General features: G+C 46.5%; 1 protein-coding gene and 4 pseudogenes across 2 annotated transcripts; all 5 read right to left on the reverse strand.

Annotated features, from left to right (window-relative positions):
- Positions 1-9,454: 9,454 nt before the first annotated feature.
- On the reverse strand, positions 9,455-188,936 carry UNC13C (unc-13 homolog C). Of its 2 annotated transcripts, XM_066636656.1 has the most exons (33): positions 186,125-188,936; positions 185,921-186,073; positions 161,448-161,470; positions 160,838-160,899; positions 138,059-138,137; positions 136,399-136,404; positions 124,108-124,179; positions 116,007-116,226; positions 113,925-114,152; positions 104,105-104,246; positions 78,497-78,666; positions 76,557-76,672; positions 74,411-74,574; positions 71,492-71,642; positions 66,632-66,700; positions 65,172-65,261; positions 63,009-63,137; positions 56,936-57,069; positions 53,472-53,557; positions 40,509-40,635; positions 38,795-38,891; positions 36,414-36,557; positions 33,472-33,549; positions 30,777-30,854; positions 26,256-26,344; positions 24,891-25,043; positions 23,284-23,407; positions 21,287-21,343; positions 20,349-20,429; positions 17,433-17,580; positions 12,563-12,655; positions 12,093-12,252; positions 9,455-11,296 (listed from the first exon to the last, which is right to left on the reverse strand). In XM_066636656.1, the coding sequence occupies exons 1-33, from the start codon at positions 188,931-188,933 to the stop codon at positions 11,011-11,013; spliced, it is 6,618 nt and encodes a 2,205-aa protein (XP_066492753.1). In that variant the 5' UTR covers positions 188,934-188,936; the 3' UTR covers positions 9,455-11,010. The 2 variants fall into 2 exon arrangements, with proteins under 2 accessions (XP_066492753.1, XP_066492752.1); XM_066636655.1 differs by lacking the exon at positions 136,399-136,404 and having other exon boundaries at positions 186,125-188,933.
- LOC136659867 (5S ribosomal RNA) lies at positions 38,146-38,265 on the reverse strand (annotated as a pseudogene).
- Positions 95,676-95,797, reverse strand: LOC136659701 (5S ribosomal RNA; annotated as a pseudogene).
- Positions 172,648-172,761, reverse strand: LOC136659550 (5S ribosomal RNA; annotated as a pseudogene).
- Positions 182,262-182,378, reverse strand: LOC136659727 (5S ribosomal RNA; annotated as a pseudogene).
- Positions 188,937-247,361: the final 58,425 nt, after the last annotated feature.

Here is a 247,361-nt window from a genome sequence, read left to right on the forward strand (position 1 = left end):
TCAACCTCGAGGCAAAATCTGGAGCCGGAGTCCCTGTGGCAGTTCATGGCTGAACACAGTCATGTTCTGGCAACTCCTGCGACGCCGCTGGAACCAACCGTATTGGCCTCTGCCTTTCCATTGGACCATTTCAGCGACATGGAGAGGGGGGATTTGTTGCATGGGTAACAGCCTATCCTCCATATCTACTTTACCCACGCTTTGCGCACTGGAGAGGACACTCTGTTCCAGAACCACCATTCAGAGCGCAATACCGTCTTCCGAGATTGAAGGATGCCAACACAATGTGAATTCTGTCTCCTTATCTGTATTGTTCTTTCTCATCTGCATTATAGCATAAACAAATATGTTCAAATCAAATGTGCTTTGTTATCTTTTATTTATTTATATTTATTATACTCATCGACCCCTGTCACTGCCCTCCCCCCTCATTGACCCCTCCCCCTTTGGAAAGGGGCCCAAAAGAAACTTTGTACCCCCTGCCAAAATTTCTCTCAGAGGCCCTGAATCCCCCCCCCCATATTTTTGGACCCTTCTTACCCCACCCCAAGGCTTCTGAGGTGTCTCAGTGTCTCAAAAAGGCTGCAGAGTCATTCTAAGGCAGTTGTCATTATACTGTTGGTGGCTGATGCTAGGGATGTTGGTGCTAGGGTATTAGCTTCCTGGACATTTGTGTCCTAGTTCATTGGCATCCCTGGAATTTATGTCTGTTTTTCCCCCATTGTGTTTATTTGCATCCCACTATAATTGGGCAACAAACAAACTAACTGGGCAACTGTTGAAAATAAAAAAAATACATCTAGTATAAATGAATATATATATATTGGGACACAAATCTCTGGGACACAAAAATAATGGATGCAAATGTCCAATATCAGGACACATTTGACCAGGATACTGTTGCCTAGATGCAATGAACCTGTGAATGGCCTCCTGGCCTTGGGTGGTGACAGCAAAGAGGCTACTGATTCCACAGTAGCTCTCGGTCCCTCAATAGAAGGGTAAATGGAGAGCAGAGTGTGGGGTGCCAGTCACTAACTGTTGGGTGTTGTACCTGTTTCACCCCTTCCTTCACAACTGTCCCCAGCTTCTGTCCCTCTTCTTTGTTTCTGTGCTCCACTCTCTCCATGCTCAATGGAAACCATCTTTTGTGTCCAAGCGGGATGAGGATGTTCTCCTCAGCCCAACAATCTTGGGTGGTGACAGCAAAGAGGCTATTGATTCCACAGTAGCTCTCGGTCCCTCTAATAGAAGGGTAAATGGAGAGCAGAGTGTGGGGTGCCAGTCACTAACTGTTGGGTGTTGTACCTGTTTCACCCTTTGCCCCTTTCCTTCACAACTGTCCCCAGCTTCTGTCCCTCTTCTTTAATTCTGTGCTCCATTCTCTCCATGCTCAATGGAAACCATCTTTTGTGTCCAAGCGGGACGAGGATGTTCTCCTCAGCCCAACAACCACCTGCTGTTGGTGACTAGTATAGAGAACAGCTCAGCTGGTGATCCGACCTACTTTCTGGGAACTGGCCAGTTACATTATTGTCAACCATAATTCCTAGCTAATTAATGTACCAATTGCAGGGTCCGGAATGCGTCAATGGCTGTGCAATGGTGCTGAATTTGCAGTTGGTGTCAGAAATGCTTTGTGGGACGACATCACCAACGCCACACAGCCTCTGCTTATAGTAGCACTTGCTCCAGATTGTGAAATCCCAATGGGGGCAGCTACAGAGAGATATAATAGATTTTGCCATTCTATTTTGGGCAGCTTGATAATAGGCCCAGCTTCTTAGCCTCATCCTCATTATGGGACAGGGAGGCGGTGGTGGCACAGAGGAGGATGCTAGAACATCTTGCTGCAGTTTTCTTGTCCCCTGCATTTTCTCTTTTCTTCCTCTTCATTTTCACGCGGAAGACGCCAATAAAGAAAACCTCAGCCAATGTGCTATTGCCAAGGCTGGCCCATCCATGAGTGGGCACCTGATATTAGTCTCTACCCACCAAGTCTGCTGCTGCTTCTCCCGCTCCCTGGATTCAAAGAGGAAGAGAATTAGGTGTGGAGGAGAGAAGAGTGGTGGACAGCTTTCTGTTAAGAGGTGCTATTTCTACAAAATTGTTGCGTGGAAATGGTTGTTTTGTTAACCTTGATCATAACCTGATCCCTTATGTGTTGCTTGAGTACTTGGAAAGGCAGCTAATGAATGTTCTAAGTATATAAATATATTAGGAAAGGGTAGGAGGAGAAACACTGAATTGAGGATGTGATTCATAGGTGCCTGTTTTGCCAGATTCCCAGTCCAAGCTTCACTTAGAGAATTATGCCCACTTTAAGCTAATTAGCTTCCCTTCTTTCCCCAACAATGGCCCTATTTCTGCCCTGCAGCACTGCTGGACCCCACCACCAGGGCAGCTCACCTGTTCAACCTGCAGAGGTCCTCCTTCCTCCCCTCTCCTGCCAGCAGCTCCTCCCATCACTACAGCAGCACCTTGATACTCAGCAGGTCTTGGGTATGGCAGCCACACACCAATCTCCAGTGTCTCCAAAGTCCATTTAGCCAGTTAGCCCATCAGCAGTTCCAGTAGTCCATTAGTTCCTCAATCCATTCTCCAGCTTTCCTCCTTCTACTACCCACACCTTTCCTTCCTGCAGGTGCTACTTATGGAGAGACCTCATTGCTTCTAGTGGCTGCAGCTGTGCAGCACACACTCTGCTAAAATCCCAGGCCTTAACCCTTAAAGGGACCACTGCTGACACCACATCCTATCTCCTCAAGGTATCTTATGCATTTCCATTACAGTGCCCCAATACCTCCTGATTCCTGAGGAAGTGCACCAAATATCAACTCCTTATCTGGTGGCACATCAGCCATCACCTTTGCCATTCCTCTTCTTTCCTCTGCTCCCCGGTTCAAAATGGAAGAGGTGAATGAAGGGAAGGGGCAGTGTGGAGGAGAGGAGAGGAGAGAGCTAGAGTATCAGAGATAGTCTCCTCTCTGTCACACTTTCTCTTCCAGTTCCATTCCACTCTTTCTTTTGAATCTAGCAAGCAGGAGGAGCAGTAGAGGTGAACAAGGGAGGAGGAGCTAGGCCTTTGCAACAATCCTTCACCTGAAGCAACTGCCTCAGTTGGCCTCATGGGTGGGCCAATCCTTAAGTGATTTGAGATGCATTTTAGCCAATGGGCCTGCGCTTGTGGAGATTAGGGGCAGCCACATGGAAACTTCATAAGCAAAAGCCCCCCCCCCCCACTGCCATTGCTAGTTGGCTGTGAGAGGCTGGATCCAGGAATTTCCCTAGAGCCTATCTATTCGCAGCAGCACCTCTGCATTTATAGCCCAGCTATTATTGGGAAGGCTTTTGCTGTCACCTTCTCTTAGTGAGAGACTTGCTGACAGGCTGCTATTCTCGCTAACAACAGCTTTTGCCCTGGGGGCTGGAGAGACAGTGAGATGATGTTTTGCTGTCATTTTACGATCTACAAATGAGCACAAATTGAGTGCAAATCTCCATCAGTTCAGAGTGGGGCCTTTGGAAATTGGAGGTTGGCAGGCAAGGCTGGCTCCAGCTGCAATCTGGCCACCCATGGCTGGGGTTGTATGAACCAAAATCCTATCAGCAGTGTGACCCAAGCCCAAGGGCTACTAGAGGCAGAGTGCAAATGCCACACCCCTCTCCTGCCATGAGCCACTCTGCCCCTCACGTACCCCCTCAGATAAGGGAGGGAAGCCCCCTTTTCTCCCCTTCAGGACAGCAGCAGCCCCAGCGGTGCTGGAAGGAGAATGGGGAACAAAGATATACCATGGGAGCCATTGTCAATATGTCCTCACTTTCTCTGCTGGAGGGAGAAGGGAGAAAGTTCCCCTGCCTCTGTCCTAATCCTCTTCTTACTCTCAGCAAGCTGGAAGAGGATCAAGGCATGGACTGGAGGGCTCCATCAGAGGCAGGCCGGAGGATGGTGGCAGACAGATGGGGGTGCTCTCATCCGTTTGCTGCCCCCTCCAAGGTGCTGCTTGATGTGATGATGTGCCAACTGCTGAGAAGCAGCTCCTGCCAGAGAGGGCAAAGTTGTGGGAGATTGTTATGAGAACTTCCAAAAAGCTGCCCCACCACTGCTGTCCAATCTTGCATTGAAATATGCTCTTTGTGCATGACTCCATTTCTCAGAGGCTGATACTTACAAGGGCAGCAGGCGTTAATTGGTCAAGTAAGAGTTGAATCAAAGGTGACAGCCTTTACTTTCCCCATCTAGCTGACATCAGCAAAGGTGTCATTACAAAAGACTAGAACCTATTTGGATACAATCCTCTTTTAGGTGCTGTTGATTTCAAGGAGGAGGAAAGTTAAGGATGTGGTGTGGTCCATGAGATGTTACTGTGACTGGGACACGCTCAAATTATGTGCTGGGTATATAATATTTATATATAAAAATACAAAGGCAGGCTCCCAGGGGCTGCCTATTGCCGATCCATCCAGTGCATGGCAATGATGAAACTTGCCAAAGCAATTTCTGTTCTTGCCGGTCTCCAGAGGAACACTGGTACTTACAGTACTTGATGGGAGGGGGGAAAATCAATAAAAACTAATAAGTATTAGAAGACCTTTGAAATCTGGGAGTGAACAAAAAGCCATTCCCTCCTGCCTCTTCTGATGCACCTGCTGGTTACCAAAGCGCCCCTTGCTGCTTTGGCGGTGGGTGAATGCTGTAATTACAGACTCGTGGTAGTTCTTTCCAATTAAATTGCTGGCCCAAAGGAGACATCTCAGCCACTGTGCAGTCCTGCATCGAAGCCAGCTTTCAGAAACTGTAACCTCTTGCTCCATCAATGACCATTTCTCGAATTACTTTTTGAGGCGGTTAGAGTGGGTGTCTGCATGTGCCTGTAAGCCCCGAGCCAAGATGATGTAATGCCCTTTACAGGTTGGCGCCAGGCAGTCCCAGGAATGAAGGAGACATAAAATCGACTTGCATTTCTCCCCCTACCACATGGTTAGAGTGTTGGAGACACTCTAGTCCACCAATCTTTTATTCACTGTGCTTCCTCTTTGTTCCCTCATCCTTTTCAAATCCAGGGCGCAGGAGGAGGAGTTGTGGAGGTGGGCACCCCAGGGACCGCATATGAACCACAAGGGCCTTTTTGGTGCCCCCTCCCCAAAAGCCAGGTTACAGCACCCCACCTCTTCCTGCTTCAGAAGCATGCTTTGGCGGTGGGTGAACACTGTCATTACAGGCTTGTTGGAAGCCACCTCTGCTGCTTGTGTCCTGAGCCTACTTTGGTGACTCAGAACACTGCAAATTACTTTCTGGTTGGCACAGCCAGCGGTCATGTGCCCCCCCCCCCAGCTACCCAAAGTTGGAACATCCTGTTCTAGAAGAAGCCACACTGGTTTCCTCTTGCCATAGAAAGGAAACCCTCAAGTGAAGCTCCAAGGCTGGACCAAATGCTTCTCTCCTTTAAAATATGCTCGACAAAGCTCAATTGCCCGTGTAATTGTAGCACATTTCTCTCCTGCTGCAGACTTCATTTCTGATTAGGGAAAAATTCTACATGCAGAAAAGGATCAAACTGCAATGAAAACTGTAGACATTTTTCCACCCCTGTGTTTTTTTTCCCGAAGCAGGAGGTCTCAAGTCATTCATTGCAAGCAGGTCGCCTCCAGGACTATGGAAACTTAGCAGTGGGGAAGACTTCTAGCCAATTTTTTCTTGAGCATTGTGAATTTTGCCTCAGTTATCCCATTTGCCTACTGATGGCTTGCAACAAATCTCAGAATTGTGGCTCAACCAATTAAACTATTAGAACTGTCAAATCCAGGCAGCTGCATAGATTAAGACACATCTTCTCTGCAGCTCCAACAGCCTTCTGAAAGTGGAATGGCTTTAGCTTTCCCTAAAGGAAGGCATTCCATAACTGGATCACCACCTTGGGCAGAATCTTTGCGCTTTGTACTCACCACACAATACCTTTAGAAATGGGCTCTGCCAAAACCCAGGCAGGGCCAAGACCCAGACTCCCAGTGCCTTAGGTGGGGCACCAAATGTTGCTGCTGCCCCCTACATGGTGGCATATAGCCACTTCTCCTCCCATTTCCTGGATTTAAAAAAAGAAGTGGGGATTAGAATAGAAGGTGAAATATGGAGGAGGGTAGTGTGGGTAGGACTGTCAGACGCTCTAGCCCACCACTCTCTTCTCCTCTATTCCTCTCTTCCAGAGTGTGAGAGGAGGAATAAGAGAGGCAGGAGGATAGGTGGAGGGGGCAAACAGCCCTGCCAATTTGCCATCTGACCAAGTTGCCAGCGTCAGCCTCACAAATGGGAATGGCAGTGACACTCACCTAGGCATCCGGAATACCTACCAGGTCAGCAGTTTCCTCCATTATTGTACTATAAAGAGTGTTCCCCAGCCTGCACATATTTGCAGCAATCAACTCAGATGGAGTTCATAGAACACCACCCTAGCCTGTCTTAGGATGAGAGCAGGGCAGGTGGGGCCAAAGTGCTTCATTGCTCAAGGAGCCCTCCGCTATGCCTACTTCCCCTTCCAATGTCATACCAATGTCCCCCTGCCCCACAGCACCCAGTGCTGGCTCATGTATCCTTTCCCTAGCCCAAGCCAAATTAGAATGTGTTTCAAAGGCTATGTTGGTTGGGTCTTTTTCGCTTGAAAGAAAGGCAATTAAAGGGGAGACAAGATCGAGATATAAAATTAGACATGGTGCAGAAACAGTGGATAGAGAGAATCTTTTCTCCCTCGCTCACAAGACTAGAACCAGGGTTTATTCAGTGAAACTGGCAGGAGATCTTGGACAAAGGGAGGTACTTCTAGACTCTAGAATCCATTGCCAGAAGATGAGGGGATGGCCACCAGGTTGGATGACTTAAAAAGGGGTTGATCAAGGTGCTGCCTTCCAGTTCTGAATGCCTCTGAATTCCAGTTGCAGGGGAGCAAAGATGAGGGAGAAGTATGCCTTTTTCTCTGGCTTGTGGGCTTCCTAGACACAGCTGGTGAGTCACTGTCGGAAACAGTTTATTGGACTAGATGGGTGTTGGGTCTGATCCAGCAGGCCTGTTCTGATATTCTGTACTCATTTCATCAAAAGTTATAGTGACATCAGAACAAGCCAGCAAGTAAACAAACATTTCTCTGATGTGACAAACCAATGCAAGAAAGGGGAGAGGAAGGTGATGGTAGACTGAAACTGAGCAAAACTGGTCTTAGCTAGTCACCAGTGGATTCCCTGTGAAAATATCAGGGCTGATCTGTCTACCTGAGGTGTTTGGATCAAGCAGTGGATTGGCATGGGATGGGCTGCTTGCGCCCTAGATTTGAAAAGAGAGGAATGAAGCAGAAGAGGAAGCCTTGAGGAATTGGTGGGTGGTCGACTAGAACCTCTCCAATGCTGTAGCCTGGTCATTCTCAATGGGCACCATAGGATACCCTGGGGAGACCTGGCACGTTTGAAGGGAGCCACTGATTGAAAATTGTGAGAAGGGGATTTTATGTCTACTTGTTCATACTGTGTAGCCTTGTTTGATGGGGGGCTCCTGGAACCTGAGAAAAACTCCTATGGGGTCATTGCCTCCCCCCCCCCCAAAGGTTGAAAGTGGCTGCTCTAGCTCACATTCTTTTCCACATTTTGGCTGTTCTCCTTTTCCTTTCAGGATCCAGGGAGAGAAACACAGTAAAACTATGACTGGTGTGTCACTGGGTAAAATGGGGGGGGGGGGAGGGCGGGCATCATTTGTTTCGCTGCCTAGGCCAGCCATGCTTGAGTGTGGCATCTGAGCTCACTTTAGAATCCTTCTCACATGGTCTATGGAAGCTTCAGCAGATCCCATGAACAGTGTCAGGTTGCAAACCTATACATGAGTGTCTGGGTTCAGGTAAAGTTCCTTCTAAGTAGTCATAGGTAGGATTGGATTGTCAATGCATGTTGAGCCATGGTGTGGTAGTGAGAGGAGTGAGGTAAGGTACACAACCACAACTATGTCCCCAGACTGGAGTTTGGCTGTTTCTTTCCCCCCCCTTTTTTTTATTGCCTAGGCTTAGAAGAAAATTGTCTTTCTACAAACCGTAACCTGAAACTGACACCCTATTATCAGTTGAAGCCTGGAGGCATTTTAATAACTCAAATTAACAGCACTTCGGTACCCACCTGCGAGTTTAGTGTTGTTCTGTTGAAAGTGGCAAAACAGATGGGCTTCTTCTGTTTCTTGATTAAATTGTATTTCAACTTCTATTTATTTGGAATGCCCTGAGATGTGAACTGAAAAAAAATTTCCTAGGACATTGACTGCCAGTCAGTGGCCAGAGGGTTGACAGAAAGCAATTCTGAACGGTAAGAAAATGGTCACAAATTTTTAGATTTTTTTTCCATCCATGCAAATGCAACATCTGCACTCCTAAGTCCAAATAGATGCACACTGAATTTTTCTTGCACAGTAGGGGTCACAAATCCGTGGAAGAGCACACAGTTTGCGTGCAGATGGCCCCAGCTTCAGCCCCTGACAACATTTCCAGGAAGGGTTGCATAATTCTTATCTGAGAACCTAGATCACCAGTGTCTGAAGCTTCTGCATGTCCCCTGTGTGGACCCTTGGCTGGGGAAGATTTCTGGGTATATACTGAGCACTTATAAGCATTACATTTTTCCTATAATTAAAAAAAAAAATTTAGTGCTCATTATCTCAATGTTTTGTAAAATGTCACGTAGTGGGACCTGTCCCTCCTCACTTTCTGCTCCATGAGGGTGGTCAATGGGGAAAGAATAAAATGAGCAGCTTTTCTAGCAGCTGCAGTGGGAGACAAGGCAGAGTGGGCGTCAGAGGCTGAAATGGAAGCTAAGGGTTAGAGCAAGCCAAGAGCAAAAGCAATTTGGGGAGACAGACCTCTCTCTGGGGAGCCGATGTAACCTGTTATTGTTTGTAGGAATGTTCTGCTATTTACCTCCATCTCATGCTCAACCTACAAATTTGAAAATGAAGCAAATATTACAAACCCACCATAAGCCTCCAGTGATTTGGGCCGCATTACCCTTGGAGCTTCTTGCTGCTCAGAAAAGTGAGGGAAGCACGTAAACGAAGCACATTTTCCCGTAGTAAGACTTGTGGGGCCAGAGGTGTGTGAGAAAAACTGGAGGCTGACCAGTTGCACCAGTCCAGGCTAGGCCAGTCAACTGAAAACTCAGTTCAGGCTGAGGGCAAACCTTTAGAAGTGGTTTTGTGAGGGCAAAAAGAGAGCCATTTGTGAGGGATGTGTGGTATGGGTTTTGTGATGGCACAAGGGGTTTGCTGCAGTGCCCATTCTCTGGCCTCTGTGCTCCAGGCAAAGCTGAAAAGGCATTTGCTCATTTCTTTCCCTGACTGAACTTAACCCACAAACAAGGTCAAGGTGACAAACAGAGAGCAGTTTCTTCTTGCTTTATTTTACAATTTATCACGAAATATATTTACAGCACATGGATTTTTGCCTCAGTGCAGGACATATTCATGTTGCATAAGTAGAAACCTTTTGAACTTGTATGAAAATAAAAATAAGAAATAAAGCACTTCGCTGACGTTTCAGCCAAGTATGTAAAGCAAAGTTTGTAATGGTTGGAGTGAAAAATGTTAACAGCAAAATTGCTTCTCATGAAACTGATCTCTAGATGGAAACCACCAACCAGCATCTTCCATCTCATTAACCCTGTATTGTCCGGTACCATTTCACACAACAAAAACCCTGTAACATTCACACACCACACAGAACAACCACCTGTGGTTGCGCAGGCCATCTCTTGCGCAGGCCCTTAGAAAAGGGCCCTCCATTCATTCCAATGGAGCATATGCACAGAGAATGCTCCCAGCACCCTGAGCCAACCTCGTGCAATATTTGCCAGCAAATCTCTTGCGCAGGCCCCTTGGAAAAGGACCCTCCATTCATCCCAATGGAGCATATGCGCAGAGAGTGTTCCCAGCACCCTGAGCCGACTGCCTGCACTTTTTGCCAGCAGATCCTCTTCACTCCAAAGCCCTGAAGGCCACCTTGTGATGTGTACAAGATGGCACTCCTCTGCACTCTGGCGGTCCTTCCCATTCACTTCACTGGAGAAGGAAGGTGTTTCCTCGCCTGGAACCCTTGTCTCCATTGCCATGAATGAGGAGTTCCATGGATCTCTCAGAGCCCCTCTCTGTGCCTGGGGCAGATCACTGAACGGGGGTGATGGAATTACCCTTTTAATACAAATAGGATGTTGCCTTGGCAGTTTGGGAGAACAAAGTTATCTCAAGATATCAAACGTCAGTAACAAACATGGTGAAGCTTCTTGAGGACTTGCTTTGACAGCATTTCTTCACAGTGATATATATGAAAGGTTGGAAAAAAAGGTCAGCATAAAACATTTCCATCCTTTTTTTTGTTTGTTTTAAAGTTTGTATGCAAAAAATCATTTCTTTGTATCAGCAATTATAAAATTACAAACCCTTTCTTGAAGTAACTGCACCTGTAAGTTATGATAGAAAAACGCCTTGGGGAAGTGAGACTTAAGAGGGAATTTGCATAAAATGGAACCAGGACAATGAGGCAAAACATCTTAGGGAGGGGGGAAAGGGGAGGGATATCGACTTAGACTTAGTTTAGACCATGTTGAGTAGGCCACACGGCAATTTAACAGAGACGGTGAATGACTCAACCCAAAAGACAGATGCACTATCAGGAGATGTTTCTGGTGGAGAGGAGGGTGGAATGAAAACAGACAAAAATCAACATTTCAAAAGATGCCATTAATTAACTTGTTCTTCATTGCAGTTTTGGCACTTCATTGAAACAGTTACTTCTTTTGCAAAGACCAAAATATGTAGAAAAGGTAGACAGCTCTTGGACATAACCTTGCAAATATAGTACTTGGGTTCTGGCAAACACAGAAACAGAGTTAGTTAAACATTCCCACAGAGTTGCACACGCATGCATGGTTCGGACGTCGATAACACTGGGTCAAGGATCTTGGCGCTGACAGGTTGCATTGACTCGCAAGGAGCTTTCAGGTGCTTTCATCAACAGATCGCGTTTCGGATTTGAGGCGGACAAATTCTTTTGCAACTTCGTCATTGGTCCTTTGGGAAAGAATCCTAAGGATGGTCAACCCTGTTTCGTCCATGTAGATGTTCCGTAGCAGTGGGTGCCAGCTGGCACAGCTCCCTCTCTCGGCGATGCTTCGCAACTGAATGACAGCCATGCCAATGATGCGGTCTTCCCTGGCAAAGCAGTAATCTTTCACAGAGAGGTGGAGCTCATAGGCCCCTGGTCTTTCTTCGTGACTCAGGAGGCTGCAGAGTTTTGACAGATGAGAACAGACAAGGACTGTAGCATCTGACATCACTTTGTGAAGAAAGAGCCTTAGACTTAGATAGGGAGACTTGGGCTTGGATCCCTGCATAGCTCTGAAGCTCACTGGCTTAGGGCAAATGGCTGTCTCAAAGCCCAACCCACTTCTAGCATTGTTATGAATGAGGCAATATAATGAATGGCACTAATGTTATAAACAAAGAGAGAAGACTGCTAGTGTTCCTATCTCTGTATTAACATGAGGAGATGAGGCTGAAAGGAGGCTGTTGATGGCTTGCTAAAGAGCTGCTGTCAGAGCAGTGGTCTGTGAGGCCCCTTGACATCTGGCTACAAACACAAAAAAGTCAGCAAGAAATGTAAAGAGTTTAAACAAAAGCACTTAAAGAGCCTCTCAGACAGCCACGTCCCAGTACTACTCAGGGGTGTGCTGGGTGGTCTTTGCTGCTGCTTCTCCTCCTCTTCCTCCTCCTGGAGGAGTGCCAGAGATGCTCCAGCTTCTCCACCACACTTCCTCTTCTGCTCCAACCACTCCTCCACACTTTGTTTTCCACCCCCTCTTCCTTACAAATCCAGGGAGAAGGAGGAAGAGAGCAGAGACACAGCAGCTTAGGCACCACCATGCAAGGCAATGTGGTGATGTTCTGGGAACTGCTTTAGGTGTTGAGAGGTCTTGGGCTGGCCCTCACTTTTGAAAGAAGATGGAAGAACTTGTACTGGTATCTCTGGTTGTGGTCTAGAGCTAAGCTCGTCACACAAGGAGAGTCAAAAGTAACTTACAACTGGAATGTTTCATTGTATTTGGGCGACCAGGTGTTGCTTTTCGTCTTGGTGCCGTGCTTTCGCTTCTTGTCACTGAGGCTGGGCCCCAGAATACACACCTCCACAAAAGGCCGGAACATGGCACTTGTTTGCCAGTTGAGGTTATTAATTGCTACAACTAAAACAACAACAACAATCACTTTCTTGCACCAACCCACAGAGTTTTAGAATGAACCTTTAAATCCAAACAGCATACTTTCTTGAGAAAATACAGTGGTTTGCTTATAATTGGTGGGATGGGCACTGCTCTCTTCCACCAGTATTTGCATTTTACAGCCATCCTGTGCTCTAAATTTTGCAAACGCCATTTCTAACAGAGTCGCAGGCTTTGCTGGCATCAGAACCCAGAGGCAGGTTCAAGCTTGCACACTGCTTATGATGCAACAATTGGGCTTAAACTGCTGTCAGGGAAGCATCTTGGAAGGTACCTTTGACAGTGACTTTTTGCTCTCCAGTTCCAGGATGTGTTGTGAGGTCCACCTGAACGTTGATCTCCCCTACAGTATCATTGCTCGCCTGGCCTGCAACGTAAGGAAGATTTTAACACTCAGGCACCATCAACAGAGAGAATGCACAGATTTGAAAATGACAATTTGAGTAACTGTATAGATCCCATATGATCCTAGCTGACGACGTGTAATAACATTTCCTTTATTCTCATGATTGTCTTGTGAGGTAGGCCATCATTTCCCATATTTTATAGAGAACTGAGGCTGAGACAGCTTGCAGGTATGCAAGGCTAGTATCTGGACCTCAGTTTCCCAGGTACAGTCCTAATGTGCTGTTCTGCCTCCCAAGCACTGGCCACCCCACCCTACTCATCAGCCAGCACAGCTAATTTAGAGGTGGAATTTTCCAAGTGGATTTCTCCATCTGTGGAGACAGAGTGTGCTCCAAAACTCATTCATCACTGTCCAGACGGCATTCATTAATAGCGACAACGCCCCGGGGAAAGCTGGATGCAAAATTGGATGTAAAACAACATGTCAAGAAAAGATATGAAAAATCTAGCCACAGCCACCGTGTTCCTGTGTCAGGACCAAGAGGTTCATGTTGATTGCATATTACGTTTTGTATTATCATCTGGGGTAGAGTCGACAGATATAATTTCAGTGGTGGGGGGAAGGCAAGAATTTCAATAAGGGGGTAGACAAGGTTCAGTACGGGATGTTCATGATTCAATTGCAAAAACACAGCCAGGGTCAGCCCAAGATTGCTGCACCTCAGACGGTGCACCAAGTGCTGCTCCCCCATGTACTTGGAAATACACTAGTCACCACTTCTACCACTCCTCCTCGCTCAATTTGAAAAGAGGGGAATGGAGCAAGAAAGGAAGTGTAGAGGAGAGCAGGGCAGAGTCAGACGCTCTAGTCCACCATTCCCCTCTCTAGTTTCTGTTCTGCTCCAAACCCCTCTTTGAATCAAGGGAGTGGGATGAGGAGAAGCAGAGGAGTTAGGGTGGCCCCTGTCAATCTGTTGCAGGAGGCTACTCTCTCAGTTGGCCACAGGGATGGGCCAGCCCTGAACGCGGCATATTTAAAGACCTCTGCGACTTTTTAAAATGTCCCATGTAAGAACTAGAACAGCACCGTTAGCACAAGAGCAACAGTTTCTGTCCCTTTGAAGGAAAACATTTGTGCCCGAGCTTGCAGAGCGGCTGTTGGGCCCATTTCATTGTTTGTAACAGGAGTCATTCTCAGTGCAATCCTATGTGTGTTCTTGAGAAGTAAAAACCATTGTATTCAGTGAAGCTTACCCTTAATCAAGCATAACAGGATGAAATCTAAATGGCTTTAAATGTTTCTGCTGAATTGGTGAACTGGCCACAAATCTAGGGGGCCCTGAGGAATCATCAGGGTGGATTTGGAAGAGGGAAGGGAACTGCTTCATCTTCCCCTAAATGGCATCCCTTTTCCAGAATCCAAATTGTGAAAGAACTATTTTCTTTACAAAGGAGAAGACGACTCCTTGGAGAAAACATAAATTGTTCCCAATGAAATATAAAATTTACTTAAAACTACCTTGAGCCCAGAGGAGTAGCTGGCAGCAGCAAAGAATTTCTGCTTCAATACAGAGACATTTCCTTTTGCTTTTTTATCCATTATTATTTAATAGCAGCACCAGGTGAAGGTCAGAGTGTGCCTGTGGAATTCTAAAAAAAAATTTCTTTTTTTTCTTTTACATCCACTATCTGGTTTAGACTGGAGATGGCAGAGAGTTAGAAACTCAATGCCTAGTTTCACTAACTTTGTGGTGCACTGTCCCACTTTTCAGAACTATCTATTTTTCATTATAATCAGATATCCTCTTCTTCAGAACACATCTTTCTTTTTCATGGTAAGACAGGCAGGATGGAAAGAAGTACTGCAGACATAAGGAGCTACCTTTGGCTGAGGCAGACCAGGAGTGTTCCTAGACGGGGGGGGGGGGAGTGCTAAGTTTTGCAGGGTGCGTCAATAGGCCTTGTAAATTGCCCCTCCCTGTAAAGCTGATTTTGGAGCCATTCTGGGCAGTGACAGCAAGGTGGAGGCATCTTCTCCATGCTGCTCTCACCACCTGGAATGGTTCCAATGGTGAACAGGAGGGGCAGCTTATAGGGCATGTTGAGCCCTGCAAAACTTAGCGCTTCGCCTCCTCTAGGAATGCTACTGAGCCAGACCCATGGCTGGCCCAAGATGTCCCACCACCGAGGCAGTGTGCCAAATGGTGCTGCATTAAATGCCTCTTAAATGGTGATGCACCTGGACCTTCTCCACTACTTCTGCTCCTTGGATGTTGCCAAATGTGCCAAATAGTGCCTAATGCCGGCATTGTGCCAAATGCTGCCTCTTAAATGGTGATGCACCAGAACCTTCTCCACTACTTCTGCTCCTTGGATTTGAAAAATAAGAGGGAACGGAGCAGAAAAGTAGAGGAGAGGAGAGTGGTGGGCTAGAGTGCCACCTTTTCGAATCCAGTGAATTGAAGGAGATGGAGGAGCAGTGGAAGTGGGGGTAGGGAGGAGGCTGAGATGTTCTGTCAGCTGAGATGACTGCTTCAGGTGGGCCAGCCTTCTCAGTCCTGAAATCCTTTTAATTGGAAATGACAAGGTTTGACTGATAATGATAGGATTTCAGCCTGCGAATATATTTTTACATGCAAAGCATATAACTATGTGCTGAATGGCTTCAGGGGTAGCACTTCATTGATGTGTCCAGAGCACGGCTGGATGCAGAACTGTCAAAGCACAAAGGCCCAGAAAAAACCCCTCGGTTGTTCTGCCTTTCAGAAGAACCACTGGGACCAAGCTGAGTAGTAATGGAACCACAGAACTGTGTACAAGCAAGGAGGGGGGGAGAGCTAAAATGGGGCCCAAATCCAATATGCTATCCATGTCCTTTACAGTGGGGATGAGCTGAGATAAACAAAAAGAAAATAAATTCTGGACGCTTGAAGTCTTTCAGGGCCATCATTTTAAAATTTATTCCACTGGTTGCTTTCTGAAGGCAAGTCATTGGGGAATCTTAATCTGTCTTCCAGAAACAGAGTGATTAAATAAGATGAACACTGGAGATCCTTTCAATTATTCTCCCACGTCTGTACACAAACACAAGTAATTGGAAAATGAAGACTTCATCCTAGTCTATGAACAAAGTGGATTAGCGCGACTGTGCTGGTCTCAGGAGCTCTGGAGGAGCAAAGTAAAAGAGCTGCCCAGCAGTCTGTCTTTATCAAGGAAGTTTTGCAGACTGCTGGGATGCCTTTGCACCTTCTGGTAGTATTTTTGCATATTCTGGTAATTCACGTATGGGCCAATAATGACGGAAATACGTTCTGCATTGTTAGGTGCATCCATCATTTCCTAGATCACTGGTTCTCAAACTTTTAGCATCAGGATCCACTTTCTAGAATGAGAATCTGTAAGGACTCACCAGAAGTGACGTCATCAAGCAGGAAAATTTTTAACAATTCTAGGCTGCAAACCTACCCACACTTACATAGGAGTAAGTCCCATTTACCATTAGAAGCACATACACAATAGCCTGGTAAAAGTTCAGAGCTGCAATATTTCCCCAGATGCAGTCACATACCATGGTAGCATCAAGTCTAATGTCTTAAAAATAAAATATTGAACTGAATGGGAACCCACCTGAAATTAGCTCATGACTCACCTTTTGGTCCCAACCCATAGTTTGAAAAACACTGGTCTAGACAACCACTAATGACAGCGGGTCATACCCCACAATGCCTTGCGGGGCCAAGAAAGCAGGGAGAAGGCAGCTAGTTAGCAAAACTGTGACAGATGGCACGTGAAGTGCTGGTTAGCCAGTTCAGAGCCCAATCCTTTGCTCAGAGGCATGACTTCCTGCTACTGAGCACTGTAGCAAACGTGCTGTAAGGCACATTTACGAGCCTCTCCGCCGGGCTCCCGCCCATGCTAGTCCAGCGCCGGCCAGTGCTGTGCTAGTGCAGGGCAGTTGACCAGCTTCCGCGGCTTGGCAGTGCAGTAAGTGGGAACGGGGATGGGAGGAGGTGTTCCGGGGAGGGAGGAGGCCGGCAGGGGGGCAAAGAGAGGGCAGGGAGAGGCATGACAGAAAGGCGGGGGCGAGCAGGAGGCATGCCAGGGGGGAAGGAGGGAGGAGGGTCCACAGAACTCTGCTCCACAGGATCCAAGGCGCTCGTGGAGGGCTCCGTGCCCTACACAAGCGCCTTTACCCATAAAGGTAAAGTGAGTAGCCCCCTTGCAGGACTGCTTACCTTACCTGGGGGAAGGGGACTAAAGTCCCCTTCCCCTGAGGCACCTTCTGTGGTAGCCCAGGGCGCGCAGGATCCGGCGGCAGCTGTTCTCGGTGCTGCGCCCCAGGCAGCTCAGGATTGGGCTGCCCGTCAGCAAGGAAGGAGGGAAGGAAGCTAGCCCCATGAGTTTGACAGGTTGATCGCTGGAACATCACTATGTGGCATATAACTGCATTTTTGTCCAGGACTGGCCCAAGATCTGGTGCCTAATATGGTGCACTGAAAGCCATCCCACCCTTAGTGGTACATAGCTGCCACTGTTCTTCCTGCTGATGCTCTAGCCTGCCACGCTCCTCTTTCCATATTCCTTGTCTGCTCCACTCTCCCTTTCCTCTTCAAATCCACGAAGCAGGAGAAGGACAAGTGGTGGCGACTGGCTGGCAGACAGAGGTAGGCTCCTCCACCAATATGCACCCCCCCCCACTCTTCTTGACTGTCATTGGGTTGCTTATGATCAAAATCCTTTCATGAATACTAAGCAGTCCTTCATGAGTCCACTGGCCCAGGTGCCCAGTCACTTACTCTGAGATGTCTGGGTGGTGATGAACTTCTTGATCAGGACATCTGTTGTTTGAGTGTAAAGGTTAAGTGCATATTTTAGAGACTGAAGGTCTGGACTCTTCTCCAAGAAGTTCTTCTTTAGCCCACTTCCCCCAGCATGGAAGTATTGCTGAAAAGAAAAGCAGAGAAGGAAGGAGAACTCTCTCATCAACACCCTGAGCTAGAGGATTGGTTTCTCCATCTCAAGACGATCTGCCTGCTTAGAGCTTCTCAGTCAGCAGAGGAAACCCCTGCTTGTATGGCCGGGAAGGTACCAGTACTGAGTTGGGCCAAACTCAACTACCTCTATCTCAAGACTGTAAAGGGTCAAGCCTCTCCCTACAGTAGTCAACTCACCAGGGAGCCTGTCAACACTCTGTTAGACCCACCTGGTCAACTACTGAATATCTACTGTGTCCTGTGATCCTGAACCATCTCCCAAAGGGGGAGATCCACCTTGAATAAACCCTCATTGACCAACCTCAGCTCTAAGCCACAACTGTAAAATTTAGCGTCAGTCTTAACACTAAAACTGTGACCAAATCTTGATCAAAGAGGGATGTATTAATCCCATAAATATGAACTACTGTCAAATGAAGGATGACAAATGCCAATTATTATTATGAATATAGTGCCTCTCCGTGTTCTGGTCTAGTGCACCACTCTTCTCTCTTCCACACTTTCTCTTTTGCTCCATTTCCCTCTTCTTTTTTTCTAATCCAGGGATCGGAAGGAGGAGAAGCTGTAGAGTTGGCTGGGGCAAACAAAAAGGGGAACTCCCCACCAGTCTGCTGCCTTAGGCTCTGCCTCAGTTGACCTTATGATCTGACTGGTCCTGAGTGGGAGATGCAGAGGTTAGTAGCAAACCTCTCTATGGCTTAATTGAGCTTTTGAGGCCAGTTTTCCCAAATGACAGTGCATTCAGTGGTAATATAACCTACAGCAGCAGTTGAGGTAGGCAGGCAGCTCACTTCTAAGATTGATGACCAGGCTGCACATTGCGTATTTGTAGTGTGTTTCTTCATTTGTGAGCAGCATTCAAAATCAACAAATTAAAATCCACCAAGGGAGTTTGGGTAGAACCTGTCACAGACAAATAATGAAAAATGCGGACAAAGAATCCCTATGCCCTTCTCCACCCTGTTGCCATGACAAACAATTTATGCAAACAAGGGTTGATTATGTAAAATGGCTCAACAAATTAGGCAAACACTGTCTGCAGAAAAAGGTGGAATTTGTAAGTCTTTGGGAGAACTGATGCATATGGGGCTGAGATGGGCAAGCTGATCCTGAACCAAAATGGGACCAAATCTTTATTTCTTCCAGAACCTGAATCACTTTTGGACAGTTTCCATGGGGCAGATTGTCAGGGAAGCCCTCTTCAGTAGCATAGCTGGGAAGGACAGCACAGTAAGTACTACAGGTGATGCAACATACCATGTAAGTGGCCCTTCCTTCTTCACATGGCAGAGGAGATGAAATAATTTGAAACTGTATGATAACATTGGAAAAATATGCCTTGCAGTTCTGCGTATTTTTTTAACCCATTTCTGCCTGGCCCACAGGTGTACACATTTGGTCCCTGTTGTGTATATGCTACACTGGGCAGAAATGACTTATGTGTATACAGTCCCCCCCCCCCCCCCCGAAAAGCAGTTACTTTGTTTCTCCATATTCCATGAGGGGCATGAAGTGACTTTCCTAAATAAAGTGAAATGGTGCCTGGATCTGAAGTTTTCTTTGCAGGTTCATTCATGCGTCATTGCTGAAGAGGCAAACGGCTTTTGGTTTAAAATAGGTCTTGCTGCTTTTTGCATAGCTCTGCCTCGCTTTGCTGGATGGTGACCAATGAATGTCAATTGCTGAGATATTTAATGAGTCTTAACAATTATTTTACAAGAAGTAGAGCAGTTCCGAAATGGAAAAAGTGTCTATGGGAGCTGTAGAATTTACCTCCACTGATTGTTCTAAAGAAAGCAGATTGTATCTGAACACAGGCATATAAAGGTCTAACCCTTGTGGCCAAAGATTGACAGATTTTTATTTTATTTTTTGGATTCCTGACATATGATCACTGTTTGTTAGTAGCTAACTTGCCCCAGCCCTATCCTAAGTGACAGAACAAACGCAGAAGGATGGTAGCAACAGACAGTTGTGCCAAGGTGCTTGTTCTGTTGTGGTGGAAGTGGATAAATCAATAGCTTTAAGACACTTCTGCAATGGAGTTGGAAACTGAGCAGTACTGTCCCATTTTCTCAGGCCATGGAACAACTATTTGGTTAACTTGAACGGAAAAAACTTTTTCTGCTTTGTAATATGGTAGTTCTTTATCATTAGGACTGTAAAGCATGATGGATGGTTTGTTTTACATAAAATAATAAGCCTTGGAATTTAACAACTGTATTTTAACTTAATGTAAACAGTTTTTAAAAAGTAATGGGTGCATTTGGAGGCTGTGTACCCCACATTTAATCCTGCTAGTTCAAGTCAAAAGTCCACCCAATGCAGCATCCTGCTGCTGATCTTCCAGTGGCCTCTGGCAAAACCAAAAGCAGACCAAGGCCTCCCCTGTCCCCCCCAAACTGGTCTTCTGAGGTATTCTGCCTCTGAATGTGGAGGATCCATAAGCATTCAACAGATGCTTGAATCTGTTGGATTCAAGGATCCAACAGATATGAGCAGACCTCTCCTCTTTCTTCTTCATGCATCTGTCTAATTCCCTTATCCCAAAACATTTAATTTTGGGATAAATAATTTAATGCAGTGTCCCATTCATTTCAATGGGAATTGTGCAGGAGGATTGCCCTGGGAGTGGTGCCCACAGCACTGGGTATAGTGTGGGAAGATTCCATGCTATTCATCACATGTGCACCAATGCCCCCATTAATAAAGTCAAACCTTAATTGTAGCCAGCACCACGTCCATGATTGCACACTGCCTCAGCGTCAGGCTTTTTGTTTCTTCACGGATGACATGGTCCTGAAAAAAGAATGCAAATATGGGAAGATGAAGAGAATAATTTAGGATAGATGATCATGTCACTTCTCTCCCCCATGATGTCTCCCACCAAACCCCATGAGAACAGATGTTTCTATCTCTCTTGCAGCTGCGAATCACAGGCAATCTTAGCCTGATGTGGAACTGAAGAGGAGCACCCAGAGTGGCTTACCGTCCTCAGGCTGGTGGCAGTAGCTGGGTTTTAACTTCTCTGTTCAAAAGAAGAATCTTGTGCCTTGGTAGGAAGATCGACACAGGAAGGGAGAGAAGTTGCCTCCCAGGGACAGCTCACCCAAGAGGATGAGTGAGGCAATTGCCTCAGGTATTGAACTGATGAGAGACACCTGCCACCCATCCTCTGCTATTGCTTCTTCTCCCCCTGCTGCCTGAATTTGAGAAGAATGAGGGAAATAGGTAGAAGAGGAAGTGTGGAGGAGAGAAGAGTGTCTATTAACTCTCTTCCACTCTGATCCAGATAGTGGGAAGGAAGCACTGGGTGGTGTCTCAGTGGTAAGGGGGGTGGCATTTTGGCATGGCAAAGCACAAAGGAGGGCAGCATTTGGTGCACTGCCTTTGTCACCAGAAGGTTTTGAGCTGGCCCTGTTGCCATTCAGACATGTTGGCAGACACCGCCCCCTGCACTGGAGTATGTTATTCTATATTAGAACTGCCTGGGAAGTGACCATGGGGTAGCCACTGCTATCAGGTGAGCAATGCATCACCAGCATGCAAAAGGTTTCAGGAAGATCCTCTACTGCCTGTATAAGGAGGAAGGAGTTAACATCAGCCACAAAAGGATTACTGCATCTCCTCTTCTTGCCATGTGTAGGTTCACTTACCTTCAATTTGGATAACTGTCCTAAATCTTTGGCTGCGCTGAAAATCATCTGAGGTCCCTGTGAACAAAAAGGCAAAGGTGAGATGGAGATGGAAGGTTTTGTGCTGTGGGATGCCATGTGTCAGCAGAGCAAGCTGCTACCCTTCCAAGTTGCACAGTCTGTGTGCCAGTGTTGCTGAGACCTTTGGGGTGGGGTGGTGGTGGTCTATGCCAGACTTCTCAATGGCTTTCGAAAGGCACATGGAGTGCAGACAGCAGTGGCTTGCTCCATCTGTGGAGCTAGCAAGCCTCTTTGACTGTAAGAGACCCTCAAAGGCTGAGGAGTTGTTGGCCTCTTTTACTTTTCCCAGCTGCAGTTGGAACAGAAAAAAGTCTAGCTCCATAAATGCCTGTGACACTTGAATGACTGTTTAATGCATCAGTTTTCAACCTTTTTAATCTCATGGCACACTGAGAAAATGCTAAAATTGTCAAGGCACAGCATCAGTTTTTGGACAATTGAGATGGCACATTGTACTGCCAGTGGGGGGCTCACTTCCCCCAGTTGCCCTACTAAATGACCCCCAAACTCCCGTGGCACACCTGCAGACCATTCACAGCACACCAGTATGCTGTGGCGCAGTAGTTGAAAATCACTGGTTTAATGTTAGCACTGGGAGAGCCTGGCTTGGTTGGCCAGACAAAGGAAGGTCTCCTTTTATCAGCTTTGCAGGTTGGAGTTCCCTATGGCTGCCCTACCTTTGGTCATGTGCAAAAAGAACCACAATATGTTAGCAAAGTCATTCAATGAACACCATATCAAATGATCCACTATGAGGCCACTGGCTGCTCTGGTCATGGTCACAGGCTTTCAGACCATGGTCACAATGACCGTGGCCTTCAGGCCATGGTTACAACAACAACAAGAGAAAGTAGGCTCAGGAAAAAGAACATTAGTGCTTCTTTGCTACACCTAGGGTATGTCATAACACACATTAATCCTGCCCCCAAAACATTTTAATTGGTTGCCATGGAAAAGTGACAATTAGCTGACATCAATCAGACTACAATCCATTTCCCCTAATCAGATGAGGGAAAAGGTTGACAGATTAAAACTGATGCCTCACTTTTAGATGCAGCCCAAGAAGAGCTGCTGTGTGACTTCTGTTCATTACATGGAAATGTCCTGGAAGGATACAGTGCCTTTGAACTTCCACCTTGCAAAGCAAACTTCATTTTTACATCTGAGAGCCCCACTAGCCTGGGTCAGCTCAAAATGTCCCAGCACCTGAGGTCACATTTAAAATGCCATCCTCCTGGATTTGAAAAGAGAGGAATGGAGCAGAAGAGAAAGTGGGGAGAAGAAAAGATGCAACATTCTCCTGTCCCTTCCAGTCTGTTCTCTTTCTTTTCAAATCCAGGGAACAGAAGAAGCAGCAACATCATAGATGGGGAGAGGTGGATGGTAGTCAAGTTCCACCAATCACTTCGCTCAGCCTCATTGATGGGCTGGCCCTACTATTGGTATTTTCTAGCTGCTTCACTCACAACCAGGCAATTTCTCACTGTGAAGCCAGTTTCATGCCATTCTCCTTAAAGTAGCAAACTGGAGTGCCTGCTGAAAGGGTGGATGACCAGAGTGATTCTACCAGATACTTAACATTCTGAACAGTCTTTTTGAGAGTAGCTGCTGATTGGGTTGGAGGATGAACCAGTTTATGGATCCTGTTTGGTGGGATCTTATTGCCTCAGTCATGGTCCACCACAACAGGAAAGGGGTTTGTTTCCCTTGCCTAGAACTTTGGTTCTGAAAGTCTGCCCACCATCAAACCAGCAAATGTGTTTTACCTAGACTGTAAGCTCCTCAGGGCAAGGACCTGATATTTCACTCTATTTAAAGAGCCATGTATACTGATGGTGCAATATTCATATTATTCATAAGCTGCAACTTCCAAATGGTTTGTAAGTGTTTACAGTGGAATGACATACTGTTGCTTTCAGTGTGGCTCAGAGACTTACTGTTTGATCTGTCAGGGGTGGGAGCACAATCTGTTTTTCTATTTTGTTCAGGACCAGTTTCCAGAGCTCTTTCAAAACCCGTTTCAGAACAGTCTTCTCACAGATCTTGGCTGAGAGACTTAAGCTGAAAAAAAACAAAACACGTGCCAAGTTCCCAATCTGGTGTTGAGGCGTCAAAGACTCCACAGTCTCATGAACTAATTGCCGCTTTCTGTTTCAGCTTCTTCTAGCCATTAACAACAGTAAAGCTTCTGAGATGCCACTGGACGATTTTTTGGAGTTTTACAGACGGGCTGCAGCTGAGAGTACAAGGAGGAGCTGAAAGCTCCGTGTGAGCAGGGCTGTTCCTTTCGCTTCTGTACTGGGGGACGCTCCACACCTTTCCCATGTGGAAGTAGAGATTAAGGGACCAATCCTGATCTTCGTGCACATGCACTGTCACAAATGCGCCATAAGGCACGTTTGCGAGCCTTACCGTGGGCCCAGAGCCAGAGCTAGCCCAATGTGAGCCTGCGCTGGGCCAGCTCTGGCGCTGGGCCCATGGTCCGTTGCCCAGTGCTCTATGCAAAGTGCCAGGTGGCAGAGAGGTAAGACGGGGTGAGGGCCTAGGGGGAGGCAGGGAGGAGGTGTTCTGGGACAGGTGGAGGGTGGGAAGGAGGTATGGCAGGGCAGGGGATGGGAAGGGAAAGGGGGCCACATGTCCCAACATAAGACTCCTTGATTCTGCTTTGGGGAAGGGGATGACTGTCCCCTTCTCCCAAGGAGCCGCCTCTGGTTGCCTGGTGCACGCAGGATACAACGGCAGCCATTTTTGGTGCAGTGGCAACCCTGCGTGCTAGGTAGCTAGGATCAGGCTGTAAGCCCCCAATCCTAACCCCCACTAGATGTGATGTAGCACTACCAACAGAGCACAAGCTGCATCCAGTGGTGGTGGTGGGGGGGGGGCAACCAGGGAGCCTGGGAGAAGTAAAAATATTTTTACTTCTCTCCAGATAAGCCATTCAGTCACCAATGAGTCTCTATATATCTATGCCTGCATTTTAACTGGTGTAAGCCTGAAGAGCCTTAGGGGGCAGATCCTTGTTGGGAATGAGGGATAGAATCCTGGTCTGTTCTGCTGCTGCTGAGATCCTCCTCCTTCTGCCCCCACCTGTCCCCATTTTGGCTTGCTCTTCACCTTGATCCTCCCCCTGAATTACCTCCTCTGCCACTTTACCTGCTCTGGGGTGGTGTCTAGGAGCTGTTTTTTTTAAGAAAATTAACTTGCGATGGGGGGGCACTGCAAGGGATCGGGATTGAGGCCCTGGGGAGAAGGTATTTAACTCTCTGCTGCTGCCTGTCCCGAAGTGACAATTAGTCCTGGGGGGGCGGGGGCTTCTTTGGACCTCAGTTTAATGCCATGTGTAGTTTGATTGTCCTCTTCAGTCATGGCCAACATAGACAGTTACTTGGCATTGTTATGGTTTCATTGTTAGGATATTAAGGGCACTTGGGACCACCAGCAAAACCAGGTGAAGCTTCAGGAAGCCACTACCTGCTTCTGATCAGAGAACCGACACATTTGCCTTCTGTTCACCTGTTAGAATCAGACTGCCTGCACAGCTTACGTTTTGTCGAGGAAGTCCATTAGTGGCCGCAGCACAACCTCTGCATCCACGGCACTGCTGTTCTTGTTGGCTGAGGCGGCACCTCCATTTCCTCTCATCTGATTTAACTCTGTGCTCATTTGCTTCACACACTCCTCAATAACTCGCTGGAAACTGAAAAAAAACCCAGAAGGGAGGACATGGTGGTGGAATGCCAAAATATTACACTCACAAAAAGCCACAGAGCACCCTTCGAGGATTCTGTCAACTGCAGCCTAAACCACCATAACCTTGCCCTCCAGAACCCTCTTCCTCACCACTTTGTTGGCGCTTCTCCTCCCACCCAGGACTTTCTTCTCCTGTGAGTGTGTGAAAGACTTTTTTGGTTTGGATAGGCCAGTGGTTCTCAAACTTTGAGGGAGCTTTACTCCCTCAGTAAGTTCTTGCGGGGGGAGAAGCTACAGCAGCGACACGGCGCCCAGGATCGCGCTCCTATGGAGGAGCAAGTGGGGGTGCTTGTGACTTACTTTATGAAGACAGGGCTGCAGTAGGCATGGGTGTCCGCAGCGCTCCTCGAGGCTTGGAACGTTCTGTAATACCAGGCGCAAAGCACCTCCTGCAAAGTGTTTCTCTGAATGTTCCAAGCCTCGGGGAGCGCTGCAGAGGGCTGCGCAGGGCTCCCCGCACCTCCTGCAGCCTGCTGCAGCCCTGTCTTCATAAAGTAAGTCACAAGCACGCTCCTCGCCCCCCCCCCATACGGGTGCGATCCTGGGGATCGCTTCCCTGCCTCTCCCCTTCCCCCGCCCCTTAAAGGGACAGGGGAACCTTTACACGAACTGGTGGGTTGCGACCCACCAGTTGGAGAATCACTGGGATAGGCATTTCTTTGCCAGATGACACAGAGCACAGGTCAGGAGAAGATAGCTAACTGCCAGGTGGCACCAAAACTCTTGAGTTTCTCACACAACTGAATTGAAGGTTATTTTGGAAAGGTGGGCAACCAATTTCCTCCTGTTGGCTTCTGTGTGCTCCACATCCCCTTTCTTCCTTCCCTCACCCTACAACCAAGGTGAAGAAAGTCCTTGGCCCTCTGAAACATTCCCCCCATCTTCCAATATCAAGCACCTGCCAGCTGATAACTGACAAACTGAACTCTTCATAGTGGGTCTGCTCTTGCTCACAGCCTCCCTTCAGAATTAGTTGAATGTCAGGAGCTGCCCTTCCCTGGGTGGTTTTGATTTTTGAAAGAGCTGACACAGCCAGCAGCTCCAGAAGCCCTACCCAGAGCTAACAGCAAAGCAAGGACCCAGCAGTGACTAAGAAGCATTGAGAAGTACGTAGTATCGGTATCGGCCCATTCGGAATGGTGGCTCAGCAAGCTCTTACCTTGCACCGTATGTCACACTGAGCTCGTCCAGAACGCTGCTGAGCTTGATCTGAACGTCTTTCAGGATTGCACTGGCCTCTGGGTCCAGCTGAAGAAAGACATGAGGGAGGTCAGGCTGCTCCTCAGCTCCACAAGCTGCTTTTCTGCATCACAGATAGCGGAATGGACGACACATCCATCAAGGAGGTGACATTAATGGAAAAGAGACGTGGAAACACCCAAGGCTTCTGATGCCAAAGGGAGAGAACTCAAATGGTGTCTTAATTAACTTGGGGCATAATCCACCCACTGGACAGATCTCCTGCACAAGCCTTGCCAAAATGCATGGGCTCTTGTGCAGGAGAACTTTCTAGAGGAGTCACGCCCCATGGGTCAGATCTCTTGTCTGCCTCTTTCTTCTGCTCTTAATCATGTCACTTGGTGCAGCTGCCACTCCTCCTCCTGGCCCAGTTGTGTCTGGAAAAACCAGGCAGAACCACAAATCACAGGGGCAGAACATGCGACTCTCATTGGGTGCGGGGCTTCATTAGAGTGGGGGTCGGCAAGCGCAAAGGAGTCAAAGGAAGCCAAACTCCTTGCACCAGAAAATCTGGTTCATTGTCATGGGCAAAAGGCATTACAATCTTAACAACTCTGAAGCAAATCTTGGTTGTATTTTGTGTTATACTAATTGGATCAATGCACACAGATGCACTTTTCTCCCAGTTAATTTTGATGGGAAGGAGGTTTCCACGCTATTTTGCATTAGTGTAGATAGAAGCAGAGCATTCAGCAATGAGGAGAAGTGCGTGGTGGACTCTCGGGGCCCATGCTTTATCCAGAAGGATGAAGGAATCAAAGGAGGGAGGCAGGGAGGGAGCATAAGGGGAAAGTGAGAGAAAGCTGTTCATTTGCATCCCTCCAAAGGCTCCACAGGCCACAGCTTGTGGCCTCCAAAGGCCCTCCAAAGGCCTTTGCATCCCTCCAGAGGCCACAGCTGTGCCCAACAAACTTGACCCCAAACACAGATTTTTGTTCATCCAGTGGAGGCCGAGATAACAAAGGGATTTCAGCACTTCTGTGAGACCCCAGAATGTGCTGGCAGATGCAAAGCAAACCACAGCAGCTTCTGGGCCAGGGAGAGTGCAGGAGAGAGCCCTCATATTTCACACAAATCTCTCCTTTGGGGATGAAGAGGCCCATGCACAGGCATTTACATTGAATGGACAACTGTCCCAGGACTCCTGAATGAGCAACCTCCACCTGCCCCCAAAGAGCCGCTCATGAGCAAGGGAGGAAGCGCTGCAGGAATTTGTAGAGGACTGTACCCTTTGCTTTGTTTCTCTTCAGCAATTTACCTTGAATGAACTCATGTCTCAGACCTTCTTCTTTAACCAGCCCCTCCCACCTCTGTCTGTCCCTAATCCCACCACTGTGAAAGGTTTGCAGTTGTACAGGCTGGAATCAGAAGTCTCTAAGTGCAAAGGAGTACCAGAAAAGGCTACCCAGGAAGGCAGGGAAATTGCCATCACTGGAGGCCTTGAAAGGTTAACAGCTAGATCATTCATTCCTTTTCTATCTCACTTGTCTTCCATTATGAAACTCAAGAGAGCTTCCATGGGATTTGTCAGTGGTCTCCCACCCAGGCCTGACCAAACTCAGACCTGCTTAGTTGTAATAAGGTGGCTATTGCATATGCCCTCAACACCACATCGTGGGAAGATTACGGTAGTTTAAGTGGCCTCAGTCCTTGATGTAACAATATCCCCTGATGTAACAAAATACCCTTAAAGGTTCTTTAAGGGTATTTCTAGGTTTATATGCTAGTCGGTGTATGGTGGTGATAATGAAAAATAAAAGCAAGTGTGTGGGGCTTTTTAATTTCAAAAAAAAAATGAAGGCCCCAATCCTAAACCAGGGCAGTGCTGGTGGCAGGGGCACTGCCCTAGCAACCTCCATTGCAAAAGTGCTGCACGGCACTCCTGCACCAGCAGAGAAAACAGGGAAACTAACCCCAAGCCTCTTCGCAGGGCTCTTCTTCTCTCCATTGCTGGAGATGAGGCTGCCTAGATCTTGGTAATGAGAATCCCTGGGCAGGATTCCGATTTTTGATAAGGGATAGAGAGAGGGTGGGGTTAATCTAAAGGACCCCTGAGCTACTATTCCATTTCTTTTGTTACCGTGATTCTATGAATGGAATTCCAACAACAGCAGCTTCCAGCCAACTATTTTTGTGGCCAACTTTAAATGTCCAGGACCTGCTTTTCTTTGGTAATTAATATGCTGCGCTGAGACCAGATTATCCACAGAACGTAACTAATATAAAGTATTAATTAAATTTCTGAAAATGCTCAAGTATTAAATGACATCTGCGCACAGGTGCATTACTCAAACACACATAACAGACAATTAAAACAATTAAATGTTAACTGAATTAAATGCTAAAGAACAAACTGTCCAGAGTACCACTTGCTTAAGCCTCACTCAAGGCAAGCAAGGATGAGCTGAACTTCTAATGCATGCTTGAATCCGGGGATTGTTTCCTGATTTCATCAAGACTTGAGAATCAGAGTTGGAGATGGGGCTGGGAGTTGAGCTGCATTCATGTCCTGCCTCTGTGTATCATGTTGCCATTGACAAGTTGCTCGCCCAATCAAAAGCCCCATATGCCCGTCAATATGATTATGGCAATGCAGCATGCCGAGGCTGCCCCATTCATTTCCATGGAAGGAGAATGCAAAAGAATGCACATGCTGATCAGTTTCTTTCATGGATCTGAATGGGGCAGCCCCAAGCAGTTTGCTGGATTGGAGCGATAGTCTCTCCCAGCCTCAGTTCCCCAGAGGTGGAATGAAAAAGTGCTCTATTTCATGAGGCTTCTACAAGGGTGGATGAGATGAGGACAGTCAAGCACTCTGTGTAAACACTACATAAAAATTGACCACAATCCAGCACAGAGTTACACATGTGCACATACCCCTGAAATCAATGGAGCTTAAAAGAACACACAAGTGGTACTTGTCAGGTACCGGGTTGTGGTCAGTGGTACTGATGTGTAAATAAATGAATGCTACATAATAGTTGAGCGTGTAATCTCTCTCTCGCTCTCTCTCTTTGGATGTTTGCAAATAATTCAGGAGCTGCACAGATTGCGTCTTTCATAATCCCCATGTTTGTCCCTTCAGATATTAAGGAGATGTGGCTAGCTGGCATTCTTTATCCTTCCACCCTGACTGGTGTCTTGATTTGCAGTATCCAACATGGCCCACAGCAGTGAAGCCACCAGCTGCCCAGTTTCACCCTTGGTGACACCAGAGTCCTTTCATTTATTCCGTTGGTTTCAATGGGATTAGACCAGTTTATACCCAAGCACTTCCATTTTAAACTGCAGTGTCTGCACTGACATTTTTTAAAGGCAAGATCTCATGGCACTTGTACAAATTCCAAGCAGGAAGGCATCTTTTTTGGTTTAGTGAACAATCTGGAGCATAAGCTTGGGGACCAAACCAGCTCAGCATTGTCTGTGGGGCAGTCACATCAGTGCATTCATAGAACCTTGGCAGTGCGACGGCCCTTAAGCCGTAGGAAAGGTGGTCAGGAATAAGAGAAGATGCTTACTATCACAAACCTCATAAGAAAATCGCTCTCCTTCTTGCTTCTGCTCAGGGAATGGCAAGTTAAAGGCATTAGACAGAGACATGATGACACATTACAGACAAGGCACAACACCACGTTTCCCCCCCACACTGTTCCAATGCATACAAAGCCAACCAGTAGCACTGTTGGAAACACACGCAGACCATCAAATGGAATCACAGTATGGTCCAAGGAAAGCATTAAGAAGAAGCCTGAGGTTATCCAAAAACACTGCTTTCACCTCTTTCCCAATCCTTGTTCCTTTTAAAGAAAAAACTCTTTTTGGAGTCCACACATACATTCATTCAACTGAACATTTGTTCCCTGTCTTTCAAAAAACAATCAAAAACCAAGTATGTGAGAGTTGAAAAACAGTGTCAGAGAAGGAAAGAGAAATGGCTCCATGATATCACAGGGAGCAAGGCAATCAGCACTGTGAACAGCCAGTTTCAGCATCAACCAGGAAGAACAGATTCCCTTCAAGTTCAATCTGGGAGAGATAACTGCACATCTGAATAAAAGGTATTGAGCATTCTGCCACAGTGGACTCACTGCTCAAATTATGTGTATCTGGATGCATTCTCAGTGTTGTGCCATTTTCTCTCGGGGAGGAAGCAATTCCACAGACAGAATGTCCAGGTTTTTCTGCGTTCCTGGTTAAGTTACACTGCTGTGAAACTCACACAGTGGGTCTACAAACTCCTGTAAATTAAAAAAAGAACTGGAAGCAGTACCCATCCCCAAGGCTCTCAGGGCTCTCTTAGTTCCAGAATCACTGCACGGATACTCCCAAATCCCTCCTTCTTCATGTCTTTAGATTTCCCTTTGGACAGAAATTGAGGATCAAAACATACGGCTTGTGATGCCCAGGCTGTCGGGGCAGGGGCAGGGACAACATGACTCACCTCTTTCCCTCCCATGGCTTCAAACATTTTCTCTAGTAGGACTCGCAATTGTTGGATGTTGTTCATCAAGATACAGGGCTATAAATAAAATAAGTAGCATGAATTGTTAACACTACCAAGAGCTATGATCAGTCAAGGAAGAGAAGAAAACTTCTGAGACAGGCTAGGGAGCCCCAACGGGACAGGGCAGTTGTGACAATGACAGCGCAATCTTAACTTGTGCTGGAAGGGGGAGGCCAGAATGCCTGCCCTATATCCAATGCAAGTTTTGGGCTACAAGTCACTTGGCCCGGAGCAAGGGGAATCATTTTCCCTTATCCCAGGGACAGCTGCTGCAGCCCCAATGGGTCTACTCAGATCTGCACCACCTAAAGTGCTTTACAGCAATTTTATAACGGTGATGGGCTGGTGCAAAGGACCTAAAGAGGGGGCACAGATCCGAGCAGCCTGGAGCTGGCCCGGGTTGCCCAGGAATGGGGTCAGGATTCAGCATAACTGCTGGGTTCCGGCTCCACCTCCTGCTTCCCCGCTGGCTTCCTTTGGGCCAGTCTGCCGTTCTGCCTTTCCCTGCCCTGAAACGCTTCCCTCTCACCCTCTCCATGCCCTCCAACCCCTGCACCAGCCTGGAAAGGCCAGCACATACTTACCCATCTGCCGGTGCAGCAGGGCCTGATTTGGTTTCCAAAGGCTGGCGCATGCCCATGTGCCAGCAAGTCAGCGTGAAAGTGCTTTATGGCAATTTCATGACAAGGGGCCAGTGCAAGGGACTTGTGTCAGCCCACGGCACCTCTTGGATTGTGCCCTGAAGCACACAACTGAAAGGATGCTTACCCCCCTGCCCCAATACTAAGCTGTGCCAGGAGGGAGAGTCAGAACACTCTGAGGGGTCCCCTCGTTGGTTTACAACTCCTCATTTCATAACCCCCAAATAACATTCATCAGATTTGTTAGCAGAATGAGCCACCTTGAGTGTCCTTCATTGGATAGAAAGGCGGGATATAAATCTCTAAAATAAATGAATAAAATAAATTTGGGTTAATGTTTTCTTCACTTTTGTGAGGGCAGACAGAAATGTGGCTGGGGTAGTTGCTTTGCTGGGCTCACCAGGGCAGGGCCACAGCTGTTAACGTGCAGCAATGTGCCTCCATCCCATATGCCACATGTACTTAGGCCGAGTTTCAGGTTTAAGGGCAGCCATGTGCAGTCTCTCCTCTTATAAAGCACTATTGCCTGGAATTTGCAGGTAGAATGGATGGGACATGAGTACAGTGGTGAAAAGGTAATTTGAGCCAATTCCAGTGGGGCAATCATCAGCCTGAACACAAAAAACGGAATTTACTGGGTTGCGGATTTGACTAAAGGAAAGACTGGATAAAGAAAAACAGATCGGCTGTGCGTGGCTTATGAAGCTCTCTGCATCCCCCTCACTGAGAAGTGCAGTTTACACAGACATCTGGGATTAGGGGGAGATAGTTTAAACCTTGAGGACTGGTGACTAGATTAGACTCTTTTCTTAGGGTCCAACTAGATCTGATGCTGAGGTTTGGATTTCCCAGTGCTCTTTTGTGGGTGCTAACCCTATTTGCAGCTGATTTGAAGATCAGGGAATATGGCAAATCCTTTGGCTGAACTAAATCACACAGCCCCTCCGCTGCAAGCTACTAGTAGTTAGAGACTATAAAAAAAGAAAAACCAAAAACATACATCTGTTTTAGCTTCCCCCACCCCCAGCTAACAGAAGCTTCAGGAGGGAAACTTAGAGAAGAGAAAGGGCATGAGAAGAAAGGGTTAAATGTCCCCTCCTAGAGTGCCACTCCCCCAAAGTAGCCTCTAAAGCAGCCATTTTCAACCACTGTGCCGTGGCACACTAGTGTGCCGCGAGTGGTTCACAGGTGTGCCACAGGAATTTGGGGGAAGATAATTTATTAGTAGGGGCAATGGGGATGTGAGCCCCACACTGGCAGTATAGTGTGCCTTGTCAATTGTCAAAAACCTGATGGTGTGCCTTGACAATTTTAGTGCCTTGTCAGCGTGCCACGAGATGAAAAAGATTGAAAATCACTGCTCTAAAGGGATTGCTGTTCAGTAACTGAGCAAAACAAATCCAGCCACAGAAGACCCTAATACCAAATCACAGATAGGACCTGTTCATTCACAAGGCCTAATGAGACAGTTTTCCCAGGCAAGCAGATTAATGGGGGCCTCATCTTCCAGCTTGCTTCCAACCATCCCTGCTGCTGTACCTCCTCCTTTTCCTTGGATCTGAAAAAGAAGAGGGGAACACAGCGGAAAAGAAAGTGTGGCGGAGAGAGGAAAGCACCTCTAATACTCTCTAGCTCCTCTCCACCACACCTCCTCTTCTACTCTGTTCCCTTCTTCCTCTTCAAATCCAGGCAGCAGTAGGAGGAATGGCAGACACAGGCATGCCATTGGATAGGGGGTGAGGCATTTGGTGCATTGCCTCAGATGTTGGGAAGTCCTGGTTCTCCTGTTTCCCCTCCTATTTGCCCTTAGAAAAGGAGGAATGAGAGATACTACTGCAGAAGCTGTAATGCTAGGCACTGGCTGGCAAGTCTCAGTCTCCCCCGCTCAACAGATCATCCTCCTTACACAGAACTAGTGAGGTTCTACCACCTGCTGCACGGATCATATGACAGCTGAGACACAGTGCATTAAACAGAAACATTTTACTTACCACTTTTTCTTTGTCACAATAAGAGCTGAAATCTTTTGTTATAATTGCAGCATACTGAATAAGCACCTTCTGAATAGTCTGGAACCAAAAAAAAAAAAAAAGACATTTTAATGCAGTAATTATGCAGCAGGATTACTCAAAATCATAGTGAGCATAGTAGACCATTCTCAAAGTGGGTAGCAGAAGAGCCAAGACTTGCTTTTCAGCCCCAGCTGACAAAAAGCTTTTGTGTAAATGGCAGGATTTCAGTCCTTCTCTCAGTCCCAACAATGGCGCTTCAACACTGGTCACAGTTCTTATGACTTGAATGTTAATAATGGCACCCAGAGGCAGAATCTAATGTTAGAAGAGCTATCCGTGTCGTTCTCCCATGTTCCTCAAAATGTCTACGAGTGCAATCCTGGAGAGGCACTGAGCCAGTGCCGGCTGAAGAGTGTCACGAATGTGCCATAAAACATGTTTGCGATTACACTTGAGCCGGCTAGGCGGGTGCAAAGATGTGTGGCAGCCTGCTGGCACCGGATTCCCACCTTGAGGGTGTAAGTTTGTGCCAGCCTGGGTAGGCTGGTGAAGGAGTGGGAGAGGGTGGCGGGGAGTGGGTATTTTAGGGCAGGGGGACTGGGAGACGGATCGGGTCCAGTTGGGATTGGCCACGATAGCATAGGCCAAATCATAGCCCTCACTCCCAGGCCCTGCAGCCTTATACCGGTTGCTCAGATTTGCATTGGTGATTTTGCAATCACCAAGGTCTGAGTAGCCCCACAGGGGTGGCTCGGGTGTAACACTGGCTAAGGGGAAAAATATCCCCTTACCTTGAGTTGCCCTCCAGCCAGCACCTACCTTGAGCTGGATACAGCACAGGCTACTTGGCCTGCCTGTTCCAGTGCAAGTTAGGATCGGGCTATTAGTCATATAGCACTTAAGAAGTTGCCTTATGCTTCCAAACCCTTGATCCACCTAGGACAGTATCATCCACTTGGACTGGGAATGGCTCTCAGATAGTAATGGACAAATGACTTTCTAATCACCTGATTCTTTTAGACAGATGTGAAGCAGAGACCCCCAGGGGTTTTCCCATTGAGTTGTGGCCCCTCCCCAAGATGCAGCAGTCTTGCTGAAGCTAAGAAGCTCTTGGACTGGAACCCGAGAACCCTCCTGTATGACATCTTGAGTCCCCTCATGGAATAACAGTAGGATATATAAAAGCAATGAACAAGTAAATCTAGTGTAATGGCCATTTCCTGCGCCCACCACCAACAGCTAATGATCTGAGGTGTGGAAATGCGGAGCACAATGATGTCATATCATGCATCATTACCGACTAGTTGTTACAAGGAGGGAGGAACAGATACAGAGCAGTGCAATAACATCTGGGTCCTCCCTCAAACAGTACCAAAGTACACAGGACTGGTGCATCCATGGGGCAATTTGTCTTTGGCAGTGGATTGATGGACAGGAAGGCACCGAAACCTGCCCACCAGTCTCTACCACACTTTTTGCTTCCTGGATCTGTTAAGGAATGGAGCAACAGAGAAAGTGTCAAGGAGAAGAGAGTGCTCTAACTCCCACATCAGACACTCTAGCCCAGGGGTGTCCAAAGTTTTTGGCAAGAGGGCCACATCATCTCTCTGATACTGTGTCGGGGGCTGGGGAAAAAAGAATTAATTTACATTTAAAATTTGAATACATTTACATAGTATACATAAATGAATATATTAAAGATGAACTTATATGAATGAATGAAAAACGTCTTGCAATAGTTCAAGGCCTATAAAAGGCCTTGCACAAAGCAAGGCTGGCCTTTCCTTTTCTGCTGCTACTGCATCACAGACATGAAACAGCAAGCAGTGGAGGAAGCCCTCATCCCACAGCTCACGTGAGAGATCAAACAGTCGTCCTCACGCTGAGAGCAGTTGCGTCGGGCCAGTGCGGGCTCCAACAAATCTCCAGAGGACCAGAGGCTCATTGGAGACTGGGGTATCCCTGAGGGCCGCATTGAGAGGCCTCAAGAGCCGCATGTGGCCCCAGGGCCGGGGTTTAGGCACCCCTGCTCTAGCCTGCTGCTTTCCTCTCCTTCATACTTCCTCTTCTGCTGTATCCCCTTTCCCTTTTTGAATCCAGGGAGCAGAAGAAGGGGGAGGAACAGTGCAGCTAGTATGGAACTGCGTAAGGGGGGAAAGTGCATTTGGCTCACTGCCTTAGGCACTGGGGATTCTTGGGTCAGCACTGGAACTGCAGTCTTGTGTTGGCACCATGATGATGATGATGATGATGATCATTTTAAGAGCAGCAAAGTGAGCAGTACTTGACAATTCTAAAGGCTAAACTGTGAGGACCCTGTGATTTCATGACATGCTTCTCCTAACTGGCCCTTAACTGAAAGAAAACTGAACTAAAAAAAAATTAAGCAAATATTTTAGGTACGGTCTTGCAATTGAATGACAACAGCATAGAGTTGCCTGCTTTTCTGAGCTAATTCTTGGCAGGGCAAATGATTCTGCTAAGCCACGTCAATTTTCATCATCCCACTGATAACCAATAAGATTTTGCCACTCACATCTGTCTGAGTGGGAACTACTGCCCCTTCTGTCCCCAAAAAGCAGGGATCCTTCTGAGTAAGCAAGCATTATATCGCATATGTATATAATCAGTATACATACATATACGCACATTATTGCTTTTTCATATACGTATGGCTTATTGAAATTATCTTTTTTAGATTGTGTGTGCATTCACACGCACACACACAGATTCTATATATGTGGATGTGGTATGAGATCCCCCTGCCAGGGGGATGATAAGCAAGAGCTCAGGCAGGCACTCAGCAACTCTATAATAAAGGCTTAATTGAGAAGATTATAGATTAAAATGATCTGAAATGCAACAAGGACAGAATGCAGCTTTTTCACATATACAGTGCTGCCACAATGATGCAAATCTACCTTTGCAAATCTTCTCATGAGATGAGAAAGCGCTTCGGGATTAGGGCACTCCAGCTTCTTGATAATCTCAAAACTCTGATTAAGTTGTGTAAAGACGTCCACCACTGAGCAGGAGAAAAGGGCGTGGTCTGATGTTTGCTGAAACTATAGAGAAAGATCACATCACACAATTACTGTTTGCTTGGGTGGGGAAGAGCAGAGTGACAGCAACTGGGCTGTTTATCTTTCTTAGATATGAAGCCTTTTTGATTTTTCTGCCTCTTTCTGAAAAAAAAAGCCTTTTTTTGGATCAGCCACAATATTCCTGGCAGAGAATGGGGAAGCACCAGTATTTCTGCTGAGATATCTGACTCTAGGGAAGAGGTTCCCAAATGGTGTATTGTAACACCTTAAGGCAGTGGTTTTCAAACTCTCTAGGAGAGTTTGCACTGTTGTAAGTTCTTGCGGGGGCGGGGGGAGGCAGTGGGGGTGGGGGGAAGGCAGCATCGTGATCCCCAGGATTGTGTCACTCAGGGGGGATGCATTCACCAGTCCCTGCAGCAGCCATCCCGTTTTGCGGAAGTGGAGCGCGATTGCTCCACTTTCACTTCTAACAAGCTGGAGAGCCCTGCAGATGCTTGTGCAGAGCTCCCTGCACCTCAGGATGGCTGCTGCAGGGACTGGTGAGTGCATCCCAGTCCTGGGGATCATGTCGCTGCCTCCTCCCTGCCCCCGCCCCTTAAGGGGAAAGAGGCCAGGGCCTTCAGGCTGGGGCGTCACGATGGCCCAGTTTGACACTGACTTAAGGTGTCTCACTGGGGCATCATGGGACTCCTGCTGCATGGCAGGGAGACTGCAATGCGACAATTGCAGGAGGCTTGGCAATCAGAGCTCCTGCACGCATTTCCACCCACTTAGAAAAGCCTTCCTGGCTGTCCAGAGCCTCTTTCTACAATTTGTAGGGTAGCTGCAGGCCTCCAAACCTGGACGTGAGTGGTGGTGATGTCACTGCTTGATGTGAAATGCACCATTGGTATTTACTTCTTGTTTCCAAGCGCTGGGGAAGGGCATTGCTGGCCACGTAATTTTGGGAAGCTCTGTTCTAGGGACTGTACTGAGCATACTAGGGGATCAGCACAGTGCTTTTATGGATTGGGTCCTCCACCTTTTGAGGAATGGGGCATTAGAAATATCACATCTGTTGCTTATAACTAGCTTATAAAACAAGAATGCTTAATTGATCTTGTAGGATTTTTGTACCTGAATATGTTCAAGGTTACAGTGCTGTTCTATTGACCCAGTGCCCAATCCTATGCAATTTTCCAGTGCCAGTGCAGCTGTGCCAGTGGGTCATACACTGCATTCTGTGTGGGGAGGCAGTCACAGAGGCCTCCTCAAAGTATGGGAACATTTGTTCTCTTACCTTGGGGCTGCATTATGGCTGCACCGGTGCTGAAAAGTTGCATAGGTTTGGGTACCCAACCACTTTCTGTTCTGTAAGGAAACATCCTGGCAGGCACGGTTATCAACTATGATGCTCTATGCTCTGACTGTCCCAAGATGGTCATCTAAGATGGTCATCATGATATCTGTCAGTTTACATAGGACTGTGTTTTGGAAGAATGACAGCAGGTGAACACAGCCATCCACTATATAATCATAGAAATGATGTAAATGTTGGCCACCAGGGGTGGGCAGTGGCTGTGTAACCTATCTTGGTTGGCAACCTTCAGTCTCAAAAGACTATGGTATAAGCCTACAGCACCCGGTATTCCCAGGCGGTCTTCCATCCAAGTACTAACCAGGCCTGACCCTGCTTAGCTTCCGAGATCAGATGAGATTGCGCATGTGCAGGGTAACAGTTGCTGTTACTTGGTTAAAGGCTTGTGCTCTATCCTACTTTTACTAGACCTCTGTTGAGCTTCTATTGTTTGTCTTGTTGTTCTGCCTGTAAAACAATGCCTGAAGTTCTTTCCTTGTTGCATAAAGTTATTGACAAAACTCAGCTTTGCTGAGTTTCCCTCAGCTCTGCTAACACTGTGAATGCTGCCATAGTAAGCCAATGCCATATCAAAAGGGTATTTTTATAAGATGAAGAGCAGACAGTCTCCTTTTTGTCTTTTCCCTCTGTATGTCTTAACAAAACAATCCCACTGCACTGCGGATAATAAGGAGGAAACAGGACATGGCAACAAATGAAAAGAGAAGTTCGTCCAATAGGAACTGTAGGCTGATTTTGATGGGAAGGCTGTCATCATCATTCATTCATTCATTCATAATTTGGCCGGGTAGAGGCTGTGGTGCCTCAGTACCACCCCACCAGAATCCTCCATGCTGGGATATAAAACAAGCCTCCCCTCTCTCAGCCAGCTTCAGTGTGTCAGCTTCATGTCTCCTCTCACCCCATCTTTCTTGTCCCTTCCCAGTGCGCCGTGAAGGAACTCCATGGAGACATCCTCATTTTCGTCCAGCCACTGCATGACAAATGGCTCAAACCACCTAAGAATGGAAGATGTGGATGATTCACAAGTGTTCTGTCCTGAGCAACAATTTCACTTCTAAAAAAGAAATACAATGCATTTTGCGACTAGAATGCTCAGGGAAAAATGGGATTGGTACCGTGGCTATTAACCCTACTGGGGCCATTGGAAATGTGGGCCAAGCATGATGGAAATTCAGTGGCTCTACTAGGAGCACATCTGTGATTGCATGTGACCCACGTGGGGACTGTGTTGGGGAGTCCCTGTCAGCTGATGGGCAACAGACCTGGAACTGGCATAAGCCAACATCTTGCTCCAGCTCTGGAACTTAACCCCTTCCCTCTGTGATGGCACATTTCACATAGCCTTGTATTCAAGGGCTATGGTCAACTAACTGTCAAACTATGGGGGGGGAAGGGGAGAGGTTTTCTGCTGATTATTTTGCCTGCTGCTATTCCAGGTGTGTTAGCAGATTAGACAGGATTCCCCCATTTTGTGGGAACCTATGCCATTAGGAGAAATTCTTTTTGTGCCCCTCCTAGGAAGGCACATCACCAAAATGCGTGGAACTTATAAGCACTGCATTTTCCTTTTTAAAGAAAATCACATATCATGCTGCACCAGGCTGGAGCTCCCCTCCTCTTGGGGTCCTGCCCCCCCTGTCTCTCCACTCCTGTGTATAGTGGCTGCGCAAGAGTCCCTTACCCCAGAGGCCTGGAGGATGCTCGGGACAGGTAGAGAGCACAAGTGAGGCCGGGCCACCTCCCAGCACCCTCCCCTCCTCTTTTTCCTTCTGCTTCTCTATTGTTGGTATTGAATGTGTTCTCTCCCTCCTCCTCCAGTCTTGACCAAACTGTATTCCTGGTCTGTTCCTGCTTAGCCTCTGTCTAGTCCTGGGTGCAGCCACCTGCCCTGGCCCCATTTGCAGGAGGCCAGGAAACAGAGAATGCCCACTATTCCTACGGTCCCCTTGATAACGGAAGAATCTGGAATTCTCATGATAGAAAACATGGTGTGCATTTGGGGGGAACCCAACATGCAAAAAACCAAAAACCAGAACCCGTTGGCAGCAACACAACCAGCAGCAACACAACCAAAGAGAGAGAGAGCAAGCTCAGAGAATTGCAATAAAACCATAATGTTAATGGGTGCACTGGGGCACTGTGGCCGGGGTTACATGCGGCCAATGAGAAAGGGTGGGGGAAATGAAGTGTGCCAAGCCTTGGGATGAGGTGTTGGCTTTCCTGAGCTGCTCTCTGCTCTCTCAAGGGCTGTTGGTTCCATGAGCTGCTACCGTGGCTGTATCTGCATGTTCTGCCTCCCCCTTCTGAGACCTCTCTCTTTGCGCTTTTGGTGCTTGCAAGATGCTCCTGCTAAATGTAATTGATGAAGAAACACTTCTCGGTAAATGGAGAGCCCTTTCTTTCCTGCTTCTCTGCAAAAGGTTTACTGGGAAGTGAAGATGTCACGGAAACGATATTTAGGCTCTTCCACATTCTTAGTGCACTGCAGCTTAAATGCACCCTGGTTTTTAAGGATGTGCTGGATGAATATTTAAAGAGAACGGAGTTCAACAAGCAGGATAAAAGCTCCAGAATATTCCACCCCCTCCCCTCCTCTCCCCCCCCCCACTTACAGAGAGTATTCAGGCACCGCGTCTTTGAATGTGGGGAGTTCTCGCACATATTCATTATAAAACCATTTCACTTTGAAGTGCAAATTCATATAATCTGTGCTCTTGCATAACCGTTGCTTTTCATGCTCTATAATGAAACACGATAAAATAGAAAGGAAATATTTAATAAGATGACAGCTGTAAATAAAATCACCATGTCCCAGTGCACATTTTAGCCCCAGCAAAATAAATCAGACTGGACTTTGCATTTGAGATCTGCTTTGCTGGAATGGCCTTGTGCGCGTCAATGTTAAGGTCTCATTGTGGTGGAAAAACAGGCAAGTTCCCAACACTGAAAGAGAAGGAATTGAAAGCATGGTGGCAGACTTCAAGGTGAGGGAGCACACAGGTGGCAGAGGGGGCTTGCAGAACACACTGCTCCGATTGGGGCCTGGGAAGGGGGATAGGGTATGGTCTGTGCCTGTGCAGGGCCGGGATCCCCCCCGGGCCAGATCCTCCCATCTATCTCTGTTGCCTGCTCCCCCCCCTTCCTGTCCTCTGCCCACCCCTGCACCGGACTTAATTGGTCCAGCAGGTGTCCCTGTGAGCGCTGGTGTGCCAGGAAGGCTTTGGCCTTCTTGCCGGTGTTCCTGGACTTCATACAGTCATGAAGTACTTTATGACAATGTGCACTGGCAGGACATGTGTTCTGCTGGTGCAGAGGGTGAGTATGATTGGGCCATTCATGTCCTGCAAGATTTTATTGGCCTACTTTGGCCTGCTGGGTTCCACAATTTTAACTTTGAATTTCTTTTGTATTTCTTATATTGTTGTTGTGTGTCCGCCACCCTGGGAGTTTTGAACTGAATGGGAGCATATGAGTTTACAAAATCAACAAACAGGCAAGTAAGTACTGTAGCACCTTGCAAATAATGATAAAGTTCCTATGCCCAAAAGGAATCCATCACCTTATGTAAATAAGGTCTGCATTGTGGCCGCTAATGCTAATGTGTTGGTTCATTTCCAAGCCACATACTTTTATCTGGGCTGTCTCTGCCAGGCTGAGTGTTGTTCAATTCCAAGTGTAGCTTTTTTTCTGCTCTGGAAGTAAAACGCCAAGAGCTACGCTTGATGAAGACAGCTGTCCAAGGAGTTCAATTTCTCACCTTCCAAAACAGCTCAATCCTCTTTGCAAATGCCCCCCCCCTCACAGCTCCAATTCCTGCCAGCAAGCCTGTCCTTTGAAAACATGCTGGCTGAAGTTCTAATTAAAGGTGCCAAGCTTGGTTCATTGTTGACCCAAGAGAAAAGTGGCTTCTTGAAGTCACACAGCAAAGGTTATTTGCCTTTTCCTTGCAGAAAGTTCTGGGTGAAGATCTGAAGTAGCAGTTTATTTCCTAATTTAGTCAGTTTCCTTCCTGGGATGTTCAGAGATGACATGCACCATTCCTGTTAGCACCAAAGTACACTTTAGAGTAAACAATTGAATTTGACCCTTTTTTCATTTTGTTGTGTGAAATGGTGGCGGACGTTGAAAGGCTTTAGCTCCCAGCACTCCTCCATTTCTGTCCTGATCATGCCCCCTCATGTGATTTACATTTTTTATAAGCTTCAGTTGAAAGCCAACTGAAGCTTTTTAAAAATGTAAATTGCATGTGAGCAAGTGTTGCAATCAAAACAGAAACCACTGTTCTTTGCCAGTGAGAAGAGTTAAAGCCTGCCCTACTCCTATGCCACAGTTTCACAGCATTGTGCACTTCTTGTGCATGCTATTTAACAAACAAAAACTCCACATCCAAACTCAAATGTTTGCAAATGACTATATAACCCAGTGTTATACAAAGTAACACAATGAACCAAGGTGCTGTCCAAAAGGAGTTGTGGATAATGGTGGTGGGGCTATTTGGGTACAACAATGTTCTGTTACCATATAGAGTAGATCTATCAGTATGATCAACAAACACTATTAGGGTTAAAAATCTTTGACTTGAACACAGAGAGCCCTGCTGTATCAGACCACACACTCCATCCTCTTTTCCACAGTGGCCAAGTAGGAAGCCCATAAGCAGGGCTTGGAGGAAACAGTCATGCACAGTCACTCCTCAGCAATGAAATTTGGTGTCATGTGGCCTCTGAACAGAGAGCTCCCATAATGTCACTGTGACAAACAGTCAGTGATAGATCTCTCCTCCTCCTCTGTGAACTTTTAAAGCTGTTTACACAAGTGGTCATCATCCCAACTTTGCAACAGCAAATGCCTAAATTAGCACATCCTCTCAATTAATGATGCACTCCATGAAGAAATACTTTTCATCTGTCATCAATCTCCTGAAACCAATTTTGCTGGATGACCTGAGCATTATCTGAGAGGGTGGGGTACACCCTCTCTTTATCCAAGTTTGATAAACCTCTCATGCTCTCCCTGAGCCCTTTTCCTGCCCTAAACAAAATGCTTGCCCCATAACATTACAACCCCAAATTTATGTATAGGAGTCTTGAGTTCCTTATAGGAAGAGAGTGAGCTGAGAAACATTCACTGTGCTTCAGAGGAAGTGCAATAAGTTGCTGAACAGTTTCATCATTACACCAAGAGGAAAAAACCGTCACTTAGGCTGTGTTTTATGGGATGCTGAGCCCTGGCATTTGAAGTGCTGTGCCATTAGATGAATGGCATAGCCTTTAGTGCATAGGCCATGCACGCTTGCAATTTAAGTGCAAGGAGGCTTGTGCCTATGGAACTGGAGAGACAATGCACTGCTAGCTTTCCTAGCAACCATGCCAGTACAAAATCCTGTGCACATCTGCCTGGGAGTAACCTCCATTGAACGGGACTTTCTTCCAAGTAAACATGAATAGGATTGTACTCCTAGTGTGTGAGATTCAAACCAGTGAGATCCTGATTCGCAGCTCAGTCTCTTAGCTTCTGTTACACTCACTTGTTTTCAGCCACCACAGGCCAAGCTCTATGCCCATGCAGCTCTGGGCCCTATACCCAGTGGTATAGCCAAGTAGCTCTAATAGGAAGACAGCTGGACAGATGTTCCAGTTTGCCTTGTTTAGGATGTGGTTATAGCTACTTCAAAGAAGTCAACATGGAGGTGTGTGTCTATGTGCCCACATCTGGGACAGTTCTCATATTCCTCTTGACCACTAGTGATAGTGCAGCATTTAGCAAACTGTCCATCTGGAACACCTCTTGGAAGACAGCTGGTGGAGCACAGTGCCCAGAACTATGAGTGGCACTCAGCCTTGCTCCAAAGCAGCCTTGCTCCAAAGCAGTGTTTCTCAAACTGTGGGTTGTGACCCACTAGATGGGTCATGAGCCAATTTCAGGAGGGTCCCATTCATTTCAGTATTTTAATTTTAATATATTAGATTTGATGCTACCATGGTATGTGACTGCATTGGGGGAAATGTTACAAAGCTGAACTTTTAACAGGCTACTACGTATATGTTTTTAACAATGGTAGTAAATGGGACTTACTCCTGGGTACGTATGGGTAGAATTGTAGCCTAGGATTGTTAAAACTCTTCCTGCTTGATGATGTCACTTCTGGTCATGACATCACTTCCGGTGGGTCCTGACAGATTCTCATTCTAAAAAGTGGGTCCTGGTACTAAACGTTTGAGAACCACTGCTCCAAAGCACCCAGTCTTGGCCACAATAAGGGGCATTACTTCAGCAGTGTAGAACCCCTTACCTCGGGTAGGAGAACATGCTGTGCATGTTGTGCAACCTCCTGATTTTAGAAATGGGCTATGTCAGAATGCCAATGCAAGGGAGGGCACCAGGATGCAGGTCTCTTGTTATCTGGTGTGCTCCTTGGGGCATTTGGTGGGCCGCTGTGAGATACAGGAAGCTGGACTAGCTGGGCCGATGGCCTGATCCAGTGGGGCTGTTCTTATGTTCTTAAATCCCTGCTCAGCAATGAAGCTTCTTGGTTTGACTGACCTTGGGCCAGTCACTATCTCTCAGCCTCACCTACCTTACAGGATTTTTGTGAGGGCAAAAGCAGGGAAAGAACTATGTATACCGCCTTGAGGTCCTTGGAGGAAGGGTGGCATAAAAATGTGAATAAATGAAACAAATAAAAAAATAAAATCAGAATAAAATGTAGCTAGAACAGAAATAAAAAACATTGCTATTCAAACTTATATTTCCTTCCTCAAGTGAAGACAGAGGGGAATCTGTTCTCTTCCACCTCCTCTCAGAAATTTCTCATTGTGGAAACAAATAGTAAGTCGTTCCAGTCCTTCTAAGAAGCACCCTTTGATGAAAAGGGGTAATTATATCAAGCCCATGAAAACACCCCAGACAATGGCTTGGAGCCAAACAAGATTTTATGCTATCGACTTGATGCTTGCTTCAGCTGTGAAGCTTGTTTCTTATCTGGGAATGAAAATGGAGAGATCCCCCCTGCAACAGCATAACAAGTGGTTGGCTTTTCTTAGCCACGCCAAATTGCTTGAAAGATCCCACGGTACTCAAGTTCAAAAGAAGGCATCAAATCTTCCAGAATAAAACACAAGGACAACATCCTTCTGCATCAGCTCTCAAGGTGACTCGAGAAGCTTTTTCCTCCCCTTTGCCTGTGCCTATGTTATTGATGCTTGCTCTCATCCTCCAGAGGCAAGTCTCAAAAAAAAAAAATCTGTCACTTTGGAAAGGATATTAGAAAATGTGTGTAAACTTGGCTTTCTAACGCTGCTTCCAAACGTCACTTCAATGTTATTGATTCACATCTGAACGGTCCAGAGTGGATTCAGTGGGTAGGATTGGAACTGGCATTTCGTTCTTAGACATGAATTTAATCTCGTGGGCACTTGGGTTACCATCGGTTAAAACCATGACATTGTTCCAAATATAAGGGGCTTTAGTAGAAGTAGCCAAACATTTTGGAAAATCAAAAATCTCCTGCAGAACTACATTCCCCAGGTTTTGTGCTTTACCTTTCCAGGTCCTGATCTGGGAAAATTTTCTGACAGTTTCTCCTTAACTCCCTCCACCCCCACTAATTCCTGTGCCTTTGGGGATTCATTCCATTGCTGCCTGCTTTTCTGGACACCTAAAGATGGTGGTGCTGTAGCCACCTCCAACTGGTACTTCTCTTGGGGCTCCCTTAGGGTTGGCTCACACAACCTGCTTGCCAAATGCCCCCAGGTAACTAAGATGGTATGCCAAATGCTGCCGCCTTAGGGCCCAATCCTATCCAAGTTTTGAGCCTCAGTGTAGTCACAATACACCCCCATGGTAAGGCAACACATGTTCCCATACCTTGAGAAGGCCTAGTGATTGCTTCTCCACCACAGGATGCAGCGCACACCCCACTGGCACAACTACACCCGCACTGGAAAACTGGATAGGATTGGGCCCTTATCCAGCACTATATTAATTGCTGCCTCTGTTGATCCTCCTTTTTCGGGTCCCTTGATTTAAAAAGGAAGAGAGAAATGGGGCAGGATGTGTGGAAAAGAGGAGAGTGGGGGGCTGACCCTATGGTCCACCACTCCTTCACTGTTCCTCTTACATCCCATTCCCCTCTTCCTTTTCAAATTCAGGGGTGGTGAAAGATGGTGGGAACCTGAGACAACGGCCTCACTTGACTTCATGGATGGGCCGGACCTGCTCACACAATCCTTTGGAATGGTGCTTATAAGCAGATTCACACACGCAGGCAATTAAAATGATCACATACTAAAGATCTATCACAATCTTAAGATGGTTGTAGGAATCAGCTTAAGGGATGGTTGAGAGGGGCATGGTGGTCTCTGCCGTGCCCCAAACAATAAGTTCATTTGGGAAGGCTGCACAGGGATGGAAACTCCAAATAACTTTATTTCAGACTCAACACATTCACCTCAAAGGCTGCCAGCAAGATTTTGTGCATATCCCTCAGGAGACAGAGTATATATCAGGCCTCAGACATTAGGACTGCCTATAAGGTATACTCTACACCCACTTCATCATCATGATCACCCCCTGCCTGCTTTGACAGCCAGAGACAAAGTACAGCACACGTCTGAAGCACCACTCCACAGCTTCTCCTCTTCACACACAGAGCTGTACGTGCTGCAAAAATCAGAGCACAGAAATAGTGTGTGTGAGTGCGCACCCCTCCCCCCAATCTCCTCTGTTGTGGACTGCAGCAAAGATTCCAGTGGACTTAATCGCACCAGCCTTGGGCTGGACAGGAATGCACTCTGGGTGTTTTTTCCCCCCTGTTTCAGAATGACTCACGGGTGTCTTTTTTTTTTTTAATGGGTGTGCAACTTTCTTTGCTGATCTGCACCCAATTGCAACCACATCCCTTTGCTGCCTTTGGGGCACAAAGTCCAAAGACTTTAGAGACGCCGCCTCAGAGCATTGCAAGGAATGCCACAGACAAGTTGTGACAACCTGCCAAGATGCACCTACTTAGGCTTATAACTTTGTCTAAAGAAATAACACGGTCTATACGTTAACAAGAGAAAGAAAGAGCAGGAGGAGGAGGAGGCTGCCGCCCGCCTTGCTCAGACGCTGATGTCTTGGCCTGGTCTGATCTGGCCAACTGAAACTTCCACCAGCATGAACAGAGTGCGCGGTAATTTGTGGTGACAAAGCAAACACTCCCAGAGTGCTGTTCTTCACCCACAGGAGTTGCCAGACTGGATCAGGGGAATGAGCGATTCATCCAGCACTGCCTCTTCTTATCACCCACAATGTCCAGCCAGAGACAGTGGGAGAGGAGGGAAGGGAGCCTGGGAATGCCCCATCTTCTAAAGCAGGAGAGACAAGGTCCAGACTGATATAACCCCTTCCTGCTCGTAAGGAGAATTCTGCTATCTGCCTCCATCCGATGACCAACCTGTGCACTTTGTACATAAAACAAATATTACCAAGACACCATAAGCCTCGAGTGCAGCGGCTCTCAATCAGTGGTACTGGTGGTACCCGAGGTGGTGTCCTGTGGTATGCATGGAACACCCAGACCCCAGCTGCCTGGCAGCAAGACCAGCAACGCAATGCAACAAGCAGCAGCAGAAGGCTTGGCAGGCAGAGTGTGCGTTTGCCGTGTTCGAAAAAGTTCTCCCACCCGCCCTGAGCTTCTTACTGGTGTTTGTCATATTGCATCTGGCCTCCTGATCCAAAAGAAACCGGTGAAGACATCATCACCAGTTACTTCTGGTGGTACTTCCAGTAGGTGGACCGTGCAAAATGGTTCAGTGGGGGACAAACATTGAGAAACACTGCTCTAGTGATCTCTCCCTTAAGGAAGCCAGAATCTAGCCAGCACTATCTCTGGAATTCCTCCCTGCTCAGGGACATGGGATGAGACCAGTCCTGATTTGCAGCTCAGTCTATTGGACATGATGTTACAGCAGGTCTCACTGGGAAACATTGCCTCTGGTTCCAGAAGACTGAAGCCCAAATCCTATCCAATTGCTAGTGCTGCTGTGCCAATGGGGCTTGCACTGCATCCTGTGGTGGAGAGGCAGTCACAGGAACCTCCCCAAGGTATGGGAACATTTGTTCCTTCACTTCAGGGCTGCACTGCAGCTGCACCAGTGATGGAAAGCTGGATAGGACTGGGCCCTCAGTCAGTTGCACTTGTAGCTGGGCATGTTTGCAAAGAGATCTCCCGCATCCAATTTCACTCAATGACGCCGCAACGGCGCAGCCCAGGGATTGCAAACTCCCTCGTAATCTCTTGATTTGGAATAACGAAGTCAGGTGGTCCCGGATCTGCATCTCGTCACTGGGCTAACATCTGTTGCCAGGCACATAGCAGCACTCTAGACTAAAGCAGCATTAACTTCTTAAGGCCTGGCAGGCTCGTGATTTTACAGCACTAATATAGCAGGAGATAATGATAACAGTGAAATCCACAATGTTGGATAAAATAGGTTAGGGAATGATTACATGAGATGTACAGATTCAACATTCCATCTCTCTGGGTCATGGCGAATACCAGTGCCGAAAGCCAAAATGCTGCAGACTGGACTCGCCCTGCCCCCTTTACCAACATTACTCCGTGGATGTCCGCTCACTGACCTTTCCTCTGTAGAACATCCTCTGTCATTTAGACAGCACTGGTTTTGCACAAAATGTCCTTTGGAGTTCTTATTCCTGCTCAGCCTTAAAAACAGCCCAAACAGATAGAAACTGTCAGCCCAATCCTATCAAAGTTCTCCAGCGCCGATGCTGTGGGGCCAGCACGGCTTGTGCTGTATCCCGCGGGGGAAGTGTTCAGTCTGGAGGTCTCCTCGAAGTAAGGGGTCATTAGTCGCCTTGTCCAGGGAAAGCCCCAGCCACAGCAATGTGTCCACTCAGACCTGTGCCTGCTCAATCGCTGGCATAAGTCTGAACGAATCTGTGTCAGCGGATCTGGCCTGAGAATGGGGATAGGACACGGCCTGAGACAGCCGTGATCCCACCCCCTGCTTGTGATCCCAGCCCCTGCTTGGACTCAACCCGCATCTTCCTCATCTAGCTTGCCCTTTCTTTGCCTGAGCAAGTCCCTCTTGGAGGACTGCAGAAATGAAAATTAGCTTCACTAATCTTTCCATTAACTCTTCAAGCTTTCAGATGGGAGGATAATTGAAACCTCTGCAGAGAGCGTGACTGGGCAGGTCACACAGCTGGGAACCCTTGAAATCTTAGTTGCTGCAACCAACATCTGCATATCAGTGCAACAGCCCCAGGCAAAGAAGACCTCAAGACCTGAGAGAGCCCAGTCTACAGAGAACTAAAGGTGGCTCTGAACCAGCTTCTATCTAGACCATATTTCAAAGAGCTGACTTAAAGTTCTTTTTATACAAAGAATTGTGAAGCAGCATCTTCACTGGGAGGAAAGATCCTTCCTTCTTTCCTTTCCCACAAAGTTCAGTTCCAATTCTCAGAAATCTACACAAAATACTAATCCTTTAATACCTAATTGGATTGCTGGGCACAAACAACCCAGCCCAGGGAGTGGAAATGGGATGCGTTTGCTACCATAATCCTGTGCTCTCCTAAATATGTTTCACATTGCTAACGGCATGCTTCTTGATACTCTGGGTATTGTGTTTTGTTTTATTCCATATAGAAATTTCATTATTTGCCCATATGATGCCATTCAACAAGTTGAATAACCTTATTAACAATAAAGCTTGGCAGCAGCTTCTGGCATTTACACTTATTTCTTGCCAATGTTTACTCAGAAGCATTTGCTCTTTTAGTAGATTTGCAGAGGGTTTTATGAGCTCTTGTCGGTGGTAGCAAGCTGCACTGCCTCGTCCTGGCTTTTATTGCGCAATGTGGGAGAGGCCAGAGGAAGCAGCAGCAGAGATGGCTGGTAAAGCACCAAACCAGGAGTTGGCAGTGGCAGCCCATGCAGCACAGAGCATGGCAGGAATTTGCAGGTGTTGATGGGAAAGAAAATGAACCAGATGTTCAGTGGAGATGCAGAATATTTTCAGAAGCTTTCCGGTCTTTCAAATCACGCAGTCTGGAATACCAAACTGGATAAGCACCCTTGACGATAAGAGCTTTTCACATTTGACATTCTGATGCTTTGCAGCCAAGACAGGAGCCTCGTCCGTGGGCTTCTTCAAAAGTGGTGTTCAGCAATGAGAAGGTCCCTTTTGAGGACTTTGATTGGCATTTATGTTGCAGCATTTTGGAAGTGAGTTCACGTCTGCTGCCTGGCATCGGAACTTTTTGCAGACCCCTTTTCCTTCACATCTCACATTTCTCTCTTCTTCCCATAACCCCTCAGTTGCCAGTTCCAGAGGAGAACCTGCTCAAGAAGCTCTCTGCTGGCTCTTGGCAACAGTAGGGATGGCTTTGGATTGATGTGAGTTAAAGGAGTCCAAAGAACATCAGACAGTGGCAGGGCATCATGTACAGTCCCCAAAGCAAGAGTATTGGTGTTGATTCACCATGCAAGCCCTGGCTATAATTTTTAATCTTGACTACTAACAGGCCTGGCATTAGTAGGCCTGCACCCTGGGCAGCTGCCCAGGAACCTACAGGGCCCACTACCAACACCTGCCCCGAGTCCCCTATAAAACAAAAACAAAACAAAAGCACCCTGTTAACAATTATCCTGCAGAAAAGACAAACCATCCCCCCTCCCCCCCCCCCAAAAAAACCTAAAAACAAAACCAACTGCATCAACCCTACAGTGTGCAGCCAAGTTTTTGGGATGGTGTATGGGGTACAATGGGGTGGGGGAGATGATGCAGTCTCTGTAACCATGAAACCCGGTTTGGCTGCCCACCTTTGAATGGATCCTACCACATAATTCAACTGAGAGAGCAATCCAAACCTGCGCTGGAACAGACAAGCCAGGAGGCTTGCACTGCATCCAAGGCAGGTTTGTGGCCAGCAGTGGCTCAGCCAGAGGTAAGGGGAAACTCTTCCCCTTACACCTGTGTAAGGGCTTCTGGCCCCAATGGGTCTCCTCGAACTGGCGCCACCTCCAGAGGTGGCACAAGCCCGAGGAGAGCGGAGCAGCTTCAAGCCGCTCCGTTCTCTGTGGCGACAGGGTTGGGATCCAGCATAACTGCTGGATCCCAGCCCCGCCTCCCTCTCCCTGCCTGCCCGCCCGCCCCCAGGGCCGCCCATCACCCGCCCTCCCCCCACCCAGGAACGCCTCTCTCCCGCCTCCTCCCTGCCGCCCCATGCCTACCTTTGCTGCTTGTGCCAGCGTGAGCACGCCGACACAAGCGGCTGCAGGGAAGCTGACGCGGAGGCTTATGCCAGTCTCCACAGGCCGGCGCTTCTCGGCACGTTTGTGACCCTCTTATGCTGGGACTTGGGCCGGCATAAGGCACACTTTGCATTGCTCCCTGAATGGATTAGACAGATCAAGGCCAGTGGTAGAGCTATTGTAATACAATATGCATACTATTGTCGCATGGCTTAGCTCAAATGCTCAAATTATCTGGCCCTTCTGCTCTGAATTCACACTGAGCTGACACACTGAGGTCTGAAGCATGGGTTTGTCTACGAGGTCCTGTTGGATGAAGAATCACCAGCCCTCTGCCCCACCGTTGACCTCCCATGCAAGCCATACTGAGGAAGTCTACCTCCAAATAATGGGGTCTCTCTGGCCTCTTTCAAGCTACAGTCTTAAGAACTGAACATTAATATCACCCCTCTTTCTTGGTTGTTACATATACTATGCCAAAATAATTCTATCACTAACCTTGCTTTATCCAACCTTAATTTTTGTTGACCTCCTAACAAATGCAAAAACAAACCCTTCTGCTCTACCCCTACCTCATTCCCAAAATACACCTGGCAATGCCAAAAACGCACAACTGAATTTAGGGCATTTTCAAGACAGCCCTTTGTACAATACAGGACAATAAAAACTGACAGTACAGTCATTTCCATTTTTCCTCACTGCTGGCAAGAGTAAAGCTTGTAACCTAAAACTGGAACATCCATTCAAAGAGAGGATATTTAGTCCATGGATTCATAAGAAGTTTGACATAATCACAAGACTTAAAACCAGCTGAACTGCCAGACAAAGTAGATGAAATTTGACCCAAATGCAAAGCCATATCCAGGCATGACACACAGAGGATTCAATCATTTACCAGAAACCTTGAGAATTAACTCAGTCTTTTTTTATTAAATTAACACAGAATTAATTCTTGTTGGACAGGAAGGAGGGCTGTCTCTGCTACTTTTGACATCAGCTGCGACTCCCACAATGCTCATAAAAGGGCATCTTTCAGGGCAGACATTAATTCCGGCAGTGACCTCCATCCTATGCAGACACCTAACCGTCCACCATGGCTGTTACACTGTGATATTGCCAAACAGTACAAAGACCAGAAAAAGGATAGATCAACAAGGCCAAGACTCAGAATTGGCTTGCCATAGTAGGACAACAGACTGGCAGGACAACTATAGAAAGTTGCTGCCCCCAGTATTTACCAAGGTGAGGCTGGTGGGCTCAACTTACTGACATGACCAGTGGAACACCCCCAAAGAATAAAAATGTAGGAGACCTGACAATTAGGTGGTGGTGCTCCTGAAGTAGGAAGGGTCCAAGAGGCAGGCTGATATCTCCACCTGTTGGTCTTTAAGAAGCAGAGCAATTTGCCACCCTCTTTCCCTTACAAGTGCATCATAGTTATCTGGCACAAAGCCCAGGGTTGGGATGCTTCCAGGTTGAAGGAGCCCACTTCTGTGACAGTAATACACTGACTTATGATCCTGAATGACTAAAGAATGAGAGACATAGGAAACTGCCTTGTATTGAGTTGGTGCACTGTTCCATCTAGTTCACCACTGTCAACATTGACTGGCAGTGGCTCTATGGATTTCAGAAAAGAGTCTTTCTCTGCTCCAGCTGGAGATCCTGAGGTCTTCTGCAAGTACCACTGGGCTACATCCCCTCCCTATTGCAATAACAATTCCAAGTATCGATCTAATGAAATCACTGCTGTGCCTCCTGGAAACATATCTGCACTTATTGCAAAGACCTCCAACCATGGCAAGGAAGAGAAAAAGGCCATATCTCATATCTGTGCAGATGGGCCTTTTAAGGATAGCTGAGGGCAGATGAATAATGGTCTGTGGAAAGGATGGAGTTGCTCACAGGGTGTGAAGGGGCATGTTGAGCCTTAAATGCAACATGAAATCAACCTCCCCGGTAAGTGTAAATCCACTTCAAAAAACACTGCTAAACAAAATGTCACATGAACAGTTACTCAGCATCCTTAAGCTCACTATGAAACTTGCTCAATGCTCAGAGCAGATTTTGGTTTTTCTCTTTGTACTTCCATTTTTTTTCCTACTTGGGAAGAATTCAAAACACACATTCTTCATTTTGTTACACTGACTAATTTTCCCAAGGAGACAGAAATTCAGACTGAACTGCTCTGCTTTGCCAACTGGTTAATGCTAAGTGCAGCATGTTCTTCCCCAGGTCACACAAGCCCAGGAAACCCTCCCAGTGTAGAAACAAGCATTGTGCTCCACTACAGACTGCTCGCATTCATTACCTTCCAGAGCGTATTTCATGTCCAGCGCAAAAAGAGTCCACATGATTTCGGCACTGATTTTCCCCATGTTCAGCTCTTGAGGGAACCTGAAACCAACCAAAAGAGTATTAATGGTTCAGTTCAACTGCTGGCTAGAAAAGCCATCTTTGTAACGGTGGCTCTCTGATCTAATTGATCTAATGGTGGCTCACTCTCAAAATGAAAGAAAGAAAAGCAGCGTTCTAATGGTTGTAACTTTGGTTTGTCTACCCATACCAAACTACAGTTAGTTCAAACCATGCTTTGCAAACCCACTTCAAACTGCAGCTTCTGACTTTGGCTGGCAGGTTGTCCACAAAATATAGTTTATCAATACAGACCTAAAGCCAAGCCATAGTGAAGCTTTCTTAACTGTGGTTTGCTTTGGCGTCTGAACTGAGCCTCACTGTGATTGACGGTTGTCACCGAATCCCATTAAAGCAATATTCAAGGTAAATTGGAAGCATCAGAATTATAGTAGTTTAAAGCCACTGTCAACCCAACCATGAAGTGAGGTGAAGCGGACTGCATCAGTGGTGGATTGCAAGGGGCCCGAGGGTGTCGCAGACACGGGGTGTGCTTTACTCTGCTGCCTCTTGCTAGCCCACCACTGATTCAATGATTCGCAATTACCTGCTTCTTGTAAGTTGTGTGTGCCTCTCCCTCAGCCCCATAAAGGGACTAATGTGCAGAAATGCATCAACGCTACCCGCTGCAAGAAGCAGTGGAGGACATTTTCTTCCTTGCTAAAAGAACTTACCTGTTTGTTAGAGGTATTTTCAAATACAGTGGGCAAGCAAAATGGTTAAGTAGCAAAAGGCTTGACAACAAAGAAGAAACAGATCTTCTGGGTTTGCTTCTATTAAAGCAGGCACAGGAGACCCTCCAAGGATGTCCTACTTCAGCAAAACACTCTTTTATGTACTTTTTCTGTAAAGAGGAATTTTGCCAGCAAGGTAAAGCAAATTCTTTCTCAAAGGCCAATTATGTAGCTTGGCTTATCCACAAAGGCTTCAGGATGACCCAATTAATTCTTCTGATTGCACACAGACTTCTTGGCAAACAGATTCCTGGCCTAAATGAATTTGCTGGCAGGGAGGAGGTCTCACCAGCATCCATGGAATGCACAGTTTTAAGTTTGAAACTTGGGTGTGCTAGCGGGTGTGGGTGGATGGGTTGATTCACAAAGTTGAACATCAACACTGTGATCCCTCCCAGCCATTCCATTCCATAGATGTGTGAACTGGGAACCCCCACCACCACGCTTGGAGCTCTGCTCTCTGAAAGTTGGCGATGATGTGTAATGTCTGGAGGCCCTGCCCTGCCACCATGCAGCCATGGAAGGGTTCTGTGCAACGGTGGGCATTATTACAGGGAACATTGGCTGGGTCAAGACCATCCTGGCACTTAAGCCAGCACAGCAAATGCCGCCTGTCTTACCTGGCAGTGTATTAGACATCTCCTCTGCTGCTGTTGCCGCTGCTCCCTGGATTCAAAAAGGAAGACTGGAACATGCTGGAAGAGGAAGTGCTGAAGACAGAAGAGTGGTGAGAAACACCACTGTCTAACCCATCACTCTCCTCTCTTCCACACTTCCTCTTCTACTCTGTTCCTTTTCAAATCCAGAGACTGGGAAGAGGAAGAGGAATAGAGGAAGGCAGGGGAACACATGCAAGCACCTCCCACCAATCTGCCACCTGTCGCAACTGGTGGAGGTGGAGAAAGATTTCTTGGGCATGCAATAAATTGACATGCCCACAAGTACTGTATTTTAATATGCTTTTTAGTTCTTTTAAATTGTGATTATATTACATCCTGCTTCATAGGCAACAATACCTGTGAATCACACCAATAATGAAACAGCACTAAAGGAAGCAGTGTTATGGGAGGTATTACTACTCCTGATTTCTTAGTCCAGTTGTTTAGATTTTTTCTTTATGCTTTATGAGTTATTCTTTTTAATTGTTGCTGTTGCTCATTCTCAAATTGCAGTGGTTGGTTTTAATTTGATATTTGTAAGCTTCCCAAAGTTTCCCAAAGGGAGAAAGGAAGGAAAATTTCTAACAAACAAAACAGCAATAGGTTCAAAGCAGAAGGATTTTGGCCATCAGAGATTAGGAAAAATTACTGAACAAGCTATAGGGTCAGAGGGGCAGCATGGCAGACCAGCAGTTATTCCTCTTTGACTCGAAGTGCCCAGCACCTGATTATATGGGGTGAAGCAGCAACCCAGGCTCAACGAGAAACGCAAGAGCAAGCTTTTAATGGACTTTCTGCTGCTCAACACTCAATAAGCTTTTCCGGATTATTTGGCTTTCAGAAATGCTACACACATCTGATATTTTTAAAACAACTTCTTTATTTGCTGATCTTAATTCCCAGGGAATGTGGAGTGCAGAAGTGGAAATGATCTCCAGCCTGCAGGTGATCAGACTCCCCAAATGATAGACTCCCTGTCTGAGGCTGAATCAACAGGCAAGATGACTACCTGCTTGCTGTCTGCTTGCTTGGGAGCTAAACAGTGCTTGCCCCCTAAACAACGGTGGCTCCAGTTTCAGGGCCAGTTTACACTTGGTGGTCACCCTGGGAAGGCTGCTTTGAGCTACTCTACAGGGCACCCATTCCCATGTCATGTGACTATCTGTGTGTGCTAGAAAATCTTCCCTGTGTTGTTTCAAGCCTTCTGAGGGCCCAGTCCTATCCAACTTTCCAGCTCTGGTGCAGCTGCAATGCAGACCTGAGATAAGGGAACAAATGTCCCCATACCTTGAGGAGGCCTCTTTGACTACATCCTCGCCACAGGATGCAGAGCATGCCCCATTGGCACTGTTGCACTGGCACTGGAAAATTGGACAGGATTGGACCCTCAGCGGTCTGAGGAAAAAACATAACACTGGTTATGTACTGGTTCCCAAACTGTGCACCAAGGTGCCTGTGCTTTCTCCCAGCTGATGCCATCTTGGATTGATCTCACGTGATCCAAGAAGGCGATGCCCAGGAGAGCTGAGAAGAAGAGACTGTCACAAAAGAAGAGTGTTGTGACCAAAGTAAGTTTGGGACCCGTTGCCCTTAGGCACTATTTCATCTTTATTAATCCGGTTCCTACACTGATGATCTATTCTAGCCCACCATTCTCCACTTCTCCACACTTCTGCTCCATCCCCCTTTTCCAGCCCAGGGAATGGGAGAAACAGGAAGAGGAGCATGAGCGGAGGCAAGTGGCTTGAAAGACTCGGAAAACTTCACACTCACAAAGTGTGAACAAAAATTAAATGAAAAAGAAGCTAAAATTCAAAACATCAAAATATTTTGGCTGCTGAACATTTAAAATTGTTTGATGAACCACATCATCAATTAGCATTAGCCCAAAGTAGGGGCTAGACTAGCACCATGGCTGTCTGGTGCATTCTTCTCTCTCTCTCTCTCTCTCTCGATAAGGTGCTTACTGGTTCAAGATGGGAGTGTAGGCTGTCTTGTCTTCATCAATGATGGTGATCATGAGAGTAATGAGCTGAGTCCAAAAATCAAGGTTCTGTGTTGTTGGGCCCTGTTCCTCCCGAGGAATATCTTGCTTCTTACCCTGTTGGCAAAAACAGAGAGAAATCGCCCATTGTGGTATTTGTATACTGTGGAGACGCTCTCAATTTGTACAAAGTCATTTCAATAGTGGATTCTTTTTTTATTTTTAGTGTCTTTCCAAATAATTTCTAGCAGGGAATTTGCCTTCTTTGCAGACTGAGGTGAATTGACTTTTCAATGAGCTATTAACCATCCCCTCAAGTGCTCTTTACCTGTTAGTTGCTGACAGCTCAGACCCTATCAATGTGTATGTGAAGTTGGATTTTTTTGCCCCAATGTGCATCCCTTGACACTTATTTACGTGAACGGCATTTCCAATTTGGTTGCAATTTGGTTCACACACACACTGAGGACATCACAATCTGCTTTGGTTTTTGTCACCCTGAGTAGTTTGATGTCAAGTGCAAACTTGCCTACCTCACCCCTAACTTCAGATTTTTTAAATGAACTAATTAAGAGCATCAGTCTCAATACAGATCCTCGGGGGACCCCATTTCTCACTTTCCTCGGTTATGAGAAGCTGTCCCTTTATTTCTGGTCTCTACTTTTTATTTTGTAATGAGTTCCCGATTCATAAGAGGATCTACCTTTCAGTCTCATGACTGCTAAATTTGCTCAAGAGCCTTTTGTGAGGGACTTTGTCAAAAGCTTTTTGAAAGTCTAAGAATATTATATCTGTCTGGTCAACCCTACTTTCATATTTGTTTACACCCTAAAAGGTTTGTGAGGCAGGATTTCCTTTGCAGAAGCCACACTGATTTTTCTTCTGCAAACCTTATACTTCCATAAACTAGATACTTTTTATTGTCAGTAATTATTTTCACCAGATTATCTGAAACATACATAACAGCCCAGTCCTAATGAAATCCCTTTGTGGTGATGCAACAGCGTCAGCACAGGCTACGCTTCATCCTGCAGGTGATTTTTGGCTGCAGGAGAACATCTATCCCCTTGCGCAAGGGTAAGCCCCAGCAGTCACAATAGATCATCTTGGGCCTGTGCTAGCAATATCGCTGGTGTAAGTCTGAATTGATTCATGCAGACAGATCAGGCCTAGGAAGGGGGTCTTGATTTGGTATGAGCTGCTGCCATCATACCTGCCCCCCTCCTGGGCTGATCCACCCACCCCGCCCTATCTCCTTTCCATTCTGCCCTCCTCCACCCTATTCACTGGCCTCGCAAACCCTAGTGATGCTACTGCCTTCCAGTCCTCTGGCACAGAGGCCTATTTTTAAGGATAAGTTACATACTTTTGAAATACTGCACATCATACTGCCTTAGCACCCTGATCCTCATCAGATTTATCTTGGAAGGAAGCCCTAGTTTTCCTTTGAATCCTTTTAAAAAAATTGGCATTGTATTAACTACTTTCTAATCCTCTGGTACAGTGGGCAATCTTAGCAACGTAGCACGTTTTTGTTAGAAGAAGAGCAATTTCACATTCATGCTCTTTAAGAGCCATCAAGTGTGGGCCATTTGGACCCAATAACTTGTCCATTTTCAATTTATTAAGAGGCCTGCCTAGAACATCATCTCATGTCACCTCAGTTTGACATCATTCTCTGACACCCTCTCTAAAAAAAAGATATTTCATCACAGGAATCTATCTTTTGCCATAAAGGCAATCCAAAGAATTTATTTTGCTTCTATGCAATGTCTCTTCCCTTCTTCAGCAATCTTTTTAGCCTTGCAGTTCTTGGCAATGGTGCCAGCTTGGCATGTACAAAAAAGACTCCAACTCTTTTAAACTGTGTTTTGACTGCCTGTTTGGAAGAGATTTCAGATGAGTGTCTCTCCCTATCCCTGATCCTCCCAAGTTACACCATCTACTAGATTGGCAACCACAGAGCTAGACATGCAAATGCCAACTTACCCAATGGGCATTTTAAGTTGTACAATGAGGGCTCTTAGCGTGGACTCAGCGGGTGAGTCAAATTTTTAATCCTGCCTACAAGGCTGTATTTCCCCATCCTGTTTAAATGCTGATAAAACATAGACACATGAGAACAATGTAAAAGAATAAAAAGAAAGCATTGGTAATGAAGAACAAGGGGAGGCATATCTTGTACCTGTTAAACAATTAAGATCCTCTTGCAGCCATAGGCAAGAGGCAGAGCCCTTGAACAAGAAAGCAGGCTCAACAGAAAGTCTCTTGCAGCCTGCACAGATGCAGATGTTTCCCTGCTTAAGAACCAATGTATTTGGAGCTCAGTTCAGCATTGTGGGGCTCCTGGCATTTCAAATAGAGAACCACTTTCTTTCCACAGGCTCGACTGCAAGCGTGACCTTTGGGTTGATTCATTTTAAAATAATGCTTTTGGATAAAGCAATATTCTCCATGGAATGTCTGATTTTAAAAGGGAGAGGAATGCTAGTCTTCTGCTCCATTTTGGGAAATCTGAATAGAGGATTCGGTGATGTCCAGTTTGGTCATGTTGAGAGAAGACCTGTGAGTGTGAGATGCAACAGGCAGCTTGCTGGGGACTGAGCCTGCGGAAAGCCTCACTGAAGCTCTGACAGAAGACCCTGTCTTTTTATTGAGCTATTTGGATCTCCAACCATCTCCATTCCAACTTCTTGGGAAAAAGCAAGCAAGTAAAATAATAATAATAATAATAATAATAATAATAATAATAATAATAATAATAATAATAATAATAATAATAATAATAGAGTCTATGTGGTGTAGCAACTCCATCCCTGGGTTTGGCTACAGGAAACCAAAATTCCTACCTCTATTTCAGTCATGATATTTATTGGGTGGCCTCACACAAGTCTTTCTTTTCAGCCTTGACTTTCTCCGAGGTCAGTTGTGAGAGTAACTGCTATTCTGAGCTCTTTTAAGAAAGGGTGAGATAGAGCTAGAACTCAGGGAAAAAGGCATATGCAAAAAATATGCTTTCCATGTAGAAGATTCCATTGCTAGATTCTATGGCTAGATTCTCCAGGTAGGGCTGAGAAAGGCCTCTGTCTGAAAGTCTTGAGGAAGAGTACCAGTCAGTATAGAAAATATTGAGTGAGACGGAAAAAAGGTTTGACACTGGATACAACAGTTTTGTGTGTACGTATGTACCCTCCCTCTTGAATAATAAAATATCTCTTGAATTACAACACAGAGCCATTGCGGCCCACAGAGCCGATCTTGGTTCTGCATTAAAACTCGATCTTAATTGCAGCCTTGGGTGGGCAAGTGTCTCTGAAGACAATCTTATACAGACTTAACTGGCAGTCAGTCCATTGAACACAGTAAGACTAACTTCTGAGTAAATGTGTAGGACTGAACTGCTGTCCCATTTCAAAGAAAGAAAACTGAGGCCAGATTTCCTGGGAACGCTGCAAGGCTTGAAAAGCACTTTGGACATTTTTAATGCAAGACAGAATGAAAGTGCTTTGCTTTTCTGTCATGTGTTTTACCTAGTTGACTGCCATCACTGGAAAGACATGTGAGGATAGAGGGGGCAGGAAATGGGTGGGGGAAGGGGAGCATTTCTTGTTTCATACTGAGTTTCTTCTGTACTGGAATTTAGTTCAGAAGATGTTTGTTTTGATGAGTGTCTGGACTCACATTTAGAGCCCAATTCTGCAATTCCATTCAAAGTCAAAAAATATTGTTTCCTATAGTTTGTGATAAAGTCAAGCTATAGGTAGCATTAAGGAGTAAATTCAACACAGCTGGTTGGACAGCTAATGGTGCTATCACATTTCCACAAGATGCAGCGTTGCACTGAAGGCACCCTTAAATTTCTTGATGGCCACAATTCTTAAATTCATGAGCGGTATGCTTCTTGAACAATAACACAACATTCATTCAGAAGTGTACTACCTCAACCAAACCTCCAAAAGACAAGCAAAGGGAAAGAACCACTGAAGAGAGGCTGGAGAGTCAATTCCACCTCCTTAGGGCTCCCATGGGGACTATGGATGAGTTCTGAGTAGGATGGTGGAGGGAAAAGGAAGTGAAAATCTGCCACAGAGCTAAGGACATAATCCACTTTTTGACCACAGTCCTGATTTCCCCACAAGGAATGGTTTGCCAGGTGGCCTTCCAAGGACAACTCTTTGACTGTGCTAAACAGCAACTGGTCCTTGCTACTGCATCTCTGGGATGTGCTACAGTACACACACTGCCTACCAACATGTAGACACTGTGGATTTCACACATCTGGGCCTCATTTACTGCTGACTTCTGAGCAGCAGTTTGGCAGTTCTAATCGCCGGAGACAGCTTACACATCGCATGCATCATTCAAGGCAGAGCATTTGTCCGCACTAATTGGGTATCTGCCTCTTCCCAGGCTGGGAACAGGCACTGAAATACTGTTTTTGTTTAAACATTAAGAAAGCAGAAGTGCCAGGCGGCCCGAGCTGCTCTGTTCCTTGTAAACACAAGCCCACGACAGAGGTGAGCGCAGAATGAGCGCAGAACGTGTTCAAATGTCATTTGGAGATTAGGTTGAGAGAAAAATGATGGCTATAAAGGCAGGCAAAGGCACTTGGGAGATGATAAGGGCTATCATTATTTTGCATCAATGAATGAATCCTTGTTATACGTCAGAACCAGTCTGTTGCAATGACAGCTGCAAACACCACTCCCCGTCAGGTTAATCCAAAACACAGACCTACAACATGCATTAGAACTGTCAACAGATAAATCTATCTAGAGGGAGGGTAGGAGGGAGGGAATCCACATCTGGCAAAGGGTTGCAACACAAACCTTCCTCTTCACATTGGTTAAACAACATACACATCAATCTCCCCAAGGAAGAGCTGTGTGGTTTATTTATTTATTTTTAAAGATTTCAATTACAGATCTTGGTTGAGCAGTAATCAGCCTAATTTCTTTCTTTCCGAAAAGGCGCGCAGGGCATTTTGTACCATTTTGCCTTGCATGAAGGGTTGCCAATTGCATTTTCATTTTGATACTCAATTTAATTGATCACATTTTAGAGCTTGCAACCTAGCTGCCAGTCCTTATTGCACTCTTTATTTCTTCTTTTAGTGGGATGACAGGAAGGGATATGGCCAATCTCAACATTTAATGAAACAATTTCAGTGCACAACCAGGCAGGGACTAGCAACGAAGCTGTCGGGGATTGGAACACCTGCTGGAACACACCAGCCAAGGTGACACACCAGCCAAGGTGACACCAGTGAGCTCTGTCTCCTGTTACAAGCAGAACCCAGTTGATATCTCAAAAAGCTCACAAGCAAGGCATGAAGACAACAACCTCTCCCCCCCGTTTGCCTCCCACCACCTTGTGTTCAGACACAAACACTGCACTGAACACCTTTGCCTTTCCTCCTCCTGCTCAATGGATTCAAAAAAGAAGAGAAAATTGAGTAGAAGACATCTGAAGAAGGGAGAGTGGTGGACTAGAGCAACATAGAAGCTTTGAATCCAGAGAGAGGAAGGAGGTGGAGTGGCAGAGGCAGCTGCTCCCTGCTAATCTGTTGCCAAAGGCAACTGCCTCCGTTGGCCTCCTGGGCAGACCAGCTCTGTAATGAAGTTCTATTTAGTTATCTTGGCTAGCCATGACAGTCACAAAAGGATCACAAAGCAGGATAAATAGGACCCTTACTCTGTGCACAAGTGAATGCTTTCATTTCAGAAGGTAGCATGTAGGTTCCATCCTTGGCATTTCCACTGATCTCGGACAGCAGATCTCTAATGCTGATCACCAGCATTTAGGTAGCCAAGCCAAATTAGCTTCAAAGGAGCTCTTGTTGCACTTATTTTGTCCCACCTCCTGTCCTCTGGGACTAGCACACCGACCAATGTCTACAGAACCACCTTTTCATTCCGAGTCAGTTTGTTATTTTTTTAAATTTGACGACATCAGAACAAGAATCACACATGAGCAGAGGGACAGATGTGAGGACCAGGCTTTAGGTCAATACTCAGTATTACACGGAGGGGGCTAAGAAGGCATCATGACCTCACCTGGTCCATCAGCTGAGAATACAGCTCATAGCAGTTGTCAAAAATATACTTGTATGTAGAATCCAAGCAGGCTCGGACACAGTCCTTCACAACCGCACTGGCTCGGGGTGGGCTCTGGAGTTCCAGGACCTATGCAAGGGACAAAATTAATGTACAAGATTATCAGCAACAGAAGCACATTTTGCATCTTGCACATCACCAGACCCAAAGGGATTGAGTTACACTGACTAGGTGCCTGGGCAATATTTTGAGCCCTCAGCACTGCAGTACATCTTGTTTGCTTTCAAGATGTCTGGGGCTCCAGAAGGATTCTACAAGGGGAACCAATGATGTGGAAGTGGGAAAGCAGTCGCAAAAGGTGCTCTGACTGCACACCACTTGGCGTGCTGCCAGCAGCCTCAGTGGGAGGGCCTGCGCCTTTCTGCCAGCTCCAGCGCTTCTCCTGCTGCTCACTAGAGCAGATAGGTCAAAGGGAGAAGCAGGAGCAGTTGGGGGCAGAACTGGAGTGTAGGGGGGCAAAATGGAGTGGGGGATGGGTGGCAGGATCTGTAAAACCTATGGCGTCGATACCCCGACTCCCTTCCCAGACCCATTCCCATGCGAACCTGTGCCAGATCTTTAGTAACACCCCCCCCCCCAAATGCCATGGAGGTTTACCCCCGGGTAAGGGAACAAATGTTCTCTTACCCAGAGGAGACTGCCACAACTATCCCCCCCCACCACAGAATGAAGTGGTTGCCATTTTGGTGCTGCTGTATTGGCAGGGAGGGGAAATGGATAGGATTGAGCTGTGTGTCTGGAAAAAGCAACATCTGAAGTATCCCCTGGGACAGGATCTTGAAGCCACTTTACTGGAGCTCTTGGAGACTATGTGGAAATACTCTGGTGCCCTGCAGATTGCATTGTTAGCAAGCTGGAGTAATGTTTTTAACATCACAGTTTCCACAGACATCTCAGCTTGCTGCACTGTATGTCACTGCCAAGCTTTGGTCGAACCTGACAAACTGCCTCTTCCAGGATAGAAATACGCCTGTGGCAATCAGCAGTGAGAAGGCTGAGAAGCAGCACAAGCTAAAAAAGAGAAGGGAGGGAGAAAAGTCTATTGGGGGGGACAGGAAGTCACAGGGGAGAGAGCTGCTTGACTAGGCCTTGACTAGAAGGGAGGCAGAATGAGCAGAAAAAGGGGGAGGGCTTTGCCTGAGGAGGTTCAGGAGCCACGTCGTCCCATAGAAGGTGCCCAGGTGTCCAGGAAATGCCTTAGCAGCTAAGGGCCCAATCCCATCCAATTTTCCAGTGCCAGTGTAGCTGTACCCATGGGGCATGCATGGCATTCTGTGGTGGGGTGGCAGTCATGGAGGCTTCTTCAAGGTACGGAACATTTGCTCCCTTACCTCGAGGCTACATTGCGGCTGCACCAGTGCTGGAAAGTTGAATAGGATTGGACCCTGAGGCTGCAATCCTAACCACACTTTCCTGAGATTAAGCCCCACTGAACAGAATAGAACTTACTTCTGAGTAGACCAAGTTAGGATTGTGCCCTAAGTTAGGTTTCTCTTATGAATAGGAAATCCTGTAGATGATTCCTTTTTCAAGGATAGGTTTGCCTGCCTTGGATACAAGACACTATATTTTGTTGATAATTTTAAAGAGGTTAAAGGACCCAGAAGGTTCTAAATAATTTGATGTGCCTCTTATATTTCACAGTTCAAGATCTATTCCCATCTAAAATTGAAAACAGCCATTTGTTAATGCTGAATTTTCCCAACTTGCAAACAATGAGGAAATATCAACGCCTTCCCCATTCCCCTGATTCACAGCTAGAAGTTTTCATGAAGATGTTCTAGGTTTTCAGTCACGTCCCCAGGCAGAAATTCTCCCCCTCCTCCTGAATAAGCAGCAAAAGATTGAGCCATTCTCAACGGGAGCCATATGGCCCCCTGGGGAGCCCTGACACATTTGAATGTTCAGGTTTTCTTGCTGTTCAATAATAAATGGTTTTATGTTTATCTGTTTGTGTTGTATCCTTGTTTGACAGTGCAGGGGGGGGGGGCAGAGCCCTGGAACCTGAGAAGAGCTCCTAGGGGGCTGTAGCCAAAAAAAGAATAGCTGATATAGAGAATCACAATGTAGTAGATAAATATAGACAACAAGAACAGGAATTACCTTCATGCGGAAAAAAGTAATGCTTGTTAGTAGATCCACAGTTGATTTCAGGTCCTGAAGCCTTTCTGGGCTGCTGGCAGGGAAGTTATCCTGGGATGTTAACAGAACAGAAAAGGTAGCTAATGCCAAGGTGGGGGATTTAGCAGCAAGCAGAGATTCCTCACCGCACAAGTATACACTGAGCCACGAAAGTGAGGGTGAGAGACTATTTAAATTTCAGTTTCCCAGGTCAATGCAACTTTTGCAGAGGTCACACTTGGGTGGGAAGCCAGACATTTACAGCAGGAGTTTTGCTTCAGGGTTCATCAAATACAGAAACAGTGGCACCAGACAGGCTTCTTCTTGACTTCCCAGTGGTTTGGCAGGGAAACTGCAACCCTCAACCCCAGCCTGCAGGCAGAAATATCCCTCTTCCTCTAGTGACACAAGACAAGAGACTTTGCACCTCCCGCTCCATCCTGCTACAGTGAGACTAGGTACCCAGGTGCAGCCATTCAGCCTAAGCAGGACATGGAAATCATGCTGATTCTTCAGGTCTATGGAGAGACTCAGCTCAGCCCAGTCTGCCTATCAGTCATGGTTTGTCGGTGAGAAGGAAAAGCTGCCACTCAAGGACAATCCCTGGAGAAATGTACATTAACTCTGTCATTTAACATTCCTCCTCCAAACACATTGCGATGAGAGAGGACATGTGGAGGTGAGAATGATATTAAGGCAGTGGGAGCAGGAGGAACAGCAGAAGAGGGGGAAGGAGGTGCGTGCCCCCTGCCAGTATGCCACCTGAGACAACTGCATCAGTTAGCCTCATGGCTGGACCGGCCCTGCCAGTGTGTGCGTCTGTGCGTGGACGCAATCCTAACCAACTTTCCAGCACCGAAGTAAGGGCAATGTAGCTCCAAGGTAAGGGAACAAACATACCCTTACCTTGAGGAGGCCTCTGTGACTGCCCCCCCCCAACTGCAGGATGCAACACATGCCCCATTGGCACAGCTATGTCAGTGCTAGAAAGTTGGTTAGGATTTGGACCTCTGTGTGCATGTGTATTTGGGCCTCAATTTTCTCCTAATGTAAAAATCTTCCTAACGTCTCAAGTCCAGTTCAAAGAGCCTGCAGTGACTTAGTGGTAACTATTATTGATCAAGCAAAGTTTTGCCTCTAGTCCTGCTCTCTGCAAAGATCACTTTGCTTTTAGCTTTGATGGATGCTCTGTCTGGGCACCAAATCGGCCATTTCACTATGCCAGCCCCATTCGTTGTTCTAAGGGTCTCAACAGGTCTCTACGTCAAAGCATTCAAAGGCCAAATGATGGAATTCCTATGGTTCTGTGAGACTTTGCAAACAGACTCCAAATTCAGTTTCTCTCTACATCACAGAAAGGGATTAATCTCTAAATCTGGCAAATGCAGTTATTTCAGCACAGCAGAGGGGGGTGAGGGGAGGGAAGAATGTGTTGTACATACCCTGTATTTAGAGAGGTCAATCCTCAGTGAATTGTGCAGTTGATCCAGAAGTTTTATGAACTTTTCCCTCTGCATGAAAAACACACAAAAAGATCTGTGAGTAAGGGCACAATCCAAACCTGTTGAAACGTGCCGTAAAGCACGTTTGCGCCTCCTCAAGGGGAAGCCAGGTCGGTGGTCTGAGAAGCAGCGGCCTGTGGAGGCTGACAGATACCTCCACGCCGGCTTCCCCTCCGGTGCTTGCAAGTGAAAAAGGTAGACGTGGGGGCAGGGAGGAGGAGGGAGGGAGGCGTTCCTGGGCTGGGGGAGGGAGAGCAATGGGCGGCCCTGGGGGCGGGCAGGCAGGGAGCAGGAGGCGGGGCTGGTATCCAGCAGTTATGCCTGAATCCAACCCCTGTTCTCAGGGAGGTGGTGCAAGTCTGAGGAGACCCATAGGCGTCAGTAGCCCTTACCCAGGGGTAAGGGGAAATGTTTCCCCTTGTCTCTGGCTAAGCCGCTGCTGGCTGCAATCCTGCACTGGATACAGCTCAAGCCTCCTGTTCCAGAGCAAGTTAGGATTGCGCCCTTAGACAATGAGCTTGCTATAATAGTTGGGCTGTTTGCACATCTTTGAACAAGATGTTCTTGTTCCCGATTTGTGCTTCTCCCAAATCAGCTGTTCATGTAAGAAACAGTAAGAAGAGTTTTCAGTTGCCCACTAAAGTCCCAGAGAGCTCAAAACAGGAAATTATATACAGTGGTGCCTTGGCATATGCAGAACCCTAGTGGATGCTGAAACCCACAGATAAGCAAATCAGCGGGTTTGGGCATGTGAACCCTCCAAATGCAACCTAAGCCAAGCTATTGAATCACAAATTGGATTGGTATTTGCGTCAAACATAAATTAGCATTAACTTCACAAAGAGGACTTTTGTTTGGAAAGATGATGATGCAAATGTTCTGAGCACTGGCAAAAGGGAACACAAAACACAGGTACAGCACAATCCTAACTTGCGCTGAAACAGGCAGGCCAGTGGGCCTGTGCTGCATCCAGTGCAAGTTCTGGACTCTCTGAGGCTTGGCCCGAGGCAAGCGGAAACTTTTCCCCTTACCCCAGGGAGAGCTGCAGCAGCCCCAATGGGTCTACTAGGATCTGCGCCACCTGATGAGGTGGCACAAATCCAAGCAGCCTGGACTGTTCCAGGTTGCCCAGGAACAGGGTCAGAATCCAGCAAAACGGTTGGATCCTGGACCCACCTCCCCACTCGCCTGCTCCTGGATATGCCCACCACCCACCCTCCCCCCTCCCTGAAACACTTCCCTCCTACCTGCTTTCCCCATGCCCCCCCCCCCAACCCCTGCACTGGCTGAACTTGGCCGACGCATATTTCCCAGGCCCTGTTTTCATGTTGATGTAGGGAGGCCAGCACACATGCTTGTGCTGGTCTCTCTCTCCTCAGAGTGGTGCAAAATGATGGTGCTTTTGTGACACTCTTGGGCCGGCCCAAGAGTGCTTCAGGATTGCGCCCACAGCTGAATAGGAAGGAATGGTGTGTGCGTGCGTGTGTTTTCTGATTTTCAAAAGCGATATCAAATCAGCCAACTGGACAAGAAATGGAAGCCTGTACAAGATGCTTTGTACAGACTCCCAATAACGTTGATATGATAAACTCATTTCTATGAAAAACCTGTTTCTTTCTAAAAACGTGGCTGAACACCCTGAACTCTTATGGTAGGTGCAGGGTAAAACAAGTCATCATGAATAGAGAAAACACACAGAGCTTGACTTGCTTGACTGAGCTGCAGGGAGTTAAGAGATGGGGGAGGGGGAACACACACAACATTTCACTGCTCTCACAACAGTGATCTGCGGGTTTTGCTTTTTTTTTTTTCCCAGTCCCTGTCACCATCCTTCATGGCATCAGTACTTCTGGAAAGGTCAGCAGCTTGCAATCTCATCCCCATCATTTTTAAAGCAATGTTTACATAACAAAGCAACAACTGTTACCCTGCATGTGCCTGATCTTGTCTGATCTTGGAAGCTAAGCAGGGTCAGGCCTGGTTAGTACTTGGATGGGAGACCACCTTGGAATACTGGGTGCTGTAGGCTTATACCATAGTCTTTCGAGACTGAAGGTTGCCAACCAACATAACAAAAAGGAGCTGACCATGTAAAAGCCATTGGGGGTGAAACATAAAAAGAACTCTTCAGCCTATTATTATGGATTTACAGTGCAAATCCTGCCCTCAGTGAAGCCAGAATTGGAGTTAAGCCATTAGATTCTGGAGATTGCTCACACTGCAATGCTATGCATGTCTACTCAGAAGTATGGGCGCAATCCATACGGGCACATGGGCCAGTGGAAGTCCCTTGCACTGGCCTAACAGTATCACGCAAGTGCTATAGAGCACTTTCGTGCCAGTGGGAGAATAGAGAGACAGGTGCATGGATGTGGTGCCAGCCTCCAGACTCCGGCGCAAGCCCCAGTCGGTCTGGGGGGGCATGGGAACGGCAGGAAGGAGGTGTTCCAGGGCAGGCAGTGCCATGGGCAGGTGGAGTGTGCATGGGGGTGAGCAGCTCTGGGCTGCTTGAATCTGTGTCACCTCTTGAGGTGGCACAGATCTGAGTAGCTACATTGAGGCTGCTGCAGCTTTACCTGGGATAAGGGGAGGGAATTCCCCTTGCCCCAGGTTAAGCCACATTTGGTCCCAACCCTGCGTTGGATATGGGGCAGGCCAGTTGGCCTTCCCGTGCCAAGCACAGGTTAGGATTGGGCTGTAAGTCCCACTGGAGCTTACTCCCATGTAAGTGTGCATAGGAGTGTAGCCTCAGGTTTTCAGCCCCAATGTCCATGCCCCCCCAAAAAAACACAAACCATAAAAACCCTTCTGCTTCAGAGCATTTTTTAGACAACCGCAATGGCTGGCCTGACACCAGTTTTCAGCCAGAAAAAAAGTCACATGAAAGAGTGTCACATTCTGAAGCAGAGGAGGAATTTGTCCCACTACCCTGGCATACCACCATCATGGTTTGTGATGCTGCTCCGGCATTATGGTTGTGCTCACCTGGCCCAAGTGCTTCCTAGGTAAAACTGAAACAGTCCAGGGGCCAAGGTATTTTTTATAATTATTTAAACTCTTACATAATAAACACAATTACATGAAACTCTAACCTAAAAGCATGAAAAATATCCACCTTGCAGCCTGACGGCTGAACAGATGAAAACCTTCATTTCTAGTGCATTTATAACATAATCCATAAAAGGCAAGCCATATTTCACCATAACTTCTAATCTTCTTCCTTTGCTTAGGAACTATCAATTCGTTTATTGCCAGCTCAGCAACCTGAACAAGCCACGCGTCAACTTCCAGGGTACTGATACCCTTCCACGCTTGCAGAAGTACTCACTTAGCAACCAAGGAGGCATTGCACAACAAGGGCTGTTGGGCAGCTTGAAAGAGGTCCCACACTGGGAAAACTCACCTAAAATGCCCTTAAATATCTTTGAATAAAATAATCCTAACCACATCAACAGCTTATTTCCAAAACTGAGCCACAATCTCGCATTTGTCACAATATATTCAGAATGCTCCCTTGCTCTCTTCATGAGGCTGATGAATAATATTTGGCAAAAATTCTCTTCCAAATGGCCAAAGGGATACCCAAGAGATTTGGTGCAGGTTTCGCACTGTTCTTAACTTATAAGCCACTGGTGATTCAGGAAGTGTGTTCAGAACCGCTGTCCTATCACTTCACTGGTCTGATTTTGATTCCAGCTTCAGCGTTACATCATACAGTGGACTATCAGATAGCTTTGGGGTAGTCCATGCACGAAGCATGAAGATCAGTGGCAGTTCTGGGGGGGGGGACTATGCCTGTGGGGGTGGCACTGCTGTGCCCTCAGCAGCACTGCTGCTGCTACCTTTGCCCGCCTTCCAGAGCTGTTCCAGAGCAGACAAAGCCCCTGCTGTGTCCACAGGCACTCTGAAAGCCTTCTGAGGCCTCCAGAGCACCCTTAAACAATATTTTCAGTTTTTGTCTGTTTAAGGATGCTCCAGAGGCCTCAGAAGACTTCTGGAGCATCCAGGAATGTTGCGCATGGCTTCATACCGAGCTGGGTAGTATCCCCTGGAGGGGGGCGGTGTGTTGCGGGGATGGTGGCATGTTGTGCCCCTTCTGTGTCCTGGGGTGGCACAGGGGCCAGGCCCGCAACTGACAAAGATGACAGTTCTCTCCCACTGTGGCTCCCCTACTCTTCTAAACGGACACTGGTGTGAAATGCATCATTCCTTGGAGCATGTTCATTTTCATTACATTTATTTTCCTGCACAAAAGTAACTAAGAACACACTACCTATCCAAGCCCCTGGGAATTTCTCTTAATAACGCCTTCATATTGACTCGAACTATGTTCTCTCTCTCTCTTGTAATTAATTCCAAAATATTTAATTTGACCTGATTCTCATTTAAAAGGTCATTTTGCTAACTGATGCACCTCCAAGAACCAGAGCCTCTAACTTCCTCTAGTTTAATTGGGAAGGAGACCGTTTGCGGTCCCCTCACCTTCTCCAATATGTAAAAATATGCCAGTTTTATGCTGTGACTGCTTGCTCTGTCCCCAGGGGGCTTCTCTCTGGTTTTAACCTAATTAATAAATGTCTCCATGCTGCCCCAGGTGCCAAAAAAATTCTTGGGGGGACCTTTTGAACAAGCGCCTGGCCTTCAAAGGCTCTCCCACAGCCCAAGAGTGTCCAGGAGGAAGAAGCAAGCTGTGTGGAAGCAAATGCTTGGGTGTGTGTGAACGTGTCCTGTGCCTGTCAGCCTCAGATCCTGCTGGATTCCGACAGAACATCAGTAGTAGAACAAGGAAACAGTGCTTACCCCAAAGTTAGTTGCAGCAAATCGATCAGAGGCGGACACGTTTGTTGTAGCTGTCGTGTGAGCATAGAAAGCATTGATATTGGCCAGCAGAGTGCTCATGATTGCTGGAACACCAGGACACATGTATTTTGAAGATAAGCAGGAGAAGTGCCTACAATGCAAATCAGATGGGCAGCCATTAAAAGGCAGAAGGGTTTCTGAAGGGGGGGCTGAGACCATGCAAGGATCCCCCCAATCACAGGTCAGTAGCAGGAGACACTGGTGAGGCTCAAAGAGATGTTGGAGTACCAGGAAAGATCCTGGCTAGGCAGGTACATTGTGTGCTCATTAAGTTACACCTGGAGAGGCTTGAACCAGCACCCAGATGGAGGAGAAGCAGGTCCCCCAGGTGCAAAAGGCCTCCACCCAATTAATTGCAAAAGAAGCAACAGATCAGTGCATGCAAATGCATGCACAGCACTGCTCCTGTGGAACTTTAATGGGCCACCTTTCCTCTGATTGAGGATTCTCTCTCCATATGTGGAAGGGAGTCTGAAAATCAATAGGGCAACAACGGTCGCATCATACTCAACCATTCTGAGGATTTCTTTCTGGCAAACCAAAAAGATCTTTGGCTTTGTGCAGTAAAGCTGCCTTCAGATGGCTTTGGTGACAGGCACAGTTGAGGAAGAGGCTCGACTGCACAGTACAATTAATTAGCATGCAAATATCTCAATGTTTTCAGATTGATAAAGTCTTTACACAGAGCCTAACATTTTCCCCAGGCGCAACAAACAGGCCAACATTAGCAGCATTAAGAACTTGCATTCCAGCGCTGGAATAACATTAATTTGATGTGTCAAAACAAATGTCTGAGAAGGGTGCTGTGCTTCCTTCCCTGACTGTATTTATTGAAATTCCAAGGATGTCCTCTTTAGCTGGCAACATTAAAGTGGGAATCGAGGGGTGACATCTTTGCTGCTGCAGAGGGGCTGTGACTGGCCTCTGTCACATTCGATATGTTAATTGACAGAGAGGAGAAAAGCATTTGAAAGCACAACATGTTCTTCCAGCACACCACTTCTAAATGTTGCTCAGTCATGTCTTCCTTGTTCTTACGCATGTAAAAAACAAAGAGAGGTCTGTGAAACTGTACATAGAGTGGAAATCCCTCACTCAGTCATGCCATGAAAATGAAATACTGAGGGAGGAGGAGAATTGCTGGTATGAGCAGATGCTGGAGGCCCTTTGGGCCAAACTCCATGTTACAATAAATGTGTGACTTTGGTTCTTTTCCTCTTTTTCTTAATAATGTGCAAGGAGGTGACTGTAGCTCTCAAAACCTGCTGCTGTTTCTAACCTGATTCCAACCCATCCATTTACTATTTCAATTTTAAGAAGCATACACTGAAAGACAGCTAAACATTTTTTTTTAAAGTGCCCGGAATAAGTTACCAGGACAAAAAACGTGCTATAGGTTAAGAACTAAAGCCCCCATCAATCACCTAGAGTGGTTTCGCAGCATTTTATGTACTCTTCTATGCACTATTTAACAAAGAAAGAAAGGAGGTTCCAACCCATGCAATTATAACACAGACTTAGGGGTTCCTGCCTGGGTAGGGGACTAAATAAAATGCCATTGTGTCCAAGTGTTTACTCTAAGCTATCTACCATTCAATTCATGGCACAAAAAGCCATGAGCAAAGAGCCACAGGAAAAAAAAAGGATGCAGAATGAAGAGATTCTGGTGGCATAGAAAACTGAACCAAATCCACTCAGAGTGCACAAAGCTCTGAGTTTTGTTTCTTAACAGCCCCAGGATGTGGTCTGTAGAGTGACTGGGTGTTCTCATTAGGGCCTCAATAGTCTCACTTGTCCATGAGGACAACCGAGCCGGTTGATCCAGGAGATGGACTGGTGTTGGTGGGATGCCCACCTCCATTTGCTCACCTGCCTCCACTGCTCTTACTCCTCCTGTTCCCTGGATTTGAAAAGGAAGAAAGGAACAAAGCAGAAAAGAACGCTTGGAGGAGGGGAGTGAGCTAGATTTGTGGAAGACACTCTAGCCCACCACTCCCCTCTCTTGGACACTTCCTGTTCCTCTCTGTTCCTCTTTTCCTTTTCAAATCCAGGAAGTAGGAGAAAGAGCAGTGGTAGTTGTGTTGCAGAGCAAGAGAGAAGCAACATATAAGCACGCTGTCTCAGACACAGAGAGATCTTTGACCCACCTCTTCTCTCATTCTGATCAAGATGGAACAGATTTAGGGCGCAATCCTAATTCCAGCACTGGCATACCTGTGCCAGTGGGGCATGTGCTGCATCCTGCAGTTGGGGGGCAGTCACGGAAGTCCCCTCAAGGTACAGCAATGTTTGTTCCATATGATTGCATTGCCCTTATGTCAGTGCTGGAAAGTGGGTTAGGATTGCGCTCTTAGACAGATTTCTCCTGCAACAGAGAAAAATTGGCGTAGCTGCCAGGTGTATGGATTCAAGTGGTAGTCTTTCAAGCAAAAGGGTCAAAGATGTTCCGCAACCCAGCAGCACAACATTCCGTTTGCTGTCCTATACTCTTGGGCCAGGATATCCTTCATGCCATCTGCACAGGGTCTCCTTTTCTCACAACTCTCTTGATGCACAACAGCTGCAGTTTGGAATGCACATCTGCTGATTTCTAGGCACATGCCCTCAAGGGCACTTCAACACTGTACTAAGAAGAACTTGGCAGGGTTCAACTGCAAGCACTCAAAATGCACCGCCATGCAAAAAGTTGCTCTGCCTATCATTGACACATACTCAGGAAAGACTCAGGATTGTAGCTGCCCTGAGCTGAGCAAAGGCCCCTGGAGTGACTTCTGGATAGCTATCAAGAGTGCTCAGTTCCTGCCCCCAGTCCTCCAAGCCATCAGCAACTTTGCTCTGGATTAAACAGTTTGTACGTACGTCATCGCTTGGTAGATGTATTCAATTCCGTAGCGCATTGCAAATTCGTCGACAATCTCTTGTGCATCATCATCAAAATAGACCTTCCAGGCATCATCTCCTTTGATTGTTGGGATCTGCACAGCCCCGCTTGATTTCACTTCAGTCAAGTAATGGAAGAGATTCTAGAGGAAACACATTTTTCACCTTAATTGGAAATGTTAACCTCCAAGTGCCACTGGGAAAGTCTGAGCTGTGTAACGCTCCAGGTTCTCCAAGGCTTTCATTAATTCCAAATTTTGTTTGCTTCTGTTACGATAAGCATCAAACAAACAAGAAGCAAGAAAAGCCTGGAGCCTTAAAAAGACTTCTGCAACATAAACAAGCGTGTTGGTACCCTTGATCTTTCTCCATGGTTTAAGTCTGTCCTAGCGAGCAAGCAGCCCCATTTGTGACACTGAATAAAATTGTTCCTAAACCTCCAGGTACCCTTGCAAATGGACCCTGGACAGAGTTTGCTTTGTAAGGCTCAGTGAGCAGCCAACAGCCTGAAGCAAAAGTTTAGCTGAAAAAGGTCAAGTTTAAAATGGCAATTTATAAAGTGGTCTGTGTAATGGAAGATCAGAAGATCATCAGGTGGATGATGTGGTGCTGACAGTGATTCCATGTTTTGACAGCTGGTTGACAGCTCTGGGAAGGACAGGGCTGGCTCCACAGCTGTAATCAATCAAGGCCATTGGGACTCTGATGGACACCTGAGCTTCATTTGACCTTGATGGGACTTTGAATAGACATGGACTGAAGAGAAAGCTCAGCTGAGCCTAATTTGGACTTAACAAGGTAGCTCACGGCTGAGCTGCATTTTGGATTATGAGACATTCAAGGATAAAAGGCAGCTTCAGAAGGACCAAAGTCTACCCTGACCCAGAGTGCGATGCTGACTAGCCCAGAGGGAGAGCCGGACCCTGACCCAGAGGGAGATGCTACCAGACCAAGAGGGCTACCTGACCCAGATCTACAGGAGAAGGGGACTGCCAGGACTCTGCTGGAGGACACAGAAGAGAGGACTGCCAGGACCCTGCTGGAGGAGACACTCTGCTGGAGAGAACACTGCTGGAGAGGAGGAACTCTACTGTAGAAGACTGGACTGGGAAGACTGGACTGTGCTTTGGAGACGGGATTGGACTTGGACTGGAGGCTTTAGACCTTCAACCGCTGAGTTAAGTGGAGTTTTGGGGAGGGAAAGCCTCTGGACAAGAGGACTTGCAGGGAGTGTCTGTGTTTGTAGCAATAAATTCTTGTTAATTGCTCAAACAGATAAGGAGTTCTGTGTTCATTCAATTGCACAACACATCGGTTGTTTCTTGGAAAAGGAGGGTGTTAATTAGCCAAAAAGCGGGCATTAGAAGGGAGTTGGGATATTTGGACGGTACAAATTGGCATAGTTGGCAGGATTCGAAAATTGGGACAGGACAGTCTGTTGGGAAAAATCTAAGAAATCACCCAAATTTAAGCAATTCCTAACATCAGAGAGCTTTGGAAACAACCACCACATCTGCCTCGCCAGAAGGCCTCCAATATTCTCTGCTGTGTTCACTCCTTTGCACCAAACCCACACAATAAGAACATCAGAAGAGCCCTGCTGCATCAGGCCAAAGGCCCATCTAGTCCAGCTTGATTTCACAATGGTCCACCAGATGCCTCAGGGAGCACCCAAGACAACAAGAGACCTGCATCTTGTTGCCTCTCATTTGCACCTGGTGTTCTGAGGTAGCCTACTTCTAAAACTAGGAGGTTGCACAGACTCATCACAGTTTGTAACCTGTGATGAACTTTTCTCCTAGAAATCTGTCCAATCCCCTTTTAAAGGGATCTAGGCCTGATGCCAACACCACATCCTGCGGCAAGGAGTTCCACAGGAAATCCTGACCAGCTCACTGCTTCCACTCCCCTTCCGTGCTCATACCCTCTGCACCACCTCACTTGATTCCTGCAGGGACAACTGCCTCTTCTTTTTTTGGGCTCTCTCTCAGCCTCAGTGCCCAGTCAGGCCAGGGAGAGAGGCATAGGCTAATCTGCCTCAGAACCACCCTTAGACTCCTTGTGACCCATAACTTGGCAACTTCCATAATCACAAGTAGAACAAAAACCAGTTTTCATCACATACCTCATGTAAACAGGTGTACTGCACATGGTACGGTGCAACCTTCTCTTCCCCTTTTATTTCAACGTTGAGTTTCAGCCGAATGGCCCCAGACACAGCAGATTTATCCGTCCGCTTGTCTAATAAACAGGGGGAAAAGTAACACATTGGCTATGGCCAAAAATGGATTCTTGGCAGTTGAGAAAGGCAATGCTGCCATTTGTTACTTATTGCTTTTGTCCAACAAATAACCTGGGCTATGCTCAAAAACTTGTCCGTGCAAAGAGAACAGCAGATTATTGGGGACTCCAGGTTTGAGCAGCCTCAATTGAGCAGCAGGGAAGAGAAAAAGACAAAGGAATCTGTAAGAAGGAAAAGACCTCAGGGGGAAGACAAAGGGGACTGAGAGAAGGGAGAGAAGAGGGAAGTCCTGGGAAGGTGCACCTGACCATCTTGGGGCATAACAAAAGATGGGTAGAATACTGCTTGAAGGAAGCCTTAAGAAGAGGAGCTTATTGCCAGCAGCTAGACCTACACCACTGGGGATCCACCTGGTAGAGAGGAAGGTGAAGCAGAACTGCATCTTGGGCAGGAGGGTTCAAGGGCTCCTTTCTTATGGGCAGCCCCTAGAGATGGGAGAGTGTGCTGAAGAGAACCCAGATACCCAGCTGGCCCAATAGTTTAGCTGGGCCCTGTGATACCCCCCACTCACCCTGAAGTGTGTTGCTTTGCCAAACACCCACCTAACCTGCCTGAGAAATTATCCGTTCTGGGAGAAAGAACTGCAGGGGACTGGGACTTTTTCAGAAGACCAAGGTGATAACAATTTGCTTTGCATTTGCCCTGCAACTGGGATTTGGTTTTCCTTTGAATAAATTAGTGAGGCATCTCTCTCTCTACCTATTTCTGGAAAAAAACATGTCATACTCCCACTTGCCAGGATGTGGAAAACCCCTTGTGGGATGAAGGAGAGTCCAGGGGAACAGCAACATATGCAGACACAGACGGGCTCCCTCTGCTGAAATGAATGGAGCAGTATTTTGCATATGCAGAGTGTCAAGGAGATGTTAGCAGAATTCAGAACCAGAGCTAGTTTCAGACACGCAGCCCAAGGGAAGCCAAAGCAACTTTGAGTTTGCAAGTATGTTGTACAATCTCTAAAGAAGGATGACCCAGGAACTCCTGGCAATCTATTGGATTTGCTTCCAAATCCTCAAAATGGGCAAACCAGCAAAACATGCAACTCAGGCAGAATGAAGAACAGCAGTACAAGGACTGGGCCAAGGAGAAGAGCCAGACAAACAGCCTGGAGACCTAACCAGAAGCTGCTTAGCCCAAAGGTCTTAGACCTCAGATGCAACAGTGCCCTGAGCTTCTCAGAAGGCTTACTATGTTGTCTCAGCAGCCAACTGATCTGGAACTTGCCAAAAGCAGAAGTTGGGGCAGACCTCTAGGCCTAGAAACATGGGCACTTGATTCCAGCACAGGGCAGTTCCTGCTGTCATGAATAACAGCTGTATTCAGTGTTACCAATCATCTCTTGCCTAGAGAGAAATATTTTTTTTAAGAGCATGACAGGAACATATTCAGTAGGAGCTTCGGCAAGAGCATATCTGTCAGGTATAAAATATGCAGAAAAGACCAGTGCAAAAAAGGAGGTCGTGCTGCACTCTTTCAAAAAAGGGCTAGTCTGGTTTCAAAGAGCAAGAGGGCTGAAAGTTTCTGAGCAAAAACTAGACAAAGAACAAAGAAGATGCCTTGGTGAGACCATCTAAGGTGGTGCTGATGGGCCTAGATTATGGGAAAGCAAGCAAAGATATGAGTGATGGAGAAATTACTATAAAATGCCCTTCCAAACATGATATTTGCAATGGGAAGAGACCAGGACTTTGGTGGCAGGAACAAGAGACAAGCATCATATTGCAAAACAAGCAGAGTCTGACCTAAAAGAGAGAGTCACATACCAAGATTATACCAAACGTCCATTTCTCCACTGAGGGTTCTCACTTCAATAATTGTTTGCCCCAAGAAGTCATCTGATTCTTTTTTGAAATGCTGCTTCACTCGAGATTTTATATCATCATCTTCATCCCAAACGCGTACTTTTATTCTGTCTGTCGAGTTGTGGCATTCACTGAAAAAGAACATAATGGAATAGACTGTGGTTACTATCATAACAGATTAACATCACACGTAAGGCAAAGGGTGTGCAACATCCCATAAAGCTAGTAACAGCTTCACGTGGGTCTAATTTTCCATCTTTATAGCAGTTCACGGTGAAATTTTCATTCCAGTTGTTAAAAACTGTGGGTTGAAAGGAACCGCCTGCAAAAATATCCTTGGAAAGAATACTCCATCTTCTTGGAAAGTGCATATCTGGCCCTAAAACTAGCACCATTCCTGTCAAAACATATGTTGGTGGCTCAGCAAACATCAACTCTGAAAAGAAGAAGAACATTTAATCGGATTGTCTTGCATTATACGTGACAACTGACTTGGGAACAAATGAGAGAAGATGTATGGTTGGACCTTGACCTGGGAATGATTGGCTAATGCCAGTATCCACAGACAAAACAGAGAATCCATTGAGTACAGAAGGGGAATGCGAAAAATGCCCAGATAAGTGACTAGAGGCAGAGAACAGGGGGAATGGACTCTAGGTATCTGTTCAAGGTGAGAGAAAGATCCACAGCTGGGTTGGCTAGGATGCCCAAAGGAGAGCTGACCGATTTGCAAGGCTGACAGCCTTGGGCAGTTGTTTGGCATGGTTTTGAGTAACCTCTACCACTTCTCTTCCTGTCCCTAAATTGGAAAAGGAAGAGGGGAATGGAGCAGAAGAAGATGCAAGGAAGAGAAGAGTGGTGGGCTAGAAAGTCTCCAGTATAATCACCCACTACTGTTCTTTCCTCACACTTTCAATCTTCCTGTTCCCTTCTTTTTTGAATCCAGGGAGCAGCAGGAGGAGGAGGAAAGGTGTGCTACATTTGGCATGCTGCCTCAGGTGCTGGGAAATCTTTGACCATCCCTGACTCAAAGAGCAGATGACTGGGGTTGGGATTTTTTATTTCTTGTTGGAAAGTGGCTGCCATCACAAAAGCTAAAGCCACACCCTGAACAATCAGCATACAGTATTTTGCAACACACCTTTTTGTTTCCTTATTTCAAAAGCTGCATATATAAATTTTGGCTGCAATCCTATACACACTTACCTGAGAGTAAATTCCTCTGAATTCAGTGCGGCTTGTTCCTGAGTAGCCATGCATAGAACTGCACTGCAATGAACCGCTATGCTTAGAAGATAATCTGATAGACCAACTGAGTCTCATGGGAGCAATTCTTAGGTAAGCATGTGTAGGATTGTGGCTTAACATGGAGTAAATTTATAAAACGCTGGGTTTTAACTCCAAGCCTTGATCATTTATGGGGAAAGAATTATGATTGTGTTTATTCATGGGAAAAGGTACATTCCCTGTCTCACCAACAGACGTGGAGCAAATCTAGGTCAATGCATAAACAAAGCCTTGTTACTATAAACTGGATTTCTCCAGCCTGTTGTTAATTATTCATTTTCTCCTCTAATAATCACAATTTTCCCCTTAAACAAGTGTGGCTGTCCAGTTAATTAGATGACGCAATTCATTACTCCTGAGCCTCAAAAGGTGTCACACATGCATCCTGACATTTTGCCTCCATAAATGGGACGAAGGTCAGGTTGCTTGGGGCCATGAGGATCAGCTACAGAAGCTGAAAAGAGCCTTCCTGCAGTTCTACTACCCTTTGATTCTGCCCTCCTCCCCCATTTAGTAAGGCTACTAGTCATGATAACTAAATGGAGAGTATCAGAAAGAATATTCAGTGAATATCAGGTGCAGGAGGAGGAGGGCAGAAGCAAGGGAAGGTTCTTGCCTCCGTGTTCTGCTTGTGGGCTTCCTGGAGGCACCTGGCATCTGTGAGACGACAAGTTGCACCTGCTGAAATTTCCTCCTCTACACAATTGTTAAAGGTCCAAAACCTAAAGTTGAAAGGTTGGCCACCCCTGGGCTAGATGGGATCAACTTTGGTCTGATCCAGCAGGGCTCTCCTTAGCTCACAAACACTCTGCCAGAAATCCAGAGAAATCCAGAGAAAGCTTCTAGCTTCTAGCTCTGGTGTAGCCACAATGCAACCCCATGGTAAGGGAACACATGTTCCCATAGCTTTGGAAGGCCCCAGTGACTTCCTCTCCACCACAGGATGCCACACACCCCCCACTGGCACAATTGCACCAGCACTGGAAAATTGGATAGGATTGGGCCCAAAGACATTTGGGGGGAATTAGTGGCACTCTAATGTAGCTTAATTAAAAAAAAAGTGTGGTAAATTTGAAAATCTATGCTACCAAATTTTATATTTGGCTACCATTCACATCATACATGCTGTCTGTAAGATTCATGCCAATCCCCAACAGTCTAACACAGGACTTCAACCTACCAAATACTGTCGTACAGCAATTCTTCCATCTTTCTGAAAATTTAGGACAGGAGCACAGTTGTCAAGACTGATCACATCCTTTTCTCCAAATCAATGGAGCTGAACTCAGCCATTCCTGAATACAGGAACAAGTTAAGAGTTTATCTTTACAAACCCAGCTATGAACTTTGCTCAACTTTGCTATTTTTACACTGACACTGATGTGCTCTACATTCTTTTCTGCATTCACAAAACTTTATTTCTGTGCAGGACTTTGGAATGGCATCAATACAGAAATTTCTACAGGAAATCAGAACTGTCTATGTCCACTAACTGGGAATTGGAGCCACTATTTATGACATTAAAAAATAGGGGAAAACAAGCATGACACTCATTTTGTGACTTCATATTGTTTGACGATATTGTTTCTCCATCAACACTTACTGCATGGCATTTTCACCACCGTGTTCTCTAGCACCAAGCTTCTTCCAAACTATGAGCACCCATGCGCTTTCCCAAAACCTAAGGAAAGTTCATGGCTGTTCATAAACCTCCAAGATGGCTGCACTGACAGGATTCACTGCTGAGGATATGAAGTGAACACTGAGGAGCCTATAGATTTAAATGTAATTCAATGTCTGGCAAACCGATTGCACTCAATCCATCCTTCTTTGACTTCTTCTCCTACCATTGAAAGAAGAATGCTAAGTCAATAGCTTCAGCTCTCCTTCAGGAAACCACACTGTTGTCACAGTGCTACCAATCTTTTCTTACTTTGCTTGCAAACACAAGTGGGGTTGATATTTGAGGAACAGCAACCCCAAACAGCTTCTCTGTGATTTCAGGGACTTGACTGAAGACTGCTTGTCATGGATATACACATGTTAGGCCTTGGTTAGCATGTGAAGCCTGAACCAAACTAAGTCAGTAATGGAGAAGTGGCTAGCAGTTCCTAGCTGCAAGAATGTGAGTAAACAAACAAAAAGATTGTTGTCTCTCCTTTGTTGGCCAGAAAGGACAGACAACAAGAATTCCAAACCATTGGAATGTTAAAAGGTTCTGTCCTCAAAAGTTTCTGATTGGACAGTCTAAATAAGTATGAAGTCACCTCAGTACTATTAGCATGAGAAGTATAATAATGAGTGCCCAAGGGGTGTGTTCGGTTCTTCTCGGGTAGAGTTTTTGGGTGCAACATCCTGCACGCTGGAGCTCCATTGTCCATCATGGGCACCTGGCCTCACAGGTAGCCTGGAGCTAAAAGATCTACAAGAGAAGCTGACCCAGGTGAGAGTTAGGGATTAATAGAGATAGCCAGCTAGCTTTATTATTTTATTGCTGATATGTTTCCTAGATGTGTATGCCTCTAGCATCTGCTGCTTTACTGTAACTTTATGTAACCTTATGTACTTAATAAACCTAAATCTCTTTTACTAAGTTGTTTCATTGCCTGTTGGGGACAAAGGTTCAGAATCCTGCCTAGTCGTTCAGCAAGCTACCAAGTGCTCGTTGAGGTCTAGTAACTTGAGGACTGAAGCTTTAATTGGAGAAAGCGCTCAGTGCCTGCAAGGGATAGAATTAAGCCTAGAGGGTCTCAGTGTCCCTGGACTGAGGCACTGGCACATACAGAGTGGTGGCAGTACTAATGGACGGGGGGGCCTTGAGGGCTTTAGGGTTCGAGAACCAAGAACTCTGAGCACCCCAAACCCCCTAAGTTTACGACACTGCTGTCTTTGCAAAACAAGTGCCTCTCACTGGCTATAGTGGTGTAGTTCTTTGCCAGCACATCACTTGGGTACAATGACATGTGTTTGTTCATCCAGTGGCTCATTCAAGAAGACAGTGTTATTTGCTGTCAACTAAGCAAACGTATTTGGAATCATATTCAGGGGTAAGAGGCATCCTGAAGATAGATGCAGCAGCTCTTCCCGTATGAATTGGCCCCCAGTTCCTGGGAGCACAAGAAAACCTCCCGATACGAGACAACCTTTATGACCAGACAGTGCATGTTGCCATGAGGGTCCGCTGAACTGTGGGGTAAAATATTTGGCAACTTAAATCCTCAAATTCAGCAGAAAATTAAGGAACACCTAGTTGTCGCTAATTCCACCTCCTTCACTATCATGCTTTTCACCTTTCATAGTTTCCAAAAACCTGACTAGTCCATGCCAGGGCAGAGCTCTTGCCACCCATGGTAAGGACATGGTCCTCTGTTGCAAGGACTGCCTCCTAGTCAGACACTGAGGGGTTGCTTATTTATTTATAAAATGTCTCCCAATTGAGAAAAAAAATCCAAAGTGGTGTGCAGGCCGAGAATTCCAGCATTGAAAAAGGAAGCTTCACACTTCTGATTGCTGCTTGCTACTAGCCCAATTTTGTCCTCAGGAGAGCTAAAGCTGCAGACGGTAGCCCAGTAACACCAAAAGCTCCTTACTCCAGCTACATTCCACTGCAATTGTGATGCCCATCTGCCCAGCCAGCCACCATACTCCACTGTCTGGCGCAGGGCTGAGACTGTCTCCCTAACCCAAGAGCCTTGCAACTCACAAATGAAGTTCTTCCTTGGCACTTGGGCTCCGTTTCTCCCCCATCCCCTGGAGACTGGCAGCATTTTTACAAAATCAATCCTTCCCCTCTTATGAATAATTGAAGAAGTGGGGAAACGCTGCTTTTTATGGTGGCTCCAAATAGCATCAAATAGCATTGTGCCAGTTGCAGGAGGTGCAGCCAAATTGACTTGCTTGGGAAGGGGGAAGGGACTTCCCTCTCAGTGAGTATGGAGGACTGCATCCCCAGCACTGTGTTGGATGGCTTTAATTAACTCATCATGCGGTTATGGGATCTGTTTTATTAGATACTGAAATGATGGCAGAGGGGCCGGTTTCAGCAGACATGCTGAAAGAGCAGAGCAAGGAAGAGAAACCCAACTAGCTGATTATGGGGAGGGGGGTGATCCACATTCAGACAAGCCTGAGAAGAACATCCTCATAACTTACAGCCCAATCCAATCCTCCCTGGTGTCGCCAGTTGCAGCGGCACCAAAATGGCTACTACTGTATCCAGCAGGGCCAGGAAGGTCACCGGAGTTCTCATTAGGGGAAGGGGATCTTAGTCTATGTTGCCAGCGCAGACTTGAGAAGCCCTCAGGGGCATAGGATCAGTGGTGGAGGCCTCCGCCAGCCCCACCCCCCTCCTGGGCCAGTTCTTCCCTCTGTTCCACCATCCTCCCTCCCCCAAAAGCCACATCGCCACCTGGCACTGCTACTTACCATCAGTGGCTCTACATTGTCCTCCTTCCGGCGCTGAGGCCCCGTGGCGACCCTACCTCAATGCTTGGTGCTGCAAATGTGCTTTACAGCATGACAACACCCAGAGCTGGCGATACGTATATCGCCGGTGCTGGCCAGTTTAGGATTGGGCCCTCAGCGTCACAGCAGGGCTTGAGCAGAGACAGTGTCACAGAGAGATATTCAAAACCCGGCACTGACCAATGGAGGAAACTCCCCCTTTCTTAGCTAGTCGCTTTTGGCTTTTGTGGTTGTATTCCATATTCTGATTCAATGCTTTCAGAATCCAAGGAGCAAGAGTTGTGGTAGAGGTGGGCATCTCAATCCACCCTGAGGCAACTGTCTCAGCTGTCCTCTTCAGCTCTATGGAGAACCCGGCAAGATAGAGGCTGATCCTTGTGGATCAGTACTGCCTTCTACTGAGTCAGGGCCCAATCCTAAAGCGTGTGTGCCGGTTTACCACGTTTGCAGGCCCCAGTGCCAGCAGAGCACCGGAGCTCGGCCGCTCGGTGGTCGCACGGACTGCCAGGCAGTGGAGAAGTAGGTGGGGGCATGGGAGGAGATGGGGAGGAGGCGTTCCAGAGTGGGGGGAGGTGAAGGGGGAGAGGGCGGGGAGGAGACGTACTGGGGGGAGGTAGTGGGACGGGAGGAAGTCGGGACTGGTGGAGCTTAGCTCCACCGGATCTTGAGCCTCTGTATTGGGTTGCCTGCCCAACATGGAGGCTCATACTTCTATGCCGACCTTTGGGTCGTTGTAGAACTGAGTAGCCCCATTCCAGGGCTACTCGCCTTACCCGAGGGGAAGGGGATCAATGTCCCCTTCTCTTGAGCAGGCGGCAACAGCTGCCTGGGGCATGCTGGATACAGCGGCAGCCATTTCCAGCGCTACTGCAGCCCCACACATTGGGCAGCTCAGGATTGGGCTACCTGACCTTTGTTTCATCTGGCCCAGTATGGTTTACTCTGACTTGCACCAACTTCCCAAGGTTTAATATTTTAGCTGAAGATGCAGGGATTGTACCTGGCACAGATTACATGTAAAGCAGGTATTCTTCACATGTAAAGCAGGCTGTGCCCTCCCACTCTCACCTTGATCTTGAACAGAGAAAACAACCTTGCCAGTCTCCAAGACCTGTGTAAGGTTTCTCTCCAGTAGCAAGCCTCCCATTACCAGGACATTTAAGGAACCATCTTCTCCCAACCAAGCCAACCCCAAGCTAACCCTGTCCCCTAAGGTCAGTGGAGGGGGACCTGCTACACATGCTAACCTGACAAGGGCCACACTGATGAGGACGAGCAGGGCCTTGTCTATGGGGGTGCCTTTATTCTGAAACTCCCTCCCAGTAGCATTAAGAACTGCCCTATCTTAGCTTTATGTTAGCTAAGATGTTATCTTAGCTAACATCCTATGTTAGCTTTCTAACATGTTATCCTATGTTAACATGTAACATGTTAACATGTTATGCTAACATGTTATCCTATGTTAGCTTTCTGGAGAGGGCTGAAGATTTTTCTTTTTTCTCCTGGCCTTCCCTTCTTAGTTAGCTGCTTTTGTGGTTGTATTCCATATTCTGTTTTAATGCTTTTATTGCACTATTCTTTGTGACTTCTTAAAAAACCATTGCACTTATATTTCATTATTTTGCATTTTACTGTTTTAAGAACATAAGAACAGCCCCACTGGATCAGGCCATAGGCCCATCTAGTCCAGCTTCCTGTATCTCACAGTGGCCCACCAAATGCCCCCAGGGAGCACACCTGACAACAAGAGACCTGCATTCTGGCGCCCTCCCTTGCATCTGACATAGCCCATTTCTAAAATGAGGAGGTTGCACATACACATCATGGCTTGTAACCCGTAATGGATTTTTCCTCCAGAAACTTGTCCAATCCCCTTTTAAAGGCATACAGGTCAGATGCCGTCACCACATCCTGTGGCAAGGAGTTCCACAGACCGACCACACGCTGAGTAAAGAAATATTTTCTTTTGTCTGTCCTAACTCTCCCAACACTCAATTTTAGTGGATGTCCCCTGGTTCTGGTGTTATGTGAGAGTGTAAAGAGCATCTCTCTATCCACTTTATCCTTCCCATGCGTAATTTTGTAAGTCTCAATCATGTCACCCCTCAGGCGTCTCTTTTCTAGGCTGAAGAGGCCCAAACGCCGTAGCCTTTCCTCATAAGGAAGGTGCCCCAGCCCAGCAATCATCTTAGTTGCTCTCTTTTGCACCTTTTCTATTTCCACTATATCCTTTTTGAGATGTGGCGACCAGAACTGGACACAGTACTCCAGGTGTGGCCTTACCATCGATTTGTACAATGGTATTATAATATTAGCTGTTTTGTTCTCAATACCTTTTCTAATGATCCCAAGCATAGAATTGGCCTAGAAACGGATCGCAGCATGATCACTGTTCCCCAATAGCTCAGTAACATTGACATCTCTAACCAGGTCCTGAGTACCTGAGTACAGTATTAAATCCAGAGTCACCTGTCCTCTGTCCTGGGCTCTGGTGGGCTCCATGACTAGCTGCTCTAAGGCAGTCATTTAGCATGTCAAGGAATCCGGTCTCCTTTTCGTGACCAGAACACAAATTGAACAGTCAATATGAGGATAATTGAAGTCCCCCATGATTACAACCCCGTCCTTCCTTGTCACCTCCCTGATCTGTTTCCTCATTTCAAGGTCCCCTTCCGGTTTCTGGTCTGGAGGACGATAGTACGCCCCCAGTATTACATCACCCCTCAGGTTTTCTGACTATAGTGTATGCCACCTTCAGCCTTCCGATTATTCAGAAGGAAAGGTGGGAGATAATTCATTGAAATAAACCCTTTCATCGGGTTTTTGCTTCCTCCTCTTTCCACCCTTTGCTCAGCCCACTGCAGCCTAGTGTGCCACAGTGCCCCCTCCCAACTCAGCCAGCCTGTCTTTGGGCTTTCTCCTCCCTTGTCTTCCCTGCCTCCTGGTTGGTGAATACATGCAGCCTTTCATAAAAGGAGGTCATTTGAATAATAGCTCCTTACTAATTCATACAGTATTAATGTAACATCGATTCGCAGCCTTTGCACCTGTGTTCATTTAGTGATCTATTTCATTTAACATGCTTTACGGTGATGGTTTCGCCTGCAGGGTCTCATGCATCTCCCATCTGTCAGTGAACACATTACGACAAAGGTAAGCTGCAGCACACAGGACTACAAGCATGCAGAACGGAGGCTGCAGCTTTCACTGTGTGTAAGCATTAGGTGTATTAAAAGCCAGGAGACCCTCTTCCTTCCTGGGTGGGGATTTGGATGCACCTGCTTGGCCTCTTTTGATTAAGATGGTTTTGCAGTAAGGCAAGGAAGGAAAAAAGCGGTGACAGCTTACAGGGAACAAGCCGTCTTCAGCAGATTCTTGACTTGCTGCAATCGGTCCTTAAGATCTGCATTCCTCAGGATCTCCAGTGTTAGCATCAGTGATCAGAGCTCAGTTCCTCTGTAGTCGCCACCCACTACCCAGGGGGTCCTAGCTGCACACTGTTGTGTTGTGCCCAACCCTTCCCCTGGACCTGCCCCTCCATCACCTAATTCTGGGGTCCAGAAAAAAAAACACCTTTATGTGACCATGGGGTAGGTGCAAGGTCCTAGTGCAAGATGCACAAGCTGTTCCCTTACACTGGGCACAGCTGGGCACGCTTCAAAGAAACGTGGTGCAGAACCGATGCACAGTAAGAAGCAAGAGACATCAGGACTGCAGCCAACAGGTAGTTGCTTAACAGAAGAGTCTCTCACACCTTGGCTAGAGAAGTCTGGGTGGGTGATAATTGGAAAGCCAAAAGCAGTTGAGGGTAAGCCAAAGTCAGGAGTTCGGTTGCAATAAAATGAGGATATATATTTGCACCTTGGACTATTCTGTCCTGGTCAAATGCATTCCGGTCACTGAGTCCCTGGACATTCATGCCTGTTTTTTTTGTTGTTGTTTTTTGCATCCTGGTTATTTGCATTCTACTATAACTAGGCAACAAACCCCATGTTATATATCCCAAACCTCTTATCCCAGCCCTAACTCTAACACTACCTTTGCATTTTAAAAATTAAAAAGTACGTCTAATAGAAATACACATATATTGAGATGCAAATGGCCAGAATGCAAAAAGAAGGAATGCAAATGTTCAATACCAGCATGCATTTGACTGGGATACAGTTGTCCAGGATGCAAAGGTCCTGTCACTCAATAAAACAGAGGGCCAGAGATGGGAATTATAGTCAGGGCCAGGCTAGAGTTGAGCACTGTACCAAGGGAGTCAGTCAAGCAGAGACAGAACAAGGTAAAGTTGTTTTGCTACTTTGATGAGTTGCTCAGACTACTGGCTGGACCTACAGGCAAGGGTTTGATAGAGTCACACAAGGGGGGCAGGGACATTTGATCTGCTGCCTCAGGAATCAGAAGGCCTGGGGCAGCCCTGCTCCAATCTCACTTTCCAAAAACACTTCTTTGAAAGAGGCAGCACATATAAAATGCCACACAGTCTTATGAAATTGTGGCTGTTGGATCATTTCAGTGACTCAAGATTTGAGCGCCAACAGACCATTCAATGCACTGGATGTGTCAGTGCCGTGTGTTTAAATCCAGAACTGCCCCATAGCAGTTCTGGGTGGGGGATGGGACTGGACAGATTTTAACAGCAAACTCAGTCCATGACTTGATGGGCTTCAAAATCTCTCCCTCCTGCAGCCCACTGAACCCCACAACCTCTCTTTGGTTGGGGAAAAAAAACAACCCGTTTCAGCAAAGGGGTTTGGAAGGATAAGAGTTGGGTAGAGGGAAGTTCAGTGCTTCTCAACTATTACTCTTTGCTGCTAAAATTTGAATATACAATTGGGACAGTTACACCAATGGAACTGCTGCCATCATATCCAGTTTGGGCCTAAATCATCCAATGGATCGTAATGGAGGAATAAGATGGAGGAAGGAGCAGGAACATGACGACAACTGATAAACAGAAATCTCCCACCCCAAGCACCACACTCCCTTTTTCTTGTAATCAAATCTTCAAAACCAAACACAGGATTATTTAAAGACTAAGCAGGGTCACAGAAACCATTTGCATAATGTAAAATAAATCCATACTTCTAACCAGAAAGCCACATGCTTTAAATCCTTGGCCATTTCTATTACTCTCAGAGGCCCAGTATAGATTGAAACGTGCAGCAGTTAAAACTAAGACATCTTTATATGTGTAAATCCTCAGTATTAGTAGAAAGACCGAAACGGTAGTTTGCTAACGGGCATCTTTTCTCCAATGACAGCCAGGACTGGCAGAAGGATTCCTTTCTAGGGAATTGCAAAACTGCCTGACTGTAAACATCTATTTGTTCTTAACTGTTCAGTGAGAGGCTGACTTAGGACTTAAAGCTGCATGGCTAATGAGCACTCAAGGAAGTTAAAAAAGGAAAAGTGAACTCCAAGCTACTACATTCTCCTAAGGGCTGAAGTCTTAATTTGCTTGATGGGACCAACTATACTTGGCAGATCTGCTTTGCTGTTATTCTTGTTTTTCTTAAAATAGCATCCCCAGGGATTTGCAGAACAAGGCAAGGATTTGTGCCCACAAAGTGAGGGAACCTTGTTCTTGTTGACGTATATCTGGGCAGCTGGTAGAGCAAGGGGTGCATTGGCTGCTCTGCATGTTCTAAGCCCAGCCATAATCTTTGGCTCGCAGGCAAAGATTGAGTAGGTGTAGGTGAGAGGAACAGCTCCTTCCAACAGAACTAGGGAGGAGGACAAAAGGAACCCAGCAACATTTGTTCGTTTTTGTGGGGACATTGATGATAATGAAAGGCTGGTTGCTCCATCACATAGCAAGGGTTAGCCTAGACCCAATCTAGGACATTGCCCAGAGTGAGGAGGTATTCATAGGTGGTAGAATTCTGGACTGTTCCATTTCAGGCTGCAGGTGGGGAGTCATACTTTTTCCATACTTCCCTTGCAAGTAACATTCTGTCTGTAGTAAACTGCAGATCAGTCTGAGTGAGATCTTTCTTCCATTGTGTCCCTTTATTACATGAAATGAGGCTTTTTCTTATTATGTGATAGCATCCTAAAATGTGAGTCTCCACCTGCAGTCTGAAGTGGAACAGTCCAGAATTCTACTGCCTTCACTTACCACATCACCTTCCATGAATGTTTAGTTTGAGTCTTAGATAACTTCTGGCTCAACACCTCCCTAATTTAATGATTTTCTTAGCAGTTTTCTTATACTGCTATGGAGCACTGCAATTTCCAGAGTGCCTCTGCTAAGGGATAGTAATAACGCATACAATCCAGTTACTTTCATTATCAGGCAGCCTCTGAGATGGGTGCACTTTGCCTGAAGGAACCCACTCACATCCAGGGAATCCACGTTTAAGGGTGATGACCTCTGACAACCCCCCCCAAGGGCTGTGAGATGACTCATTCTCTTTCTTGCAGGGCTTCAGTGGAGTATGAAACAAGCATCACTGGGGATTTTTTGCTGCTGGATGCCCTGTCTTCTGTCAGGGGAATACATGACATGATGCTGTTTGAATCTTTGAAAATAAAATCCTCTCACTTTAACCCACACAGCCCACTGAAGTCCTGCACATTTAGCCATGGGTGAGCTTTAGAATGCCAATGGCACAAAGCACAGGGCAGGCATCCCACTGATTCACCTGGAATCCCAACAGGGCCCTCCTCCTTCAGGCAGGCTAATTATACACTGTGGAAATGACTATCCAGAGTTTCCACAAACATTTCATTGACTCCAGGGGAAGGGGAATGCTGCTCCTATGTCTCTCTCTGAACAGAAACCTTAGTTCTGGGACAACATACACAGCCCCATCCTAACTTGGGCTGGAACAGGCAGGCCAGCTGGCCTGCATTATATGCAGCTCAGGGTTGGAGGTGGACCCGGGGTATTGCCCCAGCCACCTCAGTGGGGCTACTCGGATCTGTGCCAGCTAAATCACTGGCACAGATCTGAGCAGCCCAGTGCAAGGAGGGAGGGGGGTTGTGTGTCAGAGGTTGGTCCCAGCCCCCTCCTGGGCCTGGCCCACCCAATGGTCTGCCTGCCTGCTGCCTACTCTCACTTGCCCTGAAACGTCCTCCCCCTGCCCTCCTCAAGCCCCTGTGCCACCCTCCCCAGGCTGGCACTTCCTTCTCCTCTTTGCTGCTGGATCCAGCAGGAGCAGGCTGGCCTGCGTCCTTCTACCAGCATGGCCTGTTCCTAAGTCATCGCAGATGTGCTTTATAGCAGGTTTGCGACACTCCTGGGCCAGCGTGAGTGACTTATAGCCCAATCCTGAGCTACATGGTGCCCAGAGGAGAATTGGCACCAAAATGACTACTGCTGCACCCTATGGGCGCTGTGGCAGCTGCCACAATCTCCTCGGGAGAAGGGAACATTTGTGCCCTTCCCCCAGATAAGAGTACAGTTCCCTCCAGTCTGCGCCAGCTATTTTTGAGCTCTGTGGAGGAACTCCGTGTTGGGCTTTTCAGCTCAACAGGGAGCTTTGGATCTGGTGCAGCAAGGCTCGGCCAGTTCCCACTCCCCTCCTGATCCAGTTGCTCACCTCATCCTGCCCTCCCCTGCCCTGGGATGCCTCATCCCCACCCTGACAAAACTTACCACTGCCCAGAGCTCTTCCCTCTGTCTGGTGCCCACCAGTGCCAGCAGTCCCTACACACAGTATGACATAACCGTGCTTTATGGCTTGTTTACAACACCCAGCGCCGGCAGTAGGCTCATACCCCAGTGCAGAAGAGCCAACTTTCCACTGTTGATGCAGCCACAATGCAGCCCCAAGGCAAAGGAACAAGCATTCCCAACTTGAGGAGGCCTTGACTTCATGGCTAACCCCTGCTAACTGGTAAGACGCACTTTTTCAAGTGGGTGCTCTTCTTCTATTTAGCAGGGGGAGAGTAACTGGCCCACCTCACCCCAGCAGTGTCTTTTCTAGTGGCTGTCTGCTGGTGTTGCATCTTTTTAGATTATGAGCCCTTTTGGGACAGGGAGCCATGAGTTATGTGATTTTTTTCTGTAAACCGCTTTGGGAACTTTTTGTTGAAAAGTGGTATACTAATACTAATACTAATTGCAGGATGCAGTTCATGACCCAGTGGCATGGCTGCATTTGTGCTGGAAAGCTGGATAAGATTTGACCCTTACACAGGCCCAGGATGATCTTAGGATTGTGCTCTTAGGCTGCAAGCCTAACCAATTTTCCAGCACTGACATAACAGCAATGCAACTCCGAGGTAAGGGAACAAATAATGCCTTACCTTGAGGAGGCCTCCATGACTGTCCCCCAACTGCAGGATGCAGCACATGCCCCACTGGCACAGCTATGCCAGTGCCGGAAAGTTAGGATCGTGCCCTTAGAGCCCGATCCTGTGGTCCATGCCGCGCCTCTGTGGCGTGGACCACAGTCACAAACTTTTCCGAGTGGTAAAGACCAGAAGTGATTGTGAGGAGCTCCAGAAGGATCTCTCCAGACTGGCAGAATGGGCAGCAAAATGGCAGATGCGCTTCAATGTCAGTAAGTGTAAAGTCATGCACATTGGGGCAAAAAATCAAAACTTTAGATATAGGCTGATGGGTTCTGAGCTGTCTGTGACAGATCAGGAGAGAGATCTTGGGGTGGTGGTGGACAGGTCGATGAAAGTGTCAACCCAATGTGCGGCGGCAGTGAAGAAGGCCAATTCTATGCTTGGGATCATTAGGAAGGGTATTGAGAACAAAACGGCTAATATTATAATGCCGTTGTACAAATCGATGGTAAGGCCACACCTGGAGTATTGTGTCCAGTTCTGGTCGCCGCATCTCAAAAAAGACATAGTGGAAATGGAGAAGGTGCAAAAGAGAGCGACTAAGCTGATTACGGGGCTGGGGCACCTTCCTTAAGAGGAAAGGCTACGGCGTTTGGGCCTCTTCAGCCTAGAAAAGAGACGCTTGAGGGGGGACATGATTGAGACATACAAAATTATGCAGGGGATGGACAGAGTGGATAGGGAGATGCTCTTTACACTCTCACATAATACCAGAACCAGGGGACATCCACTAAAATTGAGTGTTGGGCGGGTTAGGACAGACAAAAGAAAATATTTCTTTACTCAGCGCGTGGTCAGTCTGTGGAACTCCTTGCCACAGGATGTGGTGCTGGCGTCTAGCCTAGACACCTTTAAAAGTGGATTGGACGAGTTTCTGGAGGAAAAATCCATTATAGGGTACAAGCCATGATGTGTATGCGCAACCTCCTGATTTTAGGAATGGGTTAAGTCAGAATGCCAGATGTAGGGGAGGGCACCAGGATGAGGTCTCTTGTTATCTGGTGTGCTCCCTGGGGCATTTGGTGGGCCGCTGTGAGATACAGGAAGCTGGACTAGATGGGCCTATGGCCTGATCCAGTGGGGCTGTTCTTATGTTCTTATGTTCTTATGTGCCATAAGGCACGTTTGTGGGGCTTACTGTCGGGCTCCCACCGGAGCTAGTCCAGCTCCGGCCGGTGCTGAGCCAGCGTGTGGCGGGTGCCCAGGTTCCGCAATTCGGCGGTCTCCATGACCACCGGGCTGCAGAACAGGAGATGGGGGTGTGGTCGGGGAGCGTGGGGGAGGTGTTCTGGGGAGGGGGAGGCGTGGCTGGGGGTGTGGGGAAGGCATGTTGGGGGCGGGGGAGAGGCGGATCCGCGGAGCCAAGCTCTGCAGGATCCAAGGCGCTCGGGCAGGGCTGCTTGCCCTACACGAGCACCTTTACTTTATTGGTAACCAAACAGTCACCGCTAAAGTGAGTAGCCCCATTGTGGGGCTGCTTCCCTTACTTGGGGGAAGGGGATGAACGTCCCCTTCTCCCAAGGAGCCTCCCATGGTAGCGCGGGAGGCACTGGATCTGGCGGGAGCCCTCTGTGGAGCTGCTAGGTCCCACAGCTCCAGGCAGCTCAGGATTCGGCTGTTAGTCAGTCACTTTAGGACCCTCAATTGTTCTGACACTGAAAATACTATAGCAAGGAATAGTTATAGTATCTACCCCCCCCCACCCCTGAGCCGGTACAAGCAGGCTCTGGCCACTGCAAACGTGCCATAGAGCACATTTGTTCTGACCTGAGAGGAGGCAAGGCTCGTGCATGGATTTAAGTTTGTTCTGACTGCATACCACCTGGTGCAGAGGTTTGGGGAGGGCCTGGGAAGGGTGTACTGGGGCTAGGAGAGGGCAGGCGGTGGGCAGGTCAATGGGTGGGCCAGGCCCAGGCAGGGGTGGGACCAGAATCTGGCACTTGGGCCAGATCCTAACCCTGATCCCAAGCGGTGTTACATGGGCTGCTTGAATCTGAGCCACTGATTTAAGTGGTGTAGATCCAAGTAGCCCCCTAGACCTGCCTAGGAAGTTGCTCAGGGTAAGGGGAAGTGATTCCCCTTACTCCAAGCTGTGCCCCAGCCTGCACCAAACCTGTGCTGGATACAGAGCAGGCCAGTTGACCTGCCTGTTCCAGTGCAGGTTAAGATTGTGCCCTCAGTCATTTTCTTATTGGGTTTTCTTCCTAATCTTGTCAGTGCTCAAGTTTTTGCACGGTAGGATCTGCTCTGGCTTTGCAACTTTATGCTTGGTTATAATGAACAGGGTCAAAGTCAGCTGAAGACTGAATATACTCCCACAACCATCTGCCCATTCCAGAGATACGCTTCTGAGATCAGAGGTTCAGTTTGCAGGCACAAAAGACAGGGTGTTTTTAGTGGTGGCCTCATTGTTGTGGAACTCCCTTCCCAGAGAGACCTGGACAGCACCTGCTGTACTTCCAGCTTTTCTGAAGAAACTAAAAAACATGTTTATTTGGCAAGATCTTCTCAAGTCTGCAATTGTTTATGACTGTAAAGCTATTTTAGTATTTATAGTTTTCAAATTATGTGCCTACAGTTGTTATTGTCACCAAGTTTTTGTAAATCTGAGAAAATCAGTCTAAAAATAAAGCTATTTTATCTATTTAAAAATAAATAAAACAAACACGTACACTGTTGCTATCACTCCCAATGCTATATTCATTGGTTCAAGCTGAGGGCCAGGATGGGAGGCAGGACTGGTGGAGGTGGGCTGAGGGGAAGTATCAAACACCGTCAACTAGGACTGTCATCTGATGCACTGAAATGGTGAGAAACCATGTTTCTTAAAATCATGAGATCACTGACATTTGACTATTCTTAGGCTTCCTGACAGTTAATCTCTTACATTTATCCTATCTCATTCCTGGTTTCTCAGGTACACATTGTATCTGCACTTAACTTAGCAAAATTAATGCAATGCTTTCTTGGTTGATTGTATAAAGTTGTGAACATACGAAGCTGCTTGATACAGAGTTAAACCACAGATTCATCTAGGTCAGTTGGTTGGCAACCTTCAGTCTCGAAAGTCTATGGTATAAGCCTACAGCACCCGGTATTCCCAGGTGGTCTCCCATCCAAGTACTAACCAGGCCTGACCCTGCTTAGCTTCCAAGATCAGACAAGATCAGGCATGTGCAGGGTAACAGTAGGTCAGTACACTTTGAGGTTTCCAACAGGGGTCTTTCCCAGCCCTAGTTGGAGATGCAGGGAATTTAACCTGGAATTTTCTGCATATAAAAAGCAGGTGCTCTAGCACTGGGCTGCTACCTCATCAAGGAGAACTTACCTATAATTATCTCTTTAGTCTACTGAAGTTATTAAAGAGTACGTATGCACCTACAGTCAAGTGGGGCTCACTGTGGTTTTTTCTCATATGGTCTGAGCCCAGCTCCACCCCTACTGCATTTTCACAGATCAACAGCGAATCCAATCACTGATTCTGTCTTGTATCCACCTGCCGTGTTTCAAGTGAACTGCTCACCTTTTTAAATAAATTATCACATAACTGTGTGTTCAACTGAGAATGCTTGCTGCCTTATTTTTTGAAAACAATTAAGAAGTTGAAAACATTACTCTAGGAAGGCTGCTTTGTTACATCAATATCATAGCCAATCAGTGCTATGCAGTCAGCTTCTGCCAGAGAGGAGATTGTTCATGTGAACAAAAGGTGCCAAGGTGTCAAGTGCGCTCCCGCAGCAGTCCTACTGTTGGGTTTAAGAATGTCTATACATATCCCATGTTTGATGTCAAGGATGAGCCAAGAGATCGCAATTGGCCCAGAATGGATGTGTTGGCAAAAACAGCAATTCATGGACTTCAAAAGCTTCACTGTTTGTGTTATTTGAGTTAATTAACATTTATTTGCTTATTTTGGAGTGAACAGCCGGCGCAGACGGAAGCTGTTTATTGACGCCAGATGGCAAGCTAGAAACAGCCAGCCAAAAGAGGCATCCAAAGTCAAAGGAAAACAGCCACCCAGCTAGAACACAAATACAATATTTCAGGTTATAAATATGTTGCTCTGAAGCTCATACAATGTGGGAGGCTGCTGTCACAGTGAGCTCGAACCTCAGAAGTGTAGGCTTGCTGGGCAAATGGAGCAGATAACTTTAATTATGGCAGGACACAATGCCAGATTTGTCTCCTTAGATTAGAATTGGATTTGGCAGGAAAAAGAAAGCCCCCTAGATCTGTCCTGCAGGTGCCTTACTTGGTTGCACATTGGGGTGGGGTCTCGCAATCAGTTCCTCCCTGCTAAACTTTGTTCAAGCACTCCAGTTCCTTTGACCATTGCCTTTCAGTCTCCAAATGGTTAATCTACACATTTGTGCTTGGGGATGACATACTAGACCCTGAGATAGAAGATGGTCTCCAATGTTCTCTCAGTGGCATATTGACTAGAGCAGTGGTTTGAAATCGTGAGCCGTGGCTCCCTGGGAAGCTGCAGAAACCAGCCAAGGAAGCAGAAGAATCCTTTTGAAAAACCAACTGCCAACCAACAAAAGTATAGGATTGTAGTCCTAATGGGAAGCCACGGCCAATGGTCCATTAGGCCAAAGGGATCACCAGTCAAAAAAGTTTGGGAACCAATAGATTAGGGCATTATGGCCAATGTGGGGCCAACAAAATTACTTCTACTTAGAACTCTCATACCTTCCACAACACCTATGGAAGCAGAGAAAAGCATAAAGCAGTCCCTCCAGTCATTTTGTTTTCAGAACATCAACTCCAACTGCATCCAGATGAGAAGAATCTAGGGAGTAGAGCATTTTCTGGTGTAGTGAATAAGCCTAGGCATGGTTGCCTGAAGCAACATACTATCTGCTTGAATACTTGGGAATACAGGGTTGATTCCACCTCCTGCCTAATCAAATCTGGTTGAATGATCCCACCAGATTTTTCACCCTGAACGAGGCACTGACCTCCTGGTGATGCGTGGTTCGTCCTTGTTTGCTGAGATAGGCTTTGGAAAACACACTGCCTGCGTGGATGAGGAGATGATGGCATGGGATGGTTGGCAACCTTCAGTCTTGAAAGACTATGGTATAAGCCTACAGCACCCGGTATTCCCATGTGGTCTCCCATCCAATTATTAACCAGGCCTGACCCTGCTTAGCTTCTGAGATGCAATCCTGGAATTCCAGCAAAGTCAATCTGATAGCTCACAGCTCCAGATAATGTATTTGTGTGTGTGTGTGCATTTTGTCTGGGAACCAAATTCTCTGAGCAATGAGTCCTTCCATATGTGACCCCATCCCAGTTCAGTTCATCTCTAGTGATCAGAATCCTATTTGGAATGGCAAAAGATATCTCCTGACTCAGCTGATATGGTACCATCTACCAGTGTTTCCTAAACTGCCTTTGGGATCTTCATAAGGAGGTGATTCTGATAGGCTTTATGATTCTGTAAAGGTCTGAGAAACCACAACCTTCTGACTATGTCCTGGCAAGATGACGCTGACAGAATGTGTCAGGATGATGACAATAGTTCTGCCCTGTTTGACTTTTTGGATTGTTGTAGTTAGAGCCAGAATAGTCTTCCAGCATTCTTCCGTAAGAAACATGATGTGTTGTGTCATATCAAGGATTGCCCCCAGATGCTAAGGCTACCTCGGAATGCCGGGTGCAAGGACATGACAACAAGATGCAGGTATCTTGTTGTCTTGTGTGCTTCCTGAGGCATCTGGTGGGGCACTGTGAGATACAAGAAGCTGGACTAGATGAGCCTTTGGCCTGATCCAGCAGGGCTCTTCTTATGTTCTTATGCTGTTCTTATCTTCTTATGCTGCAGTTGGAGAAAGTAAACTTTTTCCCAAGTTGATGACAAATCAGTGATGTTGGAAGTGTGGTACGTTTACCTCTATGTTGCTTCACCCTCTTGATGATGACCTGAGAAGACCGTCATCCAGAAATGAGTACAGGCAAAGATCTACCACAGGAATTTAAATCTTTATGTGAATGACTACAAGGCTTTTGCTCTGGTCCCAAGGAGCCTCAATCATGCTGTAGGAGTCTTCCCCACTGGCTGCTGCCACTCCCAAGGGCTCTACATGTACTGGAAATGTCTTTGTTCTGCTATTTTGGGAAGAGAGTCTGGTCGTGCAATCAGTGTTCCCTGCCTATCCAAATCAAAGGGGAAGGCAGTTGGGAGCTGCATGTAGCAGAGAGTGAGAGAGAGACTTGCACCAAAGTCCCTTTGGCACATAGCACTGGGGGGAGGAAATGCTCTGAAGCCTGGCGTGTCTCCCTTCCCATTGCCTCTAGCGACTCCCTGCTGTCTTTCAAGGAGCCAAGCTGTGTCTCCTTGAACAAGCTGATTTGTTCTTGCTGAAGGCTGGTACAGCCTTCCTTGCTGCGAAGCACTGGGTCACTTGGCCAACTGACATGGGGGGGGGCACCTGCAGTGCTGAGGTCCCTTCCTTCCTGCCACTGTGAAGCCCGCTGTCCTAACTTAAGAGGCAGAAAACGAATGAGAAATAAAATGCCCCCCTTAAAACTAAGCTGCACAAAAGAAAAACTGAACTCTGAGAAGCTCACGCAGGCTCCTGTTTCTCTCCCTCCGGGGAGGGCAGATCTGGGAAGGCAGGGACACCCCTCCACTTGGAGGAGCTGCTGCAAAGTTGAAACTCTGGCTAGTCTCGAAGAGGGGGGGCCATCTCAAGTAAGTATATAGAATGCTCTCCCAGAGCCTCAGGAGAAGAAAAAAAACAACACCAGCATTAACCTACTACTAGAACAGAGTGGGCTATAAGACTAATAATTAAAGAGTTAAAGCATCAAAATGCATTGGGAATCAAAGCTAACTCCAATCACACCATATGTTCTTTGTTTTCTGGCAATGCAAGCACAAAGTGTAAGCTGTTGTGTTGATTCCTTTTTTTCATGTGCTGGTTCATACATTCACCTGGCCAAGGGTTCTCTAAGCAGGGTGGAGAAAGACGTGCCCAGCAACCCTTTGTGATGCACAGAAAACAATATGCACCTGGCCTTCCATGCTTGGGGCTGGTCAACATAGGTTGGATAAGCACTGAACTGTGCTGAGTATCCCTCTTAACAGCAGGTAGCAAATCTTCTGGTTTTCGACTTGCATTCATTGAAAGCTTTCTGATAGCTCTCAGTTCGAAAGGACTGAATCAGACTTGGTGTATGATGCAGCTACTGCCCAGCAAATGACCCAACCTGGACTCCTTGCTGGCTTTTATGGATTCAGATAAATACCTCCACCTTATCTTTTAGTATAATAGACACCTCAGCCACCAGGTAGCTTTAAACATCCATTGAATTTGCCTTATTCTGCTCCAGTGGGGCTTATTGTTTTATATCATGTCTACTGTTTTAATTTACACTGTTACTATTAGATTCTCTTTTCTTTTCAAGTGTTTTTATTGCTACCTCCAAAAAAGTATATTGGTTAAGAGGGCAGGAAATTATCACTCAGTCAGTCAGTCAACCATTGCTGCAAACAATCCTATGGCGAAAATCACAAATCCACTGTACCCCATCCCACCCAGATATACACATAACATGACTCAGCAGCTGAAAATAATAAAATCCACCAGGATTAAACCCAAAAGCTTGCTGGAAGAGTCCAGGTTTTGCTGCCTACTGACAGGTGAGCAAGGAGGGAGCCAAACTGGTCTCCCAAAGTGTAGGTGCCATGACCCAAAAGGTGTATTTTGTTTGCCCCTGTCAGGGAGCAGAAGGGGACTGAGTAGGGCTTCTGGCATTGGTCTGAGAGCACAGGCAGCCTCACAGGTAACAAGGTGGTTCCAGGGCTGGCTCACGGTGAGATTGGCAGCAGATTGACGGGGGGAGTGCCCACCTTCATCTTGGCCCATTTGCTGCCACTCCCTGGATTGGAAACTCCCTGGTTTAGAAAAGGAAGAGGGGGCAGAGTGAAGGAGGAAGAGTGGAGGAGAGGACAGGGGAGGGCTAGAGCATTCCCAACAACCTGTTCTTATCTAGGAATCAGGAGGGGCAGAGGCTCATGCACCACCAGGGGTAGGAGCATCTGGCATGCTACCATAGGTGCCAGGCAGTCTTGGGCCAACTGTGGGTGGTCCTTCCTTTTGCTCCCATCATGGATGAGGCATGAATCTGGGATGGCAGGGGGCAGGGGGGGATGGCACAGGTTCATCTAGTCTTCAGAACGATCTCAGTACGACATTTCTACTTTCTACACCAGCATCCAGTTATGGTCAATATCTTCATCTTTAAACATCTTCCTGCTAAACTGATCTTTTCCATCTTGAAAGGCAGAGCCCCAACTTCCTTCTCGGAACCTTGATGTGCTCCAGCGACAGACATTAACTACGGGAGACCCTTTCAGGAAATGTGCTTACAGATGCAGAGCCATTTGGTGCATTTTTTTTTATAGTTTACGAGAGACTGTGTGCGCACTGATGACTCTCCTAGGCTCTGGCCGATGTTAATCCCAGCAATGGGCTATGGCATGCTCAGAAAGAAGCATTTCCAGGAACTGAGCAACCACAACCAGGACTGCTTGGGCTGAAGCTTTGTCCCCAGAGCCCCTTGAGGAACACAGCCAGAATTATAAGGTGCCCTTGATTAACCCATTTGTGCCCAGCCTACAGGTATACTCATTTGATCCCTGTTGTGTATATACAACATCGGGCAGAAATGGCTTAATTAGGCTTCCAGCTAGGAGGGTGTCTACAGATTTCAATGGGACTTCTTCAGAGTGATTCTAGGAGCACAGGCTGGCAAACAGACTTGCAACCCAGTCAAGCAGGCCAATTTCGATTTAAGCTCATTTACTGCAAGGGAGCTTGCAGGGAAATTAAAACAAAGTTGGGAAGCAGTCACTAAGTGCTAAAGTCTTGAATTTGGTCCAGGAGAACTGCCTTTGCACAAACTGCTGTTAAAATGCAAGAGCTTCAGTGAGGGCAAATACAGAGGCTAATCTGCAGAGAAACACACATGGACACCCACAAGTCAGAGGAAGGATATCTGGATACTTTTGTGCCTATGTAGGGAATAGACCGGTAACACAAAGACCCGTTGGCACACATAGGCCCTAGACAGCCACTGTGTGAGGTGCTTTACTCCGGGGCAGAAGAGATGGGAGGAGGGGAGAAGCTGTTTGGAAGGGCTGGATATGCTTCACTGCCTTGCACTGCCCATCTCAGGGCTGGCTCCTCTTTAAGGCCAGCTAATGCAGCCACCAGCAGGTTGGCAGGAGGTGCCTGCTTCCATCTGCCCACCTCCAACTCCCTGGATTTGAAAAGGAACTTGGGAATGCAGTAAAAGAAGACGTATGGAGGAGAGAATGGAAGGCTGTTCCCAGATAAGATGAGCCACCCTATGAGACATCATATTACCCAAGCAAGCAATCAAGAAATGTCTCTCTCTTTCCCTCTTTATGCCCCCCTTCCTTCGCTCACATCATAAAAACACACAGCTCAGTACTGGGATCATCTACAATTAAATATAGATGGGAGAATACATGACCTGCCAGCTGATTGTGGCAACTAATCTGTGAGGTGCAAAGCTCATAAATAACTAATTCGAGAAGATAGTTTTCCTGCTTCCCTAGAGCACCAGAAGCCCTTCTTCCTGATGTGGCCCAATGTGCATGAAAGAACATCTTTTATTAAAATCATTTTTTAATTCTAAGGTCTTACAGCAACAGCACCTGCCACACCATCAAGGGATTTAAGAGCACACACCTCAGCAGAGACAGAAAAGTATACGTCTCACGAATATATTTCCATTTTCCTTACTGCGTATTTATGGATCATGTGGTGGAAAAAGGAGAGAATATTTAGCAAGCAAATAATCTTGTAGAAAAGCACACAGATCTAAATGAAACTGAACATCTAAAGAGGCAGATCTCAGCTCTGCCCATGATATGGAAATCAGCACCCCTGGACAAAATTCAGGACAGGACTGGTAATATTGTAAAGTTTGGATTTGCAATTTTAGCAAATGCAACACTGCTGAGACACTTCATTGCACTTCAAACCAAGACTTCAATGGTCCTATTTTCATGCCAGGAGCTCAAGAACATCTTGAGCATGCTGAACTGCGTCAAGAACATCTGCTGAACTGGGGAAGAGCACCTTTAAAAAACATCTGTCCCTTAACTCCCCACTTTGCTGCCAATCAGTGCTAGTTGTAAGATTGCCCAAATGGACTATAAAGAACATCACAATAGAGTTGCAACTATGGTTTACTGCAATTTTTGCAAACAATACAACTGACCTTCACACCAAAATTCCTGGGACCATAAACCTGATAAAATCACTGAGAACAACCAAGCAAAGAACCTTTAGGACTTCCGTTTACAGACAGATAAACATCCAGAACACAACGCACCAGATATAACAGTAGTTGACGAAAAGAAAAATCAAGTTTGGCTCACTGATATTGCAATCCCTGCAGAACGGAAGATAAAAGAACCCGTGAAGATTACAAGATATCAAGACCTACGAGTAGAACCTGGGCGTCTCTGGGAGAAGAAAGTCAATATTGTGCAAGTTGTCATTGGTCTGAAGCACTGTCATTGAAGCAGTGCCTAGAAGTCTGAAGAACACCTTGATATTCTTGGCCTTGAGTGAACTATACCAACTTGGCTTCAGAAAAATGGTGTTGCTTGGAACAGCAAGAATCTTACAAAGATATCTCTGTGATTCCCAGGATTTTGCCAAGATCCCAAATTGCAGACTATGGGCCCAATCCTATCCAATTTTACAGTGCTGTGCCAATGGGGCAGGCGCTCGAGGCGTCCTCAAGGTAAGGGAACATTTATTCCCTTACCTTGGGGCTGTATTGCACTGGTGCTGGAAAGTTGAATATGATTGGGCTCTATGACCAGCCCAGCACAGGCTATAATGAAGTAGTAAAATCATCACCATCAATCATTACAAGGGCAACAAGATCTGCTTAGCAATTTGATTTTGTTATTGCAAACCACTGTGAAAATTCACTATGGTTGAAAAGAAGCAAATATTGTGAAATAAACACATAAATTCAAGTTATCACAGCTCAGACTCTAATTTTCAGACTCTCATGAACAGTTTAGCTCTGCTTGCCCAGACGTTCTGGCTTCTGCAAAGACCAGAGGGTGTCTCATGCTTGCTTACAGCAGGCCCTTCACTGTATCTAAAACTGTCAAATGACAGAGCTCGCTCACCAAGGGTGCTGATCTTCTCAAGGAGACCAAACAATTCATGTTCCATTCCCAAAGTAATCAAAACATGCTGTTCTTTTTGGGTCATCCCATTCCAGCATCGTTACATGAACCTAGAAATCCCACCCACCAATATTTTGATGGCAACTCAGAAACTGGAATGAGAGATTGGGACTTTTGAGTTTTTAAAGTAGTCCAAATCTCAAACACTCAGACAAATGCCATGAATAACTGTGTGGTGAGAGGGTGCAAGTAGCAAACATTGACTCATTAGTATTGTGTAGCAAAAAGTTAAAACAACAAAGTGCACTCACAAATAAAATTTTTCATCCCATGTTGGATTCAAGTTCCCAAAGATCGTCTTTGTTCTCCTTTTGGTTTTGCCAACTTGCACCGTGACATATGGATCACTGGAGCCTGTTTTGTCCTTCGCTTGCAAGCCCTGGGCACACACCACTAGAACAGAGAAGAAATACATTGTTACGCCTCGAAGGAGAGGGCAGTTAGCACCAAGGATGGTCTGTGACATAGTGATGTCTGAAGAAGCTGTACTCTAGGTCAAGCACCCCCCAGCACAAACCCTTTCTAGCCTTGCATGGTGATCCTGCAACACCCCTCTCAGATTGTCTGCTGCTTCACTGCCACCTCTACAAATATGGTGCCTTGTCCAGTTGGGTCATTCAACAGTTATACCAGCTTTATTGTCTTTTCTACCTGAAACGCAACATAACTTAAGCTCCTCTAGAATGCAGGCAGAGCTGCTTTCCAGGTGGCTGGATTAAGCTGAAGGTGGATGCCAGTCACAATTAAGGAAGGGTTTGGATTGTCTGGTTGGCAACCTTCAGTCTCAAAAGACTATGGTATAAGCCTACAGCACCTGGTATTCCCAGGCAGTCTCCCATCCAAGTACCAACCAGGCCTGACCCTGCTTAGCTTCCGGGATCAGACGAGATCGGGCATGTGCAGGGATTCTAAGCAAGTTGAAAGCATTTTAGCATGTGTTGGTTTGTGAGGTGGGTTCTTAGAGCCCAATCCTGAGCTCGGCAGTGCCTGCACACACTGTTGCAAACATGCCATAAGGCACGTCAGTGACAGTTACTGCCGGGCTACCGCCCGTGCTAACCCAGTGCCGGCCAGCGCTGGGCTAGTGCGGGGCGGGCGGCCAGCCTCCACCACTCGGTGGTCTCACGGACTGCCAAGCCGCAGAATGATAAGCGGGGGCGGGGAGGGGGCGAGGAGGAGGTGTTCTGGGAAGGGGGAAGGCCGGCGGGTGGGGAGGGGAGAGGGCGGGCAGGAGGTGTGCCGGGGGGTGGGAGTAGGGAGGCAGGAGGCAGGTCCGGTGGAGATCCTGCCCGTTCATGCAGGGCTAGGTGCCCTACACGAATATCTTTACCTAGTGAGTAAAGTGAGTAGCCCCATTGAGGGGCTGCTCCCCTTCTCCTGAGTGCCTCCCATGGCAGGCTGAGGCGCACAGGATGTGGTGGCGGCCGTTCTTGGTGCCACTGCAGCCGTGTGCCCCGGGCAGCTCAGGATTGGGTTGTTAGCCTCCTCTGGAGGAGACAGGCACATGGAGGTTAGGGTGTACATCAACAGGGAGCAGTCCAAGCTTACATCATGGTGGATTTGACTTATGGTTGGGGGGGGGGGAACACAACCCATTAGCCAACAACTGTACAGTTACATGTGTGATGGAAGATGACAGCCAGTCATGTCAAACTTTGCTTTGTTTTAAAGTATGATGATAGACCTTTTGTCCTATGTAAGGATTATGCACAAAGGAAAATTTGTGAGTGTGAAACAGACATGTGGTACAAATAATCTGGGTTCAATTACCTCCAGAAACAAAACAATATAGGCATGCCCCCTTATCCCCATTCTGGAACCCCTGCGGATACCTAAAACCGCGGATATGGGCAAACACCCATCCCTGCGGTCCTAGTCTCCGGACGGGATTTTGAGTTCAGCAGAGGCCAAGGACATCCTTCCCCGGCCTCTGCTGAGCTCAGATTGAGCTCTAAAGCTAAAAAAATGCAACTTTCTGTTTCACAGAAAAACCGGTAGTGACATTTTTAATGCCTTATAAGGCATTGGGAGTTCTGGGGAAGTCCTAGAAAGGCTTGGGAGGAGGTGCGCACAGGGTGCGTTTGCTGGGGGAGGGACGGGACCCAATCCACGGATAAGTGAATCTGTGGATCCGGGATCCATGGATATGGGCCCCCCCTGTACAAATAACGCAGAAAGATGATGTGCCTAGACTTTGGGGGCCTGAAGGATCCTTATAAGGAAGAAAATGAACAAAACAAACTTAGGGCACAATCCTAAAGGCGCCTTATGCTGGCCTTATGCTGGCTGTTCCTTGGGCCGGCATAGGAGGGTCGCAAACGTGCTGTAAAGCACGTTTTCGCCTCCATGGGTGGGAGCCGCATTTCAGTGTGCCGATGTGGGGAGGCAGACAGAAGCCTCCGCGGTGGCTCCCGCGCCGACACAAACAGCAAAGGTAGGCGTGGGGGGCGGGGAGGAGGCGGGAGGAGACGTTTCTGGGCGGGGTGAGGGTGGGCGATGGACGGCCCCTGGGGCAGGCACGCGGGGAGCCAGGGGCAGGGCTGGGACCTGGTGGTTATGCCGGATCCCAACCCCTGTCCCCGGGGAGAATAGAGCAGCTTCGAGCTGCTCCGCTCTCCTCAGACTTGCGCCACCTCCAGAGGTGGCACAGGTCAGAGGAGACCCATTGGGGCGCGCAGACCTTGCCCGCGGGTAAGGGGAAGAGCTTCCCCTCACCTGTGACTGAGCCTCTGCACCCAACGAACCTGCGTTGGATGCATCGAAAGCCTCCTGGCTTGCCTGCTCCAGCGCAGGTTTGGATAGCACCCTTAGTCTCATTTCAACAATGTAGAAGATGACATGAACAGGGAAACGGGACAATTCCAGTGCCACCTGAAGAAACAGGCACTGTGCCCTCTCAGAATGTGGTCCCAAAGTTCTGAGTAACTCAAAGGCCTGAAAACTCTTATCTCCAACTGAAGTTGGCTCAACAGAGAGCGTAACCTGCTCTACTTATCAACGTTGGGACAAGCCCTAATATTGGATGGAACGTGATGTTCTTACATAAGACTACAGTACTTGTTGCAAGAGGTTGTAGGAGGCCAACATCCATTATAAAGAAGTATTTAGAAAGAGCTGGTGAACTATTGGGCTATAGTATGCCAAGAGAAAGTACACTCCATGAGGTTTTGACTGTGCTTTAATCGTGCTCTTTTACTGGATGGTGAACTGAAAAAGACAGTTCCCCAGTTCCTTAATGTGCTGGAATTTCTAAACTGTCTTCTTTTGATCCAATGGTGTGATGCAGATTTTTACTTTCTCCACTTTTGTCTGTGTTTTATAGATACATTTATTTTTGTAAAACACTGAAATGTATTAATAATCAACAAAACCAAATAAATATTGGATGAATGCATGCTGGCAGAAGCCCCAACATTTAAAATCTCTCTTAGGAGGAATTTCTGCATGGTACTATGGAACAAGAGACAAATATCCCATTTAAAATGCCGCCGTTTGGATCACTGCAGCACCCTAAAAACCAGCCGTTTCTGGGATCATCCTTTTGGAAGGGAGGGCGAGTCAGCTCCAAAACTCACAGGAAGAGAAGCAGGAAGCTCTAGCTTTCTTCAGCCGAGAAAACAGATGTCAGAATTTATTATCACTAATGTGTGTTTATGCTGCTATAAATACAAATACTTGTCAGTTGTCTCCTCCATTGCGATTCATAACAGTGCAAATCTCTCCCTCAACATCATGCTGCGGCTGCTGAAAGGAAGAGAAGGAATGGCTCCTGCCCCCCCATCAGCAAAGATTTGCTTTATTAGCTGAGTCCGTATTACTTAAAGTATCCAGACAGTAGCATTTAATTAATGTCCTGAACTGTCGCTACTGGGGGTAGCCCAGCTCATTAGCAGCCTGCTCAGAGAAGTGATGGGACCGGAGAGCTTGCCCGCCCCACTTCTCTGACTCAGCGTGATCCACAGGCAAATCTGCTAACCTCAAGGGAAAAAAGAAAAGCTTTGTAGCTTCTCAAATTTGTCTGTTGGGTTCGCTCCGTTTTATGCTATTTTGTTCCAAAAAAGCATTTATGAACCTGGTTTGTTGCCTCGCTTTGACAGAGTTTCACCAAATGGGGGACTCTCGAGTTAGGCAGGGGGCATCACAAGGGACACCATGGAAGGAAGCGGAGCACCCCGCGTTGGCACAGCCTCCTTTTTTGCCCCTTCCTCCAAGGAAGTGCTAAGAGGCACTTCTTAAGTGGTGGTTCTTTTATGTTTAGCAGGGGGAGAGCAACTGTCCCTGTTCATCCCAGCAGAGCATCTTTTCCAGTGTATTTTTGTCTCTTTTCTTAGACCGAGTCCTTTTGGGGCAAAGGAACTCATTTTTCCCCCTTCCACTTAATAGCTATGCACATCCTTTTGTGCACTTTTTCTTAAAAAGCATCATACAAATATTTTTTAAACAATATTTTAATAATAGATCTAGAGAGCTTTGAGGAAAAGGAAGACGGATGCAGACACTAGGTGCCTTCCTGTTTCAGTTTGACTGGTGGATGGTGGAGACTGTGGTTTGTTTAAAGCGGAAGGTGAATGTGTCTATTGCATTTCTCAACAGTACTGTGAGCTACACTGGAAACACCTGTTGAAAAGTGGGATAAAGATCGCCTATATAAAAAATAAATGCAAGAACCCACACAAGCAGAAGGGCAGTGGCAGCAGACCTTTTAGGCTCTATTCTTCCCAGGCCATAAGTAGGTTTAAGAGCTGCAACTGTGAGACAGTTGACTTTCTTTGCAAGACCTGGAGCTCTGCTGGCTGAAAGGGATCCCCCCACATCTCAGTCAGGAGCCAGGGATTGCCAGAGGAACAAGGCTTTCCAGATCAAATATGTCTTCCCAGAAAAGGCTGGGCAGGAATCTATGGCAGAGTCTTTCATTATACCATCATGTCCTATTTGTACACTGGGTAACATGTTGGCACCTTTGCAAGTCCAATTTGATCACTGATAGCACTAATAACAGTGCACCTGATTACATCCATCTAGCCAGCAGTTTCAGTGGTCCTGCTGCCTCAATTTTAAAAATCTTTGAAGGCTTCTACTACTGATTTCTAAGGGACCTGCAACAAGTTCTGGACCAAAACACCTAATGTAAACATCACTGTGTAAATGTTAATCAATCTGAAATATTGATTAACTTTTACTGAAAAGCAACGCCAAGTCAGAAAGGGATTTCAGGCAACTGCCACACACCTGCAATTTCAAAGGAGTACACGAACACACAACAAGGCACATGTGGAGCTCTACCACCTGCACAGGCTGCTCCATTCATTTCAATGGAAGCAAGGGACCCATGTGTACCAAAGGTTGGTGTACAGAGTGGAGCACATACAGAGCTTGGAACCAGAAGGTATGTCTTCAGAGCTTCAGAAAATGCAAGAGGAAAACTCCCGCTTAAGGGCCCAATCCTGAAGAATGCACATCGGCTCACTGCTGGCACGCATTGCTGCAAATGTGCTGCAAGGCACGCCTGTGACTGATAGCAGCTTACCCAGTGCTGGAGCTAGTCCAGCATGAGCCTGTGCTGGGCCAGGGCCAGGGCCAGTTAGAGGCTGACAGACCGCTGCCCTGCGCTAACCCAGAGTGCTGGGCTCTGGAGAGGTGAGTGGGAGCATAGGTGAGGAATTCCAGGGAGGGCAGGAAGAAAGTGTGGCGGGGAGGGAGGGGGGTGGGAGGGGGCGGGACTGATGGAACTCAGCATCGCTGGATCCATAGCCCTGTGTAGGGCCCTGTGGCCCTACACAAGATGTTTTTACTCTGCGCCAGCTAAATAACCGGTGCAAAATTGCATAGCCCCATTGCAGGGCAGCTTAACTTTCTTGGGGGAAGGCAACAAATGTCCCTTTCTCCCAAGAAGGCTGGCTATTTTGGTGCTGTGGCAGCCTTGGGCAGCTCGGAATTGGGTTGCCCATGACACTTAGTAACTGAATGTGGGGCATGACTTTCTATGACATAACAAAAGAATACTCGATTCTGAACTTGTCAACACTGGTTCAAGGTCACAACCCTCCATGGAAAAGATCTGATGGCAAAGTGAGAATGTGGGGACTGTAATGGACAAGTGAATAACCTGTGCATCCAACTTGCTAAATGTAAAATACAGGTGGAAAAGAAATTCCAACTGCCCGCCCTCAATTCTTTCCATGTGAATTCTGATGTTGAATATTTTCTGAATGCTCAGATGAACAGCATCATGTTCAGTCAATGATTTCTGATTTCAGTGTTTGGTGTATTTGACAGTTGATACTTGATAGAATCTGACAGAAGATACACAATGGCATTTTGTTTTTTTTTTACTGCATTTGCTAAGAAACTCAGAAAGGAAGAAAGCATTTTTCAGACAGTGCAATGGTGTTTAGCATCACACTTTATTTGGTCAGCAGGTAGCACGCAAGATTTCAAAACTGATGCCTGATCGAAATCCAGAGGATCACGATATGTGCCATAAGTTTTAAGGTTGCAATCCTATAATACTTTCCTGGAAGTAAGCCCCAGGGATGGGAATTCGAGTCAGGTGAATCGACTCAGAGTTGCCAAATTGCACGGTTTTTGCTGACTCGTGGACACTCAAGTTGTGTGCATAAAACTTAGAAAAACACTCAAGACAAGGGCCCCCTGACTTGTGACTTGCAATCCACTTGGATGGCTCAAGTTGCACGCCAACGGATGTGGGTTGCGCCGCCTTCCTCTCTCATGAAAAACCTCTTGTGTTTATCCGGGAAGCTGGTTTTTGCACGCATGAGCTCCAGCACCAGCAGGATATACTATTCAGTGATGGACTGGGAGAGGGTGAAGTGAAAGGGTTAAATTTTTTAAATTTGCACTTAAAAAATTGGCAGGGTCTTGTGATGTGGCACCTGTTGCGATTCTTGCAGAAAGTATCAATTGGAGCTGGATGCTGCAAGCAACCCAGACAGCGAGGCACCTGCAGCCCTATCTGCATCCACTGGATGGAGGATGTGTCTCCGGGAGAGGGAGGGGGACAGGAGAAGCCGTTTTTTCTCCATAGGAAAAAGTGGGTTTTGCAAGGAGGGGTGGCAGGAGGTGGGGACAAGTGGGGGGCAGGCTGTTCTTGGAACACAGAAAAACAGCCACCACACAGCTTGAGTGTTCATTCCGTGTTTCGCATTCGCTAGAAAAAGTTCTCTCCCGCGCACTCTCCCAGCAAAGCATCCATCCAGGTTTGCAGGCAGGCAAGGAAACAAGTGCTCTCCCTTGTGCTGCTGCTGACTGTGGGAGTGGAGGAGATGCTGGGGTGGGTGAAGCAACCCTGACACTTCTGGTCCACACTACAGGTGATTTTGCTGCTGTTATTGTGGGACACCCAGAACACCCCTCCATTCTTCTAGAAACATGCTGGAAAAGTAACCGTCAGTCAGTATGTCTGAGCAGCAGCACGTCTTTCTCCACCCAGCCCCCTGGATTCAGCCTGCCTGTGCTGTGGCTAAGCTGACAGGAGTTACCTGTGGGCTTCCAACAAGACCATCCTGTGCCCTACCGCCTTGCCTGCAGAAATATTTATTCAGGCTGTAAAATGTTGCTCTCACTGTCAACATCTCAATCCTGCTTCTGCTCAGCAAAGTAGCCTGTCAGCTTGTCAGAAATGCTAGTTATTGTAATTTGTAAATCGGGCCATACCAAGGAATGAAACAATTCAGTCTCTTCTTCCAGTTCTTTTCTTCTGCCTCAGGGACAAAAACTCTCCTTTCATTCTCCTTTCTCAAGGGTCTTCCTAAAGCCTATGTATTCAGACTAAGTTCTCCAAACTGACTTTCCCAATCCATATATATATTGGCAACCTTCAGTCTCGAAAGACTATGGTATCGCGCTCTGAAAGGTGGTTCTGGCACAGCGTCTAGTGTGGCTGAAAAGGCCAATCCGGGAGTGACAATCCCTTCCACACCGGGAGCAAGTGCAGTCTGTCCCTGGCCTGTCTCCCTGGCTATGGGCCTTCCTTCTTTGCCTCTTAGCCTCAGACTGTTGGCCAAGTGTCTCTTCAAACTGGGAAAGGCCATGTTGCACAGCCTGCCTCCAAGCGGGCCGCTCAGAGGCCAGGGTTTCCCACTTGTTGAGGTCCACTCCTAAGGCCTTCAGATCCCTCTTGCAGATGTCCTTGTATCGCAACTGTGGTCTACCTGTAGGGCGCTTTCCTTGCACGAGTTCTCCATAGAGGAGATCCTTTGGGATCCGGCCATCATCCATTCTCACGACATGACCGAGCCAACGCAGGCGTCTCTGTTTCAGCAGTGCATACATGCTAGGGATTCCAGCACGTTCCAGGACTGTGTTGTTAGGAACTTTGTCCTGCCAGCTGATGCTGAGGATGCGTCGGAGGCAGCGCATGTGGAAAGCATTCAGTTTCCTCTCCTGTTGTGAGCGGAGAGTCCATGACTCGCTGCAGTACAAAAGTGTACTCAGGACGCAAGCTCTGTAGACCTGGATCTTGGTATGTTCTGTCAGCTTCTTGTTGGACCAGACTCTTTTTGTGAGTCTGGAAAACGTGGTAGCTGCTTTACTGACGCGTTTGTTTAGCTTGGTATCGAGATAAAGAGTGTCGGAGATCGTTGAGCCAAGGTACAGAGATACAGAGCCAAGGTACAGAGGTACAGAGATGCGCAGAGATTGTAATGCTGGGAGGTGAGTCCACATCCTGAACCATGACCTGTGTTTTCCCAATCCATACGCTCTTATAAATACAAATATAATACACTGTATAGATTGCCAAGATTGCATCCTCGCTCCCTCCCTACCATGACTGTGAGGTGAAGGTGGGTGGGTTTTGTTGTGGCTGGACTGGAGTCACGGCTGGGGTGGGAGGGGAAGGGGTTGGCATGTTCCGCACTGCTGCTTGACAATTGGGGTGGGCGGGGACAGCAGGGACAGAGGGGGAGTGTTTTTTCCTATCACCCACACTTTTCTCCAAGTCTCTATTGGCAGGGATTTCTTGTTCTCCTCTTGCTGTTTTTTTCAGCTACATCTTCTGTTGCAGAAGGAAGGGAATGGGTCAGCGCATTCTGCACTGCTGCTTGACAGGTGGGGTGGGCAGGGACAGCAGGGGAATGCTGAGAGGGAACCCCGAAGCACACACACAAGCTCGGCAGCAGCCCTGTTTGCTCCGCGGAGCCGCAGCGGGCCTTTTCTCGCTCGCTCAGCTTGCGCTGCCCCCGCCCTGCACCCTCCTGCCTAGCCGAGCTGGGATACAACCTCACTCCCTGCCATGCCCATAAAGTGAAGGGGAGGTTTCCTTCATCACGGCTGGCGTGGGATCACATGGGGCAAGGGAAGGGGTCGGCATGTTCCACACTGCTACCAGACAACGGGATGGGTGGGGACAGCAAGGAAGTGTTTAAAGGGAACCCCAAAGCATGCACATAGCCCAGCAGCAGCCCCATTTTCCTCCACAGAGACGTGGCAGACTTTTTAAAGAGGGGCAACACAAAGCAAGTCCTTTCGAGTTGCGAACGGGTGACTTGGCAACTCGGAAAGTGCCCCCGTTAGAATGTTTTTTTCAAGTTGAGTCGCAGGGGGGTGGTGACTTGTGACTTCACTTGAGTCAAGCCGTGCTGGATTTGCCCATCTCTGGTAAGACCCATTGAACACAGTGGGACTTACTTCTGAGTAGCCATGCACAGGATTGTGCTGTAAATCACACAGATTCTGATATACAATTTCATGTTCAAGACGCAAAATTTAAATGCTAGAATTGGAAGACTGGGTACATGCCTTTGAATACCCATTTCTACTCCTCTGATGGGCTTCCAAAGCGCAAACCTCTCTTCCCCAGGCTTCAGCTAGTGCAGACTTTACAAAATTGCACTGCTTTTCCATTCCATTTCCCCCTGCATTCCTTTTTCCATTCTGACCACACACAGAGAAAGTAATGCTCAGCTTTGTTTGCATCAATGCCACAGTTTCTGTTCAAATCCCACAAACATGGTTTCATAATCCTTGGGACTGGAAAAAAGAAAAGCAGTTTTCCTAAGAGAAAGTCTATTCCAGTAGAAAGCGCCAATTAACAAAAGCGGATCTGCTCACCGGTGATGGTTATTTTTGCTGACCACTTGGATGTCCCGTCCAACACACTTTGTTTGGCTGCCTTTGTATGCTGTACAAAATCCTCCTTGGGGATCTGGAACATTTCCTGGATCAACTCAAATACCTCGGGTCTGTTTTTCTCTCTGATCTTCATTTGCTCCTTCATGGCTGTAATAATATTCTGGGTCTTATCTTCAGCGCCATGCTTTGAGCTCTTTTCTGCTGCCCCTGAGATGATAAAATAAAGAACACTAATATATAATTATACTAATACTAATAGTAGCAGCTGTTGCTTCATGTTTATGTATATATAATTAATAATGTGTATTATTTCTATTATTGTTATAATCATGAAAATGAAGTTTAGGAGATGCAGCTGGGGAACAGGCAGGCTCTACTGGAGGACAGAAGGCATCTGACAAGATGGACCCTATTATTTTCGCTTTTGTTTCACTTGTTAGAAACTAGTGCAGGTCCCTCTCTTCATCATTGTCTTCTCCCACACCCTGAGCTCCCTGCACAGATTGAGGCCTGCATAACACAACTCAGGTCTTTCTCCTCTTGCTCTCACTGGATCACTCCACTGGAGAGGAAACATGGGGCTCAAAATGTAAAGCATAGACCACAGAGTGCACTGAGCCCTCCAAGACGCTATTGCGCACATACACACATGACATCAGCACATGCTGGCACCAACACCTTCTAAAAGCCAATTCAAAGCCTAAGTGCAGATTCCAGCAGATTCCTCTAGATTCTGCAAAAAAATTAAAATAAAATAAAATGCTCTGGTTTAATTGGTCTCTTTCATTAGCAAAGTTGGAAGGAGGGGTTGCTTGTCTCTAATGAGATACCAAAATTCTGATCATTTTGTATCCATGTCTTGTAAAGTTGTGCGTACTAGCCAAGTATCCCCAGTGAATCACAAGTGTGTGTTAGCAGGCCCTTCGTGCTCTCTTATCAGGAGGCTTCACAGTTCTGCAGTTCTGACTGCAGACCCACTCATTTGCTACTGGTACATTCCCTTCCCCTGCTGATTCAGCCTGGGATAGATTTCAAGAGATGAACCACAGTTGGGTTGAGTTGGATGATGGTGATGGAGGCTTTAGATTAATACAGGCAGGCGAAAAAGCTGACAAAGGCCATTCCCTGGTGTCTGCTTACAAGGCGTTAAGTGTAAATGAGGATGGCACTGCCATCAGAGTGGCAACTGGTCAGTGTGCTTAAGAATGAGGCTAAGAGATGGGCAAGTGATTCCTGCTGCAGCCTCCACGAGAAATAGCGTAAGAGCTCTGATCTGGGGGCTGACATATTTTGTTAAGAGCCACACAGAATCCTGTAGCATCTTAGAGGCCAGCTGCTTGAGCTTCGGGTGGTCTGCTTAGCTGACTTCATGAGATGCCCAAAGCAGTAGGTGGGTTTAAATATACGGTAGAGGAGAAACAGGTTTACCCAGTGAGGCCAAAGGGTACACAGACCGCTCCAAGATGGGATCAGAGAGGCACCCCCAAGAACTGCATGAAATAGTGTCAAATTCATGCACCAATTTGACAGTCCAGTTCTCTTCTGAACCCCTTTTTGGTTTAATCATGTTTATTCTAAAGTAAGAGACAGAAATGTAACTCATGCATACCCACACTTTTTGGTTTTGTGTGTTGCTGTTTATACTTGTGTCTATTTACATAGAGACTATGATTTATTAGTACACCTCTAATGTACATTGGGCATGGCTGAAAAGTCTAGCCTGCTCCCTTGGCAGGTCCTAATTGCTTCCATTTTACTGACCAATGCCCCATGGAGAGCGACCAGCTAACATCTTTGTCATGTACAACGTTGCCTGAGCCATCACTGCTGGTTTCCTTTGCCACCACAATGCCACAATGTTTCCACTCCTTCTCTAGAGGAGAGAGTGTTCACTCCTTCTCTAGAGGGTCAGAGAGGTTCCACTCCTTCTCCACTCCTTCTCTAGAGGGTCAGAGAGGTTCATTCCCCAAAGCCCCATTCCCTCTGTTCTTGGTGGCTCTGCCTTGTGGAGGCGCCCACCATTCCACAGCACCCCAAAGGTGACTCATGACAAATACTCACTCTGCAAACAATCTGCGTTGAGGAGGTCTTGGCACTTCTCGTGACATTTGACCCCGCATTCCGTGCATCTCATTCCCTGCCTGGCGATGCCCCAAAGGAGACCTTCACATTCATAGCAGTAGGTGGGGGCTGTGGCTGTCCACACTTCAAAATAGTGTGGGGTGGTAGAGGACATAGGATAGATGAGGGCCTGCAGAGTCTTTTTGAAGACATGCATTTTCTGTTGCAAGGTGGGGGGGGGGGAGAGAAGCAGGACAAAACATTTTCAGATAGATATGCATAAATCAACAAAGGCATTCACAGTTGAAATACTCCCTTCACGCATGATCAAGCATCAGTTCTGCAAAATTTTTAATGAAAACCACAAACCCAGAGGCACGGTGCAAGATGACCTGTTCATCACTTGCACCAGGTGATGGTCTCACTTGCTCATTTTATTTTAGAGAAGGAAGGCTGAGGCAACTACGGAACTGAGCAGGGCCAAAAGGAATTGAATTTGCAAATCTTTTCAGCGAGAGCCCTGTACTATGATTTTATTTTATACTATTTTAAAAATTGAAATGTTAACACAGGAACTGGAGGAATAGTATGCATTAAGATGAGATTTACAGACACACCGAAACTGGAAAGCAGCCTTCATTTTCCCACAACACGGCTTGCACAGTGCTGCACAAAAAGAAGCGCTGAACATAGCAGAAGCTGGTTTCTGGCAAAGATCCAATTGGCTATTGTTTCCTGCAGCTACCTTCCCTTTTGGTTTATACTTGAGATGGAGCTTGGAAAAGGGTCCTCTCTTTGAACTGTGTTGCTTTTTGTTGCATATAAAGCAGAGCTAAGATTTATTAATTGGGGGGGGGAGGGTTGTGGCTCAGTGGAACAGCACCTGTGTTAACAGTCCCAGTTTCAATCCACAGCATCTTCAGTCAGGGCTGAGAAAGACCTTCTTCTGAAGCCATGGAAAACTGCTACGAGTCAGTGTTGACAATACTAAGCCTGATGGGCCAATGGTCTGACTCAGTATGAAGCAACTTTCTATGACAGCCATAGACCTTGCCTCTAAGAGGCACTATACGCTAAAATACACATACGCAACAATTGCAGACCATTTGCCTCTTAAATCTTCCTGAAACTGAGGCAATCATACTAACCTGTAAAAAAATCAGCCTCTGTTTTAAAACAAAGGAATGATCTGATGTTCTCCTGACATCTGAGAAGCCTTTTCCTGCTGACTGAGACACAGAACGTTGTCCCCAATGTTGGATTTTTGTACTGCCTCTCCACACTGCAGAAGTGTGATCTGACCATTGGATCTGATCTGACCAAACACTGCGCTTGTCAGAATGTCAGCAGCACTGTTATCACCTGTACAGAGATTCTTTTCCTGAACTTCTGGCAGTCAGCATTGAGACTATTCCTACATTTGAGATAGCCAGGAAAAAAACCAGCCCAAAAAGGAAGAACACTGAGGTAGACAGAAGATAGCTAGAAAGTCATGACAAAGGCTGTGATCCTTCTGTCTTTTACTCTGGGCTGGGACATGCTGGGGTTGAAATAGGATGGAGGTTGAGGAGGCCAAGTTGTGAGATGCAGGACATCAGATTCTTTGAGTGGTACCCATAGGGCTGTCTCAGATATTTCAGTTACATACATTTAGAACTCTGCTATACGTCAGGGTTGCTGGAAATGTCTGCGCTGCTTGTGTTAATACTGGTCTTCTGTTTTCTTCTGCTCTACCTGATCTTATCAACCCACATCATTACTCACTGCCATGAGAGCAACAGGGAGCAGCTGCAATGGGCAAAAAGAGCAAAGATCTCAGGGCAGCTGTCCCAGGTGGAGGAGGCCTTTGAGGTCCATTACAAACACAGAGGCACAGTAAAACTCAGTGGTTCTCTCTGCTGCAATAGCGTCACTAGGGTTTGCATCACCCGGTGTGGGAGTTCCTTGAAATGGACCTTCTCCCATGCAGTTGGCAGGGCAACGCGCCATGTGTTGGGCATGGTAATTTACCATTGCCCTGCCCCTGATTTGTTTGCTTGCTGGATTCAAAACAGAAGAGGGGAACAGAATAAAGAGGAGGTGTGGGAGAGAGGAGCATGGTGGGCTAAAGCAGCGCTAAGCCAATGCTCCACATGTCCTCTTCCACTCCACTCCTCTCTTTGAATTCAAGTACAGTGGTGCCTCGCAAGACGAATGCCTCGCACAACGAAAAACTCGCAAGACGAAAGCATTTTGCGATTTTTTGGGTGACTTGCAAGACGAATTTTTCTATGGCCGTGCTTTGCAAGACGAATTTTGTTGTTGTTTTGTTTTTTTGTTTGTTTGCAGTTTGCAGTGTTGCCTCGCAAGACGAAAATTTCGCAATACGAAACGACTCGCGGAACGAATTAATTTCGTCTTGCGAGGCTCCACTGTAACAGGAAAAGGAGGCATGGCAGAAACAGGCAAAAGCAGACAGCGTTGCCCCACTGATCTTCCACCTGAGGCAACTGCATCAGTTGGCCTCATGGATGAGCCAGCCCTAGTGAAACAGACACATTCAGAATCTCTCAATACTTACTAAGAAAAACTGATAAGCTGGCAACAGCACAATCTGCCTGGATGGTAAAGGTCTTGGATCTCAACATTGAGCATTGAACGGTCAGAAACTCTACGATCCGTGACCAGGACAAATCTCAAGCAAAATAATTTCCATAATTTAGATTTCAGACTTGTTTGTTAACTATATTCATCTCCAAAGTATTAATTCCTACAATCCACTAATTAGTGCTACTGACAGGCTGAAGGGCTGGCAAATGAGTCCCCTACAGAGCTGCATCTGAAGATGGTTTTATCCAGCCCTCCTACTGTGACCCCTTGGTGTACTGAGGATCATTTCCTGAAACAAAAGGTTCTGAGTAAGTGGTACTAGTTTCCATGACCTTCAGGAGAAAAAGGGTCCACTTCTCATCTCCGAGGAAATGATTGGTACTTGTGTACTCTGGGTGCCTCTAATTTTGCCTCCCTCTGGTTATCCAATATACTCGTAGAATGTGCTGATAGCATCACACGGAGGCATGCCTAAGAGTTCTGCCACTGTATAACGAAGAATAGGCCAAATGGATTTGCGCTGAAGAAGAAATGCTTAGTTAGAAGCACAAAAAAGAGAGAGAGAGAGAGAGAGAGAGAGAGAGAGAGAGAGAGAGGATTTCTCTGACTCTTCGCTGAGAAAGGCAAAGGAAGCACTTGGGTTTTTATGCCTGCCAAATATTTTTGTAACAGAGAGGTGTGAAAATATGAAGATACCATTTGAAAAAGCACAAAACTATCCAGTAAATTCCAGCTAATGTCTAATTTTAAGCTATCAGGGCATACTGAGAGACGCTAGGATGCAAGCTAGGAAAAATATTAAGATTTGTATGGTGCTATCTTATGCACATGTGTTTAATAAGAACACACAGGATGAGAGGACAGGTCCCTGCCCCAAAGGACTTACAAACTATATACCAGCACAAGGGAGACAACAAAGGAAGAGGCTGGAAATGGAGAAAGGGTAAAGAGGGGGAAATAAATTTAAGAACATTCTTACAAGTAAAGACTTCAACCAACTCCATTACCATTCAACCCAGGCCTATTTAACTGCATCTATGCCAACTGCAACAATAGTTCTATGATCAAGTATACCATTTTGACAACCACTGCAATACATGATGCCAACCCCCACCTGTGTTTTTTTTTCCTCCTTTCTCCTTCTCACACACATTCCTTCTCCTTCCTCTCACCATCCTATCTCTGGAATTCCTGAAATAATTATAAAAACACTGCAGGTGTTATTAGAAGTTGTGAAATATGCTGCTATCTGGGGGGGGGGGGGAACCCCAGGTCACTGTTTCACTGTTAACTTCTGCAGGGAGGGAGTGGTGGCTCTCTCTATTAAAATGCAGAGTTTGGTTAACTTGACACCAGATCAGTAAGTGCAAGTTTGACTGAAGGAGAGAGTTTAGAGGGGAAGATGAAAAATGATTTTCAAATAACATTTGCCTTGAAGATGGAGCTCTAAAGACAGAAAAAAAAAAATTAAGGAGAATAGGCACAGTTATTGTCCCAATAGAGTGCTCTCACTTTCACATTTGGGAATGGGATAAAATCTTATGTGTGAAAAAACCATGCAATTTAATCAGCATGACTGTTTATAGTCAATTTATTAAATGTCCAGACCAGATTTCAAGGTGGAATTTTAGGACCTCAGAGGACTGCAGGGAAGCAACATAATCCAGTGGAGGTTCAGCTTATAATAAGCCCTTTCTCTCTCAAACCCCACCTCACTACTGCAGAGTGAGGATCCTTAAAGGGTCCAAGAGTCAAGCACTCTCTGAGAACTTCAGAGGGCTTTGAAGGCCATGGCAAAGTGGAAAAATCTCCTTGCTGGACACTGTGAGCCAAGTGTCAGAGAAATTAATTATGCAAACCAAGGCTAGAAATAGAAAACCATACTGGGTTTATTAAAACAGCACTGTGGTGAGAACCCAGTGCATTTGACTCCGAGCTTAAGATTTAAGAACATAAGAACAGCCCCACTGGATCAGGTCATAGGTCTATCTAGTCCAGCTTCCTGTATCTCACAGCAGCCCGCCAAATGCCCCAGGGAGCACACCAGATAACAAGAGACTTGCATCCTGGTGCCCTCCCTTGCATCTGGCATTCTGACATAACCCATTTCTAAAATCAGGAGGTTGCACATACACATCATGGCTTGTAACCTGTAATGGATTTTTCCTCCAGAAACCTGTCCAATCCCCTTTTAAAGGCGTCCAGGCCAGACGCCATCACCACATCCTGTGGCAAGGAGTTCCACAGACCGACCACACGCTGAGTAAAGAAATATTTTCTTTTGTCTGTTCTAACTCTCCCAACACTCAATTTTAGTGGATGTCCCCTGGTTCTGGTGTTATGTGAGAGTGTAAAGAGCATCTCTCTATCCACTTTATCCTTCCCATGCATGATTTTGTATGTCTCAATCATGTCCCCCTCAGCCGCCTCTTTTCTAGGCTGAAGATGCCCAAACGCTGTAGCCTTTCCTCATAAGGAAGATGCCCCAGCCCAGTAATCATCTTAGTTGCTCTCTTTTGCACCTTTTCCATTTCCACGATGTCTTTTTTGAGATGCGGCAATCAGAACTGGACACAATACTTCAGGCTTGGCCTTACCATCGATTTGTACAATGGCATTATAATATTAGCCATTTTGATCTCAATACCTTTTCTAATGATCCCAAGCATAGAACTGGCCTTCTTCATTTAAACTGTTGTTAGAACTAAGGAACAAAGAAATAGCCACAGAAAACCATACTTGTCAATCAATCACCATAAAATAAGTAAGAAGAACATGACTTCACCACAATCTGTTTCTTGTTGCCAATAAAAATTTGAACTCTTCTAGCAAGGCTAACACATCAGGAACAAACATTTGGTACCAAGGTTTCACTGATAAGCACCCCCACATTCCAAAGGGAGGGGTAAGATATGTGTTTCTGGTTTTCAAAACAATTTTTAGGGTCCCTGTTTTGTGCTAGCCTCCCATACTGAGAATGGTATTTTCCTCAGACAAAATGCAGTTTAATGCATTTTAACACAAGGAAAAGGACCTTAAAAAAGGGCAAATATAACTTAATTAAGGGGGGAAAAATCAAATGTTCTCCGTCACAAGCAAGGGCACTTTTCAGCATTTGTACTTTCTTCCAGTAGTCAGGAAAATGTGTGTGTGTGTGGGGGGGGGGGGGGGGAAGGTATAAGAGGAAATGCAGAAACATGGAGGAAAATGAGGAAAAACAATAAAAATAAACATAATAAAGTTGCAAGCTAAGCTGGTCAAGCTCAGGACAGCCAACAAAACAGCAACCTGAGCATGGGGTCTGAAAAAGGAAGAGCCCCTTTGTCAATTTGCAAGCTAGTGCTATATGGAAGGGGGCAATCCAAAGGCTCTAGATTAGAACGCTGATACTCACTGGTACTTCTTGGGAGTAAATCTCCCAAGATAAGTCTTTGCAGGATAATTATGTGAGCCCCCAGGACCACACCGCTGTGAGGGAAGGGAGCTATTTTTAAACTGCCCTTACCTACTGCCAGGGTCTGGAGAGTGTGGAGAGCCCCGTGGAGTGCTCAGCAGGTCTCCCCGCAGCTGGTAAAAAGTGAAAGTAACAATTGCAACCCACTTCCTGCTTGCAACTGCAAAACCGGAAGTGGGTCATGATTGCAACTTTCACTTTCTACAAGCTGTGGGGAGACCTGCAGAGCACTCCGCGAGGCTTCCCACACACCTCTGGACCCTGGTAGCAGGTAAGGGCAGTTTAAAAGTAGCCCTCCTTTCCCCCGCCCCTCCCCTTAAAGGGAAAGGGTCACTGTTACATGGGCTAGTGGGTCACAACCCACCTGCTTGAGTACCAGTGCTCTAGAATGTTACTTTTCCTCTTCCAGAAAGCTGTCACATGTGGCAACAGACATGTAATTTACATGCTTCTTCATACATGAAAGTAACATCCATGACACATGTCATGTGGCCTGCTGAGTGGTAATCTAGAGAGTTTGGGTTCAGGAAGTGGGAAACCTGGATTCAGTTCCCTGCTCAGTCATGGAGCTCAGCTGGTATCCCTGGCAAGACACTTGCAACCCCTAATGGCCTTACAGTCCCTTTGTGGGGAGGATTAACAAACAAACATCTGGAACACTGGACTCAAACCGTGAACCACTGCATTGCAACATTACCCACCCCCGCACAGAGGGGGCAAATGTTTCCCATTCTGCACCACAAGCCTCAACATTTTGCAGCTGATCTTCTCAGAAACCTGCACTGGGCTGCCACTTCTGCTGCCCATCACCCCAGCAGGCTTTGCACCCCGATTTCCCAGTGGAAATGGCTGCCGGTGTGGGGTTCTGAGAAGACCGGTTGCAAAACACAGCCTTTGCCCCCGCCACATCGAACCCAGAAGAACCTAACAACAACACAAGGCAGGTTTCCTCTTTTCCCTACAACAGAATTTTTGGGGCCTTTTGGTTTGTTTGAGGCTTTTGGTGTCAGGAACTATTTGTTTTTAATTGCCCATTTCCAGATTTCCACTTCTGTAGATTCAGCTCCAGCTGAACGGAGCCCAAATCTCATAATGGTTCGGCGCTGACATACTTTGCATTGCCTTCGTTATGTCCTTAGCTGTCGTATTCACTTTGCGGCCTGCCTGCACACACAGAACAGATGCTTTCCTTCAGCTGTTTGTACAGCCCCCCCCCCCGAGTGGCTACAGTTAATTGAGAAGGCAGCCATGTGTGAGAGCTGCAAGTGCATTTGGTAACAAGGAATATGCCAATGGTAGAATCCACGCTTGTTCAGAGCTAGTGATCAAACACGAGGTTCCTCTGACTTAGCGGTAGCAGATCTTAGATGGATAATTGTTGCCAGGGGACCACAGGTGATCTTTCACATCCTTCACCAGACTGACTTTTTTTTCTTTTGACACGGCAGAACAAAGCACTGCAAGGTTCTTTTCTTAAACCATTTCTTGTCTGACAACTTTTGGGGTGAGTGCCTGATTAGAAGCATGTCACAGCTAAACTTCAGGTGGGTTGCAGCTGAGGCTTGGTAACATGTAGAGATGGTAGGTGACCTATAAGCTCATGGAATAGCTGCAGGTAAACTAGCCTTTTCTGCAGGCTTGGATTCTTTAGCGTTGGGCTCCAAACTTTTACCAAACTGGACTTTGGCAATGCACTTCAGAAGACGGGTCCCATGTTGCAGTCAGGAGGCTGAGGTGGTTCCCTTAACAAGCTGGTTGGGATGAGCCCTTAACAAGCTAAAGATCACTTTTCTACCATATCCAGGGCTGGGAGTGATCCTTTACATCCCCCCTCAGCCTTGGGCCAAGTGCAGCCTTTCAGCCTGATTTCCTTTCAGCATGGTCATGTGAAAATAAATGAGAGAAGGGTAGTCTCACACATTATAATCAGAACAGACCTCAAAAGGACCTTTTTCTCACCATCAGAAAATGAATAGGTGAAAAACAGCACTGTATCTAAGGTCTGAAAAGTGGCTGTAACCATTTTGGAACCATTCAAATTAAGCCAAATCTCCTTACCATCTCCTCATTGTTCAGGGACGTCCTGATGACCATGGCCAGCGATATTCCAGACTTCCGGGCAGAAAGAGTCTGTGCAAGGCAAAAGCACATAATCAGCAATATAACAATGTTTGTAAGGCAAGTGGCAGAGCTGGTAGAAGCAGAAGCTGGCTGAGTGGTTTTAATCTCTGGGGATATGAGGTTTGGGTCCACTTTTGCTTGCACATCAGAAGTGCTCTTTCACAACACGTGTGCACTGCATACCAGTTCCAACACACCATATTCTAAACTGTAGGCTCCAAAATGAAGCCCCCCCACTGAAAATATTACAGTGTGCACATTGCCAAATTTAAGACTTCTCCAACTTTTCACCTGTTTAAAATCTCTTTAGAAGCACCCTGTATTTGCAGATGTTGAAAACAAAATTAAGCCATTTCTGCCCAATATTGCATATATGCAACAGGGATCAAATGTGTACACCTGTGGCTTGGGCAGAAATGGGTTAAAATAAGGGAATATTGAGATAGGTAGATAAATATTTTGTTACTAATACAGTATTTGATTCATTTCTATGCAGTGTTCCTCTCCATCCAAGATTGGTCTTCTCATCCTACATGTGGACCTTGGACATGACAACCTCCTTTTATAACAACTTTTATAATACAAAACCCACTGAATTGAGGATGAGAGTTGTGTAGGAGGAAGGTTCTCCACCAGAACACACTTTGCAGCATGAATTGCTATCTTATATGTTTATGCAGAAGTATGCCCCACTAAGTTCAACAGGACTTATTCTTGGATAAGGGTGTACAGGATGGCAGCCTCGGATGGCAGTATGGTTCCATATGTCTGGCCTCTTGCCTTGATTTCAAAGATAAGGGCATGCATGCCAATGCCTGCAAAATCCAATTTCAGAATTGGATATTTGCCCGTTTCAAGTTCAAGTACAAGTGTCTGGCTTTAAATCCCAATATTGTGGTTGACCTGCTTATAGATTTGGCTGCTAATTTACAACGCAGGAGTGACATGTTGACCTCTTGGCAAATTACCAGAATCAGATTCTTCAAAGTTAAGTGGCAAAGTTTCAGGGGTTTATTTTTATTACTATTCCAATGATAATTTAAAAGGGCCACTTTCTGCATTACACACTGCACATTCAACCACAGTCATGTGCAAAATGACAAAAACAGGTCAGAGAGAGAAACCTATTAGCAGCGCCATTTCTCAAAGCAGCCTAATGGTTGACTCCATTCTGGGCCAGAGTTCAAGACATCCATTCTGTATAATTTCCACATTAAAGAATGCAGCATCATTTTCATAAGTGTTCTGCCCACTGCATGAACAGGAACATCTAGCCATTTAGCTATTTGATTTTTCTCTGTAAACCGCTTTGTGAACTTTAGTTGAAAAGCGGTATATAAATACTGTTAATAATAATCTGAATATCATGGAAATCAAGAGGCCAGCTCTGGACTAAGTGGGTCGTGGAGAGTGGAGACCCTTGCAGGCCAGCACTGATGACCCAGTAATTGCACACTTATGGCATCATTTCATAATGTCCCACATTTAAACAACCTGTATTTAATAAAACCTCTCAGCTTCCCTCTGCCACAGCCTACCCAATGTTTAGCGCTTCCCTTGACAATATTTAAATTTGCAGAGGGATGTAATATGATTAACACAGTGAAACTAATTATGATGTAAGAACAACTCCTTGGCGCCGTCTTCTATGGTTGGCTTCATTATTGCTGTATGATGGTTAATAAATGAATCTTGCAAGTTTTTCTTTGCAAACTCTTTGCAGTTTAGTTGGCTCACGACGTTAATTCATAATTAATTTCCTTAGCTAGCCATTAATAACGAAATGATTCTGTTTGCTTGTCAGTCCCCATCTTTCTCTTCTATTTCAATAAACATAGCATACTTTTGTAATTAAAAAAAATGAAACAGATCAAATTTGAAAAAAACTTTGCAGGGACAAAATGATGAGGCACTAAAGCCAATTCTGTCTCCAAAACAAGGACCTGATTTTAATCCTAAAGATGTAACTTCCAAGATGCTCAGGGCTGGGCAGACGCAGGGTGCTGCCCTGTGAGAAGGAGGTGCATACTTTGTGTAGGTTGCCATCTGGGGCCTCAAGTCAAAGAACCGCATTGGAGCAAGTTCGCATGCCCAAGAGGGTTTTAGAATTGTGTTCCCCAGGTATCACCCCCGCTCCAACTTGTCACATTTATAAAGGAATATTTATACACCACTTTATAGCAAAGAAGTTCGCAAAGCAGTTTACATAGCCAAAAACAAAAGAAAAAGATGGTTTCTTGCCCCAAATTGGCTCACAGTTATAAACAAAAACGCAGGAGAGGTGCGCGAGCAAACAGCCATTTGAAAAGATGCCATGGAGTGAACAGAACAATTGTTATTCTCCTGCTAAATAATAATAGGTAACATTTGTACAGCACTTTCTGAGAGTGCAAAGTGCTTCACATGCATTAACTTGATGGAATCCTTACAACATCCCTGTAAGGTGAGCAAGTAACATTATCCCCAACTACAGAACATGTCCTCAGACCATGACCTGAGGCTAACACATCAGAGTCCATTCAGAACCATGGGGGGGGGGAGCTTTTTCCTCCAAGCACTCACATAATTATGTATTTGTTATTCTTTAACTAAGCTTCGTATATTCCACCTTCCAACTTAAAATCCCTTGAGGGAGCTTACAAAATAAGATTACAGACAATGAAATCACTGCCTGATTTCTCCCTCTGCTACAGCCAGTGCAAATGGCTACAGACAGACACAGTTCTAGACGGGGAGCCAGAGTGATGGAGGGGGCCTGACTCTCTGTGCTGCAGATGGACAGAGCTTTCTAAGGGGAGGAAGCAGGTGACCACAGGTTTCAGTCAGGCCAATGGATAATTTCACTCACAATTGCTAGCCTGAATCTGAATTGAGCCTGGGGGAGACTTTACCCATAGTCAAAAAAACCCACTGGGCATCCGCAAGCCCTTCACAGTATACCTAGAATGGCTCTTTGAACCCCAGCCCATGCAATGGACATCACTCACTGAATTATTTGCTGCCCTTCAATGAATTGTCCAATTCATGAGTGTTTCATGCTGGGCCACGCGCAAGACATACTCTGAACGGCATGCAAAAGATCCTCACCTCTGACCTAACCTTTTCCTTCTGAGCCACTGAATTTGACTGTGTGTGTAAAATAGATAATGATTTGTAAACTGTGTGCATCTTGTACCAACTCATTTGAAGACCACCATTCTATCTCATATATGGGCCACAGACCTCGGACTGGCCATAGCTTCCCACTACATATACACACAACTGGAAACGGAAATTCTTGTGCATTTCAGTTCTTCGGGACTTGCCGAGGACATTTTCCTTCGAATTCCAGAACTCCTTGGGATCGTCCCTTGGAGGGTGACCAAACTGGGAGAACCTCCTTCAAGGGAAGGGATGATCCCAGCCTCCCAGATCAAGCTGGAAAAGCAGCAGACAGCTCCCACTGACAGCAATGGCTGGAACCAGCAAAATGGAAGTGAAACTCTAACTGTATTTTAACAAGCACCAAAATAAACTCCCTGTGGAGCAACAGGAAGAAAAAATCAGGGTAAGGAACTTTTCCCTGGAGACCTAGACTACCACACCCACATGTGTGATGGACACAGAAGACTAAAACTTCAGATTTCCTAATGGAAGCCAGCTTGGCCAAATAGAAACGGAAGGCTCAAATGTTCACCCAGACTGTGCCATCTCTTTACCTGCTGACATACTGCTTACAACAGAAAGATGGCAAGCCCACTTCTTCCGCTTGGTGAAAAACTGAGTTAACTACAGGCATGAATGGTGGGGTCAGGCTGACCTTTTCCTAATGAAAATTGCACTGCAGACAATGTGCAACTGAGAGTTTGCAGACAATACCCCCCTCCAAGCCTAAGTTACAACTCCACAAAAAACTATCTTGAGTGTTAACAGCTTCAGTGAACACCTCGCTATAGCCTCCAGCAGAGAGGCCATCAGTGCGGTCACAACTCAATTCAAGTTGCTTGAAGGAAATCTGTGAACCGGGGATGGGTTAAGCACAGCCACTCCAAAATGTCTGGAACCTGCCTGCTCCCAGAATCCTTATTCTCCTGCTTGGACTATGCCAAGATATGCCAGATGGTATTATGCACCCCATTAATGGAAGCCCTGCGGGAAGAAAAAGTATCAAGAGTCTCACTTGAATACCCCAAGTCTGCCAGCTGCTGCTTTTCAGTTTCTAAGCTGTCAGTTCCAAGCATTTGCAGATGGCAGACAGGGGCCTAAGTAAGAACAGCCACACACAGGTGCCTCCCATGGACATGCTGACCATGTCTGGAAAGCAATGGGGCCAGTATAGTGCTAGCAGGATGACCTGCTGCTGTAACCTCAGCACCTGAATCCTCCAAAGGACTTATGGGATCAATGAAAAGGAAGGGGAAAGGTACAGGAGCCCTGCAGGCCGCATTATGTCATGACCCCTACTATGTTCGGATATGGATGCTGCGACATGAATGTGTGGCACCTGGACATTTTCTGCCACTGAGAGCAGGATAGCTAAGAGTTGACCAAAATTGTTGACAACCTCCTTAACCTATTTTTGCCCAGCCCATAGGTGTATACATTTGGTCCCTGTTGCATATATGCGATGTTGGGCAGAAATGGTTTAAACATGTGAGAATGCTGAGCCAGCCTGTTTTCTGGTGATGACCCCACCAGGTGTCCTGTCCTGATCAAAGGCCCAATTCAGATTTCCTTGTGGAGAGATGTGGATGTACTGCCTCTGTGCCCATTAACATATCCTTTCTTAGACACGTAGTCCATACAGACAGCAGGGATGCTTCTGTGGGGGACCAGATTCCCTGGGCTATGCATTCTTCCACATGTGCTCCCCAGCCTAACAGCCTGGCTTCTGTAGTTATTATAGATCTGATGGGGATGGAGGGAAACATCCCCTGAGTCAATCACTGTGGTGCCAGCTAGCAGTCTAATGATGACTGGACAATCCTTGAAATCTCTACCACTGAATAAGCTTGATGGGCTATTTGTTGCTCAGATGGACAGTGCAATTTTTTTTCTTTCAGCCTATCTTTGTTGCTTTGAGGATGGCTTTGTTGTGCCTTTTGACCACAGATAAATGGCTTTGGTGAACACTAAACCGGTGACAAATGCCCTGAAAGCCACAGATGAAATGACAAATTCATTGTAAGGAACCACTTATTTATAGAAGGGGTCCTCAGATCCTCCAGCTGCTGGGATCACCGGAGTCAACATTACTTCTGCTACAGGTGCATCAATCACTGGGACTTTGAACTGATCCATGATGTTCTGGGAAAGTTATAGAGTGAATTTGCCAAACAGTTGGCCTGCTTGTCTTTGGAAGGACTGGTCTACTTGACTTTCCAAATCTTCTCTATGGATTCTGGAAAGGACATGGTCACATTCTTGGGGGTGTCTTGGAGGCAGTGGTAGAAACCTCTCTTTCTGAATTGTCTGGATTAACGTGTGACGTGCCTTTGCAAACAGCACTGGAAAGACACTGGATGGGGGAAAAATGTCTATTGGGATACAGAGTGCCTTGACCTACCTTTTCCTCAGAAAGCTCCCCCTCTAACTTGTAGACTGAAGGCAGGGATGTATTTGACTAGTCTGGAGAGGGCTGGTTATGCAAGACCATGGTTGAATTGACCTTGTCCCCTCCTTTGATAGACAGTAGGTGGGAAATTCACTGGGTGGATCCACAGATTCCTTATGAGTTTATGGCTGTTACATCTGCAGTCTTGCTGGGAGAGCAGACTGAAGATGCAGCCATCTTTCTAGAACCGCTGAAGGATCTGCTGCTAGAACATCTGCAGCCCCTCTGGTGTTTGGATCTGCCCCTAGAGTAACTACATTATGTCTCTTTTTACCTTTATGGGGCTTCCTACATGGGGAGCTGGCTCAAGACCAAATGTGTATGGCTTACTCCCCCCAGGACAAAGCCCCCTGAACCTCCCTTGTGACAATGGTTGGGAGCATGCTCTGTCCCAATTAAGATCTGGAAATTCAGGTGAGGAGTGGGATTTCCATTACTCACCTCCTCCTGAAGTGGTCTAACCATGGCCATGAGGGTGCTGAGCCAACTGAAACCACAGCAACCATGTCCTCAGCTGCTTTCCAAAAGGTTGAAGACATCTCAAATAACCCCCACTCCCATTTTGTGTTTGGGGGACAGTCTGGACATTGCAACAAATAACCTCAGGCTGCCCTGCAAGGGGGGAGTCAGCTGGTGATGCTCCATGCAGGGACTTTGGAGGGAACTCTGATATGGTGTGTGGAGGCCAACATGAACCTTGCCTCTTTTCTTGGCTGCCCTACTGCTCTTCTCCAATCCATTCTGCTGGCTGAGAGGGAGGCTCAGCAGTGCTCCCTGACAATGGCCTCCATTGTGGCCATGATCAATGCAGGTGTGAACGGCCAAGATGCCCAAACAGCCCACTGTGGGGGAGGTGACTAAGTGGCCATCTTTCTCCTCCTGCTCATGAAGGGGCCTGATGACAATCCTGCAGGGTTCTAGAGTTAGAAGGAAGAATGCCCTCCGGGAGTGAGAATGCGTTTGCTGTGTGTGCTTATTATGCTCACACATGAAACACCTTGTGTGCCAGCAGTATCAATGTCATACTGTAAAGTGACATTTGCATCCATAAACCCACAGACGCCCCAAAGTCCATCAGTTTCAGCCCCAGAGAGTATGGGCAGATCCCACAAGTCTGGCAAAGAAGCTAACAAGACACCATTATTTCCCAACGGTCTTGATGCTGAACGTAAGGCAGGGAAGAAAACTGTGCCTCTTGCCAGTCTGTTGGAGGTAGCTATGTGAAGGACTCAACCTTAGAAGCTGAGATGAGAGACAGATGATATGCAGGCCAACAACATGCATTAAATGAGTGCCAGAGGCCAGTAACATTTAACTACAACAGACCATAAATAAACGTGAAGGGCACCAGGGAACATTATTGATAGGAGTGTTTTCACCCTCAAGGGCCTCAACATATCTTTAATTATTGATATTAAAACAGCAGCCAAGAAACAGTCATATATTTTCTTGCAGAGGGAGGTGAGGCTGTGCAGAGTCTTTTGCCAGTCCTACTTGGCATATGAGAAGGTCATTAAGAGGATTAAATGCAAACAGCCCACCATGGGGCCAAAAGGTGTTTCACGCAAGAACTTGAAATTAATGCCAAGGGTCATGAAGGAGTTCCAACAAATGGGATCATCCCTTGCACAAAGCCCCGTAAATGAATGAGCCCTGTGCAAATGTACAACGGCTATTCCTGATGGATAGCTACAGCTCTGAATTGCAGAGGCCCACAGATGACAACTCAGGGAGGGCTCCGACAACAGCCCTCCTTTTCCCCACTGCTAAAGAGCCACTGGAGTCTAAGTCTAGTCTCCCTAGGACGTGCACAGCAGCCTTGTCAGTGAGAGAATGGCTGCCCTTTGGCACTCTGGGCCTTGAGCACATGGCCCTCTGTTGCTTGCTCCAGCATCAAACTGAGAGTGACCCTGCTAATGATGGAGAGACAGTGAATCAGGCAGCTGGAATATCAAGGAAAGGCAAAGAAGAGAGGGGCAGAGTAGAACCAAGCCAGCTTGGGCAAGCCTCTGGGTCTGGGCAACCAGAGGACACATAGACTAATAATATCCTCACTGGCTCCCGCTTTCCTTTTAATAAAGAGAAATAGAAAAATGTGCATAATTATATTTTTATTAAATATTAATCCAGTTTATAGGGAAGAAACTGGATGTCATTCCTCCTATCAATAATTAAGGCCATGAGAATCATGATCTGCCAGGGTCCAACTGGGGGCGCAGGGTGGGGGGGGAAGCAAAGACAGGGCTGAAGCTGGATGAGAGCCACATGGCATGTGGATTTTACAGATGCTGAACTAAAGTTGTACTTGCACACATGTGCACATGCAAGCACAGCCTCCAACAGAGTCCGGTGCATCCCTCTCAACTGACACAGAGGCCACTACCGTGTCTGATCTGATCATCTAGGCATTTTTAAAAGTTTAGAATAGTCCTCTTGGCCTTGAGCTAGTCACTGATTCCAGAATCTGTGCCACCTTTGCATTAGCACCAGTGCAGAACCTGCAGCAGGTGGTTTCACACCGTGTTAAGCACAATCTTGTCTCCCCTTCCTGAGGAAGGGATGGAGGAAAGGATGAGCCTGGGAGTGAAAACAGGCACAAAAAACTGTGTGTCTCAGGTGTGTGAAGCTTCATGATCTGCTAGCCCTGATAATTACTCCTCTTCTACCAGTGTGCGTTGCTGCCTGCTGTGCGTGATTTATATATTCAACACATTCTTATTCTGCTCAAATGAACAGAAAGCACATTTACAGGAAATAGACAACATTCCTTGTTCATTCAATACCCAATCAGCCAATGGAACTCACCGCCACAGGGTGCTGCAAGTGGCACTAGCATAAATGTGTTTTTGGAGGGCTGTAAAATTATTTACCATAATAGCTAGAAGCTACCCAGAATTGCTTCTGGCTGCTTGATGCTTGGTAGGGACAACAGGGCATGGACAGAGTCATCACGCTTGCTTCTGAACCCCTTCTACACCATGCCCCCCCTTCTGAGACAATTTATGGGCATCTTCTGCAGCTGGTGGCCTGGCCAGTCCTGCCTTCTCTGCCCAGTTTCCCACAGCAACTTCAGTGCTGGCTACAGTGATAGCCCCACTCTAGCAATCCTAAGAAGCATGTCCAGTACTGTAGCCGGCTCAGGCTCTTGTCCTGTTTTTAGACCTTCCACCCTAAAGATAGATGTGATCAGTTTATGCTCCTGGCCACTTGCCACAACAATCCCACAGCATGCCAGGAGGAGTGACATCAATGCACCTATGCAGTCAGAAGATGAAAGAGAAGCTCACTTATTTTTTTATTTTCATAAATGAATTAAGAAACTCTTTTTCTCCTTCTCAGGTATATCTCCGGCTTAGCTCCAATTTAGCAAAGCTATCTGCCCATGAGAAGGTTTGATGCCCTGGTGAGAAATTAATATTCCACACACAGAGAAGAAAAGCAGCTGCTCCTTGGAAAATGTCATTCTGTATTGAGGAGAACAGAACTGGAAGGGGCTGAAAGCTGAGTGGAGGTTGAATCCTGGCCCTAGTGGACTGGTGCACTGGTTTACTGGGGGGGGGGGTCAAGGGGGGCAAATGCCCCAAATGCCACATCTGTGGGTACACTGCCACCTTCCTCACTCTCACCTTCCTCACTCTCACCTTCTTCACTCCACCCAGAGGCCTCTGGAAGGTTGGAAAGGACACGTGTGACCTTCTGACACCTCCGGAGGGCCTTTAAAGCACACTTCTGGTTTTCAGCCAAAAACTGGAAGTGATGTTTAAGGCCTTCGGAGGGCCAGGGGGCCATCATGGCATTCAAAAGGCCTTCTAAGGGCCTTAAAATGTCACTTCTGGTTTTCGGCCGAAAACCACAGGTGCACTTTGAAGGCCCTTGGAAGGCCTTTGGAGGGCTTTTAAAGTTCACTTCTGGTTTTTGGTTGGGAGCAGCATTCTGCAGTCCTGGCCCTGGGCAGCACAGGGGCAAGAATTGCCAGTGTACTGGTGAGAAGGGTGGGTGCTTCCCCATCTTGCAACAGAGTGTAGAATGAATTTCAGGGGAGGTTTCCTCAAACTCACCACCATTCTAGTAAACGTGAACACTAGAGCACTGTGAAAATCTAGAGCCCATGAGACAGAAACTAGTCTGGGGGATGCCACAGCAAGATGGCAGAGGTCTCTGGATGTGAATCCCCTGCAATTTCAGTGGAAAGTGCCCTCAATACTTTTTCCCTCTCTAGCTGTAAGGGTAGGGAAATTTTCTCAGAGAAAGTCTAAGGGCTAGTTTTACCCACCCCTTACTCAAGCATGCACAGTGGTAGGCCCAAACCCTCAATCAAAGAGTGGACACATGTTTGCGGAGACTGGAACAAACACTTGTTCCTGTACCTTGTGGTACCCATGGCAGGATCTTCTACGTGGGGACCCACAATCAGATGTGGCCAACCCCTTCTCCCTCTGGAGAGGGGAGGAACAACTGACTGAGGGCAAGAACTGGGACTGGTCACCAGTGCCGGCCGTAATTATGGTGCTTAGTTGGCATTCAGACATTTACAGTTACTCCCTTGCCTTAAACTTGGTCGCTAAGAATTATAATTTCTGTATTGTCTCTCCTGTTGATATACTTCATTAGGCCCTTGAACATTTTTTATTTTCTCTGGCCCTGAAAATCCTGGAGAAAATGATAAGAGATGTCTTCATTTTTGTGGGTAGCCCCATGGGGTCTAGGCATTTACCAGCAGTGGTGGTAGGCATTTGTTTTTCCTAGAACTTGAAATGCTGCCAGTTTTGAGAGTCGTAGCAGATCTGCCAGGCACCTTTTTCTATCCCAGAGCGCACCAAGGCAACACACAACCACCCCATGCACTCTAGGACAGAAGATGGAGTCCGACAGTAGCTGGTTTCTCAGCAGAGAAGCAGTGCTTCATCACTGCCATCACCCCTCTCAGAAGCAGAGATGTTTCAAATTGAGAGAGAGAGAGAGAGAGAGAGAGAGAGAGAGAGAAACCTGCCCCCATCGCTGAGAAATTTCCAACCCCTCCCCCAATAAACCAGCATTTTTGCCATTTTCTGGGGCTATTTTTGGTTGGTGGAAATGTTCCTGAGATTGAAAAAACAGCCCCCCCTCCCCCAATTGGCAGAAATACTGGCCAAAAGAAAAGTGGCACAACACTAAACAATTTCAAACTGCGAACCTTCGAGGGAATGAAAGAACTTTCATTTTTAAACATTTGTGTCTTAAAGAGGTGGGGGACAATTGGTGTTGTTTGCTACATTAAGAGCACACACTGGAAATAACGACTGCAAAATGTCCTACTGGTTTACAATAAAGACATTGCCATTTTGCAGAGAAGTAGAATAAAAATGATTAACCGCGCTTTAAAATGTCGCTGAACTTCTGAGGTGTATTTGATTTGCAGGACAATATAAACCACACAGCATGGGCAAAAGCCTCTCCATTTTTCCTGGGTTTTCAAAAGCCTAAAAAGGCATCCCACAGGATCATTTCGGGCCAGTGCAGGATCAATTGACTTAAGGGTAAAGTGCGGGGCAGGAGAGAAGAATTCTAGTAAGAGATCAAAAGAGAATCTGCAGAAGGAAAAGAGGTCCAAAAGCCTTGACTAGCCAAGATCTCAAGGCTTGTCACAGTTTGGGCAGTGATGTGCTGAAGTTGGCCATCTTCCAGAATCTAGAATGGCCAGCACCATAAGGACCCCTTGATCACCATATGCAATTAGAGGCAGAGTGATGTCACCAGAGCAGGGGGTCTGCCTAGGGCTTGCTCAATTCCTCCCTGGGTCTGGGGCAACTTGTCAAATGTTACTGCCCCCTTGCCGTGATATGCCAGGCTCTGTTCCTCCTCCAACTCCCTGGATTCAAAAAGGAAGATGGGAATAGAGAAGAAGAGGAATGCAGAGTGGTGGCCTAGACAGAGTGTTCAGGACTCTGCTCCTCACCAAACATCCTCTTGCATAGGATAAGGAGCAGCAGTGGAGCCAGACAGATGTAGGTAGGCACCCCGCCAAACTACTGTCTGAGGTGATGCCTCTCAGTCAGCCTATGGATAGGACAATGCTTGACCTGTGCATCAACACAGAAGATGCAACATCTTCAAGCCAGCTGGGGACTGAACAAGACCTCCCAATCTATGTGGCAAAGGCTGGAACAGAAGACAGAGTTCCAGTGAATTGGCTGCCTTTTATAAAGCCCCATACAGCTTGCACCTCCTCCTCCCAAGTGGTTTTGTCACACTTCTAGCTTAGCACTAAATCACACAACCAGCAGTGTGGGGAAAATACACGCAGGACAATACTTCTGAGTATGTAAGGCTAAGAAGTCCCACTCATATCAATGGGACTTCCTCCCAAGTAAGTGTGCAGGGGTTTGCAGCCAGAGGATGCAGTCTGAATCACACTGGCTTGGCACTGCAATCTCTGGGGCTGGCCTCCAAGTCAAAATGCTTTAGAGCTCAGATATCAGACATATCATTTCAAAACAGGTTTCAGATTGCTTTTGCAATCCCATTTAGGCTCCAAGTGTTGCCCGAGATGAGGTTTTTTAATTTGCAGTGAATGGGTGCCCTGCAATAGAGCTTTTGAGAAACACTAGAGATTAATTATGACATTCCAAAACATCCATCAATAGAAAAGCACTTACCAGCGCCTGGAAAATGCAGCATCGAGGAGAGAGAAATTAGAGAAAGCATTAATAGTCAGGTGTTGTCGGGATGATGACAAGCAATGATTAATATGTTGATTGGTATCGAAGCGGCAGAGAAACCACATTAACTCCTGGCATTATTTCCCCAATTGGAAAACATTCATACAGGTAATTGAATTGATTCATATAAGAAATCGCTTAGAAAGAGAGTGATGCTCTATTATTCATTTTTCCCTCCGGTGAGCACGAGTGAAATTTATTTAGTGCAACTCACAGTTGTACCAAAATGTTGGTGACCACCTAGTTCCAAAGAGGAACAGGGTAGACTAGGGAAATAATATTTTGTAGATCTTCTGTTGCTCTGTAGCATTCCAGATTTCTCCTGGAACTGAACTGCCTCCATGAGTGCACATAAGAGTATAGAACAAGCAGGCCCCAAGGAGACGCTGGAAAGGGTGCATCCATGTAGGAATCTTTTTAGAAATGCTACACTTGATCTCAGCCCATTTTCAACCCTTTTAGTCTAACGGCACACTGACAAGGTACTAAAATTGTCAAGGCACACCATCAGTTTTTTGATAATTGACAAGGCACACCTTGCTGTTAGTGGGGGGCTCACATCCTCCAATGGCCGTACTAATAAATTACCCTCCCCCCAAACTCCCATGGCACACCTCCTGACAATGCACAGCATGCCAGTGTGCCAAGTCACAGCGGTTGAAAATGGCTGGCTTATTAGGACAGAAGGTGCTCAAGATGACTTGCCATAATAAACAGCATATACAGAATACAATAACAGACAAACAAAGTCAGAATATTGAAACACAGTACAGCGTAACAGATATATTAGAAAATGGCAGCAGCAACAATAATTGCCTGTCAGCAAGAAAGGCAGCAGGTTTTTAATCTGTGAGTAAAAGGAGTCTAAAGATGTTGCACACCAAATGGAACTCAATCTTCCATCCCAGTCCCTTTAAGATGGGAGGTTCCTATGCAGTTAAAGTGTCCTGGGGTGCGAATTGGCCCTTTGCACTGCGTGTGCATGAACATGCGTAAATGTGTATGCATGCACACACCATGTTTTTCCAGCTTCCCCCTTGTTATATTTTATGTATAAAGTGCCTAAAATTACCAGGCTCTGCACAATACATTTCAAAAAGACAACAAGCCTGCAAGTTCACCATCTAAAACTGACTGGTACAACGGAAAATGGGAGGGACTGGAAACCATCATCACTACTGGCAATCCAAATCCAAGGTTAGCCTGCTCATGGGCCTGCAATCAGTGCAGTGGTCAGTGAGTAATTCATGTTTTGATATGGTCAAAACAAAATAATGAACTTTATTATGCCACAAGTGATTCTTCTTTGGTCTGCCAGGTAGGCTCACAGCAAATATGTACCACTTCCAATATATTAAGTCTGCTGCATGCAATCATACCTACCCATGTGTAGTGACTGTGTAGGTGGTTTTGTTTTTTTTTAAAGCTGGCCCTGATTTATACAAGGGCAACACAAATCCCCTGCTTTGTGGCTTGTTCGCAATTTAATTCCAAAGTGAACAGACAAATTCCAAATGCAGCCCGCTTTACCAGGAAAAGCACATGCTTCACTTTTCAAATGAATTAACATGCCCTTGGTTTGCTGCTGGGAACTTACCACATCGCGGACGATGGGAAACGTTTTCTTGCGGCGCAGGTCCGGCATGCTGTCAATTCCATAGAGTGCACTTCCTGGCCTTGGGAGGAAAGAAAATGTGGATAAAAACCACCACCACCACATATGTATCTGTTTCAAGAAATATTCGGTCCTAGACACACATTCTCCACATGAGGTTTTACTGATGCTCATTAAAACACTCCTAGAATGGCTCGACAAAGGCTAACGCAACCAGAGATCACCTTGGCCTTTTGAGCTGCAGTGTCACATCTCCTGAAAGCTTTCTTAACATCTCCTCAAAGCTTTTGTAACACTCTCAAATGCTGCTACTGCTGCTGTTGAATGAGCTTTATCTCTTTCATATGCTCCTACAACAGCAAGCAGCCAAAAGTCACCAGGGCCAGCACAAATTCTCCTGGCACCTGAGCTATGCTCCAAATGTTATTCCCTCAATACTTGGCAGTGCACCAGCATCCATTTCTACAGTACTTCCTCCTGCCTGCTCTGCCCTGGGTTCCAAAAGGAAGCTGGGAAGACTGCAAGCAGGGAAGAGAGCAGAGTGGTTGGCTGTAGCATTGAAGACACTCTGAGATGCTCTAGCCCACCTTTCTCTGCCCCCCACAGTTCTTCTTCATCTGCTCCATTCCACTCTTCCTTTTCAAATACAAGGAGCAGGAGAAGGAGATGGAATAGAGGCAGGCAGGCAGAGGCCAGTATTCCTGCCAGTTTGTGGTCAGAGGCAAATAAGCCAGTCAGCCTCATGGACAGGATTGGCCTGAACATTAGACTGAGAGCCTGGTGTGCCCAATATTTCTCTGTAGGCAACACTTTTTCCAATATACATATATCTGCATGCATCCAAAGTTTGCTTATTTCTCCATAAAGATCCTAGAATAGGCTGCACCAAGAGTTGTGGCAGAATGCAGTTCATGCTAACAACAACATAATGGGGAAACTACCCAAAGGAAAAGGGTAAGGTGTGAGAGTGGAAACTCAAATGTGGGTAGAACAGAGTCCACAGCCCAAGAGTAGGTCCTCAGTTTCTGGTTGATTTCCTCAGGTTGGTTGGCCAGGATGGTGGACAAGGTAGACCATGGCCTGGTCTAGGAAAGCACTTATTTAAGTAATGCATTTATAGAATGCTTATAAAAGTACTGTCTAACATTTTCCCAAAGCAGCTGATTAAAATAATAGAAACAGTAAAAAGGACCCCAGGGTAAAGGAAAGAGATACAAAGTAGTAGTATAAAAGCATTCAAATTGTACCAGCAATCAGTTAAAATCCTCTCTAAAATCAGCAATAACCATTAAAAGCCAGGAAAAATGAAAGTGTTTGGAGAGTCTGTTTAAAAACAGTGAATGGGGAGGCTTGCCACAATTCTCCAAGCAAGTTGTTCCACAACTGCAGTGCCACCACTGAAAAGGCTCTGCAATACTCCTTGCACCCTTAAGGAAGAGTGCAGGTTCAAGACCACTCCACAGCACAACTTTCCCCCACCTGCCACCTTAAGTGTGACAAACACAACTTGTCCCCACTTGCTGCTTTAAGTGTAAAGAGATCCTGAGTCTGCAGTCTTGCTGTGAAAATGTACAACACATGAGTGGACCCACAAGTGGGCGGGGGGGGGGGAGTTGTGCTTTCAATATGACTGGAGACAGACCAAGACTGCTTTAGAGATTCGAGAATAACAGAGAATCATATACTTCTGCATATTTCAACAAAACAACAATAGATAAACCAAGGGTGTCAAACTCGTTTCATATAGAGGGCTAAATAACATGCATGATGCATGCTGAGGGCTGGAAGTGACATCATTAAGCAGGCAGAGACATCACTAAACAGGTCATGATCAGAAATAAGGACTTTATTCTCACTTAGGAGCACATCAGCTGCAAATGACAGAAGGGAAGATATACAAATCTCGATCATATTTTCAAGATATAGGAGTGCTCAGTTATCATGTGGGCTGCCCTTCCAGTAGTGATAGCACAGCTCAGCAGCTTAGAGAGAGCAGCTGATGGTGGTGCTGGGAGAGCCCAAGGACTGGATAAAGAGCTTCCACAGGCTGCATCTGGCCCCCGGGCCTTATGTTTGACATACCCCTGAGATAATCCTTTCCACAGGATTGCAAGCATTCTTATTCCATGTTCCATTCTCTCTCCTGCTAAGCAAGTTCCAGCCTCATCAAGGCCACTGGAACAACCCCACTCCATTCAGAAGTGGTCCCATCTCCTTGCCCCTTTCTGCGCCTTGCTGTCTGGCAGAGGTGCCAACAGCTGCAAAGAAAACATCAATTTCTCATCATGCATTTAACAAAGCAACTAAACACTGGAAAACTTATTTTTGTTTTCATAGCTACTGAAGTCCTCTGGCACTGGTGAAAAATAAAAGTTTAGCAGATGTTTCGGTGAGCGCTCTGGAAGGTCAGGATGGGTCTTCCAAATGAGCTATATTTAAAAAGACTCATACAGTACTTCCATGTGATACTAGGGCTTCTTACATAAAGCAATGCAACAGAAAGTGCTATTAGAATTCAAACCTCTTTCAATGAAATACACTAAATTGACCCACAATCCATTTTAAACCAGTTTTAAAAGGGAGGGAGGAATAGCTTTAACTGGACCAAAATGTTATTCTTCAAAATGCAGTTTGATCTGTACATTTGGGGGTGGGGCACTGACTTAAGCAGGCCATGGGGTGGGGGAGTCCCCTTCCTCTAGCTCTGAATAATGGCTCAACCACTTAGGCATGGCAACCTGGCTAGATCAGCTGGCTATAGGAGGCCAGGCTACGTGGAACATGGCTGACTAAAGGCCAAATCCTATCCACTTTTCCAGTGCTGGTGCTACGGTGCCAACAGGGCATGTACTGCATCCTGTAGTGGGGGTAATCATGGAGGCCTCCTCCAGGTAAGGGAATATTTGTTCCCTTGCCTCCAGGCTGCAGTGCAACTGCACTGGCACTGGAAAGTTGGATAGGATTGGGCCCTAAGCCTGGGTGGGCCTGAGTAGGCCAGAATTCAATGAGCCACAGACCCTCAGCTCTTCTTCTACCGGCAGCAGTTACCTCAGCCAGATGCCATCTTCTCAGACATGCAAAGAGATCTATTTTCATTTTTTTAAGTCTTTAACTGACTTTTGCAAAACTAAACAATAATAAATCCCTTTACATTCTACTCTTCTTCCTCTCTACAAAAACCTCATTAAGATTAAAACGAACATCAACATACCCCTTCAGTGTAAAAATGCATATGCATCAAAAGGAACAAGGCAAAGGGCAATGGAAGAACATAGGCAGGGCCGGCTCTCTAAGTGCCAGTGGTGTCATGCCAAGAGCTGCATTCCATTATCTGGTGACCAGCCTCCACCACTTCCTCCTGCTCCCACCCACCATATTTAAAAAGAGGGGGCAAAACAAAGCAGAATAGGGAATACTGTTATTATTAAGAATATTAATATACCATTTTTCAACACGGAAACACAGAAGACAGTGGTGCTCTGTCACTTCCTCTTCTGCTCCATTCCCCTCTTTAAACCCAGGGAGTAGGAGTAGGAGTGTTGGGGCCTGGGGACCAATTCACCACCTGAGGCAATCACCTAGGTCTGTGTCATGACGGACAGCCCTGGAAGCACAACAGAGCTCTGACCTCCATGGACAATATCTAAGTCCAAAAGATAGTTAGCTATATACAACCCTCATCCACACATAATTGCTTCTTTATATCCTTCCCTGTCTATCTCCTTTGTGTTCAGAACGCTATTTCCTTGGAAATACAGGTGCAGAATGTTTATCTGCAGATTTTATATTTGCAGATCTGGCTCAATGTGAGTTCCCCAGACTTGGCTCAACCTGAACCCTCTGAAGGCAGCTGGAGCTGTGCTCCAGTCACCTGTGCTCTAGTCACCTTCGTAGGGCTCTCTGATGCCTGCAGAGACTGCACGTGTCCACCCATGGCCTCTGTGGGCTTCAGCATGGCCCTGACAGGCAAAAAAAAAGCCCTCTGGAGGCCACTGGAGCACAGCTTTGGTTGCCTTTCAAGGGTTTAAAGGCGCAGAAACCACAGATTTGGTTATCCACAGCTTTCAGTATCCATGGGGGGTGGTGGTGAACAGATCCCTCGTGAATACCAAGGCACCACCTGCATGTGACTTCACAAGCAACATAAAGACACCATAAGGCTTGACAAGGATGCCTCACTCAATGACAAACAATGAACAGGAACAAGAACAGACAAGAACAGGAACAGTTCTGCATAGAATTATCCTTCTGCATAGATCTTGAGTTTTCTTTCTCTTTTAAAGTGCTTTTAATGACTTTTTTTTAAACAAGACACAAAGGTAAAAAGAATGCAGAGGAAGACAATAAATCACCATAAATTAAGAAAAGAGATCACAGAACCAATTCAGCAGACAGGGTACAGCAGGAGTGAAAATGGAAGGTATCTGTACTTAAGCCAGGAATAGTATAGTTTTCAAACAAAAAACAGAGAAGGGCCATAGCTCAGTCGGCATGCTTTGCATGCCAAATGTTCTCTAGGTTTAATCCTTAACCAGTGTCTTCAGATGGATCCAGGAAAGATCTTTTTCTAGAGAGCCACTGCCAGCCAGTGTTGACAATACTGAACTAGATAAAATAATGGTTTAACTCAGTGGTTCCCAAACATTTTTGACCTGTGGCTCCCTTGACCGACTGAACCATTGGTTGCAGCTCCCCATTAGGGCTACAATCCTATATTGTATAGGGCAGCTGGTTTTTCATGGGGATTCCACAGCTCCCCTGGCTGGTTACCAGGGCTCCCCAGGGAATCACAGCTCACAGTTTGGGAACCACTGATTTAACTCAGTATAAAGCAGCATCCTATGGCTTGGGGGCTCACCCTTTTCCTCATACCAGGTACCCTTAAGTTCTGTGTACTAAAGGAGTAAAGAAAAAAGTCACCCATAAATGCTGTCCATAACCAACTCCAAAACAAAAGTTACTCCACCCCAACAATTTATTTGCCCTGAAAGCACATGCATTTATTTATTGAGTACACTACAATCCTATCTGGAGCTCCATTCTGGGGGAAACATGGGATATCAATACACAAAATAAATAAATAACGTCATGTAGCTAGATGACAGCACAAAGTCAAATTGGAATGAGAACAGAAAATATATCCCGCACTTTCTGAAAATACCATGGAGCCAATCGGATCTGGTTATTTGATGGTGTCATGAAGTCAAATCAGAATGAGAGCCATATTTCCTTCCCCGACTCTGAAAGAACAAACCTCTTCTTCCAATTTTGCAACTTTCACTGAACAATGTTGTGAGGTGGGTTCTATGGTCGGAAGGGAGAAAAGTTCTTCTCAAAACCTATCTTTTGGCACAGGCCTGCCAAAAAGGGCAGCAATCAAAATTTCCACCCTAAATCACAACTCTTCTGAAATCCAGCTGACCATGTACTTAGTTATAGAAGTAGTTCCATAATTAACATAGAAATGGAAGAAAATACAAAATGCTGAAGAAGACGGGACCAAACTTGAAGGCCAAATTGTCTCAATATAGATTAAAATGCTACCTCGGTAATTGCTTAACAGAGTTTCCACAAAAGGATTAAAGGAACTTTAATAAAAAGCCAAAAATATCAGTTCAGTTCCTCTGTAGCACAGCAGCTGTCATCATATTACATTCAGCCTCCATCCAGAAGCAGCTTAGATGCTGAGGATGGGATGAATGGGTGGAATGGAGGTGAAGGATCCTAATCCTGGCCTGGAAATAGTAAACGGCACATTCACTGTCTAATGCTATGCTTGGGCTGCGCTGGCAGCACATGAGATGCGCACTGGACCATGTACATCTGGCGCAGGTGAGGGAGGAGGGCAGGGAGAGGTGGAATGGGGAAGAGATGGGGCAGGGATGGGCAGATCAGGCTTGGGAAAGGGGGTGGGACTGGAAGTGCCAGCACGTGGCACCTAACCCCCTTCCTGGGCTTCATCAGCCTGCACTGGTCAACTTGGACTTGTGCCAGCAATATCCCTGGCACAGGTCTGAGTTGACCCATTGCAGCTGCTGGGGCTTACCTAGGGGCAAGAGGATAAATGTAAGGAGACCTCCAGTAGCCAAAATTCCCTTGCGGGATACAACATAACACAGGCTGGCACTGACACATCGCTGCAAGGAGACTGGGCTGTTAGAGTCACTTGGCTGATCCTGAACATTAACACTGGGAAGGATGAGCATGAAATCATGTTTGTTTAATTCTGTTCGTTTATTTTGTCCTCCATTTGCATTTTTATTAGCCATAGTAATTCTGGGATTATTCCCTGTAACTTTATGATGTAACATGGGTTGCTGAGAGGTGACCAAGCGGCTCTTGCTTGGGGAATTGGCTTGTATTATCTAGGTTGGGGTGGTGAATGCCTGGCAGGCCCTGCCAGAAGCTGCCTTTGGCCAGCTGCCATTAACCTTGAGCACTCCCTGCAGAAGACCATAGCAACAAAACCAGTCGCTGATCTAAACTGCTTCACAGCTTGCTGACATTTCCCAAAGTGAAAGCAGAGCTTCAGGCTTCTCTTACTATCCAGCTTTATACAAAACTGTACTGGGCTATTCTTCTACAGTCATCAAAGGGACTGAGCATGCACACACACACACGCACACACACACACACACACACACACACACACACACACACACACCCCAGTAATAAAGTGTTAGATCTAATGAAATTGTGTGTTTTATCATATCAGGCTATGGCTCTATATAAAGCAGAAGATCTGATTTTGTCACCAACAACTGCCCAGGAGTCTAAGGAAAAAGATCAATACGCGAGAACATGTTGTACTTGCCACGACACTAATTTAGGAGTAAGTCAATTCATGGGGGTGGACAGTCTGACTCTCCAGAGCTGTCAGAATACTAAAATGCTGCTGTGTGTGCGCATCAAGAGAGTACTACAATGAGATAAAGTTACTGAATGAACACAGCCTCAGTCGAGCACAAGGGGTCGAGCACAATTAAACTTCCATGTTTAATCAATTTCTGCCCAAAGTTGCATATACGCAACAGGGACCAAATGTATACAACTGTGGGCTGAGCAAAAATGAGTTAAAGACAATACATCTTTGAACAAGAGATACTGGCAATAGACTGCTGCCTTCATGCATTGCTTAGGGTCTGGTGGCATCTGGCCAGGTGCTGGATTGGAGGACCTTTGATCTGCTTCAGCGGCTCTTAAGATGACCTCACACACAGGTGAACTTCATTCAAAACAGCACTTGGGTACAAAGTCATGCAATGTGGTGGTGGATGGGACAGATACAATACACATTTGTGTCGTGGGCTGGGAGGCTGATCAGCTTTAAAGAGCTGAGAAGGAAAAGGATTTTGGTGGTTCTCATCAAAACTAGAATATCCAACTAGAACTGATAACTAGAAACATTCCTGGATATATTTGGTATCCAATTTTTAGCACAAGGAACACGAAAATGAAAGGCAGTGATGGGGCACAGCTAGAGCACTGTGTGCAGTTCTGGACCCCCATGAGAACTTTCATGTACAGCAGCTGCAAATCAATGCGAAAGGTTGAGAATAGTAATAGGAACTTGTTAGGTGAGCAGGGATGAAAAGAGCATGGTCTGCTAAGCTTAGAAGAAGGGAGGTTGAGAGGAAGAGGCACATATATTGGAGAGAATAAAGCAACTAATTCAGGGTGGAAGGGGTGCTTTTCGAGAAGAACCTGCAAGTGCTACAAACTGAACATTAGCAAACTCAGATTGACAACACAAAGGAATTTTTTAACTAAAAAGGGATCCAATTCTGGAAAAGCCTTTCCCTGGAATTTCTGTGGAAAGAAGCAGAGATCCTTGTGGGTTTCAAGACAGGAGCTGGATGCATTTATTTCTGAAGGATGTCTTTTTCAGTGGTGCTCCATCAGGGTCGGGAAGGGTTTGCGACCCTTTCCTCCTATGTGCCCTTGGGATTCCACACCATGCGTGCGCACACCAATCAAAGGCTCAGTTCATCTAGGAGGTCGGCTTTCCATCTGCTGGGTTCACACTTTCCCAGCCAAGATGAAAGGCGAGCATTATTCATTCACCTCGCTTTTGTGTGTCAAAACATCTAAACAGAGTTGAAAAAACAAGCTCTTCTGCAACTGATGTATGAAGGTCTCTACCAAAGTGAAAATCATTTCTCTACTATAGTCCATTAGAGAACACCAACTTTATTTTTTTAGCTACAGATCATTGGAAAAACAGAACAAGATAAACTGAATGCTAGGGAAGTGTCTTCTTGCTTGCTCACTCCTGTCACCCAGAGCCCATGGGCAATGGATTATCAGACAGACAAATGCTGATACTCTCAGTTCCAGGCACCTGGAGGCAGATACCTGGGTAGTTATCATATATCATATCATATCATATCACTCAGTTCAACTTGGGACACTTGGTGCCCCTCCCTCCCTCTCACATTTACAACTTCTTGCCTGCCATTCCTCCTATTTATTGATTTATTTGTCTTCAGTTTCTGTGATGCTTTTTGCAAACAAAAGCCCCAAAGTAGCTTGCAACAACAGTATAAATAGAATACAAAACTTGGCAGCCTGAGCAGTCTGTTCCACCTTCTTTAGCCACTAGGTCTCAGGTAGCCCAATTCTATCCTGTGCTGGACAAGCAGGTCAGCTGGCCTGCGCTGTATCCAATGCAGGGTTGGGGCTGGCTGCAGCGCAACCCAGGGCAAGGGGAGTCACTTCCCCTTACCCCATGTCGCATGGCAGCGGCCTGAATGGGGCTACTCAGATCTGCACCACCTAAAGTGTGGTGTAGATCCAAGCAGCCCATGCTGGGCCAAGCCATCAGGAAGGGGGGTTAGGATCTGGTCTAAGTACGGGATCCTGCCACCATCCCTTCCCAGGCCCAGCCCTCCCATGGGCCTGCTTGCTGCCTGCCCTCCCCCTGCCCCGGAACACCCTCATTTTGCCACCCTTCCTAAACCCCCACCCTCCCAAACCCCTGCTCTCCCTGCCCTCCCCGAACCCCTATACTGGTTGAGGTAGGCTGGTGCATACTTACCTGTCCACCAGCGCAGGGGGGCCCAGTTCGGCCTCTGGAGACGGATGCACATACATCCATCGGCCTATTTCCTCCCATGGTGGCACAGAAGTGCCTCACGGCACTTTGGCAACACCCTGAGACCAGTGCAAGGGACTTGCACCAGCCTAGAGTGCAGTTTGGATTGCACTCTGATCCACTCAGCTTCCCAGGCTCTTCTAGTCCTCAGGCATATTGTGAGTCTTCTCTTCCACCCCCAGTAAAACCAACCTCCGAAGCTGGACTATTCAGCAAGAGAGGAACTTTGGCCAGTTGTGTCCTGAAGACTTGGAATATCTGTGAACATTTTGTGACACTATAGCCATGCCACAGGCAGCAAAGGGTTCCGGTTCCCAGGTGACAGGGGAGTGCTCTGGAAGGGGCAGCCAGTCTTCAGCCCATTTCAAGATTGCAAAATCCAGTTTCTAAACGTTCCCAGTAAATGTTTTTCTATAATGCCTTTGAGTAACATCCTGCAATGCTTGTGTTATGTATGCAAGTTATGCAGGATCGAAATCCTGCATAACTGATTGGCCCGGACTTATGGCTGGCCAATCGGTGATGGATCTAAATCCTACCATCTGACTGGCCCTCTAGTTAATGTTTCAATTGCACCAATCATAGGGAGCCTGGGCGGAGCTAAAGGGTATAAAAGCCAGAGGTGTGTGCCTTGTGTCAGATTCATTGCCAGGTTCTGTTCTGAAGACAGAATAAACGTATTGAGCTGTTAACACTATGCCTTCCTTTATTTGCATGGACCCACTATCTAACAGCTTGCCTGCCTGGAAATGGGTGATATCACAAAGTGGGTTGGTCTGATTCATTCAAAAACACACACGCTGGGTTCTTGTTTCTCAGCCCTTCTGCCCCTAATCTGTACCCTCAGGCCATCACTCCAAATCAGGGTATTTATCCTGAGCAAATTATGCTCATGTTAGAATTCACAAGCACTTACTCCAATAGAAAGGACAGCATGTGTGGGATAACCATTGTCCCCAAATGGGCAATATGTTTGGCTCCAGGATGCAGCCATCACCACCACCACCAGCTGGCTGCCTCCCTTGGCTGCCACTACCTTTAGCTGGGTGCTGGAATGCAGGAACAGCATGCACTGTAGCCATTGTTAGACTCTTCCCCTAAGCTTGTTACTTCCCAACATCACATATACACATATGGGGTCTGAATCCAGAAAAGAGATCTTGGGGCTGTGCAGGACCAAACTGTCCATGAGGCTGTGTTTGGCAGTCGTCGAAGGTGGCATATTGGTAGGGGGCACCCCCTGCCTGCCTTCACCTGCCCACCTAACACTGTTCCTCCTCCTACTTCCTGAATTTAAAAAGAGGGGAATAGAGTAGGAGAAAGAATACAGAGAACAGGAGAACGGTGGGCTAGGGCGTTGGAGAGGCTCTAGCCTACTCTCCTCACCTCTATTTCCCTCCTTTAAAAAAAAAAAAACCCAGCCTGGATTTTCAATCCAGTTTTTAATCCATGAAGTGGGATGAGGAGCTCCAGAGGCAGTGACAACGACTGGTAAGGGGTTTGGGGCATTTGGCATGCACCCTCAAACACTGGGAGTCTTTGGTTGGCCCTGGGATCATGGTGCAGAACTTAATAAAAAAAGTCAACTCAGCCTGTGAAAGCTGTGAAAAAGACAAACTCATTCTAAGGATTATAACGAAAGGAGCAGAACATTAAGCAGTAAGTACCATAATGCCTTTATATAATCTAGGATGAAGTCACACATGGAATTTTACCCTCGGATAGGATAGAGATAGGATAGGGAGACTTGGCTAGGGTAAGTCTCGTTACCCTATCTCAAAAAAAAGATATTGTAGCACTGGAAAAAAGTGTAGAAACGGGAAAGCAACTCGATCAAAAGGTGGGAGCTATGAAAAAAAAACAGGCTGCAGTATCTGGGGCTTTTTAGTTTAGAAAAAGATAATTAAGTGAGAGATTGGAGACAGGTTTATCAAGTTATGCCAGGTGTGGTCAAAGTGGATGGGGATGTAACCCAGTGGTAGAGCCTGCTTTGCATTAATGAAGGTTCAATTCCTAGCAGTATCTCCAGGTAAGATCTCCTCACATCCTGCCTGGTGCAGCCAGCCGCTGCAGACAGTATTGAGCTAGATGCAGTGGTGATGTGGCTCAAGATAAGGCAGCTTTGTATGGATAGAGAGAAGTACTTTCCCCCTATCTCACAATGCTAGAACTCAAGGCCACCTGAGTTTTATTTATTCCATTCATAAATAAACTATTTAGAAATAGTTCTGTGTATAAATTAATAAGCAGAAAATTCAGAATTGACTAAAGACTTTTTCCTTTGCCCAAACCCTTTTAGATCTACTAGTTTTAAATGCTGTAATTTTATGTGCCCTGCTGTTTTTATCTCTAGTTGTTTATTTTAAAGTATTTCAGTATTCACCTATGTAAGGGAAACTGTGGTTGAAATGCGGGGGAAGGAGTCTTCGAAATAAATACAGAATTCTTCACAAAACGCAAAATTTAGTTATACAATTTGCTGCTACAAGATAATGATCACTGGCTTAGATAGCTTTAAAGAGGAATCACACAACTTCATGGGGGAAGAGAGGTTCACTGACAGTTATTCATCATGATGGTTATACATGGAACCTCCATGTTCAGGGATAGACAACCTCTGCTCTTACAAACAGTTGCTGGGACAAGAGTGGGGTGTGGGCATTGCCATTATGCCTTTCTTGTGGACTTCCCAGAGGTTTCTGTATGGCCACATCTAGAAGCAGGCAGTTGGACTTAAAAGTCTGATCTGGAAGGGCTCTTCTTGAGTGGACTATGCATTGGTTATAGTTTTGCAGATCGCATGTGTCTAGGAGGAAAAGTGGGATTTCACCTACGACCTGCCCCCACATGTGAATTCAGCATAATGCCTACAGGGAGAATATGTTCTGTTCACATGATTTGACAATGGTACTTTTTGCAGGGTTCACAACTGTGCAGGTAAAGTCAGTTCAACAACGGTTTGCACTGGCTTCGGTTTGCACAGTTCACAAATGGTTTGCTCAATCCAGATATTATACTGAGTGCAGAGCCCAAGGAGATCTGGCAAACACAATTCAATCCCCATCGACATCCATTCACTCTATGTAATGATGACGATCACACAACCCTACCCATTTTGAATTGTGCAAGGAGCTGTATACCTGGCCATGCTCCCATAACTATATCAAACAGGGCCAACCTACTGAGGCTAGACATTACCACTTCCAATATACATAACTGTTTCTCAAGCATCCCATAATAAGCAGGCCTGAACAAAAAACCCTTTGCCATCTTTTTCAAACAGAACCAAAGGCTATTGCTATTCCACACCTTGTTACATGGCCCAAGCAGAATGTTCGGCTCGATTACCTAGAAATGAAGAAGTGTCAAGAGAACACAGAACTCTCTGAATGACCAGCTGGGGTCTGAAATATGAATCAGCCTTCTGGCTGGAAACAGTTTTCCAGTGAAAATCTCCTCCCATTCACTCTGAGTATTGGCTGCTCTTGGTAAATCAACAGTTAGGCAGGGGGCTTTATGGTTGCAGCCTGGCATGACTGAGAAAGGGGAGAGGGAAGGGAGCCCTGCGAGGCAACTGACCGACCTGAAAAGACTATGGCAGTGCAAGCTGGCAGCACTGTTACCCTGCCACCTGCCAGCACTGCCCTTGGCGAGAGACAAGCCGGCAGGAGGCCTCTTGCTTGCCAGAGCACACTGCTCTCCACTCACCTGTCTGAGACACAAGGTGAAAAGCAGCTGTTTGTGCTCTAGTAACTCGGTGGATTAACAGGGCAGAAGGAAGGGGGAGAGACTGCAAGAAAGGATGGATTCCAGTTGGCAGAATTGTGAGGGGGAAGGGCTAGTCTTGTGAATAGAAGGACCCCCCCCCACTTGCCTAATAAGGATATATTTTCATAAAAACTCATCAAGTTACCAGTTTGATCAGGGAGGGTGCTTAGCTCAGGGATAGAGCAGCTGCTTTGCATGCAGAAGGTCCCTGGCTCAACCGGGGAGCGGGGATCGAGGGGGAGTCCAGCAACAGTACCAGGTAGGGTTGGGAATGGCCCCTCTACACTCGAAAGATACAGGTGAGGAGTGTCTGCGGAAAGACACTCCTCACCTGTATCTTTCGAGTGAAGAAGGGCCATTCCCAATCCTACCTGGTGCTGTTGCTGGACCACCCCCCCCACCATAAATTTAGCAATCCCAGATGGTGACTCTGAAGCAGAAGCAGCAGAAAGGTAAAACTGGTGAAATTCACACTTGGCTCCAAAGGAGGCACAAAAGGAGGTCAAAGTCACTAAGGATGACAATGGACCTTTCCACCTCCAGCTGCACTATTCTATGACTGAACCATCCTCTGCCATGTCTCTTCTTCACATGCTAAGGGCAGCAAAAGGGAATGGAAGGTACAGAACTGCATTTATTTTTTTATTACTCCCACAAGGGTAATAGGTAGCTTTCATACTTCAATTTTGTAACCAGAGTTCTCTCAAAAGAAGGACTATTGCTCCTTCCTAAGGTGACCTTTCATCTTCTGCAATGCAGCATTTGCCCTACCATGAACCAGCAGCACTTTGCCCTGGTGAATAACCCTGAAGTTGCTTCCAGTCTTTATTTTACCACTCTGTGGGTTCTGCTGACTAATATGCTAGATGGAAGGGTTGGGCCAGCCCAATCACAAGGTAGGCTGGTCGCACCTGAGGCAGTAAAGTAGGGGCCCAGTTTAGGGCTGGTAAATCTTGACCACTTGTTGGTTACCACTGCTGGTTACCACAAATATTCCTAATACCCTCCTGGCCACTTTACCCTGAGGGATACACTAACTCCACCACCCCACTGCCCCCTGGCTTCTTCACAGACAGAGACATAATGCTCACACCCATTGGCTCTATGGTACCAGCCACACAGCATGTGAGGACAGTGAGAAGCAGGGAAGTCTAGATAGGTTTACTCAGGCTCAAGAGGTGAGGTTGCAGAACAAAGATTTCAGCTTTGAGAAGCCATATTAATTTAAAAAAAACAAACCACAACATATTTAAGTATACATTTATTTAAATGGTTTCTATCCCATCTTTTCTTCCAAATAAACAGAGCACTTTTCTTTCTACTCCAACTTAGAATGGAATTCAAAAGGGATGACCCGCCCCCCCAAGGAGAACGATCATATCAAGAAATTATTTTAGAGGGGCAGAAACGGGAATAGGAGCAAGATGCTAACAAGTTATTCATTCATTTATGCTCCCCCTTCTTCAAGGAGCCCAGGGTTGTATACATAGTTCCTTCCCTCCTTTTGTCTTCACAACAACCCTGTGAGGTAGGTTAGGCTGAGAGATGGTGACTGGCCCAAGGTCACCCAGGAAGCTTCATGGCTGAGCAGGAATTTGAACCTACATCTTACAGCTCTAAGTCCAGTTCTCAAATGACTATACCGTCCTAAATGTTATGAAGCATTCCACATGCTGGAGGGCTCCAAAGCTGCCCAACAGCTAACTTCTATTGATTGGACTGCCTCAAAGTGCTTGGCTCGGCCAGAGGAGCCTTGGATGGAAGGGAAAATTAGATCTGCTCTCCGGTTCAACCAATGGCCAGGACGCCTACTTGCTTCAGAAAAGGCCAACACTGTCTCAGCAAATGGGACATGTATCGGCTGGAGAAATCAGAGAAGAGATTGGGCAGAAAGGGTGCTGACTGTTAATGTATTGGTTTGCATTTTCAAGAACAACTGTCAAGCTCCTGGCTATTTTTGAGGATGGATTGCTCCCTGCTGCCATATGATAACATGAACTTAATAAGAGTCAATTGACAAACAATATATCCACAAAAACATCAAAAGGATCTTGGATGTTCCCACTGTTTGTGGTCTGGGTCTTTTTCTAATGCTCCAGCATGCCCAAGAGAAAGAATCCTGGCTGGGGTTATGCAGGCACAGTAGAATGAATTTTTGAGGGCTTCCCATTTTGTTCCCTGTGTAAAAGTCAACCAACCAACCATTTGGGAAAGGGTGAGGGAAGGAAGCTGCTCCTTGCCCCAGCATTCTGGGGTCATGGAAGGCAGTTTTAACTCCACTCCAAATTGTCCTCTGTTTTTCTTCTCCATACAAGTGGTTGGCCGCCATTCGCTTCTAAGAGGAAATAAGGCACTGCAGTTGGGGATGCTGTTGTGATGGAGAGGAGGAACCTGCCCTTCACTCCTGACGCTGGGTGGGTCAAGCCCCAAAGATATGCACTTTCTCCCCTGGAGTCCTGGCAGGATGGAGGTCCTGCATACACCCCTCTCCTGTCCTCAAGCAGGTGCTTTCTTGGAGTCTTGTAAAGTAACAATAGCTAAGAGCCAAGACAGGCACAAAGGCAATTCACTCAGCTGCAGAACCAACGGCATCCCAGTTCCAACCATGGAAAGGTGTCTTCAAACAGCCTGCAGTTGGAGGGTATTTACAGCAGGCCTGGAATTTACAGCAGTTTTATCTGGCTCAGGAGCACCCTTTTCTCTCCCTCTTGGCTTATCTTTCCCACCTTGAAACACTCTTTTTCAAACACAGTATTAGGGCAAAGGCTGGTTGAACACCTACATCAGCGGTTCCCCACCTTTGGGCAACAACAGACCAATGTGCCTGCACTTGGGCCCATTGTAGACCACTGAGTGTGCAGCCACAAGAGGCTGTGGTGATGGCGCAATGATGTCATGGCACCATCACCAATGGCTGCTGGATTGTCCCTATTTAGGGCAAAAAAGAGACAAGGAATGGTGGGAGGGCCCACACAAGGGCCAGCAAATCAATGAGCACACGGCGCTTCATTCTTCTGCCAAATGCCATGGCCAACTGGCTTGCAGAGCACCTCCTGTGCTCCCACGGACTACCTTAAAGTCCGCAGACCATGGGTTGGGAAACTGCTAATCTACATGGAGAGCAACCTTGTGTGTGGGGTTGTGCTTTTCAGCTTTGTTCATGGGCCTCAGCCAGCCTTTTGCTTTCACCAAGACACACATCCTTCTAAGCCTTTCCTTCATTCTGCTTCTCAAACTTTACCTTTTCCCCCAATTGAATCTTTTACATTCCTGTCTGCAACCTCTATTCCTCACACTCACCTGGTGCCTTACAACCCCTTGCAACCCTTGTTACCCATGCAACTCTCGGAAGAGAGAGTTCTTTCCTCCTTCTTTCCTTTTATTACCACCTTGTAATTTCTCCACAAAACTTGCCTTTGCAACATCACAGACCAGCAGGTCGCCCAGGAGCCACGCAGGCAAGGAGCAGCAGCAGCAGTCTTACAATGTTTACTCTCCTCTCTCTATAAAATAAGATGATGCGGTACTAGCTGGGAAGCTGTAGCAGAAATCTCCCCCCCACCCCCCAAAAAAATTCTGCTGCAAACTCAGGCAAAAGCAAGAATGGCAATTTTGAAACACAGCAAAGTGTGTTTTGTGAATGAGACATGGCATTCTGTGATCCAAGTCACACGTGAGCTACTTTACACAGGTTCACACAGGGCAGCACATGCCTCTGCGCTGCCTGACTCACCACTAGTTGCGCCTCTGTTGTGTACCCCTCCTATGAGACGAGTTGGTGTGCTTCCATCTCCCCTTTCTCTTGACTTGCAAAGCAAGCAGCATGCAGCCTCACTGGTCTGCAGCCCTTCTGTTTGAAATGAACCCAGCATCCCGACTCATGTTCACTTCAGATGGAAAAAGGGAGGAGCAGAGAGGTTGCATGCAGTGCAGGGAAGGGGCGGTGGGCTCCAAATCACCTTTCCCTGCTTTTGTAAGCACCATGGGGAGAAACAATTTGGACCTGCAGCAGCTTTTCCCCCCTACTTCTTCCTCCAGCAGTGCTGGAGGGATAAGGAGGCCGCTGATGCAATTGTCTTCTGACTTGCTCCCAGCAAGTCAGATCAGACCACCCAGTGGAGCAGCAAGCCAGAGAGGGTGGAAGACAGATGGAAGAGGGACTCTTCCCTTGCAATAGTGCCACTGGAGTTGGCCTCATGGTTGTGGTACCCCCGGGATCGCAGGATGAAGCCCCGTTTTCAAAAAGCAGGTTGTAGCTGTCACTCATTTGTCCCTGTCAGTTTGTCAGCTTCTGCATCAGCCAGACTGGCTAACCACCATCTTTCAAGCAGACTCACTGTGCTTGCTGGAAGCAATATTTTGATCATCTTGAAAGAAACACTCATCTCTGCCCTTCGTCGCGTCTCTCTGAAGTTTCCGGGGCGGGGGGCAGGGGGCAGTAGCTACCTCATGCCTCAAATCACACAGACAATTTCAGCAGATACAGAGAGTGGGACAAAGATCCAGCCTGACCATGAAACCATTAGAGGTGGTTGCTATGGATGGTAAATTGGTGAGAGATGCCTGCCTCTGCCCACCTGTTTTCACTGCTGCTGCTCCTCCTGCTCCCTGGATCCTAAAAGGGAAGAGGGTAACAGAAGAGGAAGTGTGGAGAAGTGGAGAGTGGTGGGCCAGAGCAACTCCAACAATCTCCTCCACGCTTCCTCTTCTGCTCTGTTCCCTTCCTCCTTTCTGGATTCCAGGGAGTGGGAAGAGAAACAGCAGAAGCAGTGGCTGCTGCACCACAAGGTAAAGGGGGCAGCATTTAATGCACTGCCTCATGCATTGGAAAAAGTCTTAATCCTGCACTGGTGGAGACAGGGACCCTTGGCCAGCAGGGAGCAGAAACAAAATCAAGAGCCCCATAAAAAATGCATAAATGAAAATATCCACCTCTCTTCTCTCCCCCCCCCCCCACATTAACAACTCAGCCTGATGATGTCCTGGTCCTTCAGATCATACATGGGTAATGCATGTGTGAATCAGAAATATGAGTTCTGGGGCAACACAGTAGCACTCTGATGTTTTGGAAAGGAAGTCCAGCCTTTCTATTCAGGCTGGATGAAAAAGATACACTCAAATGATGCAGAACTGCTTCTTTAGGGACTCTCATTCTTTTCCGCTTTTGCAAGATTTCTTCCAGAAAACGCCAGTTTAAGCAGCGTTGGGAGGGGAGGAGGATGAGACACATAAGACTGCTTCCTGCCTCTTAATCTAAAGCACCGGTCAGCCAAGAGCTGTGTAGTGAAGCAAATACCAAGATAATCACCCTCCAAAGGGACGGAAACATGCTTTCACTCTGGGGCGCCAGCAATTGTGCTTCTCCCGCATAGAGGGATTTGAATTCTTCCTAGCCAGATGCAGCTGTGCATCGAAAGCCAAGCAAAGGGGACAAGTACACAAGGAAAACGCCACAAGGCTCAGCTTTGTGCTGCTGAACAGGATAAAGTTCCAATCGGAAAGCCTCACCAGCCAAAGTGAGGATCAGGAGAGCAATTCAAAACCTTTGATGTACCAAAGGTTTACATTAGTGGAATAGGGCACAAAGCAAGCAAATCTGTGCTGATCTGGAGACAGGGCAAGTGCCGACTCACAAATGTTCATATATATTACAGGCAGAACCCACAACATTCCCCTTTCATTGTCTCCAACATACACCCTTACTAAGAGGAATGCAGACATATCTCTCCAGCACATGGCTTGTCACTGGCTCACAGCCCAATCCTATCCAATTCCCTAAGGCCACTGCAGCCGTGCCAGTGGGGCATGCACTGCATCCTGTGGTGGGGAAGCAGTCACAGAGGTCTCCTCAAGGTATGGGAACATTTATTCCCTTACCTCGGGGCTGCATTGCAGCTGCACCAGTGCTGGAAAGTGGGACAGGTTTGGGCCCTCAGTCCTTTCCTTAGCCTTTCTCAATCAGTCTTCTTCATTCCCAGATTTCTCAGTATCAAACGGAGCACCTCACAAATTAAGCTCTAGTCTTCTCGCAGTGCCCCTTTGCCTTGGTTTGGCCAACTGGTTTTGCAACCATTGCGTTTTTCGTCCTCCACTTTAGCACAACTTTTCCCTTTTAAATAATAATAAACTCTGATTGTGTACTTAACCTAATCCACCAGGAGTCCCCACAAAGACATGCCCTTAGCTTCTCCTGCTCTCTGACTTTGCACAGCCTTCAAGTGTGTGTGGTTTGAGTAAACCCTGATTATTAGCATCTCTGGGAACACACAGTTTTCAGGGCACACATTTAGTTTGGGCCAAAAAAACAACGCTCCCTAACCCCAACTGAAGGAAGTGTAACCATACAGGAAATACAAACCCAAGGGTAACACTCAGACCCTAAGATAATCCATGGGATAATGAAAAGCTGCCTCAGAGGGTTCAAGCACAGACACGCCTTCATTTGGGAAATGATTTGTGGCTCCTGAATGCTCCTCTATCCAACAAACAAAGAAGAAAGCTTTGTGGGTTATAACACAAGTTGCTTCCAAGAAAAGCACAGCTGTAAAGTCTGATCTGAGAAAAATCATAGCTCGCCCTGTTGGTCCAAAGGGGGGGGGGAACCAAACTCAAATCTAGTAAATATCTTTATTAGGACCAACCCAAAGACAACAAATCCTGCAAGAAGCTTTGGCTTTGGCAGAACTCTTCATTAGATCAGATGTTAAGCAAAGAAAAAACTGGGGAGGTGGCGGCAGTGTAATATCCCCTGAAATCTGCAGCTTATAGCTGTCTTAAAATGGAGTATAGGAGGAGTTATGCAGACTCATGTTGATAAGCCTTGCTGAGTGATAGACACTGATCTCATGCAACACTCAGGGCTCCTGGGACACGGAAGAAATAATAATGGCTGTTCTCTCCTTTTTAAGAATCATATAAGCCAGTCATTCCTCTGTTCTGTATCCAGCCAATAAGGGAACAGCCAGCATTATTTCATTCCAGAAGCCCCTGTGCGCCACATGAGATCAGCGTCTATCACTCAGTCAACACGAGCCTGCACGAGATAAACATGAGTCTGCATAATGCCTCTGTACTCCATCTTATAAACCGTGGCCTTCAAGGACGATTGAGCCTTGCCCAGCTCCCTTCTCCCACCCCCCTTTTGTTCAACATCCACCCTGATGAAGATTTCTGGATAACTTTGCTGCCCCGGATCTGAGGGCATTTTGTTGGTTCTAATAAAGCTATTACTAGATTTTGGCAGCCTGATCTAGGGCTCCTTGGTGGTATGGAAACTCCAGTGGACAGAGTGAGCTCCCACGTGTACGAGGAACCACCAACTGCAGCATCAGCTCTTTGTATACATCTCTGACTATGCAGCAGTGTAGGATAAGGCATAAGACCCACCGACATACCGTATTTTTCGCTCCATAAGATGCACTTTTCCCCCCCAAAAAAGTGGGGGGAAAAGTGTGTGTGTCTTATGGAGCGAATACTGCAAAGCTGCAGGCATTCTCAGGGCAGCAGAGCCTCCTTGGCAGGTGCTTCTGCCCCTGACCAGGGTCCTGCCTGCCTGCTCAATGGTAATGCAAATGCAATGGTAATGCAAATGCAAATTGTAATGCAAATGCAGGCGCTCAATGGTAATGCAAATGTAATGCTTAGTGACAATGCACTTGCAGAAAAATACTACTGTACCTCATTCTACCAGTGCAAGGATGATAAAGCAGAAAAGGCTAGCATATAAAATTCCTTTTAAACTAGAGGTAGCAAAATATGCTAAGGAGCATGGAAACAGAGCAGCGGAGAGACATATTTTATTACACTATTTGGTTCAGAATATTTTTTTTCCTGTTTTCCTCCTCTAAAAACTAGGTGCGTCTTATGGTCAGATGCGTCTTATAGAGCGAAAAATACGGTAATCACCCAGATATCATTGTACAGTTAGGAACAGACACTTTATCTCAATAAGAGTTTCTCAGGACCAAGTGCAAAGTTTCTGGTCAAGTACCTGGGGTTACACAGTGGGAAAGAACATATGGTCTCATAAGAGCCCTTTCTGGTAGGAAGAGGCTGTGACTTCTGCAAGTGCGCCTGCCTTGCATGTGGAAGGTCCCAAGTTCAATCCCCATCATCTTCAGCTGGGGTGGGGAAAAATCCCTGTCTGGAACCACAGAGAGCTGCTGCTGGTTGGTGGGGAAAATGCAAGCCTAGACAGACACAGTCCAGCTCAGTAGAAGACAGATGCCTATCTTTCTTTGCATCACCTGTGTTAGAAGGCACAATTCTTGCTACTTGGCAAGACAGAAGTGGCCAGCCTTCCTCAGTAGAGTGTTGCCAACAGGAGAAGCTGACATTGAAGACTGTTGAAAAATCTCAGCCACTGCAGAACGTGGAACTTGTGGGAGTGAGGAACAGCACAGACACTCGGGGATCCCACTATGGGCAGGAATTCTTCAGCAGCACCATTCAAAAGTGTTCCTGTTGCCCTAAAGAGCCTACATATTGGGGTCCCAATATTCCAAACCATTACTATGGTCCAACAAAATGTTGGAGGTGTTCATGTGCACCATGTTGAAACTATGAGGGTACAGAAACCTCTTCTTATGATAGTTGCTGCTCAGCTGCATGATTTTCTTCTCTCTTCCAGAGGATACAAAATTCTAGGACTGAGCTCCTCCTAGAAGTGATGCAGGACCTCTCTCTTTGGGCAAGCAATGGTTTCCTTTAGTGACCCAGTTCAATTCACCCATTTCTATTTCTGCATCCCAAACCTGAGCTTTGGGAGACAGAGAGGACTACAGGCCAGACAATTTTCCCTAGACACTTCCAGACATTCAGAGCTGCTGATGAGAACAGTTACTGCTGGCACTGCCCTCCATTTTAGTTTAGACTCTGGAGCAGAAGGTGGTTTTTTTTTGGGGGGGGGGGGGAGAAGGACGCAGAGCCAGAAAGCCAATCAGTTCACCTCTTCACTACTGCTAAAACCTTTGGCCATGCTCTGCTTGCCTCTCATCCTGACTACCATCACTTCCTATATGTGGCAGCCTCTCCCACTGCATTTCATCCTCCTTCTCAAACTAATTCTGCATCTGCTAAACTTATTTCCCACTCTTATCACTATATTTCCACTATGCCAGTCCTGGACGCTGCCATGCTGCGCCATCTGCATTTGCCACTGCCCTCTCCTTACCAAATCCCCCCTTCCACTCCCTCTTTGCTCTCTTGATTTTACATAACACCAGCAAATAGCTCGTTCTCTTCTCCATGTCAGCTTCCCAAGAATATTCCCTGCAGGATCTGGCTGCTTTGCGGAATCACACGCATTGCAGCTATAAGAGGAGTAAAAGGTCCCAACCAAAGCAATCAGTTGCAACAATGTCACGGTCAAGGTCTGCAACCCAGCAACAGAGGCACTGAGCTAGGAAGAAAGCAGATTCAAATATGGAATGCTGTGAAGAGATTGGAGGATGCAAGTCACCTGACATGAAGCCAACAGGGGTTAATTGGCAATTGCAAGTGGGATTAACTTGCAAGTGATTGCAAGTGAGATGCCAAAGATTGCTGCAACCTGTATAACCCACAAGGAAACATGGAACGAGATGCTGGGTTCCCATCACTGGTCCTCAAGGTTCTGAGATGTCACAGCTACTTTATTTTTGCTTGTCAACCCTCTTGTGGGTTTCTTCTCCTCATCCACAACAGCAGCAAAGCCTTTCCTACGTCACCCTCAACTCGTCTTGCCCATTTCTTTCTTAGCATCGCCCTTCCCACCGCTGACTGACAATCACTGACATGTGTACCTTCCCCTACCTTGCCTAACTAACTGTATCATTCGCTGCATTTTCTTGGAAAGGAGACAAACATGGAGAGAATACAACTGTTTGCAAGCAACGTTCCTGGCACAGACGTGTACTTACCCAGCAAAGGCTTGGATCGCTAGCTTGGAAGCCTCCAAAGACCCTCCACTTACTATGCGAGCCTTGAATGGAGAAGAAGGAAAAGCTCTGTTACTGGGTTGGCGTTAATGGTTTGTGAGCAGAGGACAAAAGTGCGCCATACACAGAACACCTATTATGAAAATGCTAAGCAGGGCCAGCTCCACGCCAAAGCTAAACACGTCCTTCTTGTTTGAAAAGACAACAACTGAGCAACAGTCACTCAGCATTTAGAGAGAAACCCCAGCAATGCCCAGGAACCCCCACCGACGGTTTCCCTTTAAATCCTGGAGTGCAAGCGGCGGCTGAGGGGATTGTTTGCCACAGGGAGCAAAACCAGAAACCAGGTTTGAGAGTAGCTAGCAGACCCCTGAGCTGGCACAACTTATGACGTAAGAGAATCACAACAGTGAGGGTTTACTCTGCATATCAATGGAAGGCATTTGGAATACATCAAGGGAGGAGGACAAAAAGCATGAAAAGCTGGGAAACATGCGCATCTCACAACTAAAATGAAGGTACCAAAAAACAGGTAAACTTAGTCACAAACACAAAAGACACAACCCTTTAAGGAAATATGTGAGTTTGGAACCTTTTCATCCACAGAACTGCTATCTGAAAGAGAATCAGGAAGAGGAGGAATAAAGGTTAGATTGAAGAGTTGCCAAGGAACTGTGCAAGCAGCTCAGTTACAGTGCTACGGATAGGCCAGCCAGCCCTCATGGTCCTGGCTTTACAGCTCTGGTGCTGATGCAACAAGGAACCAGATCAAAGGGAACAAATGGATGCTGCTCCTGTCCACACACATCCTGAACAGTAAGTTTTATGGGCATGAATCCAAAGACCATTGTGGCCGTGGTGGGCACCAATTCCAAGGCACACAAGGTTTGGCAGGGGGGTTCAGAATCTGTGAACCTGGTTGATGTGCTTTTGAACTTTCAAGGGGGATTTCAACTAAGGTCTTATGACCCATGTCAATAAATCCAAGGCAATTCTTATAATGTCCTGGAAATAAGGCAGCTACTCTTTTAAAAGCATTATCAGAGGACAAAACAAAGGGCTCTTCTCAGAAACGGAGGGAGGGTGTTGATGCTCACTGATAAACCAACCTGTAATTCTGGCTTCAACTTGTTTTCAGGTTGGATGGATCCTTTTTCCTTTGCCCTGATGAGCTGGCCTTTCCCCAATATGCAGAGCAGGAGGCTACTGGATTATGACTTCATGTGTTATGCTGCATTTATTGGACAGTGTGCAGTCTGCCACATATAGTAGTGGGCTGTCCTTCACTGGGGGTTCTCAAGCAAAGGCTGGATGGTCACCCCTCAGGGATGCTATAGAAGTTGCCTGCACAGAGCAGGAGGGTTGGACTAGATGACCTCTAACATTCCTTCCAACTCAAACACTCTACAATTGTCATTCCTGAAACTGCATTGCAACTACCATTGTTCAATTCCAACTACCATCGTTCACAGTCATACAAATTGCTGAATCCATGAGCCACCTTGTTCAAGTGGACCTTTTCTCATGAGATCGAACCTTTTTCATCTCATGGCACACTGATAAGGTGCTGAAATTGTCAAAAGGACACCACAATGCTGGCAGGGTTCTCACATCCCCCAAAGGCCCTACTAATAAATGACCCTCCTCCAAACTCCCATAGAACACCTGTGGACCATTCATGGCTCACCAATGTGCCGTGGCACGGTGATTGAAAATCACTTAGACACTGCAAACAGTCAGAAAACAGACAAATGTCCCAACCCTCCTACCTTTTCTGCTACTATACAGACAGTCCCATTGTTGCTATATCCAAGTGTACAATAAGGTTGTGTGTCACAAGAGGTTCAGCTGTTGCACCTGTAGCCATGTATCAGAGCTACTATATTGACTGCACTATCACAGCTAAATGTGTCTATAATAGGATAAGAGAGGTCATGTATTTTTGCATGCAGTAATCTATAAGAACGCCAGTCTAAATTTTGTTTCAACAAATCTGTTCAGAAAAAGCACAAGCAAGTACATAATGAGACAATTGCACTCCCAGCTGGGTCTTACATTTAACATCAGAAAATGAACTTTATGTTAAACATACGTAATATTTATCACCATTACAAAAACACAAAACTGTCAAGGAAATTGTCAGGCTGAAAACAGCCACATCTGTTGTGAACTGGATCCTTCTTTGTAGAAGAAAAATGCATTTCTTTCTAGGAGGTCCCTTAACACTTAGGTATGGTTTAAAGGTAAACTATCTGCTAGCAACTGTCACCTTAATAAACATTTCTTTGAATGACTTTCATGTAGTTACAATCCACCAAATTAAAATAGCCCCAAAATGCAATATTTCAAGGGCCAGCCCAAGACCTCTTGGCTCAGACGGTGCGTCAAATGCCACCCTCCCCTGACTAAGGCTAAGCTAACAGCCCAATCCTGAGCTGCCTGGGGCGCGGGGCTGAAGTGGTGCCTAAAATGACTGCTGCCGCATCTTGCATGCTTCGAGCAGTCGTGGGCAGCACCTTGGGAGAAGGGGACTTTTGTCCTCTTCCCCGGGTAAACACAGCAGCCCTGCAATGGGACTACTTGATTCACTTCCAACAAAAAGGTTGGTGGTGAATCAAGTGCTTCCATGTCAGGCGGTGAGCCCAATAAGGAGCCTTTGGATCTGGTGGAGTGTTGCTCCACCTGTCCCACCTCACTCACTCCCTGCTCTCTCCCCCGGTACGCCTCCCACCCTCTCCCCACCTCCTGCTTCCCCAGAATGCCTTATCCCCGCCCTCTCCTGCCTGCCTCCCCCCTCCCTGGAACTCCCCGCCTCTCCCCACGTCCCCGTTTACCTCTGCTCGGCAGTCCAAGTGACCGCCAAGCAGTGGAGGTTTGGTGCCTGCCCAGTGGTAGCCCATTGCTGGTAGCCCACTGGTAGCCCATTGCTACCAGCCATTGGTGGTAGCCCATTGCTGGTGGCCCACTGCTGGGCTACCACTGGCGCTCACCCGGCATTAGGGCTTGCAAATGTGCCTTATGGCATGCTTGTGACAGTGCACACCAGCGCTGTGCCGGCGCACCAAGCCCAGGATTGGGCTCTTAGGCTATAATCCTATCCACGCTTTCCTGGGAGTAAGCCCCATTGACTATAATGGGACCTACTTCTGAGCAAACACACATAGGACTGGAATCTCAAACTAGGGCACTGGAGACTCTCTCCAAAGGTATTTTCTCCCAGTGTCTGCTGTGTCAGGTCACCAAGTGGTCTCTGCTGTAGCAGTTCACTCTGGGACACTCAGGGTCCAATCCTATCCAAGGATTGGATAGGTGCAGTCCTTTTCCAGTGCTGGTGCAGTCATGCCAATGGGGCATGTGCTGCATCCTGTTGTAGGGAGGCAGTCACAGAGGTCTCCTCAAAGACCTCCTCGAATGTTCTCTTACCTTGGAGCTGCACTGATGCTGGAAAGTTGGATAAGATTGGGCACTCAGTCATTTGTACTTGCTGAGACAGTGACATTCTGGCTAAGAAATATCCATTGCCTTTTGGAAGCAAACGACACACTTACACACAAGTGTCTGGCTAATCTTTTTAGGTGCCTTGTTAGGGCAGAATCACCAAGTCCAAAATACATTCTTCTGTGAACATATGAATAGCTTCGAGGCAGGAGGCACAATCGTAACAGGAAAAGTTAACAAGGCTGAGGCTGCACACAGAGATTGCACCCAGCCACTTCTGGAATGACGGCTGCATTTCCTATGAACCTAATCTGAGTATCAAATAATTAAGAGCAGGAACAATTAAGGAAAAAAACCACACATAGGAACATAAGAACAGCCCCACTGGATCAGGCCACAGGCCCATTTAGTCCAGCTTCCTGTATCTCACAGTGGCCCACCAAATGCCCCAGGGAGCACACCAGATAACAAGAGACCTCATCCTGGTCCCCTCCCTTGCATCTGGCATTCTGACATAACCCATTTCTAAAATCAGGAGGTTGCGCATACACATCATGGCTTGTACCCCCTAATGGATTTTTCCTCCAGAAGCTTGTCCAATTCCCTTTTAAAGGCATCTAGGCTAGACGCCAGCACCACATCCTGTGGCAAGGAGTTCCACAGACCAACCACACGCTGAGTAAAGAAATATTTTCTTTTGTCTGTCCTAACCCGCCCAACACTCAATTTTAGTGGATGTCCCCTGGTTCTGGTATTACGTGAGAGTGTAAAGAGCATCTCCCTATCCACTCTGTCCATCCCCTGCATAATTTTGTATGTCTCAATCATGTCCCCCCTCAGGCGTCTCTTTTCTAGGCTGAAGAGGCCCAAACGCCGGAGCCTTTCCTCATAAGGAAGGTGCCCCAGCCCCGTAATCATCTTAGTCGCTCTCTTTTCCACCTTTTCCATTTCCACTATGTCTTTTTTGAGATGCGGCGACCAGAACTGGACACAATACTCCAGGTGTGGCCTTACCATAGATTTGTACAACGGCATTATAATACTAGCCATTTTGTTCTCAATACCCTTCCTAATGATCCCAAGCATAGAATTGGCCTTCTTCACTGCCGCCGCACATTGGGTCGACACTTTCATCGACCTGTCCACCACCACCCCAAGATCTCTCTCCTGATCTGTCACAGACAGCTCAGAACCCATCAGCCTATATCTAAAGTTTTGATTTTTTGCCCCAATGTGCATGACTTTACACTTACTGACATTGAAGCGCATCTGCCATTTTGCTGCCCATTCTGCCAGTCTGGAGAGATCCTTCTGGAGCTCCTCACAATCACTTCTGGTCTTCACCACTCGGAAAGGTTTGGTGTCGTCTGCAAACTTAGCCACTTCACTGCTCAACCCTGTCTCCAGGTCATTTATGAAGAGGTTGAAAAGCACCGGTCCCAGGACAGATCCTTGCGGCACACCGCTTTTCACCTCTCTCCATTGTGAAAAATGCCCATTGACACCGACTCTCTGCTTCCTGGCCTCCAAGCAGTTCTCAGTCCATGAGAGGACCTGTCCTCTAATTCCCTGACTGTGGAGTTTTTTCAGTAGCCTTTGGTGAGGGACCGTGTCAAATGCCTTCTGAAAGTCCAGATATATAATGTCCACGGGTTCTCCCGCATCCACATGCCTGTTGACCTTTTCAAAGAATTCTATAAGGTTCGTGAGGCAAGACTTACCCTTACAGAAGCCATGCTGACTCTCCCTCAGCAAGGCCTGTTCGTCTATGTGTTTTGAGATCCTATCTTTGATGAGGCATTCCACCATCTTACCCGGTATGGATGTTAGGCTGACCGGCCTATAGTTTCCTGGGTCCCCCCTCTTTCCCTTTTTAAAAATAGGCGTGACATTTGCTATCCTCCAATCTTCTGGCACCGTGGCCGTTTTGAGGGACAAGTTGCATACCTTAGTCGAGAGATCTGCAACTTCATTCTTCAATTCCTTAATAACTCTTGGGTGGATGCCATCAGGGCCCGGTGACTTATTGATCTTTAATTTATCAATGAGGTCTGAAACATCTTCTCTTTTAACCTCTATCTGACTTAACTCCTCGGTCAGGAGGGGCCGTTCGGGCAGCGGTATCTGCCCGAGGTCTTCTGCCGTGAAGACAGATGCAAAGAACTCATTTAATTTCTCTGCCATCTCTAAGTCTCCTTTTATCTCCCCTTTCCCTCCCTCACCATCCAGAGGGCCAACCGCTTCTCTGGTGGGTTTCCTGCTTCTAACATATTTGAAGAAGCTTTTATTATTCCCCTTAATGTTGCTGGCCGTGCGTTCCTCATAGTCTCGCTTGGCCTCCCCTATCACCTTCTTACATTTCTTTTGCCAGTTTATGTTCCTTTTTATTCTCATTAGGGCAAGACTTCCATTTACGGAAGAAAGCTTCCTTGCCTTTCACAGCCTCTCTAACTTGGCTGGTTAGCCATGCGGGCACTCTCCTGGATTTAGTGGAACCCTTCTTTCTTTGCGGTATACACTTCTGCTAGGCTTCTATTACTGTTGTTTTAAGCAGCCTCCATGCACTCTGGAGAGATTGGACTCTTTTTACCCTCCCTTTCAACCTCCTTCTAACCAGCCTCCTCATTTGGGGGAAGTCTGTCCGTCGGAAGTCAGGGGTTTTTGTTAGAGATTTGCCTGGTATTCTTCCCCCAACGTGCACGTCAAAACGGATTGCAGCATGATCTCTGTTCCCCAATGGCTCAGTAACGTTTACATCTCTAACCAGGTCCTGCATAACGCACAATATTAAATCCAGAGTCACTTGTCCTCTGGTGGGCTCCGTGACCAGCTGCTCTAAGCCACAGTCATTTAGCACGTCAAGAAATCCGGTTTCCTTATTGTGACCAGAACACAAATTGACCCAGTCAATATGAGGATAATTGAAGTCCCCCATGATTACAACCCTGTCCCTCCTTGTCACCTCCCTGATCTGTTTCCTCATTTGAAGGTCCCCATCCGATTTCTGGTCTGGAGGACAATAGCACGCCCCCAGTATTACATCGCTGCACAAGCCTGGTAATTTAACCCACAGAGATTCTACCGTGGAGTTGGACACACCTTCAATCTCTACTTTGCTGGGATAGAGATACTTTCAATCTCTATCCCTTCCTTAACATAAAGGGCCACCCCACCTCCAACACGCCCCTGCCTGTCCCTCCTGTAGAGTTTATAGCCCGGGATTGCGGTATCCCACTGATTCTCCGCATTCCACCAGGTTTCCGTTATGCCCACTATGTCAATGTTTTCCCTTGTCACCAGACATTCCAGTTCTCCCACCTTTGCTCGTAGACTTCGGGCATTCGCATAAAAGCATTTGTACACGGAATGCCCTAGGATGGGCTGCTTATTCGCTCCTTTGTCCCCGCATCCTCTCATTGTGCCAAACCGTCTATCACATCCCATCACCCTACCTTTCCCAATTTCTTCTCCTACCCTGCCTTTGTCTTGTTGTTCTCTAACCTCCCCATCCTCATCCCTATGGGATGAGGAGTCCCGAACCGGATGCCCCCTCGGCTCCTGTCGGCCTTCCCCCAGGGATCAGTTTAAAAGCTGCTCTGCCACCTTTTTAATGTTATGCGCCAGCAGTCTGGTTCCATTCTGGTTCAAGTGGAGCCCGTCCCTCTTGTACAGGCCCCGCTTGTCCCAAAACGTTCCCCAGTGCCTAACGAATCTAAACCCCTCCTCCCTACACCACCGTCTCATCCACGCATTGAGACCCCTGATCTCCGCCTGCCTAGCTGGCCCTGCGCGTGGAACAGGTAGCACTTCAGAGAACGCTACCTTTGAGGTCCTGGCTTTCAGCTTCCTGCCTAAAAGCCTCAATTTGGCCTCCAGGACCTCCCAGCTACACTTGCCCACGTCGTTGGTGCCGTCATGCACCACAGCCGCTACCTCTCCCCCAGCACTGTCTACTAGCCTGTCTAGACAAGAAGTGATGTCCGCAACCTTCGCACCAGGCAGGCAAGTCACCATGCGGTCCTCACATCTGTTGCAAACCCCCCTGTCTATGTTTCTAATAATCGAATCCCCCACTACAAGAAGCCCCCAACCCCCCTCCCGCCGAGGAGTATCCCGAGTGCGTTCGGATACGGGCCCATCCCCTGGAGAAGGGGTCCCCCCTAGGGGATCGTTTCCCTCCTCTCCAGGATGACGTCCACCAGTCCCGAGACTTCCCACCCGGGCAGCCGAGGAGCTGCACGCCTGAGGTTGGGACGAAGCCTGATCGTCCCTGGAAGTCTCCCCACGGTCCTCCTCTGCCTGCCTGCGCTTCTCCAGGTCGGCCACCAAGGCTTCAAGGGAGTGGACGCGTTCCCTGAGACCCTGGAGCTCCTTGCACCGAGGACACACCCATGACTTATGCCCCAGAGGCATATAATCATACATGTGGCGCATATAATCATACATGTGGCTTAATCACACATTAAGGTCACTGATGAAAGGTCACTGAAATGACTTCAGATCTTGGGAGATTTGTATTATTCCTCATTATCTGCCTTAACACAACCATGCAGCATCCAAGTGAAATTTTGCTAGATTTCTGATGTCAGAGAGCTCAACCCAAGACCTTCTGGTGCTAAATGCTGTCACCTCTTTTGTGAAAGATCTTGCCACACATCAAATGCTGACTCCCTAACCTGGCAATGCATGAGTCACCACCTCTGTTACATCTTTTCCTCCCAAACCTGGATTCAAAAATGAAAAGGGAAACAAAATGGAAGATGAAGCATTGATTCTAGATCACTACTCTCCTCTCCTCCACTCCTCTCTGCTACATCCTTCTCTTCTTTTTCAAACCCAGGGAGTGGGAGAACAAGCAGCAGAGACCACCACAGACAACTTGGTTGGCTTCATGGATGGGCTGGTTCTGGAGCTATTCAATTGACAAACTATTCAGCACATCAGAATCTCTCAGTCATGTTCCAGCTCTGGGCTATCATGTCATGTGACGCATGGCATATTTCCCAAGACCAATGGGGGCATAACGGCAAAAGAAATGGGGGAAAGCTCAACTGTTCTGTCTGCACCCAGCCCAAACCCAAGCCTTGCTTCAACTTGAAGCCTTCAGGGCCCCAGAAAGCAGTTCTAGGACCCAACACAGCACTGATGTACCTTCCTTTGGAGTACCACATTCTTTCTGTTCTGGGCAGCAAAGAGAGAGGAAAATGCTGACAAACTAAAAAGACTCAGAGAAGAGCCATGGTGGGGCTTGAACTGCAGTTCTTTCACAACATGTTTGCCACACAGCCCCTCAGTGTAGAAGACCCCTCCCACACCCACACTCTGGCCACACCTTTGAGACACCAAAGTGAACCCCTGGCTGTCTAATCATCCTTTGTGTACAACACTGCCAAGGTAAAACACCTCTTGCCATAGCATGATCCAGACACTTTTATAAAATTCTACAACAGACATGAATAACTTCCTATTTGAATCACCAAATAAATAGTTTCCTTTGTTACAGATAAAAGAAATGATCTAAGGCTGCCTTTCAAGGAGGATATCTTGACTGAAATAATTGTGGTCCACTGCAGGGAAGGAGGTAAAGGGTAGCCAAGGTTGCACCTGTGTTACTTTGCATCACAGTGTGGATCTTATGCAGGTTAAGCATTTCACTTTGTGCCTTGCCAAGCAGTTGTGAATCTCTGGAAGAGGATTTGATAAGGCAGAGGAAGCAGCCCCAGTGCCGTTTCAGATATATTTTGTATCCTAGGAGAGCTAAAGCCCTGTATCAAAGACACCTGGGAGGGATTAAAAGGTTCTCCATTTCATGTATCCACTTTTACTTCTGAATTCCAGGATTCTGCAAACATTTATCCCCCACTGCAAAAATCTTTTCATTCAGTCTCCAAAATAAGTTATTTAACAGGGTACAACAAGCTGTTGTGAATTTCAGAGTCAGGGCCAGTCCATTCATAAGGTTGACTAAGGCAATTGCCTCAGGCAATTGATCAGCAGGGGGCTACCCATCATCTACCTCTGCCTCTCTCTATCACCCTTGGATTTGATAAATTATGCCACTCTAGCCACTGCTCTCTTCTCCTCTTCCCTTCCTTTTCCATTCAGTTCCCCTTTTCCCTTTCAAATCCAGGGAGCAAGAGCAGAGGTGGTCAGCCATCAGAGAAGCGGGGCAGTGTTTGGTTCACTGCCTCAAGAGCCAAGATATTTTGGGTAAGCCCTGGAAATAGTCCTCAGACAGCCAGGCCAAAATGCCTCCCTTTGTGAATTAAATCCACCTTTCCAATTAAATCTACAGTAGGTAGAATAGGGAGAAATTTCTTAATCAGTTATAACCACCAATTTTGCATCCAAGACTGTTTAAGATCCTATGTGACAAACCTAATCTTAACTGCCTCTAACCAGTTTATTTATTTACTTATTTAAAATATGTGTATCTTGCCCTTCCCCCCAAACACTGGGGTGTGCAAGATGTACAACTATAAACAACAAATCACAGCAAAAGCAGCAAACACTTAATACAAAAGCACCAACAAAAAAACACCGCCCCCCCCCAAAAAAAACCCCAGCATTGCAGATTACTAACCAACCAAAAGAACAGGAAAAGCAATGAAGAGAGTTAAGGTGGGAAAGCTAATGGGAAGAAAACATGTTTTTAGCCCACACCAAAAAGCCAACAGAGGGTGCTCAACGGGGAAGGACCCTTCAACCTTAGCTAGGGTGATCAGACATAATGGAAGACACAATGCCTATACCTTTAACCATTATATCAAAGAGGGAATTTTGGCAGGTGAAGCTTTTTAAACCCCTCTATATTGAGCTGCACCTGCCAAAATTCCCTCTTCTATATAGTGGTTAACGGTAGAGGCACTGTGTTCTCCATTGTATCTGGTCACACTGATCTTAGCCATAGGCAGCACCTAGAAGAGTGCCTTCCCAGATAACCTCAGGGGACAAGTCAGTTTGTATGAGAGAAGGCAGTTCCTCAGCTACCCCAGTCCCAAACCATGAATAGCTTTAAAGGTTAGTTAGATGATCTTGGAATCTGGGGTGGGTATCCTGTTCCACGAACCACGCAGCTTTGAAAGAAACACACACAATGCAGTGAAGAAAGAAGGAAAACACAGACCTAGCCAGACAGATCAACTGGTCAGCAATAAGGCAACAGAAGCTGCCCTTGCATCCAAGTAGCCCCATACCGTAAACCTTTGGCACTGTACAATACAGCAAGGAAAGGTTTCAAACAGGGGGGAAAGGGTCCTTTTCTTCAGCCCTGAAATCTTTCCCTCTCCAGCAAGTCCTGGACACCTCCTGTACTTGAATAGCTGGAAAGAGTTTTGAGGAGCTGGGGATAAACGGTCACATTCCCTTGTAAATCTCTCCTTGCGCAGTTATAACAGCACTCCAATCTTAAAGGAAGAGATAGGGTTCAACCTAGAGTTCAACCATAGAGAAGATGGCTTTGTTGGTTGATGTAACAGTATGAGATCTCACCATGTGATCTCTGTCCATCTTAACTCTTACTTGCCAAAGGTCCAGCAACCTCCTGCTCTACACGTGGTTATTTTAACTACTACATGGTTATTTTAACTTCCTGACTATCTAATAATAATTACGGAACAAAATACCTTTGTAAATCATACAGGTGTGCTGAAATAATTAAACTCTTTCTCTTGGCCACACGAACAAGCCCATTCAATTATAACAGTTTAATTGAAACAGAGGGGGTAGAAGTGTATTCTAGCGATTAAGTAAAAGAGGGGAAGACACATAATAAGGTACTATGTCAGCTCACAACACAAACTGATCCTTCAACAAAATGGGATGTTGCCAATGATGCCAGGTTAGACAGAGTTCACAGCATCTGGAAATTATTCTCAAGACTTCCTGGATACGAGAACCATTAAGCTACAAATTACATGCTTTAATTGAGGGCACACGCTGAAAAATTAAGAGCACCCACATAGGAAGCCTTTAACATAATTAGAGCAACATTGATTCTAACTAGTTACTGTATATCCAGTAATGTGAGGGAGAATGCATGTGTGTGTCTGTAAATGGAGGGGGGGAGAGAGAAGGGTGGGATTATGGCACACCACAGATTTAACTGCACATTCCCCTTCCCTGCTCATGGCTCCCTGCCTTATCTGATGGTGGATGAGGAAGCTCTTTACACAGGCATTGGCTCGCCTCTACTCACACTTTCAACAGCTCAGAAACCTCTGTCAAAAATAAACACTGCCCTTTCCAACACAGGGTTATGATGTCTGTGTTGGGACATCGTGGAATTCAGAAGGTGATGTCTACAGCAGCATCACCTTGGTTGGCAACCTTCAGTCTCGAAAGACTATGGTATAACCCTACAGCACCTGGTATTTCCAGGCGGTCTCCCATCCAAGTACTAACCAGGCCTGACCCTGCTTAGCTTCCGAGATCAGACGAGATCGGGCATGTGCAGGGTAACAGTAGCATCACCATGGTTGACTGTAATGCTGCATCCAGCACCCTTAAGGGCTCCATGAGGAAATCCCCAGATTAGGAAGCAGAGTCATAGAAGAAGCAGAAATGACAGCTGCCAAAGATAGTCCTGGCCCTTTCCCTGCACCCACAGTTATTTGACTCCCCAAGTGCCTCAGCTCCTGCCACTGAATTTCCCAGCTGGGACCAACAGGAACCCATTTCCAGAAGAAAATTAGCTGAATCACAGATTTCCCTCTTGGCAACCAGCCCCCCCTGGAGATGGCACATCATGGAATAATTTCCCAGCCCAGCTGCAATCTCTCAGTAATTGTGGGTATGTGAAGTGCCCCTGGTCATAGACAGTGGGTCGTTGGAGTAAAGCAATTCCCTAATTAGTGTCTGATTGCTAGGAGGTAGAAATAAAGAGGTAACAAAGAAGGCACCAAAGTCAGCCATACAGCAACACAAGCCATGCAGGAATAATAGAAGCTAAAATTATCACTCCAGAGCAAAATATTAAAGAGGCTTTGCCTAAAGGACATTCCGTTGCCTGGAGCAGACAAGGAGAATATAGCATTCAGCGTTGGAAAGAGAATATGAAGGTTTGTGAATCATAAGGAATGAGTGGCACTTGTCTGATCCAGAGAAGGTCAGAGGAAAATTATTACTGGTTGAGGGGAGAGATGAAAAATTGCCACAAGCTCCTCATGAGTACCAAGGCTGGAAAATTAGTCATGGTGCACTCAGGACTAAGCCCTGTTCTCATTCACAAGTGCAAGGACTGAGCCAGCCGCTTTCCCCAAGGTTGCTGTGCCAGACAGCATCATCAGTGCACTTCAAAGCAGCAGCCAAGAGGAGCCCCTCCCTACACACTGGGGCCCCTCCAAACATCTCTGAGGCAAGAACAGATAACTTTGGAAAGGTGTCATGGAGGGTATGGGGGGAGGACTGGTTTGCATAATCATCAGGCTCCAAATTATTTAGGCTTTGCCAGGTTTTAAACTGGCGTTTTGCTATGCCATTAAAGGTTGCTGAAATTGAAATTGAACTGGCGTTTTTCAATACAGAGTCTCTCTTCATCACAGGATCAAGTAATCACCAGCTAGTGCAACTCCTTACCACTTGGCAGAAGAAATAAAACATAGTAGGAACATAATAAACTATTTTATACTGAATTGGAATCTTGATTCATCTGGTCCAGTACTGTCACACTTACTGGTAGTGGCTCTCCAGTTTTAAGCAGGAATTTTTCTCTGACTCACCTAGTGATGATTGAACCTGGAACCTTTGGCATGCAAGGCATATGATCTACCACTAAGCCACTTCCCTCCTTTGCTTCCCTTCCCAAGGTGGTCACTGACAGTCCCCGAGAGACCCTCACATATGGGAATCAGTCCATCCACTGGGCTGGTATCCAATTTAATTTGATCTGCTCAGTCTCATCCTTTCTTGAGTGGCTTCAGATAAAAAGGAAAGGAAGTTTATCATATGGAAAGAGACATAGCTCAATAGGGGCAGAGCAGATCTCTCACATGGGGATCTCAAGTCCAAATCCTGACATCTCCAGACGGGAAAGACTTTTGTGAAATGCAGGAGAGTTCAAGGTAGGCAATACTGAGCCAGATCAACCAATGATCCGACTTGTCATAAGGCAGCTGTATACATGCATGTTGGCAACCTTCAGTCTCAAAAGACTATGGTATCGCGCTCTGAATGGTGGTTCTGGAACAGCGTCTAGTGTGGCTGAAAAGGCCGATTCGGGAGTGACAATCCCTTCCACACCGGGAGCAAGTGCAGTCTGTCCTTGGTCTGTCTCCCTGGCTATGGGCCTTCCTTCTTTGCCTCTTTGCCTCAGACTGTTGGCCAAGTGTCTCTTCAAACTGGGAAAGGCCATGCTGCACAGCCTGCCTCTAAGCGGGCTGCACAGAGGCCAGGGTTTCCCACCTTTTGAGCTGTATAAGTGTGAGGAAAACTAAGGGCCACAAAGCATCCTTCCTATGTCTCCAACCTGCTTGAATAGAACAACCTGAAAGAAGATTGATCCTGTAACCCAGTGTTTCTCAAATTGTGGGTTTCTCAAATGAATGGGTCCCCAATCATTTCAATGTGTAATTTATTGTCAGCATATTAGACTAGATGTTACCATGGTATGTGACTGCATTCGGGGAAATGTTACAGACCTGTACTTTTAACAGGCTACAATATAAATGCTTTTAACACTGACAGTCAATGGGGCTTACTCCCGGGTAAGTGTGGATAGGATTGCAGCCTTTGGGATGTTGTGGAAAATTTTTTAAGAAATCAGCAATTGCTGGGAAGGATTAGGAGGGTTCTTCTTTACATACTTAAACATACTTACTGTAAACATTTCAATTACTTAGGATGCAATCCTAACCTCACTTTCCTGGGTGTATGTCCCATTGAACACAATAGGACTTACTTCTGAGTAGCCCTTCTTAGGATTGTGCCCTTAATTTGATTTTGTCATATGGGGGGGGGGGTATTCAAAGTTTTCCTGCTTGATGATGTCACTTCCAGCCATGACATCATTCCCAGGTTAATAACATCACTTCTGGCGAGTCCTGACAGATTGTCATACTAAAAGTGGGTCCTGGTGCTAAAAAGTTGGCAATCCACTGCTCTAGCCCCATCAAACCTGCTGCCGTGATGCAATTACTACCCTTGTAAATGGGTCAAGAGAGTGAAACATACCCACTGCTTGAATGGAAGACATTTCTGCTACTGCTCAGACTGACACCTGCTCTTTACCAAGTAGCTCCCTCAGTTTCTGGGCAGAGCAAACTCAGAACAACCGTTTTTGACTGCTCAGATCACTGCAGATGGGTGTGAGGGGGGTGGGAGGAAACAGACAAGGCTCATGCAAAGAGATTGAAGCAGGCAGGAGGTGTAGAACAAAGTGCTCTATGCAGCCCTTCCCAAGCCCCCCTCCCACCCAATGAACAGGCTTCTTTTCACAGTCACATCAGGACAAGCCTAGCAGCAAGCTGGTAGCCCAGTTAGCTAAAGGTGCAAATGGCATATGGAGCAAAAAATATATATGTTAGCATTCCGGAGCAGAGGTGATTCCCAGATGCAAACATCAGAGGCAGTGGTTATTTGCTATTTATGAGGGAAACTGGGGCAAGGGGGAAGCTTTCATTAATAAGGTTGGTAAAGAATAGCTTCTCTCTCTATAGAGTACAGAAACGATCGATTGCTAAACTTAGAAAAGGCTGGCGAATCCAAGTTACAGTCTAAACACAAATCATAAGCTCTTTGTTACAGAAAGGTCCTGCATTGTTACTCTGTGCTTTTAAAAGAGGAAGAGTTTTTTAAAAATGCACTTTAATTATCTGCGCAACTAAGCCTTATCCCAGCCCGACCCTCAAATTACTGAGAGAGAGGTTCAGAAGTATCATTGTGAATGTGTTTCTAGAAATTGTTGAACAAAAATGTTTAGGAGGAATCAAGGAGAGAATGCTGCCATGAGCTTTAAGGGCTCACAACTATCAATGCAAAAAATACTCTTGAGGGCCATGTAGGTAACCTCGCATTTTGGATGTGAGAAACGTATAGGGCTCAATCCACTAGTTTGTTCTCCTGCGCAAACCCCACTGAAATGAATGAGAGTAGCTAAGAGCTCAGTAGTAGGAATCTCAGGCTCCTCTCATTCAGTTTAATAATGACCCAATCCTAAGCAGACTGGCTGCAGGTAGAATACATGTTGTGCCAGTGGCAACTTCTTAATGGCTGTCATAAAGCAACCACCAATGGCGCACGCTGCTTGGTCGCTAGTGGGGAGATTGGAGCAGCCTCCCTTACACCAGCAAATGGCCAAAGATTCATCAACTAGGGTAGGCCAGTGAGGGAAGTGGAACTGGACAGGGGAAGGGTAGAACTCGGTGGAGGTGGATGGATTGGGCCTGAGAAGGAGTGGGTTCAGTAACAGCGGTGCCCTCCAAATCCTAACCCCCTTCCTGGGCCTGATCTGCCTTCATGGGTCAACGTGGACTTGTGCAAGTTATAGAGCTGGCACAGGTCTAACTTGATCCATGACAGTTGCTGTGGTCTTCCCACGGCCAAGGAAACAAATGTTTCCTTACCTAAGGAGATCTCAACATGCTAAATCTCCCACGCAGAATACAGCAGAGGGCATGTTGATGCCTCTGCATCAACGTGTGGGAAGTTATATAGGATTGGGCTGTTAAGACTTGTGCAGGGGACATTCCAGTGGACTGTGTAGGGGACACTGCAGTGGCACATCCCTGAGCCACATGTGACCTCTACTCCACCTCTGTTTCCACTTCAGCTGCTCTGCCAAATGGCTTTTTAAGCTCACACATTATTCCTACGTAAACTACGTGCATATATATGCATGTATACACACCCTAACTGAGCAGAACTTGTCAAGATTATGTAAATGGCTCATCATGAGAAAAGAGCGAGGGTGGCACTCCTACAGAGGGGGAATCAAGAGCTTGCCTTTTGCCTAAAGATTGCAGAGTCTTGCAAGAGATTGGCTTAAAAAAAACAAAAACAGAGCTGGAGCCTGTTTTCAGAGAGATGCAGCTCCCACCATGCTGCCTTTTGGCTGGAGATTCTTGCACAGAAAACATATGAACTGACAAACTTGAAAAAGACCTTGTCATTTGCAGGGACCAGAGCAAGCCACTATGTCATGCAACTCAGATGCACTACAGAGCCACCAGGGCTCCATCTCATTTCCTAGTTGATGAGGCCCAAAACATTAGCTGGGCAAAAGTGATTCAAAACTGTCTGACTTTGCTGATCTTGGGTCAGAGGAAAGAACCAAGGAGCCATGCTGGCAGGGGATACCAAATTATTCTGCACTGTGATGTTAGCTCAGGATCAGTACACAAACAAGAGAGGGCTCATTCAACATTAGCAAGAAGAAGGCTGAAAATAAAATAAAAAACACATCTCTGCTTCATGCTGAGATACAAGTCTATGGTGGGCCTGGATGTGGAACGTCGGCTGCAAATCAAGACACACAGGCCTCCAGAAAGGAACCACCAACCAAAAGGACGACCAACCTGATCAGACAGAGCATTTTCCCCTACAGATGAAATCTTCAGAGGCTGGGGCTTCTTAGTTTAGAAGGAGACACAAATTAGGGAGGGGAGGGGAGATGTTTTCTGAACTTCTGAGCAGTATGAAGAAAGGGAACGTTCCCAGTTTCTCTCTAATAATGCCAGAAGTCAGGGTCAACCAATGAAGCAGATCAACAGCAGATACAGGACTGACAACAGGAAATATCACTTCACACCATGCATAATTCATTTGTGGAACTCACTTCCACAAGATGTGGTGATGTTCACTGATACTCAGCTTATATGGCTTTAAAAGAGGAAGTGACAAATCCGTGGGAAGAGGACTGGTGGAGTACTCTTCAATCTATCAGCCATTGTAGTTAAAGCCTTTCATGTTCAGAGGAGGTTTCCTCTAATACCAGGTGCTGGGGACAAAAACGGGGGTGGGGGAAGCCAGCAAGGAAAAGCCACAACCACTTTCATTTTCCACTACCTGGCTTTCTCAGAGGCATCTGGCTGGCTGCTGTTGGGAACAAGATGCTGGACTGGTAGAGAAATTCTAAGCTTATATGACAAGATGGTTTGCATATTATACGTGATAACGAAGACTTTAGAGGAGAAGACATGTTCCCCATGTTCTCCTCTTCCTCTGCACCAAAAGTAGGGACCATGCTAAGAAGAGACAATAGGTTTGCAGGTACTGTCTTGCTGCTCTCTAGGAAATCTTAAAACGTCCACCATACATGACACAGAAAGCTAGAGAAACAAGATCTTGTGGCTCTCATAAGCTGGCTGTGCTCTGCATAAAGGATGCTAGCTAAGCCATGCCAAGAGCTACCATGTGAATGGCATAAGGCAAGCTGGCTCCATGCACCAGGAAAGTCAAAATGCGTGGATTTTAGCCAGGAGGTCAGCTGGCTAAAACCCTAGTCACTCAGTTTCTCCTGTGCTCACAGACTGTCCTCAGGTAAGGTTGTTCTACCTTTACGCTCATGCATATTTTACATACTGCAAGCACTACAAAAATAATGAATTATGGTTTCTCCTTCCTGTGCACTCAGGACAAATATCTGGATGATAGAATCAAAGAAGCTTTACCTGCCAAAGATGCCACCTAACAACCTTCATAGCAGGGGTATCGGTTGCTTGCCCACAGCATCATGCCTGGATGCCACCAGACACCGTGAGGGCAAAATCAGGGCCAAGCTTGAGCCTGACTGCATGCTCTGAATACTGATGGCCTACCGAGCCCAAGACAGGTCTCTATAATCCATGACCTACAGCCAAGCATGGAGGGCAAAGATGCCCCACAAATCTCAAGGGCTGGTCCAAGACCTTCCAGAGGCTGTAGTGGTCAAAAGCCACCACTACTTTGCTAGCAGCGCACCAGTCACTTCTTCTCTTCCTATTCTCTGAGTGCAGAAAGGAAGAGGGGATGGAGCAGACGAGAACATGTGGAGGAGAGAAGAGTAGTAGGGTAGAGCATTTCTGACATTCTAGGTCACCAATCTCCACATTTCTCCTTCTGCTCCAGTCCCCTACCGGCTGCTACCTGGACTGGTTTGAACCTATTTGAAATGTGTACCACATGAGCCAGAGCCAGGCTTTCTGCCTACAGAATACAGGGCTAACTCAAGACTTCTTGGCATCTGAGATGGCATACAAGTCTCTACCTCTCCTCCTGCTTCCAGAATTTGAAGGGAAACAGAGAGGAAAAAGAAATATGGAGAGTAGAGGGTTAGAGCTTCTCTGTGCAGCGCTCAGCAACCCATTTGTGTAACATTTCTCCCTTTTCTCTTGCAGGGTGAAAGTGGAGCAGAACCAGCAGGGATGGCTAGTGAGTCACCAGGGGGTGTGGATGCGTAGCAACATTTGGTTACTGCTCTCCTTCCCTCTATGCTTCCTCCTCAGTTCCATTCCTCCTCCTCCTTTTTAAACCCAAGGAGTGGAAGGAAGAGGAACATGGAGGTGTGAGGACAGAGGTGGGTCTCATGGGACAGCCCTGACTTCCTGCTCTTCTAGACGGGTTCCTTCTCAATCTGTGGTTACACAGTCCACCTCTATTTCAGTTGCCTTTTTGTGACAGGAGGAAGCCTCAAATATTGGTTTCAGTGGAGCATACACAGTGGAACATTCACTTCTGTCAAATCAGTGTCCCTCCCAGTGAGACCTTCTTTAGTTCAATTAATTGTTCTGGAAGGGAACTTCTCCAACTCATGTCCCTTTTTCTGCCGTAGGTTGAGTTTTAATGAGCGCCTTGATCTTGTTTATTTTAAATCTTCCATGATGCACCAATCAAGAAATATTCAAATATTTTGCAACAAAGGAAAAGAGCTGTCTTTCACCCAAGCATCAAAATATTAATTTGTGCTCCTTTCCACAGCCGAATGAACTCTGCAATGTCTAAATATGCCCTTGACACTGACATTCATGCCCAGGTATGCTCTCAGCTTTGGTGAATATATTTTAATCTATTTCCATCAAGAGGCCACAGAAGCTTGAAAAAGTATCAGCCATGGCTGAACTGACAATCATTTAGGTACAAAGGCACCACTTGTACACAAACATGAACACAAACCTGTCTTTGAAGACTGGAGCAGAACAAGAGGATACTCCAGGTCATGGAAAATCTCTCCTCTGTACCTCTCTATATGCTGGGAAGCACAAGAACTGGCTTGCCCCAGTGGGACAGACTCAATGAAGGACACCCCATTTTTGGACCCCAATGAATCAAGAATGGATATACCCCCCTTGTTAACACCCCTGGGCTCTCCCTGACTCACTTCTTAGACCCAAATAAGCCAATCAGAAGATACCCTTAGAAGACACCCTTTCCACCTGATGGCATTAGGCTCTCTTCCCCAAAGGTCTGCCATTGGAGGAAACTGTGGCCTACTGACATGCTTTGCATGCAGAAGGCCCCCTGGTACAATCCCTGGCACTTCCTCATAGAACTGGCAGCAGCCAAAATGCAACAGGGATTAAAGTTTACCTTTAATTCTACCTGCTGTTCTTTACTGATCTGGCAGGACAAGGAAAGACCCCTACCTGAAACCCTGGAGAGCTGCTGCCAGTCAATGCAGAATGATACTGGATAGATGGACAGATAGCCTGAAGCTGTACAAGGCAGCATCTTATGCTCCTGCGTATGACACCTTGGCTTAAGTGTTTCTAGGTTCAGCCCCCTCCCCCACTGACTGTGGGGCTGCAAGACCTACAATCACCCTTCTCACCATTCCCAGCCGGCTGATACAACATCATAAGAACATAAGAACAGCCCCACTGGATCAGGCCATAGGCCCATCTAGTCCAGCTTCCTGTATCTCACAGCGGCCCACCAAATGCCCCAGGGAGCACACCAGATAACAAGAGACCTCATCCTGGTGCCCTCCCTTGCATCTGGCATTCTGACATAACCCATTTCTAAAACCAGGACCTTGCACATACACATCATGGCTTGTGCCCTGTAATGGATTTTTCCTCCAGAAACTTGTCCAATTCCCTTTTAAAGGCGTCCAGGCTAAACGCCATCACCACATCCTGTGGCAAGGAGTTCCACAGACCAACCACACGCTGAGTAAAGAAATATTTTCTTTTGTCTGTTCTAACTCTCCCAACACTCAATTTTAGTGGATGTCCCCTGGTTCTGGTGTTATGTTAGAGTGTAAAGAGCATCTCCCTATCCACTCTGTCCATCTCCTGCATAATTTTGTATGTCTCAATCATGTCCCCCCTCAGGTGTCTCCTGCCCAGCTCTTTGCACTATATTCTAGCCACTATTTTCAGCAACTGGACACTGATTCTCAAGCTAGCCTTGGCTCCTAGTTGAACAGTTCTTTCCAGCTCATCTCACTTACAAGCTTCTGATTTTGGACCTGGACAATCCTCTGCTGACAAGAATGAGAGAGGAGCTGGAGTCTGCAACACACAGACCACAACACACTTAAGATCACAGAACAACCATGGGATACTGTAAAGATAAGTCCACTCTCGAGTTCTCCTGAACCTAAAATTCAGATTACAATACACATCTTTTGTGGGAGGGCCTCCCATGGTGCAGTGCACCAATTTCACATCAGAACAGCATCCATGTCCCCCATTTGGGGCTTATCTTGCTCAGAGATGTGCTTCCTGATGGGGAGGATGATTTTTTCCCCTACAATTCAAGAGCTCATCAAACATGTTTGTGCAATCATTTTTGGGATCTGCACAGAGAATGAAACGTCACACTGATATCCAAGGCGGGTGTGCAGGAAGGCAGATGTGCCTGCAAGAATAAAGAGAGCAGTTTTGCCCATCCCTACCCAGAGTTATTAGGAGAACACAGATCTGCTGCAGTTTTCAGATATTCAACAGAGCACTAGGAGGACCAGGGAATCTCATATGCCTTTTGCAGAAAAGCGATAGAAGTGATGCATTTAGTTGGTTGGCAACCTTCAGTCTCAAAAGACTATGGTATAAGCCTACAGCACCCGGTATTCCCAGGCGGTCTCCCATCCAAGTACTAACCAGGCCTGACCCTGCTTAGCTTCCGAGATCAGACAAGATTGGGCATGTACAGGGTAACAGTTGCTAACAGTTTAGGGTCATGCTAGTAAATTGATTGCTCAAAAAACAACTGCTGACCCTACACTGTAAAGATGTAAGCAGAATTAATACAGAATGGGAGATTGGAAGATCACCTATATCAAGGCCCAATCCTATCCAACTTTCCAGCACTGGTGTAGTTGCAATGCAGCTCCGAGGTAAGGGAACAAATATTCCCATACCTTGAGAAGGCCTCTGTGACTGCCTTCCCATCACAGGATGCAATGCATGCCCATTGGCATGGCTACATTGGCACTGGAAAATTGGATAGGATTGGGCCCTCAGTCATTTGCCCCAGGCAGGATCCTCCACAAAACGTAAAGGCATACTTTGTTTTTCCACAGGCAGACAGGAGAAAGCCTCCTGCAGAGGATGAGAAGCAACCAGGTCTCTTGCACCAGAGGTTCCTGCATAATTCAAGCAATTGTTCTGTAAGGTAGTACAGAAAGCAATGTGTGACGAGACGAGCCCCGCAGAGCCAGAGCAGGTGTCCTCATCTCACAGCTGGGCAAGATTACTTTGGCCTGCCTGTTTCACTTGAACAAACAGCAGATTAGAATGCAACTGTGTGGAGGCTGCTCCCTACTCACTGTGTGGGAAGCAGCTTTCACAACGCAGATCCTGCCACACGTTAGGAATCCCCTTTTGGGAGCTGCATTTCAGGTGACCTAATTCAGGCTGGTGGATCCATTTCCTGAATTACTCTGCATGCATGAACTGATGCATGGGGCAGCCTCTGCACGCCTGCCTTTCCAGCAACCAATGTTGGGTTTTTTGTGTTAGGATTCCAAGCCTGGAGACAGAACAGAAGGGGTGGGCATTTACCTACAAGAATTAGGGTTGAACTGTTCTTGTGGTCAACTGAGGCAGTTGCCTCAGCTGGTGGATTGGCAAGAAGAGGGTCACACCTATCTCTGCTGCCCCTCCTCAGAACAAAAGAAGAGGGGAATGGAGTGGAAGAGGAAGTGTGGAGGAGAAGAGAATGGTGGGCTAGAGAGTATCTCCATGCAGCAGGCAGCAAACCACTGACTTCCTTTTCTATTCCAAGGAACAGAGCAGGAGTGACAGGCAGCTGGCAAGCCACCAGGTATGGGAGGCAGGTGGGCAACGTTTGGTGTGATCTGTCAGGTGCCAGGAAGTCTTGGACTGTCTCTTATAAGACTTTTGAGAAGAAAAGACTTCTGACCACAAAAGGCCCATCCCCAGGGCAACTGAAACAAAATAAAAGAACCTACAGAATTCTGCACAGCAACCAAAGGAGACTTTGGTTTGAGACAAAGAAGACTTTGAGGAGAGAACTCCACAATGTTGCACTAAGAGTTCATTCCTTTGGGCTTTTGCATGTGTTAATCAACAGTCTAAGGGCCCAATCCTATCCAATTTTCCAGTGCCAGTGCTGCTGTGCCAATGGGGTATGCTCTGCTTCTTGCATTGGGAGGGGGGGCAGTAACAGAGGCCTCCTCAAGGTATTGGAACATTTGTTCCCTTACCTTGGGGCTGCATTGCAGCTGCACCGGTGCTAGAAAGTTGAATAAGATCAGGTTCTTAGTCAATTCGTTTCTTGTTTCTGTGAACCTAGACCTAAATAAATTCCCTGCCTTGTTGCATTCACCCACCGCACCACCCTGCAGGGCTGTTCTTATTCATTCAGTGCCTGGAGAAGCACTGGGCACACAACCAAGGATGTGACCCAGCCCCACAGCTGCGAAATCCTGGAGTAGGCCAGTCAGTCCCAAAAGAAATATAGCCAAGGAGTCTGCCTAACCTCAAGGAGGTAGATGCTTCCTGAGTCCAACTGAAAGGAATATGTTTGGGATAAGGAAACTATGCGGCCCCCAAGTCAGTCCACAGCTCTGAGGATGGAGCCTCAATAAATCAGTCCTGGCAAGGCCAATTTTTCACATAGCTTGCCTCTGCATCTAATCAAAGGTTTAACCTTCTCAAAAGACAAGTGTTGATCTGAAAATGAAAATGCACACAGGTTTGGTTCAATCCTAGTCTTTAACGAAGGGGAAAGATTATACTTCTGCATGACAACCATAAGAACACAGCAAAGATCCTGTCAAAGCGACAATAGTTGGCTGCTACTCATGGGAAGTAAGCGGTACCAAACGGTTGTTAAGTGCAAAAGCAAGTCAGAAATCTACCTCACCACACACAAGTCACCATTGCTGGCCCATCCACAAGGTTGACTGAGATAGCCATATCAAGCAAAGGACTAGTGAAAGGTATTTGACCCATCCACCTTTACCACTCCTGCTTCGAGGACCCAAAGGGGGGAACAGAAGTGTGGAACAGGAGAGGAGAGTGGTGGGCCAGAATGTCTCCAACTCTAAGCCTACCACTCTTCTCTCTTCCAGTTCAAATCCATCTAGCAGAAGGGGGAGAAGCTCTGGCTGATGTGCCAATGGATAGGGGGGGGGCAGGGAGAGTGGCTTGATGCCTCAGGTGCTGGAAGAGCTTGGGTCAGCCCTGTAAGATACTTTAAAACTGCATCTCTCATGTAGATTAGCAAAGGTAACACACAAAGTACCTAAGTTGTAAATGGTAGAAATGTGAAATTCAGCAAAGGAAGGAAAAAAGAGAAAAACCTCATTTATGGGAGAAACCTAGGACAATGGGATGAAACAGAACCAGGCTGTACACCAGGAAGTCTCATCTAGTCCACACAGCTAAACAACTGGAGAAAACCATGTGTCGTCATGCCCCCCCCAATGTACTTTACTAGACTATGCCTGGCCTAGGTAGTAGATGTTCTTAACCAGATGGGCACCTGATCACTAGAAGGCACTCCAGAAATAGGCATTATGGGAAGACTCTGCCTCTTGAGACACTCAGATACTCAGAGAATGTTTGGACAATACTGCACAGGGCTTAAGTTGTTCTGAAACCTCTTTGATTTCTGCAGAGCAAAAGGCCAAACATTCAATTTCTTCTCCTTTGTAGCACACTAAAACAGAATCTAGACCCCTTATTTTAAAAGCAAATTACAGCAGCCTGTACAACAAAAGTAAGCAGGTCAGAAAGACACAAAATAAAAACCCACGTCATTTTCTTGATGAAAGGTTGGAGATTGATCTTACTCTGGTTTTGTCCTGGCACTGCAGAACAGATCCAAGTACATGCTGTATAAAACCGAGAAGTACTTTGAGAGAGAGCTGTTATTATTAAAAATAATAACTTGGACTCCTTTGTGCCAATGAAGAAGCCATCATGGAGTTGTCTTTTTGAGAGACAAACTAACAACTCAATCAATCTACAGTGGAGTTGAGCCACAGTAATTGGATTTGAGCCAATTTACTCAATTGATTCCAGTGGGACTAATCAACTCAAGTCTTTGGGCTTAACTGGATTGTGGATCAGATGGCATGACTGGCTGCAGCCACTGATCCTCCCTCAAGAATCCAGCAGCCTCCTTACTGAAGTCGAAGAGCTTCTTTTAACACTGAATTCCAAGGGAGAAAAGCAGCACCTACAGAACTCACATGGACATTCTTCTTGTTACCTTTCATATGAACTGAAAATGCCATACCTCCAGCAAGGATCTTCTCTTCCAGCTCGCTCATCTGTTTCTTATAGGCCTTTAAAGCGGCTTCTTTAAAAGATGGCCGTACTTTTTTTTTCACCGGCGTCACAACAGGGATTTCTGGGACATTCTGATTTTCATCTTCACATACTTCTATTTCTGTTTCAACAACAGTGTCATCCACAACAGTGTCATCCACAACTGTGCCACCCACAACTGCGTCCTCCACAAATTCCAATGCATCATCATTAATCACACTGTTGTCAAAATATCCATCGGTAGTATCTTCCTGTGAAAAGGCATAAGGGCTTTCATAGGGAGTCTGCTCCTGCTCAAATTCCTGGACCTGTTCTATTTCACTGGCACTAGTTCTGTTTTCCAGCTTGGCAAGAACTTGTTCCATGACCTCCACATAATCTGTTTCATTCTCACCAACAGGCTCACTGTAGTCTTCTTCATCCTCAGCTTTGTAATAATAAGGTTCTGTATAAACGTCAGAATCCAGGGTTGTGCTTGATTCATTAGCAGTTGACTGGGACAAAGTCCGAAATCTCCCCATGAAAGACGACCCGCTGTCCTCATAACCGCTTAAACTCTGCGTGCTTTTATTCCACACCACTTCCAAAGCTGATTTTGCCCGCTGCAGAGTGTTCCCAAACTTCGGAAAGCTGAACGTTTTGTCTGAAAGGTCAATGCTTAGCCTGCTGTGCCAGGATTTAGGAGGTGCTTCCTCTGAGTCATCACTGGGCAGTTCACTTTGGCTTCGGTACATTGTGGGCTTCCTGTTCTGGTTCTGATACAGGGTGTTGGCATTGGCCTCCTGGTAGTCATCATATTGGCCAATCCACTGGCTCTGTGTTTCACTACTGACCCCAGTGCCAGAGGGGGAGTTGCCATCCAGGGTAAAATCGTAACTTTCCATGTCGTATTGGAGGTCCGAGATCTGACCATATTCTATCTGCTGGTCAGAAGAGCTGCTTAGGTCGTAAGCCAAGACTTCTTGTGTTGATGAATCCAACCCTACATCTGTGTTTTGGTCTAGCTGATTCCAGTCTTTCCATGGTGAGAGGTCATCTTGTAAAGAGACTTGAGAGTTACTATAATGACTCCTGTCTCCAGACACACACATGATTCCATTGCTGACCCCACTGTCAACTGTTTCTGTGTTTTCAACTTCATTCTCAACTTGATAAGGGTAATTATCTTGATTAAAAGTTTGTTCTTGAGAACCTCCGCACCAATTAGATGGATCGTCATGAGTTCTCTGCCAGAGTTCACGGTCCGAAGAAGACAACAGCGAGCTGCCATTGGTTCTGCTGAAGTACTGATTCTCTGAAAAATCTTCAGAGTATGACTGGCAGAGTTTAGAAAAATCAGATTCTGACCGGCTGAGCTTGAGTGTTGCAAAATCATTCTGTGACTGCCAGAGGGGGGTCATGTCTGAGTAGCAGCTGACCTTGGAGTCTTTCTGCAGGCTCTCTGTTCCTGGTGACTCTTCATTATAATTGATTTTGTTTGGAAAACTGTTGCCATCTGCAGCTCCTTTCAGAACTCTGACGCTTGATGATTCTTCCCTGCCCTTTCCTGTACTTCTCTTCATTTGTGGGGCTGACTTGGATATCTTTGCATAACTGTTCCGATTTATATCTGACTCAAGTTCTTTATCGCTGCTGTCGGGTGATTCCCAATCGTGTTTTTTAGCTTTGAGGTCAACAGCCAGCAATTTCATGTCCATGCTCTCATATGTCTGTGACAAAGGCAGGCTTTTGTCTTTTCTTTCTTTTGTGTCGTGGGAAAGAATGTCGGTTGAAATGCCAATACCGGTTCCCTTGAGTTTGTAAGACTTTTTCAGAACGGAATCTCTTTGCTGCGGTGTCTCAAAGTAGACAAGAATGGGCCTGGGCTTGGCATTGGGGCAGTCTCTGTGCTGCCCCACTCGGTGTGCAAATTCTATTTTAACAGAGTTTTGTGTATCCGAGAATCCCATTTTCTCTATCAAAGTCCTGTACACCACGTGTTCTGTATTTTCAAATTTCTCCTCCTGCACATTTAAAAACCTAAGACTTGTTTTGCTTCCGGTGTGCCCAATTTGCTTGATATAGTCATGTATATCACGCGTCTCCCTTCTCGACTGTACAAAGCCTGTTCGCAACTGCTCAATTTCGCTCTGCACAACTTCCACACTGCTGGAGATTTCATCAATGGACTGCTTCAGGGCATTGACGTGCCCCCTTAGTTCAGAGAGCTCCGTCTCAATTTGACTGATTCCCTGAAGTTCCTTGAAGATCATTTCCATAACATCGTGGGTTTGGCTAATGCAACCCGTTGAACTGAAGCCTGGTTCAAGGGTGTTGGACTTCTGGGGACGAGCCGTCCTGTCCAAGGACTTGCTCCTTAACCCCAGTGTCTTTCTCCATGTGCTGAGCTCGGAGTCTGAGGACACGCATTCCTGACTCTTCTTCCATTTCCGCAGTTTCCGCAGAGCACCAAGTTTTAAACTATGCAAGGTGCGCTCCCCATCGGAGCTGCCGTCGGAAGGAGCCAGGCTGCTCAAGCTCTTCCTGTTGCGCCTCACAGGCATTGTGTGGGATGAATATTTTTGGGCCCTACTGGGACCCTTGACTTCACTTAAGGACTCCGAATATGAGCTCTCATTGGAAGACAGGTCTTGAACTGGGTCTTCATTATTATTCGTTAAGAACACACTCTTCTGAAGTCCATTTGCAATCGCTACTCGATAGCTGAACGTTGGAGACAGAGAAAAGTCTTTGTTGCTCTCCTCCTCTTCAGTTGACAAATTACGAGCAGAGGAGCACTTAGCAAGTTTTTTGACAGTGCTTTTCAAAGTGTTGGAGAATTTGGGATTTTTTACCTGTCCAACTGGGGGGATGTCTTGTTCCTTTTTGCTTTGGCAACTATCTTTCTTCTTTGTACTATTGCCCAATTTCTTTGTAAACATTCCTTTGTAAATCTTATATATGTAGGAAGAGATCAGGCTCTTGAAGAGAGCAGAAACCATGGAGGGCAACTTCAATTAGCCTTTTCTCACACAGATGGCAATTTTCTATCCACAGGAATATCTGTTTGTTTCCAACGTAATCATTAGGTCTGATCCCCTAAATCTGCTGAGACTATTGACAAGTTGTGTGTGCTAAAGCTTGGCACCGCTACGGTTTTTGGATAATCTGACAGCAAATCAGTAGGCTAGAAACCAGCTCTTGAGCGAGGCCCACAGTGGATGCAGCAAGCTCCAGTCCTGCTTCCCATTACTCTCCACAGCACCTAGAAAGCAGGGAAGGGGGTTACTATGGCTTGCAAACTTCAATCCACCATTTCATATTCATGTTCAACTTGCCCACCCGACATTTTGCAAGGTACACTTAAAAAAAATGAAATGCATTTACTACATTTGCAAAACCAATATAATCATTTTGCATATTAATATGGTATTTTCATCATGTTACCATTAATGAAATCACAGTTCTCACTCACAAAAGAAAAAGATGAATGGAGGTGAAATTATTTCTTACAACAGGTTTTCATGGCATGGTTTGAGATTTTCCAATTTGTTGTTTCGAGTTAGAACTACAATTTCCATCTGGAGTTAGAAATCTGCAGTTTGTAGTTTGCTTTTAGTCAATAAAAAGCAAATAAGGTTTTAAATAAAGTATCCTCAATAGGAGATGTTCAGCCTGATTCAATGCATGTTTACGTGGAAGCAAGTTCACTCAATTCAGGGGGCTGTCCTCAAATAAGTGTGCAAAAGACTTCAGCCTCTGGCTGCAAAGCACACATTTTTGCTCAGTAGTCCTCTTAAGGGAGGTACACTAAATTCAGAGAGATTACTCAGAAGTAATTGCTCCGTAGAGTACACAGAGAACATGTGGGTATGCTTGTTATGTGTGTACACTGAACAGTTTCTTCTTCTTTTAAATGACATCACTAATTTTCAGATCCTAGGAGATATTTATGTAAACTCTGTCCGTGGCCTGGTTTTGCTTGTGGCTTCCCTCTGTCTGCTGATTTGTACAGTTCAGCTGTTCAACCCTCTGCATTAGTTAGAATGAGAGCAATGAGGAAACAATTTGTGTAGCAACGCACAGACTTGCACGATGCAAAGGGACTGTTATGCAATGCCAGGCACAGTTTGAAAGAATGGCTCTGAGGCCATTCAGAAAGCAGCTGAAAATGATCTTACTGTGCTGTGCTTTGGGGAAATTAGCCCTTGCCACTAGTACCTTCAGCAATTTGCTCTTTTCATAGAGTATTTATGCCCCTGTATGGGTTTTTCCCCCCATTAGTTCTTATGTTTAATATGCTTTTAATATGTTAATTTTAATATGTTTTGCTCACCACTTTGGGAAAACAGTGTTTAAAAATGACTCGTAAACGAATGACTAACGAAAATAGTCCAAACAGGAATTATTCTTTTGAGCACCTCATTTGCATTGCTCTGTACAATCTTTCCAGGACAGAGAGAGCGCCTGCAATTTAGCTGTGAGCTCACAAAGATCTACCACCAGGACTTTTCAGCCGAGAAAAAAGCTGCGCAATCTAACTCATCCTTACTTTGCCAGCCATAGGAGAGATGGAGTGCTCAGTGAGACACAGAAGTCAAATTTCCTCTTTAGAGAGAGCGGGAACATTCCACAAATGAAATGAGTCCTCTCTCACCTTCAAGAGTTAGGTTGGGATGTCAAGCTGAGTGCTAGCCAGGCCACAAGTATTCTGTAAGCACATAAGTTCACGTGGTTAGCATGATTCATTTGCAAACAGAATACCAGCAAGATATAATAATGGAGGTACCGGCATGTGAATACCGTTTTCCTATTGTGTTTTTCTGTTACTTGTACCATGTTAGTTCAAGGTTTTCTTTACACTCCATGATGTGCTAGGCACCCTATAGTCTAAAGCCATTCTTCTATTACAGTACTCCAAAACAATGTTAAAGACAGACCCCAAAACAAGGAGCAAAATTAACATGCCCCATCCCATCCTATCCCGGAGGGTGCTGTTTATAACTCTATTTCAGTGTTCTGCATCTGACAGTTAAGTGCTTTGCTTGCTTGCTTTCTCTCTTGCATGAATAACATCCAAATGATGACATTATCAGTGTTTTCAGCATCCCAAGGTTTCAGAAGCTCTTACATCACTTTATCTGCACCTTTCATCCAGGAGAGCCCCTTCTCCCTATCAATTACTTAAGGTGCAATCCTAATCCCTTATGTCAGTACTTTTCGGCACTGGCACAGCGCTGCCAATGGGGCATGTGCTGCATCCTGCAATTGGGTGTCACTCATGGAGTCCTCCTCAAAGTAAGGGAATGTTTGTTCCCTTACCTCAGAGCTGCACTGGCCTTATATCAGTGCTGGAAAGCACTGACATCAGGGGTTAGGATTGCACCCTTAGCCTCATATCCTTCCCCCCCATTCACTGCCACCATTACTATTGAAGTGCTGTACCTGCCCCTTCTCTCAGCTCATATGTACTACCCTTGGGTCATACATCCCAAGGCGCCCAACTTGATCTCCTAAGCTGAGGCTGTTTTACTCATTCCCCACAGCAAGCTGTCCTAGGCTGAGGCTGTGGATTTAAATGTGGATGCCTGCTATCCTACTCTATTTAACTGAGGCTGTCCTTCCCATCCCCCACACCCAGTCAGACCACTCCTCCTCCTACTGCTCTCTAGATCTGAAAAGGAAGAGGGGAATGGAGTGGAAAGGTGGAGAAAAGATAGAGAAAACTCTAGCCCACTATTCCCTTCCTCTTCTGCCCCATTCCTTGTTTCGTTCTCAAATCCAGGGAGAAAGTGGAGCAGTAGAAATTGGCACACTGCTGGATGGGCGGATACTGCTGGATGCTGCCTCAGGCATTGTGAGTCCTTGGGCTGGCCCTGAATCTATTTGGCTGCAGGTTGGCACAGCAAAGATTTATTAAAAAAAAAAAAAAAATCCTTTCCCACCAAAGTCCAATGTAGCCGAAATAGACCTGGTCAGGACTAAAAATGGTACAAGTCAATCAATGGCTTCCATGAAATAATAAATATGCTGTTGATGGGACACCTTTTGAGTCAGGGATATCTCTCAGCTAAGGGCATTTAAGGATTAAGGCTCAAGAACCAGAGAATAACAACCCCAAAAGGGGTTTTCACATATTTATTTATTTTTATTTACATTTTTATATTGCCTTCCTCCAAGGAACTCAGGGTGGTATACATGGTTCTTTCCCTCCTTCTGTCCTTTCTTACAACAACACTGTGAGGTAGGTGAGGCTAAGAGAGAGTGTCTGGCCCAAGGTCACTCAGGAAGCTTCATGGCTAAGCGGGGCTTTGAGCCTGGATCTTCCAGGTTTAAGTTCAACACTCAAACCACTATACACCATCCTGACTTAAATAACTTTGTTACCTTAAGGAGGCCGCTGCAACTGGCCCCCTCCGAAGGATGCAGCATGCACTCCATTGTCACGGTTGCATCATAATTGGAAAGTTGGATAGAACTGTGGCCTAAGAAACAAGCTAGACATGCTCAAAAGCACAATATGGGCTATTGGACAGTAAACTGTCTTTATTAATAAAGGAGAGGTAGCAAAACCTAGCAGAACCACAACAGGAGGGTAGAGTACTTTGCCTCTGCTGATGTTTTGGTTCTGAGTCTCACCTGCATACTTAAAAAATTGTTTTAACTTCTATTAGCTTGCAATTGAATTTTTTTATTATTTTTAAAATAAAAACAGCATGGGACGACTCCATGATCTGAATAAATACCACAGCAGGAGCAAAGTACTAAATACCCTCTATCCTCTTGTTGTGGCTCTGCTGCCCCTCCATGTGCTGCTAATGAAGACAACATACCTTCCATTGGGCCACGTCATATGTTTAAAGGCACATCTAGTTTGGTGCTGAACAGGTAGAGGGCAGGCAAAGTCCTGGGTAAGATTATGAAATCTGGTTTGGAGCAGGTAAGCAAGAGCTGAAACCCTGCGAGGGTGAACCCTTATGGAGCATGCATGCTCCCTGCCACTTGTGTAACTTCATACTGTAGTCTAGAGGATGGTTAGAAACAGATTACATATCACTTAAAGGCTGGCACAGCAGCTGTTGGGCTCTCAACGCACAGCTTATGCATAGCAAATTTATGAATTTAAGTTGGTCTGATCCCACTGATTGATTTCAATCAACAGTCATTTCATTGGATGTGATGCCAAGTAAGGGTGTAAATCTGGAGCCAAATGGGTAACTGGCTGGGTGTGACCAACTGTGGCAGCTTGAAGCACTCACACATGGCAGAGGGCAGGCACTAATCTGACTTCTGGACTGGTCAGCATCCGTGCCAATTTTATTTGGCAAAAGCCTCTCCTAGCCTGTTTTGCTCAAGTCAGACTAAATTGCTCAAGTAGACCCTATCAAAATATTCTTGGTGGCTATGGAAAAAGCCTCACAGGAACTGGGCTGCTAGAGAAAGTGAGCTTGTCCACTCTTCTCTTAACCATTTTTCCCCAACGGGCTGGAAAAATGGATCCCCACTAACTGCAGAGTCATGCTGCAATATGCTTAACCATGCCTTATCATGGGGCCAGATTCTTCATTTGATAATAAGACTCTGCACACTCTGCCCAGGAGAGCTCCGTTGATGGGCTGTGGTGAGGAAGTCAGATTTTGCTCCGGCATCACGCATTCTGGAGTGCCTCCAGATAAGTTCTCAAATGAAAATAGTGGTTGCTGCAGACCTTCATCTCTAATTCTGTGTGAAAAATCACACCTCTGTCTGCCTTCCACACCAAGCCATGCCTGGACTCATGCCTGGGTACCAAAACCTACAATAAGGATTAACATGCAGGGGCCTTTCTACACACAACACAGAATCGGGGTTTCCTACACTGGCAGCCTAATGGAAGAACTACCATGGTCAAAACTTGCACATGGTTTCAAAAAAGCTTTTGACTGCTCCCCATATTGCCTTAACGTCATTCAGAAGTGAGAGCCTAAAAGGCATCACTTGTGAAAGCAGCCTGGTTCCATTACACCAGCACAACCAGTTCTGCAGTTCCAGCAATCCACAGCGCGCCAGTGTTATGCTTGGCTTTCTGGTGGTCATTCTGCTGTCCCTGGAGCGTCTGTAGCAGCAGCGGTGAAGAATCAGGCAATGACACTTGCAACAAGGACTGGAGAGACATCTGTGACAAGCAGCCCAGGCCCTGGTGCAGAGGCTCCCTGCAGTTTTGTGGCATGTCCGGCTGGAGGAAGGAGGGAGGGCAGCAGAGGGCTTTCCTTGACACAAGCAGCAGGAATTCCTACTATGTGTTCCTCTCTTTGCAACACCATTTGCCAGCATCAACATTTCCCAGACAAAGAGGAACTGAGGTGTTTCACTGCCTGGCCTCTGTCTCCTCCATCTTACTCCTATAGGTTCAGTGCAGAGACTAGGGCACAGTTGGGGGGGGGGGGAATCCCAGGGCAAAATGTAAACTGAATAGGAAAAGTTCTCTAGATAAGCCCTGCTGTCTTTGGTGCAGAAGGAACTGAATGAAAGACTGAGAGCACAATCTACATTTTCTCAAATGCACAACAAGAGTTGTGCTTAGATTTTTGCTTTACATGACTGATATCTGGAGTCAAGTCCAAGGGGTAATTAGGAGTCCTTTTCATCTTATTAATTCATGTTTGCTTTAATGTACTCTGGACTAATGACTGCTTCATAACTTGCTGGCACCAGGCAGAGAACATCAATATAGGATGAGAGTTAAACATTTTGCTCTATTAATCTACCGTTTATGATGATGCTGTCTAATAACCCCCTCTTCCCCTAACTCATTCCAGCTTCTTCATCATTAATCCCAAAAGAAAGGCAACTTCCGTCTATGAAAAACTGAGAAGTGACATCATTACAGCATGCCTCAACTTCAAGTGTCCCTTTTTATGCCTAACTCTGATGAGGTTCTTCTTTACATGGCTTTGCAGAATTATCAAAATAAGACTTCTTTTTGATGGGTGGCAAAGGAATTTCATTAACATTTGAGGCCATAATCAAAGACTTCCCTGCCGCCACCACATTTGAGGACCACACAAACAAAACAAAACTGGTACAGAATAGATAATAGAGGAAGACGCTCCCCACACAAAGTAAAGTTACGGCAAAAGATGGCATCAGAAGTATTTGCAAAGTGAAACAGAACTCTTTTCTGCAGTGGAGAATCTCATAAAACTGAAAACCTCCTGAGAAACATAAATTTACTCCAAAGGACTTGGGCGATACCATCAGTTCTCAGTTTCCCTCTTTGGACTTCCAACATAACCTGATCCTATGCAGGCTACTTAGACCTGTTTAAACCCACTGATTTCCATGGGCTTCAGCACCCCTCATACATACTGCATCAGGTCTAGCCTGATGCTCTACAGCCAGGTAGGGCTGCCTTTCTGCTTTGCTCCTAAATGACACTTTGCCTTCCCAACTTTTATAAAGACAGTGTTTTCACAGTGTTGGGAATGAAATCCACAGCTCTGTTTTGCTGGGGAGGGGGCTGCTTCTGTCACAGCCATAGGGAGTATGCCTGCCTGACTATTCTTGGGAAGGAGATAGCTTGGTGCTCAGGCAGCCCTTTAAAGCTTTCATTTCCAAGGATAGAGAGAGCAGTCATTCAACTGTTATTCTCAGGCTTGATGCTGTTTAATTCATCTCCTCCAGCAACAGAATTAAGGGAAATCGAGGGAAAGGCTCTTTTCTTAGCTGGTCGACCCATGGGGCTTGCCGGATGAATAAACGGTCACCCCACAGTCCAAGAGCCAGCTGAGCAAGAACAGCCCAGGGGAAGAAGCCCCTTCTTGATGGCTCCTCAGAGCCCAATCCTACGCATGTCTAATCAGAAGTAAGTCCCATCATAGTCAGTGGGGCTTCCTCCCGGGAAAGTGTGCAGCCTCAGAGCCCAATCCTCTGCCTGTCTACTCAGAAGTAAGTTTCATCATAGTCAATGGGGCTTACTCCCAGGAAAGTGTGGAAAGGATTGCAGCCACACTTCCCAAGCCCAGCTGGCTCAGATCCAAACGCTGTTCTGCTTTGCTGGCTCCCAGGCTGCCTCTTGTAGACACAGGTGGATCTCCAGGGGCTCCAACCGGTGAGGGCTCAGAGGCTGGAGCTGCTCGCAGGGGCAAGGCCTTCTAGGAGATCCAGCTACCTTGCAGCAGCCATTGCTTGGGGAGGTGAACACCCTTTGGGGTTGTGGCGCTCCTCCTGCTGGGGAGCTGGCTGGGCTCTCCCTCGGCAGGTGTCCCACTCACCTCCGCTCCCCTTCAGTCACCTGCTCGAAGGGGCAATTCTGGAGCGTCGCTTCTGCTGTTCTGTCCCCAGTCGCCAAGGGGGGAGGAGGAGGAGGAGAAGCCCCGGCAGTCGCAGGGAGAGGCAGTCCCACTTCACCTCTAGGCAGAGACTTGGTCAGCAGCAGCAGCAGCAGCTCGCCAACGAAAGATGGTGCCTGCCTCGGTGGAGAAGCGGGCGGGGACGCGAGCCAGCCGGCCTGCCTTGCCCAGGTGCTCGGGGCGCCCTGCTCCTCCTCCAAGCGCGATCAGGCGCTGGCTGCGATGGAGGGAGGCTGGCTCGGCTGCCAGCCCGAAGCGCCTCCCAGCCTCGCCTTGCCTTCCCCCGGCAAACTCCTCCCGGGGCCCCTCCAGCGCAGCCCCCCGACTCGCTGCGGCAGAGCGCGTCTCCCCCCCACCGCCTCCCTCCCCCCGGCTGGCGCTCTCCCCGAACTTACCGGGCAAACTTATGGGCGGCGGGTCTCCTCGGGAGGAGGCGTCTGGCGCGGCCAACAAAGCAGCAGCGGCTCCCCCGGGAGCAGGAGGCGCGAGTGCCCGCAGGGGGTCCGGCTCCTCTTCTTCTCAGCGCCGAAGGCGAGGACCGAGCGCCGTCTCCGGCTCCCCCCGCGAGGCTGGCCCCGGCCCCATGGCGGGGTGGTCGGAGGGGGACTGGAGCGGTGCGGCTACGTCCCCCGGCGGGGCTGCTCCAGGGGCGCCTCCATCCGCCTCTCCAAGCGCGGCGCAGCAGCCCTCTCGTCGCAGGCGAAGGTGCCCCGGCAGGCAGCTCCTGGGCGGACGCGGGCTGGGCTGGGCTGGGCTGCGGCGCCTCTGCTCTGCTGTGCGCTCTGCTTCCCAGCGCCCCGACGCAGCCTCCTGCTGGCAGCGCAGCGCAGCCTCTCCCTTAGCCCGCCCGCCCGCCCGCCCTCCGGTCCAGGGAGCTCCCCGGCCGGTGGGGCATCCCTGGCGAGGGAGTGAGAGGGGCTCCTCCTCCTCCTCCCCCGCCCCCATGGGGGAGGGCTGTGCCCAACTTCTCCGCGTGGACGCGCACAGACCCAGACAGCCCGGGTGGCCAGCGCGCGGCCCGGAGGGAGGCTGTCTGGCCAAGGGAGGGGGGGGGGAGCCCCACTTGAGCTCTGGGGCTGGGAAAGCGGAGAGAGCACGGGACGCGGCCCGGCAGGGGCCTGAGCCTCCTTGACCAACAAAGCAAAGCCGGAATCCCACTGCGGTGCACACGCACAGGGGGCCATTCTACGACTCAAGTTTAAGCACCAACTTGAACCCTTCCCCTGCACACACACGTTTTCCACAGGCATGGCTAAGCACCTCTGCTCTTGGATGGAGAGGGCAGAACGCAACTGGGTACTCGGGGTGACATCATCTTGCCCCCACCAAGATGGGGGAGGTGCAAAGGAGATCATCATCATCACTAAGAATATTTACGAACCATATCACTTTTCAACAAAAGTAGTTCAGAAATGGTTTACACTGCAAAATCAATCAATCAATCAATCAATCAATCAATCAATCAATCAATGGTTCTCTGTCCCCAAAGGGCTCACAGTCACAATAGCAGAATAAAATGCTAACTTGAGGGTTAACCAGAGAGCTTTTGAACTCTGTTTGGCCTTTACTACTGAATGTTTAGGATTTGCTTTCCACAGTCTCCATCATCATTAGAGAAAGATGAAGCCAAATCAACATCAACACTGCCAGCATGGAGAATGCCAGATGCAGCAGCCACAAGAAAATGTCCACTTAGATCTGTGAAGAGACCAGTTTTTGCCCTTTCCATAAAATTCAAGGGACTTTCCTCCCTCCAGTAAGTGGCGCTGCAGGCAAGTGGGCTCTGTGCCACCCAACATACCGTAAGTAATTCCTTTAAGAACATAAGAGCATAAGAACAGCCCCACTGGATCAGGCCATAGGCCCATCTAGTCCAGCTTCCTGTATCTCACAGCGGCCACCAAATGCCCCAGGGAGCACACCAGATAACAAGAAACCTCATTCTGGTGCCCTCCCTTGCATCTGGCATTCTGACATAGCCCATTTCTAAAATCAGGAGGTTGCGCATACACATCATGGCTTGTACCCCGTAATGGATTTTCCTTCCAGAAACCTTTTCCTTTGCTAGCTGAATCACCCAGTCTAGTTCTTTCTAACAGTTCTGGCCCCCAAGCTCCTGCTGATGCAGAGTAGCAAGCAAGTAGTGCCTCTGTTAACCCTGAAGCAAGCTCCTACAGCCTCTCTGCTTGATCCAGCCTTGCTGGCACAGACTGGCAAGTATTGCACGCTGAGTGGGTAGCCACAAGCTTAGCCTTGAGTTGCCACCCAGTTCCACGGGATGACTGGTGGCCAGTTTTCATGGGTGCCGAAGGGGGAAGATCTGGTGGGGCTAAAGAGTGACCCACAGGCCTACCTAAGAAGAGGTCTGAGGGCTCAGACCAATATCCAATATGCCAGTTTCCCTCAGGCGCAGCCACCAACCAAGTATCTCCAGGATGTCCCCTCCAAGATAAAGGAGCAATGTTGTTTCCCAGTTGTTGCTTTCAACATGACATATTCTAAGGTAGGCTGCTCCTGTGCTTCCCCTTCCTCATCATGGCCAAAAATAGCTGTCAATAGACATCTCCTCCTAATGAGGGGGGTCTATGTCTTATCCTCTGAAGTGTGGGATGCGGCAGCCATGGCTCTTGGCCAAGTAACCACTTCCAATCTCTCAGAACCTTGTTGGCATCCTTCAGTGTCGGAAGACTATGGTATCACGCTCTGAATGGTGGTTCTGGAACAGAGTGTCCTCTCCAGTGCGCAAAGCCTGGGTAAAGTAGGTATGGAGGATAGACTGTTACCCATGCAGCAAATCCCCCCTCTCCACATCACTGAAATGGTCCCATGGAAAGGTAGAAACCAATACGGCTGGTTCCAGCGGCGTCGCAGGAATTGCCAGAATGTGTCTGTGTTCAGCCATGAACTGCCTCAGGGACTCCGGCTCCCGATTTTGCCTCGAGGTTGACTCCTGAAGCCTTTTCCATAACTGGATGTAGCCACAAGGCAGTGGAGGTTTGGGATCAGAGTTTTCCTTCTCTCAGATGAGCTGCCTTCCCAGGCTGACGAGTCCCATCTACCCAGTGGTTGTTTAGTCGCCTCTTACAAGTACAGCCAAACTGAGGACCTATTCTTATCCTCCAGCCCCCAGGGGTTAGAACCACCCCAGAACCATTCTCAGAACCACCCCACCTCGTATCTTTCTACAGCCAGTAGATAGCGCTAGCCCCTCACAGAGTCCTCCTTTTAGTTGGAGGCTTTGAGAAGGAACTCCTCCCTTCTCTTTCATTCCAGGGATATATGCTAAGCTAAATCCCTTCCATGATTAGTTGGCTGCCCCCAACTCTTTTTCAGCTGTTTTGCAGGATTGGGGGGGTCTGACTTTAGGAAAGGTTAGGAAAAGGAAAAGGTTAGGAGAAATCCAAGCTGATTTGTAAGAGGAGAGAAAGCCCCAGAGATGACAGGGCTGTTTCACACAAAAGGAGGCTCACAAAGCACCCCCCCCCCTTGGGAATCATCTCTTGCTGTCTTTTGCATGGTTTGACAGACAAAAGACGGGCAGTGGTGGTTTGCCAAGGATATTATTCTGAAAAGTGGACATAATTAATTCCAACTGTAATTCCACATTTCTGCCCTTTGGGGACTCTCAGCAGAACTCACAACATTTAAAGCAATCTAATTCATCAAAATGCCAGCCATATGATACACAAAACCAACAAACAACAGAGCAGCAGACAGAGCAGAAGATGCAACAGTAAACAGTGGCAGCAGCAAATTCCTGCAAATTCCTACAAATGAGCCTGAGCCTCTCAGCTGAACTGGTTTCTGCTCTGCCCAAACTCTGAAGCGGATTGTGCATGCTAGTCTAAAGCAGGGGTGTCCAACTCTATATAGTGAGCAAATAGCATTCATGGAACTTGCTGAGGGCTGCAAGTGACATCATTAAGCAGGAAGTGATGTCATTAAACAGATAGCCAGAAATATGCACTTTGTTCTCACACAGAAACTCATTAAATGACAGAAGAGAAAATGTGCAAATATTGATAATAATTTCAATATATAAGTGAGCCCAATTATCAAGCTGGGAGAGCCAAATTCTCTTGCTGGCAGCTTTTTCAGCAATGTCACTTCTGCTAAGATGTCACTCCACAGCTCAGCAGCTGACAGAGGTGGTCTGTGAAGTGATGCTGCTGAAAGCACAGCCCATGTGATAATTTGGCTCTCCCAGCACCTCAGCAACATCTTCCTATCCCATCCCTCTTCCCCCATATTTTTCCTAACCTTCTGAGGCCTCCCTCCCAACAGAAGCAGTGCTGCTAAAAGGGCAGCTCTGGGAGAGCTAAATTAGGGGCTGGATAAAGAGCTTCTGGGAGCTGCATCTGGCCCATAGGCCTTATGTTTGAGACCCCTGCTCTAAAGCCTACTGCTCCAGGGAGTCAGTGCTATTGCAACTCCCCTTGATGTGCCAAAGGCCTTCAGGGATGTGATATATCAAAGTCGAAGGAGAAATTTGGGTCTCCTAACTTGCAACTAGGAAAGAATTTGTTCTCAAAGACAGGTGGGGCTGAGAGGATGGAAGGCTGAGCAAGCTTCCAAATTGGGGTCCTAATGAAAATTGCTGCAACAGCTTCCAAATCCAGCTAAGAAAACAGCCTTCTCAGTGGCCACTTTCTGCTCCTGACCTCCTTTCCTCCTCAAGTCTAAAAATACTTCTTTTTGGAAACTACCCCAGACCTTCTTAACGCTAATCTTTTTTTTTTTTTAATTACATATAAGAGGGCTGTTTGTTTGTTTTTAAAGTGCTTTCTAATATTATATTTCTAATATTTCTAATATTATAACCCACCTTCAGGACAAAGAAGTTAATAATAGTTAAACTAATGCAGAAGCTCTCATGGGTCAGGAGATACTTCATTACCAAAAAAAAAAAAAAAAATAGGAAAAAGGAAAATTAGCTACTTTTGGGGCATAGCTGTTTCGAGATTCCTGTTTTATTCCCTGAAGAAGAGATCAGAGCTTAAAACACGTTTGAAGTATTTTTGGTAGTATCTCCTGTACTCTGAGAGCTTCTGTGTTTATTTCCAGCTTGTAGTGCTGCCCCCTTGTTTCTCACATAAAACTCATTTTAATAATGAACCTGCCACTCAGTTGTGCATTTATTTTACCTTGATCAGTTCAGCCCTTCCTCAACAGAAGCTTCCAGCAGGTTGCAATGGAACATCAATTGAAGCCAATAAATATTTGTGCCCCTCACCTCATGCTTTTAAGATCGTGGTTAAACAACCCCAAGGAGTATATAAGAACATCTGTTAGACTCAATTACAAAGTTATTGATCTGCCTTGGAATTAAAAGACCATATAGAACTCGTCTTGCCAGCAAACTGTCTCTTTCAATCCCAACAGGCCAGTCTAGGGAGTTTTAAAAGTTTGCACATTAAAAGATACGAGAAGGAGCTGGCTATCCTCTGCCTTGCACAATAGCCAGTGGGTGGGAGATGTCATGCCATTTGGACACCAGCAGAGTTGTTGCTGAAGGTTTGACTAGCCAGGCTCTGTGAAACATCCAGGGCATTATCTCCCTTGCTGGTATGTTCCCTTCCAGTTTCATGCAGCAGCAGCAGAAGATTATCACAATTTATCACTCCTTCCTCAGCCAGCACAGCAGGCTGTAATACTGAGGGCCTGTTTGTAAAACATGTTTCTTCTCTCCAGGAGGTGGACATTCAGATGGATCAAATGCAAAGGCACTGGGTATGATGGACATTCCCCCTATTACTACATGTCCTCCTCTTATATATTGGGAACACAACGTTTAGTTTAATCTAGGCCCTAGTGGTTGTTGCTGTCCAGGAATTTTAGCTGTATTCTTGTATGAGCTTGATTTGTCTTGCACCATGCTGTGATGAATGGCTGGACTGCAGAGCAAGGGAAAAGGTAGAGACTTAACTGCTTTCAGTGTGTTGACTTGCAAGCGAGTCTGCTTAAGACTCTTGCCTATGAGGACAAACACTTGCACTGCTCAGGGACAAAATGCAAATCTCTTGCCACCGCTAATAATAATAAAAAGGTTTCCATTGCAGGCATAGGGGTCAGGCAGGACAAATAACATGTTTATTTGAAATAACCTGTCATTAACCTACTACTAAGTGAAATTTGCACACTGAGTAATTAGAGTCATTTTAGATATGATTCCCTGCTGCAGTGAAATCACTTTGCTCCAAGTGAAGGTCTAGCTGGAAAGAAACTGGGTTTTCTCCACAATATTGATGTTCATCCTGGAACGCTGGATAGTTCACAGGACATGAAATCTTCCCCATTCACCTGCTGCTGCAGGGACACCCATTTGTTCTCCTTTCCCTCCAGCCCTCCAGCCCTCCTTTCACTCTACAGCCCTACAGAAAGCCACAGCTGTCAGCATACTTAAGAGCCGAGCTGATCCTTAACACTAAAAGACAACTTTCCAACCTCATCAGTATCACCAGCTTGCAAAACGTGGAGCAAAATGTGTGCCGAAGGGGGAAGGAAAGGAGGCAGCAGGGAAAGAAGCTCTCTTACACATCACATTCCTTAGCTGGACAGAACTAAGCCACAAGGAGTTTAGTAATCCCCAGGGAGTAAATAACTTCATGGCAATTTCATTTGCAAAAGGCTGGAGAAGGACATTGGCTCAGGCTGGCAGATTATTCTGCAGCGCAAAAGAAACTGTGGCTCTCTGGTTGGTCCTGCCCCTCCTGCCACAGGCAAGTCAAGCCATGGACTGCCTCCCAGACTTCTGTTTCTTTTACACACCGAACTAGGAGGTGAACTGTTTCCTCTCAATAGTATTAAAAGTCAGGGGTGATGTGCTGGGTTTGTTGATCGTCTGGTTGATTCCTTGGCCAGTGAAATTCCTTTAAGCCTCTTCTGTGTTCAGGGCCTTGACACAGCACAGCTAGCGTTGGAAAGTCTCACAAAAGAGGCTGCCTTAAGTAGGCAACTGCCACTATTGGCTAAAAAAAAAAGTTCCTCAAGGCCACAGAACACTCCTGGTCCAACAGTAGGAGTAGGATGGAGTACTTTTAGTGCAACTGAAGCAAAACAGGTTCCAGGAGAGTCAACTAATGGCTAGGAGAGTCCCTAAATATTTGTGAGTGTGTCAGACATTCATGGAATATTTGGCATCTGTCTTTGACGCTGGAATTCTGTACTTGATCATTGGACAATGTTTGACAGCCTCTGAATGTCACCTTTGGCATTGTCCAAGTCAAAGCACACAAGACAGGTCAAAACAAGTCAAAAGCACTGAAATGTTCAGAAAAAAAATATTTGTAAAGATGTGTAATAGCCCCCATCGTTCACATGTCCAAAGGGCAGGTTGAATTTCCACTATTCTTCAGAATACTCCTGGTATCCCTGTATGTGTGATTGGAAATGACCCTCTCAGTCATGTGGAGGGTCAACATATCAACACACATAGGGGAAAAAATGCAACCCTTTGCACAGTACTGGCAAATTGCCCCTTTTAATACTCCAGCAAGTAATTTTCAAAAGTGACTAATGATAGAAGTTTTATTTTAAAAGGTTCTCAATGAGGGGCATGGATGTGAAAAAGTGGCTTCCGGAGCAAGGCTGGTCCAATACCTCCCAGAGTGCCAAATGCTTTCCCTCTTACCCAGCAGTGTATCAGCATCCACTACTCCTCCTCATTCTCCATCTCCTTGGATTTGAAAGAAAATGGGAAGCAGAGCAGAAGAAGAAGTGTGGAGGAAGGGAGCGTGGTGGGCTAAAGTGACAGTCCTGCCCAATGCCCACCATTTTCATCTCTTCCACATTTCCTCTTTTGTCCCACTCTTTTTCCTTGAATACCTGCAGCAGGAGGAAGTGGTGGGTGCATAGACAGAGTCTGATGCACCCTGGCAATCAGCTTCCTAAGGTGACTCAGGGCCTAATCCTAAATGGCCCTTGTGCCAGCGCTGAGCTCCAGTGCTACTGCTGGGTGTTGCAAAAGTGCCATAAGGCATGTCCGTGGTACCCAGGGAGGAGGGAGCACCGGTGCCAGGCCAGCGCCAGTCAACAGTGGGCCCAGCATCAGGTGGAGGATGCCATGTGGCCACCGGCAACAGGTAAGTGTGCCAGGCAGTGGTGAAGGCTTTGGGGGCAGGGGGTGGTATTCCATGGTGGGGAAAAGAACTGGCCTAGGAGAGAAGTCGGCCAGCAGAACAGGCTTCGGTGGACCCTATCCTCTGTGTCAGCCTCAAAGCCTGACATAGAGGTTCTCCAGTCAAGCAGCTTCATTGCGGGTCTGCACCCTTACTCGGGGGAAGGGGACAAAAGGGAAGGGAATGACTTCTGGCAGCCTCCATGAGGATGCTGGGTACAGCAGTTGCCATTTTGCACCCGTTGAGGATAGGATTGGGCTGCTTGCTGCCCTCAGGGATGGACTGGTCCTATTCTAGAGCTGCTTTTGACAGGGCATGAAGTCCAAGGGAACAAAAATGAGGTAACCAGTTAAAAAATCTTTAAAACAATAGAGAAGGGCTTCTTTCAGAGTTGAATGTGGAATTTAATAAGAATCACATGCAGTGGATACAGGTGAGAGAAAACAGTGATAACAAAATAAAAACACACAACACTGCTTTGTGCATTTCTCAATTTTGTAAAAGAACAAAAACAAAAAACTGCAAAATCTGGAAAAAAAAAGAAAATTTTATTTGGTTTTTATTTATTATTTAATGGGGTGTGGGGTGCATGGGTAACAACTGTGGCTTAATCTGCATACGCTATACTACCTATATCACCTGCCTAGTACACTTTTAAAGCAATTCTAAATTCTGAATAAAAACACATGACACCACTTTCTCCTATCTTTGGAAAACACTGAAATTCATGAAAAAAATAAAACAATTTTCTTGCACTTACTAGCAATGGAACACCCTCCATAGAGGATGATAGTCCCCTGCAACCTGGGGACTGGCAGTCCTCTAGCTTTTCTTACTGGTTTCCTGGCACAGATTTCAACAGCTTCCCAATGGCGGAAGCAGACCTCTGGCAGGGTCTGTTCTAGCCGAGGCCCAAGCTTGCAGCAGGCTGCCATGGCCAGCTCTGCTCTTAGAGTGTCAGCCATCCAGAACATGCACCAGACAGCCAGTAATTCAATTATAGATCTACCTTGGGAGTCATACAACTCTCTAATACACCGACTGGCCATAAAACCAGTAATAAATAACACCCCACAAATCTTTATAAAAGAGAGCATGTAAACAGAAATAACTGAATATGAAGGATTGGTGTCTGATCTTGAAATAAATCAAAGGGAAGAAATCCAGGCGGAACTGAAAAGCAGACATTGTCTTTCTGCCAGGTTGATGTGAGAAACTTATAGCATAGAGTAGATTCCTGCAAGCATTTTCCCACTGTGGAAGTTGCAAGGCAGGCCTTTGGGTCTCTGCAAGATTTTTAAATTCACCAAAGTCCAAGATCTGCCTTTCCAGGTCTGAGACTCTGAGGGAAAAACTATTGATTGCTGGCCAAGCAGACAACACAGCATAATGACAAGGTTGGGCTCCATAACCCCACCTCCACCCCCACCATGCATTGATCGATCTTTGTTTCCTCATAATGGTACATATTCCTGATGCCCAGATAGGTTGTTCCTTAACAGCAGGCTTCCCACAAGGTACTGGCACCAAAGCATCATTTTTCACCAGTCTTTTCGGCACCTACTCATCTTCTGAGACCTCCTTGACATTTTTTGGTTCAGATTTTTTAATTCCAGTCTGCCTCCAAGGAGCTCATGGTGGTATACATTATTCCTTCCCCCTCCTATTAACCCCTCTGCAACCTTGTAAGGTAGATTGAACTGAGAAGTTAGACTGATTCAAGTCATCCAATAAGCTTCATGGCTGGGTGGGGATGTGACACTTGGTCTTTCCGATCCAAGAGTTCCATTCTAAGCACTACATCACACTGGTTCTTATGGGCCTATGGGGATCCCCTTCTCTTTTTCTTTCTCTTTTTATATTAGAATCTGTGGGGTTTGTTTTAGTTTTTTAATTATTTGAAAACTGTTTTTATTATTGTTTTTAATTGTTAATGTTATATTTTTAATTGTTGTAGGCTGCCTTGTGTGCCCATGGGGCAAAAAGGCGGAATATAAATTAATAATAATAATAATAATAATAATAATAATAATAATAATAATAATAATAATAATAATATTAAACAGGCAACAAGGCCAAGCACAGAATTGCTGTTTCCTACCCATACTACTTGGTGGGAAGCACTCTGGATACTTCCAGTGCAGGATACTTCTTTTCACCCTTCATGTTGTGAGACAAACTTGAGATCTGCCTATCCAGGATTATTCTCCAGGAAGAAATTCAGAAAGATGGCAATATTCTCCTCAAAAAGGCATCAGCACCACAGTCCCAGTTGCATATACTCTTCCTGGTTGCATACATTCTGAGGAATTCTTAAAATGATCCTGAAAGGTAGGTTATTGTATTATCTTTTCTACTTCAATGGGGGAGAGAAACCGGAGTGGCCCAAGACTTCCTGGTACCTGAGGCAGTACAGCAAATGCCATTAGCCAATTGTATCACTGCTTCTGCTGATCTTCCTCCTACTCCCTGGACTTGAAAAGAGGTACTGAGCAGAAGTGTGATAGAAGAGTGATGTATTATCACATCTCTGATACTCTAGCCCACCACTCTTCTCTCTTCCACACTTCCTTTTCACCTTCATTTCCTTTTTAAATTCAGGAAATGGGAGAAATGGAGCCCCCCCCTGCCAATCCACCAACTAAGAAGATTGCCACAGTCAGCTTTGCAGAAGGGCAGACTCTGTGAAAGGGCTGTTGCATGGGGCTTCTGAAATGAATGTGGAAATTCAAAAACACAGGGCCTGATTGCAGAGCAGTTATTCCTTCAGATCACTAAAAATGTGATAACATAACCTGAAGAATAAATCTTTCAGGTCTTTTCATTACAATACATTACAATAATCAACAGCAAAGTGGTTGCTATTAAATTATGTCCGCATCTGTCATCAGCATTAATCTGCTGGTTTATGGAAATAAATCCAGCCAGAGCAGCCACTCTGCAGCTTCCATTCATTTCATTGCCTTTGAGCTTGCATGTGACTTCCTTACAAGCCTCCCTGAAGTGTAAGACGGCTGGGCAGCCTTGTTGGATGGGCAGAGGCTAGCTTGCACCCAGAGCCAGTTAAAACTCCATTGGAATACCAGAAACTACTCCCATCACAACTTTATTGTGGCTATAGCAAAGTTGTTCACAGTTAGCTGAATTCTGCCCTGAACAGGCAGTGCAAAGTCTGCACCACAACATAGCAGGATAAACAGCACATAAAACAGCCAATGCAAGCAGGACTGCTACAAGAAGCACATTCAGTCGATGGTTAAAGACTCCCATGAGTCCCTCTGGCTGTGGCTGCATCCAACCAGATTTATGACCCAATCCTATCTGCGCCTTACAGTGATCTGCCATTGTAAGTCTCAGGCCAATGGTGCAAAAGCCGTTCCACCATTCTGTGGACAGGACATGCCAGCACAAATAGCCAGAGGCTGCATGTGGTTGCCACCAGCCTGCAGAACCTCCACCATCCTCCACTGTTGACAGTACATCAGCAGTGGGGGCAGTTCAGATGAGCATCATGGACAGATCAAGGTCAGAAATGGGCCAGGCTGGCAGGCATTTCAGGGATAGGAGAGGGTGGGTCTCTGCAGCGCTAGTGCATATGAGATCCTATACCTCCTCCCTGGCCCAGACCCACCTCCAGAGTCTCCTCAGACTTACATCAGCTAAAGAGCTGGCATAGGCCTGAGGAGAGCATTGGAGACCAGGCAGCCTACAAAGAGGTAAGTAAAAACGCAGTTTACCTGCCTCTCCTGGGCGGTCTGGTCTTCTGCTGGCTTGTAGTATGTAGCATGCACTTTGTCAGCAGTGCTGCATGCTCTGGACTGACAGGGGATAGGACTGGGCTCTTAGAAAATGAACACAAATACCAAGGCCAGCCCCAAAACTCCCAGTGTTGGTGGCCAGCTCAGTCTTGTTCCCCCTTATATGACAGCATGCCTGGTTCACTGCGCCTCTCCCTCTTGCTCTCTTGGTTCAAAAAGGAAAAGGGAACACCTTGGAAGAGGAAGTATAGAGGAGAGGGATTTGCCAGTGCTCTAGCCTAGCACTCTCCTCTCCTCCACACTTCCTGTTCTCTTTTGTTCCCTTCTTCCTTTTGGAAGAGTGGGAGGAGCAGCAGGAAAGATCCACAAAGCTGTACAGGCATCAGACACCCCTGCCATCTACTGCCTCCCTCAGCCTCGTGGATGATCCTGACAACTGCTGTAGCATCACAAGCTGAACTGTCCCCCAAATGGGTTTGTTCGCTTGTTTTAGTGCAGCGATCAGAAGCTCTCCCCGTGCCTTGCGTTTGCGGCAGCATTTTGTTGGCGCCTGCAGAATTCCCCGCCAGGTATTGCTTATTGTAGGAAAGCACCTCGCAAGGCAGCCAATCCATCTCTCTAAAGGACTCCCAGTTGCATTAGGTTTGATAAAACCCACAGAAATGCATTCCATAAAAAATGTTTTATCTATAAAAGATACACGAGTTCCTGAGCATTCCGCTGCTGCAGATGAAATAGTTTTCTACGACTGGAGGAGGAGAAAGAAAGAGATGCGTCCCCCAAAGCATAACATTTCTGAGCCACAATTCAGACAGGGGGCTCTTTGTGTACATCTGCATCAGGGCCGGCTCATCCATGAGGCAAACTTATGTGATTGCCTCAGGGGGTGAAGCAGTGGGGGTAACCTACTGTCTACTGCCTGCCTGCCTGCCCCCCCACTGCTTCTCTTCCTTCCACTTTGAAACAGAAATTGGGGAACAAAACAGAAGAGAAGGTGCAGAGGAGAGAAGAGTGGTTACATGAATGTCCAGCCTTCCTTGCATACATAATTGTTCATTTTGTAACTGCCTTGAATTGTATTAGAGGAAACAACCAAGAGAAGCTGAAGAATTAAACAATTATTGTTAAGTCTTTGCAATGGCAAAATGCATTTTCATTCAATACCATTGCCAATACACACTGTTAGGAATGTGGGTTGAAAACAAAGTATGTTTGAGCCATTTATTTTAAAGAACGTTCAAATGAGATACACCCAGCCATTCTCTGATCGTTTTTAAAACAATCTTTTTGGACTACAAGATCTTAAATCACGCGGCGTCACGGTTAACGTTCCCAGATACAATCAATGTTTATATATCAAAAGCGAATCTTGAGGGCCAATCAGCTCCCTCGCGAATGAATTGATGGGTAATTTCATATTTGTGAAAATGATCCGTTTTGAGAGAGAGAGAGAGAGAGCAGGAAGTGAGAAGCAGTTTCACCAATCACGGATGTCCAAGTAGAATTGGTTTGGCTGATAATAAGGGAGATGAAACACTCCACATTTTGCTCCTCAACTGAACATCCCCAGATTGCAGCCACCTGTCATAAAGCAAATTTTAATCATCCTTACCTTTTGAATGGCTCTGGCCCAACTTGCTTTTGCTGTATTCTCTACATTCCTAGCAAAGGAAACAGAGAAAACCATCATCTATAAACATTAATCCATGCATCAAAATGTGATCAAAGCTAGTTAGTTTTGTAACGCATCTTAAGCAAGTCCAATGCTTGTCGGGGCAGCACATGCGAACGTAAAGGTGAAAAATGAACAGTGTGATTTTCATTCTGTCTAGGAACACTCTTGTGACATAATGTTGTGCGTTTCTGTGCATCTGCAATGAGGAAGAAGAAGAAAAAATAGGGATGTGCAAAATCCCCTGGAGGCATTGTGTTACAAATTCTGTCCTCGTAGCCCACAAAACAGATTTCAATTTTAAATCAATTTCCCTCTTCTCTCTGCCTCCCAGTTGGTTCCCAATAGGCTTCAGTTCAACTGCTGCTTCCATGTTATGTGCAGTCAGGGACAGCCTGTCTCTGAAGCCAACGGGTAGCCCAGTCGTATCCTCAGTGGCACTGCTGGATGCAGTGGTGCCAAAATGGCTACCGCTATATCCAGCCGCACCACCAGGGCCTTTGTAGGGAAAGCCCCAGTGCCCACAATGGGGCATCTCAAGTCTGTGCCTGCCATTTTGAGCTGCACTGGATGCATGTGGCCTGGTGCACCAGCGCAACTAGGCTATAAAAGAAATAACTAAGGGGGCAATCCTAACCTGCTCTGGAACAGGCAAGCCATGACGCTTGCGCTGTATCCAGTGCAGGATTGTGGCCAGAAGAGGCTCAGCCAGAGGTAAGGGGAAACTTTCCCCCTTGCTCCTGGGTAAGGGCTGCTGGCCACAATGGGTCTCCTCAGATTTGCGCCACCTCTGGAGGTGGTACAAGTCTGAGGAGAGCGGAGCAGCTTGAAGCCACTCCGTTCTTCCTGGGAACGGGGGTTGGGATCTGGCATAACTGCTGGATCCCAGCCCCGCCTCCCGCTCCCCACCTGCCCCCAGGGCCGCCCATCGCCCACCCTCCCCCTGCCCAGGAACGCCTCCCTCCCTCCTCCTCCCTGCCCCCCCATGCCTACCTTTTCCACTTGTGTCAGCGCAGGCGGGCCAACACAAGTGGCTGAGGGGAAGCCGGCGTGGAGGCTTCTGTTAGCCTCTGCAGGCTGGCACTTCTCGAAGTGCCAGCCTGGCTTCCCCTCAAGGAGGTGCAAACGTGCTTTACGGCACGTTTGCGACCCTCCTAAGCTGGCCCAAGAGACTTGGGTCGGCATAGGGCGCAGTTTGATTGCATCCTAATTGTGGCATAAAGCCCCCATGATAGAGGGTCTGCTTTGGACAGAGTCATCAGATACAATGGAGGACAGAGTGCTTATACCTTTAACCATTGTGTAGAAGAGGGAATATTGGTAGGTGCAGCTTCTTAAAACCTTCCATGTTGAGCTGCACCTGCCAAAATTCCCTCTTCTATACAATGGTTAAAGATACAGACACTCTGTCCTCCATTGTATCTGGTCACCCTGGCGTTGGACGCAACTGTGGTTTTGGTTTGTTGACTTCTTTTTCAAAACTACATTTCAGCTGGCTCAAGGCACCAAAAAGGATAAAATGTTTACTGCGCTCCAGGCTTTCCTAGTATTATACAAAACCAGCTGGCCAGATATTATTAATATTTAGGATGCTAAGATTCAGACGGTTGCAGGCCTGTCTAGATGGTCAACATATTTCCTTTTCACCGTCACAATTGATTCATGGATTTGCTGCAGAGCAAGAGAAAGACTCAAAGAGACAGCGTAACGCTTGATTAAAGATCCCCAAGCAGAGTCCAGCAATCCATAGAATGCTTTCAGTTCCATTTTCCTACAAGCAGTATTTCCTGTTGCAGTATCTATCAGCAGCACTAGGAACGGGTCATTTTGAAGCCTCAAATCCCACAGCTGGCTGAACAGGACAGAGGGATGATGGAACCCAGCAGATAAGCTCCCTCATAAGACATGTGTGGGTCCTCCTAACCTGAGGCCTTATGTGTAAAGCTGAAGATCTGCAGAAGAAAAGTTTTTATAGTTTATGAGACAGAGCAGAAGAAACAGGACTGGACATCTCCAGGAGGCCATGCGATGTGGTCCCCCCAGGAGGTAGATTGGTAAAGGGTACCTGCCACCTGTCTCAGAAAGGAACAGGAGAATTCAGAGGGTTAGTGACAGTCTAGCCTACCACTCTCCTCTCTAATCTATTCCATTATTCCTTTTCAATTTCAAGAAGTGGGAGAAGGAGGAAGACCGTCGGAGATGGCAGCACAACTGGCATGCTGCTGAGTAAGGTGTGATGACTGAGCTCCCATTGCCCCCTTCTTTTTACTCAAGTTTCTCTAAAGCAGCAGTCTCCAAATTTAGGACTGCTAAGCACCAGAAATTCTCCCCCCCCACACCATTTATCTTTTTTTACCCAATCTGTACAGAGAAACGCTCTGGGCACATCTATTGCCCATTGCCCCAGCAGGCGTTGTGCCTAGATTTCCAGGCAGACGTGAGCGCCCAGAACGTCTCTCTGTACAGACTGGGTGCCAGGATCAGTGGCAGCATGGCAGATTGGTAAGCACTGCTCACAACAGGAAGGGCTTTCCAGATCTGACGGGCCGTAGAGCCCTACTCTAGTCTAAAGGAAACCTTAGCATAGATTTTAATAGGAAGGAGGCTTTCCAGAGATACTTTAAAATCATCATCATTGCTGAAAGACCTTATGGCTGAGCAGACCGGTCACTTTGTGTTTACTTCATCTGGGTCCTGCCAGAACAATAGATCCTTGCAAGCCAGCCCACCTGCTGGATTGTTATGAGTCAGCTGACTGGGCATCCAAGATCACATGACCAAGCCAGAGAGCAGGTAGGGATGTCCAGTCAAACATACCAGCGACCTCATTGGACCTAGGTTATTTAAAGTTGAGGATGCTTGGCCATGTTGTGATCTGCCTCTCTCAGAGGAATCTATACATAGCCAGTTCCACTGTTCTGCACTGAAAATTAAGGAGGTTTAACAGTGTCCAGAAAGTTGCAGCCCTGAGTAAATACAGCCAGGAAACAGTGAGCCACTGCATTAAGATGCATTAGATAAGGAATTATTTTGCTTTTAAATAGCAATTATTTTAATTATTTTGCTTCTAAGTATGCCTGTAATCACCTGCTTTTATTTTTGCTGAGATCTGCACCTGGGCACTTCCAACACCCACACCATTTTCCAGGCCTGCTTGTTCTATTCTTTCTTCCTTGTATTATCCACCCACCACCCCTTTTGTGTGTGTGTGTGTTAAGCAATTCTTTGTACGTTTTAACTCTTCACAGGCCTGTTGTTGATTAAACTCAGCCGGAGTTATGCCCTAGTTCTCCTGGACCCTTGACTATATGCTATGTGAGAGGGGTTGGGGGGGGATTTTTTTCATATAACTGGAAAGGAGGTTTTCAAGGATGGTTTATCCCTGTCCAGATTTGTCCTCATGGTGGCAGTGGAGAATTCCAGTTCTGGCCTGACATAGAGGCAAATCTAAGGAAGAAGAAAGACATTGGCACCAGGACCCCTTCCCCATCATGTTGGGGCTGGGAACATTTAATATGCCAAAGTATCACACAAGGGTGGTGGCATTTGGGTCATTGCCTCGGACACTGAGAGCTTTTGTGCTGGCCTTGAAAAGAAGAAAAATAAAAGCCAAGGTCTTGAACAGGGGTGCCCAAACCCCGGCCCTGGGGCCACTTGTGGCCCTCGAGGACTCCCTAACAGGGAGACCCCAGCCTCCAATGAGCCTCTGGCCCTCTGGAAACTTGCTGGAGCCCGCACTGGCCCGATGCAACAGCTCTCAGGATGAGGCCGACTGTTTGACCTCTCACGTCAGCTGTGGGATGAGGGCTCCCTCCCCTGCTTGCTGTTTCACGTCTGTGATGCAGTAGTGGCAGCAAAGAAAAGGCCAGCTTTGCTTTATGCAAGGCCTTTTATAGGCCTTGAGCTATTGCAAGGCCTTCATTCATTCATATAAGTTCCACTACTAGTATATTAATTTATGTAAACTTATGTAAATCTATTCAAATTTTAAATGTAAATTAATTCTTTTTTCCCTGGCCGACACAGTGTCGGAGAGATGATGTGGCCCTCCTGCCAAAAACTTTGGACATCCCTGGTCTAGGAGATTCACTTCTATGAGTCTTGGAGACTTGAACACAGAAAACCTATCATGTCTATCTTTCTTGTCCTTTGTGTACTATGTGGGGCATCACTACACTCCCACTGAGAGCCATGGCAAACTCACTAGTGGTTCTGGTGTCTGACTTAGATCTGAAAGATCCAGGTTCAAATCCCTGCTTAGCAATGAAGCTTCCTGGGTGACCTTGGGCCAGTCACTATGTTTCAGAGCCAAATCCTATCCAATTTTCCAGTGCTGGAGCTGCTGTGTCAACAAGGCGTGTGCTGCATTCTGCAGTAGGGGAGAAGTCACAGAGGCCTTCTCCAGGTAAGGGAGCATTTGTTTTCTTTCCTCAGGGTTGCATTGCAGCTGCACTGGCACTGTACAGTTGGATAGGATTGGGCCCTCAGCCTCCTATCTCACATAGTTGTTGTGAGGACAGAGAGGGAAGGAACCATGTACACCACCCTGAGCTCCATGGAGGAAGGGCAATAAAAAACTGTGAAAAATAAATAAGATAATAAAATGCTCCGTTTTGGGGGGGGGGGCCTGACTTCAGTCCCTGGACCCTCAGCAGTTACCTGAAAGTTAGGTGGTGTTCATATTCAAAGTGCTTCCTCCCAGGATGGGAATATTTGAGTGTTTCCATCCAGGGCCTAGGAGAGGGGGGTAAAGGGGGTAATTTGTACCCTGGCCCAGGGTCAGAAAGGGGGCCCAGGAGCCAAAAGAGGGGCCCCAGAAATTTCCTGGGATCTTACATTTTCCAATCTCATCCAAACTCACAACTCACACAGGATGCTTGGGGCATTACCATGGACACAGGGTAGCCACAAGCCATAAACACTAGGCCCAGGAACGCATACACTGTCCTTAACACTGTCACATCTGGGAGGAAACTGGCCTGCTGCAGTAGCTCTTTGGCTTGTGGATCCACTTACCATGAAGGAGTGCAGAGGAGCTCAGCTCAGGAGTGCAGAAGTCAGTTTTGGTGTACACAGGACACTTTTCATTCTAGCGTGCTACTAAGTACAATGCTACTAATCTCCTGCAATGATTTTCTATATTTGAAAGATTTTAGAGAGTCTTAGGAGTGTGTTTGGTTTTCTGTATTACAGTATCTAGCTGCCAATGCCGGGTAGGCAGGTAGACCTGAGCTCTGCATTGGGAAGACTGGTAGACCAGGCTCCAAGGCTATTCCAGCTGTTGCTGCTTTCCTCCTGCCTGTTTTACCCCCATTCTGCCCACCCACATTGCCACCCCCCAACTCTGTTTCACCCCCTCCCTCTTTAGGAAGGGGTCCAAAAGAAACTTTGTACCCCCTGATAAAATGCCTCTCAGAGGCCCTGTTCCCATCCCAGTGGGTGATGTTCTGTTGTGCTTAACTTGCTTTGTGTCCCACGACATTGTTATAGGGAGGCACTCAGAGGGAAAGCACCAGGAGTGGCCCTTGTAGAAGAAAGAGTCATTATTCTGTATGTAAAAGGGCCACTCCAGCCATTCTAATCTACGGAGGTGCAGGAGAAATCAGTCCTACCTGATGGGAGGAGAATGAACTTATTTTATACAAAGAAAGAATTACAGGAGAGAAGCCAGAGACATGCAAGCAGGACCCTCCCAGAAGGGAAGCAACAACCTCTCCAGATTGTGGGTGGAAAATTATCACCCACATGAAATAAAGACATAGAGTACAATGGAATTTACTTCCAAATGATGGAAGGATTATAGTGCATCACAAACATTGGGGGGGGGGGGAATCCCCTTTCTCCCCTCCCCCAAAGTACACCTAAATCAGCTTAGCAAGCCCAAGGCTGCAAATGTTCATAACATCTCTCAGATTGTGGCCAGCCTAAAAGTGCCTGGTGCCTGAGGTTGGGGGGGGGGGGTGAATGCTGCCCCTACTTGTGTGGCAGTGTGCCAACACCTGCTCCTCCTTTCACTCTCTGGAGTAAAAAAAAAAAAAGGAAGGAGAAACAGAGCAGAAGAGGAACAGTGAAGGAGAAGTGTGTCTCCTTCATTCTTCCTCTTCCTCTTGTCCCTTGTTCTTATGGAATCCACAAGGTGTGAAGAAGAGGATCAGGGGAGGTGGGCAGGAAGGCAGGCGTAGGTGGGTGACTACCACACTCAGCCTCATGGATGGGATAGCCTTGCAGAAAGTCACACTTTGAGCAGAAATGCCTGGAGAGGCTCTATTGGACTGAGATTATGGGATGCATGCAGCAGCTCAGGGACAACCCCACAAGCAAGTTGTAACTGGATGTGACCCTGCATGTGGAACCCAAGAACCCAGTAGCCAGTTTCCAAGACAGACCCAGCCTGAATCACTTTTTGAAAAAGCAGCAGCTGGAGCCAGGAGTCAGACAGAGACAAGGGCACTTCGACTGTGATTACAAAGCACATTTGTCTTCCTGCTGAGTTGTTATGCTGATCTATAGCTAGTCAATCGCAGCCTCTTCAGGAGAGGAGTCTACAAAGGGGCTGATGCTGTGAAGGGAGCGGATGTCTAAAAATGAAGCAAGAAGTGAAATAGTCTTTTATGCAGTCTCAGGCAACTGATCCATTAAAGGCCAACCATCATCACGGCTGTTTCTCTTTGATAGCAACAGTGTGGTGTAGCAAGGCCGGACTGTCTATGAGGCCCACTGAGGCAATTGCCCCAGGTGGCAGATTGCCAAGGGGTGTCCCATCTCTGCCACTCAATCTCTTTCCACTCCCTGGTATGAAAAGAAATGGAGTATGACATTTCCCTTTTTGAGCAAAGGTGAATCCAAAACCTCCCTCCAAAAACTTTTCACAGACCAGGCTCATGTTTTCACCTCCTTCCCACCCTTGGTGAGCAAATATCACTACTAGGTGGCTTCTGGGAGTATCAAGTGTCTTTTTTCTTTTGGGGGGACTATGTTAATTGCTCATTTAACAGCTTCTTTGGTTCCACAACAGTCAGCCAGGTCCACCACACTCAAGGGCGAAGGAAATCCATCCACTTTGCTTGTCAGAAGGATCTCCATCGTCACAATGTCCATTAACAACTATGCTCTGCCAGCTGTGCTCTGCCCATCCAGAGATGCTCTGCTGACATGCACAGCGTTTTTCAGGCAGAGGGGCTCTGCTCCAACTTGGAGTGAGAACAGCCAGATGTCGACCGAGAAAAAGCTACTACAGGATTTCTGCCGTGATCTTCAGCAACAACCACACTGCTAGGGCTTGCAGCCTGCCTGCCTTCCTGGAAGTTCCCAGTACTCTGTCTGGACCTCTTGCACACAAGTGGGGGTGCAGAACTTGGGGAAAGGACATGCAGGGCAGCAAATGTCAATATGGCAATTCCTGTGCGTGGGCTGCAATATACACACTCACCAGTCTGTTCTCCAAAAAGATAATTGCCTGCTTTTTAACAATGAGCCTTGGATATTGAAAAGAATTGCCACTTTTTAAATTGGCTCTTGCTAAGTAGGAGCAGAAATGGCTACATTAAATGTAATTGACTGTGCTATCAGTGACGATGAACGCAGTCAAAGCAATTCATTGTGTGCCTTTGTTTAAGTTTGCCTTCCTTCTTGGGTCTGTTGTGCTGGCTAAATAATAACATGGAACTGAACACTTTCGGGGGGAAGCTTTGATTTTATTATAATTATTATTTATATCACCATCCATGCACAGGGGGTATTACATAAAGCAGAAAAGCAGGTCAGAGGAAACTGCTTTGGACTGAGTCAGTCCTCTAGTCCAGCACTGTCAGAATGTCTTCAAGGTTTCAAACAGGAATTTTTCTCTGCCCTACCTGGAGATGCTAAAAAGGATTGAACCCAGGCCTCCAGCTTGCAAAGCAGTGACCTCACCACTCAGCTACCGCCTCTCCCATGCAAAATTTTGAAAGAGGACTTGCATAAAATAATGTTATCAGTGGCATCTTACACCTGAAAAAATTGTGGAGAATCTATAAAAATTGTGAATCAGAACGTTATTCTCCAATAATCATACATATAGATGTAGTGGAACATCTATATGCTGCAGGGACTGCCTGTTCTTGAGGTTGACAGATGGACTGCTGGGGGTCCTCACCTCCAAAACTTCTCCTCCTGCTCCATGGTTCTGAAAAGTCTGAGGGGAACAGAGTACAAGAGAAGAGAGTGGTGGGCTAGACTGTCCCCAATCCTTTCCATTCTCTACTTTTCTGAATCCTGGGAGTGGGAAGAGAAGTATTTTTTCCAGCCCCACCATTACAGTCAAATCTTTGAATGCAGAGTAGCGGAAAGTAACACCGGTATTATACCAAGGTGGGAGTAAGTACAATCAGTCATTCTGGGCAAGTTCATTCTGGGGATCCCCCTTTCTGACAGATGTGATGCTGAAAGAGCAGCCTCCAGCGCATGTTTGATTGTACCGTACCTTTTCACTTCCTCTTGCATGCTGGGAGCATCCTTCATGGAAGATGGATTACCACCTGTGGCCTGAGAGGTACAGTCTGTGCCCTGGGGATGGCTGCCCCCAGGATGGCTTGAACAATCCACCTCTGTTTGGAACAAGGAAAACAGAAAGTAGAGCCTCAGCAGTATCGGTTTCCTGCAGTGCAAGACGATATTTTTTCTTGCATTTCATAATCAAGAATAGCAAATTCATTTGGACATGGATTCAGTCACCACACTGAATTGATGGGCATGCCTGGACCAAACACAGCTGAACCTCACTTTATCCTAGATTTAATTTGCACTCCAAGTGCCAGACGCCTGAGGATCTTTGTGGCTTTCTCCATTATCAGAAAATCGAGTCCCCAGCAAAATACTTAGGAAGATACATGTGATTATTTGGGGGTTCTACTTGGGATTCTACGGGTTCCAACACTTTCACTGGATGGCTTTCATGATTTATAGGGACTTCCCCCAACTCCATTTGGTGCATCAGTTACAACCAGGGCTGGCCTAATACCTCCTGATGCCTGAGGCGGCATGCCAGATGCTACACCCTTACCTGAGGATGTATCATCCGCTGCTCCTCCCACTCTCCAATGTTCTAGCTCAGCGTTCTCCTCCCCTCCACATTTTCTTTTTCTCTCAGTCCCCCTCTTCCTTTTGCAATCTAGGGAGTGGAAGGAGGAGGAGCAGCAGTGGAGGCAAGTAGGTGGACTGAGACGGGTGCCCTTCACAAACCTGCTGCCTGAGGCGACCATTTCAGTTGGCCCCATGGATGGGCTGATCTTGGCTGTGACTCCTCTTGTATAGAGGCCACTGTAATCTATGGGTAACTTCAAGGTGAGAATACAGTACCGCCATGCAGTCTACACAGTGCTGCCTTGGAAGAGTATTTTTGCCATTTCTGCTAGAACAGAACACTGCAGTGGTACTGCTAACTGGGCCTGATTATATTGAACATATCGCTGGACTAGATGGGCCTATGGCCTGATCCAGTGGGGCTGTTCTTATGTAGTTCTGAAGGAGTTACTCTGGTTGCTAGGCTAATTCTGGGCACAATACAAAGAGACCTAGAATGCACTAGATCAGGGGTGTCCAAACATTTTGGCACAAGGGCCACATCACCTCTCTGACACTGTGTCAGGGGCCGGGGGAAAAAAAAAGAATTAATTTACATTTAAAATTTGAATAAATTTACATAAATGGATATATTGGAGATGGAACTTATATGAATGAATGAAGGTCTTGCAGTAGCTCAAAGCCTATAAAAGACCTTGCACAAAGCAAGGACAGCCTTTCCTTTGCTGCCGCTGCTGCATCACAGATGTGAAACAGCAAGCAGTGGAGGGAGTCCTTGTCCCACAGCTCAGGTGAGAGTTCAAACAGTCATTTTCATGCTGAGAGCAGTTGCGTTGGGCCAGCAGTCTCCAGCAAATTTCCAGAGGACCAGAAGCTCATTGGAGACTGGGGGCTCCCTGAGGGCCGGATTAGGAGCCCCCAAGGGCCACAAGTGGCCCCCGGGCCGGGGTTTGGGCACCCCTGCACTAGATGGTCAGGGACCTGGGTCTTTGACCGCTTTTACCATATGAACCTGCACAGACATTTTACTACCCTTCAGATGCTCTTGAGTCTCCTACCTGAGGCTAGGTGGATTTTTCCTCCCCACATTTGCCCAGGCAATTCAGAATGTAATCTAAACTGATTCTGATCACCCCTGTTTTATTATTGCTCCTCTTTTTGTGTTTTGGTGTATTATTCTGTCTTAGACATTATGTTTATTATTTTAATTCTGATAATGAGTTGTCCTGCAAGTTTCCTCTGATGGGCAATTCTGAAATTCTTAAAATAAATAAATACTACACTCTGTTGAGTAATCTCCCCCCCCGCCCCTCCCTTATAAATAGATTTATTCATCTTATCTATATGTGCAGGGATTGGCAATCAACTGCCCCACTGCAGCTGGGATCAGTTAAGTGCAGCCGAGTCAGAGGGGAAGAGGAAATGGACAGATTGGCCTCAGCTTTACTTCCTTTGTCCTCCTCTGCCTGTTTCCCATAAAAGGAAGGAGAGATGCCAGGAGATAGCTGGGTGTGTGGAACAAGAAAAGTGGAAGAGGACGCCTGCAGCACTGGCCAGGACTGAGCGCTGCCACAGCTGCAAGTGGCCTTTATGTGCACAGGTGGTGGTTTATGAGAATGAGATATAAAGCCAGCCCAGGACTGCAGCAGCACACGTTTCAAAGGCAATACTCAAAGTCAGCCCAAGACTTTGTGGCACAGTTAAGGCAGGAGACCAATGGGATGTGTGAGTGCATGTGCGTGCATGCATACATGTGGGCATACATACATAGACCCTTCTAGGCCACCACAAGGCAAGGGTCCTACTAATGTCAATCACAGAATGTCTTTCATTTCTCTCCCCTTCACTCCCTTCCCCCAGATTCTGTTTTGATCATCTTGGAATCGAGGTTGGGTGTCTACTTTCTCCCACAAGGATCTTTCCTGGGCAAAAGCCAAATTACCTGGTTGTCTGCCAGAGGACGCAATACATTCTTATCTCTTTCCTCTGGACAAGGAACATCAAGGCAATGCTCAGATAAGATAATGATGACAGATAGCTGCAGCATCTACCTTTGCAGTTTAACTTTGGGAATCTTCTGACTCTTCTGATAACATCTTATGAAACACAAAGCAAACCTTTGCATTTAGATAATGGAAACTTCCAAATGCAATCGAGAAACAGAATACCGCCAGCTGGCATTTGGAGCTTAATCAAAAGGACGTTGGACAGAACATTAGGACGGCAGAGGCCGTACGGATTATTATTACTATTACCATCCTGTTGTTTTCTGATTAAGATGCCAGACACTGGGCTGTGATTGCTACAAAGGAGTTTAGATAGCAATGAAACTGCACTATGGACTAGGGAAATATTCCAATCGGACAGCGAGCAAGGGTGTGGATGTGTAGATATAAATAATACAGTGGTGATTGCTTATTTGGGAGTCGTGATGAGTGTGTCTAATTGCAGGTGGCATGTTTACATGGTTTGATGGCTGATACTACATCCTCCTTTTCATCTGGCTTATGGACACTGTTTCAGCTCGATCCATTATGTTCGTCTGTTGTGCTCTCTCTTTCTCCCTTTCACTGCTACGAGAGTGTTAATCCTGGACTTCTTTCTTTGCAGCAGCAGATCAATCCCTCATTGCCCCCACCTCCTTCCCTTCCTCCCTCCATCTATAACTGCAACATTCCCAGGCACAAGCGCTGGCCCATCTGTGAGGCTGACTGAGCAGATGGTCTCAAGAAATGGATTGGCAGGGAGGACCCACTTCCTGTCCTCTCCGCTCCTCCCTCTCCCAAAGAGGGGACCCTTCTCCTCCTTTGATATTTCTCTCTATCTCTCCTCTCCTCTGATTCTCTGAGCCATTTTGTGAAGTCATGAGAAGGGGAGAGGGCAAGATTGGATCTGGGGGCCTCCAGTTGCTAACCCTCTTATGTACCATGGAGACATCTACTCAAGCACTCATGATTCTTGGAAATAACTGGTGATATTTATGTTCAATTTGGACACTATCAGTGGAAGTATGGTGGCTGGCTGGCGCAAGATGGGTAGGCAAGGCTGGGGACAGGTTGTTGGAATGATCATGAGATATCAGAGAACAGTCTGAAGCCAAGTGTTGCAGCAGTTTTGCTGGAGCTAAGCAAGTCTGATTTTGCTCTGCGCCTGGACAGGAAGGCCCCCTGTATTGCTTGGAATTCCATAGGATAATTATTGACTTAGGGCCCAATCCTATCCAATTTTCCAGTGCTGGTGCAGCTGTACCCATGGGGCATGTACTACATCCTGTGGTGGGGAAGCTGCCACAGAGACCTCCTCAAAGTATGGGAACATTTGTTCCCTTACCTCAAGACTGCATTGTGGCTGCACCAGTACTGGAAAGTTGGATAGGACTGGGCCCTTAACTGCACTTATATCCTGCTTCTTTTCTATGAGATACCTCAAGGCAGCCCAGGTGGGTTTTCAAGGGGCCCTCCTGGATGGCATTCATCCAACCCAGAGCTGCTCACTAAATCCATTGGGTGCCTTCAGGCTGTGTCCTGGAACCAGGGAGAAGGAGGCACAGGGGAGACCCAGAGAGAGCAATGAAGCACAAGTCCTTTGCCAGTGGAACTGAAGTTTGTGCAAAATTCTGCCAATCCATTTCCAGGTATTTTCCTGCAGCAGAAAGACTCAGATGGTTTTGAGTGATGACTTCTCAAGATTCTCAGGGAGCCAAATTCTTTTTCAAGAGTACCTGGTATGACCGCCTCCCTAGCAATCTCCTCTCCCTTCACTCCCCCCCAGTCCAATTTTCCACTTACCAATTTCCTGTCCTCTTGCCCACTTTAGCACTAACCAGCCAAACTTTTTTCCTTTCCACTTCCTAGGCTGATTCTCCTTGAATGAATAATGGCCTGCAGGGCTCCGAATGAAATCCCCACTGACAGTGAAATGAACCACTTTCCTCTTGACAGCAGCAGGAGACCAAACCCAGACCATGATTGGCACTTCTGGAAATCCCAGGGCTACCCGGGGCCTGACAATGTGCTGTCTTGCCTTCGCTGCTAGAAATGACATTTCAGTTGATACAGAAAAGAAAGTGCAGCTCAAATTAAACAAAACAAAAGAACACACCCTAAACCTTCTGTCTCCTAAGATTCTTAAATTTCTAGGGATGCATTTCTGTTGGCTGACTGCAAGTAGCATTTCCATCTCTGCATCAGGCAGAAACAGCAGTGACCTCCCGTCTTTGAGGTGCAAGGAGCCAGCAGAGCATTGCCAAAGAAATCCCAATCGAGATTCATAGAATCACAGAATCATAGAGATGGGAGGCACCCACAAGGTAATCTAGTCTAACTCCATGCCTGTAGCAAGAACTCTTCCTAGTGCATCTTTACCAGGTACCTGACAAGCCTCTGCTTGAAGATCTCCAGAGAGAGAGAATCTACCACCTCCCTTGGCAATCTGTTCCACTGTCAAACTGCCCTGGCCATCAAGAATTTCTTCCTAATGTCCAACTGGAATATCTTCTCTTGTAGTTTGTACCTATTGGATCTAGTTCTACTCAAAGAGAGTTGAGAACAAATTTGTTCCTTCTTTCATATAAAAAAGGTATTTGAAAAGTACCCTCTCATATCCCCCCTCAGCCTTCTCTTCTCCAAGTTCCCTCAAGTTCTCCATTCTGTGTGTGCGTGTGTGACCATCACATTGGCAAAACATTATGCCTTGAAGTGACTGTCCCTAGGGTTGGCACAAGCTGTGTCCATTTGTAGACTTTTGCATTTCATCATAGTTGCCTGGGTGGGCGTCAAACATCTCAGGAAAACAGCGACTGAATAGTCACCAGCAGCCACATGCTATCAGAACAACTTCCTGCTACTGCTTCATTGTTCTGTCTGAAGCCTTGTGTACCTTTGCTGTTTCCCCGGCTAGAATCACCCCACCCATCCAGACAAGACTGCAGTGTCAAGCTCAAGGGCATTCAACTCCCCCAGCAACTGCCTCTGTATCAAGCAACAATTTAACCCCAAGGAGCCATTTGTTACAATGGCATTTTAGCCATTACACCGCTGCTTCATTGAGCATCCTGTTCATTGGAAGACCTGCCATGGCTATTCCCTTAAACCAGGACCCAAATGTGCAGAGGAAGTTCCCCATTGGACTGCAGTAGTATTCCTCTAAGGCTGCATCTGTAGAGTCATATCTCCTAGCCTCAGGCTGGAGCAAATTTCCAAAAAGTCCATGGTAAAATCCTTCAGGAGATGATATGGCTCCCTGGATGCAGCCTCAGCTGTCTGGGAATTAACAGAGGAATCCTACTGCAGCCAGTGGTGTTGCTAGAGGGGGTGCAAGGCTCTATGTTTTGCAGGGAGTCTCACGGCAGCATGCAAGGGGTCCCTCCCCCTATCCTTCGGAGCCATTCCAGGTGGTGGAAGCAAAATGTGAGACTCCCTGCAAAACCTAGTGCTTTGCTCCCCCTCTAACTACACCACTGATTGCAGCCCAGTGCAGAGCTCCCCCTCCGCATATGGATTTTGGCTTCAGGAAATAGTACAGGGGACACACTGGATGGAGTCAGGCTGCCATTTAGAGAACAAGTCTCAGCTGAGGGATGAGCTTTAGACAGAAGAAGAAGGGATCCAAACACAGCAAACGAAACCTGAAAAGGAACATTGCATATGAGCACTGACGGTGCTGGACAACAGACTGTCAGTGGGGTCTGCAATTTGTTGTTTCTTATGTGGTCTGTGTTGCATAATCATTTGTGTGTTCTTGTTTGGGCACTGAGAATGTCGATATCTGCTGCTGTGTGTTTGTTGTATGTACTGTGAGTGTGTTGCTGTGTGCAACATCCTTGCAGTTTGGAATTGTTGTAGGTACACATTTTCCAGTTTCTGCACACACACACACACAAACTTTCCAGTTTCTTTCTGTGTCACACTTTGGGTCCTGGTGTTCCTTTCTCCCCACAGTTTCCAAGGGGGCTTTACCCGTTTTTGTCTGTATGCACTGGAAAAATTGGCCAGTGGTACACTTTCCACCCCAGCCCTGCTTCAGGTCCCTAATTGCATCTCTTGTGCTTCCATGACTTGGCTAAAAACCTCTTCGCATGTCCAGTTAGGTCCCTGTTATAAAGGGAATGTCTTGGGAAGGGGAAACCCAGCCCCCCACCTAGCCTGACTGTTACCCTGCACATGATCTCGTCTGATGTCGGAAGCTAAGCAAGGTCAGGCCTGGTTAGTACTTGGATGGGAGACCGCCTGGGAATACCAGGTGCTGTAGGCTTCTACCATAGTCTTTCGAGACTGAAGGTTGCCAACCAGCCACCTAGCCTGATACAAGAAACCAGGCACTAAGTAAGGTCCCATTCTGGCATAAGGAAACAATTCACACTCTTCACCTTGTCTGCAGCACTTGTGGCCCCATCCAGCCCCCTGTAGGTTTATTTGGAATAGGGATGGTTGCTGCCGCTTCCCCCTTATGAGGCATCCAGAGACCCTGGATCAGTCTCGCATCTTTGCATGGGTGCAATTTTAAGATGGGTTTAGGTAGATTTTCTGACTGGGCTCTGCACAATACCACAAACTGTGTATAAACTATTGAGGCAAAAAGAAGTCCAGGATGAGATAGATGAGATGAGGAATTCCTTATGCAAACTGCAGGAAGATTCTTCAGCATTTGCAGGAGATGGAAGGTGTTTGGCCTTTAGCTCCAGAAAAGTAATGTTAGACTGACCTCTGGTGGAACTTTGAAGAATTACACCTTCTCCAGGTATGCTACAACAATCTACAAAGCAATAACAGCAACAACAAACCCTAGAGTATGCACTTCTTCACCCACCTTGCTTCTGGCAAAGATGTTTATTTGCCAGCATGCTAAGCAGTGCCAGTTATGCATTTGTGGGAGCCTGGGGGACCTGTGCCAGAAAGCTTGGGGGTTGGGCTTCTATGTGATGCATTTGAATTTTTAATACCCAGACTGAAGTCTTCAGCTTGATGATAAGTTAGAAGGAAGAATCCCAGATCCCTTCTTTGTACTTAAAGCCTGCAGCTTTCTCCAGAGTGAGTGTAAAGAGATCTCCTAAAGACCATAGGGCATAAGAGAGCTGAAGGAGTTTCAGGTGATTCCCAGCCCTTCAGTGTTAAGCCCTTCAGGTGATCCCAAGTCACAACCATGCCACTTACCAGTTAGTAAGGCAATGTGAGCATCCAATAAGAGCGAGTGGGGAGCTGTTGTCTTTCCTTTCTTGACAACTTTAGTGTCCAGCGTCCACCACACTCCAGGTCCTTCCTAGAGAAGAAAAGACAGAGAGGTCAGGGCAACAGGTTTTCAAGTGTTGCCCCTTTCTGCACAATGTCAGCCATCCACAAGATCAACTGAGGCAGTTACATTTGGAGGGGGGGGGGCTGGTGAGAATGCCTGCCTTCCTTTGCCAACCTTCATCACTCTTCCCTCTCACACTACTTGCCTTCAAAAAAAGAGAATATAGAGGAGGAGGAAGTGGGAAGGAGACACATCCAGCCCTCAAGTCTCCACTTACATCTGTCGTGTATTCCACCATTGTTAGAGGGATCCACACAGCTCCCAAGAGATGGTCCCACAGCCAGCCTTTGCTCCACAGCTCTGCAGCAAATCCTTTCTCCACACCGCTAATTTCACTAAGCAGCAAAAATACAAATAAAGCAGGTACAATGGACAGTGACCCAGAATAGCTACTCACTGTTAAAAGGTAACAGTCCACCCAGGAGACAAACTGATGCAGTTGTGTCAGGTGGCAAATGGTGGGAGCACCTCCTCCTAATCAGTGAATTTAAAAAGAAGGAGGGAAACAGAGCAGAAGAGGACACATGGAGGAGAAGAGAATGGTGGGCTAGAATGACTATTATGCTCTCTAGGCCAACACTCTTCTTCACACTCTTCTCCACTTCTGTCCCATTCCTCACTTCCTTTTTTGAATTCAGGGAGCAAGAGAAGAAGCAGCAGTGGGCACGTGGTGCACCACCAAGTAGGGATGACAACATTTGCTGCACTGACTTGGGGACTGGCATTATTGAGCCAGTCCTGAAAATATACTGCAAAGCATATCATTGGCCTATGGATCCCCAGTGCGAGATGCAGTGAAGACTGACTAGCTAAGCAGATTAACAGAAGACAAAATACTTCAGTTACCGGATATTGGAAGTTGTTGATAAGAGAATGAGGCCTACTCTAGAGGGTTCCTCAGTCACCCTGGTCTGATTATGACTTGAGTTCAGAGAATGGGATGGATGTACCCCAAGAAGACTGTTCTTATACCCTTAAGTTAAACCAGTTGTAAGCTAATACAGGGACATTAGAATGTGCTGCTTTCAGGGCCAACTGTTGTGCATTCTAATGTGCTGCTTTCAAGGCCAATTGTGTGCTTCCAAGTTCTAGTGATGAAGATGGGTCCCAGAGATGAAACTCTGCATCATCTTTCTCCAGCCTCATTGTCTGAATGCAATTCCTGGTTTTGACACTGTGTGGGAGCTACATCAGTTTTGACCCTGGTGAAGAACCGAAATGACTAAGTTTGCTTTGCTGTAGTGTCAGTACCTCAGGGCCACCAGCTTCATCCAAAAGCTTGGGTAATCTCCCCTGAGGCTCTTCAATATAAGGTGGACCTGTGGAAAGGCCACAGTGTGGTCAGTATGGACAACAGGGAGACACTGGAATGGATTGTGCCTGCCCTTCAATTGGCCCAGGACATGACCTTTCCTATAAAACCATCTTATGATCTAGACCAGCCATTTTCAACCACTGTGCCGTGGCACACTAGTGTGCTGCGAGTGGTCCACAGGTGTGCCACAGGAATTTGGGGAAGATCATTTATTAGTAGGGCCAATGGGAATGTGAACCCCCCCACTGGCAGCATGGTATGCCTTGTCGATTGTCAAAAACCTGATGGTGTGCCTTGATCATTTTATTGCCTTGTCAGTGTGCCACGAAATGAAAAAGGTTGAAAATCACTTATCTAGACAGCCAGATTCAAAGTTTCATGCAGTTTATTCTGGGGCAGAATGCCATGAAGGCCATGATAGAGGAGAGTTTTTTCTTCTTGATAATTTGTTTTGGATATTTTGAGACAGCACTATAGCCCCTCAGTCCTAGGCACAGCCAGAGTTCAGGAATAGAGAGAGAGGCCCTCAAAAAGGAGGCCTTTCAAGAGCCTTGAAAGACCTCATTCTTGGCTGGCTGACACTAAGGGCAGGCTGGGAGAGGACTGCACAGCCACTGGGGAAGGAGCACTAAGGGGAGACCAAAGCTAACTGCTCCCCCGGGTGGCATGGAAGCCCCTAAAATGTATAGATTGCTGAATCAGTCCCAAGGCCCATCCAGTCCAGTATCCCGTTTACCAGAACAGCCAACCCAATGGCATCACTAGGGTTTGCATCACCGGTGCAGGAAGCCAGTGTGATACCAGCATGATGGACCTCCTCGCCCATGCAGTAGGTGGGGTAGTACCCTGGGTGTTGGGCGTGGTGATATATCATTGCCCTGCCCTAGCTGGTTTTTTGGCTATACTTTTTGACTGAACACAAATATTTCAATGCACTTTGTTTCACTGCATTCTGCATAAAATCACACATTGACTGATAAATAACACGATGGTATTATTCCTACAAACTGTGATTTTAGTGATTTTGGTCACTAGTGGTGTCACCCCTTCCCAGGGTGTCACCTTACTAACACCTTATTGGTTCCATGCTGTGTCATAATAATATCTCATTGACTCTTTGAACTATCAGCCTCATTGGTCCATTTTGAATTAAGGAAATGTACTTTTTTTGTTACATAAGACAGTTGCATTTTTGTTTTCTGATTTTTTCCTATTTTGATAGAATGGAGATATTTCACTCTGGTTTTTCATTGCATTCTGCTGTAAATTACACATCCAATTGTTGCATAACATGATGCTATTATTCCTACAAACCACGATTTTAGCAATTTTGGTCACTAGTGGTTTCACACACACACACCCGTGCACATCACCCACTGCGGTCCGCACCCCCCTACCCCCCCAGTGATGCCACTGGGCCAACCAGATACATCTGGGAAGCCCACAAACAAGATAGAAAGGCATACCCCTCTCCTGGCATTTCACCCCTGCAATTGGTGTTCGAAACTTGCTGCCTCTGAAACTAAAAGTAGTATATGCCCGTAACGATTAAGAACTACTGATAGTCTTGTCCTCTATCGATTTGTCCAATCGTGTTTGAAAGTCATCCAAGTTGGAGGCCATCACCACATCTTGTGACAATGAATTCCACAGATTAATTGTGCACTGTGTGAAGAAGTCCCTCCTTTTCTCTGTCCTAAATCTCCTGTCAGTCAGTATCATTGGATGAGCCCTGGTTCCCGTGTTGTGGGAGAGGGAGAAGAACTTCACATGTAATTTTAGATGCCTCAATCATCTCAACCATTACTCATCCTTTTTTCTCAATCAAAAAGTCCCAACTGCTTAGCCTTCCCTCACAAGGAAGGTGCTCCAATTCCCTGATCTTCTAGGTTGCCCCTTCTCTACAGCTTTTCCACAATATCTTTTTTGAGATGCGGTGACCAGAACTGTTTCCAGTGTGTGGCCATGCCACTGATATGGCTGTCTGCTGGTGTTCCTTTGCATCTTTTTAGATTGTGAGCCCTTTTGGGACAGAGAGCCATTTAGTTATTTGATTTTTCTCTGTAAACCGCTTTGTGAACTTTTTGTTGAAAAGCGGTATATAAATACTGTTAATAAATACTGTTAATATGCATAAGGGCATAATAATTGTTGTTGTTCAATTATTAATTAAATAACAATAAATAACAATATTCACTTTCTTCTTGAAGGTCCGCCATGTGGCTCTGTGTTTCCGGACTCCATCCAGAGTAGGGCACCTGCGGGCGATTGTTCCCTCGTCCCCTGTTGCCACAGGTTGTTTTGTACATAGAACTGCTTATACATCTTGACATTTTGTAAATACAGTTAGGGGAGGAGGAAGGGACTTTGTTTGACTTACAACATGAAGTCTTGCTCCCAGCAGGGCTCGTTTCCTGGTCTCTCTGCTGTGAGGCTTTTTACGTCTTGGACTTTTAAAACCACGTAAGTGCTCAAACAATCTGAAAGCAAAACAGTGGGCCTTATATCATTTCCTCCTTTTCTTCCAAAACAGATCTCAAATTCACAATGATAGGACATGCTGCCTCCCTCTTCTAACCTACGTTAAGCAGAGTGGCCTTGATCCAACAAACACAATCCAGATATAGAAAGAGTGTTTTGTCAGTGCTGCACCCACAGAGATCTACCATGTTGGAGAGTAGAGGGGCTCCACCCAGCAAGGACAGACCTGCACAAATGACTCCATCCAGCAATGGCTCGTAGGAGGCAAGGCAGAGGCAGAGGAGGTAAATAAAAGTTCCCTTGATGTAGCTCTCCCTGCCAGCCTGGTCCCTAGCTGGCCCGTTAGAGGCAGCACAGGGTACATCGGTGCCACTTGCACCCCACAGGCTGGCTGAGGATAGGATTGGGCTACTAGGCTGCAATCTTATACCCATTTACTTGGGAGAAACTCCATTGAACTCAGTGAGACTTACATCTGAGTAGACTTGCACTCTTGGTTGAGTCAGATCTCATGTATTTGGCTTCACACAGAACAGTCACATCACACACAGCATGTTTTGCTTCTCATGGAAACGTCATTCCCAGTTTTTGGCTCTAATAGGAAATTATTGTTCTCATTAATTCCAGGGCATTTGCTTTCACTGTTCCTGCTGCTGTGGATCATTACTGCACCTGACATACAAATGGTCACTGTCTTCACCTTTTCCATTCCAATCCATACATAACCTCTCTGACCTCACCTTTTACAATACCCCCCCCCCCCATTTTTCTACCCCTGTTCACTGCATGCATATAAGCCTGCCCACTGAGGATTTCATGTCATCCATCTGAAGAAGAGGACTGCAATCCATGACACTTATGCCAAAATAAGTTGGTTTGTCTTAAGGTACTACAAGATTTGTCGGAGTTTTTGTGGCAATTTAAGCACGGAGAAGACCCAACAGGAGGAGGGATGGATGACGATGTTGTGTGAATAACACAAAAAAATGAGCAAGCAAAATGTGATAATCGCAGAGTTAATGCCTGGTCAGGAGGCACCCAACAGCCTATGACTGCAAAATCCTATGCATATCTACTCAGAAGTAAATACCAAAAAGTTAAATGAGGCTTACTCTCAGGAAAGTGTTCTAGGATTGCATCCTGAAACATATCTGGATTGACCTGCTGAGAACTGAACTGTGCAGATCCAAAAATCTGCTGTTGAAATCCAGTTATTTCTAGATTTTGGTAGCATCTCCCCCAAACAGTGTCCAGTCAAAAGGAGGATGCAGGAGAGTTGAAATGAACCATTTCTTGGAAATCCTCCTCCTTTCAGCCAAGGGAAGTTGCCAACTTTGAGGACCAACTGAAATATTCTGAGTATAGTGAGGGGTGGGGGAAGAGAAGCAGAAATATTTGGAAGTAAACATTGTGAATCTGATCTTATCCTTCCCCATTTGTAACCTGAGGCTCACTTGAGCATCTCAGACATTTTGTAAATACAAGGTAGCCAGATTCACACACAAAGGATTAGAAGGCCCACAATAATAAAAGCACTGGAGGCAGAAAAAAAATTTACATTAAACAGAGAAGATCCAAGTATCACTGCAAAGTTTGCACCACTACAAACACCCAGGGGGAAGAAGGGATCTCTCACAGCTTATGGCTGCAATCCTAACCACACTTTCCTGAGTAAGCCCCATTGAACAAAACAGGACTTACTTCTGAGTAGACCTGGCTAGGCTTGTGCCCTATGTAACCCTTTTTTTGAACCAAGCAAGATGCTCTTTTCAAACAAGATTTCATGCTTCATTTCATGACCTCATCAAGCAAGCAAGCAAGCAAGCATTGGCTGCATTATCAACCACTCAGCTGAAAAGAGCATTGCAATTCCTGAAACAAGCTCATGCTGAGGCTTTGGAGAACCTCCATATGTGTGGCAGGAAGGGAGTCGTTTTTGGGCCCTTCTAGCTTACATGTCCCCTGTTACACCTTAGTCTGTTGCAGTGGCGTCACTAGGATTTGTGTCACCAAGTGCGGGAGGCCTGTGGGTCACCCCATGCAGTGGGCGGGGCAACACCCCAGGTGGTGGGCGTGGTGATGTACCATCGCCCCACCCCCGCTGGTTTTTTGGCTGTACTTTTTGATAGAACACAGATCTTTCAATGTGGTTTGTTTCATTGCATTCTGCATGAAATTATGCATTGATTGATATATAACATGATGGTATTATTCCTCCAGACTCTGATTTTAGTGATTTTGAAAATTTGTAGGGTCACCCCCCCCCCCCCGTCAAATTACTAACACCTTATTGCAGCAGTTCTCATACTTTTAGCACCTGGACCCACTTTTTAGAATGACAATCAGTCCAGTACCTGCTGGAAGTGATGTCATGGCCAGAAGTGACATCATCAAGCAAATTAAAATAAATAATTATAAATAGTTAAATTAAAATGAAAGAAATAATTAAATAAGGGGGAGCCAGTCCTGTTCCACCAAGTGAGTTTTCTCTGTAGTCTGCCTGCAATAACCCCCTCCCCAAAAGAATCAGTGAGATCTTCAGCCCTCCCCAGTGCCCAGTTGAAAGTCCTTCTATTTCAAGCACATCAATACAAAGACCCACCTGGTTTTACAAGTCTGAGAGCCCAATCCTATGCCTGTCTACTCAAAAGTAAGTCCCATTAGAGTCAATGGGGCTTACTCCCAGGAAAGTGGGGATAGGAGTCCAGCCTCAGAACCCAATCCTATTCCTGTCTACTCAGAAGTAAGTCCCATTAGAGTCAGTTGGGTTTACTCTCAGGAAAGTGTGGGTAAGATTGGGCTGTGAGGGAAACTGCAAGTGCAAAATAGAAAACAATCCCCTTACCAGTTCAAGCCTCTTTGTTGGTCCTTTCTGGGGAGGGGGAGCGGCTGCCTTCTGGGGCTTTTGTTGCACTCCAGTCCCATTGGATCGGGACCATTCTGGTGTCCTCACATTTCCCTTTGCCTGGCCTGACCACCAGCCAAGGCACGTCTGCCTACTCACGGGTAAACACTACGTGAGGCTGCTTCGCTTCCCATAGAGCTCCATACACTCGCAGCTGGGGGGGAGGGACCTCCTCCTTGGGTGTTTTTGGGGGCTGCATTCACTGGATCAGGACCATTCTGAGTTGGAGTCCTCTCAGCCTGCCCTTTTCTATGGAACAAGGCAAGGTCTCCTACTAGTGAGTAAACGCGGCCACTGGCTTCCTTTCCCCTCCCATAGAGCTGAATACACTGGGAGGGGGGGACTTCGCTTGCTTTCCATAGGGCTGGTTTCGCTTGCTGAAACTATTCATAGGGCTGAATAGGGACCTCCTTCTCGGGTGTTTTTGGGGGGCTGCATTTACTGGATCGGTACCATTCAGCTGTCGTTGGATTCCTCTCAGCCTGCCCTTTCCGATGCACTAAGGCATGTTTGCCTACTCACGAGTAAACGCACAATACGGCTCACTTTCACTTTCCATAGGGCTACATGCATTTTTTCCTTCTGGTTTTTTGGCCATAACTTTGAAGGAGCGATTTTTGCATTGTGTTCCGCTGGACATTCTGCATCCAACGGTGTATGGCACAATGCGGCAGCTCCTAACGGCGAGATTTTAGTGTGTCACACCCCAGCGCGTCACCCGGTGCAGCCCACACACCCCGCACCCCCCTAACAATGCCACTGGTCTGTTGTATTTCTGCAAGGGAGGGTGGGCTGTTTTGGGAAAGAATTCTGACTTAGGGCACAGACCACAGAATTTCTGGGTCTACCCATTCAAAGATTTGTTTTCCCAATGTGCTCGATGAGGGAATGACATGTCAGGACCCCATGGCCTTCCCTCGTGGGAAGTAATCAGTCTTTTGCCACTTTGGGGGAACTTAACCTTGCTTGAAGAGTACTGTCTCTGATGTCTCTGATATTAGTTGGTACATCTTTATTCCTTGCACACTGATAAGAAGGAGAAGGGAGAATGCTCTGCACTCTGACACAGATCTACTTTACACCAACCCCACTTACTCTTGTAAGAAAGACAACAAGTTCAAGGCAACGATACGGAGACTCACCTGCCCCAGCTTCTTGCAGCTTCCCTCTTTTCACTGTGAAAAGAAAGACAGACAATATAGGACAATTATTGGGGGTCTTTGGGCACAATCCTTGGCTGCATTACTGACTGCTGGGTGGTTTCTGGCAATCCACCATCATCTCTTTTTTCTCCCAGGTCTGCATGAGCAATTATGCACTGTGAAGACTGTTCAACAGTACTATAATCTAGCCCAGGAACGTGTGGTCAGGGAAGGCAGAGCTTCATCTGTCATACTCCAATGAAAACAGCGGTTACAAAAAGTTAAAAATAATAATAAAATAAATATTAAGAATTTTCCTCTGATCTGTGTTATAAGTGGCACTTCTGTATGATTCCAATCATTTTGTATAGTCAAAATCACCAAATTTGCAGAGTTCAGCTGCAAATACATGGAGAGATGAGAGGTGCGGCAGCAACAAGCTTGGCCTCTCCTCTGATTGCACAATCAGATTGGGTGGATAAGTGTGGGCAATAAGTGTGTGTCTCAGGCAGAGCACCCCAGAATGCTTTGCAGTCCCACTGCAAGTTCCTCCCCAACCACTGACCTCACCGCATGTCACTGATCCAGCTCCTAAAGTCAGCCCATCTGTAGGAAACATGTTTCTATTCGACAAAATGAAGAAGGGCACTTTTGCCTCCCTTCTGTGTGTAGCCATCAACCTGGACATGCCCTGGCCTTGTACCTAGAAGTTTGTTGTGATAGGATGAAACTCTTAGTGCTGTCCCACAACCTCCCAGTACTTGAGGTGGTGTGACAAATGCTGGATTCCCCCAAGCATGGTGAAACCTCAAGTACCAAATGCTGCCTCTCTACCCAGTGGCACAGCAGCCATTGCCTCTTCTGGATTAGAAAAGACAGAGGGGCATGGAGTAGAGGAGGAAGTGCATAGGAGAGATGGGCTAGTGCAGGGATCTCCAAACTCCTGCCCCAGGCCACATCCAACCCTCGATACCATATTAAGATATATAATATGGCCCTGGGGCCAAAAAGTTTGGAGACTCCAGGGCTAGAGCATCAAAAAGTAGAGGAGTGGCAGAGGTAGGTGGGTACCCCTCTCAATCCATTGCCTGAGGCATCTGCCTCAGCTAGCCTTAAGGATGGGCTGCCCTGGGAACTCTGATCAGGTGTGGCAGGCACACTAATGGCCTGCTCTCCAGCTTATGCTGCTGCTTAGGAGAGATCCAGGCCACTGTTCAGTTCCCAGGACTGTAATTGAGCTCAGGCTTTCCTACCTTGGAGGATGGGGGAGGGTGTAGATGCAATGAATACATTTATGACCAAGGCCTGTGTAGTTTTGCTTCTCTTCATTAACATATTGTGATTCCCACCATGACTCTGAGCTATGACGATGGCATCTAAGCCCAAAGGAATAAATATTTGTGGCTCCCACAGTTTTATGATCCCAGTGCTTGGTGATGGATGCTTCGTTTATGTTTAATTCGGCAGTTAAATGTCTTTTCATTGCTTTGGCTCGATGCCATGTTTATGAGAGGCTGAAGGAAAACACCAGTGCAATTCTTCTGCTTAAGCCTGTGGGTCAATATTTAATTCCTGGGGAGAGAGGAAGGGAAAATAGGGGGAGGCAGTGAGAGGGGGCTCATGTCCCATGCAATCAACGTAGGAGGAGAAAGCAGGGAAGGGGGAGTAGCAGCAGGCAGTTGGGGTGCAGGGAGCAGAGGCATTAAAGTTCAATACTGTACACCCCTTCCTCTCTCTCTCTCTCTCTCTCTCTCTGGCCTTCTGGCATAGAAAGCTCCCTTTCCTACTAGGGATCAAGCTGACCCAAACTCTGAATCTTTGTTGTGATCACTCCTACTCACTCCTTCATCATGAAAGGGTGGTCTGTGTAAGGCAGAAATGTGCCAGGCAAGATTCAGGACATAAATGAGGATGGCAAGTTGCAATCACTCATCCTGGACCTGCCACCTCTCCAAGCACATTTGTCTCCCTCAAGTGATTGTCTTCAGAAGGGGAGTCTCTGCCATTAATAGGAGAGGGGGGTCATCAATGAGTGTATGAATTGGGGGGAGAGGAGAAGGAGAGGAGGAACCAAAACATCTCACCCAAGGGGACAGGTGAGAGAGCAGAAGTGCAAGGAAGTCCAACTAGGGACAAGGAGAGCACTGAGGCAACCATAGAAGGAGCAGCCCAGGGCACTGAGGGAGTGAAATCTTGGGCAAGAGTATTGAACTAGGGCTGAGGAAATATGGGTTCAAGTCTCCACTCAGCCACAAGTGGAGGTCAACCATTCACCATGGGCACCGCCAGATGGAGTGCTCCGTCTAGGATCACTGTTGATTCACTCACATTTTATACTTTTATAGTGGTAAGAGTCACTTCATCTTTCATCGATCCATTGTCCACCTATATTTTCCCACTGCTTCTCTTGTCACATTCATTCAACCAGGAAAATTTGTTAATAATGTGAGCAGTTTATGAGCAGAGCATGACCACATGTGTAGACTTGTTGTTAGTGCTACTCTTCCACCTTTTTGTGCTTAGTGTCACTGGGGTGCTTGTTCCAGAGGCACTAGGCACCAATAGAGTTGTGGTCTCAATGAATGAATGAATAAATGACACTGGAGGGTTTTGACAAGAAGGTCAGAGAAGAGCTTGGAACCAAGTGCTGGAGTCTGCCACAAAGAACAAATAAAGCATATCTGGAAAAGCAGGAGCAAGTGCTTGTGGGGAGATGCAACATTTTTTTCCCCACTTGAGCCAAATAATCTGATTTGGAGAAAACTAGACAGTAAAACTGTGTCATTTGTAGACAGCACAGGTGCTTCTCAATACAACAGTTTGCTTACTTGCTATAGTTAGTAAAATAGGGATTTAAGCTACTGTGTATAGGAATAGATAATAAGCCATAATAAGACCTCCTGAAACATGAGAGTGCACCAAATGCCATCATCATGGATTTGAAAAGGAAGAGGAGAATGGACTGTGAAGAAGAGAAGGGTTATAGCTTAGAGTGCCTCTGATGTTCTAGTCCACATCTCTCCTCCTCCACACTACCTTTTCAAAGCCAGGAAGTAGGAAGAGAAGAAGTAGAGGAGGCAGGTAGGTGGAGGAGGGCATCCTTCCACCATCAATCTGCTGTCTGAAGTGACTGCTATGGTCAGTCTCATGGACGGGTCAATCCTCAATAACAATAGTATACATTTAATTTAGTGAACAGGCTGGTTCAGTAAATTGCAAGCCAGAAAAATTGCCTGAAACCAGGTTGGGGTAGGGGGAATTCCCAACAAAATGAAATTGTGGGAATGCACTTCTTTGGCACTGAAGTTATTTTGATTCTCTAGAAATAGCTTCATAAAAACTCCTCCTCTGCCTGCTGCGGGACTCTCAAGAAGGAAATAAAAAATTATCCCTATACTCCCACTTTGGAGATACCTATTCTTTCCAAGACAGAGGTTGCAGAATCTGCAGTGCCACCCACACTAAGCTTCATATGCCAGCAGACAAGCACAAGCACTGCAAAGTGATTCAAGGTTTATTCCCAGGAATGATAGGAGAGCAGGTGTAGAAAAGTACCTAAAAGACAAAGCTACAAATCAGGAGTCTTGGGACACAATGATCACTTTTTCTGTGAACTGAGCAGGAGGCCTTGGACAAGCCACTCTCTCTTGACCTCAGCACCCCCTCCTCAAACTGCAAGATGGGGAAAAGAATACTGACCTACAGGACTGCAAAGACTGCCACAATATTATGCATGTGAGGTGCTTTCAGGTCTCCAATGCAGTTCAGAAACAACAAGTTTCACATTCTTAAAGCAGAGGCCATCACTGTCCCATTGCAAAAGCTTCATGTTGAAATAAAACCAATTTACCCAATTGCATCATTGAAAGTACATTTAAAACAAGCCCCTAAAAACAGAAGTTACTCATTGTAAGAGTGCTTGCTAAAGGGAAACTTGCAGTGAACATGATGAGTGACAACCAAAGTGAATAGTATGAAACATTCTGGTGGCAAGGAGTCCTGCCTTGCAGAAAGACCCTTCCCTCTTCCATTGATTTCCTCCAAACTACTCTTCCTCTCAATGCCTTACTGGAATTTCTGCAAAATATGTGTCATGACTCCACAATTCACTTTTGTTCTTTCCAGTATCCTTCAGTACAGCAGGTGGAACAGAAAACGGCACATCCCAGTAAGTTACTTGAGAAGAGAATTTGGTATGAATTATTTGTTAAATTGGAAACCTTACCTTTAACACAGAGAAATTCCATTCCTGCAGTGAAAAGACCAATCACAATCAACAGGCAATCTGCATTCAGTCCAGTTCATTCCCGACTTCTTGCTGTGTGTGTGTGTGTTTCCTTCTTCCCTTCCTTGATCCTCCTCCTGGCGTCATGTCAAACAAAGCCAGCAGTTGGAGGCATAACATTAAAGACCACCCCTTCTGAGGTTGGTATGGAAGTGGGGGCTTCAGAAAGATTCTTGCTGCTTTAGAGACCCCCCCCCCATTTGCATCAAGCCAAGCCCACCAAGGTCATTCTGCACCATCATCTTTTGTGCCCTAAATTGGCATTTACAGTATTTCCCATCTGTAGCATGCAATCTGCGCATCTTCGTTCCAGGTTGTCCTTTGTTTGAGGGGTTTCAGGCAGTCTGTCCCACTGGTTTATCACTTGTAGGCGTCTCGTGCATCCTGACTCTTTTTCTCTCCGTCCAGCAGAAGAAATGAAATATACCACAAATGGAAACAAAATCACACTGTTGTTGCAAAAATGGGTGTTTTCTTTTGGAATCAGATTGGATATATTATGCAACTTTGGAAATGCACAATTCCTGAAATGCAGAGAGACAAGTGACCAAAAGAGGGGCATTGGTCATCATCTCAGTGGAAGCCTTTTGGTAATCTTCACAAGCTGGAGGATGGATAGCAAAAGACTGAACCATTAACTTGGTTGTCCAGGGATTCCCTTAAAGTCTTCCTCAAACCATAGTCCTCCTGGAAAAAAATAAAACAAAACCTCTTCAGTTATTTTTGCTGGCGTTTGGGGCATGAGAAAGCTTTGCAGTCCTGTTTGTCTTGAGTGCTCAAGCAATGTTGTGTGTATGCCTGGTCTTTGGCGTGTTTTATTTATTCAGAGCAGGTTTTGTTTTTTTTCCCTCAGCAGTTAGATTGACTGTGGGACATAAGAGAAATGAAGCTCACTGAAATCAATGCATGGACGGCAATTCCCAATTCAAATTACCCAGAAGGAATTCAGGAGCCAAGCAGCAAACTGTGAGCCATATTTATGGCCATCCTTGCACTCTTTCCAGGTTCACCTTGGTGATGCTGCCTTAGAATGTTGCTTCACTGAGCATCATTCGTGTGTTACGTGAAGCTCTTCATAGCACAAAAGCCGAAACATTTATCCTGGGAGTCTGTTTAGGGGCCTTGCACACAGATGGGGCTTGCTTGCTCCACAAATCACTCTGTGACTCCCTCATCAGCCTGCCCAACTTGAAAATGGCATATTGTTCTTGGCAGGAAATGATCCCTTGGCAGGATGTGGATCACCCAGAAAGGCATGTGGGTGAACGGTTTCAGGGGCATCTGTAAAGAAAGGAAGTACAATGGAATTCAAGCAAGGAAAAAGGGGGAGGTTGCTTTCCCATCCGCTTTGCTTGGAAGGAAAAATGTCCCTATTAACAAATCTTATTAACAAACTGCAGCTGGTCTGGGACACTGGAGCCAGGTTGCTGAAAGGTACTATGTGAGGGGAGCACATCGCTCACATCGTGTGGGGTATGCTGGCTTCCTATCTGTTTCCAGCTCCAATTAAAAGTGCTGATTGTTACCTTTAAAACCCTATATTGTTTGGGCCCTCGGTATCTTAAAGACCATCTCCAGTCATAAGAATCTACTCATCATTTGAGATTTTTGGGTCTGAAAGCTCTGCTCCATGTGCAGCCAGGTCTGATTATCCTGAGTGCAGGGCCAGTGCAGCTGAGAGCTGGCACTGGGTTTGGAGCAAGATGCCTTTTTGGGCCCACCTTCCTTTATTTTCCTACATACCAAATGTTACTACATTTTTAAAACAAGTTTTTAATTGACAGTTTTAACTTAGCATGAGCAACACTGAAACTAAATAAAAACATTTATCAGAACAGGCTCACTACCCTATTTTAAGTAGTGCTACAGCAGTGGTTCTCACACATTTAGCACTGGGACCCACTTTTTAGAATGAGAATCTGTCAGGACCCACCAGAAGTGATGTCATGACCGGAAGTGACATCATCAAGCAGGACAATTTTTCACAATCTTAGACTGCAATCCTACCCACACTCACCTAGGAGTAAGTCCCATGTACTAACATTGTTAAAAGAATATACATAGTAACTTGTTAAAAGTACAGATGTGTAACATTTCCCCAAATGCAGTCACATACTATGCTAGAATCAAGTCTCATATATTAAAAATAAAATATTGAAATGAATGGGGACTCACCTGAAATTGGTTCACGACCCACCTAGTGGGTCCCAAACTACAGTTTGAGACACACTGTGCTACAGCATTTCTTTTCTTCTACCTCAGCAAAGTCCTCCTCATTTGATTTTTCTTCTAATAATAATGCATGGGCACTCCCAAGGGCTGACTTTCACTGTCTCTCTCACCACTATGCAATGGTTTTGAAACAAAGTCCAGGTGAAATAAACTTGCCTGACCTTTGTTTGATTTTTTATTTTTTTTGTCCTCTTTTTTCTTCTGTGCTCCAGACTTATATTTGTAGTCCATACTGTTAATTTCACCTTCAAACAATGCCTGGACACATGTAGACTATATCCAATGCCATGTGTTCTAGACGCACACTAAACTAGAAGAAAGGGTGGAGCTGACTATTGGGGTCCAGGAAGAATTGAACTGGGTGACCTACTACTGGAGCCTTGTAGTTCAGGTCTGAAGATGTAAGTTTCATTTAACCATGCTTGAATTGTACTAATCGTGGTGATGCTTATGGAGAAAATCTGGGCTGCATTTCCACTACAATCCACTTTCAGTGCCCTTTGATTCCCCCAATGCATTAGGAGGGAACGGTACTTTGTTAAGGAATCTGAGGGCCAAATCCTATCCAATTTTCCAGTGTACACTGTATCCTGTGGTGGGGAGGTAGTTACAGAGGTCTCCTGAAGGTATGGGAACATTTGGTCCCTTATCTCAGGGCTGCATTGCAGCTGCACTGGTGCTGAAAAGTTGGATAGGATTGAGCCCTGAAAGCTGTTAGAGCTACCCTTAACAAACTACAGTTGCCAAAATGCTTTGGGGTAATAGAAGTGGATTAAGAGCCCAATCCTATGCTTGTCTGCTTAGAAGTAAGTCCCATTATAGACAATGAGGCTCACTCCCAGGTAAGTGTGGATAGGATTGCAGCCTAAAACTGTAGTGGTTTTAGACAGGCTGAGATTGAGATTCCCAAATTTATTTCGTAATAAACTTGTTTTGTTTTATATAGTTTATTTTGTCGTGGCCCAGCCCCCCTGGAAGCCCGAGCCCTGGGGATTTCACCCACCCACTATCTTCATGCCTGCGCACATCAGAACTTTCTCTGAGATAGCTCCTTTACTGTGGAATTCCCTCTCTTAAGGAGTTCACAATGCCCCATCCCTTTTAGCTTTCAAAAAGGCACTTAAGGTGTGCCTATTTCACCAGAAGTTTGAATATGTGTGTGAATGCACTATTTTCTATAAGTTTGTGGGTTGCCTGGCTCTTTTAGCATGTTTGTAATTTAAATTGTTTTCATGTTCTTACTTTTTATTGTCAGCCTCCTTGAGATAGAAAGTGAAAGACAGGATAAAAATTTGAAGCTAAATAAGGAAGCAAACAAACCACCCCACTGTGCACATCTTACTTCTCCAAGTGGGTGAAAGCCAGGAGAAGAAATTCAACTAGGGAGAGTTTCTGTTTTCAGCTAAAAGGCTCTGGAGGCTTTTAATATCTTGGCAACGTATGACTTGTTTCCAGATAGGCAGGGAGCAAACTGTCGGATTTACTACCTGCAGCAGGGAGGGAATGGTTGAATCTGCAAGATTCCCAAAAAGTGTAGACTCCTCAAGCAGGGCAGTGGGCAGTGTCAATGCATCCCACTAGTCACTCCCTAAAAAACTAGTTAATTTCATTTTTATTCTGGGACTGGGGCATCAGGTTCCAGAATCTGCATCCTTATAGAGCAAGGGTGCCCAAACCCTGGCCTAGGGGCCACTTGCAGCCCTCAGGGGCTCCCAATCCAGCCCTCAGGGAGCTCCCAGTTTCCAATGAGCCTCTGGCCCTCTGGAGACTCGCTGGAGCCCATGCTGGCCCGGCACAACTTTTCTCAGCATGATGACAACTGTTCAACCTCTCACCTGAACTGTGGGATGAGGGCTCCCTCCACTGCTTGCTGTTTCACGTCTGTGATGCAGCAGCAGCAGTGAAGGAAAGGCTGGCCTTGCTTTGTGCAAGGCCTTTTATAGGGCTTGAGCTACTACAAGACCTTCATTCGTTCATATAAGTTCCATCTCTAATAAATTCATTTATGTAAATTTATTCAAATTTTAAATGTAAATTAATTCATTTTTTTCTTGGCCTCCAACTCAGTGTCAGAGAGATGATGTGGCCCTCCTGCCAAAATGTTTGGACACCTCTTTTATAGAGGTATTCCAAAGGTTAGGCCCAAAGACTAATGTCCATGACTTTGTGTACCTTGGCTCAACAATCTCCGACACGCTTTCTCTCGATACCGAGCTAAACAAATGCATCGGTAAAGCAGCTACCACATTTTCCAGACTCACAAAGAGAGTCTGGTCCAACAAGAAGCTGACGGAACATACCAAGATCCGACGCATTCTCGGCATCACCTGGAGGACAAAGTTCCAAACAACACAGTCCTGGAACATGCTGAAATCCCTAGCATGTATGCACTGCTGAAACAGAGACACCTGCGTTGGCTCGGCCATGTTGTGAGAATGGATGATGGCCGGATCCCGAATGATCTTCTCTATGGAGAACTCGTGCAAGGAAAGCACCCTACAGGTAGACCACAGCTGCAATACAAGGACATCTGCAAGAGGGATCTGAAGGCCTTAGGAGTGGACCTCAACAGGTGGGAAACCTTGGCCTCTGAGTGGCCCGCTTGGAGGCAGGCTGTGCAGCATGGCCTTTCCCAGTTTGAAGAGACCTTGGCCAACAGACTGAGGCAAAGAGGCAAAGAAGGAAGGCCCATAGCCAGGGAGACAGACCAGGGACAGACTGCACTTGCTCCCAGTGTGGAAGGAATTGTCACTCCCGAATCGGCCTTTTCAGCCACACTAGACGCTGTTCCAGAACCACCATTCAGAGCACAAAACTGTTGTCTAAGCACCTGTCTTAGACCCCCTTTCTTTCCTCCCAAGGTAACCTGTAACAACCATCAATACAGGACAGAGGGAGGGGGTGCAAAATAAAGACAGGCCAAGTATGAACTTAAGAGAAAAGCTCCAGACTTGCTGCCTTGCAAATTTTATTATTAAAAGACCCTTTGCTGACAGCTAACAAAAACCGCAGACAATAGCATCATCATAGCTAAAAACAAAAATAGCAGGACATGTTTGCACAGAAAGACCAAAACCAGGATACTTCCCTGTTGGAAGGTGGGGGGCAAAAGCCATGAGGAGGACAGTGAAGAAGGGCGGGGGAGCAGGAGCATGAGGAGGCCAGTGGAATGTTACCAAGGAAGGTTAACACCCTTTTGGGGGACTGTGTTTTGAATGACAACTGAAATGTATAAAAGGAGGGTCCCACCCTTTTGACATTGCCTTTGAATCTGAGTGTGCAAACTCTCAAAGGTCACAGACATGTCTGTTGAACAATAAAGAACCTTCAAAGCCTTCCACCTTTCAGTGTCTGCTTATTCGGCCTCAGCGGCACTGGACAGAATCCACCTTGTCTACCGAACTGGTGCTGCCCTTCTGGTACGACAATACCATAGTCTTTCGAGACTGAAGGTTGCCAACACACAGGCCCAAAGAGAGTTGTTCATTGGAATTTTCTCAGTGCATCAATTAATTGAGAGAGCACCATGAATGTGCATGGCCTTTTACAATAAAAGAGAAGATGAGTCTCTGCCCCAAGGGGCTCACAAGTGAGAAATAGATACAAGGGAGATGCAGAGGATAGAGAGGGCAGTGGTACCAGGACAAATAGAGCAGAACAGTGGGTCTCACACGTTTAGCACCGGGACCCACTTTTTAGAATGAGAATCTGTCAGGGCCCATCGGAAGTGATGTAATGACCGGAGGTGACATCATCAAGCAGGAAAATTTTTTAACAATCCTAGGCTGCTATCCTACCCACATTTACCCAGGAGTAAATCCCATTTACTATCATTATTAAAAGAATATACATAGTAGCTTGTTAAAAGTACAGGTCTAACATTTCCGCAAATGCAGTCACATACCATGGTAGCAACAAGTCTAATATATTAAAAATAAAATATTGAAATGAATGGGGACCCATCTGAAATTGGCTCGTGACCCACCTGGTGGGTCCCGACCCACAGTCTGAGATACACTGGAGTAGAAGATCTGCAATCTATTTCATGTACATGCACTCAGGCTTAGTTGCAAGTAGGGTATAGGAACTAACAGGTAGTGCTACAGGCTTTGCGAATAAGGTTGGTTCTGAGGAGGAATTTGAAGGAGGAAAGAGCAGCAGCATCACAGAGCTGATCTGGGTGGGAGTTCCAAGCATAAGGGGAGCATGGGAGAAGGGGAAGAACTATTTGAGGGGACAGAGACCTTTGGGTGGGTGGGGGGAAGGTAGTGCAAAGGCTGGAGTGAAGGTAATGGCAGGAGTGTCTCAAGCTAAGTGAGCAGAGAAGTAAGGAAGGACAAAGCCATTTGAAGGTAGGTGCCAGGAAGTTGTGCTGGATCTGGAAATGGACCAGGAGCTCATGTGGGGGGAATGAAATGGTCATTCCTATTCATTTGTTTGCGGGGCCATTTGGAAAGGCAATAATGCTTTGTTTGGCATATTGGAGTCAGTCCCTAAACACCATCACGTAAGCAACCCGTTCTCTAGGAATGACTGCATTTCGACTGTCACTCACATTTTCAATCTCTTCCTATTTCTGTGGCCATCCAGGTACAACCAATGTAGTTCAGTGGTCCTTCCCTGACATTCATTTTAATAGGCCACTCCACATACCCTTAGCAAATTGATATCTATCCTAAATCCACCCTTTGGATCCACTTTTATCCAGTAATCCCAATGCAAGATCCAGGAAGCAAGCTGGGATGTCTGGAGTCAGCAAGTGCCAGCTATGATTTCCAAATGCTACCACAAGGAGAGACCCCTTTCCCCCCATTTGCCGTGTGTCAATTTTCAAAGTTAAGCCTATTTTCCTAGAAACCAATGTTTAATCAACAGGGTGCCATGCCCAGAATGGCTTCCGAGGTTGCTTGTGGCATCTGCTCATGTTTCCAAAACAAGAAAAAATATAGATATGAAATGGAGCATTTTTCATCCGTGTTTCACCCCATTATACAAAAGATAACACAATAAATCCTCTGCCCTTGAAGCGTCTTCCCTGATGAATCGTGAGCTAATGCTATGACATGTTTCTGTGGGCTGACATCTGTCAACAATGTTGTTAACCACTAATTGCTGTTCTGCAGCCCACAGAGAACCTGTCCAGATTACTAAGTGAAAGTTGAAGAACTGGGGGGGAGGGAGAAATAATTTCCTTTATAAATAAGTATGTATCATGTTCTCTAGCCACTGAACTTTTCTTAAGCCTTTATTTTATCCCGCCAGTGAGATAGCTTGCTGCCTCTTTCTCCCCTCACCAGCATTCTGTTGGGGGGGGGGGCAATGGTGTTGCTACAGGGGGGTAGCGCGGTAAGTACTGCAGGCGCCTAAATCCCCTTGTAAGCAGCCACTCCCATTTGCTGTGCGTTGCTGTCATTGCTTGTCATTGGGCACCAAGACGCAGGTCTCTTGTTATCTGGTGTGCTCCCTGGGGCATTTGATGGGCCGCTGTGAGATACAGGAAGCTGGACTAGATCCAGTGGGGCTGTTCTTATGTTCTCGGAATGGCTCCAACAATGAGTGGGAGTGGCCTCTTACAAAGCACATTGTGATGCCTGCAGTACTTACTGCCCTGCCCCCCTGTAGCTACACCACTCCCCCCCCCCCAAATGCTGGTGAGGGAAGGAAGAGGCAGCAAGTTAATCTTAGTATAGGCCCTCAAGTCTTGCCAAGGAATAGCAGGTGATGCTGATCCAACCCTGATTGTGCATCTTTTGGGGTCACCTGATCTCAGTCTCTCAGCCAGAGACATGTTTTGGAAGGCCATCTCATGCTCTCCAGCGAAGGCTCTCACATCTTGGGCTTTGGAGGACCACCTCTGCTGTTTCCCCCCAAATTTACCACTCCACCTGGCATTCTCCACCAATTGGCCTGGCCCTGGAACAACAAGAGGAGGAGGAGATGGTGGCATGATGTGACAGTAGGAAATTGCAGCCAATGGTCCTTGACCGTGACAAGAAAGTTTCAAAACACTGCTTTGAAAGTATTTCACTCCATTGGAACAAGAAAATACCGCAAAGTGCGTTAACATGACTCAGGCTGCAATCCTAACCACACTTTCCTGAGAGTAAGCCCCATTGAACAAAACAGGACTTACTTCTGAGTAGACCTGGTTAGGATTGTAATCTCAGCCAGTAGTCCCCTCTCCCCCCATCAAAAAAATCAATACAACTTTGGTTCTGGAGCTAGCTGTAGACAGTGTGGGATGGAAAGGGGAAGTGACTTCCTCCCTGTAAGATTTTCATGGTTCCAGGAAATATCAGAGAAATATTTCAAGGTAAATGCATGATTTTACTGACTTTGCTTGGAGCGTAAGCAAGCAACTCGAGTGAGGCCTACTGGAATCCTTCACTGGTGACAGAACGGGACTAGTCAGCTTGCATCCTGAGTGGAACCAAGCATGCCACTCCTCTGATTAGAGCACATTAGCGCTACTAAAAATATATGGGGTGGGATGCTAAATATTACACTCCCCCACCCCAACAATGGACTCCAGATAGCTGTGTGTAAGACAGCTGATAAAGAGCAGAGCTGCAGGCAAGTGATAGTGTTGCCACCATTACTGTAGGTCTCCAGGGATATCCTGGACAGAGTAGCAGCAGCCATGGTGACCAGGGTAGTGGGAGGGGATGCCAGAACATGCATCTCCTGGTTCTTTTGTGGTTCTGGAAATTGATGCTCATTTCTCCCTTTAGCAGACAAAGCAGCAGCCTGCATGACCTTCTGCTAGCAGAGGCTGCCCACTCCTGCTGCTACCAAAGGAAAATTCAAACAAAATAAAAAGGGATTGGGAGCTACTCAAACTC

This window comes from Tiliqua scincoides, chromosome 8, assembly GCF_035046505.1.
Source record: "Tiliqua scincoides isolate rTilSci1 chromosome 8, rTilSci1.hap2, whole genome shotgun sequence".
NCBI lineage: Eukaryota > Metazoa > Chordata > Lepidosauria > Squamata > Scincidae > Tiliqua > Tiliqua scincoides.

What these genes read in the sequence shown, in the direction of transcription:
- UNC13C (XM_066636656.1), bottom strand. Translation starts at nt 188,933, where the DNA reads ATGGTTTCTGCTCTCTTCAAGAGCCTGATCTCTTCCTACATATATAAG. An exon ending in AGAGAAGATCCTTGCTGGAG is followed by an intron (nt 161,471 to 185,920) that starts GTATGGCATTTT and finishes ATTCTCTTTCAG; the next exon opens with ATAGCAGTTCTGTGGATGAA. An exon ending in AGTGTGACATACGGTGCAAG is followed by an intron (nt 25,044 to 26,255) that starts GTAAGAGCTTGC and finishes GTTTTTTTTCAG; the next exon opens with TTTCCAGCGAGTTATTGAGG.